Source organism: Seriola aureovittata, chromosome 9 (genome assembly GCF_021018895.1).
Source record: "Seriola aureovittata isolate HTS-2021-v1 ecotype China chromosome 9, ASM2101889v1, whole genome shotgun sequence".
Lineage (NCBI taxonomy): Eukaryota > Metazoa > Chordata > Actinopteri > Carangiformes > Carangidae > Seriola > Seriola aureovittata.
Window position 1 is genome coordinate 2634357 of NC_079372.1, and position 288358 is coordinate 2922714.

At 40.4% G+C, this 288358-nt stretch overlaps 10 protein-coding genes and 1 long non-coding RNA gene across 17 annotated transcripts; 5 read left to right on the top strand and 6 right to left on the bottom strand.

The window, feature by feature from the left end:
* The first annotated feature begins 567 nt into the window (after window positions 1–567).
* wfdc2 (WAP four-disulfide core domain 2) lies at window positions 568–2392 on the top strand. Of its 2 annotated transcripts, XM_056385119.1 has the most exons (4): window positions 568–750; window positions 945–1088; window positions 1295–1432; window positions 1563–2392. In XM_056385119.1, the coding sequence occupies exons 1-4, from the start codon at window positions 648–650 to the stop codon at window positions 1694–1696; spliced, it is 519 nt and encodes a 172-aa protein (XP_056241094.1). In that variant the 5' UTR covers window positions 568–647; the 3' UTR covers window positions 1697–2392. The 2 variants fall into 2 exon arrangements, with proteins under 2 accessions (XP_056241094.1, XP_056241095.1); XM_056385120.1 differs by lacking the exon at window positions 945–1088 and having other exon boundaries at window positions 592–750.
* Window positions 2393–3130: 738 nt separating this feature from the next.
* On the bottom strand, window positions 3131–11547 carry pigt (phosphatidylinositol glycan anchor biosynthesis, class T). The gene is made up of 11 exons (XM_056386057.1): window positions 11142–11547; window positions 10064–10241; window positions 8946–9073; window positions 8664–8764; window positions 8303–8477; window positions 8058–8155; window positions 7654–7810; window positions 6848–7048; window positions 5847–6012; window positions 4653–4736; window positions 3131–4533 (listed from the first exon to the last, which is right to left on the bottom strand). The coding sequence occupies exons 1-11, from the start codon at window positions 11545–11547 to the stop codon at window positions 4284–4286; spliced, it is 1944 nt and encodes a 647-aa protein (XP_056242032.1). The 3' UTR covers window positions 3131–4283.
* An 834-nt stretch (window positions 11548–12381) lies between these two features.
* Window positions 12382–42945, top strand: phactr3a (phosphatase and actin regulator 3a). 3 transcript variants are annotated; one of them, XM_056386008.1, is made up of 12 exons: window positions 12382–12697; window positions 30002–30163; window positions 31096–31263; window positions 31924–32139; window positions 33228–33456; window positions 33757–34007; window positions 35712–35865; window positions 40603–40658; window positions 41127–41188; window positions 41333–41473; window positions 41785–41861; window positions 42326–42945. In XM_056386008.1, exons 1-12 carry the CDS (start codon window positions 12595–12597, stop codon window positions 42339–42341), a joined length of 1635 nt encoding a protein of 544 aa, XP_056241983.1. In that variant the 5' UTR covers window positions 12382–12594; the 3' UTR covers window positions 42342–42945. The 3 variants fall into 3 exon arrangements, with proteins under 3 accessions (XP_056241983.1, XP_056241982.1, XP_056241981.1); XM_056386007.1 differs by having other exon boundaries at window positions 12383–12697; window positions 29999–30163; window positions 31927–32139; window positions 42326–42944; XM_056386006.1 differs by having other exon boundaries at window positions 12384–12697; window positions 29999–30163; window positions 42326–42944.
* Window positions 42946–42995: 50 nt separating this feature from the next.
* On the bottom strand, window positions 42996–61103 carry sycp2 (synaptonemal complex protein 2). Its single transcript, XM_056386005.1, has 42 exons — window positions 60999–61103; window positions 60878–60902; window positions 60313–60398; window positions 60124–60218; window positions 59992–60026; window positions 59757–59899; window positions 59590–59642; window positions 59203–59248; window positions 58817–58921; window positions 58640–58700; window positions 58400–58548; window positions 58054–58128; window positions 57582–57668; window positions 57089–57197; window positions 56613–56770; window positions 56353–56421; window positions 55926–55989; window positions 55790–55835; window positions 55568–55647; window positions 54976–55415; window positions 54785–54882; window positions 54637–54673; window positions 54473–54546; window positions 54336–54381; window positions 54190–54233; window positions 53998–54058; window positions 53503–53668; window positions 53303–53367; window positions 53026–53211; window positions 52570–52734; window positions 51346–51496; window positions 50266–50567; window positions 49129–49416; window positions 48951–49002; window positions 48551–48679; window positions 47549–47742; window positions 47141–47235; window positions 45902–46001; window positions 45668–45726; window positions 44154–44232; window positions 43764–43820; window positions 42996–43536 (listed from the first exon to the last, which is right to left on the bottom strand). The coding sequence occupies exons 1-42, from the start codon at window positions 61101–61103 to the stop codon at window positions 43480–43482; spliced, it is 4536 nt and encodes a 1511-aa protein (XP_056241980.1). The 3' UTR covers window positions 42996–43479.
* A 95-nt stretch (window positions 61104–61198) lies between these two features.
* On the bottom strand, window positions 61199–62126 carry LOC130175489 (uncharacterized). Its single transcript, XR_008828744.1, has 4 exons — window positions 62045–62126; window positions 61690–61760; window positions 61417–61557; window positions 61199–61326 (listed from the first exon to the last, which is right to left on the bottom strand). It is a non-coding gene; the product is annotated as an uncharacterized LOC130175489 (long non-coding RNA).
* A 1429-nt stretch (window positions 62127–63555) lies between these two features.
* Window positions 63556–65665, bottom strand: ppp1r3da (protein phosphatase 1, regulatory subunit 3Da). 2 transcript variants are annotated; one of them, XM_056385195.1, is made up of 2 exons: window positions 65460–65665; window positions 63556–65107 (listed from the first exon to the last, which is right to left on the bottom strand). In XM_056385195.1, exon 2 carries the CDS (start codon window positions 65077–65079, stop codon window positions 64156–64158), a length of 924 nt encoding a protein of 307 aa, XP_056241170.1. In that variant the 5' UTR covers window positions 65080–65107; window positions 65460–65665; the 3' UTR covers window positions 63556–64155. The 2 variants fall into 2 exon arrangements, with proteins under 2 accessions (XP_056241170.1, XP_056241171.1); XM_056385196.1 differs by lacking the exon at window positions 65460–65665 and adding an exon at window positions 65224–65451.
* A 329-nt stretch (window positions 65666–65994) lies between these two features.
* Window positions 65995–69707, top strand: fam217ba (family with sequence similarity 217 member Ba). The gene is made up of 4 exons (XM_056385193.1): window positions 65995–66472; window positions 66584–66683; window positions 66760–66824; window positions 66938–69707. The coding sequence occupies exons 1-4, from the start codon at window positions 66366–66368 to the stop codon at window positions 68364–68366; spliced, it is 1701 nt and encodes a 566-aa protein (XP_056241168.1). The 5' UTR covers window positions 65995–66365; the 3' UTR covers window positions 68367–69707.
* A 140-nt stretch (window positions 69708–69847) lies between these two features.
* On the bottom strand, window positions 69848–73981 carry ttll9 (tubulin tyrosine ligase-like family, member 9). Its single transcript, XM_056385194.1, has 14 exons — window positions 73882–73981; window positions 73460–73506; window positions 73288–73380; window positions 73090–73201; window positions 72788–72973; window positions 72545–72613; window positions 72346–72436; window positions 72216–72256; window positions 72029–72116; window positions 71694–71752; window positions 71405–71601; window positions 70846–70959; window positions 70424–70548; window positions 69848–70220 (listed from the first exon to the last, which is right to left on the bottom strand). The coding sequence occupies exons 1-14, from the start codon at window positions 73894–73896 to the stop codon at window positions 70150–70152; spliced, it is 1308 nt and encodes a 435-aa protein (XP_056241169.1). The 5' UTR covers window positions 73897–73981; the 3' UTR covers window positions 69848–70149.
* Window positions 73982–83308: 9327 nt separating this feature from the next.
* edn3b (endothelin 3b) lies at window positions 83309–95894 on the top strand. Of its 2 annotated transcripts, XR_008828585.1 has the most exons (5): window positions 83309–83721; window positions 83823–84039; window positions 86173–86331; window positions 87427–87587; window positions 94855–95894. XR_008828585.1 is itself a non-coding variant. In XM_056384077.1 (4 exons), exons 1-4 carry the CDS (start codon window positions 83652–83654, stop codon window positions 87479–87481), a joined length of 501 nt encoding a protein of 166 aa, XP_056240052.1. In that variant the 5' UTR covers window positions 83309–83651; the 3' UTR covers window positions 87482–93267. The 2 variants fall into 2 exon arrangements, 1 of the variants encoding a protein (XP_056240052.1); XM_056384077.1 differs by lacking the exon at window positions 94855–95894 and having other exon boundaries at window positions 87427–93267.
* A 20540-nt stretch (window positions 95895–116434) lies between these two features.
* si:dkey-178k16.1 (band 4.1-like protein 1) lies at window positions 116435–164204 on the top strand. The gene is made up of 23 exons (XM_056384076.1): window positions 116435–116709; window positions 136145–136233; window positions 136567–136716; window positions 145106–145210; window positions 145879–145921; window positions 146078–146153; window positions 147724–147942; window positions 148069–148156; window positions 148242–148394; window positions 149557–149654; window positions 150767–150942; window positions 151267–151511; window positions 152174–152212; window positions 153368–153397; window positions 154130–154285; window positions 156709–156759; window positions 157074–157475; window positions 158769–158990; window positions 159144–159203; window positions 159434–159523; window positions 160026–160106; window positions 160881–160997; window positions 161110–164204. The coding sequence occupies exons 2-23, from the start codon at window positions 136162–136164 to the stop codon at window positions 161113–161115; spliced, it is 2679 nt and encodes an 892-aa protein (XP_056240051.1). The 5' UTR covers window positions 116435–116709; window positions 136145–136161; the 3' UTR covers window positions 161116–164204.
* Window positions 164205–165589: 1385 nt separating this feature from the next.
* cntn3a.1 (contactin 3a, tandem duplicate 1) lies at window positions 165590–237321 on the bottom strand. Of its 2 annotated transcripts, none has more exons than XM_056384075.1 (23): window positions 236723–237321; window positions 228957–229100; window positions 221070–221202; window positions 217916–218091; window positions 209411–209506; window positions 200166–200369; window positions 199181–199283; window positions 198636–198820; window positions 195787–195926; window positions 190617–190746; window positions 187158–187308; window positions 180962–181089; window positions 178642–178817; window positions 175885–176002; window positions 173767–173925; window positions 173406–173555; window positions 172921–172991; window positions 172200–172434; window positions 170792–170907; window positions 170365–170551; window positions 169215–169327; window positions 167948–168116; window positions 165590–167088 (listed from the first exon to the last, which is right to left on the bottom strand). In XM_056384075.1, exons 2-23 carry the CDS (start codon window positions 229009–229011, stop codon window positions 166997–166999), a joined length of 3087 nt encoding a protein of 1028 aa, XP_056240050.1. In that variant the 5' UTR covers window positions 229012–229100; window positions 236723–237321; the 3' UTR covers window positions 165590–166996. The 2 variants fall into 2 exon arrangements, with proteins under 2 accessions (XP_056240050.1, XP_056240048.1); XM_056384073.1 differs by having other exon boundaries at window positions 190617–190749.
* Window positions 237322–288358: the final 51037 nt, after the last annotated feature.

Below are 288358 nucleotides of genomic sequence, written 5' to 3' on the forward strand. Positions count from 1 at the left end.
AAGACTGTAATAATTCCAGTGATCATTGAAAATGTATTTCTGATCAGTCTTGCGCTAGCGGAAACAGTTATGAATTATGTTCATTATTTAATCAGTCTGTTCATTTATTTAATTAGCGCTCCTTAAATTGGCCGCTGCAGCCAACATGTTTGTTCAAAACGCGCAACCTTTACTTTGAAGGCGAGCTGTTTCTGTTTCCGGCTCTTGACTTCCCTGTTCAATTTTCATTGTACAAGTTGGTTAATGGAACAAACTGACGCTTCGGTGCGCTGAATTGAATTGCATGTTTTCATTCAGTGGGAAAATAACAACCTCAAAGCGTTAACAGCGTTTAAGCCGCATCGGCTAATGAAGCACGAGCTCAAAAAACGCCGTCATACATTTGCACTAGCACAAATAGGACAACGGCAATATCCCCTAAGATGGCATTTTTCATTATACAATAGACCACAACAGACCATAAATTCCATTAGTGGCATCTGCTGGGAAAAGTGTGGCAGCTCTCAAGTCTCATCAAAGATCTCTGAAGATCTGTAACTCTACAGGCACAAGGACCCAGCATCTCCTGACTGGGCTGCTCAGGCTGCAGGTTGTGCACTGGGATATTTGTCCAAACAAGAGTACATTCTTGTGTGCAAGAAGTTAACATGGAGAAACACTGGTCTGCAGTTTGTGCATTGCTTTTAGCACTCAGTGCATATATGCACTTTAACACAGTTCTTGCTGCAGAAGCTGATCGCAATTTAACAGGTAAGTTTTGTTTTGACTCAGGCTCTGTTTTTTAATGTAGGATCTGCCAATTTACTGTTTCCCTCTGAAAAGTTCATTTTGGTCTGTTTCATTACACAACCAAGTCGTTTGGCAACCAGACACCTTCATTAATGTCATCCCAGTTTCCACAGCTGATCTTTTTTCTTTTCTGCTTCGCTGCCTCTTTCTCTCAGTGATTCTTCCAAAACCAGGACACTGCCCACGTCGCCTTAATGTTGTCCCATCACATAAGGGGTGTGTGTGTGATGAAGACTGTCCTGCAGACCACAAATGCTGTGTCTTTGACTGTGGAGCTGTCTGTGTCCCTCCGGCTTTCAGTACGAGCCACAATGTTTAACTTTTTTTTCTCAAATGGGCAGCTATTAATTCTTTGGTTAACTCTTCTCAGTGACTGAACTGAACGTGGAAATCAAGCATGGACTGTCCATAGGGCAACACAAAGACCCTTCCAATCAAAAGCCATATTTTCCAGACTTATTGTTTTAGTTCTCTTTGTATATATTGATTTCTCTTTCCCCTTCAGCAAAGCCAGGAGTGTGTCCTCGCAGGCGCTGGGGATCAGGGTTGTGTGCTGAATTTTGCTTTAATGACAGTGACTGCCCAAGTAATGAGAAATGCTGCTACAATGGATGCGGACACGAGTGCATTGCACCATACACAGGTTAGATCCCAGAATCCCAGAAAATGCTCCTCCTGTGTTTGTGTAATAACATTAATGTGTTGACATTTGCTCATGAATGCTTGAATACTGTAACTGAGTATGTGTTTTTTTATTATCTCTGGCGTGCCAGTGAAGCCAGGTCGCTGCGCTCTGCCCCAGGGAACCCCCATGTGCGCCGAGTACTGCTACCATGATGGTCAGTGTCCAGGAGAGCAGAAGTGCTGCAGGACGACCTGCGGCCACGCCTGCAGTGAGCCCTGCTGATCGGACTAACGTGTGTCTGCATGTGTGCGTTTGTTTGGTTTCTTTCATGCAACAACACAGAAAAAATAGAATTATGTTTCTACCTTTTCATAGTAGCACACTTTGGTACTATATCTGAGCACCGGTTTGCACAAAGTTTGATTGTTTGGATTGAGAAGGTGAAGTGCTTTGCTTAAAGTTATTCTCTGTACCTGTACTTTAAGTACATACAAAAATCAGATTTTGTGAATACTTTTATGGTTAAATAATCTACACTTGTAAAGAATTATAATAATAATCTGTTGTACTGTTGTTGTGACACAGTCAGAGGGATTGTCCACTAGTAATCTTTTTCCCCTCTGAGCCAGTCTGACAAAACTTTCCTGTAAAGAAAAAGTGGTCACTTTGGAGAACATCCTTGGACTGGAGAGGGGTCAGCTGGCAGGGTGCCACTCATAGTTTCCAGAGGACCTGCAGTATGTTTGTATATTAACTTGATTAGTTTACAACTTAAGTAATTGTACTTTGATGTCACTAACATTTTAGTTAAGTAGTATATCTGTATGAGTAGCAGTACTGCATATTCTAAATGTTGTAAATGGATGAAAAATGTACTATACAGTACTTTTATATCTGCTCCTCGTGCAGTTTGAAGGTATGGGGCATTTTCTATTTCTTTGTATCTCAATAAATAAACATGTTTCCAGAACCTAGAAATGTGTTACGCATTTATCACCTTGCTGGTTACAGGTCTCCAGTTTCATTGGTGTCTTTTATGGGCTTTTTAGACGAGAGTTTGGCTGCAAAAGAAATGATGAAATATGCCAAGAATCTAAAGTGCTTACTGGCAGAAAATAAGACTATACAAAGAGGTGGCCAAGAATTTCTGCTGCCCAAACATTTCAACATTGTTGCACCCCAACCTCACATATCTCAAAATGCAGCTCAAATTGTTTTTTGTACAAACATCCAAATTTCACTTTATAATTTACATAAAGTGTCTAGGAAATCACAAACATATGTGCTGCATAAAGTGAAGGCTATGTCATTGAAAACTGTGACAAGCCACTTATCACTGAGGGTATGCGTCCTTGAGAAACAGACAGTGAAGGCTGAGCCAGCAGCTGTGTTCCCTGGCCGTGTATTATACCCACTTGCTTGGAGAGAAAACATAGTTTTGCAGCTGACCAGATATGACCATCACTTATGTGGAATGCTGCTTTTCCCTTTGTTTTTGTTCCACGCTGTTGCCAAACGTGCAGCGGTGAGAAACGCTGACCGGCCAAATACAGAGACGACTGTGTTTGCTTTCTCTAGGTCTGCCAGAAGTGGGGCCGAGTTTGTTTACACAAAAATGTGGGCACTCGGTGGGAAGTAATACAGCCTCAGCTCTGGTGCAGTTTTGAACGGTGTACCTTCTTCCACAGCTAGTAATTTAAATAAAATATCAAAAAAGATGTTTGTCAGTTTATTGAAAAGGCAATAAAGAATGTTTAGGTTTTGCCACACACCAACACACACACACAAACACAAACACCACTCCCGCCTCAAACATTCACAGTCTGCACACTTCTTCAGCACCAGTGAAACAGAATAGACTTTCAGGCAGACAAGCATAACTTATACTAGCTATAAGACGCAATGAAACTGCATTTAACTGATGAGGGAAGGAGTTACAAACTAAAGGCAATTATTTTTCAGGACCTGCAGACAATCGTCTCTAACATACATTCAAGCATGCATCCAATAATGAGTGCAAAATAAATGTTGGTAAGAGGGCTGTTTCTTTTTTATAGAATAAGTACTTCCAGACAAGTACTGTGGTTGCTCAGGGACATGTCTAGCTTAGAAAAAAAATGTTCTACCAAACACATGTCAGATAATACAAACACATCAGGAACTTTAAATGAACAGGAAATACTTCTGCATGTTCCCTAGTTCCACCTTAATGTTGTGTTTAGTGTGCGTGGTAGTGGGGAACACAGTATTTCAGAGTCATTTGATGTCCTGTCATACCTGAGACTTGATAAAGTGTGACATTCTGACTCAGTCACTCTGACTTAAAGGGTCATTTCATTTCATCTTGCCTTGCAGGGAGATGGGAATAAACAGGTCAGGAACGTCTTTTTTCTATCTGAACTCAGAGGCTTCATAGTGCATTTGTAGAAACATAATTTTACCGAAGTTTCCTTACAGTAACAAAATCCCTCAGTGACAGTGTGGCTAAATTATGATGGAGTGGAGTTATGGTTTCAAACACCCACAAAACAAAAACAATCAAACCAAAAAAAAAAAAAAAACACTCTGATGCAGTTACCACCGCTGCATACTCCACAGCTTTGGTTCCTTCTCTCGTCAAACAATAACAAAGCTCCAAATAGACAAATGTCCACATTTTTTTGTCCTCAGCCAGCAGGAAATGATCCTGAATATATTAAAGTTCAAAAGAGTTATTCATCCTCTTCCGTTTGAAAACAAAACCTTCAAGTTGACTGTTCGTAAAGTCAACATTCATACCAGTGTTGGACTCCGTGAATATCACATGTTTACCAGCCAAAAGGAAAATTTCCTTTCTAAAAGCAGAGCCAGTTGGCATCAGTGTCCAGCCTCAGAGTGGCGGCACGCCCCTCATTTTGCGGATGATGTTGGCTATCCGCTTGGCCAGTCCTGGGCTGGGCTCCTCTATCTGAAAGCTCCGGGTCAGTAGGTTGTAGAGGGAGCCGTAGCCCACAGCCACCACAGTGCAGGTCAGACAGATGACATTATACGGCATGCTGAAGTCTGGAGTTGGCAGGTTGACCAGCAGAGGTTCTGTGTAGACACGCACAAAGTAGCTGGACTCCTCTTTACAGGGAAAACTGGTGGGAGATGGGAAATGTAATCAATTGACTTTCAAGACAAACAAGCTTCTCGACAGGATCCCAAATCAGTCGTGACAAATGGCTTTTCCTCAGAAAACAAACAACTCTATACTTACAAGCTGCTGAAAAGCGGGCGTTCCCTAGTGTTGTTTGTATCCATGGCGACCATACTTGGTACAAGAGAGCTGATAACCGAAGACCTAAATGTTGAAGAAACAGATTTTAGTCATTTTGAAAGTAAGAAAAAAAAAAAAAAGAAAAATCCTAACAATGAATACAAAACCATGTGACCTTCCGCTCTTACACCCCTCAAATCAATCACACAAGTACAACTTCACGAGGGCTGCGGTCAAAAAGTCAAAATAATCTCCTTTCCTAACCACTTCCCAACCTCAATGGAAAACGTTGCGGTGCGAGGAGCACTTACACTAAGCTCTTTTTTATAACTAACTTTATTTATAACACATGGACATTAAATAGTCCTTTCCCAACCACAGAAACAAAACAAACAGGATTGAGATGTTGAAATAATATCACATGAAAGAAATATACAAACAGAGAATGTTGAACTATTAAAATAATAATTAAATAGAAATAAGGAACTGAGCAGGAGATTGTAATAAAATACATTGAGAATGAAGTATATAGTTTCCTTTCGTAGGCACTTGTGACATTTCTATACAATTGTTGAGAAGAGAAAATTCACTTTTAGTTCATGCCGCAATGGGAGGGGATTTGTTGAAACAAAATTCATGTATCGGCTATAGTATTTTGTTATGATGATGATATTGTTAACTATAAATTCAACATGCTTGTTCTTCATGATGACTATAACTGGACAGATCTGATAGAGAAGAAATCTATTTTTATGGATTTGGGCTTCAGTTGATCAGACAAGGAGTTCCATCAGTTCTGAATCATGTCACAAACATAAAACAGCTGCTCTGCTGTTTCTACATTTTTGTGGGTCTGCTGTGGTGAAACTACAATAGTGCATCACTTTAAATGCTGCTGCGGCAAGGGAATGTGGGATGGCATTTTCTCCTTTCCTTTTGTAAAGGAAGCTCCAGTGTTTCCTTTGCTAAAGGAGATAAGATAGGAATCACTGAAGCTCGTTTCCTTAACATTTAGAGAAATTCGACCGGCTCTTATCATGGCTGCCACTTACTGTAGATACTTCCAGGTCATTTCACTAAGTTAGGAACCTTCCTAAACCAAAAAACACTTTTCAACTGCAGTCAAGGTCTAAAGTGACATGACTGGCAACATGTGCATCTTCTTTCAGAAACTTCTGCATACTACATGCATACCCGACGTAGAAGCCGTGGTTGGGATCAGGGGTGTATTCAGTCCATTTAAGCAGAGCCCTCTCAAACTGCACAGTAACCTCGGTGACGGAATTGGGAGGAAGCTGGACCAGCATCTCCAGCAGGTGGGGCCTCACGCGGTCCTTAGACGGCTGGTAGTGGATGTAGCCTGGCAGGGGAAGAGAAACATGAGTAACCACTGAACTGATACAACTGATAAGAAGTTCTACATAAATATGGATATAATGTGACAATAAATCCAAACTAATATCACTTGTCAGAATGTTTGAACAAAAGCCAATCACCAAGATAGGCAGGTGGGGGTAAACCAAAGAATGTCTTCCCAGTAAAAAAAACAAAAAACACAAGCCCCACAGCTTTCATAACAGACCATGTAACTCATGTTCTCCTCCTTGTGGTGAAAAGAAGCACTTACATTGAATAACATGACACAATGATTCCTGTAGAGGAACTGCGCTCATGTAGGAGGTGCAATAATTTTACCCATTTATTTTTTCACAATGAATACACAGCCATCAGTAAGTTAGTAAAATATCATCTGTGTAAGTAGAAATACATTCACAGTAGATTTTTATTCATTCCTCAAAATCACAAGTCATTCTAACAGGGACACGGAACAGCCGCTCCACTTGCTTGTGAAGCAGATTCTTCTTTCTGTCTTTAAAGCTGCATTTGCCTCCAGTTAAAATAACTGGAAGAACGTCACAGCAATGCTAATTAACTTGACGTGTGTGGGAGACGTTTGAAAAGACATTTCTCTCGATGATAGTTTGAGGGGAAAGTTAATCTTCTTCTTCTGTGCACATAATTCTGCTGTGCGTTTTCAATGCATGTAACGTCTTATATCACATAAACACCTGCTGGTTAACTAAAGTACAAACAATAAAATGAACTTACCTTTTCGCTACATTTACGCACAGATGTTACACTACGTCATTTCATTAACCTTTTTTGATTTCTATAAACTTGGTAGAGTGACTCACTGGGCTTGTTGTCCTTTCCCTTGCTGGTGACTGTGAGGGTGTGGATGTAGAGACGAAGATACCAGGGTACTGAATCCAGCAGCAGCACAGGGAAAGACCTGTACGGGTGGTTGTTGTACATCAGAGTGTGAATCTCTCCCGTCTGTAGCCCGTAACCGGCTACGTAGCGCTCAGCGTGGAGCAGGGGCCGCAGCATGTCACCTGCATGGGCGGAGTATGTGATAGGGAGTTTTAAACGGTCAAGCATGTGGAAAACATTGCAGCAGAAACAAGAAATATGACACTAAAACACTGCTACTGAATTTAGCGGTGTTAGAGAATTTGATACATAACTGTGCCTTATTTGCTTTACAGGACTCCAGTCTGTTTCTCTTCTTAACTTTGTTAAAATCATCTGTTAATAAACAAGTATGACCCTGATGTTTGAGGAATGAGCAGGTACATTATATAATCTATGTGCCTGATTGATCTCTAGGAACAAATAGTAATGACGTTGCTTTGGTATTAAAGCCAAATTATGTTTTCTCTTTTGATTTTTTGGATGGAAAAAAAAAAAAAAAAACGTATCTGAAATTGAGCTACATATTAACAGGTAAAAAAAGAACGGAAAGTCATAGAATAATGTCAAGAGGAATTTAAATTCAGGATTACAAGCCAAACACAGGCAACATTAAGAATAAAAGAAAAGTATTTGAGACATTTTTGTTAACTCATTTAACGCGTCTTTCTTGAAGCATCAGACACAATTAAGACATGTCCGGCATGTTACACAAAGCTGTGTCATGTGCTGCCTTTCTCTCTCTCACCCTCACTGAATTTCCAGCGGATCAGCAGGTTGAGGGAGCGCACGGTGCCAAAGGTGATTTGTTGTGTCAGATCGTAGACGGAGAAGGTCCGCCTGTCCCCCAGCACCACTGCCTGGCTCAGCAGGGGAGTGGCCGGGCTCAGCTCAATCTGATCCCCCTGCAAAATGACATCATGTTTATCTCAATCAAAACAGATTTCTATTCATACTGTTAAAAGATTATCATTTATATAAAAGACTCAAATTATAATCTGCTACATCTGTTTTAAATCATCCTGAATATCTACACCTTGATGTTGCTGTGACAGGTAAAAACGAATCCTCTTTTGCTTTCTGTAAAGTTTGCATTGAGGAAAATGACTAATCATTTAGAGTAGATGACAGCACATTATGAGGAAATCAAACCTGAGGGTTGTCCGTGATGTCAATATAGATTTTACTGGAGGAGGCCAGCGGACAAGATTCTGTCAGGGTCCGAGAGAACATCTTGAACAGGGACCACTCTGAAGGAACAAACAGCTCGAATTAACTAAAGCCAGGAGGATGTCACTGGGCTTTTCTTCTCCTACTATTGTACCAAATACAACTTAGCTCCAAAACTCTAAACTTCAATGCGGGATGAATGGAGGAAGAACATGCTTTTTGCTCACCTCTTTTGCCCTGTCCGGAGGTGTGCAGGTCAAACACCACATTCAGCGTCTGTCGCAGCTCCCAGGATGTGGTTTTGCACTGCTCATCCTCACACACGGGTCTGATGTGCACTGCCTGGGAATGAAAACTACTGTGGAAGAGCTTCTCCGACTTCAACAGGACAGCGAGACCGGCCTGCATGTGCAACATGGCCAGATAAAGAAAGAGAAGAAGAAACTCAGTTAAGCTGCAGTGACCTGCCTCATATCAGGTGTTTTAGACAGGAGATCATGGATCACGGTGCATCATACAAAGGGGCACACATGATATTTGAGTTCTGCTGTTTTTAAAAAACACACACACACACACACAGACACGCACCTTGGATCCACATGGTAAGAGTTTCTTCCAGGGTGTCAGATTCTCTGTGCAAACAATCTCTCGTGGGAGGGTGGCATAGCGAAGGAAGCGGTGGTCCGTCACTTCAAGTTCAACACAAAAAAACAAAAATCAGTCTATTTGACGCAATGCATCCTGGACAGTAACTACAGTAGCAACTGCATGCTGCAAGAGTTAGAGGTGGCTGATCACATCATTAGCTTTTACATCAGCATTAGAGAGAATTAAAAAATGCAAGGGGAAACTGAAGAAGCCACACTGTACCATTGCCTACACCCAGTGGTTTGAAGGAGGCACTGGGCTGAACAGTGTTGGTGGAGTCAATGAAGTTGAGTGAAGCGCAGAAAATCCCCGACAACACATTCGTCAGCTCCTTCCAGGTGCCATCCACACTAATAAGGGCAGAAAAATGGTATGAAGATGTTTGAAAAGACTGACGAAACACACACTACACAACTGCAGAAAAATACTAAGACACTGTATTTAAAATTTGTGTCTGGAGGTTTTTGTTCTAGAATTTTATATGAATATTTTGTAAGACCTAAACTGAAAATAGAAATAAAGCTTTGAAAGCTTTTTTATCTGCTTGTAATCAAAACAGTGTGGGTGTTGAATATTTTCAAGCAGCCTTACTGTAGAGGAAATTCAAATTGTCATTTTATGTTTCTTTTATTCCTGTTAAATATTCATCATAAATCTAAATCTTCCCTACATGCTTTGAGTTTCTACAGATTATATTTGGAATGCTAGTTTGGTTTATATGATATTTTAATATATTTATAATCTTTCCACTAACTGCTGCAAAACACATACACACAGAATAGTAAACTAATATTACCCTCTGCCAAACGTTTACATTGAACATTTTCTGTGTTTCTCGAGCCAGTAATTATTTGCACAATAACAATGACTCTCTGCATAAGTGCAAGTTGATAAGAGAGTTTGATTTGCCAGCCATAGACATAACTTTGTGTCTGTCTGTGTTCAAGAAATTCCCCCTTGGATTCTCACTGTTCTGTACTTTTTGATGCGCCCAGTTACACACTGAATGAATTAGTTATTTCCCACATTTCCCAGTTCTCTTGACTGGGTTCAACAACCCAAGAGAGTTCGAGGAAACCATGTGGGCATTAAAAAATTACAAGTGAGCCATGATTCATGAACACTGCAGCATGTCTATTATCCTACTTTGTGTGGGACTGCACCAAACCCTAGTTACCATCTATAGATTAAAACTCTCTTCTTTAGTATAAGTCTAACAACTTCACCAGGGTGATGTCACAATATCAACGCAGGTCAGTAATTAGCATCTGTTTCAATATAAACTTTTACCCCAACATTTCCCCAGCTCTGTTCTGCTGCGACCAGAGGGCTGTACTCACTCTGTCACAGAGTCCTGGAACCACACCCAGAGTTCAGCCCCAGGAGGGGACGGCAGAAAGGGCTGCCCCCACTGCATGGTCCTCCAGTAGCCCTGCGTGAAGGAGATGTGCAGCTCTCGCACTGAGAACTTGGAGATGACCTGGCCCAGGGACTTAGGGAACAACCGGTAGTGGGACACTGAAAAATATAACATTACACAGTTAAGGGTTAGCAAAATCACTGTTCTATGACATGTATATAAATTAACAACAGAAAATACAAGGTGTTTTTGGAATTTATGGACTGTAGATCAGTTCTAGTTTATAATCTTCCATACTTTACCTGTGTTAGACTGGAGTGAGGCTACAGTAGTAGTAATGAATGAACACTCACGTTTACTTTACTACAATATCGATACATAGAATAGAACTATGTTCCCCACTGTAAATAACAAGAAAGATTAAAAACGTTTAAGAGCTTTTCATTTCAGTAAGGAGAGAGAAAAAAAAGCTTTTGTCATTTTGTATCAGAGTATTTTTTTCTGATGCATTAAGAAACCACTAAGAAAAATGGATATTGAATATAAAACACAATTCTACACCATAACTGTACATTAACTATATATATATATATATATATATATCATAAATGTAGACACTTTATGACTTTCACCACTTCCATATACACTGAAACATTCATTCTCACGGTAGGAATTTCCAAATACACGCTGTTAGCATACACAAAATTAACATGTCTGCTATATTTCTTTATTTATAAACTGTGATGAATGGCTATATTAATGGTTAATAATAAATCATTTACTAATCCTTTGCTTGTCTTTTTACGGAGCTCTTTAAGCTGTTAGCTGTTTTTATAACATTTTTATGTTAAATTTCTGTTTAAATCAAGTGTTTTGGTAATAACATTGCAGTGTGTTTCTATTCAGTAACAATGCAGTTAGATACCCTGGTAAACCATAAATAGATCATTAATAGAATGCAAATAATAATAAACATCTAAATTAATATAAATCATTTATTCAAATTTATGAATGTGATGTGTGGTGTGTGTTAACCTCACTGCTAGCACTTAACCTACCTTTGTTTTCTCTCGTGAAGTCAGTTTCCCACAGGGTGCGGAACTGGAAGCTGGCGTAAACATCTCCTGAGTGCAGCGGTCTGATGACCAATTCCTCCTGAAAATCGTCTTTAGGTCGTGGCACCGATGAGAGGGGCACAGTTTCAGGGGCAGAAGTGTCTTGTTTGTCGGCTGCTGCTTCATTCGGAGTCACATCCTCAACCACGGTCGCTTCCCACCGCCTCTCCTCCACCGCGGGCTGCTCGGCCGTTTGTTCCGCTGCTTCAGTGTCTGTTTGTCCATTGTCCACCACAGCGGCACGGTGACCACCCGTTGGTGTCGTTTCTTGACCCTCTGTGGCGATAAACACTGACAAACCACAAAGAATAAACAGCACAGCCAAGTAACTGCACCTGTAAGCTGCCATTTTTTCTAATGGTGGTGGAGCACTTCCGCGTTACTGCGTCACATTGTTGAACCAGCCAATGGGCTGCTTCCATATGGAGTCTCGTGGCACTGACATGAACCTGCTTTGTTTTCAGCAAAATATTCTAATTTTGTATCATATTTTACGAGAAAATGTTGATATTGAGGCATTAGCTGCTTTATTTAAAGCAAGTAGTGTAAAATAATAGTATTTTAATGCCAATACAATACATAATAATTATAAATGAATATAAATTTTAGAAGTCATTTTAACGTGGAGGCGGTAGCATAAGTCTCAATGATGCTTTGGGGGGTTTTGTGTACATTGTGCTTTTAACAAGGGGCGGCGTTTTGCGGGGAAATATATATATATATATATATATAGTATATAGTATGTATATATATATATATATATATATATATATATATATATATATGCTACAGTACAACTAATACACATCATCAGTTGATCAGTTGACCCATGCAGTCAATTGCACTCATCTAATTAACCGATTAGTCATATAAATTCTCGATAAATTCATTACTGCTGGCTCGACTTAATCTCGCATTTTATGACGTTGCCTTGGCTGCTTAAACCCACAATAAAGGTTTATAGACCCTAAACAAACGATGTCCGACGCTCGAACCTAAAACCTTCATATATTCATAAATATTCAAAGCAACATTAATGCATCAGTGTCTACAGCATGTTAGCTGGTGTGTTGAATATTTGGCCGTGTTGCTGGACAGAGACGGGCATCATAGGGGGCATATCACCCCTCCCACATCCACACATCATCGCGCACACAACCCAGACACACACACACATACAGATACACACACACACACATACACACACACACACACACACACACACACACACACACACACACGGAATTTCTGCTCAGCCATGGCTCCCTGGTAGATGCTCAAAGCGGCTGTTGTCAGAGCAAATTAAATCTGCACTCGCTCGCTGCTTTCCTCCTGACCTTGCCTGCCTCTGGTTGGGTTTTCAATATTTTATTCGGGATTCCTGTGCTGTCTCCCCATGGCTACATCGGATGGACTAGACGGCTGTCTGCAACGAGGCAGATCTCAAAGTGACCCGAACATACTCACCGAACCGGGCATCGATTTGGCTCACGGCACAGGTAAGACACACGCGTCATTGTCTGGATATTTATTTGTTCTAAAGACAAGTGTTTTTATGATGCCGCTTATTTGGCGATGCAGCGGTTTCCATTAGGCATCCTTGCTTGCCCAGTGGGATATCAGAACACCGAAGGATAATTAGCGCATATGCTTCCAACCTTGGACGTAAAATACAGACTGTAATACTGAATCCTGGAGCTGCAAATTTAAAATTAATGTGCCATATCAGCGTCTGTGAAGAGCCGCATGCCCCTCTAGATTTGCGCGTTATAAAGACGCCTGTAGCCCGTTGGGTTGTTATGGCTGCAAGTAGTATTTAGTAATCAGCGTGCAGGCCGTTTTATATGATATCAACGCGTGCAACATTTACAGTATCTTTTGCCTTCAGCGTGATGCCAGCCTCCCTATTCAGCACCAAGAAATCTGCTTGCAAGCGTGCTCCATGTTGCCAGTTTAAAACGTTATTTGTTGTCTTATCTGAGCCACTGTAGTCTCGTTATTCAGGAGACACATGGGTCTTGACTTTCGGTTTTGGTGTGTTGCATTTTAAAAAGGCACATGCACATCTCATGGTGTAACCCTATAGCTCTGTCTCTGCGTATTGACAGCTCTGACATCTCCACTCCCTGTTCCCTCTTCCCCCCACACTGAGCTGATCACTGTTGTGATCAATGACCGTCCACGTGATGTAGGCTATAGGTGGAAATAACCCACCACCACCACCACCACCACCCCCCACCCACCAACCCATCCAAATTCAGGACAGCTATGCATGCAAGAAATCGATTTACCGATTCATGGATCCTGCAGGTGCTCTCTAACATGGAGCTTCTATTTATCTCTCTGTGGTCTGTTAGTCGTCCCCCTGCATATGGAATAATGAATTGATCTTTCATTAATAAGAGGAGAACACCAGGGAGCAGTCATGTTCTGCACTTCTCCAATCAACTCCTGCAAATAGACTTCATGTGCTCCTTGTTGTTTGCTGTAAATCCCTCTCACTTTTGAATTATTACTATTTAACTGTATCATCGGTGAAAGTGTGGCTTGGATTTTTACGTAAGTCAGGCTATTTATGGTCATAGTGTGTGGGCTTGGAAAGAGTCATTGCTCACTCCCACACATGGTGAGTTTTACGCACATGAAGAATGCTTGACTGAATGATTCAGAAAAAAAGTGCCATTCACCTTTCAACTGTTCCCTAATGAAGCCTGCGTTTGTTTGTTTGTTTTTTTTCTTCAAATCTCACCTGTCTTCGCTCATCAACAGCCATCAGCACGTTTTTGATGGACCCTTGCTGAAATCAAACCTCCTATGGACGATTTAATTCACACATGGGTGGATGTGATAATGTCACACTGGGTCTTTGACACACCTGAATAAACAACACAGCAGCTTGGCACATCAGTGATGCTAGTGACGAGAGCTAAAGCTATCAGCCTTTAACACTGGAGTATATGCACAACAGTCTTACTGTCCTGGATGTGAATATACTGTGCAAATAAAAGACACAGTAAATACAGTTGTTGCTGCAAGGACAATGTCAGTGTCTGGTGACCCAAAGTACACAACATTCCCACCCACCACCAACCCCCCACCCCTTGTGTGGATCATCACTGCGCTAGCGTCTGGGACACCAGCCTTTGCCAAAGGATTACTTTGGCAAAGGCTGCCTTTTTCCCCCAACACAGTGGCCCTTGCAGCTGCAGAGGCTGACACTGTATTCATCCACTTACTCAACACTGGGCAGGAGACTCAATATAGACAGCAGTTACAGCTGACCATCACAGAGAATCAGAGCAATGTTTTCTCTTGAATGAAGGTGCAGCAATAATACAGCAGGAGCCCCGGAGAAGGAAGAGTCAGTATAGGTCTCAACCCGACTGTCCAGCGATCCAATGCTACTTTTTTATTAACTGCAATGAATAACATTTCAAAGTGTTCACGTTGGCTCAGACTGTATTTTCTCTTAGCGTCGCTGTAACTTTTCCTCCTGAGAGTTTGTCTTGTGGAAGCTGAATGGAAACAGCCTCCTCAAGCTGCTGATTTTACAAGCTTGTATTAAAGTTGTTTACGAACATACGTCAGCTAACAGGCGCTGCGGTGTAAAAACTTGTTTAGTTGGTTTGTTCTGACGATGACCCTTTAGATTTTCCTGCTAATAAAATGTCACTTTCACTCAAATGTCCACTTAGTCATTGCAGATTGTCGACCAAGGTAATGGTGTGGAGAGGACACCTTGAAGCTTCGCGGACAGGGAGAATGTCCAAGCAGGGCTGTCCCTGTGGCTTCACTCCATAAAGTAATTCTCCTGTCCTATAGAAAGATGCACACAGCTGGAGAAGCAGAAGTTTTAGGCAGGATGTCTGGAAAGAGTTTCATCAAACCCCCGGTAGGACATGTAGAATGGGAATGAATACACCAATGTGCTGAATATTATTTCCATCATTAATTAAGATTAAATTATTAACATTTTTAAAATGTCAGAATAGTAAAAAGTGCACATCATAGTTTCCCAGAGTTATAATGCTTGTTGTGTCTGACCTCCGCCAAGAGAAGTGGTTTGGCATTATGGCTGTTGGCAAATCACAAACCGAAGAAACAGATGATCTAAGTCGTTGTAAACAGACTTGTTTATCAACTACTGGATGAATCGATTCATCGCCCTGACATTACTGTAGGTGCAAATGACCAACTCCTCCTCCTCCTCCTGTAATAATTCACGGAGAAAATCATTTTTCACTCTCCCTCCCACTCGCTGTGCCTCCTGGGAAGTCAGAGAGCAGGGTAAATGAAAGAACAGCGTCCCTAGAGCTCACAGGAATCAGTCGTCTTGCCCACGGCGACTTCAGCATGGTGGTTCTTTGCTCACACGGCGGCTTAAACCCGAGAACAGTCGGACCTAATTTGTCCAGTTACAGAACAGTGTCTAGCCACCAGCACCCACTGATCAGTGTTTTTTAGGGCTCATCCTCCTCTGCTGGTTTTACTGATACCTGGATAATCCTCCCCGATCTGACATCAGAAGAATCTCTGAGGACTGCAGGTATAAGTTCAGTGAACAAGGAGTTATATCAAACCCTGCGAAAGCTGATAGTGAACCGTGACGATGACTCACCGCAAACCAGAGCAATGTCTTGTACATGATACCTCCCTCATGCTCAGGCCTTGATGAGTAGAAATATTAGAAATTCAGAGTCAGCAGGTCTAATTTGATGTGCCCTTCATTTAACAAGGCTTTGTTTAAAATGAAGAGGTAACAATATACACAAAATGCTTTTAGTGCCACAGGAATTCTTACAGAAGAGCAAAACAGCAAGCCAGGTGAGTCTTATCTCCAGCCTGGTGCTGACAAGACAAGAAAAACTAGAAGAATCTTTTTTGGCCACCAAGTAATGAGGCTTTCAAGTGCCCTCAACGGTGCGGAAGAGGGAGTATTTGTTGTGGCTTTTCACTGCTGCTGCTGTGGTGGATACAGCGGATGGATCATGGTGTTTATCCTTGAACCAAACTGAACTCTGCTGGATTGCAGGCTGGTTACAGCACAAAGCAGAGGCAGAGTGAAAACGTTGTGGCATTAGATCTATCTATCTATCTATCTATCTATCTATCTATCTATCTATCTATCTATCTATCTATCTATCTATCTATCTATCTATCTATCTGTCTATCTATCTATTTATCTATCAGTTTTTCTGAAGATTTCAGAGACAGGCTGGGAACTTGTTACTGTGGCTCGTACGTGTTAAGTGGATAAAACAGCGGGGAGAGCAACAGTGGCTGAGAAGTGAGAAGTTTTAAAAGTGGGAAAATAGATTCCTCTCCTACAGTCTAAGTCTGTAAATATCTCAGGATGACATCACGCTGTCTATGTTTGGCCAGGTCATCAATTTTACTAATCAGAAATACAAAAACGCAACTCTTTCAAATAAAGTAAATCGACAGGGGGAGATTTTGAATTTAAATGATCTCTCAAATGCGGTAAAATAAAGTGACAATAATGCTTGCTTCAGTTTGGACGATTCTCTTCCTGTGCTGCATTAACAGATAGAATGTAAATGAAATGTATTCTCATTAGAGCCATAAAACAATTAGCCGATCAACCGATCAATCAAAAATGAACCAGTTTGATAACTGATACATTGTTTGACTTTTCAAGCATTTTCTGGAGTGTAGGGGGAACAAAACAAGACGTGTGCAATGGGCATTTATTTTCATAGACAAAACAATCTATTTATCTGAAGAAAATTAATTCTCACTTTGAATTCTGGAGCTTCCTATTCATGCTCACTGGCCTGGTATCCATATGATGCAAGCTGGATTAACAAGTCAATTTCCATCTCCTGCATTTGGGTTTTTTTTGTTTCTGAACAGTTTTTTTTTCAGTTGTCATCGTTGCCTCACAAACACAAGAACACACGAAGCTCCATGCACACAAACAAGATTACGGTATGATGATAGACAGTGCTGATGTACTGTAGCTTGATTCGCTCTTCAGAGGAGCCACCTGCACCTACATCAAACTCAGCCTAATTAAGTCCTTATTTCCCATTTTCAGTAGCGGAGCTGTAATCCACGCCAGAGTCACGACTCATTCGTCATGGTCAGCCTTAAGGGACTGTGAGTCAGTCAAGGCCACCTGTTAGTAGCAGCCACTGGAGAGCTATTCATTTCTCTCCTCCGTGATGCACAGAGGTCCCCACAGAGGCCAAGAAGAAACTCTCAGCCATCTAGAGTCTTAGAGAAGCTTCCTGGTTGAGTAACAAAATATCTGCTCTTACCGTCATGAACATTTTTACTATTTTTTATCATCTTTTATCAGTAATTGATTTAGTTGAGACTGTGGGAAGCAAATCTCCCAAAAGCAATGACTATATGTTTTAAAGCTGAGAGTGATACATATCCGTCTATTGCTTCAAGCGCTGACTCATTCATTCAATTTATACTGTAGTTTACTGTTCTTGGTAAGGGTGGGTGATACGAATAAAAATGTTCCATTACAGTATATGTTATTGCACATCATAATAGTCATTTATAGCAGTAGGTGATTAGGATACATCTGAATCAGCGGGATGAAAAACATAATGGGCACGAGGGCGCACCGCCTGGATTGAATAGTGTGAATATGATGTGGCCTTCACGGTCATGAGATCTCTCAACCAAACAGCCGCTGTATACGGCAGATTTTGAGCTGACGTGTTAGCGTTCTCCACAAATGAGGGATCATCTGTTGGAATAATGGTGTTCATCCATCACATAGAGTTCAATAGACTTGAAGAAATCGAAATAATTCATCAAATGTCTGTTTTTTGGTTAATCCGATGAAAATCAAGGCACTTCGTAACATTGAGGCAAAATAAATAAATTCAATATCGCCGTAAAGTAGACCTGCTCACTGATTTGCACCACTGCAAATCATCCAGTGATATTAACAGAATAGTTTCCTGTGTAGAAATGTTAAATCAATACCGCTACTAGATGAGAAATCTCTTCTTCATTGGCTCATAACTCACTATTCATTCATCTATTGATTATTTTTCAATTAATTTATTGATTAATTTGTTTTAGTCTATAAAATGTCAAAAAAAAAAACCATAGAGAGAGTTTGACAAATTTGTTCTGACAAATCAACAGTCAAACATATTCCACTGTCAATGATATAAAACAAAAAAAACAGTAAATCCTCCCATTTGATGAGCTGAAACCAGTGAATATTTGGCATTTACTCAAATGACCAGTGATTGTTCCAGATATTTTTACTGTCAGTGGACTCATTTTGCCAGCTCTACTCATATATAATCGTGTCGTGTGTCCATATAAAGAAATCATGGTGGTAGGGTTGGCTAATGAACACCAAGTCATCAGCTGTGACTTGTTTCTACTCTAAATCAAATGAGTTAAGCTATGTTAGTCTAAAAATAGTTCCTCTGTCGGAAACATATTTGGATGTTGTACTAACTGTACTGTCATATTATGGATCCGCGGCCGATGGGTAGTGAATGGGGATAAGCCGCATCTAGATGCCTTGCTGAGCTCTGCTCTCTGTGGACGCCTTCACTGTCTTTCAGCCGCCCATGAAAATGGAGCACAAAAGTGACGGCAACAACAAAAGCCCTACATCATGCCTGTTCCCTGTGGATGGGGGAGCAGATTAGGAATTTGACAGTGTTTGAGCCATTTGTTGCTACGGCTGTTGTTTGCATGCGTGTTTTTTTGGGGGGGGGGTTTTTTGGCGTGTACATCCATGTCTGCATTTATTTGCAGGAGAGCTGGCAGGTCTGTGCAGACTCATGCAATGAAAAAAAAAAAAATCACAAAATCATGGTCAGAATATGCAAAACCAGACAGTCAGGCAGCTGAACAGAGAACGAAGACTAGGGCAGTCCTCAACACCTGTCAGAGACCGCAGCGTAAAGGCAGCATGTAATGGAGCTATTTAGCCTCTAAAGGCTGAGGTTAAATGGAGTTCAGAAAGTTGCATGCACAATGGTGTGAAGGGTAAAGAGCTAGGAGAGGAACCTCCTCTGGGTATCGAGTCTGTGAAACAGTGGAAACACATTTAAGAGGAAAGGGGAAGAAAATAAGCTGGAGACTGAATCAGTGAGGCAGGGAGGAGATGGAGGAGAGAGGAAGGAGAGCATGAGATGAGGGGGCAGTGGCCTTTGTTGAAAGAAAGCCAGGAAGTTGTCCTAGTTGGTAAATGGCTACAGTGAGATGATGGATTGTCTATAGGAGACCATTAACAAAGAGGCAGTGACTGTGTGGGTCTGATTTGGAAAGCCTCTGCATGAGCTCCAGTACCTGGCCAGTTTTCCAGAGATCCTGTGCAGACCTCAAAGTAATAGTTAAATCACCATATACCTCTATTTACCTTGTTCTCTTTGTTGTTTTCGTTAGTTAGGTTTTGTATGTTTCACACAGCCAGTCACACCAAAAAAACCTATGAGAAGCTGCAGAGGCTTTAAACCTGCTTGAGATGGGTGATGAGTTATCATGGGGAATATTTGGTTAAATGTATTAAGTTCAGTGAGATGTGAGCAGGTACTCTGCTGGAAACTCTTACTTGTTGGTGCATTCAATGAAATGAAAATTTGAGATTTACGTAAGATTCATGTGCTGAAAAACATTACATCCTTAAGGCATTTAGTCAGACCCGATTAAAGACAAAAGGTAAGCAATAGACTACCTTTCTGTTAATTGACTTTTCAAAAGAAATAGAAAACAGTACGATCGTGTCTCATAAAACCTTAACAATCAGCTGAAAGATGCCATAAAGCTCTGTCGAGCTGAGGGGAAACTACAGAGTCAGGTGATGATTCTGGGTAGGTTTGTTACTGCAGTTCTTTTCACACTCAAGTACATATGTGATTCATCATCGATATGAAAACAACGATTACAGCCGCTTTAAGTGAGGCTGTTAAACACAAAACAAATCATATCACACGTAAAGAAAGTGCTATTTATCTTTTTGCTCCCGCCTCTCCGGGGTCAATAAGTTTGTAACATCCACAGCAGCAACTCCCGGTGTCTGTTGCATCCTCACACCTGTTTGTGGCTGCAGTGTCCCTCTCCCCCAACAAACCTGTCAGATTCAGTCAGAGATAAATGAAGAGGGCAGAGGGGAGTCCCGGGCCCCATCACAGATAAATGCCCCTGTCTGGGACAGAGAAACATGGAGGGGACAGGCAGGAGAGAGTCACGGATTAAAGATGGAGTGAGAGAGAAAGAAAAGGGAACCTAAGGCAGGTGAAGGTTGACAGACTTTGAAAACACCACAGAGATGAGGGAAAGTGGTGTGAGGCCTTCCACTGAGTGACTGTTTGATAGGCTCTTACACTACAGTGTTATTGAATATCTCCGCCGGAGCCTCTCAGGAGATGGTAAATGAAATGCATAGCAAGATCAGATGACTGAAAGAAAACAGTCGTAAAAGGGAAATTAATCGAAGCTTTTCATTGTGTTGCTGGACTGTGACTGTGTGTGAGGTAAAAGAGTAAAAGTCCAATACAGCAAGATTTAAAGCCTGAGCTGGATTTTGACACCAGGGCATTAGTACAAATACATACAGCTTAACACAAAATGCAAAATTAGAAACACAATAAAAATGCCATTAAAAAAAAACTAATGAAAGGGATCTGATCATGACTTAAAAACTCTTTCAGCTTGCACCAATATCCCATCTGCTGTCCGTTTTGAGTCCCACATATTGATCCTCCAAGCTATCTGTCCAAAGGAGTAATAAATTCCAGTGTCAGACACCTATGAATCATCAGTTTGCACCATCACTGACTGTTGTGCCGCCACATAACCGCAATCTTTACATTTATCAAAAGTGAAGCACAACACCACACAGAGTTCTGTCTAGAGGACTATATAGTGTGTCAGATACCACAGTACTTTGATCAGCCTCTTTTCATGTGGCAGCTGTCTGAATGTACCTTTTTATTCCCGCCTGTCTGAAAACTGCATGATGGTTAGTGATTATTAAATGTATACTACCTATATGTTGCTATGTGGGATGATTTAACTTCGCTATAGAGTAAAATATTCCTGTACGACCAACAGTCCAAAACACCCAAATATTCACTTTGCTGTCACACAAAGACAAAATCCACAGCAGTAGAAATAGTACAATTTAGAAGTCTTCTTATAATTTTGATTTTGAGCGCACTATACTGGATAATTTTACAATAATAACTCAAACACTGGAATAAAATAGTGAAATGCAGTATAATGCACTAGAGTGCAAATAGGGAGTGACTTTGGACTTGAGACTTTGTTGTATTATAGCAGAGTGAATCTCAGCACCATGGACAGCACCGGCCTTTGCATTGCAGCAGGCTGCTGAACCGAGCAGAGCCGTGTTCTGTGTGCTGATAAGCCTGTCCTGGATCCCTGAGGCCTCGACTCAAGCGGGCTCTTGATCTGCTGGGAAAGAGGCCCAGCAATTTTTTTTTTTTTTTTTGTACTGATGACACATTAATGAGGAAAGCACACTGTGCAGATTCAGGCACAAATTCCATTTAATTTAATTTAATCATCCCATACATCCATGTAAGCCAAAAGTTCCAATCCAATCCCATTAAAACTGCTATTAGAACTGTGGCCAAGCTTGTCGTACAGAGCCTGTGGTCGTTATTGATGAGCAAGTGGCTTCTAGCAACTTCTTCATCAACACTGATTCATCATATGGTCCAAACCTGACTACGAGATCATGTCTTTTTCACCATTGCAGCATCCCTCTGACACAGCACAACTGCAGCTTGTGTGGTCTCACAAAGTGAATGTGTTTAAGTAACTGGGCAAAATCTTTTGTAGACACTTTTCCTGTCTGCCATCAGACCCACACAGCTCTCATGACGGATTTCACTGTAGGAGTGACTCATCTCTGCCCCAATCAGACCAAAGCAATTTTCAAAACAGCTGTTTACATCATTTCAGGCAAGATGTACAGAAACTAACTCATCATATTCTGGAGCTACTTGGTGTTTTAATTCAGTTATCTTGTAAATCTTGTCATAGGTGTAGCTGTTGTCATGACTGTAGTAATATCATTAATACACTCCATCTTTCTATTGAACCAACAGGCAGTGTATTTGTTTGACCCCATGTTCTTAGTATATCTTCCATGATACACATGACATGGCTATTGACATGGTTATTATATGGTATAATGACAAATACGACCATGCATGTAACGTCTGGCCTGTTTAAGTATATCCATAAATCCGTGACAAATGAGGTTTCTGGACAGTTAGTGCACTGACTCGTGTCTGCACAGTCTGGCGTCACAAAATGAGCTGTTGGCCACTGTTCATCCTGGCCCTGCATGATCCATTTGAGGTCCAGCACATGGGATAAATAAAGCTTTTCGGACAATAACATGGTGAAAAATGTCATGCTGCTTTTAACTGAGTTTGTGTGTTTCTCTTGCGGAGTAGCAGCTTTTCACACACTACTGTACAGTACGGCTCCCTGCTCTAGTTCCAGCTACTGCTCAGGCTGTTACATCAAGTTGTTTTTAATAGGCCCAAACGGTCCTACGCTTGCATTGCTGCACACTTGAGGGAATCCAAAAGTGAGCGGCATCCTTGCTGTGGGAACTTGTTTGGAGATTACAGTGCTAACAGTGGTGATTTGTACTCTTCCTCTGTGCACATCCCACTGTCTTTCCTGCCTGGAGACCACGATGTGCTCTCCTCCCTGCAGAGGGAATGGGAGCTAGGTGGAACTGAGCTATCAGCTTCTGTATCAAGTGTAGACACTAAAACATGTACACAAGCACTCATGCACTGACACACATTGTTGGTGCAGTGAGTATTTGTCTCACACTCTCTCCCTCCCTCTCTCATGCACACACTCAGTATGCTTTATATAAATTTTTCACGCTTTGACCTAAATCAGTGGAAATAACAGGAATAAATTACACACCATTGCTCACCCACCTGACTCCACTACTGGAGTCTCTGACTGGCCTCGTTGACTTACAACGCCCACGCCCAATTGCAGACCCATGGCTAACTCACCTGTGCATAAACCATGAGAGTGACTGCTCACATTTAAATTTGCTAATGTCTTGAGCAATTAAAAATGATTGAGTGAATAGGAGTTCATAATGTTCAAAGACGGATTTAAAACTGTTGATAGACACACAGGCTGCAGCAGGATTAAAGCTATGACCTTTCTGTTCCTGGGAAAGTCTTTCTAAACACAAGGCTGTCTGCCACTTTTTAGTCAGCAGCATCTCACAGTGTAATTTTATAATTAAGCTATCTCTGTCAAGCGCTGAATCTTTTGCAAGCAGCACTTTTGAATATATGAAAGGAGCTGAATTAGTCAATATGAATCTTGCAGTTTGCTAGATTAATGTGATAGACAGCAGGAACAGCCCAAGATATGAAGGGTGAACCAAGACTTCCATTACTTGATTGGAGGGAGCTTTTTAATGGAATAAGAGATTCTTATAATGGGAACGTAGCCCAAAACCTAACTGTATGAACTGGAGGTCTTCCTGGACACGGTCTTCCTCTGGTTGCTGTTGGGAGAGCAGGTTGGAATGACATTTGCGAAGGCTCACCCCATTGTGTAGGTGACAGGAAAAGCACTTTTAGCAGGGACATTTTTGGCTCCCTGGGTGGATGTGCTGGCTGCAGGGAGGGTTTCACAGTTGGTCGAAGATAGCCCATCTTTTTTCGGTTGAGATGCAGAGGCGTGTCTGTGTCTAAATGTGTCATGTATGTATGTGCTTGTGCATGTGTGTGTCTCCGAATTATTATAATCCATATTTTGAGTAGTTCTGGATAAGCGGTTGTAGCTATTTTTAATAATAGTGGTCAATAACAACCATATGAAAACATTTAAAGAGCACAAACCTCAGTTTTTAAACCTTCTGCTCGTCAGTCCTACTACACTTATAAGACATTTTATATTGAAGGCCTTGTTTCTTCACCCAGCAAACAAAAACTACTTACAAAAAAAAGCAGATACTTTACATACTTGAGTGTCCTGAACATTTCTATCAACATCTGACATACTTCTCAGATCTTTTTTCTTTTTTTTTCTTTTTTTTAAAGAATGGTCTATGGATCCGAGGATGAGATATCCTGACGATCAGTCCCTATGATTCAAGCTGCAAGAAAAATTCACCATGTAGTTTGTATGGCTGTCTGTTAAAGGTTTTTCCTAAGTGAAACCATATAACCCCGATGATGTCACAAGGGAAACATTTTTACAGACTTGACAAAGTTCTGACAAAAAGTTTAGTTCTGACAAAACAGTCATGAAGACCTAGCAATCACCACTTAAGCTTAATCAGTTTGTAGTCGCCGCTACATCTACCTGTCCGCCAAGTTTCATGAAAATTTCTAAACTCTCAAGTGAAAACAGAGAAACTGGGAATGAACCAGATCCATACAGTCCTCCTTGTTGATTCTGCAGCAAAGGCTTCCACGTGAAGCCACCCACTAGTCCTCATTCTCAACACCAACATATGGTAACAAACAAGGGCCCCAGGCACTTCCTATTGGCTGCTGGCCTCACTGACATCATTTCACTCTCTTGATGCCAGTAGCCCACACGCTGGAGTTTCACACTTGGGCTGTAATCACTTTGATGATCTGGAGGCTTGACCTTTGCAGACTCATGTAGCCTTACACCCTGATATCCTGTCTTCTGAGAAATGGGTTTCTTTCCCAAACAAATTACAGAACACAACATCCATGTGAGGATGAGTCATTTTAACACATTTACCAAAGGAACACAGATATTTTTTGTATGTTTAGGCCAGAACCTATTTATTAGAGCTAATATGGAGCACTCAGTGGGTATACAATGTGTTTTTTCTCCTTCAGTATTAATAATTTAATTCAGCATAGATTGTAAATGAGAATGTTGTACTCCAGATTGGGCTTTCATTCATATGAAAAAGAAAATCACAAACCTCAGTGCCTACAGTGATGCTTTGGTCATCTACCCAATGAATTTACAGTTTCATAATTGTCCAAAATACATTTTTAAAGAAACTCTCCTGAATAGAAAAAACTATTATTTTCTCATCAGTAATTTTATTATTGTATGTACAGTATATATATTGTCATTTTGATCATATATTATTGTTGAAAGTGTCATTAATCTGTAGCTGTCCGCTACCATTCTTGATCTCAGCATTTCCTTCGCTTTCATACTCTTTTCTTTTTACATTGCTTTAGCTCTTCTGCTGCTCACTCTCTCCATGCGAGTTGCTATAGCTGGGTGCCCTAACTGTGGCCGGGCCCCTGAGGCAATGGGGCTACAGACAGATGGCAGCACAGTTGTAAAGCCAGGGGGGCAAAGAGAGGAGGATAGCTGGCGTGGCAGCCGGTAAGGAGGTGGTCCATTCAAGGGCACATTGTCAGTTGCCTGGGTGGAAGGAGCAGGGGGCTGGAGCGAGGAACCAAGGCTCTCTGGGGCCTGCAGAGTTGATGGAAGTTAAGGGTCGGTTTGATGTTATTTATATCTATGATGAGGGCACTGAAGCACGCATACAGTATTTAGAAGGAAGGCTGCACAATGATGTATATTTTTCTTATTAGCCATAGGTTTGTTGTAGAGGTGCTTGCAACAGATACAGTAGTAGGAGTGTAACATTTAGTTTAGCGTATTAGCATGCTAAGATGCTAACATTTGCTAATCAGCCCTATGTACAAAGTACAGGTGAGGCTGGTGGAAATTACTCAAAGTACCAGATAAATGGTGCTAGAGGGACCGTTCATTTCTCCACCAAATGCCATGGCAAACCATAGTTGTCAAGATATTTCACTCAAAAACTAAAATGTCAGCCTTACGGTGGCACTAGTGGAAAAATCCACAGATTACCAGAGTTAGTAGGATTCATCATCTGAGTACTGTGATTTTTTTCTACAAAAGTTCTTGGCAAGACATGTAATATTTGAGAAATTCCAGTCTAAAGTGGTTGATTGAATGACCAACAGACAGCCTGACATTGCTTTCCTCAAAGCCACACAAGCGTGGCTGAAAAATGAAACTGTACTATAAATGATTAGGACAGCATCTTTCAAATGTCTGACTCAGCTAATGGGTGGACAAAAATAGCACTTCATTATCCAAGAAAGTGAACCTGACTGTATCATTTTAAGCTGTAAACGTTGCACTGTGACTTGAAGGATGAATAGTATTTTCAGACTTACTGGACAACCCTCCAAGGCCTTCAGCAGTGATGTTCCAGAGAGCTGAGTGCTGATTGTGTTTGAGAGGTTTAAACACCTGCTTGTGAAATGAGATGTTACACGATAAATACTTGATGTTCAATGTACTTGTAATGCAGCCAAATGATGCAAACAGTTGACATCATTTTTGTCCCAGTGAGCGACTAGATTATCAGGGGAGTGGTGTTTTATTCTGATTTATCTTTTAATACTATAGAGGGAGCTTTAAAAACACAAGCCCATTCACTAGATCGCTCTGTCAGGTGATTCAGCAAACCGAGGCTTTGCCCCTCACAACCTCGCTGCTGATATTATCCTGCCTCTCAGTGTGAATCCTGTTCATTGCAAAAGCTGCAAAAAGGTCACAAATGGATTCGGAGTTGTTGTCGTTCAGTCTCATTCTTTGCCTTTGTGGTTGCCACTATCAGAGCAGAACAGCCTACCTTTCATTTTTAAACTTCCTACAATTTAAGAGAAAAAAAAAACACTCCTGTTGGGTAGTTCTCACCTTGGCCACTTTGGAGGGGGGATGTGCTCGGTGTGCACATGTGGGGAGAGCTCTTATGCTCCTGAATGTGCTGACAAGCTGGTTAAGCGGGGTGTGGTCCCTGGTGGAACACTAACGCGCTGTGTTTTAGTTTTCTTGCCAAGTCACATTATCATATTGTCTACTTTATTCCAGTCTTAAATCATTTCAGGGGTTCACGCTGCACTAATGCAGTCTAGAGTTTAGCAGCTGTAGCTTATGCTTCCCTGCATTCCTGATGTCGTTTATGAATTATATTGGGAATTTAATCTTTTATCTTGTGTAAAGCCGTGACATCACCACCTGATTGGACTTACAGTGTGTGCAGACTTGTGTCGGAGACGACTATGGGGATACAGGAAACACACTATTGGTCCACTGCATCAGCCTGACACGTGGATTTAACAAATCCTATTTGCATTAGCATATTAATTAGAAATGCACATCATCACCACATGGCGCATGTAGGCTGTACATGCTTATCTGACACACATTTCGAAACACCCTCATCCAGTGGATAAAAGAAATTTCCATGTGCGAGCATGTGTTTTCACCTAATTCCTCTGCTCTACCCGGACTCCTGTCATTTTCTCTGAACAACCACCCCTTCTATGAAAAATGAAGTTATTTGATATGCATTATAAATAGCTGCTCCGTGATTGGACGAGACCAGATTCTCCTGCAAGCTCTTCCGTATAGCAACAGCCCCCTCCCATCTCTCCTTCTCGCCTCTTTTCCCTGGAATCCCCCTTCTTCCCCACCCCCCCTCCCTCTTCCGATCTCCTTCCCTCTTTCAAAATGCAGACAGATCTTGTCCTCCATGTGGCTTCACCCCTACCCACAATGCACTTGGTGCTGCCACTGGCTTCAGATGTGACAGGCAGTGTCTGTGTAGGGGGCTCCTCTCCTCTCCTCTCTCCTCCTCTCCTCTAAGCTACAGACTGACTCGCTCCTCCCGCTGGCTCCTACTGCTGCGGCAGCATCTGGATATGGTCACCATGGCAACAGCAGCAGGCCCTTTCTCCACACACACACATTCTCTCTCTCTCTTTCCCTCTCACACAGACACCTCTACCCCTCCTTCTCCCCCTCTCCTTCTCTTAAGCTTTTTTTTCTCTGCGCGACTGGGTGCGCTTCCTTCAAGCTTGACCTGGATTCTGCGTGCAGCGCCACGTCTGCCCCACTGAATGTGTGACAGTAGTGATGATGACACAGTGAGACGGGTGTGCACGGTCAACTGACCTGTTTCCAGGAACTTTTAGGATCAAATTCCAAACTGGAAAATTACCCCTTTTCATCTAATCTCTTCTCTTATATTCTGTTTTGCCATACTTTTCCTTCCCTTTTTTTTCTTTTTCCGTTTCCTCTGGACTGCTTGTGAACCCCACTTTTTCTTAACGCCACCTTTTCTTTTCTTTCCTCTCCCCTCCTTTCCTTTCCTTGTCTCTCTTTTCCTTTTCCCAACACCCTCCCTCTCCTTCCTTGTTTCTCCTATCCTTTCTACTCTTGTCTCCTCTCCTCCCCCCATCGCTAACCACCGTCCTCTTTCTACTCCCCACCCATGTGCTTCAAGGAAGAAGCGAGGGGCTGCAAAAAAAAAAAGCTTGAAAAGGAGTCAGCTGTATCCTCCCTCCTCCATCACTGTACTCCATATCACACCCTGAGCCGCTCTACAAATCTCCCCCCGCCCCCTTCCTCTCCCCGACCTCCCCCATCACAAATCCTTGCCTCCCCTCAGCTGAATATTTGAACAAAGATATCAGCCTCCTGAAGGCAGATATCGCTCCGTTTTTGTCACATTGACGTATGTAGCTCTTAAATACATGGCGCTTATTGTGCATTTCCTCTTTTTGGCTCTCTTTGTGCCTGGATCCAGCGGCAGTGTGCGCACATGGATCTGTAGACCCCCACTCAGCTTGATATGAGTCACAGTTACCATTCATTGAAATACAAGATTCCTTTAAAGAGAGACAAGGCCCTCTGTGCCGGGATGGTGGCGGAGTAGATGTAATAGCTCATTTATTACAACAGATTAATGCATTAATATCATGGACTGCACTCTATAGATTACTGCATACTATTTCACTCCTTTGCATATGAAACACAATTTGCATATGACTCTCACCTAAATGCAGTTTTTTTCCCCAGTGATCGTTGAGACTGTTTTATGCACATTTTGTTTTGGGTCTTTAGTTACAAGTTGTTTCGTGTTTTATTTGCATCATTGTCGTTACTGCTTGCTTTTCTTTTGGTGTGCATATATGTTGTGTACAACCATTGCCGTGTATGTTTTTCTTTTGTTTTCATTTTAATTTGGACCCCTGGAAGATTAGCTAGGACTTTGTAGGGCATTATGGAACATACTGCAGAGGTATTTGCACCTCCTGAAAAAAACTGATCACTGAGGAGACATATGTTGTGTGAGAGCTGGGACAGATCATATAAAGTCATGTAGAAGTGGAGCAGCGTATTAGCATAAGGAAGGTTGATACATTAAAACGATCAGCCTTGTTTTACCGGGGAGCTGAGTGTAATGCCGCTTCTGGGAAAGCAGTGAGGCTGGCACACCTGTTGGTCTCCAGGGAGGGACATCTTTTTGTAGTCTTATGAGCCTCTCATGCTCCCTCCAGATTTGGACTGCGAGAGAGATATTTATTTTGATACGTGACGTATGGCTCGGACAGAGGGGATTCACAGGAAAATAACAGCCGTGAGGGAGTGTGCCTTGATCAAATTAGTCTTTCTAATTCAATCTGTTCACAGCACTTGAAGTCCATCATGGTTTATTCAGTGAGGTGAGTGTACTAATTGTGCTCTGCCTTCTCTCCCCCTCTTTCTCTTGCCCTTCACCTACTTTTGCACGTTTGGTGATTTTTCTTCATCCCTGTATCCCCACCTTCATCCTGCAACACACTCCCTCTCCCTGTTGCCCTCTCTTTGCCTTCCTTCCCTGCTTTTGATCCTCCTCCTGCCAACACCCCCACCCACTCTTTCCTCACCCCATATCGTCCTGCTGTACCAACTCTTGGCCCCTCTTTGGGCTTCTCCTCCCATGTCCTCTGTGTCTGTAGTAGAGGTGGTGGACCAGCAGAGGGTGCTGAGGACAGGTTGCCTGGTGAGCGGGGTCCACACTCCACCCATCCGACGTAATAGCAAGCTGGCCACCCTGGGGCGCATCTTCAAGCCCTGGAAGTGGAGGAAAAAGAAAAATGAGAAGCTCAAGCAGAGTTCCACAGGTACAGTGCAGGGAGGTCGCATTTACAGGTTCCACAAACAGAAGGACTCACTCACGTTTCTCCTCATCCCATCTAATGAATTAGATATGGGAGAGATAATGAGAGGGTGTGGGTGAAAAGATGTTGAATGTATAGTTCTAACCGTCTGAATACGTCTGTGCTCATCACTTCATAATGACTCCAGGGAAGTGTTCTCTACATTTTACGTCATTGTATCCACAAAAACACGCAACACAATATTGTAGGCATTTTAAAATCTTGACATAGCACTGACACGTAGCTTGTGAATTTTGATGTTGCTGAAATGATTTTTAAGAGGATATGGTCGACATCAGTATATCACAAAATCAATAAAAATATTTTGCCATTATCAAAATGTACCACAAAATGGCAAATGAGATATCACAAAACACCAATTAGACTTAAATGTAATGAACCATGATCAGATGCTTCCTGTGTTATCATTACAGTCGCGTCACAGAGCTAAGTATCTGAACCTCGGAAAAATTATTTCTCTGCATTCTTTAAAAAAAAAAACAACTTTTACCTCTAAGTAATTTGCTTGTGTTTTGTGAAATTATAAAAGAATATGATCATATCTTATCATGAAAGTAGATAAACAGTCACATTGTGTTCCTGCTTTAGGTATAGCAGGTATCTACAGTTTATATTTGCTGTGCACAAGGTGAAATGTGATGCTCTTGCTGTAATGGAGAGTGCTGTTGAATCAAGGTGGCTTAAAGAGTGAATGTCATTTTGGATCATCACAGTTCAGGTCACATCACGGTCACAATTACAATATTTTCCAAAGATAATTTAGGTTCATTCACATTATATCTATTCATAAAGAAGCATATCAATCTTGTTTTATGCACAACACAGAAATCACGATGGCTACACATACATACGCCTCTCCTCTTATCCCCTCACAGATGTAGCATTATCCAGCGGTCTTCTATGCCACGACCCCAGTTCCCCCACTCAGGGCTGCTGCTCAGATGGTGCAGTCCTGCTTGGAGGATTCGGGGGACCTTTGAACCCAAACCTCACAGTCAGCAGTGTGGAATACCTTGGTCCTGAGGAGGAGCACCCCCCTTCAGGTAGGACAGTCCCTCACTGTGATCAAGAGACACTACAGAGCTGCAAAAGCAACAGATTTGTAAAGTGGAGGTGTAACTTTGTCTCAGCTTTATAGTAGAGTATGAGAGTCGGTATGAGTTGGTATGAGAGTGTAACAGAGTTCAATGTGATAAAATGCTTTGAAATAAAGTGAAGGAGGATAGATTTTATACTCTTCTTACAAAAAAAAATTCAAACAATGCCAATGTTATAAAATAATTCCATCTGTTGAATTTTTTTTTTTTTTTTACATTTTCACATAATGGAGACATTTGTGTTTGAATCAGTGTTTTACATACAGTGTGCACCATTAGAGGGCAGCAGAGACAATTCAATGACGTTCTTTGCCTCCGCTCTCACCTGCTAGAAATGTAATCCTCTGTCACTTAGACACATAATAGTTTTGTATGCAATGCTGTAACAAGTGCATCACGGATATGGTTTATATGTATTTGTATTATCCAAACCTTTTTTCATTTGTATTTCAGTTTAATCGTGTCAATAATAACCTCTCTGCTCTTTGAAATACTCCTTTACATTCTGTTGCCACCAGTTGCCATCCATTTAATAGAACATGTTTTTGTTCTTCACAACAGCACTCATTTATAAATGTTTTGTTCCCCTTCATTAATGTCCTCCAGTAGCTGCCCCTCTCCAGGACTGTGAACGAGTAGAGGAGAACGTACCGCTTCCGGAGGAGGAAAGAGACGAGGAGGTGCACCCTGCCGGGGATTTACCTGAGGGGCTGCAGGACATGACGGACCAGATGGATGAAAGACCAGAGGAGGAGATTCCTCCCGGAACGTCCCCACCACAAGTACCTCCAAAGCTTTTGCCCCAGCTGAGTGCTGGAGATGGTGAGTGCCCAGAGGTTAAGGAAATGTCTTTTTTCCCCCGAATGTACATAAAAAAAAACATATATAAAACCATGTCTCTGCTCAGTTTGAGCAACAGGTGGGTGAAACCTTAAAAAATGAACACAGATGTTTCCATACAGGGCACAAGTATAAAAATAGTTCAATAAATCTATGGAATATGTGTCAGATACAGCGCCCGCACCACCATCATCAAAACTCAGTGCTGGAAGAAGTATACAGATCCTTTGTAAAGTAAGAGTACCAATACCACGTGTAAAAATACTATGTCACAAATAAAAATTTTGCACTCAAAATCATAATCTGGAGTTATTGTCATGCTGCTTTTAATGACTTCATATGCACTTTGTAGTTTAGACCAGGCAGGATAAATGTTGTGGAGTAAAAAGCACAATATTCCCCTGTGAAATGTGGATTAGAAATACAAAGTATCATAAAATGGAATTACTGGAGTAAAGTACAAGAATCTCACAAGTGTACTTGAATACAGTACTTAGTTACTTGCTCTAAATGAGTAGATATCTTTTATAAGAGTTGTGCTCGTCCGCATAAGTAGTTCCAGGCTTGCTGAGTCAAAGATGGACTGAAGCTGCTTTGCCGGGTCACAGTGACACAACACATTACAAAGACATTTTTTCCTTTAGTTTGCAACCAGTCTGTAGTTGGACAAATCTTGAAGTTGGTACGAGTACCTTATTACAGAGTCAAGGTGAAAGTAAGTCAGACTCAAGCCTGTAGACTGCTGTGCTCAGTCTAAGATGAGCCACATTTTTCAGCAATTCACTGTGGTACAGAACATGCAGTACATTCTTCAGATGTATTGCAGATGTCAGATCGGCATGGATTTTGCACAAAAAAAAAAATCATTCTTCAACTTTGTTCTCATATTAAACAGATGTGAAGGCCGGGTAGATTGGAGAGTCTGAATTCCCATGAGCTAAAGTGTAAATGTGCTGCTCAAACTTAAGCTTAGTATCTGAAGATAAACTGTGACCTGCAAACTAATGCAGGAAAGAAAAATGGTTTGTTTATTAACCTCCAGTGTTTCTCTCCTCGTCCCTCTCTTTCAGATTCAGGCCCTGTGTCGCTCCCCACTCACCTGCCTAACTCCTACCTCCCCAAGGAGCCTCCACCCAGGGCCACAGAAAGCCTGGCTTCAATGACCCTGCCGTTGCGAGGGCCCCTGGCCAACCCCTCAGGGTCCCCACATCTAGGAAATATGATGCATCCTCCCATGCCCCCTAGCTGCATTATGGAGGAACTGCAGAGAGCCTTCGCTTCCAAGAACAGGCAGGAGAGGTGAGTCCTCTGCTTGACCCCATATATCTGTATTAAAGACACTCTGTTCAGGCTCACTGATGTTAAAGCTAATGCTGGTTCTGATGAGAGGCTTATATCCCATTTGGTAGGATATGATATATATATATTATATATTGGGTGACTATAATTTTCTCACAAATCTCTCATTTCTAACAATATAATTTCAAATAGATAATTAATCAATTGCTTTAAATATCAATCATAAAATCTATATTTAAAATCCAGATGTTTTCCTTAACTCATCGCCATCGACATTAATTCCACATTTCTTCCCCTCAGTGTCCATGAAGGGTGTGAGCAGGGCTCACCCCCGCGGCTGTGGTGTTCTGACGGGCGGCTCTCTCGCTCCTGCAGCTCCGAGAACCAACACACGTTATCTTTGGTGGGTGGCTGTGTGGGAGGTGGAGGGTCTGACTGGCCCAAGAAGGAGGCAGAGGAGAACAAGGAGAACGTGCGGCTGGACCAGTGCTTCTCCAACACCTCAGGCCTCCCCACCGACCTGGACGGCTGGAATGAGTCCGTCATCTCTGGTGGGTCGAAGAGCTTAACGGTGTGATTTAAAGTGTGGTCTGTAAGCATTTGGACATTTGCACAATTCGTTTTGTTTTTGTTTCGACTCTGTAGTGGACCATACTGGTCTGGACCATACTGGACCATACTGGACCATATTGGCTTTAAAATGAAACAGTCGCTCTGAGGTTAAAGTACTTGGGCATTTTCTTTAATTTGAATGTGGTTACATCTGTACTGGGATAAGTACAGTCCTGTCATTGTGTCACTGCAGTGACTGAAATGCAGTCACTGCTGAAACTGTCTGCTGAAATATGGCGCCCCTACGGCAGCATGTGTACCGTACCTCGGGGGAATCGAACACCACTCTCCTGTATCATTTACTGTGTTTTCGAGGACCCATCCATCCACCACAACCTCCTCCTGATGTGGACTTTGTCTCTCTTTATGCTACGTCTCCTTTTGCTCCTGTCACAATTACTATGGCTGCTAGATGTCACCTAGCAACAAAACTTAACTATGGGTCATAATAACCTGCTGCACAGACGACCTGTGGGCTTGTTTTTTACAGGACGACAGTTACTGTGATAACAGTGTAGCAAATACAGTCCTGTCACTGTCTTACAGCACTGACTGAACATTGGGGGCTGCATCTTGATTATAGTTTGCCTTTTTCTGCTGTGTCAATCACCTTGCGTATTTTAATTAAACTTACTTTTATTTAGGAATTTGCAAAACTTAAAGCTGCACTAATCAATGTTTCCATATTATCAATGGGTCAAATGAATATGTGTATGTGTAATGTGAAAGTGGCAGCTTGTAGTGATGTATCCACACAGAATTACCACCCAGCTCAGCAGTTCTTCGGAGCTCTACAAAGTATTGTATGTCTTTCAGCTCATCGTTTTGGTTTTAAGGTGCACAACTTTAATAATTTGGTTTACTCTCACTGCTCCCATCAGTGCCATTTCCAGCTAAAGAGACAGATATTTCCCACAGGAGTGGCTAGCAAGTAGAGCATGATACAACATTCATGCTCCGCTCGCTAGCATTTGTCAGGTGACCAGAAACACAAAACCAAATAAATGCTTATGTTGCTATGTGGCTGCTAGGTGCTAAAATAGACAAATGATGCTGACAAGTTCACCATAACATTTATGTAAAGTCATCAAAACAAATACGTTCACATGGTCAAATGGAAGCATTATAGGTCAAAAACAAATCTGCTGACAGAGCTGACAGGGGGGGAACCAGGGGCTTATGGGGCCCCTGGAGATCTGGGACCCTGGGGACATAGCCTGGTTTGTGCAGTTGAAAATCCAGCTTTAGCAGTTGCTTTATAAAAAGGCCTACATGCCACAACATAGTAATATGGATGTGCACATCCTCAAACGCTGCTAAAGGTCTGAGTCAGCATTTTACCCTTATTATTCCTGTTTCACTTCTTCTCAGATGTGCTGCAGAACAGAGCAAGAACGGAAATAGTGGCTGTGCCCAAATACTTCCAAACAGAACTATGAGTAATGTTGAGTTAGTGAGGATATTTGTTGACATTAAGCGGCTAGTGGCATTTTGGGATCAGGGATTGGAAGACTTTATTTATTTACAGTGCACCTTTGCATATTGTTAGGATAAGAAAAGGAAGAAGACTCTTCTAAAGGTATACAAGGCTGATAATATGTCAAGAGTTTCCTGTGTGTTAATGCGTGTATGCATGGTTGCAGGCACACTTCCTCGCAGGCTAAGGAAGGAGTTGCTGGCTGTCAAGCTACGAAACAGGCCCAGCAAGCAGGAGCTAGAGGACAGAAATATCTTCCCAGCAAGGAGCGACCAAGAGCGCCAGGAAATTCGCCAGCAGATCGAAATGAAACTTGCCAAGTAAGCGATGAAATCTTCTCCACACTACTATCTGTGCCTGTGTAGTATTCGCAATCCATTTGTTGAAGTAATGGCAATAAACGTTTCATTGATCGCTGTTGAGCATCAGGTTGGATGATGTGTTTGGCTTGTGATTTAAGTATGACATGTTTTAATGATATCAGTGACAGGATTTGTCATTGTCCTGGCTTAAATATCTCTGTGGGTAGGATCCATTAATATCACGCAGCTCAGTAGTTAATTAATGACTTCCATGCTATTCATGGTGCGACAGCGCAAAACCCACGACAGACCTAGGTGATTGTTTTTGCAGGGAAAACGTACATGCTTAATTGCCTCAGTTACATAACACCCAGCAGTAGGTGGAGGTGAGATAAAAATCGGATCCAAACGGATTATCATATTGTTTTGCACATGCTTGATTTATGTTGTGTAATCTCTTACTGCTCAGAGGAATCACTTTGGGTGTAATGCTTTTTACTCAAGGCCAACCCCCACACTGGGAAGCCTCTCTATCATATTCCACCCCTGCATGTAACTGTTCTAACTAAACCTGAGAAGCTTCCAAATGTGGGGGAAAATGAGCTATCCGCTCAAACCAGTGAACGGACAAATGGAATAAAATCCGGGAAATCTTTTGGGAATGAAATGTGCACATGCGCAGTAAATTCCTGGATGTTTTTCTCGCAGTTCCTGGAGTGCAACAAGTACAGACAGACGCTGCTTCCAGGAATTCTCTTAGGGACAAGACGCAGCGCTGATGTTTGTACGTGCGCTTCCCTGCCAGGACATTAATAGAACTGGCTTTTCTAATACAACTGAGAAACTAAATGTCCAAAGACTGACAGCAGCACTCTTGTGTGCGAATGTGTCACAAGACCCAGGTTCTTTAACACCAGCGCATCAAACAGGGGCACACCACAGCGTTACATAACCTGCTGTGCAATAACTCGCAGCCGAGCGGAGAGCCACCCACACTTTGGAGAACAAGATCTATCGACCGTCTGTGAGACAACTAAGAATACTGCCTCCCTTATCTATTCTTAGATTGACTGGAAGAAAATGTTTTATTGTTATTTGGTGTACAGGTGTTCACGCAGTGCACACAGCTTATGTAAAGGTGAGGATGGAGCATGAGTGTAGCTTGCGTAAGAGCTAGCAGGGTCCAAGCTTTAAAGACAGAGAGGCTCCACTTGTAGCACAGCGGTGAGAGAATCTGCTTGTTAAACAAAGAACTCGTTCTACACAGCACATGGCTCAAAAGATTTAGAGTCGTTTAAATGTCTTAACAAATACAGGATAGATGAATCACCTCAGGAGGATCAATAAGGATCCTTAAAGCAGCTTTATTTGTGTGCTTCATGCTGACATTGCTGAAAAAAAACCTAAAACCTTTGCACAGCTCCAGGATTTGGAGCATCTGTGTAGATTTTATGCACTTGTAAAATCCTTCACACAAAAAACCAAAACAAACATCTGCTCTGTTACGCTGCTTTGGTGATCACCGCCATCTTTAAATCTGGAAGATCTAAACAACTTATTCGGATTCACCTACAGTGTCAAGCGTATGCAAGAAGAATGCATTTTCATCCTACAGTACAATATATATGAATGTATTGAAGGCATACTGCACCATTTCGGGGGGGAAATCCTGGCTAAATATAGCTCAGAGTGGTGAAGAGGAGGGCAGACTTATCGGAGGAAAAAACAGCTCATTTCCCCAGGGGGATGCATACTGAATCACCAAACAATCCATCACACTCTTCTCTGGATTTGGAGGTGGTAACTCCCATTTTAGATTCAATCTTCAGTCCTCTTTTTTCCCATCCTATCTACAGCTCACAATATAAATCTACTGTTACATTTGCTGCCAATCAAGCAGAAAAATGCCACCAGGACTTATGGCGGATAATGGCACCTTGTCCATCCATTGTGCCAGTGAAAGATGACCTTTCTATCTTTAGACTCCCCACCTGGCACTTGTGCTGCAGCCGCACTCTGCTGTTTCTAATCTTAGCTCCTGACACTGTTCAATAATGCATCTCCCCATGCACTCCCTTCTCTCCACAAATGTGTTGTCGGGGAGTTATATCAGCAGAAATAATAGGGGGGGGGGGGGGGGGGGGGGGGGGGGGGGGGGCAGGTGGGTGCCTGCTACTGTACTTGAAAAAGGATGAAAGCTGGGAAAGGCCAATTCTGTCTCCTTGCACAGTTGGCAACGGAAATAAAAGACTGAAAGCTTCTGCCACCCACTCACTGCTTTTTCATTCTTTTGTTTGGATTTTTCATTCCTCCCTTGGCTGGCTTAGTAAGCTTTTCTATTCCAGCTCATATTATTATTTAGGACATCCTGAGTAGCAAATGGAAACCCTCATGCCAACAGGCATTTATGCGTCATCATGGTATTCTGGGGTTACCTCTCAAAATCTCATTTCTGCTTTTGTATGCTGTAGAAAGCCGTAGTTGAGAAACTGGTACAGTGAGTCAATGTGTGTTGTCTCATGCAGTGATATTCTCAGTTATCACAAATAAACTGTCCTCTGTCACCTGAGAGCAGCACACGGTAATAAGATTTTGTGATTCATTTGGCTCACAAAGAAAATCTGACTTTGCTACCAAAATAGTGTTTAATATTGACAGTGATCTCTGATTTATTCAGCTCACCAACAAAGATGAAAGAAGGTAAGCAGCCTGTTTCTAAAAATAGCCACCGATTCCCTGTAAGGCACATACAGCTCTGTGTGTAACAGTGAAATCCCCATTAGTGTGTTGCTAGGGAGAAGTGAGAATTTCTGCGGGAAGACTCTATTGTCTCAAAGATACCAAGTGTTGTTGCTAAGCAACTCGTCGACCAGGTCAATAATACAGTGGATGGTTGTATTCGCTGGGGCTTTGGAAGTGATTTTCTGTTTCATCTATTTAAAATGTAACACTGCCAGAGCTGTGGGAACACTTTGCCTCTCAGTGTGTTTATCGAAGAGTCGTGATGGGCTGTTCCTCTCCTGATGAGATTTTGAGATAGTGGCATAAAACATCCCTGATTTGATGATCAAAAACTATTCTGATCAAAAGTGCAACTTCACACAGGAGGCAACAGAAAAAGAAAAATAACAGAAGCACATTTCCTTTTTTTATAAGGATTTCTGTTTTCATTCAAATGCAAATAGGAAGAAATTAATCAATTTCCTACTTAATGATTATGTGTAAAATTCTGAAATTGTTCTAGACGCCTTTTTTTGGTGTTGATGTTCCATTTTGAATCTTATTTCTCAGAAGAGAATTTGCTAGGGAAGTCAAACTACTGAATTATTCCTTATGCTATTTCTGGATTGTTTCGTCACACATGTTAATTACAAAGACTTGCCTGTACCCATTCTCACACTACACAGTAATGCGTAGGAACAGTGTTAGGGAGGGCTGTACTGAAAATAACATACTTAATAGTTGACTGTGAACTCTGCTGTTATCTTAACCCAAGATAAATGCTTCTCACATAATGCGGCTGAGCACTGATGTCTTTTCTGTGTAGATGGTAGCATCTGTTGCTACACAAATGTGTTTTTAAGTTGGTTCAGGTCCCACTTCAATCGTATTAATGGGGTTTAGAAGACTAAAATATTTTTATTAGCTATTCAGTGCCCGTCAGCGCAGATGTACACCAGGCCAGCTTTGTGTCCGGGTTTCAGTGTGTGACCTAACTTAGATCTTTTACAGGACAGAACTATAAAGTGTCCAGCGTTAGCTTGAATGAGGGGATAAAGGGAGTCGTGCTGCGAGGCGGCATTCTGCCCTCTCTGCCCTTTCCACCTCTGGGGGTGTGCCACATGCTGTCTGTCTGGGGCTGAGCCCTGTTGTGCAGCTCACATGTATTATTTATACAAAGTATGAATAGTTCACAAACACAGAGGACTCCGGGAAAACATTGGATTTTGGAGACCTTTTGAAAGCTTTGATGGTGAAGGGAGTGTTGTTGTTGCTTGAAATAAATGGACTAAGTGTGATCTGAATGTGTAAACTTGTTCATTACAGCAAAGAAGAGATTGGAAATGTGTTAGCTCAGAAACTGGTTACAGTATTTTGAATACCAATAATTTTATTCCCTGTTTGAAATAGATTCTTTTCCTTCCTTAAAAAAAGGTCCCTTTTATGTGACTAGAAATAAAAGGAACGGGTGCAATAACATGGGTAATGTGACTGTGCCAGTAGCCCAGAGTAGATCAGGAGGAGGTTGGGGATGCCGTGAGTGGGAGCCAGTTAAGCCCCGCCTCCTGCAAATTATGCATGTAGTAACCAGGGAGACTGGGAGAGTCGCGCCCCAGCAGCCCATCACGACCCAGTTCAAAAGCGCTAGTAGTCAGCGGCGGTCGGCGGATTGTAGAAAAGAGGAGTGCCTGTGCTGCTGCTGCTGCTGCTGCTGCTGCTGCTGCTGCTGCTGCTGCGGTGTACAGTAAACGCAATACGGCATCTGCGCCTGAGATGCAGAGACTTGAAATCGAAAAATAATTTGGTGGAGAATTCTCAACCAGGAGAATCGCGCTTCTTTGACTATTCCAGATGTGGGGAGCGCCTCTGCCCAAGCATCACAGCCGCGGTTTGGATGCTAGATGGAGACATAGGGGATTCCTTTCGAGAACGCGCACAGTGAAGAAACTACAGCCGGTTTAAAGAGGACAGGACAGGGACAGGGACAGCTTCAGTCAACATGGTTCAAAACGTGGTTTTGGTGTTTCTCCGCAGGAGGCTGAGCCAGAGACCAAATGTGGAGGAGCTGGAGAGTCGAAACATCCTGAAACGTAAGTCCAAACACTCATGTTCCCGAACTACCGCCTCTTCACCTGAATACTAATATTTACAAATTAAAAAAAAAAAAAAAAAAAAACATGCAAAAGCACAGCTCAAACACACTTATAACACGGCAAACTGATGCATTAGTGATGGCACAGATTGCCCAGTGTAGTACATTATTCAGAAGCAAAAGAACGCATGACTGCACACTCCCACTCTCCGCTGTGAAACCTGTTAAAGGAGATTCTCGGCATGATAAACTTGCAGTGGCCTACATTTATTCATTTATTTATTTATTTTTTTTATTATTATTATTATTTTTTTTACAGATTTTACATCAGTGTAATTGCACAATCACTGGTGGGTTTATGCCCATTAAGTGAAATAACACCCTGTAATGTCTAATGTTTTTTTGAACAATGGTCACCTGCTGATATAGCATGGATTTCTAATATGGTTGTTTTCTTTTTTTCCAGAGAGAAATGACCAGACAGAGCAAGAGGAGAGGAGAGAGATCAAACAGCGGCTTAACAGAAAGGTACAAAACTGTGATTGAATTTTTTTTCCTTGTTTGTCAACCTCATGAACATGGCAGGCATCAAACACATGGAGACCACTCTGCTTAACCCAAAGTTAACAGCAGCCAGCTATAAATGTTTGTCCCATTTCTTGTGTGTTCAAGCTCAACCAGCGACCCACAGTAGACGAACTTCGAGACAGAAAGATTCTGATCCGCTTCAGTGACTATGTGGAGGTGGCCAAAGCTCAGGACTATGACAGGAGAGCAGACAAGCCCTGGACTCGGCTCTCAGCAGCAGACAAGGTGGGTGTTTGTGTGGAACACAGAAAAAATAACATTTTATTTATTTTTAATAAAAGAAATGTATTAGAACTTTTCCGACCTGCCGCATATCTCTTGGTTTTATTACCAAAACATTCACTATTTAGGCCAGATCTATGACCTACTGCTCATCAAGACTATCAGCATCACATGTTGCTGTTATCAGCTTATCCAAATCTCCTGTTTGATATTTTCTCCTCCTGCTGTCACTTTGCTGTTCAAAGGTTACAGCACACCAGTGGCTCAGGATGCACTTAGGGATGCACTAATGCTGTTTTTCCTCTTCCCCGCAGGCTGCAATCCGGAAAGAGCTGAACGAGTTCAAAAGCACCGAGATGGAAGTGCACGCCTCAAGCAAACACCTAACGAGGTTGGTATTCTGAGGTGTATATCTGTGTGTAGTATGTGTTTGGGCGTGCATGTGTTCTATTCTGGGCTGCAGCAGTCTAAATTTAGCTCTCATTGCTCATCCACGGAGCACCAAGGAGCTAAAGATAGATGGGAGAGCTTCTGAATGTGGGGGTAGGGGAGGTTGTCCTCTGGAACTCGAGTTGCCAGGCACACAGAAATGATGAAATGCCACCGTGTCCTTGGCTAAGCTTGTTTGGAAAGCAGGTGTCCCTGTTGTGAGTTGTAACAGTGACCCAGTGGGAGGATGGAGATGGAGTACATGTCCAGCCCATCGGCAGATTTAATGACTCCGCTAAAAATAGCCCCACAGAACTGATTAATAGCTTTAATCATAGCTTGGTATGACGACAAAGGCACTTTCTGCTCGCACAATTTGTACTGCTCCCCTTAACACGTGGTTTCTCCGCATGTTTGTCTCTCCAGGTTCCACCGGCCATGAAAGTGGGGAGTTTCTTCTGTGAAGAAATGCTGAGCTTAGAAATTTTCTGAAGCTGCTACAAGCTGCTCAGCGGTTACAGTTCAAAGAACCTGAAGCCTTTTCGTCTTCAGCGTGTCTTAAACATTCTTCCAGCACCCTTGACTATCATATCATCAGTATGAGGGCATGGGTGTGGGAGAGAAGATGACGGTAATGTTTGCGGCAGTGTGTCCTGGAGACTACTGGACGTCGCCACATTGAAGCTGGCTGGTGGGAGAGGACTTTGGTGGAGCCTCTGACTCACAGGACAAGAGCAGAGGAAAAAACAATCTTGTCATTCAGTCAGTGTTGTTTTTTTTTGTACTATTTCATGGACTCCTTTGACAAGGCGGTGTGAATCCGTGTAGTGGGAAGAAGTTGTGCATGTGACCAGCTTCACCTTTTCTTAACTGATGAGTAATGTGTCACTTGGACTGGGTCAAGACTGTGCAGTCTGGGGGAGGTGGTATTGGGGATGAATTTGATATTAACTGTACATACAGTATGTCAATCTGAATGGGACCGTCAATGTCTTCACTGAAAAGAGAAATACCTTTGTAAGCACTACTTGTCTTCAAAATACAAGGTCTTTTTTTAAGAATGGCTTGTCTCATTTTTTTAAACAATTTTATTTTCAATGAAGAATCAGGTTGAAGAGGTATTTAAAAACAACTGATGGATTTAACATTTTGAATGTTTAGTTGGATTCTTTTTTCAATATTTAACTAAACTACACAAATGAATCTGGAATTTGTATTAAAAATATCACAGTCAAGACAATGAAATACATTGAAAAGGATTATTACCTGTGCTTACTTTCTACAGAACACTTAAAAATGATTGATCTGTAATTTGGAAATCAAATATCAAATTATAAATATCAGATTTACATAAAATTTCTTATAAAAACAATCATATAGCAACAACACTTCTATGTCAGAATTAACAAAAACACCCACAATACACCAACATTAAAAGCAGAACCTGGAAACATTAACACCTCAGCCAAAAACGTTCACATGAAATCAGCATAGCTCAACTACAGAGCACAGTGTGGATCATGTGGTGTAATATGCAACCTTGTTTACAGTGTAGAGGCCTGACTTAAAACCCGGCTCCATCATGGAAAAAACAAAGCATGCAGCCCTCTCTTCACGCTCTGTATCTCTCCGTCTTGCTACAAAAGGTACACAAACACAAAGAACCATTCAGGAAAGACAATTCAGTTCAAACCTTACACAACACCATCTGAGTCATAAAGTCTCTCAAGACTGTACGTTATGTACTGGCTTTCAATGGAGCATTGTTCTGCTGACAGAGTGAAGATCACAAAATGAAAGACAGATAAAAAGCCAGTCTAATGGTTCAGGTCAAATCCATCCAACCTGTGTCGTGTGGACTCACCATCTCACTGAGGAGTCTGTCCTGGACTGACTTCATATCTTTTCTTATCAGGCACATCTGAAAACAGCAGGCAGAGAAGCAGGGTTTTAGGGGTGGGAACATAGAATATGACAGTCAGGACAAGCAGGGGACGAGCTGACACATGAGAGAATGACTTAAGCAAAATGTTGTAAAGGCCACTCAGTGAAAAATTATTGGACAGAAGGGTCGATATGTTGATATGCAGAGGTGAGATGTACTATTTAAAAAAACATAGATGAACTGTGAATGAATATTTCTTCTATTGTCTTAAAAGCAACATGAGCTCTGGATTTATGAAGTTGATTAAAGACTTTAGCAACACAGTGAAGTGCATGTTAGACGTCAGCTGTTAAAGCTTGAGCATCAGACCTTGGATGTGAATATTCTCTGCTCATACTCCAAGCTGTGACACACGTTACTATGGAGGGCTTTCTTCAGGGTCTCATTTCTGGAGGGAAGGAGACAGACAATCACACAGCCAAATGAGGCAGAGCTTCACAAGGCGAGAGAACACACAATGTAAACATAAAGGAAATATACAGTGCGTTAAAGGAGACCACAGGAAACACTGAAAAACACTTATGCAGTATTTCTTAAAAAGTGAATTTATGTTATAACCGACAGGATTACAGTACATAGTCAGTAAAATGGTTTAACCGAAGTGGCTTAATTTGAAGTTGAATTTCATTTGCTTTTAGTGGTATGTCTCAACGATATAAAAGGAGTCAACCACTGAACCCCTTCACTGAATCTTACTTATTTGGAATCAAACATATTTCTAACATTGTCTTGTGAAGCAGAAAGCCTATGATGAAGTCTTCAGCTCTGGGAAAGCATGGATCTGATCAGGACTGAAAAATAAATTCTCCTGTTATGGGCATTGATGTGACCATAGAATCAGTCAAGATTCAACTACCCAGAAACATGACACAGAACTGAAGACCACTGACAAAATATGGTCAAATTCACTTACTGTAATTATGTCACATACAATCTCTGCTGTATGGCAGTGTGGACAAAAAAAAGCCACAGCAAAGAAGAAGAAAAAAGATCTAGTGCCAAAATTGTGAGTTTGACACAAGCAGCCTGACTGAGGAAAAAGGGGGCTCTGACTGAATAAAGTGCTGTCAGTGAGAAGGGGAAGCACACCCATCTAAAACCATCACTTCTCTGAATCATGCAGGCAGAATCATCATTTACATGGTGCTTTTTTTAAGGACAGAGGTAACAATTAATGGGGTCAATACAAAAACTGTATTTTTTTTAAGCAAAGGAGGGATCACTGGGTTCTCTTGATCTTGTCAAGTGAAGAGATAATGTTGAAATTCTAATCTTATGACCAGCCACTTATGAAAAGACACGTTAATTAAAGCACGAAGAGAGTTGAGGCATGTTGATACATTTAGGTGCTTTGTATTAACACAAAAATTGAGTACCACATTCATTTTTAAAAACCAACATGACTTTATAATTTTGTGACTGTATAATTTTTTCATACTCATTAACTTGGACTGGGCATTCTAGCCAGAACAGCTCTTTACAATCAGCCCAGAGGTGGATAATTATGGGGGAATGCTTGCTAAATAAACATCAGTGAACTCAGCTTAGTCATATGAAGAAGAACTAGCCAAAAACTAGCTTGTGCTGTAGGGTGCATATCTAGCTTATGATGATTAGCCTGAGGAAAAATGTCTTTTCCTGTCAAGCATTTTAATCCATTTTTCACAGAATAAACAAGTGTATTATTCAACCTTTTACAGGGTATTTGGGTTTAAGCCTGTGGCAACTGCATTGATCCAACTGTGGCAGGAAAATAGCATCAAACTAACAACATGGCTCTTTCAGTGCTCACACAAACACAAACACAAAGTCCTAAATTTCACCTCTTGGTTCCTTGCTCCTGGTAAGACCGGAAAGCCACAGTCTGTTTTTTCCAGTGAATCTGTGAAAGAACAGAGACCAAACACTGATCAGACACTGGTCAAATCAACATCAACAACACGTTGTATTTCGTGACTTCATATTTTGCTTTAACAATATTAACTTCCACATTCTCTCCAAACTGGTACACAGGTAGTCTGTGTGTGCGTGAGAGACGGAAAGAAAGAGTGACCTACAGTCAGGTCTTTCTCCATTCTTTTCAGAACAGTGTCATCCTGCTCCAGTTTGTCGATTTCTTGCAAGAGGGCCTTCTGAACCTGTGCAAGCCTCTGAGTCCTGTACAGAGCAGAGAGAATTAACCAGTGAAATGTAAATCTAAAAGTAAAAGCAAAAACAAGACTAGGTCAAAATATAGCATGTGGTTGAACCGCCTATGGTCAAATACGTATTTAATACCTGTGACATCATCTGACAAAATCACCAAAATCATTAATTAAAGACAAAGACTTATAAAATGATCACTCAGAGAGAAAGTTAGAAGAGAAAGACTCTTTTTCTCTTTTTTTCCTTTCAGTCACAGTGAGAGAGAGATGGAAAAAATTGGAGAGAGAGAGAGAAAAGGGGATGACCTTCAGCAAAGGGCCACAGCCTGGACTTGAACCTGGGCCGGCAGGGCAATGACTAGCTCAAATGACATGAACTCTACCAGATGAACCACCGGGGCCTGAGACAGATTATTTTTCTTATTTTGTCCCTCACACAGCTTACAGCCTCCATCTGGGATCCACAATCATTTGATCTGTAGAGTTGGTCATAGCGGTTAGAACGGAGTCTCGGTAGCAATGACTTCTCTCTCTGTCTCTCTGTCTGCCTCTCTCCTGCTCTTTCTGTTCAGTGTGTCTTATTTTATCTTATTCCTCTGCCTCCTTTAGTAATAATGACACATGTTATGAAAGTAGTTTATTTGCTGTAATGGAGGCGAGGCTTGGTGTATTGGAAGTGCTCTTCCACTTCCCTGCATTTCCCGAGCAGCTGGGAAACCAGAGTGGCTCGATAGACTACGACTCCGCTAACAAGTGTTAATACCACCACTCAGTCAGTCGTTCAGTTAGTCAGTCAGTCAATCAGTCAGTAAGCGATTACAGGATTGGCCCTGCTGTTGCAGTTCAGCCAAAAAAATAAAGTAATAGTGCGTGTTTTCAGATTTGCAGGAAGGCAGAATGTGAACATACAAGTACTTATTTACTAACAGAGTAAACTTCGAACTACTTTAAGAAAATTAACACTGATTGTTGATTGTACAGTTGTCTTCTCTAAGAAACAAATTGGCGGGCAACCAGCCAACAAATCAAGCTGTACTGTATCTTGATGGTATAAAGTATCAAATTTTCACATTCGCAATTAGCAAATGAGACCTGTGGATGGAAAAAATGGCTTTATGTTTTGTTTGTAACACTAATTACATACTAACTGACCTGTATTTGGTCACTTGCATGTTGAGAGAGGAGACATGTTGCTGGACGGTCTTCAAGGACTGTTTGTTGTAAAACTCCATCGTCTTGTAACGATTCTGAACACAAACAAAGATAATGGTTCAACAAGGTCATCATTTAACAACATTTCAGTGACTCGGGATTATGAAAAATAGAGGTGTGCTTTATTCAACACAAGTTGTGAGAATATATTCAGTAAAAAGAAAATATTCACTGCTTTCTCAAACACACATGGCCAACGTGCCAAATACATAACACATTATTTTCAGTGGTGTTAAGAACCATTTTGGGGAAAAGGGGGGAGTACATAAAATGTGTGTGTGTGTGACAGTAATGTAGGTTGTGCTGCATATTCTCTTGCTCTTTTGACTATATAAATGTGTGTCCAACCTGGAACTTCTTCTTTAGGTCAGAGCTGAATTGCTGGCACAGGTCACTCGGGTTTAAGTCAGATCCTGGCAACTCCAAATCCTCATCCATGTCCATGTCTCCACCCCTCACTTCAGCCTCCCAGTGACTGGAGCTCACCGTGTGGGAAGAAGACATGACCTGGCTCACCTCACCTACAGCAGACACTTCAGCAACTGAGGACAGCAGACACATCCACTAATATGTTAGGAAAGACTACCTCAGAGTTCTGGGTAAACACCAAAATACCTTAAATTATACAGGTTGGAAATTTTGCTCTTCCAAAACAAAAAAACAAACATTTTCACTGCATTGGTAATAAGACCAATCAAAAATGTTTTGGCTAAACTACAAGAAACAGTTTGTTGTTGGTATGCTCTTTGTACATCATAATACCATAACATAATATATAAACTAGAATTAACACCTCGTGGTTATATGCCTGCACCAAACAGTCAAGTTGCCGTTTACATCCATGTTTGCCCAGTCATATATGATATATGATAGTGAAGACTTTGAAGGAATTGAATAAAAAAAACACTATGATGTCACAGTCAAGTTGACATTTGACCTTTTGCATTGCCATGTGCCAAATTTAAAGAAATTTCCTTATGGTGCTCCTGAGTTGTCACGTTCACGAAAATGGGACGGACGGACGGACGGACAGACGGACAAATGGACAACCCGAAAACATAATGCCACTGGCCAGGCTGTCGCTGGTGCGGAGTCATAAGCTGCTAGCCCCTGTGTTAACTGGTAAAACGGTCCGTCAGGTCTAGTCTCTGGGTTTGTGCTCCTGTCAAGGCGTTGAAGCCTCCATGTGTTTTAAAAACTTATTTTGAAGCTCCACTCCCTCTTCCATGCCCATGTGCAGCATAGCTGCGGTGTTGCTGGTTTAACAGCATCGTTCTGGATGTTAATAAACCTGGCTGACCTTATAGCTGACTCAATTCACCACTAATTACTACAAGCAACATGTCTTACAGGACTTGAACAACTTCCTTGGCTTCATCCGAGGAGAACGCTGTCCTCTCATCTTGCTTTCCTTCCCATCTTCCTTCTCATCTTCCTCGGACTCACTGGTTGAGGTGATGTGGCGCTTGCGACTGGGTCCTGTAGCAAGAACCACAAGTTACAATACATTAGTCCATTATATGACTGTTTCATAACAAAGGGACTCCCTCTAAAACATATCAGTGATTTGACCATGGAGCCTTATTTGGGAGTTTGTGCTCATAATCACTTTTTATTTAGATATATTTTTGTACTTCATTGTAAACTTGTTTGGATGTTAATGGAATCTAGCTCTGGGGTTAGGCTGTACAAACTGGGAAACCCGGTTTATACCTGGTAAGAACCAAGCTGAGCAATAAAGGTTTTTTACCTGACATATGAAGCTGCACAGGCTTTACGTCTCTGTCTGAAGATGGTGTTTTCTGTCAGGATGGACAGTAATTCATTAGTCATTTGTAACTCAGTAACTCATCCATCCATCCATCCATCCACCCATCCATCCATTATCATACAATCATAAAAAATTAAGTGTAGTAAAGCCCCCCTACCTCTGTTTTATGAGACACAGTCAGAGCAGTACTGGGGCAGTCCTTAAGTCTGCAGCTGAGCACGGATGACATAGTGGATGATTGGCTCAGTGAAACCTGGGATACTGAAGACACTTTACTAAAGCCATAAAGGTGGTCATTGTTGATAGTGTCTTCAGGGAATGGAGATTGAGGAGGAGAAGGCATGGACTGCTTGTCGAGATCAAGGAGTGTGGATGTCAACAGGGGCAGGGACAGAGACAAAGGAGATCGAGGTGCTGGAGATAGATGCTGCTGAACTGGACTTATCTGGAAAGTGATGAGAAAGCGATGGACAAGAAGAAGTATGGCAACTCATTTAGTAGTTATCTAATCACCATTTATGTCATGGATTAGTGACAGTAAAATGATAAAGACATTTTCCACAATGCATTAGGGGGCACAGATGAAGTGTTGCAGCGCTATTATCTGTTCTGCATGGAGTGAAAAAGGTAATTTCAATAATGCTACTTAATCTTTCAGAACATCATATGTAATTCCAACATTTTCTGCATAAATACAAGATGTTTTTATTACGGAAAGTGGAATTTCTCAAATGGACACTTCAGACTTAAGGGTTCCCTATATTCACCCGAATTCATTTTAACCCTGACAACTGTTATGGGTGGAGATTAAAAACTACTTTAAAAGAGAACTTCAAACCTCAAAAATGGTTGCAGAGGGAGGGAAGTGATACTTCTTTACTTTCTCTGCCCGCATTTCCTCAGCTGGTCTGGGAATTTCAAATAGCAATGCTCAGGTCACAGACCTACTTCCTGAAGTCCTAGGTTGCCATTTATGAAGGCCTTAAGTCATTTAGTAATCCTCACATGACTCACGAGTGGCGTCAATGACCTCCATGTAGTGTAAAGGTGAGTGTTTCACTCAAACATGTTAAATACCAGGGGACTCCTCACAACTTATTAGATTTAAGTTCAGCTGCAATTGACAACCATAACATATTCTAGACTATACTGCCCATATATACAGTACATCATCGGATCATTGGGGTAAAAAGGAGCAGGTGGTACGTGCTACATTTAAACTCTGAATGTGACCCTAACCCTTGACTCAGAATCCACAAGAACTACTTAAGACGTCAGTAAGGTGCTGTTTTACCTCTGCTGCACTCAGTCCAATGGGAGGATGGGGTGCAGGGGTTTGACCTCTCAGTGAAGAGAGAGACAGGGCAGACTGGATGGACTGAGTCTTGGATGTGCTGAACTTCTTTTCTGCACTGTAGGAAGAGGAGGGCTTGAAGTTTCCTTTACTGCTGACTGTAGAGTGAGGTTTGGGTAGCAGCAGGATTGGTGAGGGGGTGTCCTGGCAGGCAGAGTCAGGGGAGGCAGGGAGTGGGGATCCCCGCGGGGTGAGGAGAGGGGAGCAGGTCAAATCCAAGGTTGGGGCTGACCTCTCGGCAGCTGTGAGGGTCCAAAATAAGCACAGATGTTCAAACAGCTGGCCTCAGAAGTTGGACAGAGAGTAAAAGGTCAATATACATACATGGTTTTCAACATATCAATTTACAGTTAAGAGGTTAGAGAGCAATAGGGTCATTTATATAAGTGTTTTAAAACTGCATAAATGTGATCTGAGTGAAAATGCATCTGGTGCAATTGCAGAATAATACACCAAATGTTTTACTCTTTACAGGAGTTAATGCAAATGTAATACAGACACTGAACTGGCCGAGTAAAAATGGGTGCAACAATTCGGGTTTTGGGTGAATATTTTTTTGTACACATATTCATTTCAGGTAGGACAAATTTTAATCCTCTTTCAGGTCTTCTAAATAAAAGTGATTAGTGATTTTTTTTTACAACAGGCCCCCATTTTTCCAGCCACAAGCAGACTTTAATAAGTTGAATTTGGTCCTCCATGTGACTAAATAATCTCCAAAAGTAGGTGCTCTCATTCACTCTTGAGTCAGTTGATTAAACAGGAAATGTTGCTAAAAAGCAAACACTAACTCACTATATAATCTACTATACTTTAGTGGAATCAAAGCAAAAGCAATATTTGTCAATTACTGTAAACTATGTATGCCAGCAAAGTGTCAAGAAGGCTAAGTAATACATATTGGAATTAATAAACCATTGGACACACCATGAAACATGCAATCGCCATTAGCTTATGTCAAAGGAGTCAAATGACTGTTATCTAACTCTGATGCTGGTGAGAAGCTTTCCACAGTCTTACATCTCATCTTCTCAACGAAAGGAGGCGACGGACAGAACGAGGTCTGGCGGGCTGCCCAAGAATCCTTCAATGCATTCATCTCTTCTAGGACAGGGATGACCTTTTTCTTACGTAACTTCGAAGTTTCTTGAAGAACATTCTCAGGCCTCTGCTGCTGAAAAACATAAAAGAATTTCTGTTAAATATATGATGATCATCAAGCACAATACCCATTCAGGTAAAAAGGCATGTGCACATTCAGACCATGTCTTATTTCTAGCTTAATAAAGCTACAACATAACATTTTGTTGTAGGACTGGTGTAGGTGTAATCTATGTCCCTTTGCAGAATTTAAATAAAATTTTCAAAATTGGATCATTTATAGACAATCATCACAATAAACCTATTATCATCAAATTTGGTTTGGAACCTCTGAACAAGTTTCTCACTCTTCCCCCCTGCTGGTCTACAAAATATTTCTGTTGGCAGACAAACCAAAATGTAATGGGATGTTGCTGCAACATTCTAATGTTACGATAACTATGATGTTGAAATGAATCTCAGTGACCACATTCCAAAATTATATTACTATCCATTCACACTGCAAATAACAAAATCAGCAACTAACCAGAAATGTTCTTCAGACCTCAGAATGCTAAACTGACACATTGTGTGGACTGTCAACAAGCTTTACAGCTGAGAAAAATTGCCTGTGGCCTAACTTCTCTTTGCTGTTGCCCACCAAAAGCCAATTTAATTTCCAACCCATGTTGTTTTCCTGCCAATTTGAGTTTGTTTCAAAAACATTAGCTCCAACAGCAGTATATGATGCTTGGAAAACAACTGAAACCATGTGTGGAGTTTACTGCAGCTCTGATGTAGTTGTTTTCACATAATTTCACGTAATTTTTTGAGGGATGCTTCCTAATACATGCTTCATACCTATATTTCTTGCCTCATTTACAATTATACAATATTACAAATGTCAATACCAAAATCAGATAAAAACAAATGATCTGCCAGTTTGGAATATTGTAGTTGTATAGCCCCACCACAAAAAAAGCAATCAGAGCTTCTGATCTGTCAGAATAGAGGAACTTGCTAACTCAGTTGATCACAGTATGAGCATGCGGTGACGTGGATGGATGTTTTCTAGCAAATTCAGACATACAGATGCTTCATGGCATGCAGAATGGATGATTGTTTAATCAGGATAACATGAAATATAAGCTCTATGACCTCTACCTTAGAAGTGGATGGCTGTTCTGACACCGACACTGACTGTGACTCTCTGCTATGATGGTTGCTCTCTGGTTTCCTATATCTTTTGGTTGGCTGCTTGCTCACAGGCTGTTTCTTCATTGTGTGAGCAGCATCATGAGTTTTCTTAGTATTCTTCAGATGATCCGGCTATTAAAGGATAAAGAAAGTATGATTCATTCTATTTGAAAAATCATTTTAAGTAACGTCTTTGTTACTAATATTCCATAAAAATATAATTTGCTGGACTTCTGCACCAAGCAACTCATATTATGTGTAATTCAACAAAACTCAAAAATGGTAAATGGTATGGGGAGATCCACATTACTAAATAATTCAGAGAGATAACGAAGATAAAACCTAGTCTCATTGTCATGTGCATACACAATAAGAACAATAAATATGTTATTTGTTCAGCAGACATAAAGGGAGGTCGTTTGCCTTGGGAACAGCAGGCGTAGCTGATTCTGACTGGCTGTCATCTGTATCTGGCTCCCTGTAGCTCTTGGTAGAGGTGTGTACAGCTCTCTTGGGCCTCCCGCCTGCTGCATGTGGTCTGCTGGGTGCTGCTGCTGGCTTCACTGTCTTCTTTGGTTGCACCACTCTCTCCTTCACATTGTGCTTCTTCTGCTTAAACAACAATGACACACTGTGGCTGACTGTGATAGTGCATTACAGCCTTAAAGCACATTATTTACATAAAAGAATCTTGCCTTACTTTATTGGGTTTGGTATTGTCCTTTACATGTTTTGGGGAGGGTGGTGGTAAATCTGGGATTTCATCTGTAATGACACAAATACATTCTGTTTATGGAAACATTTTAGTCTTTACATAATTGTATCAACATCCAGTCTTAATGTGATGAGTCTTAGATTGAAAGCATGAATGTGTGGCAAAGTGTGGCTTTAAGGGCTTACATGAAGTATGAGGTGACTCAGCTTTAGGCTTGATGGGTGCCTGCCTTGAGTATTTGGCAACTTTGGGTTTGGGTTTCCTGCTCGACTCCCTCAGCCAGCTGACCTCTGTCATGGCATAGTCTGTATCTGTGTCACTGAACAAATGCTTTTTCATATACCGCTTCTCCTGTAACACAAAAGGTAGTGGGAGATAGGGACGTAGACAGATTGAAAGAGAGAGACAGAGAAGAGTGAGGGAGATGCTTTCCTGGCCAGAACATGGTGCATTTCAAGTGACTGCCGCATAATTCTTGCTCATATAATAAGTGTAAGCCATAACTTTTGAGTGATAAATTTCCTGATTTTGGAAGATTTGTGCTTTCCTCTTTCCTTCTTGTTTCTGACAAGAGTAAAAGTTCAAATGCAACAAGAATACACACATCTACACAGACTGAGTCTCTACTAGCTTCAACTTTTAATATCTATAAGAAAACACTAAGTATAATGAAAGTTTACTTTTGTCACAGGTTGTCCTTTCTCGGTTGTGTTGTGGAGTCCTGAGGACTCATGGATGCCGCTGTCAAATAATATGTGGAATATGAAATTAGAGAGATTTTAATAAAAAAATCTTGACAGAATGTTACAGTTTTTAAGATCTGCATTTTTTGACAAATTACCCAACAGGACATTCTCAACTGTAAGACCTACCTGCTCGATATGGAAGAAGTGTTAGGGAAGGTTTTATCCTTTCCCTAAAGAGCAATAAATAAGACTTTAAAAAACACAGTGGCATACCAAGTACTCCTGTATATTACATTCAAATATATGGAATAACTAACACTAGTAATATTTACCCCAATACTCAATGATGCTTCAGTGTTGAATGCAAAAATATCCTTTCTGCTCAACAGGAAAAAAAAGTCTTTACATACATTCTAAAAGCCACTGAAATATTCAAATGTACCTCAATCTTTTAATTGAACTGGATTACCTCCAGCCTGAAGAGTTTGATGCTGTTTTACTGTGGGATTTCATTAGGCTTACAGATGTATGAGGTACGTCCCTCTATAGTAGATAAAGATACTCTTTAGTAACTCAAGCTAGAGAAAAGTAACTTTAAGTTTCTCCAAACCATAAATCATAATGATCACTTACTTTGGCAGTTGATAACCAGCTCATATTGAAGAGTGACCTATCATAAAAACACAAATGGTAACTATGTGGCACAATTATGCAAGCAATGACATTTGTTCATTTTCTGCAGTACAACATAATGTAGCCCTACAACCATCACTGTGCATACTTGTTGATATGAAGAGGAGTCCAGCTCTGATTGATGTTGTTAATCTCATAATGGCTAGAGATGAGCTTCACCATGCTTTCTGCAACCTTTGCATCGCTCTGAGTAGGGACAATAGAAGGTATTAGAATCACAATATACATTACGAACCTTTGCATGGAAGGTCAGCTGCTTAAATTTTATAGATGTCATACCTTCTCTTTGCTTGAAAGGGCCCTGTTAGTTTGAGCCTTAACGTTGGGTTGTATTTTCTCCTGCAGAGCGACGGTTGTGGGAGCCTTGACTGGCGCTTTGTTTAGAGCAACATCTGCTTTCAGTGACATCCGGCCTTTGCTATTCCCTTTGGCCAAGCCATTTCTCTGGGCCTGCTGCTTGTTGGAAGTACCCAAAGTAGAAGCACACTGGTCTGCGGAGCCTCTGCGTTTCGAGTCCCCTCTGGTACCAGACATTTTTCTCTGGGTTGCAGCTGGCTCTTGAGGTGCATGATCTTGGTTCTTCTCACTGAGGACCCGCTGCAGGCGCTGGGTGAGTTCAGTATGGAGCTGCTTATGGTTGATAGGGCCTGAGCCTGGAACTGACAATCTCAGTGCTAAGGTTGGGTGCTCCTGCTGTTGTGCCGAATTAGAATGAGGCTCTAAAAGAGAAAAAATATGAATTTGGAAAAAAAAAAAGTTTAACAACATTGAATTTTTACCTGGATAGGTAAAAGATACTAGATATTGATGTGCATAATATTAAGTGATGTCTGGTGAATTGGTGAAGATATTTTAAGACTTCTTTGCTTACCAGGTCTTGACACAGTATTTATTTTCTGTGTGGGCATTGTTACCATTTCAGACACTGACAGTTTGTTCCAGTTAAAAGACCTGCAATTTGAACAAATAAACATGTTTAAATATACAATCTATATACATCTACCGTATAAACACAAATGCGTACAACATTACCAATCAGAGCATTGATGGTAATAGATCTGCAAAGAGTGTGGTGGTTCTCCACAGTGCTTACATGTTTTTCACAGGTCTGGGTTGGGTGTCAGGCACAAAATTATCCTCTGAAAGTAAAAAGATCAAGGTTTTGTACAAGACTCTCTGAAAAAAATTGGTGTGGTTGTATTTCTGGGTTAAGCTAAACAATACAATACCCAGAGGCTGCTCTTCTCCCTGTCCAGCTAGAACCATATCTACTGCTTTTGCCAGCGGTATATTCTTTAGAACAAGCAGAGGCAACAAACGTAAGTGGATGATAGAGTTTGTGTAAATACAACTTTCCTTCCAATTAAATAATATGTAAAATACTGTCAGGCCAAATAATACCAGATTTGCCTGACAGCTGCAAGAGAAATCCTGTCTGAGGCGCTGGTTGTGACCAGTAGCATCAAAAATTTGGGCTAGAGTTATTATCTTAATAGTTACATGTAACTACTAAGAAGAGTAAAAACCAATATTACTTTGCATAAGTCAATTGTATTACACCCTCATATCCTGAAAACAGTTTAGAAAGATTGTGCAGAAGTAGACAACATATACTACCTTAACTTTATTTAAATACATAATAATTGGTGATTATACCTTTTTGTATTTATCAAGCTTGTTCTTATTGGCCTGTTTGGAAGCCAAGCCCTGTAGAGACATATCACTCTGAGGAAGAGGCCATGAAATTGAGGTTTCATTCCAAAAGCAAAAACAATATCAAATTTTACATACTGTGACATCTCATTTTTAGCATGCTGTTGAGAGACCACGCAGAGCATGAAACAGTGTTCAGTATTTGGAACACTTACACAGCCTGTGTAACATGTTGAGTTCAGTGTATTCAGCGTGTGTCATACCTTCTCTATCATGCCACCGGCTATTGTGCTTCTGGGTGCTGTGCCATTACTGCAGGTCTTAGCAGTCATCCTTTGTTCTCCCGCGCAAAATTCACCTTTCCTATCACATAAACGAACCATCTCCAGACATGGCTTCCCTTTACTGCTGGCTGGAGTGTCTAAAAGGGTGAAAGTACAATGTTATAGTTGAGAGTTGGATCTACATGCCTTGCTTTAATTCCTCTTCATGAGGAATAAAAAAGTGATAAGGAGCTTCCAGTCAAGCAAGACAAACTGCCTAGAATGGTTTGGGCTAGAATACTGTGGATGTGAATATGGATATGACAAGAATCTTGATACATATGGCATTGTCAGGCTGTTAAGAATGAACTTTTGAGTTTTTAGAACCTCTAAGGTCTGATGATACCATGAAGATAATGCAGGAATACTGGACCTGGTGTGACAGAAATTCTTTACAATTTCTAATTTCCACCTACTTGATGGCTTTACAGCAGAGAGGGAACTGGCACTATGTACACTTCCTCCTGCACTATTGCTGATGAAGGTGGTGGACTCTGAAATCCTCATCCTGGCTGGAGTCACCATCTGGACGGAAAATCAGAATGACTGTGTCTGTGAATCTTTACTTCTTAAATGGTCAATTTAAATGTGACATTCAAATGATCACATATAAATATTTTATGTGTAATCCCTTTCATGTGAAGGCAATGGCACCGGATCACCTACAGAATGGATATTCAGAAATTCTGTTCCCTTGCTCTCTACGCCCCCTACAGGCTCCCCTGCATTTCAGCTGGTGATCTGAGTGCCAGGTGCACAATTTCACAGCAGAACTACAACCACCAATTGAACTTTTTGAGTGACATACTGTATTCATAGTTTTTCATGAAGACATAACACATAGTGGTGTGTTGTTACAAATTATATTCATGAATTGACCACTGTTTATACAATACAAAACTCTTTTACCTGTATATGTGCAGACGATGCAGGTAAAAGGTAGGGGACTGTATTCTTCTCACTTTCACCAAGGGAGACCTGGCTCTCTGGAACAACCTCCATAGAGAAAAGCATGCAGTACAAGCACAGAAACATCTCACAGCTGCAATGCAACGGTAATTTGCACTTACAAAGCTTTCAAAATGTTTAAAGCACTTCTGACACAATAATATCACATTAATGTAAAACTGTTTACTAACACCTAGCAACCACTAGCCTATATAATGTTTTCTTTGTAGCCATGTCGCAGTTACTGAACATAATTTACACCATATATTCAGACAATTTAATCTGAGCCTATCTCAAACCTGACTTGAGCCAATCACATAAATGGTTCACCCACCCAAACCATCACCAGTTCAATATAATTTGTATCTGTAATGACCACATTAATCATTATAGCTGTATACTGAAAGCATTATGTTAGCAGACCATTTCTTACCTGGGAGTTGTTCTCTTCCATTATGATTTTAACTGTAGTCTTCACCACAGATGTGCCCATCTTTCCTACAAAGCCCTGACAGGAAGAGCATGTAAATCTTCAAACTGATAAAAACTGAAACAAACCAGGTAGTGTTAAATCACTATGAACTGTTAAAACTGAAAAAAAAACGAATTAAACCAAGTGTCAAAACCTTTTTTTCACAGAATGCCAAGCTCTTTTCAATGCCATTATTGTACCTCTCACTTTTACTTCTTATGTATCTCTGCGTAACAAAAAAAAAAACATATAAATATTCCTACAGACATTGTGACCAAACGGTTGGAATGAATAAGCCATGGCCTACTTTGTTTTTGCTGTGTCCGTAGACACTACGAGCAGCCTGCAGGATGTCCAGGGAGGAGCTGAAATGGATGGTAAGATTCGATCCTTCGACTCCACCAACGACCACCACCTCGGACAGTTTTAATTGCAATACCTTTCTCTTGCCCTCCTCTATAGATAAAAAACCAATTGTATTATACAGTAGTCACAAACACACACACACACAAGCAAATACTTAAAGGATACACCTGGCTTTGATTACCTGTCACAGTGTAACTTTGGACTTCATTCTCACTGATACATATTGTTTCCCACTGTCCCTCCTACATGAAGGAGAAACCACTCTACGTTAGACTGTAACAGATGTCTCCTGTTGATCATGTAAATATAATTAAAAGTTATGCAGCACTTTTCAAATAGACTATTAATCTTGAGGTACCTGCATCTCTCCATCAGCCAAAGAGAAGTAAAAGGAGATGCTGTGGCTGCCAAGGTTGAAGTCGATCCAGAATTCGTCCAGCTTCTCATCAGCTGGCATCAGCAGCTGACAACATAACCACAAGCCTTTCAACACACCTACTAATAAATTCAGGAGTGCGTGATGGATTGTGATGTTCCACCTTACATGCAGTTAATTGTACGAAGAAGGCAAAAGCATCTTTATAAATTATTGTCTTATTGTACTGAATGTGCAGTCAGGCCCAGACAGAGAGAATCTGTACTTGTTTCTATGTAACATTGGACATTCACTAACGTTTTAGTTTCGAATTCTGTTTTTTTTCTCTCTCACATTTTTAGACCCATAGAAATCCTGTTGATACTGACCTCATACTTGTCCAGATAAACCTCCAAACAAGGGTAGGAATAGACTCTACAGTACAGAGAGAACATCGATATTCAGTCATGTGCATCTGTCTTCAGCAATGTATGTTCCCCGTCTTTGTCAAGAACCCACAAATACTGTATATATTTAGAGGATTTAATAAAACAGAATTAAACAACATTTCAGTCTAGGAATTCTTGTTATCACTAGGCGAAGAGGTAGAACTATAAACAAAACAGTCATTCTTATTCATTCTATCACTGTGTTAGAGTCATGGGTGTGAAATAGCAGTTGAATCAAAATATCCCTCTTTTGAACGCCAACCCTAATGACCCCTCATGTTCCCCAGATCATGTCTTAGGAAACACTGAGGTACGATATGTATGCACCTCCTCCTGTCTCCCTGCATCCCATTCACCAAGTTCAGAAACTTGCGACAATCCTGAAATCACACATATTTGCTGTGTTACACATTTATATGTAATATTACTACAATTATTTGCCACAGTAGTGCACCAAAATGTAAATGCTAATGAAATTAATTGCCTGATTTTACCGTCTCAAACTCTGCATCACGGATCTTGGCAAAGGCACTGGCCACATGCTCCATGCTGAACCACCGATCTGCCATCTCTTTCCTTTGGTCAGGAGTGGCCATTCTGCACAGTGCTTCCATCAAGGCTGTCTGCAAGTCATAATCTGACACAAACAGACTGTGTTGTAAATTGTTTGTGTCTACGTATGGTTCTGGGTGAAGAAAAGAGAGATTGTATTACTCATAAAACACTTACCACCACCCTCCAATATCTGACCAGCCAGTTTGAGCCTGTAGAAATATGAAAAATCAAAAGTTCAACAGTGTGTGGATATTGTGAAAAATGAGTAATAATGTTCCTTGCTATGAGGAAACTACCAAGACATACATGATGTCTGAGGCCTCCTGTGATGTTAGGATCTTCCTCTCTTTCTTAAGCTCCGTTGGGATTTTGTCCAGAATTAAGTTGAATTTACGAATTGCCTGTTAGAACATTATCAGCAGGTTAATCTAAGAAACACCTGACTCACAGTTATAATGGTACTCAAACAATGTAGTTAATAAAATCATTTCCAACCTCTTTCCGGATCAGGATGTAGATTCTGGAGTCCACTCCCAATTGACCAAGAGCATACAGGAAGGATTCTGTGATTTTGTATGTTCCTGTAAACAACATACATGGGTAATTCTCTGAATAGACATTTTCTCTTAGATACTAAGATTCATCATGAAAGTATGGAAATTTAAGCTTTGATATGTTTTTTTTTTTCTTCTATGCTAAATGCTAATTATCTGTCACCTAAATATGTTTCTCCAATCTTTCTGTCCATGAGGAACACAATTACCTCAAAACAATGTTAATAGCAAACGATTTGACAGTGCTCTCAGGCAACTGGGATAGTTGGAGCAGAATCACACATTTAGACTCTAGTGTGAGGACAATCTAACACTCTCCCTAACTGCGGAAGAAACCAAGGACTCCCAAATAATACTGTAACTTTAAGATTGCAATTTGTTGGATAAATAATGAAGTTTACGCATGTTAGTTACAATTTCCACCTAGATCCCAAAAAAGACAAACTGAAGATGAAACACACATACTGAGGATTGAATACAAATAAAGAAAGAATGTACAAGCGTACCCTCTTTGCATGCTTCATGAACAACCTGTAACAGAGAGGGAAGAAAACAGTGTTACATTTTAGACACAAGCATGAATTTTTTATCATACAAAATGTGTTTTACTGTTAGACATTAGCTCACCGTTAGGGCATCAAAGAAGTCCTCAGAAAGGTTGAACAAAGGCTCATTCCACTGCGGGCCACACTGGATCCACAGTTTCCTACATTTCTCGAACCACTGCACCATGTGAATAAACCAGGTTCAATAAACAACGATGTACTTTTGCTTATACAGCACTCACACACTGTGTCCCCATAAATATTAGATGTATACTTATCATCTGGATCAGGCCTTGACATATTACTCCTGACATTCCTTGACCGACACCAGGTAGTTTCAGTTTTTCCCCACATTTGTAGACCACAGTAAGACCCAAACTGGCTGATATGGAATCTTTCTGATCCAAGCACTACATAAACAGTGACATGGTTTCATTAAACCTACAAACATTAGGGAATCATACCATGTTAGTTAGTGAGTGTGCTGGGCCGCATCTTACCCTGCAGACAAGTCTATCCAATTTGGAGAGAAACTGTTTGGAACATTTCATGGGGGTCCCTTCATATATGTCCCTTTGCAAGAATACAGCCAGTGCATGGACATCCCCACTCTTTAACACCTCATCGATGACTTTCTCCAGCTGCGCATGAAAATGGTTAATCATACTTTACTTTTTTACCGTTACAGTACTTCACCAACAAAAAATTAATAATGATTACTTGAAATGACAGTAATGTTGGTAAACTAAATTGTTTAAGGATTGTATTCTCACCTGTGTGTCCTGACCCGGTGCCATTCTTCCTTACGAGGAACAGCTTTACTGCCACTTCGTCTTCAGAATGACTGTAAAGTAAAATTACAATCAACCTGTCAATCTTAACGCCATTTGAACAGGAATTAGCTTTATATAGCTAATTCCTGCTATAGGTGAAGGCTAACATAGCTGACGACCTCATCTCTCCATAATTTAAAGCTACTCCGGGACGGTTAGCTTGACATAACGCTAGCTAAAGTCAGCTCTCCTAGCTAACACTAATTTCCGACCATAACCGTCAGTGGCCACTGAATAACTAAAATCGTTTGACTGGAATTATTTTAAACAGTTTTCAGATTTTAACGTTACTTACTGTACTGTTCTTCTAAATGTATTTACTGTATTGTCAAAATTAGCACAAAACATGACAGAGCATGATACCGAATACGTTTTTGACAGTTTTTCATTGGCCCGGCTCGAAACGCGCGAAGTCTTTACGTTCATCACGCAAGCGCATGGCGGGACACATAACGTACCACAGTCTCCTCTAGTGTCCTTCAAACATGAATGAGCCCCTTAACTTTACAAAACTCACCGGAACCTCTCAATCATCACTTGTTCTGGGAAAGGTGAAACATGTTCTGGTATATTTTACTGTCCAATTCTAGGTCGAATCTTCTATTTTTAAGGCAAGGCGTTTTGTACAACCTTTGAAGTTATTGTTTGATCAGTTATTCGTAATGAAACGACAATATTACCACTTTTATTTCAATGAAATAATCACTTTTTACAGTTTACTATCCACTTCCATCTAACTACCATGCTGAGTTTTAATCTATTGTATTCAGTAGCAGTGTACTTCACAGCTGAATATGAAGTGAATGAATATATTGATGAAATTTGGATTAGATATCTGAATGTAGTTTTTTGCATTGTTTGCTCACATGCGTTATAAGTTTTAATGCTTAAGTAAATTTCCAATTTAGCAAAAAGTGTCCCACTCATAAGGTTGCACTATTGCAGAAGAGATTGGCAGATGAAGTGTGTGATGGGGTGATTTCACTGCAGGTATGTTGACTAGGACCTGTTCAAATGAAAAGAAAACCACTTTAAAATATGACAAAATATAGTACAAAAAAAGGAACATGCCAGCAAAAATGCCATTTAGTTTAAGTTTAATGCTAATTCAAGGGGAAGGAGCTGAAATGTCAGCTTTGTTTTTTTTATACAATAACTCTCAGGCTGAGATTTAGGAGGTTTATCCATGATGATGTAGCTGTGTGAGCACTGAGCAAATCTTTCTCTTGGCTTTTACACAGGCACAAAGGTCAAGTGTGCGGTGGTGACTGTCTAACAGTGGTCAGGATGAAAGAAAAAGGGGGAAGGTCTAATCAAATGAGACCCAATTACATTAGAGAAGCAATGTTAAAATAAAAAAAAAACAAACAAAAAAAACTATTCCTTTACTTTTGTGGCCCAAAACTGTTTGTAGTTTCAGCAGTTAACTATACAAAAATGGCAAAAAAAAGTAATTTATTTGGATCTCTGTGCACATATAAATGTAGTTAAACTACTAATGCAATTGCATGTAGTTCAACGCTCCTCAACACTGGACAAACCTCTATAGTCTAAAGAGAGCTTTACCAAAGAATTGTTCCAATTTACCTCAAATCAGCCAGTATTCCAATTGAGCTGAAAACATTAAAAAAAAAAACACATAATGTTTTAAATATTTTGTTACTAAGGATATGTTCTGAATAGTTTTTCAGACAGGCTGATAAAAGAATGCTACAAGTCACAGAAGGTAGTAAAGGGTAGCTAGAAGACGAGGCAGGGCTTCAGCTTAATACGAATATAAACAATACAAATACATAATAATACAAGTTGAACATTATGTGCAATTTTGCTTTATTGTTTAACAAAATAAGCATTAATTTCTCATTCATTATAAGACATTAAAATTGTATCTATTGCATGGTTTTGACATTTGACAACATTTGACTCAAAAATAAACTCTGAATACAAAGCAAAATGGTTCATCAGCAGACCAAATTCCTGCATTATATAAAACTATTTTCTGTCAAATATGCAGCTGGAAGAAAACAGCGAATTGCTGAATATTTATATCACTCAGTGGGTGTCATCACCATTGGTTGATTCTACATAAAAGTGCATTTTTTTTTATTTAAATAGCAAGGAAAAGTGAATATTACTTTGCTTTTTTTTTTTTAAAGAGAAATCACAAAAGTAAGACTGTGGCACTAAAGTGAGCATCAGGCATTAAGAGCACTAGTGTTTGTAATTTTCGCTCTGCCTAAGTTAACAGTTTACACTGAATCTGACCTGATTCAAAAATTCTTCTTTTAGCATTAGTCTAACATAATGAACATTATATGACAATGCAGTTATACATTTTGTAGCAGGTCTTTGCTGACAACAGTCATAAAGTGCTTCTAAGTGTTTCTTCTATCTTTAGTCAGCATCCTAGATGAAGTGCACCATGCTATCCTCACATTCTTTGGGCACAGTGAGCTTGTAGTTATGGCAAACTAACTTATAATTCTCTCCATCATTGTTGTCCCAGTATTCAGCCCCACAGACTTTGTATTGAATGGCAAACTCTAGCTCTGCTCCTGGCTGCAAGAAAGGAGGAACAGGCAGGTGGAAACGAAATGTATCATAACTGAGTTCGCCCCCTCCCCCTTCCCAGGTCTTGGTGATGGTAGACACCCATGACGCCTTCGTTTCTGTGCAGCTCTTCCACTCTGTAAATGAATAGCGAGCTGTGACGTCCTTCTCAAAGTCCAAATTGATGACCTGGGTGATTCCAATAACACCCAGTTCAAAACACAAGACTCTTTCCAGACACACTTTCTGCTCACGGAGACGATGCAGGAATCCTGGCTGGTCGCCAGGTTGTTGGGAAAAAAACGGCTTCATGTATGGCAAAGAAATCTCCAAATGCCTTCCATCTGCCAACTCAGCACCCATCAACAATCTAAAGGTTACATGATGTGGTACAAAGGGATCCTCTCCAGATTTGAAAAGCCTGATGTCTTCCAGGTCGAGGCCCAAAGAGTCAACAAACCGCACACCGACATTTCTACATTGTTTCTTCTTCTGTGTGGTGGAAGGCAGAGAGTGTGACCGTTGTCGGATGATTGGTTTAGGCGTGGGTTCACAGGAGAGACTGCGGTGGTATTCCTTGTTTCTTAGTGGAGAGACTCTAGAGCTTGGGGGGCGGATTGGAATTGGCTTCTTCACTACATTAGGTCTGTCAGCTTGAAGTATTTCAGTCAAGTTGATAGTCATGCAGGGCCTTGAGACGCTGTTGTAAGAGCTGGACATCTGCTGCTCAGATTGTGAAGAGGGAATCTTTTGGTGTCCAATAAACCACCCTTTATCCATGATCTGCAAGAACTGGTGACCTGCTTGCCTGTAAAGAAAGTTATGAAGCATAATTTATTAGTATTATGTCACATTCATCCCTAAAATGCACTTTAAGCAAATGCATAATGTCCCAGATATAACATTAGTGTACTCCTTTTTTACCTAAAACCGCATGGTGGTGTGCTGCAAATCTAAGAGAACAGCAATTTCGTTGTTGTAAATTTCTCAAGGCAGAAACAGTCACTGCAGGAAAGAGAGTGGGCGTGTACTCTGGGTGTACGTGCCTGGCCTGATTGCATACAGCTTATTTCTCTCTCTCTCTCTCCCTCCCTCTGTCTGAACTGTTGTAGGATTACTGAAATATGCTTCAATAAAATTAGACGCTGACATCATCTCACCATGTAAAGATATGAAGCGTTAGTTACGTCTAAAGCTGCATGGTGAAGCCTGCTTGATCCTCCATTTAAAGTAGTATTTATTAGAGCTGCGCGTTTCCGTGCGTCATAGAGTCTCCGCTATTGGCCGCAATCACATCATATGATCTGTAATCAGAAGCCACCTTCATGACTGTCCAGCACGTATATGTTTGTAGCGTGCTCTCGATGGAGATCTGCTAACATGCGCGTAGCAAGTAGGAAGCTGCTAACTGACCAGAACATGACTGACGTCGCGTGGGAGATAGAGTAACTCAAAATGAACAGTTACTGTTGTGCGCATTATTTTTAGCTTCTTTCTTCGAACACAGACGTGACTTTTCCCCTCACCGTACCAACTGTTTATAAGTAGTAAGTGAACTCATCAGAGAGCGTTTGCGTATTTCATTTGAAAGAGCGAATGGCATGTCTGCACTTCAAGTCCCATGATGCACCTCTGATGCTCACTTCGAGACTTCGACGCAAGCTGCGAGCCAGTCAGAGCAGCAGGTAAACAAACCAATCTGACTGGGACGGCGAGCCAAACAAAGCGTATGCGGTGTTTGTCCGTCTTGAATTTTTAATGGCGAGAAAGATGACAGTCGAAGAACAGATACGTCTGCTGTCAACAATACATTAAAGTACTCGCTCAATTGTTATTCAAACAACGAGGCGGGTCGACGACAAACACAAGGACGAGTTTAACCTGCAGTGAAGAACCGACTGTCGACATCTGCGCATGATGCATTGCAGCACTTTTGAGAAAATGGGTGTTTTTAGCCTCATTCTCAGAATAGAGTATCTGATCCGAGATGTCGGTTGGGTTCTTTAGCTACCGTATCATTTCATTGTGCAGAACTCAAAACAACATCCCCCCTGGCGACCTGCAACATGGGGCCCATAATGCAGGAGCGCACAGCATCCACGACACTGAAACGCGTCGTTTCCAAAGAGAAGATTCGGGTAAAAAATACTGAAAATAGCGGACCAGTACCCAGGTATGCCTGATTTTTACAGTGAATACGTTTAAGATGAAATTGAACTTGTCATGTTTTGTCTCAGACATTGGTTCGAGACGAGCCTGACAAACCGATATCATGTTTCCACAGTTCAAAGAAAGGTAACAAGATGAAGAAAGCAGTGGGGCAACTGAAAAATGGCCCAGCAGGACCAGGTCAGGATAAGGACACAGTGACAACAATGCAGAAGGTGAGTGAATGGCAAAGTAGTAAAGCTAAAGAGAGACATTCTTCATAAAACTAACGATTTCTGCATTGTTGTACAGGGTGCACAGTCAAAAGGTGGTAGGGTCAAATCTGGCACTACACGGAATACAAGCAAACTCTCCAGGTATGTGTGAAGAAGGGTGCACATTCTCACTGAATGCTTTTAATTCAAGTAGGCTACAGTAAATCCCCAAATCCCCCAACAGCTTTTCCTTACACGTGTCTTTCTCTTTACAGCCCTGAAGAAGAAGGGGATTTGAGACCTCAATTCCGCAAACCCTCATCTGTGCAGAGGAAAGAGGAAAAGCAAGAAAATCAGCGGATGTCACAATGCAGCAACGAGCTACTGCCGAATCGTGGGGGGATGGGAAAAAATCGGCGAGCCCTCTCCCTGCCTCTCTCCCCAATATCAGGGCTACGACACATGCCAGCACACCCCCTAACACACTCCCCAGCCCCCACCCCAGAGGCACTACAGCAGCACTACAACCAGAAGGATGATGACACTGACAGTGCCAGTGATCTGTCAGATTCTGAGAGGCTGCCTGTGCTGCCCTCTCCCTGTACCCCCTGCACCCCTCCTCACCTCAACCTCCGGGCCGAGGTCATCAACACTAATGACTTTCCCCCAGACTTCCCAGGACCCCATGGGAATCTGGGTGATGACGATGAGAGTGAAAAACCCATCTATAGTTACCAAGACTTTCTGCCTCCTCCCTTCAACAGCTGGAGTCTGAGACAGCTGGCAGTGTTCCTTCATACAGAAGGCCGTGGCGCCCCCCGGCCCAAGCCTGTAGGGCCCTTAGAGAAGTACCTGGAGAGGTTGCTGCAGCTGGAGTGGCTCCAGATCCAAACAGTGCAAGCGGAGAGCAGCCGTCCGCCTGGGAGTCGTCCAAGGCCACAGGGTTTCCCCTCTGCTACAACAGCTCACCCACCCAGACCTCACACAGCTCCACCATCCCGACTCAACTCCCCTAAAGGGCTGCGCCAAAGCCAGAGAGCCTTCCCATTTGCACCTGTCAATAACCCCCCATCACCTGCCTCAACTCAGCACCACCTCTCCAGATTTCCAGTTTGCCCTCACTGTCACATTCGCTACCCGATGTGCAATGGAAGCTGCTCTGCCTATGCCTACCAACGCCACTCACGGCTTAGCCCACTGCTGGAGCGCAGAGCCAGACCTGGGGCGCCAGCGAAGCGGAGCAGCAGTGAGACCCGAGCACCCTCCACAGAAGGTAGGAGCCCAGGTGGACAAGGCGGGGGTGGAGGAGGAGCCCAGACCCCGGTTAGTCCATCAGCTGGAAGGAGTCATATCAGGCACATGCAGGCTGCAGGCAATGCCCGAAAGCAACCCCCAGAATCTAACCCAAACTGTAGAGGTCAGGTGAGGAAAAGCCGTGTCAGAGCTAACTCTGAGACAGATGTTAAAAAGGAGTCTGGTGGCATTAAAACAGCCGGTGTAGAGAAACGTGTTTTTGCTGCAAGTAAGAGAGAGGTCATCACCTCCAAGAGAGTGGAGAAGGACTGGCAGAGGACAGAGGCAGGAGGGCAGGCCTCTAAAACTGCCATGAAAAGAGCTGCTAAAGAGCCGCAGTCGCTCTCCAAAGCAACGCTTAGTAGTAAGCAGAATGGCAAAACAAAAAATGTGCACTTTGTTGCAAAGTAACCCCTATAGACCTTCAGCTTAGTGCTTTACTGAGCGGTTACTTGGGAGCTTGAACCTATGCTTGCTTTCTGTGTAATCTGTGTAATACTAACATGTCCTAACTGTCGTACAGCAGTCTAAATCAGTCAGTGTACAGCCTTGAAAACTGTCAGAAATTGAGCAGGTAGACTAGAGATAAAATAACATATATCACACCTAAATAGGACAGAATTATACACTCTGCATTTCATTTAAAATGTACAGTAATTATATAGTCAGACTGTGTTTTGACAGAAGATTCGTCATGAACAGAAACACTACTAGGACTCTAACAACACAGCTTCTCTGTATTAAACTGAACTCTTGCACTGCAACACTGCATCTCTTAGTGTGCTACTAATGTTGAAGTAGGCAGAAAATAAGCATCCATTGTACTGTCGGACATCTTTCAGCATAAGTAATCCATGGTGAAGTTTAATACATCATTACATTTTAGTCATCAGATACAACTGTAGCCGTTACTAGTGGAGTTGATGTAGGAATGTATTTGTTTTCAAAGCTCTTACTTTACTTGATGTTGCTTTTTATCTTTTCTTTGGTGCCTCATGTTTTAAGACACGTGTTCAGTTAAAGCATTTTTGGCTGAAAAGAAGGAGGTGCAATAAGTGGTAGTGTACTCAGTAATGTCATTTATTCCAGATATATTTGTGCAATGGATTTACATTTTTGGTTACAAGGGCTTTTCATGTTTGAACAGCTTGAATTGTAGTATGATAATAAACTGTATTTTGCATAGAGCTGAGCTCTTTATATCATTGAAGATGGTGTAATGTTTGCTAAGAATGTAAATGCATATTTTTCCAAATTTTATATCATAGTTATATTTATGAAAATGTTGTGGCTGACATGTATTCATCATTGTCATTGTTATGTTTAAATTATCATGCACAAAAAGAAAACATTTAGTAAAAGAGCTGAATGTAACTTTATGTCTACTGATGCTGTACCATTGGTCATTCAGTGGAATTTCAACACATCATAGCTGTTGGGCTTTAACAACATTTAAAGTCTGCAGAACACTGTGTTTACATTAGTGTCTTATGTGTTTCTTGTGATGTACTATGTGCAAATGATTCATGAAAACACTTCATCAATGTAAATGATGTGATATGTATTCAGATTGCACCTCTTTACTTAATATTCATGTAAAGTATCAAAGCCATAGATAAGGGGCCAGGAGTGGCAATGTTATTATTTATGTGTACACTATGTTGACAGGCACGCAGAAAGATTGTGGTATGTATTTTCTCAATGTTGAATGCAAGTATTTGTAAGGCATAGAAATAAATGTTTTGCACACAAGGAACATTATCTGTTGGTCATTCTCAGGAGCACCTTAAGAGAATTTACAGAACTCACAACTGTCTTTATTACTGACGCACTGCTAAAATCCCAAGCATAACTAGCTAGACTCATGGTCATTAAATCATGCAAACTACTGCATTAACTAGCAAAACACTTTGATGCCAGCATATTTCTCTTTGAAGAAGCAATTAAATATGACAAGGTTTGCAGTAGTTTTAAGAAAATGTCTTTTTCATTACATTGCATATTGAGATTTTAACAAAGGTTGGATCATCACAGAAACTAATTAAGCAAGTATAGCTAATGTTTAAAAAAAAAAAAAAAAACTATGTTAACTGGAGCCTGTCTACTCCCAAAAACACACACCTACAAGCTGCCATTATGACAAAGTTTTGCACACCAACTACTAGGGTACAGGATGTAGTAATCAGGAGCGTGATTACATCTTCTTCTGGCCTGGAAATGGTTTTAGTAGTCGGCGAAGCTGCTTCTCTCTGTCGTTCACACACCCTGCAACAAAGAACAAGCATATATTTCTAGTAATTAGTAATACTAGTCATGATAAAGGCTTTTCCACATATCCACACGATCAAATACCATAGTCTTAACTGCATGTATACTTAAGGATATTTGTCAGAACTTTACATGCACTTTTTTTATCTTGAAAACAGGGGCTTTTGTTTCCTCAAAAAAAGTTTTCCCAGTTTGATTACCTAAATGTGTGTTGGCAGTGAAACATGAACTGCCAAATGTTTCTAGGTTGACATCCTCTCTATAGACTGGCCCATCGTTCCACATCAGATCATAGCCACCCACTCTTTTCTCCTTGCCCGTCAGCCTAATGAGGAAAAACAAAGTTAATTAGAACCCAGCAGCAGTGTGAAAGAGAGAGAAAAGAGGAACTCATCTTTTTGTTGATTACCATTCACCTTGTGATCTGAGGAGAATTGTTTATTGTTGCTATTGTTATAAAGTTTTTCTTAAAGGTCTTTCACTTTCAAATAAGCCATAAATGAGCTCCAAAGATTAGGCTTCCAAATTTTTACAAATGAGTGAATAACAATAAAGAATGTGATGTCTATAATGAATAGAGACACAGACAAAGTTAAACACTTGGTGAGAAAGAGGCCTTTACCTTCCCTCCATATCAACAACATTCAAAGTGTCTTCCAGCAGTCTGCACTTCATCTCGTAATCCTCTTGACTACTGGGCGTGTGTGACGGAGAGGCATTCACCTCAATTAACCAGCTGCAAAGAGATTGAAGGTGATAACATTCACCAAACATTTACAAACCCCTTTCAGCTGGCATTAGACCGATCAACGAGAAGTATGATAAAAGATTGTATGTTAGGTGTTAAGTGAATGAATGTTACAATGTATGCAATGGAGACAAACACTGTCATTAGTGTGTGTGTTATTTACAGCGGGATTATTGCACACCTGTCAGTTTTTCGGATATGCTGTGGAGAGTTATCTTTCATACATGGTTGTTTGTGGCAGATTTACAGCTTTGTTTTGAAGCATCCATGATGGCAAGTCACGTAATGTGTGATGTGTTTGCTTGTCTGTGCATGTGCTTCTCTCTGCTTATTTGTGAGCATGCATGCCCTAGTGGTGCATGTTTACAAGTGAAAATGTGTACTGAGTGATGCTCCTTATTGACTTGTGTACACGATATGCGTGAGCACTTACGGTTTGAGGTTCTGATCCAGTAGAATGTCATACCCGTAGAGCTCAAAGCAGTGTTTGTCATTTATAATGACCTTTTGTACACTCTGTAGACTGCGAACAAAGATGTTATCCATCTCTTTAAACAGGGTTTCTACCATCTCTCTACCATGTTTGGCAGTCAGGTATCTTCGAAGCTGCTGCATCTGCCACTTACACCCCTATAAAACAATGCAGCAAAAAAAGAAGAGCTAGAATTAGTTAAATATAACACAATCTATCACCTATTCTTTGAGGTTCTTGAATTACACACCTTTTCAGGATCATAGTCAGGTGCTGTCTTTTGAACAGCCACATTGGTGAGATGCATATCTGAGAAGAAGCACTAAGGAGAATTTGGGAACTTAAATGATGCAATCATGCCTTCCGCAGGGATGTGGATGAAAGCGACAAAATTAGGAATAACAGCCTCAGAAATTAGGTCAAACTGGGCTATTTAAAACTGACTTTGCTTGAATATTTCATTAGACAAAGGCTCAACTTGTTAAGGGAATTGTTGGTACTAAAAAATCTGAATCAAACTATCACATAGTGTTACAACACTCAAATAAATGGTGACAAAATGTTACAACACCAAAAAACAGATACACTTGTCATCAATACTGCTAAGAGAGAAGCGGGTGCTTGAGAAGCGGCCAAAGCCATCTCGATACAGCCAGGCCTTCAAGGGAACATACTGAAACACACATGCACACAAGCACACGTAGTCATATATGCAAGCAGAGAAAAATACAATCTGTATGAAATATTGTTATTTACAATGTTGGGTACGTACTGATGTAACCAGCACATAGACCCTCAGATCAAATTTCCTGCCTGTGAAGATAAAATAAAAATACTACAACATTTGACAAATGTCCAGAATGAGATTTACAATAACATGCATTTTCTATTCAGTTTATTACCATTAATTAGGTAGGGGTTCTCGATGTAGCGTTGTGCCACATAGCTTTCCACTTGAGCTGCATCCTTCTGTTCCTCTGAGCGGGTGCCATCCTGTGGGAGAACACTATCATCTATCTGAATATGTGTGTGTGTGAGTGTGTGTGTGTTATAATCACTTATTTTTGCACCCAATTCCTTGATGAAATCAGTACACATTACCTTCTTCCAATCCATGATGTCTTTCAGTTTCCTGAACAAGAAAATGCCTTTCCCTTGAGATTTTGCAACCTAAATAAAGATACCAGTTAATTCTCGTGACTTTAAGTTCAATTAGGTGCAAACTCAATTTTAGTTACTCAGATATCTGGGGTCAGGTAAATAAAGATCATTAAAGATAATAACAATTATTATTATTATTATTATTATTGCACATTATTACATCTGTAGTGTACTTTAGCTAACCGGCTTCATGATCCATGTGCTGCCAGGGCTCCTTTTGAACTCCTCTACGAACAGATGATACTCACTGGGCAGTGCAAAGGTGCAGGGGAAAAAATCACATTTGGAAGCCTCCATGAGGCCAATGTCCCTCTCAAGATTTTTCCTGTATCTTTTGAGGTTTTTCACCATGAGGTTTTTGCGAGTCAGCTGTAACATAAAACAAAGACAGAAAAATACTACATGACTGTTGATTTGAATGATCTATGTTTATTCCTGTTAAAATCACCAGTTTCTTGTTGCATGCTAGATTAATGCTACCTCACCTCATAATGGTTGCGAAAGTGGTTTATCCTTACATGTTCCTCCATGTAAGAATGATCAAAATTCTCCCTGAGCCAGCCCACATCACACCAATTGAAATCCCATTCTCCATCACTGTGAGAAAGACAATAGATAAAATATACAAGTCAGTAAATTAAATAAAGATGCTGGTGTGATGACAAACGGACAACACTACTCACTCTTTGACTTCAACCCAGCCTGGTCTTTGGCGCAGGACATCCTGTATGGTGTTGAGTAGGCCACATTTGTAACGCACACAACTTCTTCCCTCCCTGAGGAGTCATTGCAACAATATAATTGTTAGCAGTACTTTTTAATAACTGTTCACAGCCAACTTAAAACAACACTCACCGCTCCTCGTTTTTGCCACAGTCATATGAACCTTTGTATCCAGATGTCTGCAAAGGCGAAGAAAGCAAACCAAGGTTCAAACCCAATGATCTGAAGTACACAGTATATTTTTTTCTCAGTTAGCATCTCCTCTGGCTTCCTTATTACTAGCTAAGTTTACAAGCCAACACTAACCTAGCCCCAGTTTGTGCCTCTAATGTATGAAGTTACCTTTACATTCAACTAACCTACTTGGAACTAATTCTTTCAACCAGATAGAGTTTAGCACAACCACGAACAGAGGTCTTCTTATCATGAACTTAGATACAGAATTCGGCTAGCACGAGCTAAATGAACCTCTATCACTTCCACATATATTACCATGACACAGAAAGCCTTTCTGTGTCAATATATAAAATGTGCGCACAAAGCTTTCCCTTTACCTTATACTTTGACATTATGGTGGTTACTGCAGTTGAATTAAGATAAAAGATAAGTAAATGTGTTTAGCAACAGGCTGCTAAGTTAGAATGAGCAGTGGTGTTTGACAACAAACGTTGCCATGGTAACTATGGCGCTGCCGACGGGGGGAAATAGTTCTAGTGTTCTTTCCGTCGTATATAAAGGTTTTCAACACGCGTTTAGGTGTGTAAAAACCTAAATAAAACTAATGTAAATAAATATAACCTCTAATACAACACTCATGCAATGAGTAGCCTACTACATGCGTGAGGCTGTTTTTGTTTGTAGGTTTTTTTGAAACTGAGTGGTGGTGACAGTGTAGGCCTAAGGTCACAATATTAATGAGATGGAGAAGCTACAAAGGAAACACACACAAATATTAATGTAGCAGTTTGAGAAAGATTACCCAGTCTGCAAGTCCTTTTTTGAGGTCAGTTTTTCTTTGACTTTGCTGGTTTGTTCACACACATCATCAACTTTCAACTTTACAATCAAATATACCACTTGGTGGCGCTAAAACCTTGAGTAGGATGATGCCTCTACTTGCAGCAAATGTCTATTCATTCCCTTGATTGATATTAAATGTTTCTTTCAGCATTAATCTGCAATTAACATGTCAAATTATTTACATATGTGTATGATCTATCACAACATATTATCAGTACATATGTGACTGGAAGCTAAACTTGGTAGGCTTAAAGTAAAAACTGAGGTAAAACCTTAAAAAGTTTTCACTTTGGAAAAGCAAAGAAATCAGCAATTTAATCACTTCTGGGATTTTTATTCCACCATCTAATATAGAATGTGATATTCTGACATAACTAAATTATCTAATGGTAATGGTAAAATCATTAAAATTGTTGTATTGTTATTTAAAGACAAACGAGTCCCACCAATCATATAATAATACACACTATTAGCATTTTTCAACAACACCAATGTCAATGGATTCATGTTGTAAACATTGAACTTTCTGTATGACTTTACATGACAAAACATGCCCTAGGGACAAATGGCCCAGTGATTGCACATAGTGATTCACCATGACAACAAGATTATGGAAGAAAACTGTCTGGAGTGGAGAAAGCTGGATCATACTTCGAGACAAGTCAAGTCAAGTCAAGCAGAACTTTATTTGTCTCCAGAGGGGCAAGTGGTTCTGCAGCAGTAATAACACGACATACAGAACACACAAGACAATGAATTACTATATAATAAATGATAAAGTACTACTACGATTAATAGCTATGGTTGGGTGGTCAAACTGATATTATCTTTTTCTACTGGAGTTTAGCAGTGAAGTGGCTGAGGGTATGAGGAAGTGTTTTGTAGCTGTTGGTTTCAGTTGGGTGCAGCAGGTAGGTGCTGTCAGACAGAGTGGATTCAGCTTTCTTTAACAACAGTTTGTTATATAACTCAGACAGACTAGTTAACTACCTGTGATACTGTTCCAGACCTTCATCAGCTTTGTTAGCACATTTATTTCATTTCAGACTGATATATTGCGTATTTACAGATAAAAGTGGAAATCAACTCAATAAAATATTGTTGATTGGAGTCATCAGGGAAGTGTCAACATGGAGCCAGCTTTCAGACAAAGAAGGTGCTGTTGTTTTTTTTTTTTACACATCATATTGGTGTTATAATCAAAGTACTTGTATGACTCAAAGAATACTCGAAATTTTTTCTTAGTGTTGACAGGGCTGGAGTCATTATGTCTAAAATCAATACACATGTCTTTGGTCTTTGTCACATTTAATTCCAAAAAGTGTTCTTGACACCATCTTGAAAAAGGACTGCACAGGACCATGGGGCACTTCCATAGCATTATAACAGCTCAATCTATAACTAATTCATAAAAAACTTTGACATTTATTGTTTTAAACTCCTTGTTGTCAGACTGTAAGAGGAGCGTTCACCTGACTCGAGTCAAATGCAGTGAAAAGCTACAATAGCTACTTGTCTCTCAGCCACCCACCACTAATCAAACAATCAACTCTATGTTAAAATCTGACATAAATAGACAGATCAGGCTCAAATTTAAATTGAATATTGATGTATGACTTGGACAGCTACCAAAGTGTCCACAGTAGTGAAGAACATAGTCCAGGCCTCTCAGCAGTGTGTAATAGGAGTCTCAAAACCTCCTACCATGCAGATAAGCTGTAAAATCAAATGCCTTATTTGGCATTTAATGTAAATAACATATATTACAAAACATGACATGTGGTTAGAAGAACAGTTTTTCTTGGAAGTGCTTTCATAGGAGTTTCTGTATTATTTTAAATGATAGCAGAGATTAATAACAGACAAGAAAATCTAGTGAAATGTGGCAGTGTTCATATCATATTTCATATCCAAAACAGCTGGCTGTACGATGACATCAGTTTTCTTTCAAATGTCATCAACATCATCTACTTAGGTAAGAATACTGGTAGTCTGTATGTGTTAACTGATGATTATTCAAATAGATATATAGAAGTGAGATCGTATTTGGCTGAACCCACTTAGTAAGAAGGCAATGTAGATAGTGACAAAACGGATTAAATTTGTGCTTGAACATGCAAAGGAGCCTAAGGCCTGCGACCATCTGACCATCTACTAAGCTAAATGTTTTCATTTTTCAGCTGCGCAGGAAGAACTTTTCAGACAACCACAAATACCCTTATTTTCAAACACAATGTCAATGTCAATACTCAAATTATTGAACTAGCTCCACAAAAGTTGCCATGTCTTCAATCAAAGTTAGCCCTTTTACCAGGAGTTTCCATTTACATCACCACCGCAACATTACCTATGCTGTTTTTAAGTTAAGTGCTTCAAAATCCAGGATCTGCAAAACTTTATTTCTTAAGCCCTAATATTTGGTTAAACCATATACGTTTGTAAGTCTGAAGTAGTAGCTGTGGGTATTATGCTTATGATTTTGGCTAACCACTTGTTTTCGTCTTTTTGCAACATGAAAAACAGCTCAATGATGACCACGATCTTGGAATGGAAATTGTTTTTGAGGATCAACCCATGGGTTTGTCTCTTTTAAACATATAGCCCATGTTTTCTATGGATCTACAGTGGAATTCCAACTTCATTGTCCAATTTAGATTGTCATTTTAAATTTAGTTTTTTTTTCTTTGACAGGCTCTCTTTAACTGGCTTAGTTTTACAATGCAGATATTACCACAATGTGGGTTTTGCATAAATCTCAGTACCACCACTCACTGCGTAGTATCTTGCAGGTCATATAATTTCCAGTGGCTGGCAGTCATCAGTCCTGGTAAACCATATCCCTCTCAACAGCAACCACAAAGCGGTTGGATGTGGGATCCAGGCGCATCAGCTGTTACTCATAAGGTAAGCATCTTGCTGACTTTAGTGTGATAATCCTCATGCTGGAATGATGATCTTCTTGGTGGAAAAATTCAGCTCGGCCATATATCTTTCTGTAGCGTCTTGTTACCCTCTGCTTGCCCTTCTCCACGTGTAGCGGAAACATCTCTACTATGTCACTGATTCAGGTCAATGAAGCAAAGGGAAGAAAAGGGTAAAGCTTTGAAGCATGACAGGGTTAGAGCAGCAATGGGCCTCAGTCAATATGCGCCATCTGTGCACTGAAACCTGCCAGGAAGAGGCATAGTTTGAAGTCAAATTTGCTATTGTGATATGACCGACTGTCTCTGCTGTGCATGTCATCAATCTTTACACATAACGATAGAAGAACAATCAATCAATGCCGCCAGGATTTAAAAAAGTAAACGTGATCAGCCAGGAAGTGATTGTCTTCATGGCAGGTTTCTGTCAGTGTCTGTGTGCAGAGGTGTCCTCTTATTGCTTATTGTCTGATCAGATCTGTTCCACTGATACAGAGAGTAATGAAGAGCAGGTAGAGTGGCTTTTGTCTATATTGAAAAAAGTTTTTACGTTATCAGTGGTTCTACATTACGATTGAAATCCGCTTCCTTTCTGTGCTTGATTTTCTTACCCTTATCAGATGTGTAGAACCATTTTACATCATCGTTCCTCATATTCATCTCAACAGGCTCACATATCTGCAGCCTCTGAGATGTTAATGCCATCTGTTTATTGTTTCTCCGCTCCCTACCTCAGTAGCTCCACTGCACTCCAGAGGTAATGAGTTTGCAAATCTCTAGGCTTTGCACACCCAAAATATTTTCTCATAAAACATAAGAGGAGGCCAAGTAAAACAACAAAGTGGCAGCATACATTATGGTATGTCTGCCAGTTAAGCCGAGAATACATTATGAAGAGTTTCTCTCTGCTGACTAGATCAAGGCAGCTATAATACATTTTGGCAAGCAGAAGTTAAACATAAAGTACTTAATGTGAAACCATATGTCTGTCTTCTTGGAGTAAAGCAGGGAGAAAAGCAGAGGGAAGAAAAAAAAAAAGCTAAGATTCTGTAGAATTATAGCAATCTGGGAAACACCAGAAATTGGGAATATTTGGTAGGTCCTACTGAACACAAGGAAAACAATCTAAGTACTAAAATGTGTTTAATAACACAATGCAAATTAAGTGAGAAAGATTTAATTAAATGAGGCCTGCTATTGGGCTTCACACCCACAATTAGTCTTTATTACCTTGACGAGCTATGCCAAAATAAGGCATCCAAGGAAAGTTTATACTATGCAGTTATAGTTCTCACTGCACAATAAGTTTAAATTACCACCCACAATCATATGAACTCATGCTGCAACATCAAATTTACCAGACCAGGTTGTAAGAGGTCCTTCACAGAAAAACCCAAATGATACCTTGAAAGCATGCATGCATCATGTGACCACTTAACCACATGCAGTCAACTTTAGGAGAAAGAAAACAGAATATGGTCTTCATTTATCTGGAATTCTCTCTGTTTCCCAGCTTGGGGATCGTGCCAGAGAATTGGGGTATGGCACAAAACCCTAGCCTTGGGGAATTTGGGAAGGAGCCAGAGGGCAGTCATGAGTCAAACAGATTTAGGTTTACTGGATGCCTTTGTAGGAAAGTACAAATCTAGCACACTTACTGTATGTAACCCAGAGAGGGGAAGGGTAAACGGTACGGGAGACCTCGGATCATCAGGCCAAAGCATCTCAATAAAAGTCTCTATCAATGAAGGTATATATTTGTTTCATGTAGGTGCATTTGTTTTCATTTATTTTTCTGAATATGCCAGTTCCTCTGAGTATGTATGAGTGTGCATTCATCAGACCCAGAGGGAGACAATCATCCTTTATTCTAAATACTTACATTCATCAGTTTACCTTTGAAGAGTTATTTCCACAAATGATGGGCGAAACATGACAGGCTGATGTGAGTATTACAGAAAATGTAAACAGATTAACAGCTTTCCACTATGTTCCTCTATGTTTTCATATGATTGTCTGGTGGTTGATAGTAATGATTGCCCCAGGAGGCATCACAAAGAGAACAGAAGTTTGAGGCTGAGTGAGGTAGGTTTGTTTTTGTAGCAGTGATCTGAGCAGAGCTGTAGGTACACTTTCATGAAGTCTCCTGCTGCCCCCCTTTTTTTTTTTCTCAGTTTTCCTGTGTGCACTTCTCCTTCAAATTCCTACAGGTGTTCCTGTTTAGCTCCCACGAAATACCTCATGCAGCCTAACGCTCTGCAGAGGTTTGATTGACAAACAGAATGGATTAATTAAACCAAGATGAATTAAATTACAGAGATTTTTTTGAGTGAAATACTGTTAAATCTGTCCATTATTATTGTTGCATCTGATCCTCTTATCTCACCACAGTAAATACCCCTTTGAGAATTTGAGTTGTGATGGCTTCGGTGCCAGGAGCAGGGCAGGGCATAATCCTCACTGAAATCTGATTGGCATTGGCATATTATACTTGGTTGCAAATCCTTCACTGACTGCTTGACGTCTACGTCTCTCACATCACCAGACACTTCTCTTGGTGATGCACTGCCAGGCCACACCTGCAGCCATGACTTAATTTCCCTTGTTTTGGGACTTTCAATCTGACATTCTGTAGGAGAAACACATGGTGAATTTGATTGAAGCAAACACCTTGCTTGCTTTGGCTGCATATTCAAGGTCATTGTCCTGCGGTACCACCTGCACCTCGTCCATGTCCGACAGATGAGGTATGCCTTGGATTATGAGCCAGTCTTTTTTCCCCCCATTCTTCATTACTGGAACAGGTTGATCTTCGTCTCATCTCATCTTTGGCTCGTAGGATTCTTGTGATGTTTTTGGCACAGTCCGGACTGTAGTCTTGATCTGTGGGACAGGTGGTCCAAATATGTCATCCACTGTACTGGTCTTCTATAGTCTAGCGGGTCAATTGCAACTGCTGACTCATTGTTTCTTACTTCAACAGTGGACCTAAAATTATTTTAGTGAGTTAACATCTAGTACTTTGGCTGATTCTGATTTTTCAGCATCTTGTTGTCCAGCTTTACCAACATTGACATTTCTTTAGTCCTCATGTAGACAGACAACGACAGAACTCAACACTACCAGAATCAACTTCAGGAGCTACTTGGTTGCACCGGATGTATGTCAGTCAGCCTTGTTGTGACAACATGAGTGTTTACGAACTACAGATTTACACGTCACTAAATTAAATCAGGTTAAACCACACAAACTACCAGAGATTAGATGTTAAAGAAAATGTACACCTTGTAACTGCCAGGTGTCATTTATATGTAGCTAGAGTAACTGACAAAGCTAACATTAGTTTGCTAATAACATTTTGACCCACATGACTGAAGGGGAAATGAGGTAATATGGAATACGGTTCTTAATCAAAATGCTATTTCTATAATGTCAATAAACTGAGAAGATTTTATTTCACAAAAATAACAAAATATACCTCATAGAGAACTGCTACTAATGTTAGCTAGACTAAATAATGTCAGCTAGTGATATTTCCCACTCAATCTAAACTGTATTTAAATAATGTTAACTCTGAAACATATTTCTTTATGTATGCAAATATGAATAAAACATACACATGATTTCCAGTTAAGCTTAATATTATTTCCTGCCAAGAAACTGACATTTTGGAAGTTCTGTTATAGCTCATTGTACAATGACTTTCTGTTTGCATAATTACTTGAGTTTACATGATTGCTTGATCTTATAATGTTTCCTAGCAACTGATTTTACTTATTATTATTAGCTCACACACTGCAGAAGATTTTATTTCATTTATTTATTCTAGTTTGAATCTAGTCGTTTCTAAGAACTTAAGGACTTTACACATAAATTTAGTTATGGATTATGAGGGGCTGGTGCCACCCAGACCCTCTGCTAACTCCTCTCTGCGTAAGGTAATCAGAGAAGCAGACCTGCACAAGACGCACTTGAGCAATCAATCATACACTTACATTATGAGTACCTATGCAAAACAGAGAGTACATATACAAGAAAGAGAGAAGTATATACACACAACTGAGTTTATGTTCTCATCTGGACCCAATGAAAAATTACAGTCTCACTAAAAGTCAACATACTTTTACAAAACAGGCCCACAATTCAAGAAACAATTATAATAAATGCCACATCAACGAAGTGATATCCTCTGAAACCAAAATAATATGAGCAGAAATATCGCCTCAGTAATGCACTCAATGCACACAATTACTGAAACTACACATATTACCTAAAATCATTACCTGTAATTACTTACAATTTGTCAACCATGCACAAATTAAAACACTAACTAGAAACATATTCTTGTAAATTCTATGACTTGACATAGGCTTTCCATCTCCCTAAAACAGAGAAAGCTGTAGAGGGGAAACAAAATGCCTTGATGGCAGCAGCACTGCGTGTAGATAGCTTTGAGTTAGATTCCCCGAGATCCAGATTATAAACTTTAAAACAGTAACTCTGAACATTTTAACCAACAGATGTTGCTAGTGATCATTCCAACCTTGCTGCCCCTAATTCCCTGATGCGCAGGGTAGATGGGGGTTCATCTTAGGCCCAGGCAGCCGCCAGGCTTGCAATAGACTGAGCTGTAGACGCAGTACCTCATCTTTGACTTGCCTGTGATTAGGTATTTGCATATTATCATTTTGGAATGTCCAAACTGATTATAGGCTATTTATTAAGGCTGGTGGTACAACCCAAGCGCAGACACACCAGCAGGCAGGTACAGACAATAAGTTACTAGATGCAGGTAGAAGGTCCATAGGAAAACGCATGGGAATGTAAGCAGATGATCTGACCAGGAGCTGGTGGAAATACTTGGGAAGAGGGTCAGTGTTTGCCGTCTCAGGAACAGGCTCGACGTTGGCCAATTCAGGAACGCCTCGGGAACAGGTGGGATGTTGGCCAAGATGGAACACATGAGATGTCAGCGGGGAACCCCAATGCAGGAACAAGTGAGACAATGACAGGGACGCCAGGGACCCGACCGAGGAACAGGCAGGATGTTGGTGGGGCCAGGCTGACTCAGGAATAGACAGGGGATTGGCAGGGGGAAACTTGGAGTGTGGTGCTGGGCAGCTGAGTCTCCCAAATATGTCAGGAGGCCTTCCATGAAACCCAGTGAACCTGAGCCTAATCGACTGGAGCGTAGGCAGAGATGCAGGCTTAAAGCTAGCCAACTGGAGTGCAGGTCGGAGGCTAGCCGACTTGAAGACAAGCTGGGAATCCACTAAGGTAACAAAAACCTTAGAGGACGTTTCCCAGGCCATAAACCTTCTATGCAAAGGGCTGGCATGGCGGAGCAGTTGTCAAGGCTGTTGTGTTGCACATCGTTTCTGATTCTGTAAGGCCGGCATGTTATCTAAAGTCACACAGTGGGGCTGCGTTGTTTCATTCAGTGTAAACAAGCAAAGGTGGCATGATAAGGGCAATGTAGCTGACTGTCTGTATAAAAGAGACTATAGCTGCCTCTGTGTGCTCCCTCCCAGGAACCCTTTTCCAGTAACCCTGGATGTATAGGAAGGTACAAGACAGAGAGGGGGAGGAGAAGGAGGCCAAAATAAACATGGCTGAGACAGTAAGAGTAGGAATGGTAGGTCCAGAGGAGAGAACAAGAGAGAGCCCAGAGACGAACCGTGACAATATTGTGAGTTGTGTTTGTGTGAGGTTCTGTAAGTTAATTACAATAACAAAAAGGGAGATACCTCAATCATACAGTTGGAATGTTATGCAGTATTTGAGTCAATTAATAAATGGCCCAAGGGCCCACACTGTTCACTGTGGCTGAATGATCTTTTACTGTCTGCAGCGAAGACAAATATCATATTTTGTCATGCATCAACAGGAACACAAGAGGAGTATCAGTGACACACACACACACACACACACACACACACACACACACACACACACACACAGGAGCCTATGTTGCTTAATCTGACAGAGGGGGTGTTAGGGGAGGCGTGGGCGTGTACCCGAGCCTCTCCAAAGCAGTGTATCTTTGATTTGGGCTTTTAGAAGGCGAAGTGACTTGGAGGAGCTCAGTTCCTCTCTTTGCTCCAGTGATCACCTTTGCTGCGGCTCGGGGGGCAATTTGTATTAAGGAAACTGCAGTTTCCTCTCACTTCAGCGTGCAAGTTACAGGACGGATTTATGACGCCATAAATATGAGAGGATCCACGCGACAAACCTCCTCCGCTCCGTTATTTGACGTCTGGACCATATGAGATGAGCCGCACATGGATCTACACTGAAGTTATTGGATTTTCACTCGCGGGAGATTAATTTGACAAATGCGCTGCATCCTCATCAGGCTATGATTATTTTTGGGAATATCTGACATGGCAAGGATAATATCCATCCTCGCGAAAATCATGCTTTTCAAAATACTAGGATTAATTCTCCTACAAGGTACGTCTGCAAGCTGCAAATTTAGCCTATAAGCTTCATCAATATTTTTGCAACTGCTAATTTGTGCATTTATTTATTTCTACCTTTTGTGTTACAATAAGGTGTCTTGACATCCGATGCCACGGTCAAATCAGAGGTCACCCCTGGGATTCTCCCAGACTCCAGCAGGGTGTTTGGCTCCGGGGGATCCTCCAGCACGCAGCTGTCTGAGGCAGCGGAGACAAAGTCCAGACCTAAGCGCTGCACCTGCTATTCCTACAAGGATAAAGAGTGCGTCTACTACTGCCACCTGGATATCATCTGGATCAACACCCCCGAGTAAGACCTGTTTGTTTCAATATTATAAGGTATCTATAATTCCACCCGGACGTGCTGCTATTGTGCAAACTCCAGGCTTGCACAATACCTCGTCCTTTGTCAGGGGATAGAGAGCACCAATTAAGACTATTTAAAAACCAGATTGGCATGCGGTTGGTTTGTGCAACTCAATGGGAGCACTGAAGCCAAGAAACTGTAGCAAGTCACGCCCGATAACTTCTCCCCCGAGGCGCCAGACGCAATCATAGTTCAAGTGATGGCAAGCCCAGCAGAAAGCAACGCGCCTTGCAAGGTGAAAAGCTGACTGTAGAGATGTGGCGGTTTAATGCCACTTATTGTCTCTCTCTCTCTCTCTCTCTCTCTCTCTCTCTCTCTCTCTCTCTCTCTCTCTCTCTCTCTCCAGTTACTCCTTTATAACCCTCTCATCCTCACAGTGGCCCAACATATGAGCCATGATACAAGTCCTGTGTAACATACCTCCCTGGCAAAATTGATTCAGAGACTGGAAATGAAGTCTGAGTGACAGCCCTGCATTGATGTCTTTATCAAAATGCTTCCTGCACCATGCAAAAGATTAGGTTGCATATATTCATTTGCATGCCTGTCTCCTGTGCTAAACTAAAATCCATGACAGAGCACGTACTGAATCCATGCTCTAATAAAACAAACAAATCCTCTATCAAAGCACTTACCAAACAAGCACAAAAGTGGATATTCTTATTAATCGTGGGCTTGAGTGAACATGTGATAATAGAAGCAGCTAGTCTCTGACGTGCAAAGCTAAAAGTCAGCATTGGTTGATTCTTAAAATGCTTTATTCATTCATTTGAGTTGTTGAAAGGGAGTTTTGTAGTTATGAAAATAGTTTTTGCTGCTTTCAGAAAGAAGCAAATAAATGAATAGAAATGACTTTAAATTCCCGCAGATTATATTAATTAACTTTTCCTTTGGTATAACACCTTGTGCTGTATGGACATGCAGGAAGGTAACATAAAGAAAGTATCATTATTTATAATAGTGGAAGTAATTTGACAGATTGGTTCTGGGACCGGTCATGTTCTGATCACCAAAAGTCAGGGGCCGGTTCTGGACAGAGGTAAGTTCTGTTGGCTCTGCAGGGGATGAGGGACCGTGTAAAATGAACATTACCAACCCGGCACGATTAGAGCAAGTGGCTGTTTTTTCACAATTTGCGGTTCCACAATGTATGTTCAACATGGCCTAGCATACTGCAGATTAGAAACAATACCTTAAAATATAATTTACAACATCCTCGATGTGTTGTGATCTTGTGTTGAGGAATGGTGTTTTGTTCTACCACCTCCGAGCTGCATATTAAAACCATTGGCAGGACAGTAGAGAAGCATTCTTTCTTCCTCTTTTATCTTCTGCCAAGACTGCTGTTGGCATTTCAGGTAAAAATCTCACTTTATTACTGCTTTGCAAGTTGGGACAAATTGACATAGTTTAAAGACCGAGGAGGATGATGACACATACAATAATTTTTAATATTAAGGCATCAAGTGTGTTTTGAACTTTGTGCGCTCACACTGCGGCGAGCAATTGCTCTGGGATAGAAGATAAACTCCAAAAGAATGATATGTTTCCTTTGAGCAAAAGGTTTCACATACAGAAAACACCCACAGCCTGAATGCTCCAGAGGAGCCACCCATTGCTTCTTGCTTACAATAGGTAGCCTCGAAGTGTCAGTGTGTGTATTTATGATTCCTTCTTCTTCTGTGACCTTTCCCCTGCACTACAGTCATAATTAAAGTATTTAACTCAGTGTGCCGTATTGTTTAAAGGGCAGGATTCCTCAAAGCCTTTTCTTCTAACATCAGATAACAGCCCCCAGCTGACATCAGTTCCAGACCCTTTTGTGATATATCAAAACACAGCAGCCACTTAACTCTGCACAGGTAAAAGGGTAATATGCCCTCAAGGTTAATCAGGTTTACAAAAAGAAGTATACTGTATGTAACAGCTGCCTTGAGGGCTATTAGAAGACTCTCGCTAAATATAACAATATCTAATACTGATATATTATTTTTCTCTGTATCCTCAAGAATGTGATTTATCACACATTTCTACTGTTACTGAGGAAAATGGCGTCTGTTTGTTTTAACTTCTTAGGCGCACTGTGCCCTATGGAATGTCGAGCTACCGAGGCCCTCAGCGTATCAGACGTGCTGCTGTCGGACCACCAGCTGAACCTGAGGGGGCAAAGACTCAGCGCTGCATTTGTGTTGTACTTGATGGAGATCCTCAGTGCCAGGATTTTTGTCTGTCGAGGTCAGTCTGATTCTTTCTGTGAAAGTGACATGGGATCCTTTTCGGTCTCAGTCAACTTGTCAAGCCAATATAAGTGAAGGGTGAAATGAATAGCTTTGACCTAATCTGATGAAAAGGCTTCTGTAAAACCAAGCACAGGCAGTTTTGGATTGCTACCAAATTTTAATAGTGAGACTTTGAGTGCTCTCAGATATGAATATAGATGAATATATGTGATTCAATTCTGCACTAATTAGTTGAGATTCAAAGAAAGAAACTTAAATGGTTAAAACTAATTGTTGGTTGAATATTTGTATGTACATTGTTGAACATTAATTGAACATTAGAATGTTCAATAAAGATCAGCGAAATGTTACAAATACAAACCCTCTGTAGGTTGACTATCTAAAATAAGAGTAACTAACTAAGTTTTAGCCAGTGGGTCATGTGTGTTTAGTCTTATGAGACAGAAGAGGTTATAAAAACAATGAGGTGTGAGTGAATTGTCTCTATTGTCTTTCATTCAAAGAGCAGAATTTTATCAAAAATGTATCTGAACATTGTAGTTGTAGTTAAAAATGCACATGTGACATCATTTTGTCTGCATGGTATTACACTCCTGCACTGAATCACTGCTGTGCCCTACGCTTTATCCTGACATACACCTCCCTAGCAGCGACACAGGCCGCAACAAGTGTGATTGGTCTGCTTGGTAGCATGTCTCCTCCATGTCTCACTCAGTTTAATGGCTGTACACACAACGTCCTCCGACATCTTCTCTCTTTTTTGTGCTGAAGCAATTTCAGTGACAGTAAAAGTTCAGCATTTATTTGCTCCAAATCCAACATCCGCTCAGTTTCAGTCGCCATTGTTTGAAGTATACCACACAGTGGCGCAGAAACCCGACTGGTTGCATTATGGGAAATGTAGGATCCAGTGTTTTTGGAGTTTCATCCATACTAGAGACTAAGAAATCAGGATACATCAGCCTCCCCTGCTTTGATTTTGGCCTGTCTCTTGTAAATCCTCTAACACTAGGCCTAAGGAAGTGCAATGCTCAATCACTGGATTTACCCTTTAATATGACTTTTTTAATGTGAAATGTTCTCTTCAAAGCCCTCTGCAGACAGAGCCAGGCAGGAGTCTCCACAGGGTCCCTGGCCCTGGATGACAGTTTGACAGCTCTCCATCTTCTGCTCTTCTCTTCTTGGGGGACTGGACTCTTCACTCCTTTGCGGGGCCCCTTCACTCTCCGTTTGGCACTCTTGCCGCCACAGGTACACTCACAGTCAAGGAAAGAACTTTGAAGCAAGTTCCATCAGGCCGAGTGGTTTCAAGAACTCTTCAGCAAATTCAGTTCAGATCCCTGGAGGCTATCCCCTTTTTGTTCCCTCCTAAGAGCAGCATGAGGATTACTTGCACCATAATGCAAAAATAATACAATAGCCAATGACTTTGCTTCTGTCAAGCTTGTGCAGACAAACCATTTGTATTCACACCTGGTTGCAGATTGTTGTGGACTACACTTGACTCTATTGTGCAAAACAACGAGATAAACTTGTATCAATGTATAAGAGACAACTACTACTTGTGCAAAAATATTGGAAGGCAATAAGTGCCACCAGAAACCATGGAAATCAGAGGCAAGGCGGGGTTTGTGATAGCTTGCCTTTAAAAATATCAAAACATGCAAACGAAAAAGCTTTTGGCCACTTGTGTTCTTGGGCCAACTGCTCTTTGGTTTATGAGACTATTTACAGTCCGTCTGGAAAGCAGTCACACTCTGATAGTTTTTTTTTTAGCGTATCAGTTCTTTCAGCAATAATATAGCGTGCTCTGTACAGCTGAGCTATCGGTGGTATTTGTTGGGCTTTTCCCTTACCTCCACTGACTAACTGTTGTTTTTCAGTTGAAAACATTTATCCGCAGTGAAATTTGTATTGAACCATCCCTTGCTGAGTGTAGAGTCTACTAAACCAACCAAAAACACAGTGAGTCCCACATACAGTGTCCCAATGCTCATTAGTGCACCAAATGTATGTTAATCTGCAGATGAAAATAGTCCCTAACAAATGCACTTTACTCCTGTTTCAGTGACATTTACGAAAAACTACAGTGCCCAGCTGTTCCTGGAAAATATTTAGCTTTTGCTAAAAATGAAACTATATAGAGTTTTTGTGACTCAGTTTTACAGATTTACATCTTCATTAGAAATGATCAGGCTTGGGGCTGAGTGCCACAGACAGGGTAGGGGCGATGGAAAGTACTGAGGCAGACATATCGTCGCTTTAGGTCTTGTAATGGACTTTATTCGCAACAATAAAAATACGGAATAATGCCAGACTTATCTTTCAAGTGAGAGATTTTTTTTTTTAAGTGTGGGGGGTGGGGTTGGTACCGTATTGCCCAAGGTCTCAACAGACTGCGGTTGAAGTGTGTCGAAATCCATGAAGCTATGCTACTAGAGTTCAATATGATACAATAACATGCAGTGCTCCACCATAGTCGGGCGACTGTGTTCCTTGCTTCTGGGGCCACATGTGCCTTCCCCTCGCAGTAATTGAATCCTTCCAGTTTCTCTCTCTTTTACCTCCACTGCTCTGTCTCCATCCACTTTGTCAAATAATTCCTTTGGCTGATGCTGAGCAAACATTATTCACTTACTTATCCTATTAAAATATTTGTTTCTTTTATCATTTTCTATCAATAGCACAAATATTCCTCCTGTCACAAGGAAGCTAACATATAATACAGACAAGCGTTTGTACTTTCTCTCTTTTTTGTCGGGCAGCATTTGGTCCCACCAAATCAACCGTTACCAAATTACCAAACTATGTGGTCTACTCTAGAAGTAGAGGTAGACAAGTATTTGTTAGCGCCTGCTGGTTTGTGGTCCATGTGGTTACGGTGCCCTGAGAGCATTTCCATTAAAAAGGAGCTTAATATGAGGAGGCATTTCAAGACAACACGCTCTGAGTTTGGCACAACTTCTCCACTGAGGCCTGAAACTTATACTGGGATTACACTTTTTTTTTTCTCTATTTATAATAACTTGCCCAGTGTCTTGCCAAGAATACATCACCACTTGTTTAGTAAAAGCATTCGTTGTTGTTAAAGGGGGACCTATTATGCTCATTTGCAACTTTATTTTTTATTCTGGGACTCCACAAGAGTAGCTTTGCACGATTCAAAGTTCAACCAATGTCCTTATTTATATCAAACTGCCTGTTATGCAGCCCCTCAGTTGAGCGTCTGACTGACACAGACAATATTGGCTTGGGCCTCCTTCAGATCCCACTCTCTCCTGTTTAACATCTGGAAGCCTGCCGAGGGGCTTATTACCTGCTTATTTTGTGGCATAACAGTAGATTTAGTCTTTCAGTCATGATCCGTGTATTACATTTTCTACATAATGCCCCTGTTAATAGTTGTACTTGTGGGAAATTTGATAAAGTGCAGACTGATGTAGAAAACTTCTGCTGTCAGGAAATACAAAAGATGATGTTGTCACCAAACAACTGTATACTAAACGTGCACCGCTGGTTATTTGTACGCTGGATCACATTTAATAATACTCAACAAGCAGACAATTTTAGGAGATTAAGTCTCGTCACTTGAGAAGTAGAAAGAACCATTGGAAACCTAGCGTTCAGACCAGTCTGATGCCAAGCTTTTGTTTACAGGGTTTACTTTTTATGTTTATCTCATTATTTGAAACTTTGGCCACATATATTATTGACATCTGACATGTAACATGATATATATGACAGGAAATACAGAAAAGTGTAATAGGTCCTCAGTTCGACAAAAGTACCACAAAAAGGATTTGAGCTGGTTATTGTTGCCTTTTTGCACACAGCAGCTTGGATCAGAACGTTGACATGAAAAATGCTCCATCCTAAGGAAACTCAGCTGTTCTGGTCCAAACAAACAAAACATGTCTATGACAGTTTCCTCTGCTGGTCAGTAGATGGTCAATTAATCAGCATTAAAAATCAAATATAATTTTAGAGGGCCACATTGTACACATGTAATAGATTAATTGTTGTTGTTTACTGAAATTATTACTTTATATAACATGAAAAGAGACCATGAAATGCTACCAGCACAATATAGTGATTCTGTAGCTTGAGTCAATAAATATTAGTGAACAGAGGCCATACAGTCGCCATTACTGGCTTGTGTGTTTGCATATGTGTGTGTGTGTGTGTGTGTGTGTGTGTGTGTGTGTGTGTGTTTGTGTGTGTGAATGGGCAGTAAAGAACGTGTCACCTCGTACAACGTGATGAATGAAAGAATGCAACATTCAAATCGGTGCACAAGAATCTTGCATACTTTCTAAAATCAATTTTTCTGTGAGAAATATAAGCATGTTTCTGGATGAAAGAATAATCAGAGTATCTGTAGTTTTGTTACAGAGACCAAGTTGTTCGCCAAGAACTCAAAAAGGACAATGATCATAACCATGATCTGACACATGGAGAAAAAATGTATGGTTTCAAATGACTCTTCCAACAAATAGTTGTGTTCTCACTTTGTACAGTATGTATAGTATGTATCTATGTACATTTAGAAATCTCATATTACTATATCTTTATACATCAACATATATATTATGGGATAATATAAAGGGAATACATGTGGAACTGGAAAAGGAGGACACCATAATCTAACTGTATAACAAAACATGTTGTCTGAAACTACGCTGTAAAGCTTGAATTGCTCAGACTTAACCACTAGTATTTATAATTCACTTTCCTCCTGCCTGTTACAGGCTGGTAATGGTGGTTTTACTACAGCAGTGGATTCTAGCTTTAAGAGAAAGTAAAAGGCAGAGAACTACTACTAGAGCTTCTTTTGACATCATCAGGCACTCATTTTGTTTTTATGTTCTTTTCATGAAAAAAGTTGTGACTATATTGTTACTTTCTTAAAAGCATTCATCTGTCTTCATCAGCTATATGTAGATACATCTAGTTTCACTCTTATACATGAGCTGTATTCCAAGTCGTGGAAATAAATGCCACTGTACGCCAATCACTGAGGTTTAATTGAAAAAAAAAAGAAACTGATGTTTCAAGCACCACAAGTGGTTAGGTTTCTGTTTGTCATCCCCAGACATAAAGTCAAACTTATTGTTTAATGTTAATTATCACTTTGTGTATTTGTACTATGTTCTTTGCATAAATAACATGGACATATTTATTCTTTCCTCTTGTGTAGAACGTATTTGCAATTTACAGGCCTCAGGTGGGATCCCAGCCAGACTGCATACAGTGAAATTAAGTACGCAGACCCAGCAGAGAAGAAATCTTTTATGGGAATATTTGAGCTTCTCTGGTCTGGGAAAAAAAAAGTGGTCCAATGTGGGAAGGTACTGTGTACAGCACAGCTGGATTAGCCTGGGGGTTTATTGTCTGTTGGGTGTTTACATGGTCAACTGCAGTGCTTAAACCCTCCATTTTCCCTAAATTCTTTGCTAGTGGCCATCTGAGTAGTATTCATGGGCTGAGTTGAATTTATGGTCGCCAACCATGCGGACCTACCCCACATTCCTTCGATGAGCTATGAAATGCGACCATATCCAGTTATAAGCTTGCTTTCAATTCTCAAGGCTACCTCTGGTGTGATTTCATATTTTTATTTCTCAAAGTGGGCCAGTGCATTGTACAGTATCTAATATATTTTGAGTGTCATCCTGTAAATTGTACACCAAAATTAAACTGAGCAACAATACCTGCATATTCTACTGTGGCTAAATAATTACATAATTAAATAATGATGATGATGATTTTTTTTTACCTTGCTATATGAGAGGATTACACAAAGCGATTTCCAGAAACTGACATAACTGTACAAAAGTATACAGAAACTGGTTGTGATCGTTTTCCTGTTATCCTGAGATCATGTCAATTATCTTGTTATCTTGAGATAAAGTTGTTTTTTCTTGATAAGATCATTTTCTCGTCAAATGGAGAAAACTAAATATAAACGCCTGAGACAATGGGTTAATTTTCTTGTTGAACGGAGAAAAGGTGTTTACGTTTTCTAAAGATAAGGAGAACATTATCATGTTATAACACAAAAATGACTTATGCAGAGATCACAAGGTAATTTAACTTGAGATAACAAACCTTAAATAAAAACTTTATCATGGTTCTTTATAAATTATACATGAGTTTTTTTTTTAGGTAAATCACAAAATAATATATTTCATGCAGTTGAGCTGCATTTCTGCATTTTTGCCCTTGTAAGACAGAACATGAGACCATCTGGACCCCTTGAAGCCCTAATACCTCCTATCATCCTGGAATGTTGTATTAAGTCTACCCCAAATAAGCCTACCCTGGAGCCTCAGTATAAACTTTCTGCACTGAGCATCAACAATATCACCCAGTTAGCAAGGACCTTATTCCCACAGTATACCCTGGGAAATATTTCTGTGCAGACATCCTGACCATGCGACAGCAGGTTCAGGGCCCCTACCATAGCTTATGTTGTTTGTGCTCAGGTTCAATAAATGAATAGACCTTTTGTCCCTGGTTACCCGCATCTGAAAGACAATCATGATTGCTCCGACCACACAAGCATTTCCAGACACGATATCATGCTGAGTTTTGTGTAGTGTGTATTCTGCTTGTAATTTGGGTTATTAAACATATAATGTTCCCAATAATCCATTCTAAAGGCATGGTATTATACTTGGCTTATAGTACATGATATTCTTTATTTGGTGCATGAAAGAGATGCCAAAAAAAAAAAATCAAGTCTAAATATGAAATCATTTAAATTTTTCTCAAATGTCTGATAGCTGTTTCTGATTAGAATATTGCTTCAGATTCCATCATAATATTTGTAATAATTTTGTAATGTTTTTGTTTTTCAATGTATACAGAGATAAATGTAATTAGGATGTGAAGATGCATTAAAGTCTCTTATCTTTTGGTTATAACATAATCAGCATCTGAACTTTTTTATTTAAGCAACTTGCATATTAATGATATATGAAGTGTGCAGCCCTGCTTTTCCTTTAGTGTAATTTCACATTAATGCGATATCTTTCCTTTAATAGTTTTCTTTTTCTCATTTTGTAATGAATACTGTAGTTAGTACTCAACCTCCAACCTGACGTTGGTAAACAGAAAAGGCCTGCACCACATCTTTAAGCCGACCTCAGAGAGACTGCAGGTTTGCAGCCAAAGTGTAGCCCAGTGGAAACCGATCCTGTTATTTACGACAAGCTGCACTACTGAACCACGTGGCTGATACGGATGATTAAAAAGGCCTGCTGAGTTGTGTCTGAGTCAAGCATTTTAATGCCTCTGCGCAGGCGACAGCCATGGCCGGTTTTCAGGTTGTCCATCTGTCTGTCCGTCCGTCCATATATCTGTCCATTCCACTTTCGTGAACACACTGTCTCAATATTTCTTCTAATTTGGTACAAACATTCGCTTGGACTCAAGAATGACCTGATTAGGTTTTAATGGTCAGTGGTCAAAGGTCAAATGTCAATATTATGATGACTGGGAGAGAAATCTTCACCCAGGCTGGATAAGTTCAGATCCTCCCGTACATGATTTCCAGACTCAATTAAACACAAGCATTCTGAGCTCAATGTGATGTACGTTTTATTACAAAAAAACCAAAACACAGCAAGAAAATCAATTTGAATTTCAGGCCTGGGAGTAAACTGAATTGTCTCTTTTGTGCATCAACCTTTATAAGCTTGCTGACTCTACCTGCAGTGGGCACTATCTGGGCTCCCACTCATCACTATGCCAAACTGATGTACGTAGACACCACTGATTTTGAAGTTCACCCTCCACTCAAGGATGAACTCATTACAATTTGGTGGTCAAAGGTCAAGGTCACTGTGACCTCACAAAGTATGCTAATTATGACAGAATTCAAGGAGAGGATAAAATGATGAAGTGATGTATCCAAATCATTCAAGAACAATTTTAAGGCCAATTCTTTTTAATTAGTTTAAGTTTCCCCTCAGAGAAAACAGTCGCATGATTAAATTCCCTTGGACTTACCCCAAGCCAACAAACTTGTTTTAAATTCCTTTCATTGGTTGCCTGTCAATTTCCATATTGACTTTAAAATTCTTTTACTGGTTTTTGAAGCACTTCATCAACATAGGATTAAAACAGGATGGTAAAGACGGATTAAAACCTTTGGTGAGGCAGCTTTTAGCTTTTATACTCCAAGCCAGTAGAACAGCCTGAGGACCTGAGAGAAGCTGGAAGTGTTGAACTATTTACATGTAAACTTAAAGCCTACCTCTTCAGCCTGGCTTTTAATCAAGGGTTTATAGACATTACTCACTTTATTTTATTCACTTAAATGTGGAAATTGTATTCTGTTATTTTATCATAATTATTATTATGTATTTTTTCATGACTTTTATCATTTAAAAAAATATATATTCTTACCCAATTTCTAATCCAGTTTTTATTCTAACTCTATTTTATTATTATTATTATTATTATTATTATTATCATCATCATATCTTTTAAAACCTCCTTTATTGTATTTCAGCCATCTGTGAAGCTCTTTGAACTGCACTCACCTGTATGAAAAATTGGATTGATTGACACAGGCATGGGAGAAGAGCGACAGTGCTAACCACTGCTGCACCGTGCTGCCTGAAAGCTATGGTATCTACTATGACACACCTTGCATGTTAAACACTGAGTGAACATTATCTGCAGGCACCCAGCTGGCCATCAACGCCGCTCGATAGTGATATTTGGTTGAATGTAGTCCAGCGTCTTTCTGACATTGTCCAGTGCCTGCTGGGTTTCCTTTTGTCAGTAATTTCATCTATTCACATATGCTGTCGGAATGAAATGTTGCTTTAATTAACATGTATCAAATGCAAATTATTCAGCAATTATATAAAAGGGATTTTCCTGTAATGAGTTTTATAGATTGACAGTTATGAATTTTATATGTGGCAAAAAAGTAATTAGACTACTTCAGATTTCACATTCAATAACTGAGCAATAACTGTAATAATGCATGAAATGTTATAGGTGCAGTAGATGCTTAATATTTACTAAATAATATCACAGTATTCTTGGGGCCTCGTGGACCATCCATGACATTTCAAAACATGATGCTTTTAATTATTGCCACATGGTACACACTAACGTGGGACAGGGGACACAAACTCATTTACTCATAAGCTGTATATTAAAACAGTGTAATGTAAGTGGGAAATGTAAGTGTTGCATATGTGACCTCCTTTTAATCTTTAACTATTTGCTTGTTCTTGCTTTTATTTCTGTTTTTATTGCCTTTTAAATACAATTTGTAATTATAATTTGTTACAATGTTATCTTAATGTCTTCATGTTTTTAATTAATCTATGCCTCTATAAATTCCCTTGTTTTTATTGCCTTTTTATGCAATTTTGCCGTCTTGTTGATGTCTTTTTAATGTATTTCTATGTTTGTGTAAAGCACTTGGAATTACATTGTGTCTGAATGTTGCAATATAAATAAACATGCCTATCCTTTCCTTCAAATACTTCCTTTCACATTCACTTACAATTATCTTTGTTTATTTTACAGCAGCATTAATCAATTTTGGCCACTTGCAGGCAGAACAACTTCAAAACAAGCTAAGACACACATTCTCTACGTGTTATCACCTTATACTTTTTTTTTTTTATGGCTGAACATGTTTGAAAACAATTGCCTGTTTACACATAGGAGGCACAGAGCAATATAGCATTCATTTTTTGTTGCTTTTCTGGCGCAACACAACACATGAACTACACTAATTTCAACAAGGACTGGCTAATTTTCCCACAAAACGTATGCCATCAGAATACTTTAAGAGTTATACACACAGGGCCTTTAAAGCCGCTGTTTTTTTGTTTTTACTATTTTCGTTCACTCTCATTGCTTTCATAGTGTTGTAAAAGCGGTCCCAGTCTTTTGTTGCAAAATTAGCAACTACTTGGTGAACATAGAGGAACATTTAGCAGATAAAGAGCCAGATATTTCTGACCAAAAACAGAGCTTAAAGAAGAGTGAATATTGGACTTACATTTTGCTGGTGGCCAGAAACAAACCTCACCATATGAACTTAAATGATGAAAATATTTCATAATTGTATTCACAGCCTGTTTCTGCCCCCAAGATGCCAAAAAATATGTTATTGCAAAGTCCATAAAAAGTATTGTGTTTGATACTTTCCCTGAGTGATCAAAAGCATTGATGTGTCTTTTCCACCTGACTAATGGTGACCATGTAGGAAAAAACAGGTCTTCCCCTTTGTTCTAAAGGAATGCATTTATCAATGACCCCACTTACCCTAAGAGCTGCTCTGGAGTCTGAAACTCAGACATGACTTGACAACTTCAGTTCGGGCCTCGTTGGCGCCAGAGCAGCAACAGAGATCTTGTTCCTCCTCAAATCCGCAGTTCTTGCCAATAATGAGGTGACATTCATTATTACCAGCTGCTGAAGCTACGGTAGGCTACCTCACTTGGTATCAACTCATGAAGGGGAACAATATGGGTGGGTTCATCTCGAGGCGACAAGCTCCTTAAAGGCCTGTAATTAAACGTAAACGACAACACACTGCACCGGACATATGCAATACAGTATCAACTACTAGAGAACCCTCATTGAAACCTACAGGACACATACTCAAATGCAAACTTCCTGGCCTCTGAGGATGAGGAAGTTAGTTTGAAGGAGTTCAAAAAATATGTTTTGCCGCCTGGAGGCATGAATTTGTAGAATTCTTCACCACAAAGGTAAATCATACAGGGCAAAGTCTTTCACAACGTTTGACTTCTTAAGAAGCTGAGAGTTGACTCTCACGACAAGGAACGGAGTAACATGCAAACACTGGTTCATTCAAGTGTGGAATGTGAGAAATGTTCCTATTTGAACTGTTCACACTCAATAACCTTAACTTTCAACTGTTGGTTTATCGACATGATCGTAAACAAACAAATTAAGCGTTTTATGTTTCGGTATTTACCTCGTGAGCTAATTGCATCTTTTTATCTTTTAATTCTCGGTCATACTGGAAAGCCACCTGCAAAAAATTTAAAATAGGCTCTTGGAACTTGAAGAGCCGACAGTTTTGAAATAGTGATTTAAAGGCCCCCCAAAATTTTTGAACAGTTTTGTGTGTGTCACATTAAAGTTTTCTGTATTTTTCTTCTTCTCTTTGTGCTTGTGTCACTGGTTTGAAGTGGGCGGGGCTCAGTTAGGAAAGGGTCGTGTCAGATACTTGAGTGCACCAATCAGGATTTAGAAACACTGGGATCAGAGTCTGATGACAGTGGATTGATTGTTACTGTCACTGCCAAATCTGATCAACCCACAAACCCAGTCAGTCCACATGAAGCAGATTAGCTATATTGACAACCTGTCACCGCTGCTGTGATATGATAGACCATCACCCGCTTGCTTTTCAACATGAGCACCCTTATACTTTGTATGGATGAGTCAATGTACAAAATAGACTTCGGGTTCTTGCCTGTTATGTGATGGTTTGGGAGGGGCGAGTTAGGGAGGGTCCGGCTGAATCAAACCTTTAAGTGCAAACAGACCGAAAGCAGCTCAATTTGAGCAGAAAACCTGCTTGTACACACAATATGAATTGCGCTCGAAAAATCGCAGGTATGAACAAAATCCATCATATATCAACAAATGTCTATGTGATTATGTGGACAGAACAGGGCACAGTTATTCTTTAAGGTCAAGCTTCCACGTGCCTTACAAGAATGTTACAGTCAGGTGTGGGATGAGTTTGTTAATAAGTATAGGAGGAAGAGGAAAATCCATCCACGTGCTGCTGCTTATCCTTTGGGGGTTGCTGGAGGTGGGGGCTGGGGTCAAACAGGGAAAACCAAGGACTGGTTGCCAGGGCTGACATAGACAGACGAGCATCCATTCACACTCATTCACACCTACAGGGCATTTTAGAGTCTCCAACTGCGGGAGGACACCAGAGTACCAGGAATAAACCCACGCAGGGAGGGGGAGAGCCCAGAACCTTCTTGGTAACCACTGCACCACCGTGTTGCCCAGGAAGAGGAAAATATAGGAGGAGGATATCAATTACTGTTGCATAGAAGACTACGGCTTGAGATGGGGAATCACACTGTAGGCACTGTAGGCAGCAGGATAACTAATGTCTTTGTCTTTGTTTTTTTTAACCCTCTCCATCACGGCAATGAGAACGTTTTTTAGTTCACCTGGGGCTGTAAACAAGCTGGGGCAATTTAGAAAGCATCTTATTAAAGTACATACAAAAAAAACAAACTCACCCGTTAAAGACAAAAACATAGTGTACAAGAGGAAAGGAAAACATGAGCTGATGACATGGTTGTGTTCGAGGGAACAGTGCGTACATCAGTGACTGCTTTGATGGACCAGTCCCAAAAAATGGAAATATTCTTTCTTCATGTGCATGTTTTGTCTCTGTCACCTTTGTTTCTTCGTTTACAAATTAAGTCATCTGCTTGACAACCTTGACAACCTCCCTGTACCAAAATTATTTACAAAATAGTAGCTTACACAACAGAATAAAGTTGTAAATTGAGCATATAAAAAGTGAAAACATGTTTCTTAGCTGCAGTAAAAAAGGTTAAATGTTTGTACTTGTACCAATCAGGCTGTTTTGGATGATGATTACATTCTCATATATCTGAACAGGCCTGTCTGTTGAAGCCGAGCTCGATGATATGCCCACAGGGAACTGCTGTAGTGTACCAGTGCATGTTGTAGCACCACACCTGCTGCGAGTACATGTAATTATGTGTGAGGATTCCGCAAAGAATTTAATAGCATTAATTAACGATTTGTTGGCCTTTGGGGCTTGATTAATGTTTCCCTATAACAGCTCTATTTCTGCAACATGACATCTGGTGTACCAGATGTCATGTTGCACAGTACCAATCTACAGTACTAATCAAGTTTTGAGGAGAAAAAAAAAAAAGTGTCCTTTGTTCCACTTCACTTCAGCGGGAACTTTCACAATTCTGATGTAATTTCATACATGATCCCCATTTTCATTCCACTGTGGTGAAGACCATTTGACAATTTTGTGGAAGAAAGTTAACAGCTATAATGGGAGAGAAACACTTTATTTTTTCTCTTCGTTCCTGGAATTGAAGCCAGAAGTGGTGGGGTGGTTGCAGGCCAAGGAGACACTGATGGAACGTATGTGTAAAAACACCTTGGGAACAATATGTGCTATGTGGACTGTACTTTTCCCCACTGGGTTTATTTCTGCTTTCTGGAACATTGAGGGTTTGGGATGCGTCTTTTACTTTCATGCATCTGATTGATCTCATAGCTGCAGACTGATGTTATCAATCTTTTTTTCTGGCAGTTATTCATCAGTTGGAAACTGTTTAAGCTGTTGGCTGCATTATTGTCTCCAGTTTTAAATGTATATGTGTATGTTTGTATGCTGTGCATGTGTGCGTATATGTACTGTGTCTATCAATTTATTAGTGGTTGTCTTCTTTCTTCATTATTTTTCATTTTTACAACTTGCAACTTTTTTACAACTTTATCTTATTTTTTTTTAAATTTATTTTTACAACTTTTACAACTTTTACAACCAAAAGAAAATCAACCAGTCCAGGCAGATTTTGCGAAACACAATGGGAAACTCTTATTTATTACTTTTATCTATTTGTTAGTGCATGGAAATATTCTAAGGTGATGAGCTTATCTCCTTATTGTTTGGATTTCCTTTTTTGTCAGAATTTATATTGGCAACCTTGTACAAGCCTCAAGGACACATTTTACTGTCAGATTGATGAGGTGATTCAGTTTAACTGCTCAGTAAATTAGTTCACACCTGTCAAGATTATTGACAGATTTAAACATGTACCTTCCAAACTGGTATTCTGTGCGAGAAATAAAAACACACCAAAACCATAAAATATCCTATGTCACAGCTGTCACTATGTACAAATTAGACTAACACAATATACGTAGGTGCTTTCACACATGCACTGACACCCTGAACCTTTCCTGGAGACGCTGTATGTGTGAGCACAAATGTTCCAGTGAGTTGGGCCTGGTATTAAACAGACTTTACCTTTGCCAGCTCCCCAGTATAAAGTGTGCATGTTGTCTGATTGAGCCGGTGTGTGAATCAAGCCGGTCACTGTCCGGAGAATTCAGGCAAGTGGGCGTGCTGATAATGTTTCTATCATTTCTCGTGCACGCTCTACCTTGGGGCCACCCCCTCACCTAAACTAAACAGTGTTTCCGGTAGGTGAGATTGTAGTCTTGCATAGCCAGACCTATCTCCACAGCAGTGTGAGAGTGCTGGAGAATGGTCTAGCTGCCTGAAATAGGCGCTCAATGACAGGCTTGTACCCACAGCCTATATCCGGTGAGTCAGACGACATGGTGAAAGGGTAAATCCGGACAGGGTCCAGGGTTCATATGTGAAAATGGATCAAGTTAGTTGGAATTATTTTATTTCCATTTATGGTTTTTACAGCTACAAACTTCTCAAATGTACTGCATTTCTCTTACAGAGATGATAAATCACAGTGTCATTTTCTCTTTTACTTGCTACAACTTTTATTTCTACGGAAGAAAAGACTGAAGTCATTTTCTAATGTGCAAGGACAGTTTCCACGTGCATCTGCACATGTAAATGCGTGCAATATCATAACTGATCTCAGAATGGTGGAAGCTCATCTGTAGCTAGCTACAGCTTGTCACCCACCAAAGATCCCAGGATTATCCTCAATGCACATGCACAGAGGTCCAGAAAAGACGGCTCCCCTCTTTGTTTGACTTTACCCAGCCTTTGTCAACGGGACGTGGCCACACTTAAGAAAATAATTGATGCGACAACTGGTAGTCAAGCTAGCTTCCAGAGACAAGATGTCTGCTGGTCAAGCACTGCTCGCCTTGTCCTGACGGAATGCCACAGATACATCATGGTCCACAGTGAGGCCGTGGGTCCAAGGATGCTTTGAGCTAAAAGCTCACAATGACAATACTAACATACTGATTTTTGTCAGGTATAATGGTTACTATGGTATGACAACCCTCTCTAAGCAGGCCTCTCCCTGCAGAAGCCTGATGGGTGGAGTTCGGTCAGGCTTCCACCCTGTTGTCTTTAGATTCAACTGCCAGGATTCTCACCCGCACCAAGCCCTGGCAGCACATTACCCCCACCCTCATCCAACTTCACTGGCTTCCAGTCAAAGCCCACATCCAGAACAAAATCCTCTCCCTCAACTTGAAATCTCTCCATGATTTCACACCCCAGTACCTGTCTGACCTCCTCCACCCCTATACCCCGTCCTGGAACCTCTGGTCCTCTGACACTGGTCTACTCTCCACCCCCCCACACCAGCCTGCGATCTTTCAGTGACAGAACATTCAGTGTGGCAGCCCCCACCCTCTGGAACTCTCTCCCGGAAGAGATCCGCACAGCTGGACATTTTCAAAAAACTGCTGAAAACCCACCTGTTCACCAAGGCCTCTGGCCTCTAGCTGCCTCATCTCCTCCAATCTCCTCCAATCTCTGCCATCGCTCTTCTGTCTCGTCTTGTGTTCATTTATTTGTTCTTTATTTATTTTGTGTTTCTTTCCCTGCAGAAAGCAGCCTTGGGTACCTTGAAAGGCGCTATAAAAATCCAAGTTATTATTATTACTATTATCATTATTATTAATTTCCTTTTTAGTTCTGTAAAATAAAGTTATTTTTAGATATAACTCATGTGTGGCCCTCCCAGCCTTGAGCCAGGTTGTGACAGTGGTTTCCAGTTTACCATTTTCTAATTAGCACTAAACACAAGTACTGCTGACGCTGATCAGAAAGTCAGGAGTTTTGCAGCTAAAAATATAAAAAATAAAAATACTCCATTAAGAGTAAAAGTCCTGCATTCAAAATTTGAGCAGCAAAATTTATTTAAATATCAATACTCATACACAGTGATGTCTGCACAAGATCGTGACACCTACAGTTGATCACTGGTCATTTTGAAGTGTTGTCTATTGAACATATTACTGTGTGATTAAAACCTACGATGTAAAATTGATGTCGGTGTGATGTAATCCCAGCAATCCCACCACAGAGACAAGGAAACAAAGATGACAAAGATGACAAAGAAGACAAAGACGAAGGCGGCAGCATCTGGTACTCTGTCAGACCCCTCTTTATATATTCATTAACTCATAATGCAAAATGGCACCAATACATTTTAAGCAGCATTTTTGTATTCTAAAGGTGAATCAGTATAGTTTTATCTAACAATGCATCATATTATAAATGATGATCGTATGTTTTGTACATAAAATCTCAATCTAGAAATGATCTTCTATAGCAGTTAATGTAGTGGAGTAAAGAGTATAATGTTGTTCTCTTAATTGCAGTGGAGTGTAAGTATAAAGTTGCATGATATGGAATCACTCAAGTACAAGTGCAAGTAAATAACTGGCCTACTTTCTGGGGAAGAGCTGATTAGGAGAGTCAGCATTCATCCCATGACGAAAACCATGACAACCAAGAGTTAAGACCAGGAGGCAGAGTCACAATCCTACATGCTGCTTTGCGCTTCTATTAGAGCAGTCCCCCACCCAAAACAGTGGCTCTAATATGATCTGTTCTAATCTGATCTAATGTCAGATTATCATATTAATTTATATTGTTTTAATGAAACCTGGCTGTGTCATGAAGAATATGTTAGCCTCAGTGAATCCACCCTCCCCCCCACTAGTAATACGCACATTCTTCAAGGCACCCGCTGAGGAGGTGGAGCTGCAGCCATTTTTGATACAAGCATATCATTCAAGCCTAAACCTGAAATTAATTATACCTCCTTTGAAAGCTTAGCTCTTTCTCATCCAACATGGGAAATACTATAGTCAATTCCATTTGTTATTGTGGCTGTTCTCTGAATTTATTAATTATCTTAAGTCTCAGTTTTTACAATAACGATCATTCTTCATGGATTATACCATCAAAACTTAAAGCTTTGTTGATGATTATTTTTACATACTGTGCATCATGAGTCCTTCACAGAAACGACTGAGGTGAGACTGGTCCATCGAAACAGACGACGGAATCATCACCGTTGAGGTCAAGTCAGTCAACAATAAACTTCACTTTGAAACTACTTCTTGAGGCGATTCTTCAATACAGCCAATCACAGACTGAAACACTACAGATAGGAGCTAAAAGTTACAGTCAACACTCTCTCAGGTCAACACCAACACCTACTGAAAACCAAAACTTGAAAGAAACCTGGATGTCCTCCTGGATATGGCTGCAGCATGTGCAACAAATCTGTTCATGGGAATAACTGAACAAACAAACAAAGCAATGCAATAAAAGAATCCATGCACTCAGTCGTGAAACTAACACAAGACACCACAAAAAATAATGCTGGCAAAACAAGACCCATCATTGACTACATCTGTATGTATGCATGTGAAAGATCTCAAGTTTTCCTTTGGTTTTCTTTGTGCTTAATGTTCTCACATGAATTTAAAGACCTTTGTAATTACTTTATGTCCTTTTTTCCCCCTCACTTCACTTTCAATTCTCTTATGTATTTGTGCATTTCATGGATGTAATGAAGTATGCATGGAGAAGCTGCTTTAACAAGCACATTGTATAGCACAACCCTTTTCTCATTATCAACATCAGTAACACCACGGCACTGGCACTGAATATAACATCTTGGAATATAAGAGGAATTCCCTCCCCTGCAACAAGGACCAAAGTATTAAACCATCTACACAAAACTGAAATCAGACATCTCTCTGCTACAAGAAACCCATCTCACAGAGGCAAAGTCTCACAAACTCAAGGCCAAGATGGATCGGCCAGACCTACCGCTGTACTTAGGATTCCACAAAATGTGGTGCCTCCATTCTGATTAGCAAAAATACACCATATTCTCATAAATCAACTGCAACTGACACATACCTGGAGACTACACAACCCAGACAATAGAGAATATTCTTACTACTCTCCATACCATAAAACATACTCCCACATTGACTATTTTTTTGATTAGCAACTCACTCATGCATAGAGCAACAGAACCCACCATCCACAGTATCATTATTCAGACCATGCTTCTCTCACCCTCAAATTACTAACAGGAATTCACCCACATCCCCCACCTAGGTGGCACTTCCCTATCTGACTCCTGAAGGACCAGATTTTATCAAGTATTTTGTAGTAGGCATTCTTCCAAGAAAGCAACAGCACCCCTAATATAACCACAAGCACTCGCTGGGAAACAGGAAAAGCAGTTAGAGGTAATTGCAATTCCACAAAAAAAAAAGAAAAAGAAAAAAAAGAAAAGACAAACTGCAGGGGAACATTTTCTAGAGCAGGAGGTGAAGAGACCAGACACCCTGGCCTTTCAACTGCCTAAAGACATTGTCAGCAAAACCAAACACTAAGCTTGTGTTTGGTTTTGCTGACAATAGTCTTCCTAAAAAAAAAAAAGAAAGAAAGAAAAAGAAAACAAGCTTCTTATAGTCCGTCAACAACATTTTTTTTTGGGGGGGGGGCTTTTTATGCCTTTATGATAGCACAGTAGAGAGAGACAGGAAATGGGGAGGCAGAGAGAGGGGGAATGACATGCAGTAAAGGGCCGTCTGATGCGGGACGAACCGGGGCCGACTGCAGCGAGGACTGTAGCCTCTAAATATGGGACGCCTGCTCAACCCACTGCACCACTCAACGCCCGAGTCTGTCAATAACATTGTAAACTTTTGGCTGATCAATTGAAACAACAAACTGAAAAATCCAATGCCATAGCAATACAGAGATAAAATGATGAATTCTCAGAGCTCGTTTCATAATATATCATAATAAACCTGCTCTCTCTCGAGACCGGATTACACTGCATGTTCCTCGGGTCGACTCTGAACTTGCAAAGACTGCTTTTTGATTTCATGCTCCAGACTTGTTGAATACACAACAACGCGCTTTAAAATATCGACTTCCTGAAAACATTGGGACAATTTAGAAATATAGTTTAAAATCATTTAAATCATAATGCTCCTGCATGTATTTGCTTTTATTAGGAACTTTCATGAGGAACTGATTTTTGTATTCTGATTGTTTACTTGTTTACTTTCTGCTTTTGCAATCTCAGCATCATTGAAAATGAGGGTCCTCAATGTGTCTCCATGGCCCTCACGGGGTAGGGGGTGATACGACGTGGCAGCAGTCATCTTCTGTGCCAGTACTCTCGGCTGCTTCTCTACACTGAGATGGCGCAGATTGAAAACCACTGCAGGTAATACATTGACTATCTAGACCTACCTCACACACTCCCATGTCAAAATATCTGAGCTATCACTTTAAAACGAGAAAAAAAAAACAATTAAAGGAGTTTTAAAACATTTTTAATGTTTTTTTTTTTTAAGATCATTTCATTTTAAAACTGTTTTATTATTTCACCCAAACCTTTTTGTTTTCCAAATGATTTGTTGGCCCACTTGCATTACCTTCACAGCTCACCGTTCGGGAACCACTGCTGTAGGTGAAGTGAGGGAAGCAGTACTGCTCATGCCCTGCAGGTCCCCAGGTTTAGATGGATACCCAGTAGAATTTTCTGCTCATTCTGGTCTCTTCTTAGACCCTTGTTTTTCAAAATGATCTCTGAAGTCTTCCATAGTTTTAAAATTCCCCACCATATGAATACTTAACACTTATCCCTAAATCAAACAAAGGCCCTGCACACTGTTCCAACTACTGCCCAGTATTGTTAATAGACACTGATGTTAAAATATGAGCAAAAATAAGGCATTGAGACTGGAATCTGTAATTTCAGCACCTGTACACCCGGATCAGGCTGGTTTCATCAAAGGGAGACATGCCTCGGAAAACATGTGAAGATTATTCAAAAACCAAATTGGATACAAGGAGTTATTTTAACTCTACATGGTGAGAAGACATGTGACAAAGTAGGCAGGTCTTTTCTCATCACATTCTCAATCTGTTTCAGCTTTGGCTGAAACTGGACTGGACTAAGATGCTATATAACTCACCCTCAGCATCTGTAATCACTATTGGACAAATATCTAGAACATTCAACTTATAGAGAGGTAGTAGGCAAGAATGACCATCAACACAATTACTATTTGCACTTTTGATGGAACCTCTATCCCATTACTACATCACAGCACCAAAGAGGACATGCATAGATGGAATTCACACCCACTCCCTTTAACTGGCCACATTTCCACCATCAAGATCAAATCTATTTGCCATGACCCCTGTCACTCCACCTCTGGGCTGGTTTCCCCCCATGAATTCAACAGTTAATACATTATGCTGCAAAGGCAAAAGGCCCAGGATCATAATAACTACACTACAAAATTCCAAACAATATGGCGGGCTTGACGCCGTTTTTACCAGTACTTCTTCTTCCACCAGCTTCGGTATATCCAACACTGGACAAACAACTCAATTTCTGCCTGGCTTGATATCAGACAGCTCATTTATGAAGATCTCCCCATTCAGCATATTGCACTCATAAGTCCCACAGCTTCTTCAAATTTGACACCATAACTACCACTCTCACTGCCTGGTGGAAAGCAAATGATATACTCAACCTCAAACTATCTCCTCTACTCTTAGTACCATCTGGCATAAACCTATATTTTAAATCAGTGAGGAACTCATCAACTTTCCGGAGAGGAAATGGAGAGGAGAAACCAGCCTGAAGCACCTTTCGAGTGGCAGCTCTGTCATGACAATTGACCTTCAAACCCTCATACAACTTACCCCGCCCTGCACTGTCACTACCAGCACATACAACTGAAAGAGACCATAAAAACGAAAATTCATAGCCATAACTTTCATGACACTCCTCCCTACTACTAAAAGAACATGTTCATTTTGACCCCAAAAATTACTATGAAAGATTTACACAATATTTTTTTCTTTTTTCTTTAGCTGATGTGAAATACTGCAGCACAAGTACTGACAGGAACCAGGTAAAGAGATCATATCTCTCACGTATTAACGTCACTGCATTGGCTCCCTGTAAAATCCAGAATAGAATTTCAAATCCTCCTCCTCACCTATGAAGCATATCTTAAAGAGCTTATATGACCCTATTAACCCCCTAAAACACCGTGCTCCCAGAGTGCAGGCTTACTTGTTGTTCCCATGGTCTCCACAAATAGAATGGGAGACACATGCCCTACATTCAAGAGTAGCCTTAAAACTTTCCTTTTTGATATAGCTTAAAGTAAGGGCCGGCTCAGGCTTGCCTGAACCGGCCCTTAGTTATGCTGCTATAGGCCTAGACTGCTGGGGGACTTCCCATGATGCACTGAGCTCCTTTCTCCTCCTCTCCCTCTCCATCTGTACGCATTCATATCACATTAACAATTATTACTAACTTGGCTTAACTTGTGCTTTCTCTTCTTTCGTTCTCTACTGCTACAATTAGTTTTACAAGTATCATTATTGGTCTCCTTATCATTATTATTATTATCATTATCATCATTATCATCATTATGATTATTATTATTATGATAATTATCATTTCTACCTATCCTATTAAAAGGCAGTTTTTCTTTGTCACTGCCACCAAGTGCTTCCTGGGACTTCTCAAACTTCTATTAAGATTCAAAGCTATATAAATAAAACTGAATTGAATTGAATTGACAAATGGGCACCAGATTTCTACGAAGTTAATCACACTAAATAATTACATAATAATTATTATAGCTTCATTTTAATTGCACCAAGATTCTTTGATTCCTGGCAGTGTTGATGCTTTACACTCTTCATCCATCACTGCAGCTCAGAATGAGAGACTATGAGACTATGTGACAATAAATGGAAATAAAAACTACACCTCTGATGTCTTTAATGGAAATATTATCCACACACTCTTAAATATTTCTCAGGATTATAAATGAACATTTCTGTCAGATAGGCCTCAGCAGACATGAGCTACTTCTCTCTTCAACAGTCTGACATGACTTTAACTTTTTTTTATCTGCATCATATTTCTCAGTAAGACACTTAATAATAATTTGTGCACTTGTTTAGAGTATAGCCTTAGCCTGACTTTATTAATCTGAAAATATTTATTTTCAATTCCAGTTATGTGATCATATTTAGTTTACGTTCCACCTTGTTGAATATGACTTTTGTGCGTGACTAGAACCAAATTTACCAGCAGGTATCACATTTCTTCTCATATCATATTAGGTGCTTTATTCATGGTTCTGACGATTCTGCTTGTAATTAATAACTCCACCTCTTCATATAGTACAGGTTATCCAGGACAGCCAACCTTAGGTTCAGTGAAGCCGGATAATGAAAAGTTATCCTGGGAATGTTGAACCTGTTTCACAGTGCAGGCCTTTCCCACAAATGAAATTAACTTTTCAAAGAATTATAACTATGTATGTTTTTTGTACAGTGTGCAGATTTAGGCTCAAGCTATAACTCTGAGTGGTTATTCAGTCTGTGAACATATGATCAATCATGTCATCACTAAGTAGCTCTTAAAAGTTGTTTTTACACTTTGCTGTAAGCAGAATAAACGTCTCTTCTTGCTCACACTCAACTTTTTACTCTTAAGCTTCACAGCATTCTCGGGCGTCATTCTCAGAAGATTGATGAACGCCGGCCCTGTTTAAAGAACAAGCCTGTAAAGTCATATTTGTGTTTGTTTGAGGCTGCCACCTGTAGAGTTGTCTGGCTTGACTTCACACAAGGAACACATTTAGAGGCCAAGCTGGGGCGTGAGGTTGCCTCGCACAGGACGGAGAAAGGTGCAGTGACTTGGATGTACACAGCTCAACAGCTTATTAGATCCAGGTGCCAAACCTTGGCTGCCTGTCATTACCTCAGTCTTATCTTTTCTGTCTCTTATAATTTTTGGTCTCACCAAACAGGAACACCATGCCAGAGTCTCACTTTAAAAAACTCTTTCTGGGGGTGTTTGTTTTTTTACGTTGCATGTATCATCTGTAACAGCTGTCAGGGGGCCCATAGCAAATGCTTATGTACCTTTTTAGTTCCTTAGGTTCGCTATAATGCTGTGATTTACTTTAGCGTTAGTGAATGCTTTAGACCTCCGCTCCTGGTAAGTTATGGTTACCTTATTTTCTTATGGCTTTAATACATATGATTCTGATAGATGTAAAACAAAATGTCTTAAATTTGACCAGTTTAAAAACAATATCTTCAATGAAAGGTAACGAAAACTAAAAAATTGACTTGCAAGTGTATTTTACATGTCTTAATGGTTATAGTAGACTATACCATCAGATTTTGGAATCATTTATTAGTGGGCTTTTAAATAAACTCAAAAGGACTTTTTAACCAACGTATTATCAAAACCAGATACACACACCCGTTAAAAATGTCAGTGACCATTGTTTGTCTTATATGACCTTTTACAGTCCCAACAAATCCGTTGCAGTACCTGCTTAACACATTCCCTCCCACTTTTAACTGAGTTATTAAAGTATTTGCGCCCCGACAGTAAATTGACAGATCCAAATTTTCATCATTTCCATTGATCCCCTAGAAAATTTAACACCAGTATAATAATAACTTGGTGACAGCTAATGGTTTCCAATTGTACCAGCAAGAACAGAATTAGATGTGCATTGCTTAGATATAACAAGATGATGATAAATTTCTTGGTAATAACATTATAATTTATTGCAACTTCCAAACAGAATTGAAGCTCTTTGGAAAGTCTCTGTTGGAAAAAGAAAACCCTGGACAATTTGTGTGCTTGAACTAGACATGTGTTCGACTCACCACTTTTACTTTCATTTTGATGGCTTATTTTTGTTGTGACTTTGTTTATCCTCTCCTCAAGCTCCTCAGGTGGCTCCTCATCCCTCACTCCTCGTCTCCTCTGTGGAACAAATGGAGAATGGACCTCAGCTCACAGACAGGAGGAAGACGTGCTCATGGATGTATAACTGTATAACTGGAAACTGAGCAGATGGGAACAGGATCAAACACACTTCATGTGAAGAAGAAGAAGAGTGATGAAGCTATGCTATGCTCAGCACTGCATGGATAGACCATGTGTTCTGATTCACCAACCGCACTGATCACAAATAATTCACCTTTCACTGTTTCCAAACCATAAACGCCACACCTTTTCTCCTCTCACGCATTCTTTCATTGTGTCACTGCACATTTATGTAAATCTCTGAGTTTGAGGACTGTCCCTCTGTGACATGAAGCAGCTGGAATTCCTTATTTTCCACTTTTTGTGTCGAGTATCTATCAAATCTGAACTTGGGTTAGACTTGGCACTGAGCACGAGTTCAGCTCTATCTATGTCCAGGCTGTGCTCAGTGAAATGATTTAGGAAGAGCAGATGTTCTGTGCACACTTTGATCATTCTGAGCCTCCGGAGAACCCTCTGTTCCTCTGTACCAGATCTTTATAATTCAAGCGGCTTCATTGAATAATGTAGAAAAACATTTTCCTTTTAAATTACTAATTCTGTTCATTGTATTGTAGCGTGACCTCCTTGTCTGAGGTATGCTCACATAATTCAACCACCGTAGTGACACAGTAGGGCATCTATGTCTGTTAAGATCAGTGGGAAATCAATACAAATACTTTCTGTTTTCATCTTTGAAGCTCAGGTTCTGGTGGAGAGCAGACACCTTCCAGCTTTACAAGCCACAGGTTCTAGACGGCCACACACACACCACAGTGTGATGTCAAGAAAAACACTTAGTTACACATAAGGAGCCGTGTCACTGAGATCCAGATGTGGTAAAATCATTTACATTAATGGCCATGAGAAGTAGGGCTACTTCTGAGAAGTAGCCCTACTTCTCATGGACATAAATGTGAAGGACAGCTCCGTGATGCTGTCTGCTGAGCTGAGGCTTCAGCAGACAGTCAGCAGGTTGGTGGTCTTGAACTGTACACATACCACAGTGTGACCTGATATACAGCCTGTCAGACGTGGTCATGACGAGCAGCACGTTTACAAGAGAAAAAACAAGCATGTGCAGTGTGTGTGTGTGTGTGTGTGTGTGTATGCGCGTGTTTGTTTAAACAGGTGTAAGGTCAGGAAAAGTAAAGATTTTTCACAGACAGGGTGTGATGACACTGGGTGAATATTGTGCACACATCTGATTATGCCTCCATGAACAAAATCACACCACATCATCATATAAAGAATTCTCTATTTCTGTCCATCTCAGACACATGGATTCAATTTCCTCACTACTGGTTAAAAAAAATAATCCATAGTGATTGTAGGAGCCCAAATGTGCATTTAGCCTCCGTTGCTTATTTGTTTAGGTCGCAAACCACAATTATATCATCCCCTCCGGCAGAGGACACAGGGGTGTGGTCCCCGTCTACCTTCTCCTGCTGGTCTTTGACTCCAACTTTGTCAGCACCTGTCACATTTGTATGGGTTCCCTAACCCTTCAGTCTGGTTGAGTGTCCACAACCTGTAAATCATAAAGAAACATTTCTGAGGCCCTGTGACTTCACTGTGCAGCAGTCTGCTCCTCCGCTTTACTCTGACAGAGCTGATGAAAATCAAAGCTTCATGGTTATATAACATTCAGGAAAGTTGCATTTGAGTTGCTTTTAATGATAAGAGTATAATTAGCAGAGTAGCATGGAAGTAGAAAACACAACAGTTTTCCAAACCAACAGCAGCACACCAATACGTTTTTTTTTTTTCCCACCATTACACATTTACAACCTTTGAACGCTTTTACTGTTCATAATACTTGAGAGATGATTCGATTCACCGTTTAAAACTGGACATCTGAAGCATAGTTGGAGGGACTGGAGCTGTCGTTTTTATTGTGATTAGTATATTAAGGACTCACAGACTTACAGACCTAGAACATTTGGTTTTTGACTTTTTCTACTGAAGACTTGACATGTAAAAAACTTTTTAATTTTTAAAGGAAGTGTAAAAAAACATTATTAATTTATTTTCGTTTATTTTAATTCCTTATACTTTATATACAAAAGGAAATTAAGGTAATTTTTCTCACATTTTAAGAAGGTTCAAGTTGAAAATAACTAAAGTTCCCCAGCCGCCTTAAAATGAATCTGACGTTCCAGATGGTCTGTTGCACAGAACCATCTGGGAAGGCTTAGCTGGCAACTGTTTGGAAAAGGGCAGGCGCTTTCAAAAGAAAAGAAATTGGAAAACGATTGGATAAATCTGTCTATCAATGTTTATCATGAGGTAACTTCGACCAATCGGATTCTTCATCCTTCCCATTTTCTTCTCTATCGGCGGAGCCAGTTGGTAAATCAAACTTTTTCCGAAGACCGTCGGGAGAAAAGAGAAAACATCTTTTCCTGCCCAACATATTCTCCAGCTCCCAGTACAGTATAACAGTATCAATGCTAACCTCTTTAGAAGCCTCCATGCTTCTTGCTGTCATCACTCCTAGGACACGCCCCCCATGCCAGTACCCCCCCCCCATAGGACACTGATTGGTCCGAACCACTGTAGTTAGGCCACAATCAAATAGCTTCAAGCTTCAAGAAATCCAGCTTCCTCGCAAGGTTTCTTAAAAATGTGTGTCAATTGAACTTAAATAATTAGTTCAACGTTGACTCATGAGTTGTGAAAATGTAAAGCCAGCTTAGTTAGAAGTCCTTCAAATGATTAGATTACAACATATGTTGTTTGTCCTTCAGAATGACAAGCAGAGGTGTTTTCTGATGTGATGTCTCTATTGGCAGGAAAATTAAACAGTTTTATGATGTGACAAAGAAGCGCTTAAGGTGTTTTAGATCTTCATTGCCATGGTTACAATAATAAACACTTGGTTAAAGTTGGATAATGATTGTGGCGGTGCTTAAAAAACACAAAAAAACTAACTAAAAAAACTAAACTGACTGTTGTGGGAACAGGAAACAAACAATTGTCTCCCATGTCAAAGTCTGACGTGTTGTTGCTCTATAACAATAAGTGTGTTTCCATCCAAACAAATGTAGTGGACATTCTGACTGAATTTTGAGAGAATCTGCAAAAGAAAATGCAAATGAATAAGTGTGTTTCCATCCACTTCCGTGGTGCAAATATCAGGAGTTGGTTTGTCAAGAGAAATAGCTGCTGGTGCTAATTCTCCAGCTGGAGAAAAGTTTATTCACTACGTCGTTTTAATGAGACTTCGTATCATTTTGCTTTTATGGATAAACCAACTTTTTGTTGTTCACTGAAGCTGAGAAAACAATTCAGTACACAATACAGTTGAGATATCAGGCTCAGTCAACAGCTGTTTCGTCTCTCTGGCAGATTTGCTCATGTTTTCTCAGTTTGAAGTCAGTTCTTCATACGACAGAAAGACCTGACAACACTGTACCAGAATTAGTACAAATACAACATGTGTGGTTATTTCCACTGACCTTGTTAAATGAATTGGTATTATTGGAGCACTGGAGACTGAATTAACCGTGGTTCACATTGTTTTCATTAACATCAGGAGAAACAACCGTGCCTTATAGTCCCACAGCAAGTTTCCATCATGTCTGTGGTCTTTGAACTACAGAATCTGTTGACAGTTTTAACTCTATGTATTGAACTTTTCAACTTTTCCCAATGGGAAAGTGCAGAGAAGTTCAGTTAAAGATAAAGGGTAAAGTGCAGTTACATATAGATAACCTATAACACATAAATATGTAAAATATGTGAAAACAGATGCTAACCCACTTGAGAAGTTTAAAGTCTCCACACAGAGGACAAGGAGGGCTCTCTAACATGACTGAATGAAACAGCTCTCTCTCTCTCTCTCTCTCTGATGATGTAAGGCAGATCAGCCAGTCAGACGCCAGTGATCGTCCTGGCCACTGGAACTATAATGTGCAGCCTGTTGCCAAACCAAGTAATAATAGCAAAGTTGACAACTGACTCTAGCATGGAAGAAGAGTTTTCCACACACTGCAAACCGACGCATCCTCTGAAGAAAGTAGAGTTGTTGCTGGGCTTTTTCTTTTTTTTTTTTTTTTTTTTTTTTTAACAGATCGCAGTGGTGTCGTCAGTGAATGTCAGCTGATGATCAACCGAAGCACCCGGATATTAGCAGCAGTGAACCTGTTCAATGAGCTGTCCCTTGGTGACAGTCTCAAAAAGAGTGTTAGGCTTCCTTCTCAAATCAACACACATATTTCATTTTGGGAGGTAATATGCAAACGATGTTTCTGTAGACATTTGATCTAAATGAATGCACTACTAAGTGATCATTCAGCCCATTAAATCATCATTTCGAGTCACTGACTGAACTCGTGTTTATCAGTGGTGACGGCCTGAAAATGAAAAGCAGAAAATTTAAGTTGAATTACCCTCGGATTAATAAAACATTTACAATGACTTAATGATAAAACATTAGTCGATTCCACTGAGTTGGCGTACGAGGTTTCACACTGCTGCAGCTGAGATTACTCAATTTGTCAGCAAAGCAGAGGTTTAGAATGATCTTTTCATATTATAGAAATGTATGGCTTTGCTCAGTCTCAGTGTGAGGAGGTAATAACTAGAAAAAATGATAAGGCCTTATATATGAAACAGAGGGAGCTTGAAGCAACATAATTCAGGTATGTAAGTCCGGTGGTGGTTCTTTCTTATGACACTACAGGCAGATATGTGTAATTACGTGTTGGAACGAGGGTGCAAAGGCACTGAAAAGCTCTCGGTGGCCAACTGAAAACTGAAATGTGCTTGATGTATGGGTGAAGGCCACACAATACACTGTATACTGTACTTATGGATGCGGTGTGTGTGATGACGGCCACATGGTGGCAATAATATACCATCATATACCATGATCATCTGCAGCAGCAATCATATACCATATCTCTTCACGACCACTTGGAGTTTGAGCTTATATGTTCACACAATGTGAAATTGATATCCTAAATGATTTTAATATGGGTAGGCCTAGTGGCCATGTAGTCAATATAATATCTTACTTCATTCAGTACTGGGATAACAAAGTCAGACATATCCTATAGCATCATCTGACACTCCAAAAATCTTCCCCATATGGCTATGAAGTCAGTGCGCTGCTCATTTCTGCATATCCTGTAAGCAGCTGAAGGAGACCCGCTGAAGCGTGACGGGAACTGATTTTCCTGTATGCATATTTGCATTTGAACAGAACACTTGTGCGTGAAAGCCAAAGAGGGCGTTAAGTACAGAAGGTTCCTGTGAGTCACCAGTGCAATACATCACCCACTTAGCCATCATTCATTCAACACGCTTCTTGCTATGCAGGGAACAATAAGACCATTTTTCTTAATGCGATGAGTGAGAGACGCACTTCTACATGTGTCTGAATGTAACACATGTCAGGAGTTAAAGCTAGTTGAGTGTGTGATCAAACAGATGTTATGTTGGCTTAGGGAGCTCTATTCTATCACAATCAAACAGGAAATGGACATTCATCAGAAAATTGCCACAACTGACCTCACGTAAAATAATATGCGTCCCTTTAACAATATGCCTTTTTCTCTATTTGTATCCTGTCCTACTCTGAGAGCACTGACCTCCATTAGTGCAGGGCTAAAGCCAGGAGACCCCTTTCACATGCATTCTCTGTTGTGTTTAAGCCTGCTTTACATCACATCTTTAGGCCCCAATCTACCATTATGTCAGCAACTATAAATAAAACTTTCTGTTAGTGCAAAGTCAAGAGCATTCATTTGCAATTAATAATGTCAAATGCACTTTGAATTTGGACTTTTAGTAACTGACAGGTGCGTAAATGACATTTGAGGGCGCTCAGACACAGACAGGCTGCAGGATCGTTCCTTGCTAAAAAACTCTGGAGCAGCAGCTCAGCAGCTCTGAGGATGTGGACACTTGAATTGTAACGAAGCTCTATGATTACACATGAAACTGATCAGATAAGAACTTGACAATCATGAAATGAAGTAGCAATTCAGGAGACGATATCTATTCAATCAAATTCTGTATCGAATAAATTACAATGAGCCTAATTAAAAGTGGGTTTAAATCTGTTCAGCTGAAACCAGGCTGCAGGTCTCTTTCTTTTTGTCAGTCGCGATGCCATAAGTGCTCAACACTGTGCTCTAAAGATGACCCGAAAAATCAGTAAAGCCAGTGAGGGAAGACGCTGCGTGTCATAAGCGGAGCGGTCCTCACACATCACGCACGACGTTAGGAGTTCCCCCGCTTTCACCGTGAAAACGCCCCTCTACTCTCCTCCTAGCCCTTCCCGACCGTAAGCCATCCCTGCCGGCTTGTGCCTGTCTGTTGTCCCAGCCTGCAGGGCTACATCTCCCGTGGCAGAGTGAGGGGCTTGCTCTGGGGCGGTGGCGGCGTCCGTCTTCCAGGTTCCTGCAACCTCAATGATCAGAATCCGGACTGAAGCCTGACACCCGGACCTGACAGGACAGGTATGCGTTTTATTTTGTTTGTCTCATTGGGCGCGGATGAGAGCGGAACAGGTGCATGCTGCATTTGCCGGTTGCTACGAAATGACATTGTAGGTGAGGGGATGGGAAGCATCTTCGTGCCGGTGACAGGCTTTGCACAAAACCGCGCTGTGCATGCTCCGCAAAGACACCGCTTTGTGCCTCAAGTGTCATGGACGGATGGAGAGGGTGTTGCCACGGAGCTTTAATCCGACCAATATGGTCGGCAGGCTGCTTTAATAAGCTGCACACAATCAGGGCATCCTTTATTTCATGGTGATCAAGGCCCAGGCGGCAGAGTCAGCAGGTGCACCTTTCTCAGCATAGCGCCTCATCAGCTCGTTACTGTACACATCCAACCCACGTATAATTATTAGACCTATTCTTGGACATGCAAGTGTCTGCGGAAGATTGTGATTTCTCTATGTGGAGCTATAGGCTAACAGCTGATGCTCAAGATAATGAGCTAATTGAAGACGGCGTGTATTGTCGCGGGTGTGGCAGAGGGGGCAGGCGTGGGCGCCTCCACAACCACAAGGTCTCACAACTGTGTGAATTGCACTGTGAGAAAGTGAGCTATTAAACTGGAAATGCCCTGAAACTGGCATTAGATGAGTTTATTTTAAAAAAAAAAAAAAAAGAAAAAGAAAAAAGAAAGCTACATTCATCTCAATGGATAATGTAAAGGGGCAAATGGGAATTGATCCAATTTATTCACTTGCTTTTTACTTGGAATACAGGTTTTAAAGGGAATAAGTAGCCAATGGGTAAAGGAGATTTCCTATTCAGAAAACATTACTGTGATGGTTTTGATTTGATTTGATTTCCTCAGCAACTCAAAACTGTGACCACAATCACAATGAGTAAATTAAGGATGTATTTCTTTTATGAATTATATTTTCATGCATTATAATGACTTGATTAAATTCAGATTCAGATGTGTAAACTGTGAACAAAGAAACATTTAGAATGACATTTTGACATTTATAACAGATATGGTAATCTGCAAGAAACATACAAATATGAAGCTTACTAATACATTTTTGGGGACAGAAACAAATACCAGATATCCTACAACAATAAAAGTTCAGCGAAGAATGAAATGACAAAGAGAGTTTCTGAAAAAAATAATGTGGAATATATGAGAAATCTACATAGTTGCACCATTCTGCAAGTTTTACCTCCAGACAAGTCAGACAGCAGAAGTTACCGTTATCAGTAATGCATCCCACCGTTCACCCTCTTCCTACTCACACAGCCTGTCACTCCATGTATATTTGGCTCCTTTGCAACCTCGCCACAGGCTACAGTAACTCCCAGACTCTGAATTTGTGGAGGCAGAGTCAGGGAGGGGGTAAATTAGATCTAAAATCCATCCATCTGTTTATCCATGCCTCTGTCCCTCCATGCATCCCCCAGTCTCATTTTCCTTTCTTTCACCTGCTCCACTTTCAGCCTCCCTGGTGTGCATTACAATGGTGCAACTATGAGCAGTGTGCTGCTCCTCTGTTACACCCATTTGCTAGTTCACATTAAAGGGCAAAGCCTCTTTGTGTGGATGCATGTTGTGTTAAACACCTACAGGAAAAATTATTTAATACCTGTTTTCAAGGCTGTTGAATGTGGTTCAAAGAGTCTCACTGCAGGTGATACAATAATGGAATTACATGCTAAATTTGCCACTGAGCAGTTTCTTCTTATCTTGGACATGTAAGATGTAACAGACAGTCAAGCAAAGCCCTCAGTTAAAACAGGGAGGTACTAGCAAAAGTATATGGCAGATGTACACATAGTGTTCACAGGCGGTGATTCTGCAGTACGTCACCAGTGCACATGTCATAAGGGCAGGGGTTAGTCTTGTGCTGTACAGCCACAGGATGCACTTTTATGTGTGTGTTTTTGTGCATGTAGATTCAGCATGCAGGCTTGTTTAAGGCGGCACAGTTCGATACTATTTTCCCTTGAGTGCTATTTCAAGTCATCCCATTATTGATTTGTGATAGCTCATTGAAGCAGGGCCAGTGATCTGTTCACAGCCAAATTGGAATTCTCCACAAGATAAACTCGCGTCACTTAGAAGTGAAAGGAGCTTTCAAAGGCATATCAGAGATAACAGCCGGTATTAACCGACACTCTTTGCATTAGCATAACAGACAATATGTTGTAGGATACAATGCCTGACTCAGGAAGCTATGACTGGTAACCCAGGTGTTAATCTTTTGATACGCTAAACCACATAAGATGAGCGCATTTTCTCGAGACAGTGTGTGATTGCTTACAGCTAAAGGTCATTACTTGAGAACATATAAATGTGTGAATTTATTGAGTCTGCCTGAGATTGAAAACAAGTGTCAAGGCAGTTTAAGATGTACTGTAATTTGAAAGTTCAGCTGTGGTGACCTGTTTAGTTTGAATGAGTGAAATGAATGAAAGTATGGTTAAGTCCTCAAAGCTCAAAGATGAATAGGTCTGAAGAAATAACTGAATGTTATGTATCATAAGAGGAGTAAAAGAGGCCATCTATGTAAAAGTAGAGAAACCATCCCTCAACAGGGGAGGAGGTCTCAGACACCACCTATCTCCAATTTACAATGCTGCCCTTTCATCCCTTCCTAGGAGATTCAACAATCTAGCCTCAAAGAATAACAACTGTTCACAAGTGGCAAGTGACTCCAACGACTGTCGTTATAACACTATAGAGCACTAACGAAGTCGAAACCAACTTTCCACCAACGACATTCATGCAAACGACTGTCGTTGACACTTGGAGCACAAAAGGGAACCAGTGACATCATCAGCCTTGTGAACGCCCACAAGAGGTTAAATACCTGGGTCTCCACACCAGAAAGTAGGACCAGTCCCAGCCTGGTCAGATGCGTACATGAACTGATGAAGCCTCTTGGATGAGAGGTGAAACGTCTTCCCAGACAAATAATCAAGTCCAATTGTTTTTTCGATTTAAAACTCCTTCAGGATACTATGACCTGGACAAATGGGAATATGCACAGGCTGATCCTCCTGATTGATTTCCATAAGACCAGTAAAGGCAAACTCTTATTCTAAAATATGAGCGGATGAGAAAGCAGAGAAAGTGGTGAATTCTCCATTTACAAGTCCTACATTAGAAGACTTTTGGCTTAATCTCACATGACATTATCTGCAATCAGACTATATTGTAATCTTTTATAGTGCACTAAATAAGATTGATCTCTGTCATATATTGCAGCTAGCCTGTATTGCATATTTGATTTGAACAGTCTGGTCAGATTTTTGAGCAACAAATGATCCTCCCCAGGGTGTAAAACTAAATCTCACATAGTAAATACTCTATAATCTTTCATATTCTTGTCCCTCCACAGTGACGTACACACACGTACCGCAGATCTACATCTTGTTTCTCTGACCTTTTGTGTTCATGGCAAACCATTTTAATGGAGACTAGAAGATGGCATCCTACTTGAAACTGTTGGTCACCCTCTTCCTCCCACCACCACCGTCTCCACAGTGTCACGTCAGTGTGCTAACCTCTACATGAGCTGTCACATTCTTCAGTACAGTTCCATGTGATGCTTCACCTCTTCCTCCATCTCATGAATGTGTCAACTAGCAAAATAATGCCCACAGGCCCTCCTTTTTTTCTTTTTCTTTATCTTATTTTGATATGCTTGACAGACGATGTTAGGCAAGGGTTCCCATGGCAACTGCATTTTAAAGAGGCGCGCTTGTTGTTTCTGTGTTAACTATCGTTAGTGGCAACACTCTCCTCTGTGGTCAAATAACCAAAAATTTGAATTGTGCTGTAGGCACAGCATGGTGTCTGTCATTTTCTTGTGATTGGGGTGAGGAGTGAAGATATATGTTGTGTTTTCTATTTGTCTGCCAGTAAAAATCTGCCAAAATTCATCATCATTGTGTACAGTACACTAGAATGGGAACAAGGTTTTTGTCTTTTGTTTACACGGTGTGATCACTCTGATAAAGTCTAATATAATCTTGGAGATGAAGGATTGTATGATCATGGATCAATTACACTTGATAGGTTTTTTTCCTACCTAATTAATTATCACATAAAAAATGTGACCAAGGTGACAAAAATGCTTTAATGCATCGTATTGTGTTCTTTGTAACTTCCAATGAGAAACCTGGACAATGTTGTTTTACTGGAGGTCCTTTCCATACTTTCCTCTAACTCACTTTGCCCAGCTGAAGTCATGATGTTTACCAGGCTCTTTAAATACACAGGAGGTGCACACTGTAACAGCAGTAGCTATATGATGTTATGCAATCAGTGAAATAGCTTAGCAGGAAATATTCACTTTGAGAAACTCATTTCTATCGAGGCTGCGTCAAGGAGGAGGAGGAGGAGGAGGGTAGATTGTGATGTTGTGTTAAATTATAAGACACAACTACTAGAGAACGATATGTATGGCCTGCAGTCTGCACTTTGCCTCGCTCTGTCTCCCTGAAATCCTGCAGCATGTGTGTCTGCCTGGACTGTACTTGTCAGAATGTGTATCAACAGTATGTCAACATGTCTACATTTTTAGTCACCCACACTGTGGGTTTCTGTACAGTAATGCTTCTTAAAATATTCATATTTTTTGATAGAGAAATTTAAATAGGTTGGCAGTCTGCATATTCCAATCTTGTCCTAGGAATTCCAGTTGCTTTTGACCTTAAATGTAATAGTCCCATGCCTTGTTACATATCCCAACATGACCTCCTTCACTAAATGGAAGATTACTTTGTGGCGTAGAATGGATGAGGCTGACTCTTCCACTCGTGTAAACTGATTCATATTTAACATATTCATCTCATAAATCAAACGAAGCATTTTGACAGCTCATTTTGAGACATTTCACTGCCTGATTTGTTCTAATCAGTGAGGATTAACTTTACAATGACCCATCCCCCTGCTCTAATAATTTTGATACGCACATTTGCCACCTTCTTTGACTCTAAGCGACAATGAAGCCGACACATATAAATTTGCAATCACACAATCTGTCTTTTCATATCAGCTCAAAAGGTGGAATTTAGCACTTCAGATGTTTAAGTGTAGAAACTGTATGAACCCCTGTAATTCCCCATGCTGTTGTGCAGACCCTTCCCTCGAGTCAGAGCTTATACTATGTCGGACATATAGCACAAGTCCCTCTGGGCTTGCTTCCTCTTGGGGAGGATGAACTTGCAGCCTCATTGGTTCGAAAGCCGTATCATTTATCTCGGTTGTAGTGTGACGTGATTTGCAGCAGACTTAACAGTGGTGCTACACAATCTGCTTCCAAGACTGCTGCGTTCCAAAGGTTTGGAGAATGTGTGTATATGGCTTTCCCTGAACAAGGACATCTTGCCACTCCCTCTTCCCCAACCCCCATCGTCCTGTACCTGGTTTCTCAGAGCCAGCCTCTGCCCAGCAAGGATTGATGGACTAGCTGTGTATGCCATTAGAAGGGAAGCACTGATTACAAAGCCGAGATGTGGAGGGAGCTGCATGATGAAATGGCAAAGCTCAGAGAGGAATGTTCAGTGATTGGCTGATGCAGTGGGTGTCTTCTGAGTGTAGATACACTAAATTAGCATATACCATATAACACAATTGCCTTTTAGCAAAAGTAGCTGATTTATATATGTCTAGATACACATTAACAACATAAAAATCATAGCTGTTTATGCTAGTTGTCATGGTAACCATTAAGATGTGTGGGTGTTCGATTTAAAATGTTGCTTATTTTAACAGAAAAACTGTTCACAAAAAGTAAACAATATTACCATGTTTAACAGTGATGTGCTTGGTATTTTGGGCTACCATCAGCAAGCTAACATGGCTACAGTGACAATGCTAACATGCCGATGTTTTAGCAGGTTTAATGTTTACCTACTTTCATCTTAGTTTAGTGTGTTAGCATGCTGCAGGTGAGGCTGATGGCGATGTCAGTAGTGTTGCAGGAAGTATGTCATAAACCAAAGTGTTGGCCAAATGAAAAACCAGCACTGCTATCCACTAAGCTAGCATGGTTTTTAAAATTACAAACAATCGCCCTTACTGTAGATTCCTTTAGAATTAGTTTTCTTGCAACTTCCCATGAGATTTATGGATTTTATTTTCAACTGAAATGGTAAAAACAACTCAGTGGTGTGTGATTCCAGTGACAACAACATCTCAGTTATTTTAAAATTAGATGTAGGGATTTGAGCTGCCGTCTGAAGACCTCCTCTTTGTGCTTGTGAATGACGTTTTTCAGATAAATGTCTAGACTTTTGTTTTCTCATGGCCACACTACTAACGGGGACGTCATTTAAATAAGAGTACCTGAAAAACAGACAGGCAGATTTTATTTCAATATTACCTCGAAATAATCACGTGGGCTATGACAAATTTTTTTCCCAAGAATCTGTTACTAGATGCTGGAGTATTGCCATGGCAGACCATCAGTCCCTCTGCACTGGTGACATCAAATGATAAACACTGAGATTGCAGTTTGTGCTAGTCAAAGGCACCATGGAGAGGGATTAACCTCCAAAAAGTGCCAGAAATCCATTAGGGCAGCCAACCTGTCCAGTTTACTCCTTCCACACTTTGAGAGCCTTGGATCCATGTCTATTGTTAGAATTATCTCTTAAAATGTCCTAAAAAACAGACAGATGGTTTAGTTTGAGCAATGTGTCTTTGTGTCTGAATGAAAGTAACATCCCTTTAAGTCTCCAAAGTAATTATTGGCCTAATTAACAGGAGTACAGTTTGGGGCATGCTTTGTTCATTTTTGTAAATGATGTAGTCACAAAAGACATTCTGGCAAAGGAAGAACACTCACCTGGAGATCACAGTAAGGCACATTATCTTACACAGGGAGCCCCTCTCTACAGCACACTGCACGACTACTGCCACTACCGCTACTATTGCTACCTCTACTATTACCATTGCTTTGTGAATGTAACAAAAGATTATTTATTTAGAAATAAAAAATGTTTAGGTTTGTATGAGAAAAACTGAGTTTCATAAAACCCTGTCTATAAAAATAAGCATGAAACATATTCACCGTATTATATCCCAAATCTAAGCCTGTAAGTGAGGTTGTTGCACTCTTATGTCTAAAGACCTGATGGCCAGCTTCTTTAGCCAGAACAAGACGGTCAGGGAGCCATTGCTGGATGATAATAAGTTAAAATCCAACAAGCTGAACAAAACCATTGTCTTCATTCAAAGGTCAGTTGATTAATTCCAAAAACCCCATACAAACAAACAACCAATAAAACATTACACCTCTTACATTTCTTTGTCCCTCTTGGCATATAGCCATATTTTATTTTTTGATATCTGCCACTGTTTCAAGTGAGGTCTTTGAATGGTTGTGATTATTATAATAAAAGCACTTTAACAATGAGAGATTCTGCTGGAATCACTGGTTTGTGTGGAAGCACATATTGCATTTGCAAATAAAGCAAACAAGAGGAAACAAGTAATAATGAAATGCAGTATGGGGTCTAAAACTCTGGGGGGGATGTTGTGAGGAATGTTTGTGGGGATGATGCTTTTCTTCCAACAACAGCAGCGTACAATTTGTCAGAAATCAGCAGCACCAACATGCCTCTTTTACGCATTCAAGTTCAGGTCTGATCTACAGAGTTAAATACAATCAGAGGCATCCGCAGTGACAGCTCAGCTCTGCTGTACTGATGACGGCTCTGAAACCTAGAACAATAGATGTGAGACGTCTTTAAAATCTCAGGGGATTATTATTTTGTAGAAATAATGCAGGTTTTCAACCTAAATTTAGGTGGGGTTGGAATGAGGATTTCCTGCAAGTTATTGTTTTTGTTTTAAACAGCAAGAGCTCAGCACAGCATTCCAGTTCCTCCAACCTAAACAACCATACACTGTCTGTTGTCTGTCCCTATTCCCATTGGAGCATCAGGTTAAAATGGTGACACATGCGATTGCTTCTGGAATAGTTCACTTAAGTTTAGACACAAAAACAACTTGGTTCGGTGGAGGAAAAGATCATGGTTTTGGTTGAAATAAGCACTTCCTTAAAGCTAGAAAGCCATGGTTACTGTAATAAACATGCAGTTAAGATCAGCTCACCTGGTGCCAAGGCTGAGTGCTTGCCGCGGCAGCTTAGGTTCCCTCTCTCTCTCTCCCCTGATTTTTTTGTTTATCTCTACTGTTGCTATAGAAATAAAAAAAGAAAATCAAATCAGAATTTGGATCCTGACATTTGTCTTTTTGTGAAATAATTCCACAGCAGCACACAGCTTTCTTACAAAGCTTTGACATTGTGACCAGTGGAAGTGTTGATAACACTGTCACTCTTACTTTAGTCACTGTTCTGCTCTCACACTTTTTTATACGCGCCTTTTTTTCCCCCTCCAATATACTCTGGAGGGACGCTAACACTTTATGCTGTTAGCACATGTACAATTTCTTGACAGCATACTGTGTTTGAGGAGTTAGAGGAATCCACAAGCTGTTGTCCCCGTCTTCCTCCTGCTCTACTGTGACATATTTTGAGATGCTATATTTGACAGATTTCTCCTGCCCACCGCTGATGAAGGATGGGCCTGTGGGCAACTGACGCCTGCCTGAAGACACATCAATTTTTGTCAATTAAATTGACAGAGTATTTGTTTGACAGATGGCATGAAGACAAGGCGCAGGCAGGCCGTGGTGAATGGTGCACCACGGACATCATTCTGCCCTAGATGATCAGCCATTATGTCCATTACTATCTAGCAATTTATCTGAGCTGTCCTGCTGCAGACGATGAGTGTTTTGCTGTGTCACATTGTCTGCATTTTGCCTCCTTGTTGGAGAGGAGTTGAGGTTCTACAGTTTGAGATTGAGTGCAGTTTTTCAGTGGATCCAAGCTTACATCGGATCAGGGCCACCGCAATGCTCCGTAACGATTACTGTGTAACTGGACGGACTCTGAAATGTAGAGCACAGAGGAGGTCATCTCCAGAGATAGGCTGACATGACGAGGCTGAGTCCTGAATGACAGGATTCAGTGATAAGGAAGTCTGTGTGCTCATGACGACAGTGTGTCACTGAATTTTCCTTATCTGTGTTTTGTCTTAAAAGATTTTCAATAACTGTGACTGATCATCGAAACACAGCTTATCTTATTAATGCCTGCAGTGTTTTGTAACACACTTGAATAGGCAACGCTTCTCATGGCAACAAAGCACATTCATTTGAAGATACGATCTGTCAGAGATACCGCACATCACAGGCATTAGATTTATCATCTTTACTTTTCACCTAAACAGAGCAAATATTTGAGACAAAGAGCCATGTGATAAAAAAAATGTTTGAAATGTGGAGGCAAATACTTTGCTGCGGAAAAATAAAAGTTTACAGATGTCTCATATTCAAACACAGTCGTTGGACCATCTGTAGTCTTTTCTTGTGTTGTGACAGACAGCATACAAGCTGTAAATAAATCATGGCTCCCTCCAATCCTGAATGAATTACAGGATTTGCACTGGTATTTGCTGCTTTGTTGCGTGTTTTGTGTCACAACAGCTATGATGAGGTACAGTGCACTCAGAAAGTATTCATCAGTCTACACTCAGTACCCCATAATGACAAGCAAAAATCCAATTTTAGAAAGTTCTGCAAAATTATTACAAAGGAAAAACTGAAGTATCACATTGACATAAGTTTTCAGACCCTTTACTCAGGACATTGTTGACGCACCTTTGGCAGCAATTATAGCCTTTAGTTTTCTCGGGTGTGACGCAACAAGCAACAAGCTACGCACACCTGGATGTGCAGATTTTCTGCTATTGTTCTCTGCAGATCCTCTCAGGCTCTGTCAGGTCACATGGGGACTGTTGGTGAACAGCCATTTTCAGTCGACTCCAGAGATGATGCATTGGGTTCAAGTCAGGGCTCTGGTTGGGCCGCTCAGGGGGATTCACAGGGTTGTCCTGAAGCCACATCTGCGTTGTTTTGGCTGTGTGCTTAGGGTCATTTTCCTTTGGGAAGGTGATCCTTCCACCCCAGGTCCTGAGAACTCTGGGTCAGGTTTTCATTAAGGATCTCTCTGTACTTTGCTCCATTCAGCTTTCCCTCAACCCTGACCAATCTCCCAGTCCCTGCTGCTGAAAAACACCTCCACAGCCTGAAGCTGCCAACACCTTGTACCAGTAGGATGTTTTTATATCAACACACAGCTGGTGTGAACATCAGGTTCTTTGTCACCTCTCTTACCAAAGCCCTTCTCCTTCTTCTTCGCCTGCCAGTTAGAGTCCTGGTTGTTCCAAACTTCTTCAATTTAAGAATTATGGAGGCCACTGTGCTCTTGGGAACCTTCAGTGCAGCAGACATTTGTGTGCCTGAACACATTCCTGTCTCAGAGCTCTGCAGGCAGTTCCTTCCATTTCATGGCTTTGGTTTTTCAGAGAACATCTTCATCAATTTGACAACAGGTGCTGCAAATAATCACAACACAACAGAAGTGTTTCCAGCGGACACAAGCATGGGGGAGGCATAATCCTAACCACAGCATCCTGGGTTTGACCTCAACCCATGGCCCAACCTGAGGCATATCATCCCACATCTGTCTCTCTCTCTCCCTTACTTCCCTGTCTCTCTCTCACTCTTGCTATCGGAATTAAGGCAAACACCTTAAAAAGAAAAAAAGTGATGAACCTGGCTTGGATGCATTTGTTAAAAAAATTGAAGATATTTTCTGAAGTTTGTGTATTTGCATGTTTTCGTAAGTTGCATTGAGCTCTCAGGGCAACGGTAATTACCAGCTATGAGATCTTATATAGACAGGTCTGTCACTTTCCAAACAAACTTATGTGAAAGTTATATTTAAGTATTTCCTTTTTAATAATTTTTCAAAAAATTTCAAAAATTCTGTTTTGGAGGAAAAATTAATTCAAATGATTTTAGGCTGCAACATAACAAAAGTGAAGGGGGTGTGAATACTTTCCAGATGCACTGTAGGCCTATATAACCAGGTGAGGTCAAGTCTTCTGTATTTTGGGGGGAGTCTCAATGTTTTAACTGATTAGATTCTACAATTTAAAGTTAAACATGGAGAGATTTAAAGACTAATTCTTGTGCAATTACCTCCTACTCCAAATCCGTAAACCTGTAAGTGAGGTTTTTGTACTCTTGCGTCAGAAGTCCTGATGGCCAGCTTCTTCAGTCAGAACATCGAGATGGTCAGAGAGCCATTGCTGGATAATAATAACTTAAAATCTAACAAGATGAACAAAAGCAGTGTCTTCATTGAAAAGTTCATTTGGTTAATACAAAAAAACATTAAAAAATCCATGTCTTACATCTTCCTCACCACTCTTGGTATCTAGCTATGCAGATAATTAGAATTTAATTTTAATATCTGCCACTGTTTCAAGTGAGGCCTGGTCTTCAGCACCACACATGAAATTCTGTTCACATCGAGATTCTGTGTAGAATGCGTTAGAAGGTGTAAAGGGGAATTTTTTTCTTTTCTTTTTTATTTAGGTGAACTGACCCAAAGGGTCAGTGGAGGCCAGTACTTCCCTGCGGAAAAATACAAGTTTACAGATGTCTCATTTAAACAGTGTTGGACTGTCTGTCGTCTCTTATTGTGTTGTGACAGTTAGCCAAGGAGTTGTAAATAAGTCATGGCCCCATTCAATCCTGAATGAATTACAGGATTTGCACTGTTATTTGTTGTGTTGGTGCATGTTGTGTGTCACCAACAGCTAAAAAAGGAAAAGCTGTGAAAAAGAATATTAGCCCTCAAGTAGCAAACTAATATTTAGAGAAAAAGGAGGGGGGAAGACTTGGTATTTCTAAAATATGTAGCGTTAACGCCATAATTTAGATTTTGCTCTTGTTGAAATGGGGCACCAGTCCTCTGGGAGGACAACAATGAATTACTTCATTGATAAATTTATCAGTCTCATCTCTGAAGCCATGACTTCTCGATTCAATGGATCTCTAGTCTCTACGTCAAAAGAACTAAACAGGACAAGAACTGGGTGAAAATAAAGACGTTTTCCAGGAAACTTTCTGTCTTGGGCGCTCTTGATTTCTGGTCGGCTTCTCTGTAGGCAGTCGTGCAGATGTGTTATCTGCTGGCGTCTCTTGCGGACAAAACGATCAAGTGCAAAAATGGCTAAGAGCCATGAGTTTGTGGCTAGCAGCGTAGAGCTAAGCGTTTACATAGCTACAGAGCCTTTTGAGCCAGGACTTTTCAGCTTTGAGCAGAGTTTTTAGCAAAGTGTGAATTGTTCACGACTGTTTTATCCCCTGGGGGCTGGCGCACGTTTCAGGGGCGTCACCCGTCTTCTCCTGTGTTTCCACTTGGAGAAGAGAGTAATTTTCCACTGAACTTTTGAATTGTTTAATTCTACAGTTTACCTATAAACTCGCACATCCATCTTCCACCATGACCATAAAATATTAAATGAAATAACATATAAAACTACTTGCACTAATAATGACAGACAGTAATAGGAGTGTTGATTTCATATTACATCCTTCAAACCTGGAATTAATCATGATACAAGTGGTTAACTGATCAAACAACAATATAAACATTTCCTAAAGCTAATAGTTTATAAATGTGGATTACACAGCAGTTCTTTGACTGTAATAATAATAATATGGACATCCTGGATGTCATGTAGTGTGTGTTACGTCGTGTGAAGGATGCTGACAGTATGGTCACATGAAGGACATTGTCTTAAAATCTACATGTTACATTTCAAACATTCTATGGGATAGAAGTTTGGGATTAAAATATTGCATAGGAACATCTCATGAGTTACAGAACAGTTAGATATTTAATTTTACATTCTTCCTCAGATCTGTGTCTGTGAAGAGCGTTCTGCTGCTCACTACCCAGGATTGGAATGTGGGTTGTAGTTTATGACTCTTATCTAGAGAGGGGCAGAGGAAGGGAGGTTGGTGCGTGTGTGTGTGTGTGTTCATGCATGACATAGAGAGGCCAGGATTCACACCTTACTGATAATCAGTCCTTTTGGTGTTACTTGTCCTATATAAGAAACAGTCAAATATCATTAGATAGAGTTTTATTGTTACAAACTGGAGATTTTGCCTATGTTCTCCAGTTGCCTGGTGTCCATTGGGTTGATCCTCTGGAGCTGACCCTTTGACCCTTGGTCACATTCTGTGTCTCTCTGACATGGTAAAAGCATGGACAGTTTGTGAGAGAAGGGTGTTTTGTCTCTGTTTCCTATCAATTTGATAGTTTGATGGTGGGAAGAGTCACAAAGTGTCAATTTTGGGTCCTTAACTCTGCATGTCCTTACAATGAACTTCTTTATTGGCTTGTGACTGATGCCAGCCAGGTATGTAGGCTACATGTATATCACATCGACTTCTGTCTCTTGATACAGTTTTCTATCAGCTGTAGTTTTGTACTGCTACGACCTTTACTTAGCTGTAGATCGGTTTTCATCAAGACAGAAACACACCTACTTACGTACACATACACACATGCACCACAGTGCCTACACAGTTTGAGATTAATGGACTAGAGTGGAAGTAGAGTGGAAACTGTCTGGGATTATTTTGGTTGTCTATGACTCAAGCAAATGTCAAAACCTGTTGTGCACAATCACAGTGCTGTCTGAGAGTAATGGAATCTAGTTAGATAACCATGCTAATATAAGCACTTTCCTAAATCTAGACTGAGACTGTTTTAATTTGGTCCATAGACTTCTGAAGTATTTCTGTCCTATTCAAGTAAAGAAAAGTAACTATTTTTGGAAGTCTTCAGTCCCGCACATTGTTTTCTGAGCTTCACCTACATCGATGGAGTCATACTTCAGAGACTTTCCTTACCGCTGGTTCTTTGAAATTCAAGAACCAAAGCAAGACCTTTAATGGGAGTCTGTTTGAAGACAGTGAGTGTTATAGGAATTTTAGTCTAAGCAGCCGTAGCGCCTCATACATCTCAGTCTCCATCATCTCTCTCACACAGATGATTAGGTGTGCGGAGACCATGTGGAGCTGGAGTGATTGAATCACAAAGTGACCCAAATGAAAGAATTGATTGGCCTCACGATCATGATGTGTGTGAAATGAGTGGCCTATAGTCAGTGACACTGATCTATTAGGATTCTTCTCGAGTTTGCTTCTGATTCGCTGACACATTGTTCTGACAGCTGCTTCATGGGCTTGGCATTCACACTTTTATTACAGTGGACCGATCTGATTGTCTCATGTGAGTGTTCAGGAGAACTGATATTTACGAGAGGAATGAGATCAGATAAAAGATAGATGTAAGAGTAAAAGAATCGACTTAGACTTTGAGTCATCTTTTCTGTGCTCAGTATATACCAGTAATTGCACGAAATATGCTTTCATAAGAATTTTAAGGCAGAAGGGAATAATTGTGGCCAAGGGGTCTAAGAAGCACACCATATAACCACAATGACCCCTATTTGAGTCGTGCACCTTTGTTGGATGTCATCCCACTTTCCCTCCCCTTATGTGCCGTCTGCCTCTTAACTGTACGAAATCAGTTAAATGAAATAGAAATGTAACAGAATTTAGGGCTCAGTCATATGCTTGAAATCAATATCATATTGATTAAAAAAAAAAAATCTCCCTCTCTCCCCTGCATGGGGGTGGGGTGGGTCATCCTCAAGCTCGGCTCCATCAGAAGCCTTAGAGTATCTTAGCCAGTCCTAGGATTGTACTTTTCTGGACACTGACCTCAGATGTTGTACCTTGAATCTACTGGAGCCACTCTCCAAAGTTGGGGGTCACAGTCTCTAATGCTCCTATTACCACTGGGACATTGGTATATTGCTATCAGGCTGGTGAGAAAAAGGCAAGTAACAAAGGATGACAGAGTGGTTGGTCAGGGGTTCATCCTACAGCAAGATAATGACCTATACATTAGAAGAAAACTAGACAGAGGCTTCACATGATAGAAGAGCAGCACAGCCTTCAGACTCAAACCCCATGGAGCTGGTTTAGAATGAACTGGACAGAAGGCGACAGAAAAACAAAATACAAGTTTAACAGATTTGTTGGAATTTCTGCAAAAGGGGACAAACTTTATGAACAAAGTTTAATTTCCATTGTAGAAAGAGCGTCACAGGTGTGTTCGGCTGCTGTATGAGTCAAAAATGCAGTTTAAATTTAGTTCTACTACTAGATTCCATGATTTCTTTCTTTTAAGTATCTCCAATTGTTTCTTTTTTCTATGCTTTAATTTCAGAAACACTGAGACATTGGATTATGTGAATTTAAGAAACAGATGGAGCTGCTCTAAAGCTTTTGACCGGCAGCGTCTGCCCTGATTGATTGGTGAACTGTGTCACTCTTATGTTTTACATCAGACAAAACTCCCAACACATGTGAAACAAAAACCTTCATATCTGTGTCAAGTTCTAATCATGAATCATTCATTTTGGAGAAAAGAATTAAAATGTTCTCATTAATAACATTATATGATCATATCGTTAGTGGACAATTCCACCAAAAGTCAGTAAATATTAACACTGAATAATTTCCCAACCCAAACGAAATGTGCTTCGTAACTAAAGTTTGATTGTTGTTAGCATTGAACTTACACTATGACTTTGATGGCATTTTTCACTGCTTCACTAATCAGTAAGGTCCATGCAGTGTTAAAGTTTTATTTGACAGAGATTCTGCGTCTTCACACAGTACTGTGCACGTAGGCATTCATGCAAATTGGCTGCTTCACTTGTCTGACTTTGACATTGTCTCATTGCATAAACATGAATCAGGCAAATTTACACATGGAAATTTTTTGCGAAACATATAAATCTCAATAAGTTTTTACCAGTTTAACCTGGAACACCACAAAATGTAATTACTGCCTATAATATACAGTTATAATGAGAATATCTTTCATAATCAATTGTATTTTTATTCATTAATTAGATGAATGAAACACCTCACAGCCTCCTCAGAGTTGTAGAGGAACACTGCACGGTGTGTGACATCTGTAGCCTTCTCAGAGCCAGACTGCACTCCTCTTTGATCTGGCTTCATTATGCAGAGTGAGGCCGACCTATTATGAAAGCTGAGAGGTGCTGTGTTCCAGCATATCAAGCTGTAAACACAGAGAGGTCCTCAGACAACTGGTTGAGGAAAAAATTGTTAATTGTGGCCTCTTCTTTAAGAGAAAATACTAACATATCTTTTCCTGGTTTACAAACACTTCCATTGGTCGTTATTAGACCAAATTAGGCTAGTGTTTTGCTCGTCCCTAATGACAGTTTTCCCCGTAAGCTTTACACTTTTTATCGAAGCTTTCCATGTCCCCCCCTTACTAATCCCTTCTCTAATTAATCTGATGCCTTAGTTTATGCTCCTTCACATTTCTCACTTTCAAGCTTCAAGGTTTGCATTACAAATGTCCTCACAAACATGTGATGAAGTACATACTGAGGTGTTAATTATGCATTTTCAAACCTTCAAATCAACAACTTCAAAGTCTAGTATACTACTCAATGACACTTTGCTTTGAAGCAGAAATCACATTCTCTTTATGGCTGTAGTCATTAATGTAGTTGTCTAGTTCTTACACAATATTACACATGCTGTAGGCTAACACATTTCCTGGAGTTTCTTAAGAAATGATACATTCAAATGATGTGCTGGCAACAAGTGGCAGCAAATCCGCATAGCTCCTAGTTTTTTGCAATATATTTGTATATATTCGTAAAAATTTTATTTCGATTGATATTTTTTACTCTATGTCGTTGTTTCATCTGATGATGAAGAAAATAATGTACCCAAAAGAAGAACTCCTGGCCTTAAAGTTTACCAGATATGGAGTTAAACATCCCATACCGGCTGAGCAGAAGAAGCCATAGTGGATGCAGAGCCGGGGCTAAGCTAAAGGCTAGGAGATGGAGGTATAAGCCTTTTCTACCGTCGATCCTCATGGTTTTCATGGAGACCTGGTTAAAGATTTACCCGGCTTCACTGCAGTACGAGCGGACAGAGACGCCAGAGCAAGTGGGAAGAATAAAGGTGGAAGACTGGTTCTGCTTGTGAACAGTAGATGGTGCAACCCCGGTCACATCACAGTGAAGGAGAAGATCTGCTGTTGGGATACTGAACTGTCAGCAGTTGGTCTTAGACCGTACTATGTACCGAAGGAGTTCTCAAACATCATCACCATTGTTGTTTACATTCAATCATGAGCAGAGCCTGCAGTCACGTATGACGTCATTCAGGAGTCTGTTGCAAGTACAGACGCAGCACCCTGATGCATTCATTGCAATATTGGGGGATTTAAACCATGTCACTCTCACCTCTCACCTGACTGGCTTCACTTAGTATGTTGACTGTCCCACAGGGGAAAATAAGACACGGGATCTGTTGTATGCAAATGTCAAGGAGGCCTACACTGCTTCAGCTATACCACCACTTGGCAGATCAGATCATAATCGGGTTTTTCTTCAGCTTTCCTAAAAGGCCTGTGTACTGAGGCAGGATTCAACCACCTGCTCATTCAGGAACTGGACCCCGGGGGCCAGTGAACAGGAAAGGCAACAGGCCCGGACGGTGTGTGTCCAAGGACTGTGCAGCCCAGCTGCCTGAGCCTCTCCAGAGGATCTTTAACTTAAACCTACAAACAGGGAGGGTCCCGGTCCTATGGAAAACATCATGTCTTGTTCCGGTACCTAAAGTAGGACGACCGGCTGAGATAAATGACTACAAATGACTGGTGGCCCTCACGTCACACAACATGAAGACCCTGGAGCGGCTGCTTCTCAGGTCATTTGATGTCTGCGGTGAAATGCTGCACGTTTTATCAGTCAGCGGTGGCCAGTGTATTCTTTAATGCTGCAGTCTGCTGGGGCAGCAGCATGTCTGACATGAACACAAAAAGACTGTAAAAGCTGGTCAAAAAGGTTGGGTCTGAGCTTGGCAGGAGTCTGGACTCACCCAGGACTGTTGTGAAGAGACGCATGCAATGTAAGATGAAAGCCATCTTGGTCAATACCAACCATCCTCTCCACAACATTCTGGCAGGACAGAGAAGCAGCTACAGCTGCAGCAAACGTCTCATCTCACTGCGCTGCAGAACAGAGAGGTTCAGGAGATCCTTTGTTCCCACTGCCATCAGGCTATACAACACCTCAGCCAAAGGAAGTGGCATAATCTAATTATTATTGTTTATTTATTATTAACTGTTTTTATTATTATCATCATCAACAATGAGCTAATGGACACATGAATTTCCCCTAAGGGATACATAAAGTATCTATCTATCTATCTATCTATCTATCTATCTATCTATCTATCTATCAATCAATCAATCATACACTAGAGTATGCATTTCTTGCTCACCACCTTTCTCTTGAGACTGAAAAAAGGGAATATTTTAAGATAAACAATATACTCGAGGAAAGAAGGAACCTGAAAGTGTACCACTTTTTATTTTTACCACACTGGAAAAGGGAAGTATCTACTTAAAATTCTAATACTGCCCTGTCATAATGCAATATCTCTCAAAAATGGCTTCAGTAAAGAATTTCAGCAGTGGTTAAAAATTCCTCATTTTATCTTACAAAATTTCAGCTGACATATAAGGCCCCGTGCTGACTTTTCATAATAAAGCTAAAGATTGACTCTGGGCTTTATCTCGGACAGTTCGTTTCTCTTAGCTGTTACACCTCCTCTGAATATCAACTACTTTACTGTATGTCACTGTGCAACAGTCCAGCTTGGTAATAGCAGTGGTCACCTTCAGATGACAAGCCTCTTCTGTCTCCAGCTCACCTTAACGTTGTATCAGCATAGCTGTATATCTCTCTCTCCAGCCCCTCTCTTTTCCTCTCCGTGGTGTCTCTCTCCTCGTAACCTCTGCCTTTTACTCTGTGCTGCTCTTTCCTTCCTCCTGTCTCATCCTCAGATTGTTGTCACGTTCCCGGTGCCCTCTCCCTCCTTGTCGTCTCCCTCCCTCTCTCATCCTCTATCTCGGTGTGTCTGCTGTCCTGTGCTGTGCCGCAGGGCTCTCCGGCTGATGTAATTTATGCTATCTCCTTTGCTAGTGTGAGAAGAGAGCGTCCTGAAGCCAACACTCTTCATGCAGAGTGCTCCTGTGGGAGGCTGTGAGCCAGCACTGACTGAGCTACTCTCTTTCTCCCTTTCACCATCCTCCTATACACAATGATCAGTCTGCATAGTGGTAGAGGATGATTAAAAATACCATAGTAGCTGTCAGCTGCAAAGGAAATTGGATGCAATGTCACCACAGGTATCAGTTCTGCGGCAGGTCATTACACCACAATGTCAGTTTAAGTGATGATTTGGTATGCTGTGTACAGACAGGGAAGTGTTCCACAGGCGAATTGGACTTTTAGCTGCAGTAAACACTCCACACTGGTTTTTGGAACAGGAAAAGATTTGATGTTGACTGAATATGTTTATGTGTGGTTGCAGGACTGCAATCCATTTCTATGACAACAGAGACGGCTTTGGCTGGGGAGATGAAGAGCGCAATGGAGGGTGACGCCAGGAGGACCAATCAGGTGGGAGCTCTGTGGAACTCACAGCAGCTGTAGATCATTTTACTCAGGGCCCTCAATCACTCAGGCGCCTTCCGGTTTTCTGTTTGATATGCAAGGCAACTAGTCGCCTCTGCCTCTGCCAGCAACTTAACATCTTAACATCTTAGAGCGGCAGCTCACACTACATCATGCATTTGATGATTGCTTTATGTGATCAAAGATTTTGAATTTAAATCACTTAGCAAGACAAGTACATACGGCCTCTAGAGACTCAGAATTCCACTGTTTAAATGAAGGACAAAGTACAGTGATTTGAGGCTCAGTCACTTAGAAGAAGGATTTTCTCTCTTGCAGGTTCCTGAGGACCATGGGGATATGGATGATAGCTCAGAGAAGACCCCCAGCAAAGCCTCCAAATCCCCCCAGAAAAGCACCAAGCGGCCCAAGACTGTCCCTGTCAAAGTCACTCTACTCGACGGCTCAGACTATGAGACTGCAGTTGAGGTACACTACTCACTGTTTGTCAGCAAGCATGAAGAAAATGGCTTATTGAGCCATTCAGAAGAATTTGACTGTGAACTTGTTTTTAAAATTATTACAACATTTTATAGTTTTGGCCATCACTGATATCAGTAATAACAATATTTTGCTTGGCAATTTTTTTTCTGATACCTGAGACACTAAAAAGAAGCCCAACAGAGCAACATGGGAGCAGTGAGGAGTTTAGTCAAAGTTATTCAGTAGAGGAAACAGGCTAACAGACTAACTTGCTGTGGTTGTGCTGTTGTGGAATTACATGAATGTCAATATTAAATACATAAAACACTGTAGTAGAGTGTCAGTGGAGATTCACCTCAACAAAGAGCAAAGAAGTTCCCTACAAGAATTAGATTTCCACACCTATACAACCATAAGCTGTTCACACTCTAACATACAGTAAGAGGGCATCTCAGTGTGACAACATCTGGTTACACTTTAACATGACATCTTCACGTTCTTAAGTTACATAAATTCCAACAAGGCATAAAAATAAAGTGATGGAAGGTACATAGTAACATAACAGAGGGAACTAGAATGGCACACCTCTGCCAAAGGGCAAACAATCCTACACGTCTGTGAGGTCCAGATTATTATCTGGATCTGCACCAAATTGTACAAACTAGCAAACTTCTCAACACAATAAATGTCCAATTTTTTACATTGAGATCAAAACATTGTTTCCTGAAAAATTCCTGTTCCTGCCTCTTTAACTAGATCAGCAACAAATGTGTTTAATGCGTCTTCCTTGGCCCATGCCCCGTATCCTCCACCAAGTTTGGTGCAAATCATTTTAGTCATTTTTGTGTAATCCTGCTGACAAACAAACAAACAAACCAAACCTGTTTTTATTTGCAATTTCAATTTGTATAAAAGAAAACCTGAGTTGAGATGTTGGAAATTCGAAAAGAACTCACAAAAGAATTTTTATGTTTGGTCGTTGTATCGATTAAAACAAAATGCTTTAAGACTTAAAAATGGAAATTGAATAAATTGTGACATGCATGAAGCATGTGACCTACACATCAGTCAGGCTTTCGCTTTGCTGAAGAAATGAAAAAGATGAAAAATAAATAAATAAAATTAGTCAGACCATTACTGAGTGATGAGGAGACTGTGATGATGAAAATTTCACAAATAACAGTAGTGGATGGAAACATGTTTTTTTAACCTCCAAAAGAAATGATTTAGATATTTTGGCTAAAAGTTCTGCTTCCTCAGAACTCCTGAACGTTGAAGTGATAATTGGGTCATTTGACGTGGTGTTGTGTGAGGTAGTCATGCATAGTCGGTGTGTTACCTGCAGTAGGTTCAGATCAGCGCACTGCCAGTTGGGAGAGCCACAGGAGCACCCAGCACACCAGCAGAGCTATGTGTTGCTGTGCATGGGGCCAGCAGGAAAAACATGTTTTAGACAAATGCCCAACAAAACAATCCAATATTCGTTTAAATGTATGCTTCATGTAGAATATTTTCAGCGGTTTATCTTTTTCAACTGCTGAACTACCGTATTCCTATGCACAAGGGCACCTACAGAGCAGTGCACTCTGCTAGTGTGATGGTGTTGCCCGCTACCTCTCCAAACCGGCACCGACTATGCATGACTACCTCATACAACCCCACGTCAAATAACCCAAACTATCACTTTAAAGGACTTGCCTATTGCTCTGTCAGACTTTATTGCAGGGATACTGCCATGTTCCCAGATCTCAGTTTGGTGGTTGCTAAGTTATCATTACTGATAGAAATGATTGACATAACTGCTAAAGTCAGACCCTTTCCTTTAAAGCTGCTTCCAGCTAACAGCTTACAGCTAAGCACACAGCTTCCTTCCCAAAGAGTTATCCTTTGGTTATTGATTCACCATTTGCAATTCTGCAAACATACGGAACATAATCAGAAAAAAATTACATCAAAAGGTTGTTTTGCAGGGCTATTTATCCACGGTAACATGCCCACATACTGAAAATTCATATCTTTCCATGCAGGTGACAAAAAACACAGCATTTTAAGAAGGTGGTGTACGTCTCCCCTGTTTGAATGGAGTGCTTGACTCAGCACAGTCCACCACAGTACACCTCAGTGGGATTTAGTCTCCCTGGGTAATACATGAGTCAGGAGATGCAGCTGTGTTGCTATTCTCACTGAGAGGGGAAGTGACGGGTAGAGGGAGGTGAGACAAGCTCTGCATTGTGGGGGATGGAAGGCTCAGATGAGCAATCCCCAGCTTTCGTGAATCGTGACTCTATTGCCTTTCGTGTTTGTAAACAGACGGGTGTAGCTCCTGAATTCCTACTGCTCCTGGTTATTTGAATTTCATAGTAGCCTACGCGCTCATCATGATTGAATACTGCGGAAAATTCATTTGCTCTCGGTCATGAAATGACTTCTGAGTTAGAGTAAGGGGTGTCGAAGGGGATGTTCCACACCAGAGGGAGATCCTGTGCAGGACTTCCATGAGCTGCCATGAAGCATATTAAAGCCAGCAGTGGAGCCCCATTGGATGCTGCTGATGATGGATTGTGATGGGAACGATCTTGTTGGCTGCTTGGCCTCATTCATGTCAACTGAATTGTTTTATGACTTACTGCTTCCCACCTGACCTCACATATTTTACTTACACTGGAGGAATATCTCGGGAGTCCAGACTGAGGCGACACACATATTCACCTTCAACTCCACCCCCAATCTGTCCTTCTGTCTTGGAGGGCTACACACATGCACACATGCATACACATTTCTTCATGTCACCTGGGCAGTGACAGTAAAGATATTGGGCTTTGACAGGAAATCCATACAGCTGACAGATGAGTGCTCTCATGTTTGACCGGGTAGAAAATAGAATGGGAGAAGGAAAGGGGAGGAGGAGAGAGGAGGAGAAGATGAAAAGAGTAGGGGAGGAGGTGGAGAGTCAGATAGAGAGGATGTAGATACCAGGAGTTGTTTGTGCACTTTACAGGAGTGTGCATATCAGTGTGTCTGCAAATGGAAAAAGGCAAGTGGGGACACAATGATGAATGCAGTGAAATCATCACTTTAATTACAGTGATGATGTGCACTGAACAAGCAGACTGTGATGATAAAAACACAGGGAAGCAGCCTGAGCATCCTATTGATGTTTGGCTCATGACATTATAGATATTGATTAAATTGCCCAGTGGTTAACCTAAAGCCATACGATTAAACTGCGAATTCACCACCTGCTAACATTACTTTAAGCCTTCAAGCTGACACAGAAAACTGCTTATTACTGTTTTTAAGAGACATTTTGAATTAAACATCTGACTTTTTAAACAGAAATCCTGCAGAAACCATTCTACCCGTATTTTAACCACTTAAACTTTGGCTGAATGGAGGTCCAATTCATGAAATACTAATGGCCATTGTCACAGTTAACCGCAGGCCCATGCGATTATCGACTTCACTATAGAGACGGAGCTGCTTGGGGTTTTTTCTGAATTCAGTGCTTTCAGTGCTACTGATATGTCAGCGCTCAGCTGCTGGTCAGCCAAATTACTGAAGAGGCACCTTGAAAAGGTGACAGAATTGATTAAAAAAACAAAATAGCTTTCATATGTATCATATACTGGCCCTTTTGAAATGTGATACCTTTTCACATTACGAGCATGAATTGTAACACAAAACTTAAATATCGTAACTTGGAGGCCACAGTAGCAGCAAGCATAGAGTAAAAAGTGGGACAACAGATATATCTACAGTATGCATGCACAGGATTAAACATAGAGTCTGGAGTGCACAACATACTTAAATTTAAAGGGCCTCCTCAAAGAAAAACCACCAGCTCCATAAAGGTGAAGTTCATGTGATCATGTTAAAACCAAATGAAAGATACATGACACTTGAAAAAGCTGAAAGGATGATGAAATCAGTTAAGCTATATTCGCTATCATTCCCTCCTGTTCTAACAAGAGCAATCTAAAATGCATCCCCACACAAGCCCTCTCTGCCTCCTCTGCACAGTCAGCTGCAAAAGCTCTGAGGGTTCAGCATTTTGCTCAAGGGAACCTCAGAACATATACCTACCAATACTGTCTGTAGCGCAACCTGAAGGGCAGTTTTTCCATGTTCTACAGTGCTTGACATCTTAAGAAGCAGCTTGTCTACACTGTGCTTTGAGCCACTACAGGGAAAAATTCACAGATAAATAGGTACACGTTGGAAATCTGGGGTTTCTACACTCCAAATATCAAAATCATTTTGCCAGTGCTTGAAATGTTTAGGAAGTCGAACAAATCTAACATATTTTTAAAGCTTTTGGAGCAGCTGTGGCTCAGGAGGTAGAGTGGCTCATCCAGGGTGAATGAGAGGCAAATTGTTAAGCAATGTGGGTAAAACCGCTGTATTTGTTCAGCCATTTACTTTTTTTCCGCCACAAATGGTCATGAGTAAAACTTGGTAAAGCTTTTACTAAAATGACTCTGGAACTAGACGACGTTTGATATATACCTTCAAGTGTTACAGTTTTAGCATTCAACCATATGGAAGCCCTGGATGTGATGCTGCTATATTCAGTGTGAAGTACAACACTCTCATGTTTGTTTACTTCAGCTCAACTGTTCTTAAAAAAGCGCCATAATTGTGGAATCAAGAACATCTCTCGATTGATTCTTGATTTACATTACTCATCATGAGTCCGACTACTCAGCCTGGGAAAACAGTATAGTCATCTGTGGCTCCGTAGGGAGCTAAAAAAATAACCTGCTGATGTAATAGGCGTTTCTCAATGAAAGCTGTTTACAGCATTTTAGAGGATATAGGTTTTAAATTTTTTCAAGCTTCAACCATAATAGGGATTAAAAGTCAGGAAATTTTGCTCCCTACTTGACCATTTTTAAAAAATCTCTCCACCAGAGGTGAAAACCAGAGTTCACTAATGGGTGGACCATCGTCCAGATCTGGATCCAGACGCAGTCCTGTTTGACCCCCGAGATATAACTTATGAATTATTGAGAATTATTAAATTTTGACAGAGTGTTTTCTATTTTTAGCAGCACAGATTTTTTAGCCTTTTACATCACTGGTCACATGATGCTACTCAGCTAATCACTACACCTGGAGTAAGAGAGTAAGATACACACATTGGGAGAGACAAGATGATAGACAATGACAAATAATGGGGAAAGTGGGAGGGAGGGAAAGGGGGAGAAAATGGAGTATTAAAGCTGTTCAGTCATAAAGATGTGTTGAAATAGTTGCAATTTTTAGGCCTATTTCATTTTTGTGAAACGAAGCACTTTATTTTATCCCTAAACTTTATGGACACCCAATATCAAATCGCTATGTTAGTACTCTTTAACTGCTCCTGTGGTAGGATTGTTTGTCAAAATTTGTTAACATAGAACACAATTTTGACATTGATTTGTGCAGGTAAATGAGGTGGTACAATTAATTTATCTTTCACGCGGGTCCAGAATGCAGAGGCCACTGAGCACAAAATCGTGGAGGCTCCCACAGGCCCTCATTCTCCACACACACACAGCAATCCAAGTTTTCAATTATAGGTTCTCAGCAGAGGCCACTATCTGTTTGAAACACCTGTAGCTTATACAGGATTTACTCTGGCAGTCTACAGCCTATGATCACAACCTGAAGGACAATATCAACACCTGTACATATATTCTATCATACAGGATTTACACCACATGATTGCAACAATACTTTCCGGGGCCAGCAGCAACAATATCAACACATTAGCCTAGAGTGTGTAGCTGAATGCCTTACACAAGCACATACTGTCCCACCTCCACCAATACAGCTCTATGATTCTGATTCTTCCATCAATCTCTCTCTCGCTCTCTCTCTCTCTCTCACACACACAAAGTGATTTAATCATACTGCAATGTTACAATAGCAAAATAAATAATAATAGCGAAATACAAAAATGCTTTTCTGCCAGAGAAAAGCTATATGGACATTGTGTTGTTGATATTTAGCCATGCCATTAAATCAGTGAACTTCATTTTGTGAGGAAAAATGCCCCCTATCAATTTTACCACCTCCCTCAGTCACTTCATCCTGGGCCCTGGCCTGAATTGTTGAAATAGTTAGCTAAAAGTAAGTTGTGACTGAAATAGGTAAAAAGTAATAGACTGTGGGTCTGCAAAACTGTTAACATACCCATAAGCGGCCCTTTGCTGTCTGCATTGGTGTGGGGCTCCAGTGGAAATGAGGGTTGGGCAGTCGAACAGGTGAGTGTGGCAAGGCTGTGGCTCTCCGTTTCCTGCTGAGCGGAACTGACGTCAGTGGCTGCTGCGCGTGTCCTCCTCTTAGACGTTAGCATTTTCCTCTCCAGGCTCTTTGCTAATGCTAGCAAGTCCACTTTTCAAAAAAGTCGATAGAGGGTATGTCGTTTTCCTGAATGTCTGTTTATTTCCTCCTTCGCCTTTCTCTTTGCTACACCACTGTTCCTGCGTTAGTTTTGCATGTTTTAAAAAGCTCTTTCTCATCCAACGGCTTTGCTTTGCCGCTAAATTCGCACGGCCATCACCTGACCTGACACGTCATCATCACGTCACAGGTCAAAAACAAAGATTTGCCAAATTAACTCCTAAATTTTCCTCTTTATTCGATAACTATATTTTCTTATCAAATCAATCGGTTTAATAAACAACAATAAAGTAATAAATGTTTGACAATTATATAATCTTTTTCGGTGTTACCTCAGACTGACTAATTATTTATGTATCTATTCATGTACTCCTGTGTTATTTTTTATTCATTTAATTTTTTCTTTAAAAATGATTTATGATTTTTATGTGCTGTGGTATGTTGTAAAGTCAAGACTAGAAACTAAAAGAGCTACATTGCATTTTAGAAGCTACACCAATTTTGCCACATCTTTACAGTGTTTGTAAAGCTGTTTGATTGTAGTGATATCTTTCCACTTGAATTAGTTAAAGTGACTAAGTTCAATAGATTTACTTTCCCCTCGGCCTGCCATTAACCCATTCACTGGCACGCTGTCTCTCCTCATCTTGTTTGCATGGGTGACGCTATCAGCAAAATGGATTTCTAGGATTACACCAAATGGCTGCTAACACAATCAGACCACAGAACTAGTTACAGAAATGTGATTGGAGCCAGTTGGAGCGACAACAGAATCTCATCAGCAGCTCCTGAATTGGTTGCCATGCTTGGGGGACCACCTGCGATGTGTGTTGCAATTTCATTTTGTTGGAAAATCGAATAAATGCGCCGCTCCCAAAAAAATCTCTGACTGCAGGCTCTGCCTGTTAGTCAGCAATATTCTGTCATATACTTTGCCCATCACAGCCTCAGTACAGCAGGGTATAAATTATTATTTATTTGATTGAGAGACGGATGACTTTATAATGGTTAATTAATCAGCCCTTCTTAAATTTTTTAAAGATATGCTGACTGTACTGCCAGCTTTTATTACAAGGGCTGAACAAAGCTGTGTGATGGCCTTGTAGAAACCAGTGATAAAGAAGTGAGATGGCACACGCACACACAGAAGGGACCTATTACTTCTGTTTCCATGGTAACAGTTGCTTGGTTGCTTTGTCGCTATAGGGGCCAGGTTTCCCTTGGAGATGAAGCTGCCGTGTGTGTGCCTGTGTGTCTGAGCATGTTTGTGTGTGTGGAAACAGCATTTTGCCAAGGCCGTCTGTGCAACCCACAGAGGCCTGTTTTCAGCCCTGAAGGGCAGGGTAGAAAATAGGTGTGGTCTACTGAAAAACGCCACTGATGTGAAATGCAATTCCTCCCCTTATATAGGCATACAGAGTGTAGCTCCTCCTACTCAACAGGGGCGAGGGCAGGCTGGAAGCATCTCTCAGACCGCAGTTGGGCTGGATTTTTGTGTGTCACTGATATTTTTGTCTCCTTTGTGTTGAGAAATATGGATAAAGAAAAGATTTTATTGTCCAATGATAAAGCAATTATTTTTACTAGATAACCAACCACTTAATTATATAATAAATGCAATATCTTTTCAGTTTCACAAATCTTTTTTTTTTTTTTCAAGATTATTTTTTGCATTTTGTGTTCATGCCAGCTGATCGTATAGATGCAGACAGGAAGAAGTGTATGACATGCAACCAAGGTTCCTGGCTGGAATCAAACCAGGTGTGTTGCAGTTATATGGTATGGGTTTTAAGCATTAGGCTAGCAGATGCCCCACAGTCACACACATCTTTGTAAATGTGCATTATTGCACTCGCATCTGTCCTCTTCTTTCGTCTTTTACAATACCTATTACAACCTGAACCTGCACTATGTCACCTGCCCACTTGCTGAGTGTTCTTATGCTACATATTACATACTGTGTGTGTGTGTGTGTGTGTGTGTGTGTGTGTGTGCGTGTGAGAAACAGAAATTTGCCAAGGGCCAGACCCTGCTGGACATGGTGTGTGGCCATCTGAACCTGCTGGAAAGGGACTACTTTGGCTTGACTTTCCAGGACACGGACAACTCCAAGGTCAGAAACACAATCACACATATATTAAGATAGCTTACATTTACTTTTATTCATTTTGAAATCTGTGACTGACTAATATAACTCTGCAATTAAAGCTAACATAGGACACCCAGTCAGAAACTATCCTGGGTGTTAGTTACACTAGATTTTATGTTTTTCCCTTAACCTTTACCCTTATTACCCTCAAAACAACTTACAGTTTTTATTTATAGCTGCTAATTAATAGATTATTTTGGTATTGTTTTGGTTGGATTATGTCAGCGATTTCAGAGCAAATATCAGCCTGCAGTTTTTCCTGCTGTTATAACGCATTGAGTCCCTGGTTGCCCTTCAAACTGTGCTCAACCACTTAGAGCTTGAGACTGGCATACATGGCCTTTAACCTTCTAAAATGTGATTAGACAGTATGGCCTTTTAAAAATGGTACACAGGGTCTGCAGTGCACCATGAAAGCTTTAGTGACATTAGGTGGACGGAGTTGGATCCATCTGGCATTTATATGCCCAATATTGATGCTTTCAGTGTTTGAAGAAGCTTTTATCCATTTTCTTGTAGTATGAATATATTTGCAGCCAGCGAGGTACAGTACTTAAAAGGGGCTCTTAAAAATGGATGATTTTGCTGAGGTTGAATTTCTCCAAAGGGTTGTGTCTTTCTTTCTTTATCAGAATTGGTTGGATCCCTCCAAAGAGATTAAGAAGCAAATTCGGGGTAAGTGAAGCAGACACACACACAGGCACACACATTCACACACACACACACACACACACACACACACACACACACACACACACACACACATGCACATACACTCACGCAGTCCACAGTATTTTCCTCCACAAAACCTTGCTGGTGGTTTGTTCACAGTTGGTTCCTGGATTTTGGGATTTTCTGTCAAGTTCTACCCCCCAGACCCATCTGTGCTCATTGAAGACATCACCAGGTATGTGTGAACGCAACAACAGGGACTTTTGAACTCACAGTTAAAGAACGCTGATTTGTTTTAGTTGCCTAAAGCTAATATACTGAGTTCTTCAGAGGACATTTTTGTTTTGGCAGGATTTACAAAAGAACATAATTGCTAAGACCAGTACCCAGGCAAACTGAACACACTTCAAGTGAAGGTTGAAGACAAGGAGTTGACTTTAGTAGTCTTCGGGGAAACTATGAAACTGTGAAAACAGACAAGGACAACAAATTAAATGATAGTGATCACAAAGCACTCTAGCGTGAGTGTCTATGTATGTACTTTATGTTCTCCACACAGACATAGAAGGATATGGTATATTTTTAGGCTCTGCTCGAGATGCAGCATCATAATCAACACTACATCAGAGCAAACTACAAATGTACACTGCAAATGTCATATATCACATTTAAGTAACTGCTGCAGTTACTGAGGTGTTTTGTGGTATTAAGCTATAGAGATACTGCACTTGAACATGAATGTGCCAAGTGAGATACAAGTATTTCAGTGGAGTTTGGGGGTTGCGGTGCTTAAACTTTATGTAAAACGTTCCCAAACCGGTCTCTGAGTTACTCTTGATAATTCTCAGAGCTGTTATTAGAACTTTCTAAGTGTAGCCTAAATGAAAACTGTTGGCACTATTACCATTTTGAAGTTTTCCTTAGGACCCATTTTGATAACTTATGTTGTGAATTGGCGCTATACAAATAAAAACTGACTTGACTTGACTTGAATTTCCTGCTGGAGAGAGCTGAGAGCTAACTGTTGAGATTTGAGATTTGTGGATTATCATAAATAACTGGGAACTTAACTTAACTGTAGATAGGCAAAGATTTCATGTCGGGAGCTGTGTCCTCCATCCGTCATTGTTAGCTGATTAATGCATAGAAACCCTACTCAATTAGTGTATAGAAGCTTGAGGATAATTATTATAGCCAGCTGTATACTGTGACAATATTTTGTTTTGCTGGAGTGAAACTAAATGTAAGAAGAAATCTATCTTTTAAAAATGTTCATATGAAGAAGAGCACCGGTTTACAGCTATGCTAGTATCTCTGTGAGACTGCACTCAGACACAGCACAGATAAATGCCGATGTCAGTATGCTAACATCCTCATAATGACAATGCTTAACTTTAGCACGTTCAATGTTTACAAAATTCTCCATCTTAGCACTGGCTAATTAGCACTAACCACAAAGTACCATTGATGCTTTCTGGAATTTAATTGTACAACAAAGTGTTGGAAAAAAGTTAAATGTTGATATGATGATGATACATTAAAGTCAGGGGATCACCAAAGTGATTAAGATTCATCCTCTGAGCACCATGAATGTCTGTACAAAATTTCATAGCAATCTATCCTATAGTTGAGATACTTCAGGTTAGTGAAGCGGCTCACAGACACCTGGAAAGATCAACGCTGCTAGCATTGCTAAAAACCTGAAGGACTGAGAACATTTCCAGTGTTTCTTCCAGGTGTTTCCTGATAAAATAGACACATAACTCTTGAAGACAAATATTAGCAGCATTTCTGTGTTTCTTCAGGTACTACCTGTGCCTGCAGTTGAGGGACGACATCCTGTCCGGTCGTCTGCCCTGCTCGTTCGTCACCCACGCTCTTTTGGGCTCCTACACTGTCCAGGCTGAACTGGGAGACTATGAGCCGGAGGAACATGGCCCCGACTATGTTAACGACTTCCGCTTTGCCCCCAATCAGACACGTGAACTGGAGGAGAGAGTGATGGAGCTTCACCGTAACTACAGGTCAGAGGAAATATGGCTGTGTTAATTTAATTGAATAGCACAAGGATAATGGAAGATGCTGGGCTTCTTGATTTGTGGGATGAATATGAAAGAAGTGATGAATCGTGTGTGGCATTTGTGTCGTAGGGGAATGACTCCGGCGGATGCAGAGGTGAACTTTCTAGAAAATGCCAAGAAGCTGTCGATGTACGGGGTGGACCTGCATCACGCTAAGGTACAGAGATAGTACACCCAGACTTTTCAACTGTCTATGCACTTTCGTATGAGGTTTTTTGATGCTCTATGCCTGTGTTCACCAGGATTCAGAAGGAATTGACATAATGCTCGGAGTGAGCGCCAATGGCCTGCTCATCTACCGAGACCGCCTCAGGATAAACCGGTTTGCCTGGCCAAAAATCCTCAAGATCTCCTACAAAAGAAGCAACTTCTACATCAAGATCCGCCCCGGAGAGGTAAATACAAATTATAATGGTCTTGCCTTTTGCATCTTGCTTGACTTAGCAGGAGTTCACTGCACAATTACTGCTTGCACACCCCCACTAGAACAGCTCATGACAGTCACTCTGCCTCAAAGCCGAGGCAACTGGAATCATCATTTGGTAAAGAGCCAACCCCATATTTCTATTTCATGGTTTCACAGTTGTTAAAATTACATCATTGTCTCTCCTGACTTTTCCCAAGCAGCATAAATAGTCATTTCATGGTTTGATAAAAGAGTTATTTCTGAGATTTATCTGCTGCAAACCATGTGACAACTGATGAGGAGTATTTTTTCAGACAGTATTTATAGCCCTCAGAGATACTGTTCTTAAATATTAGGCTGATAGGTCATGTTTTTATTCTTTTCCTCCTTCTCCCAGTCTTTATAGTGACTTTAAAGCCTGATTAGCCAGTCGTGAGGATTTGCACTTTCATCAAGGATTTCACTTGCAAGTGTTTGAGCCACATTATGCTCGCTCTGGTTTTCAACTCCCTAAAATTATTATGATTTACTGTTTTTTTTCCCTTCATTCTTTGGCCTTCAGGGTATGTGGAGTGCGCTTTATATCCACTGTTAAACTGCCATTGACATCTTCATAGTGAAAACCAAGGCCATTCTGTGCATGGGCTTTGTTCTGCGGATCTATCCTCTTAAATCAGCTGTCACTTCAAATTTGCCTGGAGGGTAGTCGTTGGTGTTTAAAGCCCTTTTACTCTAAACAGAATCTTTGTGTGGAACAAAAGTTGGCTTCTTCCTGTAAAGACTCCTCCTAATGTTTAAAGACCTGTTATATTGCTAATAACCTATTGATCTGTAAGCGTATTCTTTCTGTTCACTCCACTGAACATCTGATGGAGCGAGTGCAAGAATGGCTAATTTGTAGGTTGGTTAGAGATGGAAAATTTACCTGACATGGCAGATGTGAGAATATATTTCTAGTACAAGTAAACAGAAAAACAACATTGATTTTTCCATTACTGCAGAGTAAACACAATTCACCCTGCCACCACCCTTCCGTCTTTCCCCACCACTCACTCCCTTCACTCTCCTCTTCTTCTTCACCTCCCTTCCTTCTCCTCCTCCTCCTCCTCCCCCATCCTCCACCACCTCCACTCCTTCCCCTCACCTCTCAGTATGAACAGTTTGAGAGCACCATAGGCTTCAAGCTGCCCAACCATCGGGCCTCAAAGCGATTGTGGAAGGTCTGCATTGAGCACCACACCTTCTTCAGGTAGGACTTGATATTCACAGATGCACAGAGAGACTCACCTTTTCAGCACTGTAGCTTTTGAACCCTGCATGAACTGTTAGCACAGGAGGGCTATCCTTCATGTGAAACTCATTATACAGATGTGTTGATTCTTTAGCTTTTCATGGTAACACTGTTTTTACAGGTCACATCGCTCTGTAGAATTTCCTTGATAGGAACTGATATGTAGCTCTACATTTACAGTAAGGTTGCTGAGGAGGACTAGGTCATTTGTTACTAATTACTGTATATGGAAAATGCAGACAGTGATCAGTTGGTACTAATTAATGAATTCAATAATTCCAATTCATTGGAGAGTCTTGTGAAATTTGTCTAAGGGCAAACATACAAATCAACATCTATGTAGACATAAGTCCAAAAATAAATGATTATTTCCTTGGGTTTGAATGGGCCTCTCTCAGTTTTGTCATTCAACTGAAATGGGAAGAACTTGGTCTGTCCGAAGGTAACAAAATCTGCATACAACCTCGTATCTCATCTGTCTGTACAAAAATCAAAGTGTAAAAATGACATGTTGTGGTTTTAGGGAAGCCAGACTATTTCTTGGCTTAGCACAGCAACTTCCTGTGGTCTCCGCTGACTACCTGGCACAGTCTCACGACTTGAGGAAGTTTTAGAGAAGCTGGCTGGGGGATGGGGGTTGTTAACTTGGGCAGAGCCAGGCTAGCTGTCTCCCCCCTGTTTCCACTCCTTGTGGTTAGAGTGCTTTTTTAATTAACTCTGCAAGAAAGCAAATAAGCGTATTGCCCTAAATATCCAACTGAAATAGTTTTAGCTGATCTTCCTTTGGAAATCAGCACCTGCTTTTAAAGTCAACACAGCTAACTAAACTGAAATAGCTCTATTAGACAATTGTCTTTATTTTCCCTATAGTTGGTGCTGAGTCACTTAATGTAGTTCTTTTCAGGAAACATCACAGGAAGTTATTAGGAAATGAGGGACCAGGAAAATAAACGATACCACCTTCTTTTTTCTTCTTGATCAAATTCTAAATTGTGTAATTAAGTAAAAGATAACAAGGCGCAGAGTCTGAGTATTTTATGGTGGACACACAAAACTGAACCTTCCTGCAGGTTGGTTTCTCCAGAGCCGCCTCCCAAGGGCTTCCTGGTGATTGGCTCCAAGTTCCGCTACAGCGGGCGAACCCAGGCCCAGACCAGACAGGCCAGCGCTCTGATTGACAGGCCTGCCCCACAGTTCGATCGCTCCGTTAGCAAGAGATACCTGCTGCCTCGAAGCATTGATGGAGGTGAGTACCCTGACTATGTCTACCCTGAAGTTCACTCGTGCTTCCTGTGAGGCAGTAACCCTCAGCTTTAGAAAATGGATCGATGGATGGATAGCAATACATACATGAAAAACACTTCCACTCTCACACAGTGTAAATATTTCATTAACAGGACTTATTGATTTATTTTACACGCATGTATTTGTATGATGGCCCTCAGCGTGAGGAGAGTGCCTGCCAAATCTCCAAAATGAAGGCAGTTTTTAACTTGCCTCATTATAAAACCATCATGTCATGTAAAAGTCCATGTGGTTGATTGTTACCCTCCTCTTATCACTTCACCAGCCTCAGCTCTGGGTGATAGCATGGACCAGCTGTCCCAGCGAAGCTCCAGTGAACGCACACAGTTCATGTCCAGAGAAGACCTGGACCAAGAGGGCAGCCTGGATCTGGAACATGATCATTACCACTATCACGACCAAGACCAGGACCAGTACACAGATCAGGAGCTGGAGCAGTATGAAGGCCAAGATCAGAGGCAGACGCGGGGCGACCACTTCTCCACACCCACCAAGAATTATGAGCTCAAGGTATGAGATGAGAAGAAAACAACGCTGTTCATAGACACAGAAACCTGATTTCAATCGCAGCTCTTGTTGCCTTGGTGTTGTAGCTGTTGTACATTTTATTGTAAACAATATGAACGAATGGCAATGCCGTCATTTAGAAGAGGAGAGGTTTTACGGAGCTACAGCTTTATCAGACAACAATGTAAATGAAATCAACGTATGGAGTATTGCAAGCATGAAAAACTAAATCAGAGTTTTGAGGACAGTACAGAGGAACATGCAAAAGCTTGACCTTCCTTTGGCTCATCTGAAAAAGCACATAGCGCTTGCTGTGTCCTGAGTCAGAAAATCGCTCATGAACTTTTGACTAACATCCCTCATCTTTCTCTTCCACATTCCCTTTCATTTAAAAATGTAATCAACATCCTGATTCTTCTCTCCTTGGCCTAATTTCCCGTTTTCTGCTCTCCAGACTTATAAGACTTCTCAGTATGAGTTCTCTCTGTTTCTTAAATCGACTCCCAAAATCTATTTTGACCTCTTTGCTGCAGACGTTACTTTTTTAAGCCAGCTTCCTGCCTCTAACAGGTCTTCTCTTCTTGCTGCTGTAATATTAACTCTCTTTGCTAACCTCTGCTCTCTTCCTCTGACCCTCCTGTCCTCCACTTCATCCTCTCCTGCAGAGTGAGGAGGCAGGCTCGCCTGTAGACTCAAAGCCAGAGGTATTTTGGCCTTGGTCCTTAGTTTTTTTTGTCTGTGTGGTTTTGGTTGTTGTAGGTCATGCACCCGTACTCTGTGTTTGTTAAGCACGACCTGTCCATTTCTTTTGATTGTTTGTCTCTGGAGGGAATGTTACTTCTCCTCATGTCATGATTTCCAGGATTCCACTGAGTATAATCCATGGAAACCGCATGAATTGATCTTCAGATGAATGGAGACAAAATGTTTAAATATACATTTATTCAGGCTCTTCCTTTTCTTTTTTCCTGTCTGCCCACTGGGAAATGGTTTCAGTGGAAATTCAGATTACATTTTCTTCATAGGCATTTAGCTCTTATTCAGAGTGACTTAAACAATTTAACTCTAGTGGAAAATGCCTCTTGTTTTTCAATTGTCAAAACATGTTCACGAGCGCACATCTTTAACAGTGTCCCTGTGTGTTATTAGCAGAATGAGCAGATGGCACTTAAGCACTGGGATGGATTCAGTGAATCAGTGTTGTTAAAAAATCTGTTTGTACTCCTGCTGAGATAATCATTATTTGATTTAATTAATAATTCTTCTTAAATGATTCTTTTGTTGTAAAGATACGCACATTTGCACTGTTTTTATTTATTTGCTAAAGATTATTCCGATGTATCTAGTCAGTATTATTTTGTTCCTGTGCAGATGTGTGTATTATTAAGTACTGTAGGAAATATTGGCGTTGCAGTAGTCACCAAAGGGCCTGTTCATTTGTGGTTTCGTAATGTCCTCTCACCAAATCTCTGGATGAAGAAGTATGGGAATAATCTCCCTGCCCAAGCACTTAAGTTCAATCGATACGTGACTGCATTAATTATCAGTTGGCCCACACTGAGATTGATTGTCTCTGTCTTCTTGGCAGAACATTAAATGGGTTAATAGTCTTATAGTCCAAAGCCCCAATGGTGTCAGCTGTTTCTGTTTCTCTGTCTGTCTGGCCGCCTGCCTTTTTGACTCACCTGCAGCACTTTACCTCTTTGTCTCTGCACGCATCTGTTCTCCAAACCCCCCCCTTCCCCCCCCCTCCCCTCCCCTCCCCTCCCCTTCCCAATCCTTCAACTTCCTGCTTTGCTCAAAAACCCTGCACTTCATCTCACTTGCCCCACCTTGGGCTCCCTCATCTGTTGGACAAGGATCTGGCCATCCCTCGGCCCAAACAGGAGGTACTGCTTGTCCTCTCTTTTTGGCTCTTGCTGTGTGTGACCTCCACCAGGTGTGCTGTGTTGTCTCATACCCATACCTGTACCTGTCAAATACTTTTAGAGCATAGTCAACAGCAAACAGCGACGTTCATGTTAAAACATTCAGATTATTTTTTTTCCACGGCACACATAATTGTTTGGTGCATCCCTGTCTGTGTAATCTGTAGAATCATATCTGTGCATGTCGCTCTTGTGTTTTCTGAGCATTATTATTGGTTAAAAACATTTGTTATCTGTCTTGATAAGTGAATGAACACGAACCTAAATCAGTTTGGGTTTTGTGTGGTGCTCACTAAGGCAGAGTGCAAATGGTCATTCATGATAATGTTTAAGGTGTATCTTTGGAAGCATTATGATATTTTTAAACTTCTCCTTTCGATTAAAATGCAAGATAAAAGAAAAATGTTGATGAGACTTGATCTGAGTGAGCTATAATGAGGTCTGTATCTGTTTCTATTCATCATTAACACCTCTATTGTCTGAGGCACAGCACAGTTACAAAACAGAAAACAGCCAATCCTGGACCACGTCCTAATCAGAGCAGATTTAGAGTATAGATTTTAAAATCTCTCTATTCATTTTTTTTTTTTTTCCTTCAGTTGCAGAAATGACTGTCAGCATCTAATAGACTTGGAGCTAGGATTTTTACCATGTTAATTCGTCTCCCTGATGTGCCCTTCACTTTGTGAGCAGCAGTTCTTGGACAAGCCAGAGGATGTTCTACAAAAGCACCAGGCCAGCATCAATGAGCTGAAGAGGGCTTTGAGGCAGCCGAACAGCAAGATGGCCCAGAGAGAGAAACGCCTCTCCTCAGCTACTCCCCCCGGAGGAACCCCTGAACGGAAATCAGTAAGAACAACTTCCTGTTCCCAAGTCATTGTACTTAATGTACTTAAATTTTGTATTGAGTTGTATTGATCAGCCTTTTCCCAACCTGTTTACCTTTTAACATTCTCTGATCCCACTGAGCCAAAACACAGAAACTTAGAAGAAAAGCACTCATTTACAGAAGTTATGTGGGGTCACTATGATTTCACAAATGGTAGAGCAGTGTATCTAGCTAGGCTAATGAAACTGTCTACTCTATGTCAACATAGGCGACCGGTGATGGCAAATTGATTGACAAGCAGGATGCGTATGAAGGAGCGCTGGATACTTACTCTAAAGTGGAAAAGAGTAAGACTTCCTCTATGGGTATAAACGCGTTTGCGGTGACATCGTGGACTGAAGCGAATATAAAAAATTGTCAAACACCCTGGGACCCTCTGAGAGCTAGACCCGGAACGTCTCTGAAACAGGAAACAGACTTTACAGCAACAGGGCTGACAGATGTGATCCCCGTGGATGATACCTTAGCATCTAACAGGCATCATGATTCTCTATTAGAAAGGAATGCCATTCAAGAAAATGGATATGGATCTCCACCGGACAAACAGAGGAGCGCAGTGAACAACTTTGATGTGAGGCATTGTCAGTATGAGCACAACATTCGCCGAGAGAGACCAAGGAACTTTGAGAGTCCGGTGGCCGTGGATTCTCTCCCAAAGGGCAACGGAGCCAGAGCTGAGAATGATGCTAGGCATTGTGAGACTTGGAAGATGAAAGACCCAAGCCCCATGGGAGCGAAAGACTGCAACAAAATTGGGAACTCAGAAGGCACCAAAATAGTCCCTCTCAAGCCGCAGCGATCAAAGAAGTCTTTGAATAAAGACAGCAAAGGTGACGTAAACCCTCAAACTCAAAGCCGGCCAAAAGACGGATCCTGTGAGGCAGGAAGGAGACCAGATGATAATACTGAACTGCAATCTGCCATGTATCAGCAACAAGCTCAACTACATCACCAGATAAAGAGTGAGTGGTCTGGACAACAGGAGCTCAGAGACTGCAGAGATGCAACAGGGCAAAGTCAGTGGACGAGAGGAGGAGGCGTGCTACATGAAGATCATTCTCAGTACAGCTCAGAGTTTAAAGAGAATGTCTTTTCTAGCTATCGATTTCAAACAGCCCCCCCCCGAAGTCTTCCTCTGAAAACGCAGTGGTCGCGAGACAGACAGAGCAACATGGACAACAGCCACATCCACTACAGGACGCCCAGTCAGGAAACAGCCAAGAGGAAGCAAGCGGTAAACCTCCTGCCCCCTAACCTGTTTGTCAAACATGGGGAAAGTAAAGCATTGCATGAGCTTCAAGCGATGTCGTGCAAATCTTGTTTTTTAACCATCTGAAAAACAAAAACCAAAACAAAAACCAAAAAAAAAAAAAAATCACCCACATACTTCAGAACTCATGTGGCTGTGTATGAGAAAGCAAAAGTCCACGTTCCTTCGCATCGCATCATTGACCGACTCAGTTCACGTCCATGGTCCAGGGAGCTCTTTGCTTTCCCTTGTTCCCCTCCGCAAAGCTTGACATCTGCTTGGCCATTTCAGAACCCTGCGGGCCTTTAAGCAAAAACTCCCATTGCTTAAGCTTCAGGTGTCCCCCCCCCCCCCTTTTATCCCACCTTAACTTGTCACGTTAACACCTGGTCTCTCCTTCCAACATCCTCACAGAACAAAGGTGGCTGCTGTTGCAAGGAGCGCAAGACCTTTCCACCATCTTTCTGTTTTAATTTAAATCCTTCTCTAGAAAATGGCAGAGAAGGGCATTTGAACCAAATGTTCTGCCTTGGCAACTCTGTAGCAATAGCAGAAAATGAAAAAGGCGATTAGATGTAATCACAGGCTGCAGAGCTGCCAAACCTCTTCAGGGCTCAGGCATTCATATGCCACATTTACGAATATGAATACCTTTTTCCTGAAAGGGATTTGGAAGAACCTAACCTTTCAGTGCATGGCATTACCATTGCACTTGCAGTCATTTTTTAATGACGTCAGCCTGTGAAATACACCCTATGTGCATGCTTCTGACAGTAGCCCTAAGCTTTAGAGTCTCTCTGGGAATTCTCATGTGTGTTTATTGTGCAAGTTTAACATAAGCCCTGAAGTTGACAGATGAATGAAGTGTTAATGTTTCACAAATAGAAAGGCGGTGAAAGCCAGTAGCTCGGAAAATGAGAAGAGTACATGGCAAGTGTGGTTTCTCTAAATATAACAATGCTATTACAATGCTAACCTCCTAACTCTCTGTTTCTGCTCCTTTTCTGATGCAGCTACACACCTTAGTTATAGTATAGATAGGTATTATGGTCTGTGGCTGTCATTTCTATGAACTGATACATGCTTTATTAGTTTTATATGAACCATTTCTTGTTGTTTGTTTCTCTTCTATAGGAGACACCTCCCACACCTGCTATTCATGAGGAGGCTCTCAGCGAAGCATCAGTGAGTCATCCCTCCGCTCCACCAGTCTCTTGTTTGTTTTTTCCCATTTTCTTTTTTGTTTTAGCCACTATTTTGAAAAAGGGGTAAATGAGCATTCTTCTTTATTTGCGTGTTTGTTTTTATATGCAAAATGTGTAGTTGGTCTCTGTTGTTTGGTTACCTTAAAAGTGTAGTGTGTAAATTCATCGCTAAACAAAACTAATAAAACTCCTTGGATTACATCCTTTGATTACATAAGTAAATGTCCCTGTAGTATGACATTCTGAGAGGTTGTTAAAGTTCTCCATATTAATGCATGTTGGTCTGTTCTGCAGAGGGAACCATGGGAAAGGCGTCTGGGCTCTGTATCAGAGGATGACCAGGACCACGAGATCCTGTACCTGAAGGAGACCCACCTTGGCATCGAGCGCAAATGCTCCAGCATCACTGTCAGCTCTACTTCCAGCCTGGAGGCCGAAGTAGACTTCACCGTCCTCACAGACCTGCAGACAGGCATGGAGGAGTTCTCCAGGGGCATGTCAGAGCTGGGGGAAAGGGATCTGTCACCTGATGTGGGTCTGTGCCTGGGTATTGACTTACTTCAGCAGCAGGGCCCTTCTGAACCATCTCCTCCGTTAGTATCAGCTCCTCTGTCCAGAGGAGCCAGCAGCAGCCCGCCGGCCAAACATATCCCGGCTGAAGAAGTCCGAGCAGAGGTCAAACGGCCCGACGTTCAGGTACTCCAAAAACTTTTTCATATCAGGTGTGTTTGCAGCTCTTAGAGGCGTCTGCTCCTTTCATTTGATTTGTTCAGGCAGGTGAGAGGAACAAAACTATTTTTAGCCACCAAAAAAAAAACCAAAGCAATATGGGTGTGAATATAATCTGAATGTAACACAAAATGGCTAGAAATCATAATTCACCTGCCTCTCTGCATTTCTTTAACTAGAAACGCAACACAAACAAATAAAGAAAAGAGTGCAGACAAAAACAATACAAAGCGGCACTGGATTTCCATCCTCGCCACCCCCCTCCCCTCCTGTGACACCCTCATATCACCATCTTAGTGCTTTCCAAGTTTCCTGCAAAGTGTGATGACAGGCTACCAAAGCGAGCTGTTGATGAGTTCATGCAAGTTTTATTTACAAGCCCCAGTTTGCCTGTGCTGCTGTTGGTCAATGTGAATGAAAAATAGAGAAATAGAGCCGTGCCACTGTGGCTGAAATGAAGAAAAACAAATCGAGGTGTAATCACACCTGGAGTGTTTTGTCACAGATTTCACAGAAATTAGATTTTTCTCAGCCTGTCAAGGTTCATGGTTCGAATCAACAAAAAGCTGCACAACACAAAGATCCAGAGCTAAAATATAAACATTGAACATGCAGAACACTGATGCTGCTGATGAAGTGAAATTAACAACGGAGCGGATAAAAGACAATGAAACATGCAGACAGGCGGCATGTTTTGAGTTTAATGATCTTGATGAAGCAGCTCTGAAGGGTAATGAAGAAAGAGCCCTCCATCTATTCCTTTTCATGTCTTCATTACCTCGGCCACAGAGGTTAAGTTTTCACCCGTGTCTGTTAATTTGTCATCAGGATTAGACAAAAAGTACTGAACCCATTTGCACCGAACACGGTGGAGGAACGGGGCCTGGACCAGGGAGGAAGCCATTCAATTTTGGGGCAGATCCGGATCATTTATTATGAATTGCTCTCTGAAGTCCGGTGTGTGCTGTTTCACATTGGCTTTGGAGGAGGTCTGCGCTCCCTTCTAGTTTCTTCTTTACCTTACTTCTAAGATGAAACATCTCTGAGCTTGAAACACAATGCAACACAATCTGCATGTTACATTACAGTCACTTATGTTTGTCTTGTGCTCTTTTGTTTATCAGAAACATCAGTGAATATTCTCCTTTTTGCAAGCAAAGCGCTTCCAGCTCTCCGCCTTTTTTGTTTTACCACTGAATATTAGTAAAAAATAAAACATGCTAAAACTGAAACTTGTTTTTTTTTGTTTCTGCTCTTAAGCCTGTAGTTCCCAAAAAACCAAAGAGGTCAGTGCCGGTGTCATCGTCAGTGGACAGAGAGCAGTCGTACAGAGAAGCGGGTCGCGGCCCTGCCGTCCCACCGCTGAGCAGGGAGGCCAGTGATGTCATGCCCACGCCGACAGTGAGGAAGACAGACGTCCGGACGGAGACTCAGCCCAACGGGTCGGAGGTCACCACAACCATCGTGGAGTTCACAGATCAGGTTAATAACACATTTAGTAAGAAGAACAATATTTGAAGAACACTGGAGCTGAAAACAGTGATCATGTCATTTTGTTATCCCACTAGCTGTTATGAAGCTGAATGCCAGATGTTCCGAATAAAACAAGTCGTATATTGAATTTGTCTGTTTCAGGATCACGGTGTCACTGGCCTCAGTGAAGTTTCTTACTCTACGAGACAGAGTGTTTCCCCTGTGAGTACAAACAGAAGGACCTCTCCAATTTTAACTCAACCTGCAGCGCGCTCAGTCCTGCTCTCCAGGGTTTAAACCTACTTGCAATGACCAGAATTCATGAGCACATGCCTGACTGGATGTTCTAAAATATCACAAAAGCACGACTGTTTGTCTTACCTGCAAGGATGAAGGCACATGTGTGTGTTGACGGTATTGGTACTTATTGCTGCTGACTGTTGCTTTCTCAGGTGCACATGGGCAGCCTTGGAAGAGAGACATCAGGGTCGCCCATCCTGGTCACTGAAAACGTTACCTCGGCAACCACTCATGTCACCAAGGTAGAGAAGCTTGAATCAAAGTTACAAAGCTTAAATTTGGGTGTGTAACTCCTGATAGAGCAGATTTTTCAGCATGATGAGGTGCAGGCCTTTTAAAAAACACTGTCCCACCTGTGAGACTCTTGGCCTCTGGGTCTGTACTGGACTCATTGTTTGTTTGATCCTCATCTCACTGCAACAGCTGTTGACGTAGAATTGGTTCAGACATGTTGCTATGGCTCAAAATGTTTTCGACCCAAATCATGTCAAACATATTACAACATCATGTATTTCTGCCACGTTTGTTCCTCTGCAACTTTGGTTCAGAATCTTTTATCCTCATTACGACTGTTTTTGTTGTAAAATTTGAAAGAATCACATTTCAAATGAGACCAGGGTTATAACCGTAGTGAAAAGGTTTGAAGAACTGTAACCTCTTTATTCTGGGTACACTGTTTTCCGGCCTGTGCACAGAAATGTGTGTGTGCGGTAACAGGGTATAAGAACACATTGTGTGTTGCAGACGGTGAAAGGAGGATATTCAGAGACCAGGATCGAGAAGAGGATCATAATCACAGGAGACGATGATGTAGACCAGGAACAGGTGAGCTGAAGTGGACAGATGAAATGCGGATGAAACAGTGAAGTCAAAAGAAGCATGTGCACTGTAGTGAGCAGCTGTCGGGTTTTAGATTAGTTGGATCTTTGTAGTTCTTATCTATAGTTATTATTTTGGTGCTGGAAGTAATTACTGTGTAATCTGTATTTTATGTAAAACCTTAATATCCTTAAATTGAGATATTGAATGACAAAAAGTCAAGGTTTAATTCGATTTTGATTTGATCTCTTGCATTCAGTATGTCATGCACATATATTTAAAAAACACAAGCCTACGTCAGATCAGTTCAACATTAGCCTTCTTCACTCATCTCAGACACTGAGCAATTACATTAATTCAATAAATGAAATATGCAAAAACAAACAAACAAACCAAAAAACAATTGTTCTTTTCCAGTAGTCCAGCTAATGATTATTTTCATTAATTTTTAATCTCGTTTTTACTTTCTTTAGATTAATTCTTAGAATATAAACAACAACATTGTTTGTTTTCCAGCAGTACAAAGCCCAATTATTTAAAATAATATAAGACAAAGAGAAGCTGCAAATTCTTGAAATGATATATCGATTATTGAAATGGGTTGATTCTTTTTCTGTTGATAGATTAATCACTTATTGTCTATGTATAAGCACAACAATCTTAGCTCAGATTTGTACTGGAATTCATTCTGGAGCTGGAAAACACAGAAATCAACAGAAGTATTTAGAAAAGTTGCATGAAGTCCTCGAGGTATAAACACAGTTCACTCCTTCCTTGCAGGCTCTGGCTATAGCAATACAGGAAGCCAAGCAGCAGCATCCAGACATGCAGGTGACCAAGGCAGTCGTTGTCAGGGAAACAGAATCGTCCACTGAGGACCGACACGGTGTATCAGAGGTATAGGTGCCATCTTGACTCCAGAGGATAATATCTGGCCAGGTTTTAGCCTCACAACCTCCTTTGAAGTGCAGGGATTTAAGGTCGACTGTCTCTTCTCTTTTATCTGCAGTCCTGATTTGCTGAGACGAGAGTGCCCCCCTTTGGACCAGATGTGTCAGTGCCCGACCTGAAATACCCACCCACCATCCCTACTGATAGACTACTGCCAGTGGTGCTCAAATGGAGGCTCTTGTACATGTTCACACACACACATACACACACACACACAGACACACACACACAAAGCTGAACCAGGACTCCTTTCCAATCCTTCTGTTTTGTTTTTATTCAAGCATTTCACTGTTGAAATCGTTCACTTTTAGTGGAGCAGTTTGGCGGTGATGTTGCAAAAAAAAAAAAAAGAAGAAAAGTAAACATTATTCATGGTCTTTGATCGCTTGACATTTATGCCACCAAAATAATTCCAAACGTCTGGAACAATTAAAGAGATAATCCAACTAAATTCCCTGCAAAGCTCTCAGGGCCTCTATATTCCAACCACTTGCTTCAGTACTCCTCAAAGGTCAAAGGGAATTAGCGTAGAAGGGGCTTGTTTAGATAATCTGTGCACTCATTCACACTGTGGAATAATCTAAGGTCACGTGTCATATCGGTCCCATCCCAAGCAGAAAGTATCATTTGGAAAATTAGGAATATGTGAAAAAAAAAATGGCCATGAAAAGTGTCTTTTACATGTCTGTCATGCTGTACTTAATAATAGGAAATCATCAGACTCCTACTGTGTGTGCTGAAAAAAAAAAACTACTGCGTGTGCTAACAGTTTCTTAATAAGTCAAAGAATCCATTACATGTAGCTCCAGTACTGTTGAAGCATCTAGTGAAGCAGGGTTTAGTGAGAGCAGAAGAAATTCAATGTTCATTTTTCCCTCCTGCGTCGCCTGTCAAATGAACAAATGAGCGCCGTCCCACGTCCATTACACTGACTGATGAGGATGCACTGATTAGCCAGGCTCATGCTGTGCCCATAGGGTCCTCTGTTGGTGTTTGTTCAAGTTTTTGTTAAGGAATAAAGTTGGAGCTAGTCTGATCCCCACACCCCCCTTTATCTGTCTCACTTGTAAGACTTTACTGTAAAATGTATTTCTCCACGAGGTGTGCAAGGGCTCAAGGTTCAAGCTGCTGCATCGTGCTGGACTTTGATTGGACGTTTTGAGAGTTTCTGCATATGTCTCTGGACAGTAGCAGCTGTTAATACACACAGTGTACCTGTTGTATTTATTCAAATGGTGGCAATGTAGTTTCTGAGCATGCTGATGTTCCAGGGTGAGCCCGGTTTCTCTCCTTCCCCAGCCTTTAGACGTGCTTTGAGAATTCAGCAGGATAGATACCACTATGGCCATTTTGTGTAGTAAGTACATAGAGTAGACTCACACCCTTCTTCAAGTCGCAGAACGGGCTGCTGCATCACTAAAACTAGTATTTGAGATAATATTTGCATGATCATTTCTTGCATTATTGGATTGTAATTGAGTAATATGGATATGGACTCATAAGAAGGACGGATCGCGATATCCAGGATCATGAAGGAAACACAGTGGTAAATCACAAAAGATGTAAAAGGCCGAAGTATTCTCAATCCGAAGTCAGATCTGAGCTCTGACATGTAAGAAAGGAAATGAAGCTTCCTGACAGGAAATGAAGAGTATTCATCATAGAAAGTGGGAAATATCAAGCACACAACGCGCTCGGTTGTTTGTTAATCGCCACATCCAGCGACGGCACAGTGGCGACAGTTCGTTCGATCAGTTACAACCTTTTTTAACTCGTTCCCAGCCACCGGTGCTGTTTCATATACTTTTACCAATCAGTTTGCTTTTAACTAAATTTCCCCATGAAGGAATGTAAAGTAGGCTATATATTTTCAGTTGTGGTGACGGATGTTTTTCATAGCTGGTTATTCTACAACAAATTTTCTTCATGGTTTAAGATTCTCTGCTGAAATGGTGTCATGCATCAGAGCCCTTCCAATACTCTTTCAAACTAAGTGCAGTGTTAGAAATAAATTAAAATAAACAGTAGGGGCATCATCTTTGAACTTTTAGTTGTGTGTGATTTGGTACATGAATGTTAGAGGGATGCCATAGACATGTAATGTGCCAAGTAAGGTAGCAGTCAAATTGTACAAACTCTGATTTTGTATGAAATAACTTTATATGAACAAGCTACTTTTAATTACACAAGTGCCAGAAAGTCAAACGCATAAACTTGACATGGCAAAGTTTTCCTTTAACTATGGAGTCTTTAATATTACCTCTGTGCAAAAGGCATTTTTTTATACAAAAGTCATGTACTTCAGTAAATCAGTACATGCAGCAGCAAAATCATTCAACTGAGAAAAGACGATGTTAAAAACTGTCATGTCAGGTTTATGAAAGTATTACTGAGGTGTAAATTTGGCTTTCAGACACTAAACTTTACAGTTAATATTTCACATGTGCAGTGTAACTCCTGTTGTGTTTCATATTTTGGTTCCAAATCCTTTAAAGTGATGGTGATCTCATGGATATGGGTGTCAAACTGGAAGGTGCAAAAAAAAAAAAAAAAAAAAGACAAAAAATAATAGAAAAAAAAAGAAATCAATGCAGCCATGCATAATACCTTGTACTGTATTTTTGGTGGCGTTTGGTGGATTGTGAAGATGTCAAGTAGTTAATGGCCATGGGTTCCATGTACACTAGGGGGCACCAGTTACCTAAAAGAAGAGAGCTTTGCAACAACATTAAGCATTACCCAGCTGAAATCCTTCTCACTATCGTTCACTAGAGGCAAAATTATCCAAATCATCCTTGGATCAACCTGGAAGGTCAAACTTACCTCCCTGCTCAAGGAAATCTGACAAGTAATAACCAGACTGTGATAAATGGCAGCCACTTGGCTGTAGCTGAGACACTTGGTGCCAAAGTCTGATTGGACGACCTCTGGCTGACCCTTAAACCTAGCTCACTCCTCTCTGTACAGAGCCCTCCTCCTGCTCCTCCTCCTCCTCCACAGCAGCTTCATCTCCTCTGCTCTGCTGCTCTCCATTGCTCGGTGCTGTGTCTTTGCTGTACATTGTATTTGCGTTCCTTCGAAAAGAATAAAGAGGAGAGAAAAAAAAAAAAAAGAAGCAAAAGATGAGAGGAGAATCTCTCTGTTTGATCTCTACCGAATATCTGTGTCTTATTATGGCTGGAATTTGCATATTGTCGTCTAGGCCCGATAATGGAGTACAGCTACGTTTTCTTTCAGTAATGGAAAACAATGCAATATAAAATTAAGTTTTACGTTTATATATCAATAGTTTATTTTAGTTTAGTTTATTTAAGATGAGTGCAATGAATACACACAGGGTTTCTTGTTCAGATGCTGCTAATGCATCCTACAGCTCAGATAAAGTGTTAGAATCTGACGTGTATAAACCCCATCTGCTTTAAAACTGACACACACAACATTCTCACTGGTGTTTGAATGTCTAGGAAAATGATTGCTATGATAGGGGGAGTTATATAATCTATTTAGTGGGGTGATATTCAGATGTAGGGCATTGATATCCTGCCCTTTCAAGCTTCTTCTCTTCACAACAGATGACTGCTGATTGTTATAGCTCACTGTCGTGCAGACACAGCATAGAGTACAGAACAAACTGATGAGGCCAGTGGGTGGAAAGATCACTGCGAGAGCACCAAACAAATCTCAAGAAGGTGACAAACTCAGTTTATAGGTATGGATCCGCAGATATTGATTGCACCTACGAGTATCTGTTTTCACAATATTGATCAGGAGCTTCCATGGAGGGATAACACCGCTCGTTCTCTAACGGGCTCGTGTGATTTGAAAACGGAGATTTGCCCCACAGTGTAACAATTACCCTATGCACAGAAATAAAGCTACAGCAGAGGGGCTTAAAGAGATTAACATTCACTAAATTGAATTGGCAATTCACACTCTGAAATTGCCAAGTCAAGCCCTGATCTTTTAATTGAATGGAATAGGCTTCATGCAAGAAACTCCAAACTTAACAAAGAATTTCAAGTGTTCTTGAACAGAGAAATGGACTGGAAGGCTTTTCACACACAGCTACACAAAATAACGTTTGGTTAAAGCGATTTGTGTTGCAGAGTTGACTACAGTTTAACTTCCACAAAGACATGAAGACATTATCTGCATATTCACACTCTACGTTATCTATTATCATGATGACTTAGATGAAATAAGGGCTATAATATAATCTGACAAACCTTGACTTACAACTGTGAGTCGGGTTAGGGTGATACATTAATATAAACTGACTCCGGCTGGTAATTTTTTCAGCGTGACCTTGATGTCAAGTTGATGAAAGATGTAAAGGTTTATTCATGATATTAGAAACGGTAGTTTGACAAAGATAAAAATCATCAAAGTCAAGGTCCACTTGTTGGCTTTTTCCAGAGCAAACTCCATCCGCTGAGGTGGACCATAAGTGCTTTTTACTTCCCACTGCCTGACGCCGAAGGAGCTCTAACATTTGAAACAAAGGACGTGTTGCTCTTCTATGACATCAAAGAAGGAAATGGAGGAAAATGGCATTATGTTTATTAAAAGCAGGTTGATCCATTCAGACATCCTAAGCAAACGTAGGTACGTACACTGACCAATCTCATGCCAAACAGCAGCTGACAGTAAAATACCATCCCTACTAAGTAATAAGCTGCCACTTGTACTGTATTACAGTGCTCATCATGAAAGACATAGGAGAAAGGCATGTTGTTTCTGAGCCCAAAACGCCCAAAAATATGATCTACAAAGTAACAAAAGTGAAAAAATCTGGAACATACTCAGGGTACAGTAAGGTCAGTTATTCATAAATTATAGCATGAGTGAGCCAAAACACAATGTGGATAAAAACAGAGGAGGAAAATAAATAAAAATTTCCTTGAATAATAAAAACATGGATAATAATCATAAGACTTAAGGCTCATTTGGGACCTGAGGATTTCATACATACAGTGTACAACAATGCGGCTCACACAATGCTCAGCGTGCCTTTGTTACACACTTATCATGGATGAGGGAGACATCGATTCAATCAACACAAGCCGATGGAAGCCATATTGGGGGGGGGGGGGTGTACGCGCTGCATTTTCTCACAATGATACAACAGGTGGAACTGAACCTTGTTGGCTCAATACCTTTGGTTCCAGTCAGTTTCATGGCAACTCTGAGGTTTCGATGAAACGTGGTATAACGTAAAAGCATGAATAAAATCCAGGCAAAGTTACAAAGGTCCCAAATTCTGGTTTGTCATAAAGCAATGAGGCTTAGCTCCCTGTTTTCTTTTTTTTTTTTTCTTGTAAGGATTAGTAACAGTTGGTTTTTCTTTTGAGAAAGTTCAGGAAGTTTCTCAAAAACAGTCCAGAGAGAGAGAGGAGGAAAATGACTTCAATCCATTTTTTGTCTTAAGTCAAGCTTAAATATAACTTCACTCGTTTGAGAATGAGTTGCTTTAGCTGTCCTCCATCCCCAGTTAAGATACAATCCCATCATCCGAGAAAAGTCCAGTGGTACATACATATCCATTTAACAAAACCTGCACAGTCCCACAGAGAAAGCATATACACATCCTACTGTGCATCACACAACATCGGGCCTCCATGGTGAAATCCATTTGAGAATCCCATTGGTTAGAACGGAGCATTGAAAAAGAAAAACATCTTCAAAGAAACTGCAGTCAAGTCACGGTGTCCTTTCAGTTCCATAAACACAACTTCTGAAAGAGCCACTTCCTTTCAGTAACTCCTTTAGAAAGGTAGAGGAAAAGAATCTTCCTCACAAAGAGATCTTTGTAGACGGAAGAGGAAAGACACAGTAGGGTAGGGTAGGGAGCAGGTGGAAATGCTGCTGTCAGTCTCTTCTTGTCTTTGACCTGCTGTTTCACCTCTTAATAAGCAGCTGTAGTGCCTGGGTCCTGCACACGTTTGTCATAGCACAGTCCTGGCTGTGAGGATTAGGGCTGCGAGGTTAACCAAGGGATATGCAGAGGCCTCTGGGGCTGCTCCTATGGGTGTGGAGCCTGAAATACATAAACAAATCTTATTCTTAATGTGTGGTGAGATCAAAAAATGTTTGAAAAAAAAAACCCCAGTTCTTTTAAACATGTCTTAAACATGAACTCCATGGTTTCACATAAATCGTCACAGTACAAAACATAAGCAACTATAGCTTTAGAAACACGTTCATGCAGAGAACTGTGTGATGTGAGTCCATCACTACATCAATAGATGGCACTGGTGCGCTACACTCAATTATAGGACAACCTGACTTTCAAAGAGCTCGACCAGTGAGGGGGGCACAGCAACAGCCATAGTTTGATTAAAAGGAAAAATCTTTTAACATCCAGCTTCTGGCAAAATTCTTTGCATGTCTGAGTCCATTTTGTTGTTTTATGATATATACTTCTCAGTCTGTGGATAAGAGACTGTGTTTTACTGCTAAAGATAAAAGAGAGAAATGGCTTATTTGAAGACTCACTATTTTGCGCCAACATTTAATGGTAAGAAAATACCTCATAAATATCAGCGATACCAACTTATCTACTGACAGCAGCCTCAAAAGACCATAATACTAGCAGCTGCAGAATGTGCTGTGTTTAGAGTACTGGAGTATATTTTTACACTTGCACACTGGTCTTTGATGAATACCAACAATGTCACAGTCTTTCTCTGGGATATCTTGGAAATCACCTCCAACAGAATAAATCAGATTACAGAGACTCCAAATAATTCCTTACATGCTGTACACAACAGTGTACTGGTATCTGCAGGTAAATATTTTTTTTTTTAACACAGCTGAATACATAGCGTCTTTGCAGTGACGTCTCACAAATGGAGACAGACATCATTTTCATGTTTCATGTGTCAGGATAGTCCCACCTGCTATCTTGGGGATGGTTATCTGGCGGCTGCTGCTGCCTTCCCCGCCCTCACTGAAGGGTTTAATCTGGATGACGTAGTCCTGGTTGACTGGCAGCGACAACTCCAAGGAGGTGGTGTTGGTCTCCACCACACTGGGCCGGCTGTGTTTGTCCTGGCTGTACATCACCTACAGGAAGCAGAGAGGGAAAGATGATGATAATGTGAGGCATGACACAAAGACATAACTCTCCTCTCCTAGCATGACGTATCGTGTGAGTGGTTTCAGAGTGCTCTTGTCGATGCGCTGACGAGTAAATCTAGCTTGTGTTTCTTTCAGAGACATCCATGAGATGTAATGTGCTGCCTCTGAAACCAACACGGATGAATCTAAGTAGGTATCTACACATGACTGTGTTGGATCACCAGAGGAGAGGGTGCAGGAGGGATACACTTAGAGCAGAGATGCATCAGTCCATATGTTTCAGCTGCAGCTTGACTCTGGGCTGTGGAAGCTAAAGGCCCACTTTAAGGTGACGCCTTTGGTGAGATGAAAACAATGTGCACAACTGCAGGTGAGTAAGACAGAGACCCACATTTTCACATTCTAAATGTAGGAGGCTGCAAATTAATATATGTACATATATTATTTGTTTGTCTTATCTTATTATGGATAAGACAAAAGTCACTGCAGAAGGATTCATAACAACCTGAAATTCACTCCCTGAAGTAATTATCAAAACATATATTGTGTAAATGAAGCTGCTTTGACAAGTCAAATGTCACAATGTGGGAAGATGACAATCAATCAACTGTTAACATGTATAAATATTTCCTGCTCAGACTCCCCCGTGAGCAACAATTTAAAAAAATTGTAGATATTGTGAATATATGTGTAAATATAAAAGGATGTAGGGATTGGGGTTATCAAAGATTTGTTATTTTAAGGAAAGGAGGCAATTTGTGTAGGACAGCAAAAATGTAATTAATATGCAGCGGCATATTATACCAAAACAAGTTCAGGATGAATTAGGGCTTCGTGTACTTCCAAATTAACTGCAATTAACAATAGTGTGAAGTTTAGACGCTTCCTTACTTCAGTGTATTCATAAATATGAGTGCAGTCAAAACCAGCAAAAAACAAAACACTGTGCTTATATGGAGTAAATGGACCAAGTGACAGTCTGTCAGTCTCTGTTATGTTGCAATCTACAAAACCACTCATTCATCAGAGCTGCAGTCGGTTCAGTTTCAGCCCTCTCTACTGGAGGAGTGTAAATCTTTTTACCTTATATCCTGTGACTTCTGACTCGTTCTCCAGAGCATGTACTTTGTCCCACCTCAGGATGACCTTGGAGTTGGAAGTGTTCCACATTATTTTGACCGGGGCTTGACTAGGCGCTGGAGAGAAACAACAGGGGGATGGTGAAGGAGAAGAAGAGGAAGAGGATGGGAAAAAAAACAACAAGCTTCCAAGTCAATAAACAGTAACACTCAGCATGAAGGAGATTTCTCATCATCACTTTATCATCTGAGAGCGGTGACTCCCAGAATACACTGTGTGTGATGACACACGCGAGGAGTGTGTAACATTAGAACTGTGTTGACAGTAAAAACGATTGTCCTACACAATCATAAGAAGCTACACATCTGCCTGAAAGTTCCAGGTTCCCTGTGAAGTTTTTTTTCCCACTAGCGGCTCCATGGAGGACCGTTGTGATTACGTGGCCCCTGTTTTGTTTGCATCTCGTTTTCTTCTTCGAGTGTGTGCATGAGAACGCCGATGGCATGATACACACACACACACACACACACACACAAGGGTGGTAAAGTTTTTAGCCATAAAAGAAGAAGGAGAAGAGCAACGGGTGAAAATGAGATGCAGAGGAGAGTTGGCTGTTGTTTTTAGGGAATCCTGCCTCAGCTGGAAAACGTCTCATCATTTGCCAGCTTGGCCTGTATGTCAAATCACCCATTGTGACCCTGTTCACACTGGTGCAGTGCCAAGAAACAAAGCAATGTGCTCGCAGAAGGAAAAGGAGGTAAAAGGAAGACTGCTAGCTGATGTAAACTAAAATAAAATATTAAACAAAATGTCTCTGTAAATGATTTATGAGAGAGTAAATACTTTTAACACATTTTTAAGGCCTCAGCGATACACAGTGTATTTTGGTGAGAAACACAGAATGTAAAAGCACAGACGAAAACTCCACATGGGACCTTTAAGGTTTCTCTTTTTATAGTGAATATTCAGTTCTTCCACTCTAATTGGGGAAACATTATTAGTGAAATATATATATACACCAAATGGACCATGAACCCATAATCAAAGGTACAAAAAGAAGAAGAAAAACAATGCACAAACACACACACACACACACACACACACACACACACACACACACAGTCAGTCCCCACAATATGTTGTGTGTCCTTACGTGGTTTCTTGGTTGTGACATTGACTATGACACTCTGTGGACCCACTCCAGCGCTGTTATAGGCCCGGAGGGACATGTAATAGGTACTGCTGCCCTCCAGATCCCTGATGAGTACTGAAGTTTTATTCCCCACTGTCCTGATCAGACTGGCTGTGTCCTGCTTTTCCCTCTCGCCCCAGTACTGCAACTAAAAACATAGAAAAAAATACCCAGGTTATTCTTGATCAGATTTCACCTCATTTGTAACTGAATATCTCCAATTGTAACTGTGCAGTTGTGGGCATGAACCCTGCATATATCTATACAGTATGTCACGCTCATATACTGCGGTTCACTTCATGAATGAATAGTCGTACAAGACACTAATACAAAAAGGTTGTTGGGACTATCCACTATGTTCTGTCCTGCTGTGTGGGCATGTGTTGACCTCATAGCCCAGGATGCGTCTGCGGTTGTTGCTCCAGGCCAGCGGCCTCCAGGTGACCTCTACCTCGGACGCTGATACACTCCTCGCCCTCAGCCTCCCTGGAGCTCTGCTGGGCTCTGAAAAACACACATAATAGTACGAAGACATGGATTCAGTACACCCACGTCCACAATATGACTTATTGAATGTACTGTAGCTCTATCAAATATATCCGCACTCATGCGTAGGGAGGAGTGAGCGCTCCAACACCAACAAAAAGTTGAATTTCAATAAAAGTGAGATATAACGTTACCTGGTTGTTTACGTGATAACAATCCCCTGTGCAATGTAGTAATGTAACTGTCGAGGGATTAGCATAAATTGAGAGGACTGGATGTTAATGATGGATATGATGGAAAGGATACCTGTGCATAGTCATCTTCTTTTTAGGTATCCTGTGAACATGTGTACATGGATCACATGTAGAGAAATATTGTTTCTGTTAAATAACTGAGGGGGTTTTAAACTTCTAAATGATCTCACAGCTCAAAAACTATTTTAATTACTTAGCCAGACAAAAAAGCGTTCATGTACATGTAATATCTTTCAGGTTCTGTGGCTATGTGTTTTACAATAAACAAACCTTGGGCAGAAAAAATAATTACCTTTCACTTTCCTGATTAACAGACTTTTTTCTGTTGTTTGTGTTAGCGACAAACCGAAACCTGCTAACGCCACCACTGCCTGTAAGTGGATGCAAGGCATTAGTCTATCCACTTAAGAAGCTCCTGAAAACTCGTGTTCATCTTAAGTAGTTGTCTGTAATATTGCAAACATTCATGAACTCAGCTGACCTGCTTAATCAGAACGGAGTGGATGTGGTTGATGTAATGAAATTGACAGTCGTTTCTCAACATAAGCAGACCACCCACCGGCTGTCACCACAGTTTGATTCAAATAATGCTAAACCCCAACTTGTTCACGGCAGTGTGTGACATCACCTTCTGAGATCAAACAAACAGCAAACTGCTGAGATGAGCAGACGAAAAAACACATATATAGAAATCTCCCCAGTGAAATAACCAAAACTGTTTTAACTTTGGCAGAAAGTTTTGTTTTCATGTGCGACTGCATCAATATTAGTAAGAAGCTGATCGAGGAAATATGTTTCCATGGCCTCCAAGTCTCTGGAATCCAGGATTTTAGATCCAGTTCATGCAACACAGAAGATCTTCATTGATGGGTACGTGGCAGCGGGTGTTTAAAATGACATTATGACAGTTATTAATACTGGATTAAAAATAAACATGATAGAAATCAGACCAAGACTAACCTGATGCTGCATTGTTGCGGACACAGTGTTAGAGTTGTTGTACATTCACAGAGTGAAATTAAGACATGCTTTGCTTTTAGTTGTAATAGTACCCACCTTCCTCCGCTGAGTGGATGGTGGTAACCGGACTAAAAGGGCCTTCCCCCTTGTTGTTGTAAACCCCGACTTTGACTTGGTAGGGGGAGAAGGGAGGGATGCTCTCATTCTTGAAGACATATCTAGAGGCATCTGGGGACGTGACAGCGGCCTGCATCCAGCCTTGTGCCCCAAGTGGGCGGAAAGCTACCACGTAGCCAAAGCCTGGACCGCTCTGCAGCTCCTCAGGAACAGGCTAAGGAGGTATGAGATGACTCAGAGGGATGACTCAAGATGACTGATATTAAAGATATTAATACCTAAAAGTACTGCAGCTATGCATGGATTAGGGCACTTAGGAGAATAGTGCTGAGAGTGGTACTGTACTTGCAAGCCTTGCATGAATTTATCACTGTCTGGTTAAGTGGTTTTATACTGAGGTGAAATATAACAGAGCTGTAAGAGAGTTAATCTTTGTATATTTCAGTTTCACATTGAAATGGCTGAATGACAAAAGTGATGCGAGAGCTCCAAGTCAATGTAAAACTAAAGTGGTACAAACATTTACCCAAGTCAATATGTCATTACTGGTGTGTTTGATTGACTTGATCAATATCAATATAAAAAGGTTGGTATTGTACATTTAATATATTGTACAAAAATAAAATACACACACACACACGCGCGCGCGCGCACACACACACACACACACACACAAACAATTTAATGTATGCGTGTTTACCTCCCATGTGATGACCAGCTCTGAACGCCCACCACCACCACCATTCACTCTGGCTGGGGTCACCCTGGGAACTAACAGATGAACACAGTGTTTGTATGTAGCAGTTTGTTTATTCATGTATCTGTCATTTGAAATGAAATATGAAAAGTTATTATGATTAGTGTGAGACCTTTCTTGAATTCATACTTTAATGTGCAGCATATTGGAATATATGCTATATATGGAATATAATATGAAAAGTCCACACCTTATGAAACCATTAAGTTCTGTATTTAGTTAGAGGGTGTTTTAATGGGGTGGCCATTGTGAGACAGTATACTTTTTTATGTTTTTGTGTTAATGCACAGAAATATTCATGTGTGTATGTGAAGGGAACTAATTGCCACCCTGAAGTAGAATCTCTCTACATAAAATGTGCATAATTTGCAAGCGATTTGTGTCACTGTTGTCAAAAGAGAAAATATAAGAAAATAAGAGATACATACGCATTTCTTTGGTGCGGGCCTTTTTGGAGGGTTTGCTGGGCTCTCCTGTTCCTATGTTGTTGGTTGCCAGGACTCTGAACTCATACTCCACCCAGGGACTCAAGTCAGTGACAGTGGTTGACAGCTGCTTCCCCCCGAGCAGCTCAGGAACTGAAAGACATCACAGAAATAACCTTTCATCAAAGCCCTGCAAGATCTGCCACTGAAACTAAGCCAAGCTGGTGATGTGTTATTTACTGTCATTTTACGTGTGGTGTTTGAAAAGGATACCAGTCACACCCCTCTCACTCTTTTTTTTATCTACTCAGTGAACTTCACACTCACATAACCTAAACCACACTGTCGGATGAAACCAGCCTACCAGTGGTGACGGCTTGCCACCCGAGAGAAAAGGGCGTTCTGGCCTGGATGGTGTAGCTGAGGATGGGGCTGTGGTTATCCATGCCCAGTCCCCAGGACAGCGAGGCAGTGGTCTCTGTCATCTCAGTCACCTGACAGTCTACAGGGGGGCCAGGGGGACCTGGAAGGAGAATTTGTCACAGTTCACTCACAAGGGATGATATATACTGTAGAGACTAATGAAGAGAAGAGGAACCAAGGCACAGATGGTGGACAACAGCTGCTAACACCTGCTGACGCTTGAGTGCAACACTGATCTACAACCAGTCCGAACGCAATGTTTGTTACATCGATGGTGATGCAGAGAAAAGTCGACGAATCGAGACAAATTCTGCAGCATGATTTGTTTTAACAAATGTAGTCTATCTTATCTCATTCTCTTTATTCCTAAAGAGCAGTATTTTCACTATTACAGATCATGACATGCTGTACAGAAATGGTTCCCAACGTGGGAGTCAGAGTCAAGTGTTTGCAAGGTAAATGACCGGGGTCGCGAGATGATTAACAGAATAGGAGAGAAGAAAAACATGAAGTTATTTTCTGAAATTATATTCATTTTTCTCTAATCTTTGCTTTTTTTGAGAATGACCAGATGGTTTGACCTCTTCTTCAGATGACTGAAATGAAACAATCTTTTTTATAAAGAAAAATCACTCTTCCCTACAACTCAATGAACAATGAACATACTGCACTGTATGCAACCTGTGATTAAGAGTCATGGTTTTTATTTCAATTTTAAGGGGTCAGGAGTCAGAAAGGTTGTGAACCACTGCCATACAGGGGTTTTATGTGGGAAGACAAAGGTGGAATGACACGTCTGCATCACGGTGCACAACATGTGCCTCCCACATAGAACTACATAGATACGGTGTACATTGTCAGGCCATAGCTTTTTAATTAGATACCTCACAGTAACTTCGTTCACATGCTTCCATTAATGTTGTGTTATAGCATATTAATGGGCAAATTATGGCTATACATTCAGCTATAGTGCTTTTATGGCATTGCATTAACATGCTTTCATCCAGTGGGGAAGAGAGTGAGATTCCTGGCTAGCAGACAGTTTGTTTCAGAAATGGCTGTGCTAAATGTGTTACTGCACAAGATGAAAGATAGTGGATAACTGAGCTTTTCTCTGGGATCTCCATAGCTGCCGTAGCCCTGACGTATACCGGTAGTTACATTTTTCAGGTGCATGTCATCTAGGCGTAGCAACAGTGGCGATGTGTATGCACTCCGTCGTTATAACCTTTTAACAAAGGCTGAGCTAGTATATATACTGCAAAAATATCTGTCTTCATATCTGTACTTGGGTCCTACTTCCATCCATACGCATCCTACATACTGTTAAGCAGCCAAAACAATAACATGATGCTTTAATCATGTTACTGAGCAAATCAAATAATAAAACATGAAGTCTAAACTGAGTCTAAAAAAGCTTTAACTATAACTGTTAATGGTCCAGGTGGGAATCAATAATGGAAATAGAGTGGGAGGGTTAGAGCAAAAATACAAGTCAGAACTGCAGTGCATATTGCATGATTTTCATTACAAGCTGGAGGTTTCATATATAAAGCCCAGGTGAAAAGAAAATTGGTTTTACATGTCTATGATAAAAAAAAATAAGAAAGCTATTGAAAAAAACTGGCCATAATAGCTCCTTGGGTTATACTGCACATTTCTTTCTTTTCTTTTTTTTTTTAAAAAGGACACATGGGAGGAGGTCCACAATAAATTTACTATCTATGAAAAAAAAGACAAGTCACATTGGGTGCCAGGCTCCAATATCAGATCATGAGGTAGAAATATTACTACAAAAAATTGGTCGTTGAAGTTTGATTTATTACCTCTGTGAAGGAGGTTATGCTTCCACCCATGTCTGTTTGTTGGTTGTTTGTTTTTGTTTGTTTGGATTACGCAAAAAAGTACTGAACCGATTTGCACCGAACCTGGTGGAGTGAGAGAAGAACCCATGAATGATCTGGGCAGATCATTTACTACTAATCAGATTTTTTTTCTCTTAAATCTGGTGTGTGCTGTTTGACGGAGGTTTTATACGTGGCGTGTTGGGCATCCTTACCTCTGACGACCACATCCGTGGCAATAGAGACACTGTCCACCTTGGTCTGAACGGCACACGTGTATTTCCCAGCATGCCTCAGTTGAATGTTTCGGATCATGATGTCACCAGCTGAGCGCTGTCAGTGCAGAAGTTAGGAAAGAAACAAGACGAGTAAGTTAAAACTAGTAAAAGAAAAAAAATCTTGAAATTTAGTTTTGATCAACTAAAAGGACTGTAGAAAAAAGTGCAATGTCAGAGTGATTTCTTTTGGCATTCAGTTTATTACATTATGGAAGAAAAAGGTACAAGACAAATCCAGGGCCACGCCAAATGACTGAGTGCAGGTTTTCATGATCATTTATGAAGACGGTTCTTTGTGGGGAATTAAAAAGCTTCTTTCAGCTCTATCCCTTTTATTCACTCTGATTCCATTTACTCTGCAGACATCCATTCAATGCCAAATGCATTATTAGCTTTTAACTTTAAAGTTAGTGCTAATGTTAAGTTGATGTCTTATCTTTGAAAATAAGGGACTGTGAAACAGGATGAGGCTCAGTAATTACTTTGATGTATAATCAGGGACATTTTATACGGATAAAAATTCAGTTGCTTCAAGTAATTCACTCTTTGAAACTCCCTGCCATCATTAAAATAATATAACTAGGGATGGAATGGGTCACAGATCTCTCACTTTTGCAAATTTTATATACAGCAGGAAAAAGGAACCTCCTAGCTTGCTTATTAAATTAAGTTAAAGTTTAAGAAGTCCTACAAAATACAGTAATCATATAGTAGATGACATTCTCTGTCCATTGCACATCACACCTGTATCTACAAGGCGATGTGATGTGATGATTGTGATGATTTATTGGGTGAAGAGTTACATGAAAAAAGCAAAATAGTAACTGCAATATCAGATAATTACAAAATGTACAAACATATTCTGGTATTTGATATTTACAATATTTGAGAAGCCAGTACTGAAAATGCTGACTGTGTTTCACTGGGGTTTGGCTTTGCATCCTTCAGTCAGCTTTTTCATCTCCCTTTCATATTACAAGTAATACAACTATTAAACCTAAGGTATTTAGTGTCTTACCTAAGATGGAAAGTTTATTTCTTTTCTCTAAACTTTTCTCTCCCACATAGACACCACAACTCCCATAATCTTATGACAGTGGTGTGACTACAGCTCTGGCAGCAACAATTAGCCCTATAAAATGTGAAGAACATGTTTCTATTTAAAGCTGTACAAGAGAAAGGGGTTGTAGCCAGCAGTGAGGTTGGTGTCAATACTGCTAGAGGCTCATAGTTTTCATATTGTTAAACATTTGCAGGAAACAGTATGTTCTTTACCAGCTGACTTAAAGGATGCAGCTGCAGGGTTTTATCTTTTTGATAGTAAAAGTGAAAATAACCACAGCTCTCAATTTACAATTGCACAAAATCAAGTCTGTTGATTCTTCCCATTTCTGAGCTGTAAAGCAGTTCTCAAGCAGCGTGTGGCTTTATGTTTAGTCCAGGTGTAACATTACAGCCTTAAGGTATAACAACCCTTATAGCGTATAGCTTTTACTACCCTAAAAGCTCTACGATACATTCAGGTTTTAATCTCCTTGAGTTCACAGCAGACTATCAGTATAGAAAAGCATGTCATAGCCTGCTCTTACAGAAGTTCTCCTTCCATATAGATATATATTTATATAGTGGCAGAAAAGATCTGATAGAGTTAACTGGAGACAGCTCTTAGTGAATAGCTCCTTTAAGTAATGTGATCATCCACCATTAATATGTGACTAGTGTCTTCACCACAACATGCGAGGGTGAGGTGCGATGGAGTCAAGTGTTAAAAGGAACCGCAGGGCTACATGCAATTATAAAGCTCTTGTTGTTGTTCATGATCATGTTGGATGAAAAAAAACAGGAGGTGATAAAGAAGCCAAGACCTCATAATTTCATTTCCTAATTAAAAGAAAAATATATTTGGTGTTAGATAATCAAATGTAACGCACGGCTGAGCATTGCATAATGAATTTCTTAGTTGCTGCTTTTGTCAGTGGAGGAGGTGTTATTAACAAGCAGAACAGGCAGCATAGAGCCCTGTTGTTCAGTCAAAAAAAAAAAAAAAATCTCATCTGTCTGATTCATCATGAGCAAGTATTCAATATATTGCTCCTTAAAAGATGTAACAGAAATTCAGCTTTAGAGAAATGAGACGTAAATGTGTTAATGATCATTTTAATGGACTTCAAATAACTCCTAACTTCCTTGAGTCACTGTAAACTACTGCATGTGTGTAAAATTTCATCTGTATCAAAAAGTGAGAATGTGGAACAAGAGATTCTGATTATAATAAAAAGTGAAACCATTCACACAGCTCATTCACACGGCTTTTATCTAAGCCGAGCTTCAGATGCTTTTTAAAGCGATAAAGTTGTAACTACACGGTCAACATGTTCAAACGCGAACATACAGGATGCCATGGAGATACTGACGCTCTTCTTTTTTTACCTCAGGAAAAGTTACTTGGCCAACACAAGTATCTGGTGCTTCAAATATAACATATATATAAATATATATGCCTGTAGCTCTGCCATAAAGAAGAGTCCAAAGTTCATTTAAAGAACTCGACACAGAAACTTGAACGATGGCGATCTGAAGAAGTTGTTGCAGATGTTCATGTGCAACTTCTAGGTGGCAACTTATCCTATTTCCTTCATGTTGTACCCTGGAGACATGGAAACACAGAGGATGGAAATATATGGATGCACTTACCCCACCAACTTTTTCAAAATAAGCCCCGTGGCTTCCAAAGTGGATGAGCTGCTCGTTGAAGAACCAGGTGAACTTGAGGTCCAGCGTGGGGTCATGAGATACCTGGCAGGGCAGCACAATGCTCTCACCTACGGTAACGTCCAGATGACCCGCTGGACTGGTGATCACAGTCGGCTCTAGAAACACAGAGCACCAAGTCAGAAATACCCTTTTCCAGACTGTCTGCAATATAGATGGATACACACATTCCGCTAGCTTGCTTTCATTTCCTTATGTTCTTTATGTTATCAGAAATAATTGCAAAAATATGCCACACTCTAAAACAAATCCCGTCCCAGATGTTAACCGAACAAAATAAATTACTTTTCAGTCCGCCAGTGAGCTTATATTGCATCTCTTTCTGTGAGTTTCATAAATCAGAGCATGGTCTTGCGCAGCACTAAACAACAACAAAGACAAAGTAAAAGGAAACAAACAAAAGGAAAAACTCAGCCATTACAGCAGGTCAGAAGTGAGGCGATAATTTGGCTTTGTTTGTGCAGAGACAAAAAGCCATCCTGTTCCATCCTCAGCATGGTGTGCCTCAACATAATCTGTGGTCCTTCTCAGCCGGGTGTCTCATTCAGCAGCAGTACAGTGCACAGGCTGAGAGGCTCGTACACCCGTCCACTGTGAATTATGCATGCATGTCATAAGCATCTAATGGACAGGCAAGTCGATGCAGCATGTCAGGGGGAGTAAAGGTCTATATTCAGCTCTGTCAAAACAGGCCAGCTTGTTTATCTCATTTATCTCTAAGGAGAACTGAGCGGTCAGAGCGGTGCATTCCAGGTGAGTCTCAGGAAAACTTTGGCACCGGATGCAAAACGAGAAGAGCAAGACTTTCTGCTCGCAAAGCTGTTCATGCCTGATGCTGATTTCTTGTTATGCACTAGAAGGCAACATCACAAATTGGCTCCCTCATTCCCCATAGTCTGCGCTGCGCATGGCGATTCTCATTCTCTCAACCGATGGCCTAATGACAGTATATTTCAAACAACCATAATGAGCAGATTTTATTGTACAGACCAGCGACAGAATAGACTGGATTTTAATGTTTCCATTTGAATTTGCATAGGAATTGCTGGAATGTGTTGCTATGTCTGAATATCCCCAGTGCGTCTGCGGTTCATTGTAAAAGTTGAAATAATGGGATGAAGTGGCAGCTGACATCAACTCCTGGTGAAATCTGAGGAACCATTTATAAACCCCTGCAGATTACAGCAACTGATGATAGAAACATTAATTTAGTTGTAGCCCTCATCAACAGCAAAAAATATTTATTGAATTTACCGTACGCTTGTAAAAATCTCCTTCTCCAAGTACTTGTGCTTCTGCAGTTGAATTTGTACTTGAGTAGGTACTTTAATAAATCCTTCCACCACACACCAACATTCGAAACACACACATAAATGTACAGTATATAGTGAATAACAGATGCGTTCGTACATGTAAAAAGGCTGAGGCAGATAAAAAAAAAAAGAAAGCAAATTGGGCTTCTATACAAGCCAATTTGCAATTCAAAAAACTTGTGAAGAGGAATCACCAAAAGGCATTTTAATAGAGCACTGTTGTTGACGCTGCTCTTTAGAAAGACCTAGAAAATTCATTGCACTGCAGAAGTGTGTGATTTAAATGGATTGAAATCTTAAACAAACCGAGCATGGCTATGAGCCACTGTGCAAAAAAAGTATGAATTAAACATCGAGGCGCATGAATGCAATAAGCCTCTTGTCTCACTTCCTCCAGCCACTGCCACTCAACCAATTGGACTGTATATGTGTCAGGTAAGAAATCTTAATAGCAACTCTGCCTCACTGTTTGTTCATCAAGTGTGCAGAGAAGTCAGTGTTAGTAAATTTAATTCCTTTGCTTTGTGTTCCTCCAATAATACTGTCAACCATAAGTGATGTGTTAGTTTATTACAAGAGCTGGATAAGAAAACCTGCAGGGGGCATGGTGTTCAAACGGATCACACAAAAGGGTTTGAACAATTAACCACTGTATCAAAGCCAGTCCTAAAATTAATGACAAAAAGCTAATGTTTTGTATATTATATTTTTGGTGTTAATGCATCTGTATTGCTTGGTATAATAGAGATAGCATCCTAATAAATGTAGATTATTGTTGTTCTGTATTATGTTCTGTATAGCAGAAGACCACTGGTTGCCAAGGTAACAGCTAATGGGGCTAAAATAAATAATACACAAGCAAACATCCAGCTGCCATTTACAGTACTTCAACAAGGGGCTGAAGCCAAATCAAGAAAATAACACCTTACCTTTAACCAAAAGGCTTCCGGCACTGCTCGCCACTCCAAACTGGTTTCTGGCCACACACGTGTAGAGTCCAGCGTCCATTTTACTAACATTGGAAATCCGAAGGCTGCCATTATCCAACACTGTAACTCTGTGGGGGGTTAAAAACAGTATTTAGGTATATATATACATGTGTGCCACCATATTCAGCGAGGTGACAGTGCATCAGTATTAGATTAATAAAGCACAGTGCAGCCCTGCTCTTGTGGAAGCCTGCATGGCGGTCATTTTATATTCAAAGGCGCATGAAAATCTATTCTAAATGAGCAAGTCCAGTGTCCCGCAGCATTTAACTTCAGCCTGGAGTTTATCTCAGTGAATTTTAATTGGCTTCTTGCGCTTCAGAGTGACAGAAGGAGAAGCTCAGTGTGAGGAGTTACAGTTTGATTTCTCAGCACTGACTTGATAAGAACAGTGTAAGATCACTGTATGAGAGGAAAGTCTCATTTTCACTTCATTGTGTCTTTTCACAGCAACAATTAAATTCATCCACGACGCACCTAGTTTTTCTTCATTTTGTTCACCTGCTCATATTTAATCCAGATAATCACAGTATTATGTTATTAGTGCTTTTTAACTATGAACCAGAACTGCAACAGTAAATACTGTATGTTTTGTAGGAAACGGAATGGAGACCGGATTATGATTTCTATTAATGTAATGAAGATATTTTGCTAATTTAAGTTCCAAATAGTTGATACTGAACATATCAGTAATGTTTAGATGCTCACAGCACTTGGTTAAAGTTTGGGGAGAGATCGTGGTCTGGTTTTATACAGAAAAAAATCCACAGTGACTTCCAACACAAAAAAACATAATCTTTTCTTAACCTTAACCAAAGCGCGTTTGTTCTCTCAACCTCACCACAGATGGGACTGCAAATCCCAGTCTCTAGTGTGATAGTTGTGTGGTTTGTACACCCACCATCCACCCAAACCACCTCCTGGTGACTCTGCTGTTCTTCAGAAATGCAAGCACTTCATTTTACCCAAAAAAAAAAAAAGAAAAAAGACATGAAAAACAAAAAATGTTGACTCTGAACATAATCCAGCCTTGGGTTCAGGTTTCCTAAAAGACATATTTGCTGGCACCAGTTTAGTCACATAAAAATTTAATTTCTAGAAGAGTTGTTTGTCTGTTATCTTGAGTGCTGGAAGAGTAACATGAGGGCACAAATTTCTAAGATGAAAAACTAAACTAAAGAAATGTTGATGTCCCCTCCAGGAGCACTGAAAAGATTTGTGGGGGATGAGTCCTTAAAAGCATGTCAGTGTCAACAAGGCCTTGAATACTGTGTGTACAGAAAAAAACGCACAAAGAACTTATGAGGAAATATACATAACTCCTTTCATTTTGCCCCATTTTGAGCAAAGTCAAGGATAGAGGATAAAGAAAGAAAAAACGCATTTGAGAGGGAAACTTGTTTGATGAATTGAAATGAAGGACAGGGTCACAGGTGATTGAGGCATACAACGAAAAAACATCTAAGGTTTGATTAATTCTATTTACCATGATGCTAAAAAAGCATTCCTTTACTTAAGTGACAAACTGGCTACACGCTGCACAGAGTACTCAAAGCTGAGAGGGATTTATTCATGTTTTCAGCATGCACACAAAACATTTATTTCATCAACACATTATCAGATATCACCAGTTACTAGCTTGGTATAATGTATCACTAAATAATTCATTTTTAATACCTACTGTTCATGTTTGATCCTTTTGTCTTTCCTGTTAACAAGGCATTCCAGCTGATTCAGACAAAATCTTTTTCTTGTTCTCTCTCCTTTGATCTCAGTAATTACTGGAGGTAATCTATCATAGCCCGTTGAAGACAGTGTGACTGAAGTTTTTGCTTACTTCCTGGATTCTCCTGCTGTTTCACATCACTGAAAAATGTTTCCCAGCACTTTCAGGGGATGCTATTTGCTGTCTTTGACTTAACTTGGTTCTCAAAGTAAATAGTCTGAAATAAATGCAGCTTCAATACAGTGTCAGCAATAAGTTGTAATTTTACATTGACTAACTTCATTTTCTGTGTTAATTCTATTAATTATAACTCAGGTAGTTGTTAATTTGGCTTTCAACCTAATTAGGTTTGTAATCTACATTGTCGTGTTATCTATTAGCTAAAACATATTTTATTTTGGAAATGAAATGGGAAAAATCAAACGAGAATAAATTAAACACCCCCTCCCATCTTTTGCCACTTTTTGGGGTGTCAATTGGACCTGTCGTCACAATTTAATTGTAATCGTTCTGTGATGAGACAAATGTGAAAAAACTTGCTGAAATCCAGGAGATTTAGAAAAGGGAAAGACGATCTTCTGAAGGTTTCCATTAGAGGCAGAACTTCTTAATCCTTGTTAATTAGTAAAGGGATGAACAATGTAATGTAATAACTTCAGAAATTATTCAGACACCTTCACTCTTTGCACACTTTATTAGTTGTAGATGTAATTTTAAATTGATAGAATTATCTAATTTTTTCCCCTTTAGTCTACTATCAATAACCCATGATGATAAAATGTCTGTCATATCTGTTGTGTAACTTTAGAGAAACAAAAGGACAGGCGTCCTGTCTCTATTGTTGGAAAACTGGAGTCAAGAATCTGCTGAGATGTCCCTCAGCAACTCTATCAGCGTCTCTATCAGCTCTGATCTCCCCACAGGGGGCACGCATGAAGATAAAATCCCTACAGGGATCAATAAAATATCACACTGTTAAAAATAAGTTCCCTTGAGTTAACAAGACAGCCACTGCTGGTTGAACTAATAATTAATTTGGCCTGGTTATTACAAAGTTATTACAGACCATTAAGCCTCATGAGCACAGATTAATATTTCATGACGTGAAACAGTTGTTAGACTTAGATTCTGATGCCACGGCTTAACCGACTAAAGGAGGATATTTATGATAATTCCCCTGTGCTGGGATTTCTTCTTTGAAGAGTAATTTGTCAAAGAAAGAAACTAAACACTGGGTAAACATTGAATGCTTGTGGGAGAAATATGTTATTGACATTTCTGATGGATGCAAAGCAGAAAATGCTACAGCTTCACCTCTTTTCCAAATTCAAGCTCCTGTGGAAAATCTATCAACAATTCATTCCCTCAGTCAGAAAGGTCATGCCAATTTGATCAAATTATATCCCACAAATTTTTGATACTGCCTTTCAACCATGGTTGTAGAACAATTTCCTAACCACATTTGAAATGAATTACCCCACTTATAAATGCCATGCCTTGCAAATCCTCACTGGAAGCTCCCATCTTATCTTCTAAACTGCACATGACGGTGTAATGGGGTTGAGCCAGTGTCTCAAAGAAGGACTTGAACACTCCTTTCTAAAAGATCCCTTGAAGGCAGCCAGGACCTCCCAAAATGATCAAAAATGACCTGTATCGCCTTAAAGACTTCAAGAATTCAAATACATTAGCCTTCTTGACAGAGTCCATTCCCCATGGTTATAGGGGTATATTCTCCTAACTGAACTGAGGCCTTCCTTTGTAATGGACTATAACAAAGAGTTATGAATATGAGATGTCACAGGGATAAGACTTGCCATTAAACTGTGCAGTAGCCTATGTCAGGCTTCCTCCTCGCCAACGCTACAAAGCAACAGTTCAGGATAAAGATGTAAGGAGCATTATCTGTCTGAAACACTTTCCCTTCTTTCCTTCTTTCCCTTCTTTCCCTCTCCTCTCAAATGTTGCCCTGGAGCAATTAAGGTATAGGGGAAATTTGTGGGGCACATAAAATCTTGAGCAGTGTGATATAGTAAACAGGCACTTTACCTCAACCTTATTGGTTGGTGTTAAAGTGAGCTACTGGCTGTAATCTAAAAGCCTGCTGTGTCTCTCTCTGGTGTAACAAAAACTAAGAGACTGTAAATGAAAAACATTATTTTAACCACTTAAGTAGGATTGCATAATTAAGTCAGTACATTACTTGGAACTTGCAGTCTTCTCAAGTCGTGCTTAATTAATTCACTAGCGATGCACATTATGTTTTGGCAACACATCCGGGAAGATCTTTCTGTTTTAGAAGCAGGATTATAAATGAATTCACATTACTTGATAAAGCAATATATGTCATTTAGCATAACAGTCTCAAACACAGTGGTTCAATCTAAAGGTAATATTCCTAAGAGCTGTTTCCTATATCCGTTTCACAGTTGCTGGCAGTGGTCAGCTGTGAAATTAAATTAGGGTAAGCCCTTTATCGTGAACCTCATAGCTTCCTTTGTAAGTGCACTGCAACCCTGTTATAAGGCTATCTTGTTATGCAAGCCTGGGATATGAGCTGATGTAGGTATCACCATTTCATGATTTCATTAACTAATCAGATCCTGCCTGTGTTCTTAGTTGATTTGTTCTCCCCTGCTCCAGATCCTTGAAAACATTATCCCTGGAAGATTAGAAGGAATTATGGGTATTTTAGTTGAGCCAGTGGGATGGATTAGTGATATGCCACTGCTGTAATAGCATTGGTAGCCGCCCCATTTCGATATGGAGGAAAGTAAATGCTAACGAGCCAGGACCCGGGGAATAGGTTTGCGAGAGATGCTGCAATAATGTCAAAGCCTAACATCTTGTATGCAGCTCACCCACTTCAGGGCGAGGCTGTAACGTTAAATCTCAAATGGGAAATCTTGCCTTTATGGGCGCGACTGATATTGCACATTGCACTATGGATGCATTTTCCTTTCAGTACTTAAGAGGATGATAAATCTGCAAGCTGAGTCCAACATTTAGCAGGCCTTTGCAACCAATAATCTTGGTGCTGGTTCTGCTGCTCCCCCTCAAATAAAACATCTCTCTCCTGTAACCGTGATGTCTCAGCCTGGTATTATCATCTGTATTAACAAACACCTTAGTTTCCCCAGCATACTGTCTGATAGGGGGAAGGTGAGACATGACTAAATGTGCTGCACTCCCACTGTGGTGAGGATGAATATCCTAGAGGTTGGGTGTGGAAAAAGCTGCTGAGCCAGTTGAACAATTAATCCCATATCAAATGAGAAATCTGAACCCCCACTATGTCACTGCATGTGCCAGCAGGTGTGCTCTTTTTCCTGCTGGCACATCCCTGCAAAAAAAAAAATCAAGATCTTATCAAACGGTGGAAATGCACTATTGAGTCATTTGTGTAGCTCACATATAATGACAGATTTTCCCCTCAGAGCGAAAATTAAAAGTGCAGCAGCACATCAGGGTGTCTTGGTTCTTCCTTATGTAATCTCCATCAACGTTTCAAGGTTGTGAGACCTGCAATAGTGCAATTATCACCAAAACGTATATGTTTCCTGTGACTGCCTGCTTGTGCAGATGAAACAGATAAAGTGTGTGTTCACTTCACTACCAACGGGCTTGTAGTTTAAAGCTGCTTTCTACCATATCTGCATATCTCCCTGTTTGCTATCGCGTGAGAAGAAGCGGTACAAATCCTGACCGGCCAATGATTATGCTGTACATCCTACTGCTAGCTTGACCAGCGTTATTTCTTCAGGGGAGAGGCGTTTCTTTTTCTGGTCTGATTAACATTTATTTTCTTTCTTCTTCTCCTCTGCAGCACACACACGTATTGCATTGATCTGCACTTAACCCGATTTCTAATAAAACAAGGTGTCCAGCTGGTTCCCCTGGTGTCACCACTTCTATCACACAAGAATGTATGTTGTTCAGCAGCTAGTCACTGATCAGTCCTTCTGGGTATTTCATCTGCTTCCGGTGCGTCTCAGTGGTACTCTGGATCATCCTCTGCCTTGCGCTTTAATGACCCTCCAGGCCTTACATGCTGCTAATGAGCTGATGGATCAGCACATCGATCCAAGTGCCGCAGTCTAGGAACGACCAATTACCTTAAGTAAACAGTGCAGAGACCAGCTCTGAGCACAGCCGGGAGAGCAAAGTAAAATGGAGTTCAGTGAAGAAATGTAGATAGCAGGGGGAAAGTGGCGGAGTGCAGAACGTGTTATGCAGTTCAGATTGTATTGTGTCACACTGAGTGTTCTTTGCAGTTTGTCACCATGAATATCAAGTAGGGAAAAATAAAATAAGTCAATGAAAGACTATTCTGCAGGTAAAGCAGACAAACTGAACAACTGTGGTCCCATACACAATGCACTTACTGCTCTACACAAAGAAACCCGGTACCTGTGGCTCTCTCTCAGGGCTTCCTTCCCTTTCCTCCAGGAAATCACGCCACGGGGAGACATCCTGGGCTTGCATTCGATCAGAATGTCGCCACCCTGTCGGGCCAGAGTTTGGGCCTTCAGCAAATTCTGGGAGAAGTCCGGAGCGATGGCTGATGGGGAGAGTGGAGAGAGAGGAATGTAAGTATTCCTGTGAGTGAGACAGCAGCAGAAAAAAAAAAAAGACGGGGAAGTTTAATTTATTGTCAGAGAGACGGAGAGAGAGAGAGAGAGAGAGAGAGAGAGGGGAGCAAAAGGGGTAGAAGCTATTGAGGAAACGACAGTGGAGAAACATCCTAAAGCTTGCAGGTCACTCCATCCATTAGGTAGGTCAGCTCTCTCATCCTTTTCTTTCCTCACCCGTATACACGTGTTTGCACACACACAGGCAGACCCGCATGCTCACATGAATGCAGGGGAACAGACATGGTACATCCTTTTAAAGAAGACGTTTTATTTGAAAGAAAGTGGGTTTTCCAATTCCATGAATTTTCCTTAGAAGGATATTATGCATTAAGAATTAAGCCGTGGGGCTCTGAAGCAAAAACGAGAGAATGTAAAACGAGAGGGAGGCTTTGTTGCTGCTCCTTTAGGCCTTAATTACTAAGGCGCCGTCGTCTGGAGCTGTTTTGTATGCGCACCGACTCAGCAGAAAGCTCTTCAAAGTGAACACACAGCCTGGCGCCAGTGACATGGCTGAGCACCTGCCAACGCATGCCGGTGTGCGTGCATACCCAGCAATACACACAATGAAATGCATGTATTTATACACACAGAGCACCTCACAATTGTTTCTTGACACTAAGTGCGAAATGCCGGCGTCTCCTTCAACAGCAGAATAGATATTTGTCGTACTTGTCTTCTCATAACACATGGGTGGAATTTATATGAACTCTTGGAGGAACTAAAGGAGTTACAGTTTCATTCAAATCTGTTTATCCTCATGTTTTAAATAAATGTAACAAGTACAACAAATACAGCAGGTATGACAAAATATAAACAGATCTTCTTGGCTGTAGGGGGACCGTGTTAAGTAAGGAAGTATTTTTGGCCAGCCATATGATTGCAAATGTCCGTGACTGACTGACTGAATGACTGACTGATGGAGTTACGCCATTGGTCGATTGATGAGTTTGTCCATTGCTCTTTCGAACTGAATTGGTACAAACAGTTTGTATTAGGTGGGCGTTTTACAGCCCGCTGTGATGCCAACGCTGCATCTGTCGCAACATTAAGATACTTTTTTTCAAAAGTACCTAGCGACAAATATAGCAACATTTTGGACAAACCTTGGCTACTCTCCATAGAAGAGAGTCACCAGTGGGGGTAAAGTCAGCCAGAACTGCATTGGATTCGATTAATTAATGAGCCAATCTGAATGTCTAAACCGAGAGTGAGACAGACGAGCCCCTCCTGGCAGATCATCACACGAGCCGATGGGCCTTTTAACTTCATTGTTGCAGAAGAAGCAACATCCCACTTATTCACGAACAGATAAAAAGCTCTATGTTATAAATTCATGGCGTTATTGTAAAGATCAGCTCTACGTGTGATCGAAAACGAGCAGACGAAGAGAATAGCTTGTTCAGTCGGACTGGTCACCAGCTTTATTGGGAATTTGGCTGTATTAAAACACAGTACTTAATATTGTATATAATATTATATAATACATGATATTGTGAGCAAAGAGAACAGGAGAGAACCAAACACATAAAGCTGACACAAGGCAGAACGTAAATACGACGCAATGATGTCAGCTGTTTACAGTGTTTCCACAACAGGTTTCAGATACTGTATGTCCCCGATTCTGCACACTGACCATATGTGGCCCAGAAATGTACTAGGTTTGTGTGTTAGTTTGACAAACAGACATTATCATACATGAAAATTACAATAGCTTAACAAATATTACACTGCCAATAAGAAACTATACATCTATCAAAGGTGTGAACTATTAAATTATTAATCAAAACAAATTGTCAGATTAATCAATAATGAAAGTAATTGTTGTTGTTGCCCGGACTGTAGTGTGTATAGATTTATCAGGTATGGCTGTTTTTCTTTCTCTGGAGTAACTGCAAAAAAAGAAAGAAAAGTGGATTTTTTAGACAAATATTGTTGCAAAATTATCCTTTAATAAAGAGGCGCAGAATACAAAGTGTAGATTCTTTTGTTCCCACTAAAGGGCAGGGAGACTCTCAGATAAGTCCCCTGACTTCTATTAAAGAACAGGACATCATGTTTAGGAGGTGCACATCAGTAAACCCTAAGAAATAGTATCGTAGTGGCCAATATGGTCTCGTGACATGTTGTGGATGAGAAGGATGAGAATTGTTTGTTATGTACAGGCTTTTCATTACCACACTTACTGATCTGTTTCGACATATGTGTTTATATTAGAGTCATCTGTGGCTTTGACGGACTTAATTACTTTATTTTACTAATGCAGCCAAGTGCTGTGAGCGCTTACACAAGGATAGAAAACGTGTGCGGCGAAATTAAGTTTGCATTTGATTTCTACAATAAACCAGACACATAGAAGCTTTACTCTAAGTACATATAAACTCAATTCACAACTCTTCTCTCCCAGATAATTATATTTTCTCAGTCTTTAATGATACCTGCATTTGTCTGACTACTGTTGCCAACTACCTGTCTGCCTTTTAAGCCTGAAGGACCTTGAACATACTAAACTTTTACTTTTAGCCAGCGCGTGTTCTCGTGTCAGTTATATAAACGGTGACATGAAGTTCACCTTCCGTGATTAGATGGCCTCTACAGTTAGAAACTAACTAAAACAACAAACAGACTAAATAAAACTCATTTAATTGTCTTCACATGAGACATAGGAGCTTCACTGCAGCTGAAGATTTTCTGCTGCCAACTATTACAACCAAGCAAAGTGTTGCTCTCCTCTCGCTGCTATTCTCAGTGCACACAGCTGATCTTCCCCAGTCACTTCAACTTTCCCACCTGAGGGCGGACCAGCATCCCGTGTGGTTATTTGATTATAAGAGACAGACTATTGTGCACTTTTAGCAAGAACAGAAAAAAATGTTTTTATGTGCTCAGCTTTAATTTAAATGGATGAATTTACCCTTAAGATCCTGTACAAGTAACAGAGCACTGATTAAAAAAACTGAGCGATAGGGGAAAAAATTGTACAATTATTTCGTTGATCCAATTGGCAAAAGACATTTACTACACATCTCCAGACATATGTAGTGAATGTTCTGCCAATACGACTGTGAGCGTAGGAGATATGGCCTCAAATGTACACCTTTAATTATAGTGCTCGTAGTTATTTTGGCACATTAATCATCTCTCCAAAAAAAAGTGTCTACCATCTAAAAGTGATTAGGAAGATGACATGAGCGCAACTCCACTAAATGAATTCGGAGTCTTGTGTGTTTGGTCTTACCTATGACTCGTAGCTCAGCGTTGGTGAAAATTCGGCCATGCTTGTTCTCCGCCACACACTGGTACATGGCGATGTCAGCCAGACTCAGGCTGCTGATCGTCAGCACTCCATTATTCGTCTGAACTCTGTCCTGCTAAAGACACACACACACACACACACACACACACGCATGCATGCATTTAACACAATGTGACTTGAAATGGAGGCCGCTGTGCTAACCTGACAGAAAACACTAAACAGGTTTAGACAGGGTGAACAGTCAGCAGAAGGTTTTGAGTGGTTGCCCCTGGCATAAAAATAAGACCCAACATCCAATTATGACCTGGGACTGTTGTATGCTCCTTCAAATACTTATGCCCTTGGTTAATGAATATGTGATGAAAGCACTGTTATCAAAATCATACCGTGTCTCTGCTTTTTCCTATTGTTCGTGTTTCTGGACGCCAACGTCCAATATTCACCCTCTTTTTGGCTCTTTGGTCTCCACCAGCTCCTGGAAAAATATCTTTGGCTCCAGCTTGTCACTAACTGTGTGTGTCTGTTGTTGCTGGGAAGGTACAGTGTGTGACAATTCATTGTGGTTGTGTCACCACAGTAACCCCTTTCGCATTACACATGCAGTCGTTTGATCCATTGCTAATTTAGAAAAATATTGATTAGTAGAGCCCAGAGAAAAGTCTGTTGAGCGAGGAAGATAAAATCCTCACAGTGTGCTAAGACATTACAGTAACTGACCGCAGGTTCACATGAACCATTCTGGTCCTAAAAACGCTGTCTAAGACACCTCCCTGGATGATCCTCCAACAAATCTGACATTAATCCCTCAGATGTACTGACACCTGTTTATATAAAACCACTGTTATATAAAAAGAACAAAGAGTACAAGCGTACCAGACTCAGGGTTTGCTGACATATGAGCAAGTTCAAGTTTATTTGTAAAGCACAATATGCAAAAGAAATTCCAAGTGCTCTACAGAGAGATACAATAATAGAGAATAGGTTATAACATTCACAAACAGCCTTCAAACCTCAATTCAGCAGGTAAGATGTTCTACACTTTAGGTGCATAAACACTGGGAGCTCTTTTGGCAGCTTTTGTATAAACTCTTGGAATTGTGAGGAAATGTCTGTCCTGTGACCTGAGAGATCTGGTGGGTAGATAAAATGATAGCATGTCAGATATGTAATCCAGAGCCAGACTATTCACTGCTTTGTAGACCGGGAGAAAAACTTTAAAGTCAATCCCTGTAATGAACAGATAGAAAGCGGGGTTGTTTGAGAATTGGGGTGACGGTGGTCACACTTTTTTGGTCCTACTCAGAATACTGGCAGCTGTGTTTTTGAATGAGCGGAAGCTGTTGGATGGCTTTTATACAGGACGACCAATGAAATGGGTTTTACGATAATCTATTCTGCAGGTGAAAAAAAGCAAGGACAAATCCACAAGCCAGTCATGTGTATAGTTCCTACAAAAACATATCTATCTAAAGACTGGGCATTTTACACTCATGCCAATACAGTGATCAAACCATACACTTTTAGGATGATGATGGTTACAAGAAATTAAATAGTAATTACAGCAGTTTCACACACTTAGCAAACCAGCAATATTAAGACCATTACTATTTTTTATTTTAGCACACTATGTTTCTTTACTTGGCACAGTAGAACGTCTTTACACTGTGTTTGTGTGGTTGACTGTGTTTTAATAGCTACTACAATTATTGTTCTGTTGTTTCCTGTGGGTCAATAAATAAGTAATAAAAGGTCACTGTAAATTCTATTACTTTCCACGTGTTATGGGAGCTGTGTTCTCCCAGTAGTACTTTTAAAGAAGTATTTATCTTAATTTAGACTAACCTACCATCCATGGCTAATGTAATAATCTAAAGTCAACAACCGCTTAACAGAGAAACAACATCATTTTTTGTTGACCGCAAAATCTATACTGTCACACTGTTTCCAGACTGACCTTTCACTTCGTATAAGAAATGTGTGAAGTGTAAGGAAAATTCTAAACAGTCTAATTGGTGCCATAACAGTATGACATACTAGGTGTTCATATGAGAATCCTGATCTAAAACTGCTTTGAGGTGGGTAATTAGGGCTATATATGGACATTTTAAGTACTACGATCCCAACTGTGTTCATTCTGAAGAATGTCCTGATCTAATTCAAGCTTTAGCCACACTTTTTCTCTCCTTGGGGGGCTGATAATTGAAACGCTGCTAATTTTCTGTGGTCTTAATAGGCCCGCAGTGACTACATAACCCCTCGCTGCTTAACATAGCACTGAGACACCATCAAACGGCGGCTGAAATCAAACCTCTGAGGAATTAATCAGGATGCAGGCTGTTTTGTACTCAACCAGGCATCATACATTGTTAGGTGTCAGAGAAAAAAAAAATGCACAGCAGGTGATGCTGTTTGTAAATTTTCTACACAGAGTATAGACAGTAATAACAACACCTGAATAAAGCTCTTCCCACTGCTCCTTTTGACCTTTACAAGGCTTGGCACTGCTTTCTGCTCCCTTTTTATAGTTGTGTCAATTTAAGTATTGCGGCACTCATTGTTCTTGCCCTTGATCTTTCCCATTGAGTGTAGCCGGACCTTTTAATGTCACTGATAAAGTAGTCCAGAGGGTCCTGCCGCCAGTCTGTCTGTCGTCTAGAATCATTACAGCACTGCCACTTGAAAAGACAAGGACTCTCCCTTAACATTAGTCGGTGACACTGCTGACGATCTTCAAATAGGGCTCTTTCCAAGGCCCCGCCACACAATGGACACACGGCTGACCTGGCGCTAAAGCCACCGACAGATCCTGGGGGTCCTGGGTGAGTGTGGATGCCACGGAGTCCAAGTGGAACACAAGTCCCTGGGTTTTTTGGCTGGGACTGGATGCTTATATGTGTGTTCAAGGGATAAAGGATGAGAGAGAGGGAGAGAAAGAGAAAGAGAGAGAGGGAGAGAGAGAGAGAGAGAGAGAGAAAGCCATAGCGACTTTGAATAGATAATAGATGGTCCTTTTTAGGTTACACAGTGCAAGGGCCCAGGGGTATGAAAGAGATGAAAGAGATCTGTGTAAGTGCATGGGTTGGTGCCACGCTACGCTGTACCCGCTGCCCTGTTAGAAAACCCTCAGAGACTCAGCGGTGTCTCTATCACAATCTCTTTAGCACTGGAGACAAATGGTGGCATTGGCCTGCTTTATGGCCATCATTAATTATGCTTGACTCTTCTCTGATACCAGCACTGTTTCAAGTTGAGCTGTAAAAAGTCAAATCATGGACACAGTAACTCCTCAGAAGGCAGGTCCCGGACTTTAGAGGTCAAAGGTAGAAATGTCTCAAAAACACACACACATACACACACACACACACACACACACAGACACACACACACACACACGTATCTGACTATAGGGGGAGCTGGTGTTGGTGTGGAAAAATACAAGCGTGAGTAGGTCCTTGTTTCACCAGGGTGACATTTTGAAGTGACAGCCCTCCTCTGCGCCATTTAATTCCCTTGGAGGGGGCCCAAAATGAGATGGAGAGAGAGACAGGAAAAAGTGGGAGGGAAAAAAAGCTTAAAAGAGAGCGTAAGAAAGGGAGAGCGAGCACCAGAGATGCTGAGATAAAGAGAGGGGGAGAGGAGGACTGATCCATTCTAATGAGGAATAACAAATGGCCCCTTTGGCCTTCCTCTCCTTCTACCTCTCTCTCTACATCGCTGACCTTTGGGTTTGGAAATTGATTTACTGTTGCCGCTGTTGACGATGGCATTTTGAAAATGGTAACACCCCACCTCATTAATATAGCCACATGTACAGAGAATAAGTTACCTTGGCCCCACGCCAAAGGATTTTTTTTAATGTTATTTACAAAGCAATAGTAGAGATGCACAGGTGGAGTGAGAAGTGTTTCCTGTGGTTAAGGACGTGTGGCAAAATAAGGGAAGCGACCCTTAGTCAGTCAAAATTAACAAAATAACAGAGAGCCACTGATGACAGATGATGCCTATTTATACAGATTTAATTTTTATTTACTCGACATACAGAATTTGCAGATAACTACTTCTGTGTCATAATGACAACCCGTTTTGGTGCAACACTGTAATCTTCTTCGGTGTGTGTGCTTCGACATTCGGCTCTCTAATCTAAGTGCCCAGCTCTCAATCCGAGTTACAGAAAACCAAACCCACCTGCCCCCTTAAAAGACGTGTCCGACAAAAAGACAACAGGCCGTTCTTGGGCTCATTACCCAATCCAAACACTGACTATCAGTGACCGTGATTTGCTAGAGCTGTTCTTTTTCGGCAGGAAACACACTCACTCCGGCAGCACAATAACACAAAATAAGGCAAATTGCCTAAATGTGAAATGTATTTTGGATGATGAGGCATTTTCCACCCTCCCCAGAGAGAAGAGACTTAATGACAAAATTGAGAGTAGCAGATAGGAGAGATTGAGCGATAAATTGTCGAGTCCCTGGTTGATGACAGGCAGAAAATGGCCTCACTTTGGCTTCTTTGCAAAACACATACAAACGCCCTCCCCCAACACATACGCACACACTTTTGATGCCAAATTTAGTCAAAAGCAAATACAGCCATATCAAAGTGACGTGTTCTTGCCAAGTACAAGCCTATGAGTTGGAAACCATTATGTGCTTCTGAGCAAAATGAATCCGGCAAACAGCGCGGTAACACATAGTGCATCCTTTAAGTAAAATGGTTCTGAATACCATAATCCTATCGGCTTTCATCTTACACATTACTTTATGCTCGTCGCCACTCCCTGAACTCCTTAACGTCTGTTGTAATAACAAAAAATACTGACATAATACCATGTAAATACCAGCCTGTTAAATTGAGCCTTGCAGCTTTCATAGCATGTCTGTTGACAAAAGTGTGTTACACACCTTGATAAGACGGAGTGTTGATTAAAGCTGGAGAGCACAAATTAGCACTGTTCATCTGATGTGCTCTGTTCCAAACTGAATATGTGGCACCACTTTGCATTTTTTCATATTATTTGTTTTCCTTTGTTGTTTTTTCTTATTTAAGTTTATCCAGCCCTCTATATTGCAGGGAAGTTAGGAATCGACCTGGTGTTCATGTGTTTACCATTAAAAGCAATAAAAGAATGTGCAGAAGAGAAATCCCTGACCTCCATGGGGTCCAGAGGTTCTCCGTTCTTCAGCCAGCGGTACGAAGGTTTGGGCTTGGCGCTGGCTTTGCATTCCCACACCAGAGTGTCATCGATGGTCTTCTGAACGTCCTGCGGCTTCTCGGTCAAGTGAGGTGGAGCTGAAAGGTCACAAACCACATACTGTAAATTAACACCTTAATGCCACACAGATGCTTGAACATTACCAGAATGCAGCACTTTTACAATAAATCAATGGACCAACCAAGCGCGCAATTAGTTCATTAAAGAAGCATCCATGTGCACAAAATCATAAATCCACTTCCAGTTAACCCAAAGCTGACCTCCACTTGAAAAATTATATAAATAAAAACAACTGTACAAGCTTAAATTGTGGAAGATCGAACGGTTGAGAATATTCGCTTTAAAGTTAAAAGGTAAAAGATAAACTATTAGGTTTGCTACATTCAGCTTGAATTAGCAATATTAATGCAAATCATTTACAAGAATCATGTTTACTGAATATGTAATTTTTTTTTAGCAATGCACTTAATAACACAGACTACGTTGCCTTCTGGTCTTTTGCAACTTCAGAAATTCAGAGAGAAAATGCCTCTATATTTACGATAGTGCTCCTACTGTCATATAAATGACTAGCACCTTATCTCTGGCAACAGTGTAAGGAGATTTATGGCCCTTGTGAAGCACCCACATAAATACAGGACGCCCCGCCAGGGTCAAGGGGAACGAGGTAGTTAGTCTGCTTGCCTTGCTGTGTGACTTTGATAATGTAATAATCTTAATAATGATAATGCCATTATTTTTTCTCGATTAAAAAAAGCCCTTATCTTATTTCTTTCCGGGAACATGAGAGTACAGTCTGAGCTAGAACTGTATCTGCGGAGCAATCCATGACATGGACTTTTTAGAAGGGCAAATACTCGCCCACACACAGGGACTGAAACCAACGCTTCTCAATACCGAATACACTCTCTCCTACCATTCGGTCATAATGTGGTTATGAGTGTTATGTATTTAAATTGGTCACAATGTGCTCTGTGGATCCCACAAGGCTTGTTGTGGTCAGAAGTTGACTGTCACATCCTGTCCAGAACAGTTGGTGTTTTGAAACTGTGTGCCTAACAACTTAAAAGGCAAAATCATGGCACCCGCAGATGACAGAAAAACGCCTGGTAACGTAAAGACGACAACAGTATGTTTCAAAATTAATGAAGGAGTTTCTTGCTTATTATTTCCCTTTGTATTTCCTATCTGTGGTAACAGTGCTGCATGCATTGCCTGAAGAGCATTTCACTTGGTAAGAACAAATTCTCATTTAAGTAATATTTAAAAAGCTTAGAGAGAAAAAGAGAGCAGCTCCATATGCTAATTGAGATAATATTTTGTTATCAAAAATATGCTCTCTCTATGTTCTTTTCACAAAAATAAATTACATAATAAATACATTTGGAGAAGAGCAAGCAGTACTGAATTGAAAATGCATCACTGTACAGCAACAAATAGTTCGTGACAACCTGTTAACAATATTACAAATGAGACCGTCAGATATATGATAACGGAAGCGAAGGCATGACGCAACCAGTCTCTATACAAAATCAATCTGATCGTGTGTGAGCCCATTTAAATGCAGTCAACTGCTAAACCATGATCTAATTTCATAAATCCCCAGGAACTACAGAAGGACAATTAAGTGGGAAATCGAAAGAGAAGTCATCCCTTATTGTTCCTGTGCCCGCATTGGTTGGGTGTCGCAAACACGACATCCCAATATTGATTCTTCTATTCTTCTATAGAGTTGATGGATGTCCCACAAGCGCCTGTCTATGGGAGCTTAAAATGAGATTACAGATTTTTATCACCTGGCGGCCGGCCAGTCTGCGAGGCTTTGAGATAAGACAAGACCTAAATCTTACGAGTGGAAACACGATTTCCACACAGCTACAGTAGAGGAAAGGTTTAGAGGCCATGCAACAATGCACCAAGACAGTGATAGTTACAAGTTGTCGAAACATCACGACTTTGTTTACAAAATGACCGTAACACAATCGTACCATTGTCCCCAGTATTTGGACCTCTAACTCGTCAAGATCCAGTGTCTATGAACTGGAGCTTCTCTTTAAAGTAAAGCATTTTTAATCCCCAGCCTACCTACAGGTACTGTGAGCATTTCATCTTACCCACAGGTGCTGAAAAAACCCTGTATTATCATATCAAAGGCATCCTCCTTCACAGGAAAGAAAAATCTGGATTTGATGATTTCAGTCAAGCACATCCCTACAGGGCCTTGTGGGCAGACATCATCAATGCATAAACTGCAAAATAATGGAGAGAGAAACTATAAAAATCCTTCATCAAGGGCCATTAAAAGCTTTCTCAGAATATGGGCCATAAGTCCAGTGTTGGTGAGGGAAAAATCACCTCTCTCTGAGAGGTGGTATAAATCTGTGTGCACTACTGCCCATGTTAGCCGCTGGCACAATAAAGATCTTGTCAGAAATGAACTACTGGTAATAGGTTAATTTACTACCACATTCCACTATATGATGCCGTTATATATGAGTTCTAATAAAAGCTACAGATTGCATGACAACAAATAAAACTTTTTTGTTAGACTCACACCAAAGCTCCCCTTTGATTCTGCAACATTTTCGATCAGGCCCAGTATTAGTGAACCTTTGAGGCCATGAATCACTGGGTAGAAGATTTGGTAAAAGCCCATAAATGCACATGATATGTTAGGGAGACAACTGACAGGTTGAAAGCATAAGATATTTTCTTGTTCCCTAGACAAGAAGTGTGAAGTAAGTTAAGTTTTAGATCAAAGTCAGCGAAACCATCCTCCTACTCACCATAGAAAGACAGCTTTCCTTTCACCGAGTTTCTTCCTCTGCTGTTTTCAGCTACACACTCATATATCCCTGCATCCTCCTGCTGGAAGTATGGGATCTCTAAAACTCCGCTGGCTTTATTTATGTCCACCTTCCTGCCAAAAGAGGCTCCATCCACTCTTCTCCAACTGATGGTTGGCACTGGGCTAAAGGTATGAAAATATAACACACACATCAAGTGCTGTGAAAATGAAAAGTACTCCTCAAGATTGTTTTATCTAGGGATTTAGCTTAGCTGAAGACACATACAGCATATGATAACAATGAAATATTGGAAAACACTGACAAACTATGTCAATGTTAAATTAATCTGAAACCACGGAGCGTTTCTGCTCTGCATATTCTGGGTACACAGAACAAGAAAAAGTCATTAACATGTGAAATCTGCTGTTCTCTAAATCACTTCACAAGGGTTTCCATGCATTACCACGCAGCTTAAGATTGCTACAGTAAACAACAAATGGCACAGATATGACTCTGGCATAATATCACACAGTGGGACGTACTTTCCGAGTGCAAAACATTCCAGTTTGACAGTTGAGCTCTTAGCGACAGGAACAATTTCGGGGAACTGGACTTCGATTTTTGGCTCGTATTCACCCATCACACCTGGAGTTACAAAGAGAAACATAGAGTTGATGCCACACCAGTCTGAGGGGATTGTTTTCAGTTTAAGGCCTGAAAAGGTCACAAAGAAACAAAATCAAAACAAAGCTTAGGACATGACTGTGTTAGCAAAAAGAAATTATGACTCAGTTTCTTTCAACACTTTGTACTGTGTGGCTTAGGGGGGGGAATGTCTGCTTGTGACATTTCTGTCCACTGTTGGGCTTGTGATTTCAAATACCAAATATAAATCATACTCTGAGCCTATATTGGTGGTCTACATAGCATCAAACATCTGCCAAGCATAATTACAAACCTATCTTGTTTCAACATGAAAAGAAAAAAGATGAAATGGTGCAGTAGCTTGTTGCCTCATGAGGTTGACACCAGTCCACTCAGGGTTCTCGTTTTTTACAAACCGGTCGGATTCAAAGAAAAAAAAACTTTGATGATCTGATCGGCCGGAGTGTTTTACCAAGAGACTCACCGCTCTTTTGGGCATACTGGGCGGCAAAAGCATGCAGTCTGCTTACTTTTCAACTCGGAATAGTGTGTAATTTCGCAAACTATCTATCTTGAACATGCTAAGCAGGCAGTAAACAGTTTCGTTCTGTAAGCCAAGTCACGGACATAAATGAGCAACAGATGATTCCGTTTTGCTGGCAACAGTTAACCAGCAGCTGGCAAAATCTATGTTTGCCAGCTAAAACTTTCACCTTTTAAAACTTGTTATCTTGCCAGGCTATAGCTAATTAAAGTCACTACATTTGCAATTTGAAAGTTGCACAGGCTCAAAATTTTTTCGTGTAAAAACAAAAAGTAAATCATCATTCTGCCTCTCCTTTGTGCTCTCTGTAGAGTTCAGTGAGGGTGGCACCGTCGTACCGTCAACCCGCAGCACCAGGGGAGTCGGTGGTCCTTGCACACTGCTTTTGGTGACTGTGTTGGTGACTACACAAGTGTAGTTGCCCACATCAGAGGGCTCCACTTTGGCGATGTAGAGGTTGCCCGTCTTCTGGGACACGAATCGCCGAGTGTCCTGGATGACAAACGACGGGTACTCATTGAAGATCCACGTGAAGGTGAGCTCTGTGAACAAAGTCAGGGATAATGGATGTGAGACATGCGGGATGCAAGTCGAAAACACACTCTGCATTCATACATCATCTGTGCACATGTGCAGATAATGTGCGCTTCGTCAGGAAGTCTCATCACTCCAGTTTGGGTGCATGCCTTTAGGTAGAAAACAATTAGTGAATCACACTGGTTGCCTTCCATGATTAAAAACACAATTCATAATTTAATAACAAGAACTCTTACTCACTGTGGAGTGGATACCGTTAATATGGTAAATGTGGTAATATGGTTTCACAGGTCGACTTTGTTGTATGATCACGCTGAGAGTTTGAATGACTGGCTTTACAGGGGCATTCAAGTAGATATTTACATGCTCGACTTAAAGGCTGGATGGAAAAATGAGTGGAGTGGGTTGGTGGTTAAATGACTAAGCAGGCGCTCAGACCAATAATGGACCCTGTGTTGAGACAGCGGAGAAGCCTGTGCTGGTGGGGGCATGCTGCCTGAGGTACCGCTGAGACAAGAAATACAATACAAGGATCCCAGTTTGAAATATAGATCTGTGACTCTGAAGGTTTATCAAAAACACACCAAAACACTGCACAGCTGTTTATAGTAATATGAGACATGACTTTAAAAGAGGAACGACTCGCAATGATCATCAGACCTTATTTACCAGCAATGTGTGCTCGCATGTATCTAACTCCACGCCACAGCACCTTGCCAAATTAGGTCGCGTTGCATTTTGGCAAGATTTGCTGAAAAAACACCATTTTCCTTTCTTGCCAGAGTCCTCTGCATTAAGATCAAATAAGTGAGTAATTGTATTATCATTGTATTTCATCTCATGTTCGTTATCTTATCCATTCTCATACCTCTTCTTGGGATTTATTTCTTAATAAGACTGTATTTAAGAATAGAGAGACAGAGATTGTACATAAAAAATAACAAGAAGCATCTCCCTTTGTGGCTGTCATGCAGCAGCAGAGGACCTTAAATCAACCCTGAAGCTGCATCTCCTGCATAAAAAAACTGTATAATGCCCAATAAAACCAATGTATCACAGCTCATGTTATTCAGTATGATAACACCAAGTCTACTATTCATCATCCATGCTAACAAGTTTTTGTGAAAGACTCCCAGTACTATCAACCAAATGGAGCGCAGTCAGAGAAGCTTTGCACTAACAATCAGCAGCATTATAAAAACGAATGATGGTGTTTTGACATATTGACACAAGGATAGATTGCTCTGGACCATATTGCATCCCTGTCCCAAAAGCAATCTCGGCCGTTGGTAAAAACTTGTCTAAGCGATGACTCGGCACTACAGTACGGGGAATAATTGAGACGTGAGTTGGACACTCATCTACTGACTCAGTATTCTTCACTTCTGCTCTTCAGGGGGCTCGAGGACGTGTGGGCTCTGACATATTACTGCAAACCTTGCAAATCATGATGTGACACAGAATCTTGAGGATCTTGTGTGAGGATGCTCCTTTTTTTTTTTTTTTTTTTACCAGGTACAGCATGGGTGTTTTTATGTTGGTTGGACCTGTAGAGGACAAACTAACCTTGTGATCATCCCAAGAGCACAACACGAGATCGCAACTTGGACCACACAGTGTAATCACACCTGTCCCCTTTTTTGTGCCAACGGTGCCCGTGTTTCCTCCTTTCCAGTGTGTCACATTTTTAATTTGATAATGTTTAGAAACTTTAAAGTAAATGAAATCCTCTAAACACGCTCTTCATATGTCTGCTAACAATCAGATGTGCTTCAAAGGGAATGCTTTGACATTTCGAAAAAATACACTTAGGCCTATTCACTTTCTTTCCAAGAGTTAGATGATGAGATCAATACCTCTTTTATGTCTGTACAGTAAATACCAACGACTTAGCTTAGCACAAAGCCTGGAAACAGGGGTACATATCTTGTAGTTTGACTTCTTCCAAAGCTAAAGAATCTGCCTCTAAACCTCTAAAGCTCACTAATTAACACGCAATATCTTGTTTGTTTAATAAGTAGTGTTTAATACATTTAATCCATATGAAAAAAATCACAATTCTGTTTTACAGGAGGTTGTGTGCCACAGTATTTCATAAATGGGAGCAGTCATATCCCTGAGTCTTGTAAGCAGCTTGAGTTATAATTTTTTTTCACTTCAGTCTTTTTAGAGATTAGACAAATGAGACAAAACACATTAATTAGTGAGTTTTAGAGGTGCTGGCATGTGAATTGTTTTGGTCAGAGTTTCCGGTCTATATGCTGAGACAAATTCACCATGTCCTGGCTGTAGCTTTGTATTTAAAGAACAGATATGAGATCGGCATCAATCTTCTCATCTATTTCCCGACAAGGAAGAGAGTGTGAAAAAAGGTGTATTTCCCAAATTGTGGGCTAATCATTTAATGACTTTCATAGACTGGTTTGAGTCACATAATAAGAGGAGTCGCGTTATCCCCCTGCAGTTTCTCCTGCCGTGAACTTGATCCCAGCCTCTGTGACTTGTATCAACCGTGACTTCTTGGCTTGATCCATCCAAACAGCTGTAATATCCTCCTCTCCCCTAAATAATATATCCCAGCTCTCATCCTCACAAGGTTATTCATATTTAATGTCTGTTTATGAAACAATACCTTCTAAAGCTGCAGGGCACGACAAACTGGAACAACAGCAAATAAGAGGTTACTAATTGGTTAGTTAAAGATTCATGGTGAGAAACAGGAAGCAGGAAATAGGAAGTGGAAAGCATCATTGGCTGTACTTGATGATTTGACTTGAGAGCCTTCTGCGGATGGACGGTAATGGAATAATGCAATCATGAGTGACAGTGAGTGGCAGATTTTCATTGTGGTTCCATTTAGCCCTTGTATAATGAACAGGCAGCATCAATTCCCTCTTAATGATCTGAGAGGAGGGAAGAGAAATGGAACATGACAGGCCAAGGACATATTGAATCCAGAGTGGGTTTTTTGCACAAGTGTGTATTGTATCAAAGAAAAGTATATGCACAACTTGTGTCAAAGTTTGTACTCCCAAGTCTGTTCCCTAGACAGTAACAGCCATTAACCAGGGGTACCTATCTGTATTCATCACACACAACAAGTTCACTCTATGAAATGGCTTAGGTCACGCACATGGGAAAAATGCCTGCGAGCTATATGTGTTGTTACTAGCCAGCGAGCAGCCCCTGTTTTGGGGTAGATGCACTGGATGGAGAGAACAAGAGATTTCAGCCTTGAGTAAATCTAAAAGGCCTGTTTCCATTAGTGAAAGGAGGTCAGATGCATTAGGTCCTGGGCGAACCACAGTCATTCAGACCCTCTCAGAGCAAAAGACAACACATACCGACATCTGATGCAAATACAGTACGGCGCAGTGAAGGAATGCTGCTGGAACTCCTCTTGGATACTTGACAATATTTTGGTCATTCTTTAAGTGCAACTTCAACCTGCCTTACAGTTTTAGAGCATCCTGGGGCCGCACCAAACTACTTCCTGCTGCCTGTCTTGAGGGTTTTCAGGCATCGTTAAAATGAAATAATGGCTTCCTGAATCATGCATGGGATATTGAAATCCTTTAAAGGGGAGATGAGGCAGATCCTTGTCTAAGGCTGCATTGTGCTGATCATGAATTGTGTCCTGTCACCCTTTATGGGAGCATGTTTCTCACTTTTCCAACACTGTCTATTTAAAATGCCAGTCAGGATTTTCTTTTTTTTCAAACGTGCAACAATACAGTCATAGTGCTGTAAATAGAATACAGAACCCCATTATTTATCTTTGCACATTAATGTATTTGTCACACCTTCCTAATGTATCCATATAATTCCCATTTGACAAGATCTTTCGAGTCTTTTTATACTTGTTTTTCAGTCTTTTTAATCTCTTTGTCTACAAGTGAAAATATTCTGCAATATTTCTCTGCTAAACCTAATCCAACTTAAAGTCAAATGACATTTATCATAATACATCCACAGCTAGATTTCAAAATCTTCTCTTTTAAATGAAATTTCGTTATTACTCCAAAAATATCTGGAGACCAGTTCAGCTGCCTATCGACACTTGAACTTCAAAGTATTCCACTGGTTCAAACATTGTTTTCTCCTTTTTCTTTCTGCTAGTACATATATCAAATGATTTACTTTTCATCACAGTTTTCTCTTCAATACATAAAGCAGTATATCCATTCATATTTGTAGTCAAAATGCGGGGCTGAATGAGGACAAGAGAATGTGACTGTATAGTGTGTGGGTGTTTGTCTATGTATAAATGTGTGAGCGTGTAACCAAATCTAGATGGATGCCTCCCAACCATAGCAGATATGGTCAGGCTGGCCTTTCAGCAAAGATGTTAGAAAATTGCACATGAGTCATCGTAAAGCACATCTCAACGTCCTCAGCATCCTCGACATCCTCAACATCTCCATTGATAGGCATAATCTGCTGTGGCAGTTGCGGAAAAAATATTGTCAGAAAATGGATCATTCCAAACAGTGTGCTAGGTCTCAAGAGAACAGATATGATCCATCACAACAAGAAGGAATGAAGGGGCTGCTGGTGTAAACAAAAGCAGTCGGTACGTTACTGGTCGGCCGGACAAAAGCAGACTCCGGCTGTGCATATTCGATATGAGGAAAACAGCAGGGAGGCGAACTGACCCAGTTTGAATGAATTTGAACAAGATTTGCAATTACTCACCCCTCACCCAAATACAATTATTGTTGACAGTTAGAGAGCACTGATAAAGCATGTTGGATTTATGAACGTCCTCGTATTTCATGTTATCATATCACATGTCTTGCATTACATTTGACTGTGTAATGTGTCTGAACAAAATCTGTATCTGCCTCTTTATTGTACCTCTGACACACTTCTTGGTGTCACCAAGTCTATCGCATTGTTTTTAATCATTTCAACAGTATGTTGAACACTATGTTAAAATAACTACACGAAGAAAATGTTGAAAAAAATAATTGCGGCTGTCAGTTGACGGTGCACTGTCACAGATTGTCTCTGGAAAAAAACAGATGCATACTTTTGACATGCTCATAAAACTGACTTTTAAAACTTATTTTGGCAAAAAAACTTTGGCTTCTTGGTTATTGTTCAGTCAGGAGAGGAATGTCTGTGAGCAAATGTAATGATGATTTCAGTTTTCCTCAATTATCCAAGTTTGTTATTTAGTTAGTTTGCTGTTGTTTTTTTTATTGTGAATTTACACTTGTACTTTGACACACTGTGTAAATAAAACTTAATAAAAAAGATAATGTAAGAAGAATAAAATAAGCCTGCCTCCTACTACCTTCCCAGTCCCCCTGGAGAGGCTTCCTCACAGTGTCCTTAAATGAATGGCCCAACATTTATATACTTTACTTTCTAAGACTGAGAAGTCGGAGGAGAACTGTAGCTAATCAAATGATGGAACAAGCAGGAAACGCAAATGTTACCCATTGTGCATAAACATAAATCTGCACAACAGTTATCAAATCCAAAATCATAATACAATATTTCCATCTAATGAGAGGAGGCATTCACTCTAATGGCAATGTGAGACAATGTGGCATTAAAAGTATTATGTTTGTGTTCTCACTGCATCTTAGATAATGAAATAATGATGGGCCTACAGATTTTATGTTGGTGTGGATGTAGTTCTCATTCCTCTGTAAGAGCAGGTAGAGGGTTTGTATCAGACTGGATGTGACAGATATGGGCCAGGTGCAATGTAACAGTGTAGGTTACTGACAGCAACCCCTCCAGGACTCTAGTCCAAAATCATCAGTGTCATGTCAGAGGGTACTCCAAAGAGAGTTTGGAGCCTCAATAAAAAGAACCAAGTTTTTGTAACAAATGACAGACAAGATGAACATGAATTATTGAATAGAATTATTGAATAAATCTATTAACATTTCCCTGAAGACCAGAACATCAAGACCCAGATATCATATCTCCAATGACTTAGTCAAATTTTTACCCAAACACAGTGTGCCACATCTTGGTAAACATTTGTGATTTTGTCAAATATGCACAATCACAGTTACAACAAAGCAGCTGAAGTTCTTGAACACAGTCCAGCATCAGAAGCATGGGGAATATCCTGAATCTTATGAATATTAGTTTATATAGAAAGAGATTACATTTTTGTCCTAATTTAAACAAAATGGTGTCCTCAAATCCCCTTACTGCATGAGAGTACAAAGAGTATAGACACCCGGGTGGTTTAACCATCTGTTAGTTAAAAGGTAAAACAACACATTTCATCAGTGATGAAAGAACAAGAATAACAGAGAGGATTCACATGATTAGGAAGTGGGTTACAAAGGTTTTTAAATGACACACACACTGTCAGGTTTCTCACAGGGGTGAAACTCCCACCTGCTGTTCATGTAAATAAATTGTTATGACACTATGAGCCTTATGAACTCTGGACAAGGTCATTTCCTTTCCAGAGCCAAGCGGCAACACTCCTGAATAATACTTGAGGAATTTTTTTGAAATTGTGAGATTAAGTAGGTGCCTTAAGTCAAAACCTCCCTCGTCCTTGTTCTTCTATGTAATACAAAATCTGTCAATCTGTCTCTTTTGGATTTTCTCTCGTATCTGTCAGGTAACACCCTGCTGTACTGGAGCTATGCTGTATATGTTTGTCTGGCACAACATGATAATATTAGTACTTAAATCAGATTAAATCCCATTTTAATTTATATGCCTCACTTTGCCAAAAATATTTGGATTGTTCTCAGGAAAAAAAACAAAATTAACAAATGAATCATTTGCTCTCAATAAAAATGGTTACCACCTGTAAATATTGATGATTTGTGCACCAGTACCTCCACTATGCATGGCTGATTAACTAACTAACTAAATAATGCTGAAACAACAATATATACAGCATTTAAATTGCTTATAACATACAGTGCGTAACCACAGTATACATAAATGCAATGACTTACAACGACTTCAGTATTCATTAAACATGTAAACAATCCATATTGTTTTCTTCACTCAAAGGTGATTTAAAGGTGACTCATTAAACTACATCAATACATTTCCAAGTGAATAAATAATGGCTGTTTACTCTATCGCACCTCCTCCTCCTCTTCTCTGACGAGCTTACAAACAAATCACCCACAAGAATTTGGCAAATGTAATCTATCCAAGGAGAGGTCAGTCAATGTCACCTCAATTCTGTGCCCATCGCTAAAAAGATGGCCAACCCAAAAGGTTATCCAGGGAGTGCTACATGCTTTGTCAATGCTCTTACATAAAGGAAGCAATCTTCCTCTTCCAAATTGTAAACATTAGCCTGGTGCATGCAGGATTGCCTTCACAGCAGAGAATACATTATGATTCTAGAAAGAAACTCGACAGAAATTTTGCAGACGGGACATCATCCTGACTAAACTGGTGTTTTTTTTTCTTGGGAATAATGAATAAACTATTGAATTTAAATAGCTGTGCCCAGATTTTTCAAAATATTTTTGGACACTGTCATGACACTGCTACTACAGCCAAACACTCCTGACAATGCTGCTGTTTTGTTTTTTAGCTGGCTAGAATGTGTTTTGGCATTTGGACACCTTTCACCAGGGGATGTGTCTTAAAAAAAAAAAAGGCTGCCTACGAGGCTGCCAAACGTAAGCATATGGCTCATTGTTCCAGCTTTTCTTGTCAACACAAGGTGAGATGTCAAATTAGAACGCATACAGAACAAAGCACTACAAATTTAGGCCTACTATTAGGTTCGCAAGTGACTGTGTGATAAAAACGCCTCATACTATTCTCATTGCAGCAGCTAAAAATAACATGGTTTCACATAAAGCAAATGAATTAGTTGACTGAGTTCACTCAAAATGACACGTAACACTGGTTTGTGCTCAGTATGTGAATACATATACATATAACATCCAGCAGCCAAAGCTTTAGCTAAGTACACATTTTTCAGTTTGTTAGCTGATTCTCAGTGACATTCTGTAAAACTATTTAACAATATAGTTGCTTCACTTGTTTCCATATGACATAAATATAATTGGATTAGAATGATTAGTTTCAGGTGTGCCATTATTGAGACTGAGAAAAAAGGCCAAAATCACATCACACATGAACATTTTACTATCATGTTAAATGTGTAAATTCTTACACATTACATGAGGTAAAACCAATACCTAACTATTTTAGTATCTACTCAGCTAGTTTTTAAATTCAAATTGTTTGCAATCATTAATATGGGACATAGAACTCTAAATTATAACACAATATGATCAAATCATAATGAAATTATTCCACCATAAGTTGATAATAATAACAAGAACAAGAACAAGAATAAGAATAAGAATAAGAATAAGAATAAGAATAAGAATAAGAATAAGAATAACCATTATCATCATCACAGCTTTTGTAATCCTCAGACCTTATATTATTCCCTGGTTCTACATTCAATACAAGTGAATAGTTACAGTAAAAACACTTTCACTAAACTCTTTAAAAGGGATCTTTAAAAATAATGACAGTATTTTACGACGGAGGATTACTTTCTGTCTTGCTGGCTGACAGAGCAAAAGCCAATCTTCAGACCCCTGTGTAGAGGTTAATAGCACTGGATGCTAACTCCCATTGATAATGTCGTGGAAGCAAAGGGCTGATGTGAAGCAAACAAAGCACCTTCAGAGAGAAGCTCCATTACTCAGCCTGGCAGGGCCCCAGCCACAGACAGCCTCTCCAGTCTGCATGCCAAAGTTTTTCCTCGCCCCCATTGAAAATCAGGCTCACAGGCCAGAATGTCCCAAAGTAAAAATGACTCACTCCACTGATCTCAACAACACAAACAAACAGCCAGGAGATCTGAGGGGGAGAGCACAAACATGACTTCCACTTTGTCCAGATAAACACGGAGCAGATGAGGAATGAGAGAAGTCATACCACACTATGTCCACATTTCTGTATAAAACCGATAGTGACTCTTCACTGATACTGAGTGTTTGTTGAGCTGCAGCACAAACGACTGACTGGTACAGAATAAAATCTATGCCTTCACATAAGAAAAAAAACCTACCTCCAGAGTGGGGCGGCGGGCCACACAGTAAGACCACTCCTTGACCTTCTCGAACCCTCACTGGACTTCTTCTCTGCGTCTTGAAGTTCTCCAGGTCTGTTTACCACAACACAAAAGCAATAAAGCAAAAACAATCAATTCATTCTGAAGCCATAAGCACACAGGAAGCAAACAGGACCGGCCACGCTGTTTACGCTGAGATAAAAATGCACTACAAGTCATATCTGTGGTTACTCAATAATTTCATATCTAGTTAGAGCACAGCTACTGACCAGCGTTAAACAGCGAGACATGATGCAGAACTTTTGCATATTTTATTGAAACATTCATGCTATGTTTGCATAAATGCAGACATGGTGCTGTAAAGTCCTGAACACTTCTGACTGGAGCAGAAAGCAATTCCTCAAGTATAAGTCACACATGAGTGAATTTAATTGGAACGGCGTATTGTTATCACTTTCCATGTTTCATCCACTGCACATAGACCAGCAACAATTAAATGACTAAGACTGAAACATCATTTGTATGGAGACTGATTACTTGTTGACAACCTGCTGAGAGAAGGCACATAGAGACGGCAATCCTCGAACACTCTGGCTTTTCACGCCTGCTGTGGCTCTCTGAGCATATTTGGCTGCAGGCAGTGAAGCCAAATATGTGGCTGCCATATAATGACATAATCAAGACTGAATTCAAAAACAGAGAGAAAGAATGCAAAACTGACACACCAACTGCTGTACAAGCACAGCAGGATGACCCTCTGCATAATAAATAAAGTACATGATCTTTGCAGACCTTGTGAGTAATGGAAAATTACATCCAGCAGAACAGTGTTACATTATCACGATTGAAAGCAGCATTTTTTTTCTTTGGTTATGATTAAGTGTAAAGCCCTTGTATGATTTCACAAATTAATTAGTTCTTTTTCATATTTGGTGCAGACAGATTGAGTGGACGCTTCAGTGGCCAATTCTAAATCTGTGGCTAATTCATGGGTGAAGCAAAATAACATACAGCCTGTCTGTGCATGATCAGAATCTATAGATCCCTCGAGAGCTAATGAAGCTCCTCAGTAAACGTGAGAAATCTATTAATTTACTGTTATCTCTTTTTATGTTGTGTATTCCTGAAAGGAGGCTACAGTTAGTCACCATCGGATGTAAGTGATGAGATGGGCCAGAGCTAGCTGGTTAGCATGCTAACCTCAGTGAAAGAAAAGACGTGAGAGACAAGAGTTAATATTTAGCATCGTAATGAATGAAGTTTGATCCTGAACTCACAACATTTCCATGCTATGCAGCAATAGCGAAATATATAGCTCCAAAAGATTAAAAACAAGAGAAATGTCCCTGTGAGCCATGGCAGTGTGACAGTGAGCCGGCAGGAACAACACCAGGACCCTGACTGAGGCAGCTGAAAAGAATTTAGCCATCATTATTTTGATTATTTACACCTCTTGTGTTTCCTTTTGTTACGTGTCAAAAGGGCTTATAGCTGTTCTTCATTCAGAACTACAAGTGTCTGGGGACCATAAATGTCTGCAGCAAATTTCACAGCAATCCGTCCAATAGTTCTTTAAATATTTACAAAGTGATGAACTGACAGACCGAGCAACATTGCCATCCCATGAGCTGTGCCGCTAGTACAGCTAAAAACTAGTCTCTTTTGAAGTTGCTTCATTTTTCCACCTGCCTCAACATACAGTACTGGCTTAGTGAGCAGAATAACCAGGTATCTGATAACGTATTAAACTATAGCTGCTCTGGCAGGGCCACTACCTGCTGAGTCAGATGGTACATCCCAGTTACTGCAGTGGCAAGGATTTTGAATGGTTTGATGCTGTGAATTGTTTGGTTTCACTTAATATTCTGCACACATTTGTCATCCAAAGGGGCCATCCATAGTTTCAGGCTCACTGCAGAAAATATTTGGGCCTACTGTTGAACAACGAACCATTTTGTGTGTATAGTACGAATGAATGACAGAAAATAGGTCTGCACATGTCTGAATACTTCCCTGTCTCTTTAACATCTTCAGAGTCAGTCCTTGGCATGGCTCTAGTAGTCTGCTCCCAGGTTCATGGCTTTCCAACAACTGGATAACTCTGATGAAAAGGATTGGCCTTTTCAATACAGCTTTTTTTCCTCCTTAAAAAAAACTGTATACAGGGCAGCATTTTTCCAGATAGTGACGGTTTTGGAAGGCTTGTGGTCTACTTCATCATATTAAGATAGCCAGGTAGGACCTTTTCTGCAGATATCACGTTTGAGAAAAAAATACCTGAAATTTATATTGGACTTAAAAATGGGCAGAATATGGAGGATAGCTGAAAAAGTTTTTTCAGATATTTTTTTAAACTACTATCTTATCTATCTCTCTCTCTCTCTCTCTCTCTCTCTCTCTATATATATATATATATATATATATATATATATGTATGGATGGTATATATTTTGAACTGCAAAACTATTTCCTATTACATGCACAGTGTATCACATTTGTTTTAAAATCAGATAAACTGAGTATATCATTTAATCAACTGTTTACCAACTGCATGGGTGAACGAGGGTCTCAGCTCTGAATCACTACTGTGAAGCAGCTTATGTGAGACATCTGCCTAAGTGTCTGTGTGTGGGGTTGCCTAAGAGTGCACAAGCAGTGTCTGAAAAACAGTATATCAAATCAAAATTTTAATGAAGGGCCAGACATCCCTTCCTAATTGGGTGTTTTTGTCCCCATACCCTTTCTCTCAGCAGGTACTATACACAACATACAGGATCAAATTTGACTCTTTTCTACCAAACCGGGCTCACACATTAGAAAATATCAGAGTTGCTCAACTCACACCGAAAGAGAAGCCGTCCTGATCAATATTCCTTTGGAGTATGGTGGGGCGTAAATGAGCTAGACACACTAAAAGCCAACAATGCCTGACAACCCAAGCTGTTCTGCACCCTGTGGATCATCTTATCAAGCCTATCATGGCTCTGCACTTCCATGTGCTTCTCCATGGCTGGGTTCAGGCTATTTTGAGTGTTTTCAGATCCATGAAATTGGATGTGAATTTGCATTTTTGGGCTTGCTTCTCCAATGTGACCCATTGTAATGAATGAGTGGCGATTGCTGAAAAGGAAGAATTGAAGCCATACTGTTGAAGTGTGAGCTCGAGGACAATTTGTGATGTCATTACTTTTGTCACCTAGCCATTGTACAAAAGGAATAAAGACTTTTAAAAACTTTCTTTATTTGAAGTTCTCTGGCTATGGTTCATTTGCCTCAATTAAGCTTCTGTCTTTTAATGAAACAAGACTAGGTCAAAACCTAGTACACGGCTCGACCACGTCGTAGGCTATTTGCTTTCTGCCTAGTGTCAGCCGGTTTCAGCCCTTTATCTATTTGCTTCTCTCCCGAACTGCTGCTCAGCACTGTTAAAACCCTGATTTCATAAGTGCGACATTGTCTGACAAAATCACCGTACATTTAAGTTAAAGATAACGGCTGTTCTGTGATTTACTCGTACAATGATCTCTCAGAGAGAAAGGTAGAAGCTCATTCACGTCAGCTGCCGTGCAGTCAGTAAGTCACGATCATAGGCCTGGCCCTGCTGTTGCGTCCAGCCAAAAGGCTCATTCTGGTTCTGATGTCAGCTGACCAGTTGCAGGTTTGAATAGAATATATTTGTATAAACTTCTAACATTTAGGCTTTTATGCCCAAAAATAAAAAAAATAATGATAATAATAAATAAATAATATTAGATCTGACAGAAAATAGAACAGTGGTATAAATTGCAATTAACATCTGGTGTCTCCATCACTACCTTCAATACCACGCAAGCTAAACTTTGTTACTTTATAGTTGAGTCTGGCAGGTGTTTGGTCATTAGTTTTTAATGTAATTTGTGATTAACTTCAGTGTTGAAGAAGTATAACTTTTAACCAGCTGGTAGCTCCAGATTAAATGCCTGGGTGTCATCAAATCGTATCAATCCAAAGTCATTAGGATTCATTCTCTTGGGATCATGAATGTCTGCAGCAAATGTTATGCGAATTCATCCAAGAGTTATAGACAAAAGTGTTGGTCGGCAGGCCGACTAACAATGCCATCCCGTGAGGAATGAATAAAAAGAAACTATACAGACTGAAAGGTCATAAAGGCTTTAGTGGAGGTTTCAAAAGATCCTTTCTCTTTTCTCACCATACCAAAGCCATGTCTTTTTTAGAGCTTCACAGTTGAAACAGCCATGGCTGTTGATTAGTTGCTGAGTTAGTCACCTCCCACCCAGCCGTAGTCAAAACAGCAGTGGGAAGAGCCTTGTAATCAGTTTTGAAAGGATGACATTCACAGAGTTTTTTTCTTCACCCCCCCATGCTATCATTCTTAAGCTTTTTCACCTATTTACTTTTTCTGAATTACTTAAAAAGACGTGTTTAAAAGTGCATTTTAATCCATCCAAAACTAAAGGTTGTTGTGTTTAAGGAGATTCTGAATGTCTTAACACTACTGACTTAACTTATACTTGCACTCATGACAACTTCAATTCTTAGAATAACTTGCCTTCTTGTCTGACCACTAGACTTCCATATTTCCATATTTCCATAAAACAGCTTTCTTGCGTCACCACCAGATTTATGTTTCTACTCTTCTTGATTGTTTATTTTGTTTGTTTGCCTTTTAATCATATATACCTTATATCCTTTAATGCAGCTGTTTTTATGTGTGATTGTCTTTTCATGCTGTCCCCATGTACCTGAAAGCCGTTTTTGCTCCTCTGTAATTATGATTATTATTATGAGTAATACCTTTTGTGTGGGAGGAACAGTGAAGTGCCTAGAGGAAATCTACACAAACCCTCAAAAATGTCAAGAAAAATGATTATGATGTGTGGCTATTTCGGAAAGCATTAATCTACTTTTTACAGTCGTAGTTTACAGCCAGCCATTTTTATCATGCAATACCTGTCAATACTCTTACCATGTAGTATCTAGTCTTTTGTTGGATACTTGCTTGGAGCGAATGTGATTGTACAGGAGGGTTTTTTCAACACTATTTAAAATATTGTAAACATAATTACTAACTAAATACTGAGTATTCAAAAAGGTATCAGTGCAAGTTACCAAAAATCTGTAATAAACATGTTACGATGAAGGTAAAAAACATAAATGAATAACTGCACTGAACATTACTGATAGATGAAGAAAAACCTTCATCTGCTCTCATCTTTGTCTGCCTCTCTTCTTCCCTCCCCTCCCCTCTCCTCTCCTCTGTTCTCGGAGAAGCATCATGCAGTGAACCCTTAACAGTGAGTGACACATGACATTTGAGGAGTGATAAACATCAAAGGGGCCTAATTCTTACAGAGCGCTACTGCTGGAGTCTCCTGTCAATTACAACACTGTTGCAAAGTGTAGCATTCAAAAAAATGCCCACTACTCTCCACCCTAAAAGATGATTTGAAACCGAGAGGGAGCACTTAGCAACACAGTGTTGATGAGAAATATTATTGTCCCTTCCTCAGATGCTCTCCAGCTCAAAACAGACTTAATTTTCACCTGAGGCAACAGCAATGAATAAAGAGTACAGGGCTAATGGAAATGAGAGAAGAAGAAAAAAACAAGATATAGAAATCTTGCAAAGTAATTATACAGATAAGGCAGTTAGGTTAGACTGGAGCCAGTAAGGGAAAAAAATGCAAATGAAGTGCAATTACAGGATTGAATTTGATAGGAGAAATCATGAGCGCCAAGATGCAAGGGAGTCGCATCCTGCATTTCTTTTATAAATACAACGATTTCACCCTTCATTAAACACTGTGTTACCATTGTGGCTCTATAAGCAGCACAGTGTCTAGGCTGTAGCATGTTCTCCAGGACAGGCATCCAATACACTTTGCTTATATTGCACGCCTTGCAATCTGTTGTATAATGTTGCATCTTGCATCAGTGAAAATCCTTTCACTTACACCAAAAATATCCCTTGGAGATTAGGAAACTCAATCTGGTTTGATAACCAAATAGATTATTCCTTCCAACACTCCCAGCAGGCGAGCAGAACCTTTTAAACATTTAAGTCTGTATTGTCAACAGGATCAAGAACCTTTATACTTTTAGAGGTTTAAGCTCCTAACAGATGGTAGAAACTGTTATATCATCCATCTTTCAGAGGATTAAAAATGTAGGCTATCTTGACTCTTATGTGTGCACTACACATTCATGCAATTCATGCATGCACAAAGTTAATGTTATGGGACAGCATCGATTAGCACAAATCTAAGACATTGATCTTCAGTCTTTCATCAATAAATCGCCAAACATAGCTTACATTGTTAAAGAGGGTACAACAGTGTTTTTAATAATAGAATGCCATAATAGCTGTTCTAAAAGTGTTGCTTTTAGGCTTCCAGACCTGATAAGATTACAAGCTGGACATTATTGTAGATCCTATTCTCTTTATTAATGTCCTTTACCTGCGTTTTTGTCTCAACGAGTTATTACAAGCCAGAGACAGGCACAATCCCCTTGGTGTTTGAAAGAGCATATTGAGCTACTCTCAGTCAGACGCTGTTACAAATGACATGATACTGACTCATAACAGGCTGCTCCTCCAATGAATTATTCCCTTGACCTGAGACCTACTCAATCACACAGCAGACTTAATTAAGTTAAACCAAGAGCAATAAATAAGATGTATGGCACATCAGCACTGATGCTTGTCCTCGTCCGTTGACAAAAGCAGCAGGTTCCAGGTCAGGCCCAGGCGATGGATGAGACCAATAACAGTGACATACAGTACCAGTCAGGACTCAAAAACTGGTAGGAAATGTGGATATGATCAACAGCCTGCTAGAAACTCAGGACGCAGATTTGCCCTATATGTTGAAGATTCAATGCTGCTTTATGACAAAGAAGCACCAAACAATAGTGAGATGGATACCTCTAGTGCTCTCTCTGCCAAGGATCATCTCTGCGTCTGCTATGGCAGAGAAACAGACATCAGAATTTAATCAAGCTGCACCGTCTGTTCACAGATATAAGGGCTGTCACTTGATATGGGCTGCCCATCAAGAGTGGAGGCCTCAAGTTCACCTTGCCATCAGAGATGCCTTAGACTCTGGTCTTATAAAATGTGATGGATGAAGGCTGTAAAGCATCAACTATATGGGGGTCTGTCAAGGCCCACCACACAATCACACACTCTTTATCACAGGGATGTGAGAAATTTAGAACCACCAGGTAGAGTAAACACCAGCAGTGGAGCTTTAACCAGGGTTAAAGGATAAAAAGGTACCAAGATATTAATATGACTGGTTAATCTGTGTTTTTTTCTTTAATAACCTTAAAGAGACTATGTATAGGAATCAGCAAACAGTCATAATTCATACTCCAAACAAAAAGGGGGTATGAATCAAGGAAATTCACTCTTTTTCTCCTCCCACCTCCCCTTCCTCAGTGCCATAGTCGGACTGGCTCATAGTCGGACTGGCATACGTCACAAGTCCCGATGAGTTGCCACATTGATGGACCGGTACACATTCAAAGAATTAATAAAATTTTCACCGTCCCTCTATGTGTCTGTCATTCAGGGTGCACATGAGAGCATGCTGCACGCATGTACTGGGACTGGGCTCACTAGCCAAACACAACGAATTTTCAACCCTCACACATCGGGCAGTTGTTTACATGTTGACATCCTGCATGGATTGGGGAATAATGTTTTCCACACAGGTTTACCTTAAAATCTCATTATATAACTGGTGGGTTGTTCTCATTGGTTATTGTCTGACCACAACAATGTCACACCCAGTTTGTCCCCCCCCCCCCCCCCCCCCCGACCCTCCTGTCTCTCTCTCACTGTGGCTGTCAATAAAGGCAAAAAATGCCCCAAAAAAGAACTCAAAAGAATAAAAAAATTAACTACTTATAAATATTTCCCCTTTAAGCGAATCAGCCTACTGTAAGAGTCTTCTGTCCCTGGTTGTTTTTTGTTGACAACAATTTCCAGACAATCCTCAAAATTATACTTTCAGTGCAACCACAATGTCTGATGCTCAATGAAACATTTACTTTCTAATGCAAACATAGACTGAACTGAATTCAAAAGAAGTGAACTTCCACTGAGGTTAACTAAACTTAACTGCGGTGATATAATATAACTGAAGATGAATGCCGAATTTAAGAGTTTTATTTTTTCATTAAATTGAATTAAAACAGGGTTATAACTAATAAACATAGAATTATTCTGAAATAAAAAACAGTATACTGCAGTTTGCACTCCTATAACATTTCGTACTCACAATGAACAATTAAAAAAATCATCATAATCGATACAGCAAAACCAGAGATTTCTTCATCAGTCAGCTTACCAGACCTCTAGTCACCTCACTTCTTTGTAACGCCTCACTCTCAGATCTTTTTCATTTTCAAACTTGTAGCTTTCAGTCCCTGCTTACGCTGACTCAAGTGACATCACTTGAGGTGATTTTTACCATAAACATAGCATGAACTTACATGCAATGTGCAGACTGGCCTCTCTGCTGACGATGGTGCCAAAAGAGTTTGATGCCAGGCACTGATAGATGCCAACATCTTCCTCTTTATTCAGACGGCTGATGTGTAAGTTTCCTCCCATGAGAGAGTAACGTGACCCTGGTCTGGGCAGGATGAAAGACTCATTTAGCTTCCACCTGTGAATGCAAGCACATGACACACAACAAAAAACCTTAATAGAAAGTTTAGGTGCGCTGTTTTTTGTCATGGGTATGACAAAATACAGGCGCAGATGGATGTTGATACAAAAACACTCAAATTCATCACATGGAGTCCACATAATGTGAGATAGAGACTGCCCAGTAGCCTGAACTATAGCTTACCAGACCTTATTCTGGCTAAAGCAGGCATTAACAGAGATGACACAGTCTGATGTGTGCTGCAGCAAAAACTAAAATGAATACAACTGAAATGAGAGGCAATCAGCAACAGACATTTCACAACACTGTTTTATTTCTATTCAGGCTTTTATTCAATTCAAACACATCAAGTTTTACACACAAATCCAATTCTTTAGATTTCTCTGACATTTCCTTTTTTCTTTTCAGTCTGTTTGTCCGTCAACCACAACCCCATGAGGGCGGCCCTTTCACCAAGAATCAAAATCCTCCCCTCCAATCATAGTGTTTATCACATGGGAGGACCAACAACCAGCACTGCTCAAACAAAATGGCTACATGCAACACACAGAATACTGCTGCCTGATTAAACCCCTTGTTTAGAGTAACACAGCAGTCCAACAAGTGTGTATGTGAAAGAGAGAGAGAGACTAGCAAGATGCAATTGCCAGCAATCAACTTTTAACTGTACAAGATATTTGTGTGGCTGGGATCTGGGAGGCGTATTGTTGTTCTCTTTGCATAATTAAAGCTCATGCTTCAAGAACACCTGCTGAGTTGATGATGTCAGTTCAACCAATTTCAGCATGTGACTGTAACCGCCTAAATAGTTACTTAAGACTACAAGGTTCCGTTTCTATTAACTGTGGGTTTACAATACAACATAAAAAAAGGATTAAACTCCTCCATTTTGTTTAGCAGAAAACTTTCTAAATGTATTCAGATACATTTAATCAATTTAGCAGGTTCTTGAAATTGTCGGTATTACACTCAGGCAAAGTTAGTGTGCAAATAACACTTTCATTTACAAACCAAATCACAGTCACAGGGATAGAAAATAAGAAAAAAAGGGCATAAACACAGACTGACAGGAAAAGTGACACTTGCAAAAGGAGACTCTCAAGAAATAGCTTTTCATCAAGGAAATGAGCCACAATTAGGTGATTGTTAGCTCCTTGCTCTTAATTAGATTTTCACAGCTCTCCGAGAAAAAGGAAGCTTGAGGTTTCTATTGCACCTCTCTTCCTCTTTCTTATATGGGAAATATTCAGAGAAAGGGAGCAGGAGGCAGGGTTGAAGAAGGAAGGGGATGGGGGGGGGACATATGCAGTGGAGTGGTGCTCAACAGCAGATTGGCTGATTAGATTGATTTAGTGATTCGGTGTTGCAGCTGGAACTGGTCCAACAGCTCCAGATGAGACAAATCAAGGGGCCATGGTGACAACTTGGAGTGGGAGCTCTATGTGGCAGTGATCGTTGGGTAGTCTTGGACAAATTAATTTGTCCTTGGCGCCCCTGAAATAGACCTGCCAACATTCACAGCAGTGAAGAGCCACTCAGCATATGGTGTCCTGCTGCTGAACCTCACAAGGACCCAGAACCCTTTCAAAACTCCTTTCCAACACTGGCACAAGTGACCTCTGCGACAAAAGGAAATTGTCAAGTCGATGACAGCACTATGATGTGAGCTGACTGAACCAACATCACAGCAATATGTCCATCTGAATATCAGTCCCATCATTAGAAGTGATAAAAGAATGATATCATAACAGCTTGTGATCAATCTGAAAATCACTTCTTAATGTGGTATATAAACTGCCGCAGTTGGTGGCACTTGCTGTAATTAAAGAGCTAATTAGAGCAAAATTTGATTTGATATGGAGCTGTGCACACTCTCAGAACTTGAACTCAAAAGGGCAAAAAAACTTGCAGATTTGAACTCATGAATTGGTTTTCATTTGAAAAAGTAGGTCTATCCAGACAGTGAAATAGTGACTGATTGCTTAATAAGTATCCCTGCCGATCCAAGTGATAAGATCTTGTACATTCATTTCAATTTGTGCCCATTAGGCATAACACCAAGGATCTTCAAGCTACATTAACGGCTGCATATGCTGATGTTATGAGAGATCGTTTCAACCTATTACACATTAAATGCTTGGCTTTGCAATTTGCATTTAATTACACTGACAGAAGTACAACAGCTATGTGGCCCCATTTGATGGATTACGAATAAACAGCGTATGTGCTTGATGCACTTTAAAGCAAATCATTGTTTGTCATTTTTTTTAATTTGTCATCATTTTAGCAGCAGAAGAACTAGGCATCAATTTGTTTCTAACACAGTCCCTGGAGGGCCGCTCAACCACTGAACGAGAACAGCCGCTGTTTTTCTGTACCTGGGTCAATCAAGTGATTTTTATCGTGTAATGATAACCTCCAAATCAGATGGGTTTGTGCAGTCTTTGGCAGTGATTCTGTATATTAAACATTAACTGTAGCGGGCCTGAAGCAGAGATATAGAACGAGATCTTCTCCCATCACAGCGTTTCTGGTATGTGAAATAGACTCCACTAGAGCCTTTTTTTCTTCACTCAATCTCTGTCATGATAGCAGCCAAGTCTGGGTGTGTGATTCTCTTGGGTTACTTGATCTTTTCTATGGTCCCTGACACCGATGACAGGAAGCTCTCAAAGTGAATTCTACCGCAGATCCATGTTCATCTGACAACGTGAATATACGATAAGACCAGCAACTATGGCCAATTAATTCATCATTCTCAAATTAACCATGACTGACAGTAAAGCTAAACACTGTAGGCAGCGAGCAGCAATGAGCCATAAGGTCGACAAATCCCCAGTTTTCCCAAGGCAATAAATCCAGTCTCACTTGGTTTTTAGTGCAAATGTTGCACTTGAAAGCTCTGGGGTGTTACCTGAAGGTTCTGCGTAACAAAAACTGAACAGTGTGCATAAAGGTATGCCTCCAAGTGTTACCTGTAGAAGGGCGGTGGGTGTCCCTGTGCCTCACAGCTAAACACCACCTCTCTGCGATTCTCACCAGGCTGAAGGGGAAACACCACACTGCCAGGTTGTTTGGTGAACACGGGTCTCAGCAGGACTCCACTTCCTGTCGGGAACAAAAAAAAAAAAAACGACATCATCTTTGATGTCCTGGTGAACCTGAAAACCATGTTTAACATTTAAAGGGAGCAAGTGGGAAACAGGGCTGCACAAGTGAGGGTTGACTCACTGTATGTATCTCTGTTTGGCACAGATCCGCATTTTTCATTTTAGTCGTAAAAAAAAATTCGCTAAATCCCTGAGGTACTGCATAATCAGCTGGTAACCTTCATAAAACTTTAATGCAAACATCTGAATGTACAGACTTGTCAGAGGCCACCGCACTTCAGCACAATTTCATATAAACCCTTCAAACTTATCACCGACTTCCCAAGGGATGTCATCCCGCAAGAAACCTGAAACAACAAATTTTGAGAGTAATACGGTCTCATTTTAAATCAGCCCTCATTTGAACCATCAAAATGGTGCCCTTGAGAAATAGACAAAGAAAAAAGCCTATCATTTTCAGAGCAATTTTCCAAATATTGAGAAAGGGGTTGTTTTGTGTTTTTGTGTCTTGTGCTCTTTCAACACAGTTTGGTTTTTGTTCCGCGGAAGTGGAACAAAAAATAGCTTTTATTTCAAATATCATCCAAACTACCCATTATTACTTATAATGCAATCTTGCCATGATACAACAAATCACAGGTGCTGCCTGAAGATTGCTTTGAATTGCACTTTTCCAGTGTAATTCATTGTGCACATATGCGTAGTAGACACTGACTATTGTTATCATTATTATCACTATCATTATCATAATTATTCATCATGTGGTGTTCTGCAAGGACGAAAAACTTGTAAATATACAATACATACAGCACAGCACATATATTTGTACAATAGCTCTAAATTCCCTGAGTGATATTACAGCATTGTTGATTCATTGTTTTTGTAAGAACAAAGACACAGACAACAGCATGTTGTGCAGGCAAAACCCACAGTGACCCATGGGGTAGTCAACACTCCACTGGAATAAACATTTCTTTCTGTGATGGAAAGGGAATTCATTTGGATTTGTCAGAATATATTTGCATTTCTGTAATGGTACAGAAGTGGGAAGATTCTATAGGCATACAAACTAATTTGTATGAGAGACAGGTAGCGTTTTCAAGTCCCTGAAGCCCAGGGAGTACAGGTTTATCCTCAAGACTCAAAATAACTCTCTGAGAGGGTGGGAATGTTTGACAAGGGACCTTGTACACTGATTGTTCCTCTCCACAAGGATAAACCTCTCAGAAAGTTACACAGAATAAAAGGGCTCCTAATTATAATCTTTGTTAGATGAAGCGTGTCCTTCGCTGCAGCGTTGAGAGATGATTGATTACCAGAAGACACTTCTTGTACAGCACATATTCAAACACAAATCCTCACACTTGTTGTACACAAACTTGCTGGGATGATAAAGCGTGCAGTAAACATGATTTGAATTGCTTTGCCGTATTAAATTGATGAATGATTTCTGTTATCAAGTAACAAACATTTATATTCAGCATATTTTTTGAATAATGCTTAAATTGGGGTTATTCAGCTGGCAGCCCTGAAACCCTATCCAGCCTTTTAGTTATTAATTAGCACTTTGACTCACAGCAATTCAGAAATCAGAAAGAAACGACAAAGCATTGGATTAAAATTAATTAAGTAATGTATACATACTTTATATATACATACAGTATGTATATACATTCATCCAGTATTAACTTGTGTAATTCTGCATAAACACAGCATAAAACCTGTAAAAACCTTTTGCTTGAACGCACTGCAAGTCAGTGTTTCTATACTGTTAAATAGTATTATTATTAATTACGTGGCCTGTGATGTAAATGACAATGTAGTTAAGGCTTTAACATTCATTCACATGTTTGAAGGAGTTGTATTGTTTATTTTACTGATGTTACCCTGCTACAGAACAACTTGCATTACCCCGCCTGCAAACACCCTGAACGCACTGAGCCATGCCTGTCAGTACGGTTTTACATAGCCTCGGTGTGTATTGCACTCTTACTCAATCCCTAAGTGGACTGCAGTACACAAACATAACTCAATATTCAATTAATGGGAAATTAATCAACATAGATATTTGGTTGCAGCCTGTACTCTCGATTATGGCAGTGCTGAAGTGACCTGATCTTTGGCAGCACCATGGCAACTGTTATTATAATGGTGAGTGAGTGTCAGGATAATGAGAAGGGATTGAGCTCCGCGGGCTGTGCCTGGGGGCTCAGTTCAAACTGATGCAAACTCTCTGAAACTCTTTCGTTGCCCTAACGGGAATGAATGTAAGATGTGGTAGGGAAAGCGGAATAATTTTTCTGCTTTGCTTTCTGGTAATCAAACATTGAGGTGCTACACAGAAACAGGCCCGCTCCAGAGTGAGCTCCACAGACATTGAGGGATTTATTATTTTTTCCCAGGAAGATCTAATTTTGGTGGAATACTTATTGGCTTGACCAGGCCATTGGTGCATACAGGAAACATGTCTGAGTTATGTAAGTAATGAAAGTTTCAAATTTTAAAATCAACACTGACAGTTACAGTTGACAGACTGTTACCTATTTTAAGATCATGTCAAAACCAGAATGTCAAAATCTGACTGCAGGTCCACCCCAGAGCACCCCCGAGCACACCCAGTAGAATGATGAAAAAGTGCTCTATCAGAGAGGTGCACTGATCCAGAATCCCAACAGGAAGTTGACTGCACAATGCCGCATGACAGAGATGGAGGTCATTATGAAAGGATCTTTTAAAAAAAAATGCACCGCCTCCCCTCATATCTGTCACCTGCTGCCAGATGGTGATATGTGCAGCCATTTTCGAAGGCTCCTCAGACAACACAAGACTCAGCATCGAGGCAGAAGTGGAAGGCAGAGGGAGCTGTTTTGGAGGCTGAAATAAAAACTAATCTCAAATTCAATACTAGCTGACAGCAAATGAATTCCTCCAGCTTACCTCAGCATGAATAAACAGGCACATGGGGAGTCGGCTGTGGGGGAGGTATCGGTCGTTTGTGAGGTCCCAAATCCATTCGTTTCAGCTCAGGGTTTTATGCATCAAATAAAAAAAAGCCAATCTTGCTTTTTAAAGCATCTTTCCCCTCTGTTCAGGCCGATAAGGTACACCTTTAAGGTCTCTCATTCAGGGGCAGCAAATGTTACTCCAGACCAGGAGGAAGGTTTTGGGGTGCTTCAACCAACATGTAGATTCCAATCACATATTGTCCAAATGTTTGAAATATCTGTCGTACTTGTTTCTCAAGGTTCTTGAAAAAATACAATAATTTAACATTTCACCAGTAAAATAGTGGAGACGGAAAAATTGTGAGTGGACATAGCCACATGATTCCAGTACTATAGATGTAGAGAGAAATCATTAGAAACCAATGCAAAGAAACAGAGTCAAATTTATACAATATTTTACCGCTGTGACTATACGCTAGGGTGTACTGTACTGTACAGCAGACTCTCGCTAATTAAACTAATTACAAAGTCAGTGGCACAGTCTGTAAAGAGAGGAATGCCGCCAACACATTCCCAACCAATATCCAACTATGTCACACCATTCTCTACTTAATCAAAGCTAGCGCAACTGAAATTCAATAACACCCCTTGTATCAGGAGTATCCAATGCCATGTTCACTGGGGAAACATAGAAATTGATTAGGTCCAACTCCATATGTGGGAAAGGCAAATTAAAGCTATTTTTTTGTTGTTGCTCTCTCTATTGAATGTCTACATAAACCCAGGAACATACTGCTTCTGAGAATGCCATTTGTCATCTAATTGTAGTAATATCCCTTCCTATTCCTCTCCAAGATTGGTTAGAAGGTTATTTGTCACTTACAAGCTGCTGTGCTACACACTAATGGAAACATTCATCATGGTATAAAACTGTACCATAATGTTCCTAACCATAGTAAACTTATATAATTGTGAATTTTGAACATTAGTGGTTTTCATTTTCTAACAAAGCAGCATATGGAGTGAATATTTGTACATTATCAATATTTCTTACATAATGTCACATGAACCTCATGAATACTGCTAATAAAATTAAAGAGGTTAGAGATGAGTGCTGAAAATAAATCTTTGATTCTTTCTTATAAATATAAAATCTGACGGCAACTAATTACTGTCATGTCTTTGCTGTTATTTAAAATGTTCAGATCAACATAGAGTAATATTAACAGACTCATAGCTTAAGCATCAGGGGACAGTGACACATACATATAATAGATGTATAAAACAGCCCAATGGATCCATCCTGCCAAAATATATGTTGCTGTTTGATTGACAGTGATGCGTTTAAAAGAAATAATACACAGTACAGGCTAATTATTGTGGATCTATAATTAACTCTACACTGCAAACACATTCAAACGGGATGATTTTTCATTCCTTGATGAAGAAAATACAGCTGGCTATGGGAGGAAGAATCACTGGGGAATATTCCACATCTTCCACATATGCAGAACTTCAAAGATGCAATAAAATCCTTGCTTAAGGATTCCTAAAAGGCTTTGCCATGTTCTGATAATCAATGAAGTACGTCAATATTTGAAACTCCAGTCATCCCTGGAATGCACACATAGGGATACAGAGCAAAGTAAAAGTAGTTCTAGAAGATTATACTGCTGGCCAGAAGCAGCCCTTCATTTTCACTCACTATCATCACTAGGAACCTGCTTTAAATGCACAGGAGTGGGCATAAAATTGTAAGATTTGTCTGGTACTGTAAGTACAAGTAAGTGAACTTAATTGGGGCGACCTCCTAATGCAATTTCAGTGTAATAGATTTTCCAAAGTTGGTCTTTTTAGTACAAATTTTCAATTTTTGTTTGTCTGTCTGTCCAAAGTAACAAAGATTTTTCACTAAAGTTAGGGCTGAATTATGTTAAAAAAAAAAAATCGTATTGAAATTATTTTGGTATATATTGTGATTGCGATATATATATATATATATTTATATAGACATTTTACCTTGATGGAAGGCACCCACTTGATTGGACCAGCTCAGACTGCTGAAGCCTCATACTACCTTCAAAATCCATGTATTTACTAAGAATGAGGATTTTTTTTCCCTTTATCAATTGCACTGAGATAACAGGAGGAACAATTTCAGTGACTAATTACGCTTGTTTTCTTTATATGAGCATGTCAAAAGATAGAGACAAAAATCTGAACTTCTCCTTTAATGGTTTACAGGTTTGTAGTAGCACAACCACAGCCTCCTGTAATTTAACATAACTGTCACGGCTGCTGTGTCGAAGCACTTCAGCAGCTAAATGAAGACTCATTGTTGAATGCTTAGTTCTGATTGGCCTATAAAAACAGTCTGAGATGAGTGATTTCTGAACACTAGACATTTAATCATATCACTTCACTTTCAACAAGTCCTGGAGATTTTGTTGATTTTTCATCAAATTAAACATCAACACCATTTGCCAAAAATGCATCACTCCTCTAAAATTGTACATACCCACTCACCTAACCATGGGTTTCTCTGATGTTAATTCTGAATTATTCTCTGAGCACAAAACATTTGATTACTGGTTAGAGCCTCAACAGCAGTTTTACTGGATATGTTCATATTTCTGTATCTAGTGCTTCTAAATTGTAGCCTTGAAATGCCAACTACAGATGTTTCTGTGAATGCACTGCTGCCAATTATGTTTCAGCTTGTGGTGAAATGTTTGGAAATTAATATTGTGTATCAAATGATGTATGTTTTTGGCAAGTGGCTATGAAGTAGGGGAGAATACATACAGCGAGCGTCACAGCTGGGTCTTTATTTCCCTCCCTGGTGCTTATTTTTCCCTAATAACCAGACATTGTACATTATCTCTTTGATATATTTGAGTGTTTCTGAATATTATATTGTGTCAACTCAATAGAAATTCCATCTCCTCTGTTCAGACCTTACAGAATCATCATCAGTGACTTTATAAGAAGAGTCCCGGTAAAAAAAATCTTTGTGAACACACTCTGCCAATGATGAAACCCCTTCTGTCTGATGAAGACTGCTGATCCCTGGCTGGAAGTGGCTTGCAGTGGTGAAGGTTAGCTGTACCCATGTGGGGCAAACCACATCCAGCTCTACCTATACGTCTCTTTTTATGCTCCCATGCTCTTTCTCACTCATTCACACAAACACGCATACGGTACAGCACACGCCCCTGCCTCAGGCCATTCAGACCCCCGGGGGGGAGGGATGGAGGGGAGGCTGGTTAACTCCATATGAACTCACTATGGGAATGACTTCCCCTTGGCCCCCACTGCTCTCCCACACAGCCGATGCCTACTGTTTTAAGAAAAACACTTCCAAGTCATAAATAACCTACCTAGCAGCACCTATCTAACAACCTCACACTGGGCTGTTTCTACCCAGTATTGTGTGTCTGCATACTAAAATGCTTATTATGTCTTTCTCAGAACACAGAGGCTTTGGAGGTCTATCGTTATATTGTGCCATAGTTGTCTTGCAAGCAGAGCATATGTAATGTAAGACCATACTGAATATTAATGCTCAGTTACTCTGTGTTACCAACTGTGAGCGCGAGCCTCAAGAGTGAGGCAAGGGCTGTGCAACACAATGCTTTTCAGAAACGATTTGCCTTCTGCTTCCTTGTTAAGCACTAATTTGCCTTGAATAGATAACTCTGAATGCATTTTCTGCACCTCATCATTGCAACAGTAAAGTTTGTGGCTGGGATCTAGTGTGCGGCACAAGGAGTCAAGTCTGCGGACTTGAACTGTTTCCTTGAAGCTGTTTATCTGAGATCAAGAGGTTTATGGCAGGATTCCCACCAATGCCAAAGACATTCACTCCTCTGTATATTTAACAGAATGCCTAAGTAGGACATAATATGTGATCCAGACTTGTGGTGTAGATCCTAATCCCACAGTGACTCACAGTTCCCTGAGGAAAGCCTCATTAGACATCAACTGATGTGTATTGGATTTAGTGATAAGTGGTGCTAATTGCCATGTAGGCAAATTTAGGTGCCGACATGCTGTTGTGCCTTTGAAAAGAGACGCTCATGCACAAACAAATACACACAGCGACATTCACAAGCAAACACACACACACACACACACACACACACACGCACGCACACTAATTATTTTAGGTCCCAGCTGCGAGGAGGGGCTGCTGATTTGGAGCAAGGCAACATGAAAGATTACTCATTCCTCAAGATACCGTGCTCATGCAACAAAGCCCTTATTCATCTTGTTCTCAGCCCCGGACTCTGACATTCTGAAGAGAACTAACATTTGACCCTGAACATTTTAAAAGAGAGGACAATTAGGTCTCTCATTAAAGGCAAGATCAATGACAAGATTTCTGTACTACTACTAGTGCAATCTCAATTAGAGTAACAATTGAGGTGCTCTTTAAAATGAATGACTGCACATTCAATAGCTAGATAGGGCCTGTCTTTCAGAGATAGAAACCTGGCTTTTTCTTTTCCGAAAGAATTCACTGCCTGGAAAAAACAGAGATAGCTGCTATGTGCATCTGAAAGAATGTTAATTTGCTGCCTTGAGCTGCCTATGAAAACACAACAACATGAATCTGTCCTACCATTTATAAATTTGGTAGAAAGCTTCGGGTGCGCTATGCCATAAAACCTGTTTGTTTTCCATTTGACTTTTAAGTGCCATCTGTTCTGTATGTTAAGGCCATAAGAAAATAAAATCTGGAAATAACAATTCAAAGCCCCAATGCTAAAAACTTTTTAAAAAAGTGTATGTTTGGGAGGCTTACCTGTCAGACAGTCCACCAATGACAGCAGCAGTATAAGTTTCCATAGCAACTCCATTTCAATGGTCTCAGGTCAACACAAGCTCACATCCAATCACAAGTGTGTAGAATCCTGGCTTTGTCTTATCCAGCACTTTCACCGTTCGTCTGTCGAATGAAAAGGAAAAGGAGGGGAAATCCATTAGACGTTCACATACAGTAATTGTCCACGTTTGCTGGGCAGTGACTTTTATGATATAAAACACAAGAGCATGGTAAAACCAATTATCAATCATATCGTGACCCGAAAAAATCATCAACCTAAAAAAAAAAAATCTAAGCTAATTACATTTAATTTCTGCAAACACTTTTCAGGTCTAGGTGAAATTTAGTAGCAGCTCTATTTTGAATTGCAGATACTGTGACAGCCTTGGTATAATGTATCTGTGAGAATAATCAAGAAGCTGCGCTGCCTTGTGCAAACTCAGAAAATGATTTGTCCAACCAAAGCACTTACAAAGCACTTGTGCACACTTGTGCTGTGCAGTTTGCTTCAGTGTTCTTAACATTGCATAATAGGGATTGTGTCTGCAAGAGAAACATAAAGGGATTGCTTGCTTGTACTCAAACCTGCTGAGACAAAACAAAAAGCAAGCTGGTTGTCAGACACATCCCTGGCAAGTAATAAAGCACTGTCCTGGCTCCTCGAATTCGTCTGAGCTGGGGGGATTATGTATTTCTGACATAAAGAGCTGACTGTACGCAGCGCAAAACCATTTTCCGTCCCCACGGGAGACTCACACAATTGATTTTCTCAAGGACTAAACCGTAATTTATCCCTGCTTAGACTCAAATGAAGTCTCAAAAAAAAAAAGTCGTGACATCATAATGAGACGTATTCCTCCTGTCACTGATAAACGGTGATGTATTTATTCGTCTAAATACACCCCCAACATGTTGATAGCTGTGACACTCACTGGTACAGCAGCAGACAAATGGGATGCATGTTATAGGCTGGTTATGGAGTGAAGAAGGATGAAGAGAGGAAATTAGCCATTGTCTTTGCTCGAACTGACTCTCCCTGGTACATTTAACTGACTGATGGCACAGTTTCTTCTGACTACACACCACCAGCATGCTGAAATAAACGAGAGGAAAAATTAATAAGAACATACAGTATAGTCTATCAAGAGGGAAGTGCCAAAAAAGCAGAGACAACTGAATGATTACAGTTTCATAGTTTCTCACTTATCTGTATGCCTCTTATCTTTATACCACTGGAAGGCATGACAGAGCATACTGATGCTTATATGAATATATCAACTGCGTCCCTGACACATTCGCCTACACTACTCTTCCTTCTGCGTGTACTAAACCATTAAAGGCAATGCTTTTCCCCTATAAATCTCATTATGGAGATTGGGTTTAGAGTGTCATCTTAGTTCCAACTTATCTTGCAGTTATTAGGATGCAAATGTCATGAGTAAATGTTGGCTTTTAATAATAAAACAGAGAGACTTCAAATTCCCTTCTTGTGCTCCTGGATATTTTTGGAGTGCTCCTCCTTTGAGGGAATAATTGTGAGAGATGCGCTGAATAAATTACCTCCACACAATGTCTTTAAAAGACTCAAGAGGAGCCCTCCAACAAAACTTTATATTCTAACTTCACACCTATGCCATGTTATTTAAATGTTTGGACAACATCTGACACGTATATGTAGAATAAATTAGACAAATTATCAAGTTTTATTTTTAACAATTTAACACTCATGTACTTGTGACAAATGCTTGACATCTTCAAAAAAATGTTCAAGTAATTGTTTTGTCAGCCATGTAAGTGTTTGAGACTGTGGTCATCTAAAATTAATTTATCCTGTCGTTCCAGCACCACAAGCCAACATGACCAGAATGTGTGAACTACGGCGACACCCCATTCATAAAAGCAGGTATCTGTCGGCCTCTAACTGCCATCTCTTGATCTCTATTACTCACAGGCCCTGAGACAGGAGACATCAGACAGCAGGGTTAGTGGAGGGGATAAAAGACAGCCTTTTGATCCAAAGAAGCGCAGCACTAAGATGATGGCTAGGGGAGTTAGGAGTGTCCATGGCAGTATTTGACTTCCTCTTCAGTACAAATTAATTACCCTTGTGACCTTAAGAGGTAGTGACAAGGCCATTGACTTACTTTCATCCCAAACCGAATCTCTCATTTGTTTGCTGTATGAGATGAAAGTTAATGATAGGAAAGGCTTTCAAACTTTTCCTTTCAAGTTCCGCTCTCTTTCATGTCTTCGGGAAAAGGCAGTGGTTGAAAAATGGAAAATGACCAAGGTTGGAGTGACAGTCATGGCCTAAACATTTCAACAATTTGTATAAATGTCACTGCATTTAAATGTAACACGACAGTGATGACTCCAGCCCCTCATTCTACTAATGCAGATAGCATAAATGGAGGATAACATATGGACACGGATTTACATACTTTCTTTCGGTCTGACTAATAATTTAACTAGTGCTGACCTTGACATGGGGAAGCTGCATATAGCATAATCCATCAAGAGCCTCATGTTCATCACTCTGAAACTGACATTTCAACTCAAGTACTTACAAAACATACTTGTACAACTTGTAAATATCGAGAGGAAATAAGTGGTATCTGCCGAATTCAAATGATTTGACATTAGTTTAATAAAAAATTTAAAAATACTCTGTGCCAAAACACAGGTGATTGATGCTGTGAGATCAAAACATTTTAATTAGAAGCAAGTCATGATGAGAAGATCTGAAAGAGTTGTCATCTCTGACTTCATGATCTGGAGGTAAAATTTCCATAAATATTTCCTGATTGAAGGAATAATGTGTAAATTGCCCAAATGTCACATTATCATAATAAGCAACATCTCAGATGATGTCTAGTCTTAAGTAAAGACATGAATATTACATCCCCTTTTTTTTTTCCTTTGAAGATCCATCAACACATATACACAGCAGCCAAGACGCTGAGCGTTCGCTTATTCAGGCTTTGCCACTTTTCTCTGTTTTACTCAACTACAAATCAAACGGCTTTAGGTTTTGGACGCAAGAGGAGAACAGGCGCACTCCACACAGAAAGGCGCCAACTGCAAAGTTCAAACCCTGAAACTTCTTGCTGTGAGGTGACAGTGCTAACCACTGCAGCGCCATGCCACCCATGGCTTCAACAATTAATCACAATAGTTGCTGATTAATTTCCTGTCAATCGAAAAATCGAATAATGGACGAATAATTGCAGCTCTAGTCCGTTCCCTGGTGCAGCAATACTAGAATGTCATCTAATCACATGGAATCAACGCTATGTACTGCAACAGCAGAAAGCTTGGGTGTGAAACTGAGCGCTTCATTTTATTTGACGTTTGAGGAAATGCAGCTGCTTTGAAGCAGGTTTCAGATTTGTGGAGACAAAGTGCTCCTCCAAATTTCAGTGTTGTCAAAGTGACACCTCTGTTCCTCATCTCCTCTGACAGCACCAGCTGGAGTTGATAAACCACAGATTTTAGTTCAGTCAGCCGCAGAAGATGACAGTGATGTCAGCTGATTCGACCCTCTCCGCTACATCCGATTTTCCCGCTGCCATCAATTTTTCAGGGCTCAAAAATGTATTAATAGAAGGGTACTCCAGGTCCCTTTGGTTGAAGAGTCCAGATGAAGATAAAAATTCACACTAAAATGCACGAGCAGCCCACACACACACACTCACTCACACCCCTCCACCCCCCCAACCTCCCCCACCCGAGCTCTGAATCATGAATGAGACCAGACTCCCACACTCTGCAGGAACGAGACAAGACCAGGAAAAATGGCATACAATGCTGCATCTTTAATCACCTGAGCTGTGACTTCACTTGATCTGCAGACACCAGCTGGATCAGTGTTTTCCTGCATGTGAGGCTCATCTCACGGCTCTGAGTGCCTCCAGTCATCTAAAATTCATTTTCTGGTGGTGCTGGCGTTGAGACTAGTAGTAGTAGGGAACGTGAAATTTCTCCCTAATCCTGCATACTTTGATTCACCACACACATGAATCAAAGATTTACCAAGCAGCTCTGTGGAAGAGTGGCAGTGATAATGATATCAAGTCCTTAGCAGATGATATTATCTTGCAGTTCCAGTACGGGTTCTTTTACACTAAATATTCCATGACTAAAAATATACTGTACACTGTACACAGTTTAAAGACAGCAATTACGATTTTCTCAGTTTGCTTTTTGACAGTGGTGCCTGTTATACACTTGACCAAGACTATACTTTTGTTCTTTAAAGGTTTACAGATTTTGCGGATATTTTTCTTTCATCGTAGAACTGACACGGCCGTTGCTATGTGTTAAGTAGGTGTCATATCTGTTGGATCCATAAAACATGTTTTTAGCCTCCTGTACAATTTTAACATGAAAAGATTGAGTGTACTTTCAAGTACTTTCAAGTACTTTCAAAGGTGTTTTGAAGGTGCTTTTGCTTGTACTGACTCCCACAGAGTTCCACAAGTTCCACAGAGATAAAAAAAAAAGTCAGAAAAAAAACTTAACTTCCCCCTGCCAATCTTGCTTTTTACGAACCTATGCAGCTATAACCAATAAGCTCAAAACTTCTGAGTTGATGCTTTTATATGTGCCAACCCCATTTTTATTTTTCCTTCCTCACAAATGGCAAACCACGGGAGTCACGGAAGTGCCAACATATTCCCCAGCCAAGATTCTACCTCAAATAGTGGCACAAGACAAAGAGACTAATGGTGTTTTGATCTAAGCACACAAGCCGGAGGCATGACATAACACATGCCAGCTTCTTCATTTCTCCAGACCGCACCAGGGGCACTCCACGAAAACGCTCCTCCCATTCTCCCCTGTGACAAGACCAACTGAGTGTGTTGAAAAGGTTCTTCCTGCTCACACACATGCTCCAAGCTCCAAGTATTAATATAATGATACACACATACTATAATTTACACATCATTTTAGATGTATATATCAAAAAGTTTCTGAACATCCTTTACTATTTTATTCTTATTATTATTAATTAATGATTGAATGGTTAAACCTCAAGCAATTACTTCATTGTATGCGCACTAAAATAACAAACAGATACTAGTGAAGTGACAAATGGATGTTACTTACTTGTTTATTAGTGAAAACCTACATGTGACTGGGATGGCCCAGATTTTAATCACTCTAATTGGGCACTTGCAGCAAACATACTGTCTATTTGTCTTAGAGCTGATGCGAGCTCGGACTAATTCTGTTTTTATTTAGGCACAAGTGGTTGACAATGCCAGTGCACCTGCCTTTCTAAGGTAGTAATTAAGGATCCCATTAGGATTTAAGAGCCTGCCAGTTAATAGCTCCTTGAATACACAGATTTGGGTCTTTGGTGAAAAACTGGTAGCAGTTATCATGGGAGGCAATTTGATGTCCATGACAGAGAAATGCATGCTGTTATTACCGTTACAGATAAAACATCCTCTTACAGACAAAAGACCTGAAGTGACTGTGAGCACGGTGGCTTCAGGCATCTATCCCAACTGGTAGCACTATGACTGCCACACACCTGAAAGACTGTACTGTATTGTAAAAAGATATACACTGTGGCCCAATTTAACAGTACATAAAGAATAAGGTGTAATGTTACACTACATTGTTTTGGCGGTTACTACAAAACACGTGAACATGTATTTCTTTTTTTCATAGAAGACGTGTAGTGATTATCAACCAAACTACAACTTTGGAACAGCAAGTAGATATGTCTTTCCTATATCTATTGTCTATTTTGTCTGCGTGGTTGCATTTTTTATGTATAACATACGTTGTTTTTTTCCCAGTGTAAACACGCTACATACTCAATACACACTGAGGAATAGTACATAATGTGCAGCTGAAAACAGAGCTGTAGACAGTCATTGTTCCATGGTATTTCATCGTAAAATCTGAGCATTAGACAATAATTTGCACAGTAGCATATCACATATATACATTTCAGACATTTCGTGAGCAGAGAAAATCATTTTTACTGATATTTCACTGCCAGCAGAAAATTATGTTTATGGATGGACACGTCTCTGAGGATGCCACTGACTCAAAAAGGAGGAGGAGGTTGAAACATGAACTTTAGAGTTCCCCCACTGAGCGGTGCCTGGTGTGCATGACAAAATGCAAAAACAACGTGTGTAAATACTTAAGTATTTGGATGCAGGGGAAATTATCTGCATTCTGATTCATACAAATCCGGGCAGTTGATTTTAAACCCTTTAAGGCAATAGGTAAGCATATGGCCACAGTTTTGTATTGCTGCTGTTCAGCTAACAGACTGTATATTACTGCAAAGAGTCACAGAAGATATACTGTAGAATTTACTAGGTTCCCTTGAACCGTAACTGCTACTGTTCCAGTTGTACTTAAATTGAATAAAAGATTATAGCCTACAGTTTAACTCTGCAGTTCAAATGTTGGTGGTCCGCTACACTCCTTTGTTTTGACATGAAGGAACTGAAATCCTGTGGATCACCCTTCTACCAATGCTTACCAGTTGTGATAAAATCCTAGAACACGACAATCCCTGCCTGAACACATCATAATGCACATGATTTTGTCTGCATCAGCCTTCCTCGGTGCATGTGCATTTCTCCAGTTCTCATGCAGAGCAGGCTCCACTTAGTGGGGTGCTATGAACTTCATGTTCCACCCTCCTCCTCTTCCTGACCCAGTGACATCATCAGAAAGGTGTCCTGCCATAAACACACTTCCCCAAGGAGATGTGTAGTAGCTCTACTATTCCAGACACTTGAATAGAAAAGGTAAGAGGAGTAACTGCACTCAGGAGCAGCGTTTACTGGAAGCAACTAAACCTTACCTTTGGGTAGAAACAGTTATGCCCAAAGAACATCCAGCTGGCACACTTTCAACATGAAACTAAAGACAGTGAGATTTCCCTGCAAACAGGGGGTGAAATGAGGCAAAACACATTTTGCCACAGGTAAGACTTAACTATAGAAAGAACCATGTCTAATTCCTAAGCCACAAATAATTTACTTAATAGCAGAATCATAATGTGCAAAGCAGCTCCCTCTCTGACATATGGACACATGAGAATAACTATTTCCAACTGAGTCATGCGCTAAAGGACTTCAGACAATCTGAACTGCAATCAAGCTTGGTGCTCGGTGCAATCAAAGACAGTCCGGGATGATGTGACTGGACTGAGTCCAATCCCCTGTTGATCACTGAAGTCAAATGAGGTCTGCCAGAGGTTTTAAATGAGCAAGAATTGTTAGGTGGATTTGTTTCCCGTTACAGAAGAGATACATGGATTAAGTGATGACCATGGCAATTAGAGGACATAGAAAATGTTATTATGTTTAATATAGAAATTGTACAACTCAAGTGAGAAATGGACAACTGGGTTTTTTTTTTCTAATTGACGCGTGGTCATAAAGGCATGAGCACAAATATGACATGTGCAATTACACGCCGAACATGATTTAACAACGGTGTGCTGCCTACTATTGTCTGTGAGAGAGAGAAAAAACATAATCATAGTCCAATAACCCAAACATGACAGTCGGCATGCTGATAGTTTTATTGAATGTCTAAAATATGAGGTTTTGCACTGTAATTATCTTCGATGGCATAAGTGGAAGTTTGTGTTGACTGACAGCCTGATGATTGCACTGACCGAAAACAAGCAATAACGGTTCGGGGGGAATGGAAATAAGATTTTACACAGAATACAGAGAAAGCAAACAGTTGTAATTGTTTACCTGAGAAAGTCCCCTGCGGTGTTTGCTGATGTTTATCCCTTCTCGGATATCCATGTTACACCGCGCATCTCCTCACTCCTGCCTCAGCCCAGTAGCTCCCAGCATCGAGTACGACGGCGACAGTTAAGTTCGGTTCCCCAACTCGTTCCCGTAGAAATGGAGCCAAACTCCTCTCGTGTCTTTACCCTGCTGTTAGGACGAGCTACCCAACACGTTAGCGTTCACTCTTTCCACCTTCAGTCCCTTCGGTGTTTTTAGAGTCGGGGTTAGTTGCTAGCAGCCTGCTCCTCCGCTCCCCACACTCTCCGTTCTCCGGTACGTTCATTGAGGGAACCGTGGCTCTCCTGCCCGCACCGCTGATACTAACCAAACCCGGCAGCGGTGGCTTCTTCTAACGGAATTGTGCGGTGTGAAGGTTTTTAAAATTTCACAGAACAATGGTTTTTTTTTTTTGGTTTTTTGGGGTTTTTTTGGGAGGGGGCCGGGCAGAAAAAAAGTGTTCACGGTCTGGTTGCGTCGGTGTTCAGTCTCAGCGTCCGGCTCGTCCACAGGAGGAGGACTGTGGCTGCCTGCGCGCGCGGCGGCAGTGGCACATGGGACATCAGAGGTGGATATGAAGCCTAGTTGTAATTTATTTATTTATTTATTTATTTATTTATTTATTTATTTATTTATTTATTTCCACGCTGCAGGTTTGCACCACCTTCTCCTCATCGCCCTGTCCTCACGAGGACTCACGAGCCTGTAAATGATCTTTCTTATCTGAAGATGCTGTTTATTTATTTATTTATTTATTTATCCATGTGTTTGTTTCTGGGTAGTAACAACAGCAGAAATTAAACATGTTTCTTTTATTATAGCAATTATAGGTGTTTGGAAGCTCTACTTAGCCTACGCAAAAGAAAGAAAAAAACACTTTAAGTATAGGCTATTATCAAAATGATGTGGCTCTTGTGTATTTCACTATACTATAGGCCTACTATTACTAAATATATATACAATTGTATATACTATACTACTGATGCATTAAAGTGCAGCATCTTATAGTATCTACCTTTTGTAATCTTTGATCGTTTTGTTAATTATGACTGCATCATATTTTATGAATGGTCATATATTTTGTATGTATATTCGTAAAGCCCCCTCCACACCCACACACAGGTGTTTTCACTTACCTTTCCTAATGAGAGCTCCTCTCTGTGTAGACCTGTCCAGACTCTGCTTGATTGACATGTCCCTCACACTTCTGTTGATTTAGTTGTTCCTGTGAGGGTTTTGGTAACATCACTTATTTAGCCGCATAGCACCACCCAACACACTGCAAAGGATTTGAAAAATATACCTTGCAGATAAATGTAACCTATAGTGGAGTAAGCAGTACAATTATTCCTTCTGAAGTGAAGTAGCGCTATAAAGTAGCAAAACTTGGAAGTACTTAAGTAAAGTACAAGTACTTCAAAAGTGTACAGTAAAAAACATGAATAAGAGTCCAATGTTTGTGAAGGGAAACTTGAGATTGTTTTATTGTCTTGGGCTGCTGTCAACAACGATAACACACACAGGCCTGGCAAAACAACGCAGAATCAGCACTTATTGAAAAAGAGCTAAAACTCTAGAGTAACTCATTACACAGGTAACAGTCGCCTGTACACAGCCCACAGTAATGTCAGCCCTGTGTACTGTAAGTTCATCACAGTGATGGAAAGTAACATTTACTCAAGTATTTTTGAAGTTTTCTATACTGAGGTGCTTGTACTTTAGAATTTCAACTTTATATGTTACTTACATGTTCATGTAATAACCCAAAAATAAAATATAACGTAATATAAATCTCAGAACTGAAACTGACAATTCTGCATAATGGCTTAGTGACACGATGAAAAAATTGCTTTTGATACTTGCTTCTAATGCTTCTGTACTTTTATTTAAGAAAAATCCTAAACATGACTTTAACTAATGTGTATTTTGAATTATGGTACCACTGTCTCCTAAGAAAAGGATGGGAGTAGCATGCTTCTTCCACAACTGGTTCAACTTGTGGTCAAGTTACAGTTGGTTATACTGCTTTTGTGTAAATTAAAGACAACTTGGTAATAGATGATGTTGCTTGTTGCTTGTCTCCTGGTGCTTTAAAGGCATATAAAAAAAGTCATTACAGTGTCAATAAAAAAGCATAAATGCCAAAAAAAAGGCATTCCACCTTCAATAGCAGCAGTAGCAACTGTGATAAAATGAATCATGGTTGCATCGATTTTTAATGAGGTGTTAACATTATTTTTTCACCCCTTGTATATGGTATAACTAATTAACATAAAATTAAAAACAAAAAAACACAAAAAACAAAAGAGCTGTGCCCGTAGTGACACATCTTTGTCAGTTAATATGAGATATGATCATGCACTTGTTTCTCATCATTACTGCTACAGAAAACAGGAAAGACTGCCAGCTCATAAAGTTTAAACAGTCAGAACTTGTATGCCTCTGGCTCATAATGCACTCATAATGTTGAGTGGGATTTAAGAGAATCTACTTCTGTTTGAGCCAATGGGAGAGTGATAATTACAGAAGAAATTAATGAATGCCCTGCTGAGTCTTGGAAAGGCAAAAAGAAAAAGAAATATTTGAATTAACCTACTGAATCCTTAGCCACTCGTGCACATAGCTAATAATGGCACATCAAAGCTCTAAGGAAAACTTAATAGTATAGCCACCCTAAACACAAATATCTGCAAACAGGATTGAATATCTCTTAACGTAATAATTCTTACGGCCGGAGGGAAATTTTCTTATCGTTTCACTCCGATGATTTCTTCCGAAGAAAAAACGAACTGAATTTTATGTCATGCAGTTTTTACTAATTTCTCTCTCCTCTCAATGGGGACGAATGCTGCATGTGACCAGGCTTGTGTGACAATGAGCTTTTCATTGTTATTGGGAAGATGTCAATTAAATACACGAATTATGTTTGTCCTGTGGCAGTAAATGAGTTGCTGTAATGAGCAACTTAGAGCTGCCAGGGGTCAGAGGGACGAGCAGTTTCAGGGCTGTCTCTGTGAGAGCAAGAAAAAGGAAAAATTATTCTGCCACACACTCTTTTAGACACATGATGTTAATATTGTCTATAATTAAAACATTTCCACTGATTTGTACTTGTCTTACTGTGAGGTATCAAGCTCCTTTTATCTGCCACTGAGTCTCCACTCTGCTTTCATGGAGATCTATAATAGCTCATATGTTATCTTCTGAATCTCTTCCTCGATGTTTAACTTGATGAAATGAACTGCCTGTGACTCTAGGAGAGTAAATCACATATTAAATCTTGTTGAAAAGTAAAGTCAAACAACAGAATGGCTCCAAAAAATTAGGTCTTATGTTGTATCGCCACACTATGAAAGTAGCAAATTACCTGTGTTTTCGTTGCCCTTAATAGGTAGTTTCTTTGTGGAGGCTATTTTGGAGACAGAAACTAATCATTAGCCAAAAAGCCATCTACAAAAAGCCAGCTACAGCCAGTATCTAGTTTGTAAATCAGACTGTATATGAAAAGATTGCAGCTAAATCAATTCAACATTGGACACACTCCGTGTTCTTGTCACACAGATCATCACAACCTTGTTTTTACTTTAGAATTTTTCTCCTCAACCTGCATTTTAGGTGAAACTGGTTTCATTGGTGCTCTGGAGAAGTAACTAAGTTGAAGAGGGATTTTATACTGACCCTCTAACATCTGTTAAAGCACAGTTTCTGGCGCAGTTTCTGGTGGACTGAGTTGTGCATTGACTGAGTTGGGGCAAATCCTCCCTGCACTTGTCTCTGCATGATGCCAGTCCATTTTAATCAAATCAAGCACAGTCAGCAGCTCAGTCACCTGCTCAGTGTTGCAGATAACACACTGGAGTTTATCCTTAGGACAGAAGGATCTGGAGCTAAATGCAGGACTGATGCCTGATGTGAGATTCTCTCTGTTACTGACCTGCAGCACTGGGCCAGGAAAGATTGTGTGATTGTGTTTTTCATATTTCTTTGTTCATTTAATGCTCCTGATGATATCGGGCTTCACAAGATTTCTTTGCACACATTTTCATATATAAAATACTAATTATATCATGGCTTGGCTCAATACATGATGGCTATTATTTACTGAGATGTACATCCATATTAATCCAGCATGCCCAGCATATCAAAATTTTAAATTCAATATTCAATCAATAGCCAATGTCAATCCATCTTGCTAAATGTCCAGAGCTGTAATACCTTGGCTGAGAGACTACATACTAACTGTCTTGTTGTAAATCATGTGTGCCATATAGGCTTCTGCTTTGACTGGTCCCCACAGAGGTGGCTGCTGGAAAAAGCGAGTTTCAGATGTGCAAGAATAGCGTAGGATCATGGGAGTTGTTTCTGCAAGTTTGGATTCCATCAGTGTCAGTGGTTCAGGAAATCAAACACACCTGGTGATTATAACCTTTAAAAGCACTGAATAAAGCAGTTTCACAGTTCAGTGTATGACCAACGCTGTGCAGAGGACCCAAGATGGCAGGGAAGAGTTGGGAGCTGAGATTGCTGCTAACCTTTGTTTAGATTGTTTTCTTTGATAACTTATGAACCAGAGGTGTAGGAGGTTATTACCAGCAGCTGGATTATCCACAGAGGTGTCCTCCTCTCCACAACAAATGGACCAGGGCATTAAAACTGGTAGAGACACCCATAAAGCAAGTTCCAGCGGTTCAACTGGTAGAGCACGTACCACAAAGGCTTAGTCCGAGCCGCAGCGACCGAGGTTCGAGTCCGACCCGTGGCCCGTATGTCATCCTTCTCTCTCTACAAGACTTTCCTGTCTCTCTCACTGTAGCGATCTAAATAAAGGCAAAAATAACCTTAAAAAATCAGTAATTCGCCAACACATGACGTGTCAGAGCAGCTGGAAACTGAGACGGTTTACCTTTGTTTTTTTAATAATTCTGACCCAGACGTTCAGCAGGTTTTTATCGACAGATAAATTATCCACAGAGGTGTCCTCCTCTCCATAACAAACTGACCAAGGGATTAAGACTGGTAAAGAAATAAAGCAATTTCACTTTAAAAATCAGCGATTCGACGACGCTCTTCAGTGACACAGGACAGGACGTCTGCAGCAGCTGTGAGCTGAGCTGTCTAACATTTCCTCAGCTTGTTTCTCTGGTAACTTCAGATCCAGACGTCCGACGACTAAAATCCTTCATCTGGTTCAAATATATAATTGAAGACCTCCAAGGTGTAAAAAGTGTATGTGGCTTAAAACTAGATAAAAGTCCATTTTGAGCTTCTGGCAGGAAACCACAACGTTGATGTATGTGTATAGAGGATATGATGTCATTGACAGGTGACAAAATGACACGTACCATTACTATGATTAAAATTACGCATTTCTCTTGGTCTGCTGGAAACATTTGGGATAGCGTAAGTACACAACTCAAAAAATATATATAACAAAGGTGTACTCATTTTTAGACATTTTAATGTAGAAAACTTACATATTATAACTTTAAGCTGTATATGTAAACATTTAAATACTGTCTACCAAAGAGAATAATACAAGAGAAAAAAAAAATCCCCAAATTTAATGTAAACTAACAATGTAACATTTAATTGCATCCATGTTATGGAGTAAGAAGGGTTAGGAGCCATACTATGTATTTATAGTACAACGTTTAATATCAAAGTAAGGCAGGGATTTCTACAAGGTTTATCCATTAACCTAATCCACGAGACAAAAGAGAAAAACTTTGAAGTTCATATGGCAAACTTGTTCACATCCAACAGATAAAGAACAACATTAACATTAGTTCAGAATCCTGTTTGTGTCCATCTGATGAATGTAAGTCCAATATTAACTCTTAACTCTGGCCAACCCCTGAGGGAAATACCAGGCCCTTTAACTGCTAAATGCTCCACTGTGTTCACCAGCTAGTCACTGACTTTTGGGCGCCTGTGCAGGTTGTGTGTACCTTGGGTTTATCTGAGCTTTTTTGCTGAAAAAAAAAGATGAAATGAGAGTGGAGAAAGTGAAACAGAACCGTCAAGCTGCAGGCCATGTCACCAAAACACTTAGCTGAAAGTCACCGCTCACTGGAGCTGAGAGACACTGCAGACTCAGGTGATAATTATCACTAAGCTTCTTGTACTGTTAGTCACAACACACAAGCAATATGAACATATGTCATGATGAAAATTCAGCATTCAGTTCAGTGAATTCTGATCTCCACAGTTTCATCTCCCCGTTATTGATCGAACAGTATGATGCAAGAATGTTCCCCCCTCTTTCCAGCTCAAAGGGCTGAAGCTCACAAGACAAGCGTTGCTCATAAACTGAAAAAAAAGCTTGATGGACAAATTAAGACATACTGTCACAGATGTACAGTGAGAGTAGGAGAGGAAAAAAAAAAACACACATCCCAGTGGTACATCCGTGCTTGCAGCCTGGTGTTTGACAGGTAGCTGCCTTCAATTTGTCAGGAAGTCTGATATCTGCTCACTCATTGAGGGATTAATGTGTATAGCTGCAGGATAATAATGTTGAAAGCACAGGTTAAGTTCACAGATGGGATCCAGGAGGAGAAATATACAGGGCTTGTGTTGACTTCATATTTCATATAATGTAGGCATAGGGGGAATTCCAAAGAACAGATTTGTATCAGGCTTCATTCTGATTAAAGTGAAAATAATATAAAGCAGCAATTAGAAATAGAAATATTATATGCCACCACCGAATATATTTTGAAGGAAGCACAATAGCTGTGTGATTTACATTCACTGGCTGTATTTTTTTCCAATCCAGATGTCAAAAAGTAGGACAATGGGGTCACAAGACATTGGCCCCAATTTTCCAATGACACACTTTGAGTTTTGAGTTTGCTTTGAGAAGCCTAAATATATGAGGAGTGGATAGAAAACTATTTAAATATGTTGGCAGTTTTTTAGATGCATTTAGTATGAACATTTCCTTGTAATGTCTATTCATGTTTATATAGTTTTTTATGTATCTGAATATAATTTTCAGAGTTGGAAATGTGGTCAGCCTACATTCTCAGATTACTTGTTCTGGAAAGATTTTTGCCTTACCCAAGCGGAGGTGACATTATTAAACAGCTGATGAAAAGAGAGTGGGATGTGAACCTTTAATGCTATAGAGCCTAATGGTCTAGTACTGGAAGAGTCTATTTTTAAGATAAAAAAAAACATCTTGTTTTTATACCTACAGGTAATTCTCCTTTATAAAATAAGAGCTGAGACACAGCAGATCCCCCCTCGTCCAACCACACAATGTTCTGTCAGTATTTGATTTTGTATAGGCTGTATACTGCCATATCATCTGCCCATGTTTGTTTATGATTTATGCTCTCATATTGTTTTGAACTTGTGATCCTCCTAACGTGTTGTACCTGAAGTTGCTATTTGTATATACTGTACATCCATATTTGTACATATACAGTTTCTACTTTATACTGTATATCAAACTTTTGTAACTATATCACTGTGTTCATCTGTTGCTGATCATATGAGCAAACCCTAAGAAACCACAAAGTCTGCAAGTTTTTAAAAACTGAATAAATGCAGTTTTTTCAATTTCTGTGGCAGTCTTCATGAGTGCAGCTGAACTGACAAACAGTATTTTGACAGAGATACTCATTATCTAATGATGTATGTCTAATACCAAGCAAGCGCTCAGAATTACTTCCACGAGAAGAGTTGACTATTTCTTGCTAATTAGTCATGTTAGTTTGAAATAGTGTAACTCAAGGGCTTTGATATTGATTTGTGACTCCTGGCTCCATGGGCCAAATTGTCTGGGTGGGAGATATCTCGCAGAAAATCAAGAGGTTGAGGTTTTCAGCCTTCACTTGCTGCACACTAATGACTGTCTTGCCAAAGCATTTAACCTTGAGCCAATCTGTCTTCTCACTTAGAAAAGCAGAGTTCTTGAACCATGAAATAGAGGTAGTTGTCCCTCTGAAAGGAGGTTACAACCCACACTACTTCAAGATTAATCAATTACTGGCATTTCAAATGTCATGAAGTCATTGGCTGGAATCATTATCAGAACCTCCTTATTTGAGTCTGTTTTTTTTTTATGTTTACTTTCGCAATCATTTCCTTACGAATAAGAAACTCAAGTGCCTATGTACCCAGCTGTCTCTATGCAGCCAGGGAGATATGTGAAAGGGGATGAAAGAAGGTGGCAAATCACCCACTGAATGTAACAAAGTATCAAAGCAAAACCTTTATGCAGAAAATTCCCTCTGCAATTTCATTTATGTGTGTGTGTGTGTGTGTGTGTGTGTGTGTGTGTGTGTGTGTGTATGGGCGGGGTGGGGTGGGAAGGAACACTGAGAACGAGACACGTGTACATACACTCATTATTATTTAGTAAAAGACTCACGTCTGTATGTATTTGCATCTGTGTGTGATTAGTGCAACTCAGCAGCCATGCACTCGCATGTGCATGTGTGACTCCTAACACACACATGCATGTGTATGCTTGTCTGTACTCACTTGTGACTCTTAATGGTCAGGATTAGGAAAATAATGTTTAATGTGTCTAAAGCAGGAAAGTCAGTAAATCAGTCTGCATTGACCTATCAATGAATGCGGTTCTTACGGTATCTGCTGTCCACAGCTACTTTATACCGTATGAAAAGTTTCTCCTTCAGGTCATTAAAACTGTACAGCATGTGAATAAGTGCAGAGTGCAGTGCCATTACGCACAGCCATTCACTGTGTTTGCTCATATTAAATTGCCTTAAAACCACACTAGGCCTGAGGCATAAGCATACAGACCTCTACACACATAAGATCAGTCTGTTATAACTAGATGTTCTGCTTTTTTATGAGCCTATCGTGAGCTCTGGAAACATCTCCCTTTTAAAAACACACCAGACTCCACTGTTAAAAACAATAATTTTATCTTGCAGTACGGTCTTATTGTGTGACTTTCAGTGGTGGCAGAAGTATTCAGATCCTTTACTTGAGTAAAAATATCTTGCAAATAAAGAAAAAATAAACTACAATTAATTGAGGCAGAGACCCAACAGCAAATTCGTGTTCTGTGATATAAAATCACTATGTTTGTCAATGGACGCTGGTGGCTTTGAACATGGTGATAAAACAGCTGTTTCTAGTTAAATAAAAAGGATCTTACTCTTTAACAAAAAGGTCTGTTGCTGTAGGATTCTTATCTGTAATGTGGTCACGTATTACACCAATATGGACCTGTCAGTGGCACAAAACGAGCAATGTAGTGGACATACTTTGGCGAGAGTCATGCGTGCACATATGCATGCGTATGCAAGTGCAGTCGCAGGATGCACACACAAACACACCAAAACATGCATGCCTGTGTGTTAGGTGTCACATGTGCGCGCGTATGTGTAATCGCACACAGACACACATACATACATACACACACATACGGGACTTTTAGTAAATAATCACACGTATGTATGTGCGTTTCGTCCTCTATGTCCCTTATCACCCCCATAGTGTGTATGTGTGTGTGTGTGTGTTTGTGTGTGTGTTTGTGTGTGTGCACACCTGTGGAAATTACATTTTTTATCACATTTCTGAAAGAGAGTCTGAAATGCACCAAAGAGGATTTATATGATACCCATCCCCTCGAGCTTCTAGTGTCTGTGGTGGCTAGGGAAATATGCCAGATTTGAAGTGACAGCTACCTCTTCGAAGTACAAACTGACAGTGACAAAAAGACAGTTTCAAACATTGTTAAGCATAAAAACTGGAAAAAGGTAAAAGGTATTCTCTAGCTGTGTGTGTGTGTGTGTGTGTGTGTGTGTGTGTCTGTGTGTGTGTGTGTGTGTGTGTGCGCACGCACATGCACGTATGGGCTTGTTTTGCTATACTGAAAATGCCCCATGATGATGTATTAAACTGTGCCCCACTGTTGAGTTTGTGTGTGTGTGTGTACTGCTTTGGCAATACAGGTTTCTGATCTGTCATGCCAATAAAGCTTATTTGAATATTTGAATATGAATTTGTGTTTGTGTACGTTGCAGGGTGGCCGTGCAAATATGTGTGAAATGCATGCCCTTGAGGTGTTTTCACTAATTTGTATGTGAGAGGTACAGTGCTAGTCAAAAGTTTTAGAACACCCCATATTCCTCCAGTTTTTATTGAAATTGAAGCAGTTCAACTCCAGTGAGAAGGTAAGTGGTAAACTGCCCAAGGTAAATAAAAAAGAAAAAAAACATTTAAACCTCCAAAAACTGAAATCATGTATAAAACACATCCCTTTTTCAGGGTTTAATAATTGGTTAACTTACAGCTTTCCTGCAGGTGCCCCAAATATAGTTGATGACCTATAAACCCTCTGTCTGTATAAAAGCAGTGCTGAAATAAACTGTAGTACTATATCCTCTGATGCATTATTAGGACAATACTGTACTGCAGGAAGTAGTACTGTATACTTCGATGGTAAAAATGGTGAGGAACAGACAAATAACTAAGGAAGACAGACTGGTTGGTCAGGGGTTCATCCCACAGCAAGATAATGGCCCAATATATTAGAGGAAAAGAAGCAGATGGTGGCCTCTCATGATCGAAGAGCAGCACAGCCTTCAGATTTAAACCCCATGGATCTGGTTTAGGATGAACTGGACAGAAGGTGAAAGTAAAGCAAACTACAAGTGCAACACATTTGCGGGAGCTTCTGTAGCAGTTGGGACAAACTTTCGAGAACAATCTTTCAAAGAACGTCTCGAGTGTGTTCAGCTGCTGGATGAGTCACAGATTTAGATTAAATTTAAGATTCCATGATGCCTTTCTTTATTTTCTATCTTTATTTATTTGCTTTGTGCTTTAATTTCTAAAACACATACATTGAATTATCTAAATTTAAACAATAGCAGGAAAAATGGAGGAGGTGTTTTGACCAATAGTGGATATGGGAGATTTATGTGTTTATGTTTATTTTATGTATTCTATATTTTTTCCTACATATTTACGTGCAAGCCACTCTCTTGGAGCATACAAAGACCACGCACTCTGATCAGTATCAGTGTCAGTGATTATAATTACACAATACACATTAGCTTTTATCCTTACTAAGTTAAGCCAGAAAACCCTGCAGGCCCACAGAAAAGGCCTTACCCTTGTTCCTACCTCAAATAGGTTTACAACATCATCAGAAGCTGTGTTGTAGCTGCCCGTTCGGAGAGGGAGCGAGAGAAAGCTACACACCAGGAACTGCGGTTCTTCTGCTCTGAGATTTAGGGAGCGATGTGGTGTAGCTTTCATATTCTTCGTCTCCACTACACCTCTGCAGTGGCAGCAATTGTGACTGTGTGTCTCTCCTGTCTAATGAATAATGCACACTAAGACACCCTGAGTTATCCAAAACCAAGCCCCTCTTATCCCTGTTTGAGTGCATTGATTTCCTTGCTCTCACTAGCATCTGCAGAGGCTCTAAGGCTGCTCCTGTGTGCGGGATAGAGGGATAAAAGAACAACAACAAGGCAAGCATTAGGCTTGTAGTGCAGTCGTGGATGCTCTGGAGTTCACTACCTGGTGCTCAGATGAGAGCAGAGGCCACGTCGTCACAGTCCTTGCGATATCTGCAATTAGAAAAATCAGTTGAACGGATCTGTGGTGACTATGTGTCAGCTTTGCTGTGATTATCTTCAAAACAGGTAACTGACATTTAGCCCTGATGAGGCTTGCTGTATTTCAAGGTGAGGCCCTGCAGTAAATCATTTGTAATTATCTACTGGCACATAGAGACAGCTTTTAATGAGCTGTGGACAAGCATGTTGAAACAGCCTCTGTTTTACAGCTGAAACAGATTCTCATTTTTCACTATCAGTAACATCACTCACACAAGAGAAATGATTATATGCACCGTCTATTGTGATTATGGCAACATATAGTGAGGACGAGAGCCGCAATGCTTTATTCATTTGTAATATATTAGAGCTAGGAAAACAATGTGCATTTACCCTGACTGTCATTTAAGATAATTCAGTCATCCAGCTTTTTACTGTAGCGCTACCGAGTGCTAGCCTTTTAGTTTGTAATGAATTGATCTGGGTACATTTCTAAAGTATTTTTGCAGGAGTAGCAAATGGATCCTAAATATTGTCAGAAACTTGAATGTTGGATGAGATGTTATTGTTATCGATGAAGAGGCCACAGAAATGCACAACTATGGTTATTTCTCACAAAAATGTTGCTTAGTCACCTGAAGAACACTTTAATAATCTACAGATGGCTTGTCTTTATGCAGAAAAGAAGAAAGACCAAGAGAAAACAATGTATTATAGACGACCGTTTCAGAATTCAAGGTCTTGCTACTGTCACCATCTGTCCCATATTTAACAATTTCAGATTAAATCAGTATTAATCTTGTCGAATGACCAAAAGGGACTTCGCTCCCATTCAAATAAACCAATCCAATTTGATAAGGAGCCAGACTATTTGGATAAGTGTGGCGAGCAAATCAGCATGAGATACTCTCTTGGAGATTGTCTATTTTCTCCTCATCCCTGATTGCTTTAAGGACTTAGTGCACTGGAAAGTAAGTTTAGTGGAGTTTGATCACTGCTAGGGACAAGTCGTTTGAGAAAGGCTTGCTGAATACTCAAACAACTCAAATATTGAAAGGCCACAAGAGTAAAGTAAATGGTGTAATCTCACCTCTAGAGTCAAATTGTAGGAATCAGAAAAATGATGAGTGGCCTCCAGTAACGCCCCATATAATCCAACTCAAGGGAACATTTTTCATTGCATTCCAAAATGTATAGAAATCAATATTTAATCTGCACCAAATATTGGACAATGCACAAAAGAGCCCGAGATACTAAATGCTAGACAGATACAGTGGTTTGCTGTCAATGGAGTGACTAAGCTTTTGGAAAGGGTTAGAAGTAAACTTGGAAAAGCATCATTGTTGCTTTAAGTGTATTTTAATACCACACCTAGTGGTTGCAGCAGCTCAGATCCCAACAAACTCTGCAGGAGACAGAACAATAAGTTTACCCTTGACAGTCACTGGATTCCTCGCTGTCAATTGATGATTACGCATTAGCAGGGGATAAGAAATACATTTTGTGCCGAGAACAAAGCATCACTGCTGCAGACAGTATAATGCCACACCTAGACTTGCTGTCTTGTTGAAGGTGACCTCAGCATTAGACAGAACAATAAGTCTGCATGACATCGCGGCTGCTGTGGGTGTGATCAAGATGGTAATTCATGCCTGCATTGTACAAAGTCCTATCTACCTGAAATGGGCATGTGTGTGTATGTGTGTGCGTATGTGTGTGTGTGTGCTATACTTGTGGGGTCTGATAGCTTTGTAGGGACCAAAATGCTGGACCAAGTTTAAATAGCTTGTTTGAGCGGTAAGACTTGGTTATAGGGTTAGGCATTCAGTTGAGATGGTTAAGGTTAGTGCAAGGGGCTCAGGAATGCATTATGTCAAAGTCCCCATAAAGAAGGTGTGCAAGGGCGTGTGTGTGTGAGTGTGTGTCTTCACAGTTCACAGTCTGAGGGATATGTCTTATGCTTGTTCTAATAGGCTTTGCTCCAGTGACTGCAGGGCTTACAGGTGTACTACCTCCTATACACACAGAGACACACACAGACACACACAGACTTGTACGTTTATCCTTGTGAGGACCCTTGTTGACATAATGCATTTCTTGCCCCCTTACCCTAACCTCAACCATCACAATTAAATGCCTAACCCCAACCCTAATATGAAATCTAATCCTAAAACCAAGTCTAAAATCTCAAACAGCAATTACAAGTTGTGAGGCCAAAATGTCTAAAACTCAAACTGGTCCTCACAGAGACAGAAGTGCAAGTACACACACACACACACACTCACACACAGGAGTCACATTAGATTTCAGGAGTCATCTCACCTTTCTACTTTGCATGCCGCTTAGTTTGTCCCTGCCTCTCAAGAGAAGCTTACTAATCAGACTATACTGTACTGTGAAATGCAGATGCTTTTCAGGAACCACAAAAACATGTGTCATATTGTTTTCAATTTCGCTGAAGTGATGCCACTGATCACATTTCATGTAATTTAATGATTTTGGAGGAAAATCAGTGAGCCAAATTTAAGAAAACCAAAAATGAACACACACATTGTTCTCAAAACAGACAAGTTCATATGCGTAGCAGGTACATTTGATACACATGGAGCCGTATTGGTTCAGATCTCAGTAGATAGTATTCTGGGAGGGCTCTCTTGAAAAACGCTGTATGTGACATCTCGGCCTGAGCACATGAAAGCCTGGCCACCAGCTGGGACACCTGGCAATCCACCTGTCACAAATGTGTCACACACCTCTTGGACTCGGTAACAGGCCGGACACATGATCCCAGAGCACAGAGCTAGCAGCGCCCTATGGGGGCTGCCATCTCTGACAACAGGTACATCTGCTCCTCATGATTTGTTCCATGAAGAAGCGGCACAAGCACATTCACTGGCACAGGCAAATGTGTAGGGTACTTACAGGAAGCAATGTCAGCACAAACAAGATTATGTTTCCATTTGTAATTTTCTTGTGATTAACAACACAACTGGTTTAATTTAAAGATGTTATCATAATAGCTTAATGACGGCATTTCCCATTACTTTTAGATATACTTTAATGGAGAAATGAATGTGTTGGCAACATTTCCAGGTCTGTCACTTAAAGAAAAGGGCCCAGTGAGAGACGGACAGCCGGCCTCACAGTTGGTCACCGCATCATCTTGCCAAGGTTAGGAAAGGTCAAAGTCACCACATGCCTCCTACCCAAAGCCATATTACTGATGTACCTCCAAAAACCCACATAATGTATAACCAAAAATAAGCAGGATCTTATGTGCTGTCTGTTGTTTACACCCAATATGAATCTTACAACCTGGATTTTAGCAATGTTAATGTAGTTATATGTAGTTAATATGTTATAAATATTCATAAAATAATAGTTTTAGGATATAAAAAAACGTGCCCAGGGACGTGCTTGACTCTGTCTCGGTATTACGGCAAAATCACACAGGACCCAAAGCGTTAATGCTTGAAACAGTCTGCAGCAGACTGTCTCCAAGCACAGCTCTGTCACAATGAACACTTAAGCCCCCAACAGTCTCTGTGACAGTGTGTCTCTAATAGTCCACGGATTAATATTTCAGGCATATTAGGGCCCTTCAATTATGAAGTAACTGTAATTTACATGAAGTAGAAGACCAAAAGACAGGAAAACATTCCACATTCCAAAGTTGGTTCTTGCCTCTGCATAAAATAACATTACAATGTTTCACATTTTTTATTTTATTTGAATAATGGAGAGGCAGTTGTTCATCCACCAGTTAATCATATCCCAAAAAGACTAGAATAGTATGAGAGTTTGCAGCAGCTCCACTGGTGTAAATCATCAATACTCCAGCATATTACCAAAACATGCCAGTTAATGTAGCAAACACTATAACCTGTGAATATACATCATATTATTCCAAATATATAGTACAAGTTTTTACCTTAGATTGCTGCAGGAGAGTATCACTCCTCCCATTCAGCTTGATTTATCTGGCATCCGTGCATAGCTGAAAATAATTTTGTTGGTTAGTAAAGGATTAACTATTTCTCACTTGGAAATTTTTGTTAGTATTGTAAATGGGATGTTTTTACTTTTTAGAAAGTGCCTTTCCAAAAGTGTAAAATGAAAGAATCAGTATTCTGGTGCCTAACCTTTTCATTGTTTGTATTTTATTCATTTTTTTAATTAATTACTTTTTATTTTTATGTGTTTTTACAAATGTTCATTTAGTCAGTCATGTAGATAGAGTCACATCTTCACTGTCTCCTAATGAAAAGGCTACATGATGTCAGTCCTCTTCACTCAAAGTCTTTCAAGTAATGCATAATATCCTGGAAGCAAAAATGACAGGGAAGTGACTTGGGTCTGTGATTCACTTGAGTGGACAGTCTAACTGCGAGCATGCAAACACGGGTCAGCACATAGATCCCGCTCAGGAGAAGAGCCCCCGCAGGCTACAACATGCAGCTAAAGGTGGAGTGCTCATCGAGAAACATTATAATGATGTTTGTCACTGCCAATGATTCTGCTTGAGCAGAGAACAAGAGGGGCGCGAGTGGCTTTGTGCTCAATGGAGCAGACGAATGGCTAAGAGTAGATGGTAGTGGTGGTGAGGGGGGTGAGGGGGGTGAGAGGGGTGAGGGAGGTGGGGGTTGATTACATAGATTGGTGTGCTGAGCCGGCCAGCGCTGGCTGCGGAGTCAGTGTGTGGTGGGAAATGGTGTGTATTGGCCGGTAACATCCCTGCTGATCACCTCATTATATGAGCATCAGCTAATGATTTAATGGCATGTAATTAAACAGATGTAGTTTGTGACTTATAGTGCATTCACTAGCACAGAGATGGAGCAGTGGTAAAGGTGTGGCACACTGGTGGTTACAGGCATAGATGTGTGTTATCCCTGTCTAGTCATTGGAAATGTCAGATGCATTTTTCCATGTTTCCTTTCAGTTTCAGTCACAAAGTAGCCATAGGCCTCGCTACGGCAGACACTAGACTTGAATTTAATTTGGTGTTTACTCCTGTAACCTCACTGTTTGACCCCATTCAGTCCTATCAACTGTTAGTTAACCCAGACTTCAGGATCACTAGCCCCAAGGCACTGTTGTGGGATCAGTCAACAAAGTGAACAATACTTTTTCTGAACCACCATAAATCCTCTGACCACCACATGCTAGACCTAAAACTTTAACCTGAAAAACTGATTTGTTTTTTTTTTTTGGCCAGTTGGGGGATATCAAAACAAGATGCGACATAACATCACTGTAAATGCTGCTGCGTAAATGCTCAGTTTTATGCAATAAATAAATAAATAATTCATTTAATCTAAAGTTAAAATTCAAAGCTGATGTACCGCATAAGAATGTGCTGCTGCATTTAGCAGAACTTCTTTTTCTCCCTCATGGACTGCAGGTGATTGGATGGCTCTCATGAGGCTCGGCTGTATTGTATTCAAAGTCATAATTATTGACATCTGAAGCCAAAGCAGACAGTCAAAGAGATTCTCATCAGACTCTCAAGGACTCAAGAACCTCTTTTCATGACAAGCAGCCAACAAGGTATTTTGTTCTACTTCTACAATGCTTTTGTTTCATGTTCATGCTAAGTGCCGTTTTGTATTTTCCTTTGTTTTCATACTATGTACTGTATACGTTGTTGCTGTATTTTTGTACTATGTTCACAGACAAATATAGTTCTCACAGCGTGACTAAAGGCATTTTCACACTTAAATTCCCCTTGGCTCAGTTTGCTTTCACACAGAGAAAAATTGGAGTGAACCAAAAATGTATCATTACTGCATTCTGAACCTGGGCATGATCACTGTTTTCACACCTGCCCAAACGAATCGTACCAAGGGGGAGTTCAGTTTAACCAGACTAAAAAGCGCAGGTGTGAAAGAACCACAAGACGCGGAAACATCAGTGAAACAAGACATGCCCAGGCAATAAGCTTATATGTTACAAAGAGTTGAACTGTGTGTGTTGTCATTAAGTTGCAATCACCTTATTGATATGGTGACCTTTGCATAACAGTTGCTTATTGACACAACAGCTTTGAAGAGGCTGATGACAGCCCTACATCTGGCCAATAGGAAGTCATTATGTGTTCCGGGAACTCGAGCTGTCTGCCCGTTTCAAATTGCAGCTCCCAGTCCAACGCAGAGGTGAGCAGACTGGCAGCTGATCTGTGCTGTGACTGAGACTGCTCACCAGCACTGATAAAGTCAAGGTTCCTCTGGCCATGCTTGTTGTTGGCCATGGCTTTGGAAGCGGTCTGTGCAATTGTCTTCAGCACCTAGATGGCATCTGTCCCAACCATATGCCTTATCATAGCAAGGTTGTGAAATGGCTCCAAGCCCTGCCCATCCAGTTGCTACCACACCAAACAAAGCCATGTGTCTGAGCCAAGTCCCTGAGTCCCGATAGAACAGTGCTGCTCTCGTCCAAGAAACCCAGAACTCCTGGCACGGCATCCAAAAAGAAACAGAACTTGTCCACCACTTTTCCCCTCTTCAACACCATGCCTATGGATTTCGCAGGTTTGAAACTCATTCTTGCCCTGGAGACAAGCTTTTCCAGGCCCTGGAAGATCAACCTACCATCAGGAACCAATGATGTGAACAGTGAAATTGTCCATAAAGAGTCTGATGGGGGGGCTACTGAACACCAGACTTAGAGAGGGCCTCTGCACTGAGTTTCACCTGCCTTGTCTACCATATTCATGTAGAGGGTGAAGAGGATAATGCTGATGATGGTGCTCCCAGTTATTATTCCCTTTGCAAGCTCGTACCAGTCTGATGGGTTCCCAGAAGTAACTAAGCCTGAAATAAGTATACTAACTGCGTAAACGCTGTTTGTACAGTGGATTTACTGAGATCTTCTCTCATCTGACATGTCAAGCAATATGTCAAGCAATATGTCAAAATATGTTTGAAGAAAGAAGCAAAAGGAACAGGTTTCAACATTTTAAAGAAGATAAATTGGATACCTGATGTTATGTTTTCAGTCCTGGAGTATAAAAGGCAAAATCATTTGTGGCAAACAATTGTGGTGCTGGTGAGCACAGTGACTGGAGGGCTGTTGTGCTAGGTACTCTGAAGAGGCTGCACCTGACCACTTGAATTGGCCAGGCTGGAAGCTAGACACACAGAGAAGGAAAGCAGGATCAAATACTGAATGATAAAGGTTGCAGAGGTGCTCCCTTGAGAGGATAGGGGGCTGCGCGCATGTGTGCGAGCATCTGTGAAAGTGTGTGTGAATCTATATGCGCTTGTACGTGTGCACTTGAATGTGTTGTCGTGCGGTTCTTGTTTTATATAACCCGCAGTGCAGAAGTTAATCATCATCACACCTCACCAGCTGTTTTGGTGTCATTTAGGTTTACTTGTTTCAAACATCTCAACGCAGCAGCTCCATTAGTTTCCAAATGGAAAGCTGTTGGACACATGTTGTTTTGCTGTTCAGCAGAGATTGACCAGAATTTCTCTGGAAAATTACTTTGCAGCAGTTGCAGCAGTGCAATTCAATGTGGCCTCCCGTTTCCGTCTGTTCCTCTGAGTAGTTAAAATCAGTGAAGCATGGCTAATACAGAATTTGATTGTAATTTACATTTGTTATCCTGCCAGCGGTAATTGTGGGTGTTAACACTGACTAAATGAGGTGAAGCTCACTTGTTAAGGTGAAATGAGTTATTCCAAGGATTTAGCTTTGTCTGTCTCCACCATCAGCTTAATCAAGAATAATTTAGCAGAACAATCCTCTATGGTAAAACTGATGGCTACAGTGAATACATTTTACTGTATTCAATTGTAGATAAAGGAAATTGCTTCTTTTCAACAACAGACTGAGAGCGGGTGGTTACAAAAGGAAATTTATTTGACTCATCTTGACCAGAGTGCTCCTCACTGTGGAACGCAATGTAGGACTGGAGGCGGCAACAAATGTATTAGACTTTCATGTTGTGCTGTTGTGTTTTCTTTGTGATATTTCAGAGAAATACATCACTTTGATTTGTCCAATTCTATAACACAGCTATATTAAAGCCATATTATGAAAACATATATTTATTCTGGGCTTAGGAATGAAAAACATCATAGAATCTACTGAACTACTCCTGACTCTGCCAGCCTCTTATTCCAAACTGTAATGAACAGAAGGTCACAGTTAGTTTCCTCTCTGAATAATACAGTCCAGTCAGAAAAGTTTACAATAAGCCCATCTCAGACACTGAGACACTACAGTTCCCACAATTGGACAGTTCGGTGCAGTTTAACAGCAATTCAGCAATTATTCATATATATTTCTGTAAAATTCTACCATAAACGCTAAAGCTCTCCATGGAAAATAATATAAATTCACAAGAAAGTGTGACAGTTTCTAAAGATGCCCAGTCACAAACTTGTGTGTGGTGAACAGCCCAGTGGAGCAGGCTGTGCAGCCCATTGCGGTTGTGTGGCTGTCATCTCCCTCACATCTGCCTCCCCAGCAAACTACATTTGGTTTGGTTCCGCAGCTCTGTCCAACCGCTTATCGTTTATGTGTTTGTATCTTTATCATGGTTGAAAGAGTGAGGCAGCAGTGGACTGTTGCCGAATAACAAAGTTAAATAAAACATAAAACTGTGGCTGAACAGCTCAGAGAAAAGAAGTTCAAATACAGAAAAGTCAAAATGCTTCAACTAGCAACAGTAACTTTACAGACAACAGTTCAAGTTCAACGATTCAGTAGTGGGTTGAAGACCACAGCTCCCACTAAGTCCAATATTAACACCAGTCAAGTTTTACAGCATAGGTGGGAGGCAGAGGACAGCAGAAACCTTGAGTCTATTTACCATCATTCATTTATCCTCTGTTTACTATGATTCTTGTGTGACACAGGCCGTATGTGATGGTGTGTCTCCGGATGGGTTTTGGTGGGCCAGTCATTGCTAAGCAATAAAAATATCACTGATTGCTTTTATGATATTAGACACACAAGTGGGCTGTCATTGTTGAAGGCAAATGCTTATAGGCTATTCCTTCACACCCTTACTTTTATGGCACTGTGAATGCCACAACACTTCCTACATTGGCATCGACAGCCGCCACTGAATGCAGAATAGTTGTATCTTTGAAGTGTAGTGGAGTATCCATACTCTTATATGTTGCTCTATTTGTTTCTGACTTTACCTTGACCTTTGATCTTTGGGGAGGACCCTTATAAGCAACTATAAGATCCATTCTTGAAATCTGATTATTGCCTGTAATCCATGTATCTATCACTTTCGGTTTGTTATATTATTCCAAGGAAATAATCAAGGTTTATTGCTGATGTCAATTTAAAATCTTTTTGAAAGGAGCAGGGCATGTTGTATATGGATGGTTTAATGGCGGAAGAAAATAACTCCCCATATTCCTTAAAAAAGCTGCTATGGAGATGTTGAAGCAGCTTATTTTGCCTCCTAGATTACTGGGACAGATGGCAGGACAAAAATGATACGGAAACATCGGTTTGCAGGTCTCAAAAAAGGAAGTAATGACAGAAAGAAAAACAGGCATGCACCCATAGACAATACTGCAGAGACTCAGCATTGACTGTTCCAACAGAGCTTGAAATTGCAAAAATGTTCCAAACACAGCGGAGATACCACTTTGCCACAAGTTCTAAAAATCATCTTGCCCAGTCAGAGTTACTGTCTTAGTCAAAACCACTCAGGAGCCACCTGGTTCTGCAGCGCTCCCTTTAACTGGGTGCTGATACTTCAAATAGCAGTAGAAATCCATTTACAGAGCCAGAATTGTTCTAACCCTACCCCTGATAGTTTTGGCTCGAAAAAGCACCATTCAGAACAACAAAAAGTATCATGATGAAACCATACAAATGGCCTTGTAATTTGGCCAGTACTGTCACATCATAAGCCAAGCTTCCACCCAAATGTAAAATAATTTTCCAGAAAATAAATAAATATGCATTTTCATCCATCTGATATACGGAAATTAGGAATCTGGCGCTTTGATATCAACATCTGGAGCTAATTCTCCAGTCAGGTGCTATTTCTATTACTATAACCATTACCATGGTACATTGAAGGTAGTTATAAATGATAGATCAGTGCCTTAGAAAAAAAAAATCTGATCGTATTTCTATCAGCACTTCAGTCCCTCCTCATTGCAAAGGTTCTGCCTTTTTGACTTCAGCGTCCTTACAGACCAGTTTTCTAGTTAGTAAAGATGTTCTCGCATGTGTTCATTTAACAACTTACATTCCACACAAGCAGACTGTAGCATAGATGTCAGAGCATTTCGTGGGTGTTTGTGGTTGGCTGGTGATATTTTTTTTTATTCTTTTTTTTTTTTTTAATGCCTTTATTATAGTAGAAGTGACAGAGCGACAGTAAAGTTGCGGAGAGAGAGGGGATGACATGCAGCAAAGGGCCACGGCCACTGCAGTAAGGATTGATCATCAATGATATGCGCTCTACCAGGTGAGCCACGGAGGAGCCCCATCACACGATGACTTGACTCCAGGTAGAAGGTAAAAACTGTGTGATCATAGCAAACCAATTTTGTATTCAATTCAAGTTGTCCTTTTTTCTAGCATGTTGCTGTCTTTTTCTTTTCTGTGATACAAACTTAAACTGCAAACACTAACATTATTTACACACTAGTCATTTTGAGATTAAGGATAATGTCCTCCATTAACATTGGCTCAAAACCTCCCTTAGGCCATGTATTTATCTAAAACAACTACATCAGCTACCGTTGGCTTACAGATAGCTTTTAGCTTGTTTTTCCAGAGTTGAGCTAATGTTACTAAGTTTGACCAACAGTATTTTCTTCCTGAAATTAATTAATTTACTTTCCAGCTTTCATTTTTCAAGTTTTTGTTGTTAGACATATATATTTTTTTTCCTTTTTCACCCATCTGACATTTTTGTGTTCCAATGCTAATGAAGTGTAGACCTTTGCTTTTGTGAAGCTGACAGGTTGTAGGAGTATTATCAAATGTGTAGAAAAATGGAAGGCAATGGCAATCCTTCTTTTGAAAAATAGCCTGTAATCAATTATATTAGATCTCATATAGAACAGTAGCTAGTAGTTTTGATCAAGGCGAAGTTGGTTTAAATCTTTCATGCAATACACCATACGTATGTGTTTAAAATAAAAGTTGTAGCCCCAATATTTGGTACAATTTCTGAAATGTTTGGTATGACAGCTTGATACTATACTGCTTCTGTATTTTTCTTTTTACTAAAAAAAGACAATAGACACTTTACAGTAGTTTGTACGCTCACATCTACATGCTCACATGTACCATATAGCTGTATGTTACAGAGGGTTCTTATCCCTCTGATCATTCACAAGAGCCTGCTTCACACAGACTTCAGTGCACTCCCAGCACAGCCTTGGCAGTGCCGGAGAAAGGCTTGTGATGTGTGTCAGGTTTCTGACGTGTTGCTTTGATACTGATAGGCCCTCATGGGTGGCACCGAAGGAGTCCTCCTACAACCCAGAATAAACAAACCCGCAAAAGCATCGCAAATGTCAGAAGTGACATAATGAGGGCAATGAGAGTACTTCTCTTACAACTGAACTACTGAATGCTGTCTGCGGCCACGAGACATGGGTGGAGTGTTGAAATTTCATCCCCTGACCTTTGCTACTTTGGTGAAAAGGAACTAAAACAAAGTAGTGAAACAATCCTGCCTCAGAACTGTCTATAATATCAAATAAATTGACCATGAGGAATAATTGGAGGCTAATCCTTTGAGTTGTCGCCTGGACATGCTTCAGTGGCAGCTGAACGTGTAAACGATGTCTTTGTTAAGATGCTGTCTGAGTCTTATTGCGCGAAACATTCCACAAGTCTTCAAAGTCAGTCATTGCTTGTCTGGGGAGCAGCTCCAGTTTGTATCACCAAACATCTGTCCTGTTTGATTTGAGCATCTGAGAAACGTCGTCATGCTCGCAAGTTTAAACTGAACAGTCCAAGGTAATTGGAAAAACATTTCTCAGGTGAAATTTCTTTAGATGTAGATTCTCGTGTGAAATCTCCCCGTACTTTGTGTCTCCCGTGAAAGATACAATAACGATAAACAAATGCACCTGCCAGCAGCTCTTACTTAAGTATCATTGCCTCATGCTCTAAAATTTAAGTTTTTTAATTTTTCACCGTAAGTGTATACAAAGTTTAGTAATAATGCAACATACTGTTTTAGAGCAGCTTCAGCCTTTTTTAAATGATATTAAAGCCCATGCCAGCAAGTGGATTTTAGTTCCATTTCTTATTCGAATGTGGGGTTGTGGCAGTTTCTGCCCAGCTTTCAGATGTACTTCCTCCACAGATTCACAGATGAATCGAGCAACTGCGTCTTTATTGAGATTTGCTGTAACAATGAAACATCAGTAACAATGAGTAGGGATGTGGTCATAACAGAAGCAATTGTTCAGCGGAAAGAGAGACTTCTCCCATGCAGGCACCAGAGTACCATCATGATTCAATCACCAACTCACACCCATGCTTATCTCCAGCCAGACTGCCTCGATCATATTAGATTGTGCCGGGAAGCAGTAAAGACCTAATAGCAGTTAATAACAAATGGGATTTATTTTTGAAGCTTTGGCCATCATTTCAGTCGCTTATGGTAACATTGTACTCATCAAAATATCAAAAAACAAAGTATTACTAAGGGGATATCACTAAAATGAAGGCTGATAAGACGCTTAAGAACAAGAAGTCAGACAAACAAACAAACCATCCGTTTCCAAAATCACTTTATTTAAGAGTAAACAGGTAAATGGTATGTACATAACTACTGCAAGTGTTGTCAAGGCTGAACCACAAGCTTGGTCTGTAAATTGATTTGGATGTGTACAACAGACAGAATGAGTAACAGGTCTGTTTGCCTTCATCTTTGATTGCCCAAGTCTGGTTGAACTGAGGCTTTTTTAAAAGTCTGACCGTCTGACTTTTCATGTTACCTGCGACTTTTTTAACAATGTTGCAACCCAGTCTCACAGCAGTTTGTGAAATGGGCACCACATTTCATCTATTGATTCGTGACAGTCATCACGACCTTTAAACTCATGTATTTCAATTGGAAATGTATTTTATGAATGAATGAAGGAAGCACTACGTTAATTAGTCGCATGGTGGTTGGACTGGATGGTTGTTGTACAAACTATTCAACCGTCACACCGGAGAACAGGGTTCGCATCCAAATTTCTTTTCATGGACACGAGTTAGTAGGCTACATTAAATACATCACATTTTGTGACTATTTCATGAACCGCCATGAGACTGGGTTGAATGTTACCACATTTTGATTGGGTCCTTCTCCGGCCAGTGCAATGGTGCCATGACTGTTAGAAACAATCGACAAACCTATGAAAATAAGTTCCAAGCTGTAACAAATGAAAGTTCTCCTTTATGAAAATCTTGTTTTTGTTCACCTCCAGTGGCTCAACCTCTCACCTTGCTGTTATGATGTAGAGGTGTGCTCTTGGGTGTGGTTACAGGGTAACATAGCACATTTCAAACTTTAAAAAGACTTTTTTACCAGAGCAGAAAAAAGTAAACACAACAGCACCAAATGAAGTTCAAGGCCATGTGGCCTGATTACATGAAGGATGAAAAATGAACAGTACAGTATGTGATTCCAGTTAAAGAGATGAAGATAAGATTACTGTGAAACACATCAAACTCCTCTCATCTTCAGATTCTTATTTGGAAATGTCATTATCGTATGTGTGTGTGTATATATATATAAGTTATCTTTTATCTTGCTTTTTAAATTTAATGTAAGTATGCATATAAATGATAAAAAATTATGCATTTCCAAAAAATTCCAATTCCAATTTATTTGTGCTGCCTCACATCAAAAAGCAGCATGAAACTTTCTCCAAAAGTTTTTTTCCTGGTGAGCCTCTGAATGCCAGTAATGTCCTAAAATAAGTCAGAACAATTGCGAAAAATATGAGGCTGGATCTGGCAGTGGTGTGCATAAACAGAAAAATAAAAAACTCATCCAACCATGAGTAGTTCCTTCCAAACTTAAAGCCTTCTCTCAGCGTTGAATGTTCATGAGCTTTTGAATTGAGTGGATTTCACAAGGCAGAGTGGCAGATGAAAATGCAACTGTGTTTTGGTGTTTAGGCTCGATAAGGCAGCATTTCATGATGGGTTACAGGAGGGAGGTGGGAGAGCAGGAACGTGAAAGTTATGTTGTCAGGGAGGAGAACAATTGGAAAGGACAAGGGAGGCGCAGAAGATAACAAGTACAACAAAAAGCATCATCTGTTTGTCAGGATGCTTTGCTGTAACGCTCCAATAAAGTGCATTGGTTTTTCCCATGTTTCATTTCTGCGAGCGGAAGTAAGGCAGGAGAGAGTGAGGGAAAAATAGAGCAAGTGAACACCCTTCTATGGCGTTGACATCTACAAAGAACTTTTTTTTGTCCGTCTTGATGTCTGTGTGTTATTCATCAAACACTCCCAGGAGCGCAAAAAATTAAATAACGCCATAAAATAAGATAATAAATAACATAATGCTGCTAATTATGAATTCTCACTGTATTAAAAATGTATCTGCAAATGTGCATATATCTGATTTAGTACCCAACTAAACCTATCCTTTACCCACAACCACCATCATTAAAACCTCCAACCAAGCCCACACGAGACCACTTGATTGGATTGAAGTGGTGATGTCAGTTTTGGTTTCAAGGGAGGATGTCTTGACTTTGTGTAGGGCAAATTGATGTCAGGAATGGTGGGGGGGTTGGGGGGTTGGGGGGGGTTGGGGGGTTGGCGGTGAGGTCTCCTGGTGCATGCTAAAGTGCCAGTGAGTGGACTGGCATCTATTATTTATCTCCCCTACCCACCATTAAGCCTGTAATGAGCTGGTTTAATTCACTGGGCAAACAGGCTTACAGCAGTCATGTATCAATAAATGTTAATTATCCTGGCTCCTGGTCGTGTCTCCGAGTGCCCCTGTGCTGCAGTCCTGGCCTGATTGCTCCAGCATGGAATCCAATATGGTATATGTCAATGCCGCATCAAATGAGGAATGTGGTGTGTGTTGTTTAGACAATTAGGGCTGCCCTCTCTAGTCTTGGGTTTAACATAATGGAGCAAGCCCTCTAGCTAGAGCAACGCTGGCTCATCTGGATTCTCCGTCAACAAGACTATTGATCCACCGATGGATCAGTGTGAAATCATTGTCTTACTGCTCTGAATTATGGGCTTGGTATTTTGCATTCCATATTATCAATCCAGGAAAATCACTGAGAAAATTATAGAAAATTGACTAAATATATGTTGGATGTGAGTTCCAAAAATCAGAAAATCACTTATTGGTATTGAAACATGAGCTGCTCATCAAGATGCCAAGAGATCTTTTTCTTCTACAGTATACTGCTTTTGATAAACACTTCTCATTTTCATAAGCGCTTCTCAGTGTGAATGAATCTTTAAACTGAACTGACTGTACCGAAAAGACCAATGTCACTGACCAAATCAGTAGCTTTTTAGCAGTGGAGCCTGAGACCACCTGCTATCTGAGCCTCGATTCACAGTACATAACTTCCTCACTACAAAACTGCAACAGCCATCAAAAATAATCATGATAACTGTCATCCCTGAGCTCTTAAACTTATGTGCAGTGCTTGCATAGGGCTTGTTTTTTACTGAACTCAAAATAACAGCTTGATAAAGCAACAGACTGAAACTGAAAACATACGGAACCAGCACTGAACATCACAGCTGTACAAACAGTGATGCATTTAACATACATGTAGTGCATTTCAATGGTGGTGCAAACTTAGCTTAGAAAAAGGTCAATGAACTACATAGCCACGGACATAAATGAACAGAACAAAACAATTTGAAACAGCAAAGTAATCAACAATTTACAACTCTAATTCTCCCTGCGATGCTAAGCTAGGTGAGAGAATTATTAATTAAAGGAATAGTTGGTTGGCTGATTCACTTTCTTGCCAAGAGCTGGGTGAGAAGATTGATACCACCTCCATGCCTGTCTGCTAAATATATGGCTACAGCAGCTCGTTAACTTTGTTTGGCATAAAGACTGTTAACAGGGGAAACAGCTAGCCTGTCCAAAGGGTAACATAATCCACCAATCTATAAAACCACAAATTTACTTTCTTTTTTTTTTGTACAGATGAAACAAACAAGATTTAACATGTTAATTACTGAGATTTTAAGGTGCTGGTAATCTGTTAAACTGTAATTCCAAACGGCACTTTTGCTTTTTCATTTTCAACTAAAACAGGTTGCGAAAGCCCTTCAGCAGCAGCACTTGCCATGTTAATGCAAATGAGTATCTATACCAATACTAATTTTTAGTATTGATTTTTTTGAAAACCCCACTTACCAGTCTAGAAATATAAGTTGAGGGTTCAACATTAAATGTCACTCCTTTTCTCGCCAAGATCTGTCTCCAGTGGTGGAAAACAACTTTCTTGTTTTGCTTCTATTTCTATCACTTCTTTTCTTCTACTGAAGTTAGCATTGTAACCAGCTAGCCCCGGTCTGGGAAGAACGTCTCATCACTTCCTGATACTAGTAACTGCAGCCACAGACATATATCAACACGTCCTCCAACCTAAACAACCATATAGGTCGTTTTTTTAACCCTCTGATGTGACCCATAGGAGTGTCTCCTGAAAAAGAGCCCCTCCTGCGACATGCATGCATACCGGACCTCGGTTGTCATGGTTACCATAATAGACACGCAACTGTACAGAGAGCGGCGTAACCAACATTGCTGTGGTTACTATAACAACGGTCATGGCTTGGTTTAGTTTAGGCACAAAAACTACTTGGTTAGGTTTAGGAAAAGATCATGATTTAGGTCAAAATAAGTACTTCATCAACATCAGACGATCTTTGTTGTCACGGTTACCATAATAACAACGAACAGTCATGGTTAATAGAAACAGTAGGCCTATAAACTACTGGTTTAGGGCATCGAACACAATCTCCTGTGGCATATTCCTGTGTTTTGTTGACCCATCTATCCACCCCAACCTCCTCCTAACGCGGACTTTGTCTCTCTTTATACTGTGTTACCACACTGTTCCCTTTGCTCTTGTCAGAATTACTACGACAACTAGATGTCGTGTAACAACAAAACGTAACTATGGGTCGAATAAGCTGCTGCACGAACGACCTGCGGGCTCGTTTTCCACAGGACGGTCTCACATAAATACGTAGTCGCCACATGGGCCACTTTAGCCCGTTGCTGCGATATCTCAACTTATTTCAATGTGTCTTTTTTATATTCAAGGTTTTATGATCTATGTGGAGTAAAAATGAAAGTTTTGTCTTGCCCGGTCCAATATGGCGGCAACATCGACATACAATCCAGCAATGTTGTGTCTATTATGTCTGTATTGTATAATGTAACAAAAGCTGAAGCTCTTTGATAAACTGGCAAGTACACACTTGTTAATGCTAATGTTGGTATGTAGCAATAAAAAAAAAGTAGGGATTCCCTCATTTGCTTCAATCCATAAAGCAACGGCACAGAGTGAAACTATAACCCAATGTGTTGAAACCAATAAACTCACCTCAGCAGACCAATGAGAGGATTCAGCTCTAGAGTTATTTAAGATTTACAGTTGTGACACCCACAGATCAAATGCCTCCAATTCATTCAGCTGCATGTAATTCAGTTTAAAAAGAACAATGTCTTTTGCAATTTTCTCACTTTTTGTGAGAAGACTAGCAAACTGTCTCTGGAACAGAATGTGATATATCTGCGCCAACCCTGCCTCTGTCAAGTTGACTCAGTGAGGGTGGCTGTGTAGAAAAAAAAAAAACAATGTTTGGGATTGAGAATACAGTTCAGAAGGAATGACATTACTCAAAGACAAGCATCCTTTTGGACAGTATTGCTAGTGAGCAGGCAGCACAGCACAGAGCGGCACTTTACTCTGATCGCTCTCTCTCTTTCTCCCTCTGTCTCTTTCACACACACACACACACACACACACACACACACACACACACGTGATTTTCTTAAGACATGATTTGGTTCAGCTGCTGTAGCTGCTCTGGTGCATTTTTTCCAGTTCAAGTGCAGTTCAGTCCTCTGATCCCCTCAGAACCCCCTGGGGTTCATCCAGTGAAAGACGCATGACGTGATTAATGGGCAACAGAGGTGGCTGATGGGAAAAAAGGAGGGGCGAAAAAAAATCCACAAACATCACATTAGGAGAAATTATAAATGAGAATGTGAAGCAAATGAACAGGTAGGAAGTCAGGACAGGGGAAAAAACGTCCTTCAGTACAATCACCTCGATGAAACCTGATTTAAAATGTATTTAAACATTTATTCATTTACTCAAAGAGGTATCTCACTTTTTCTGACAGGTGATGGAGAGAGGTGATACAGCAAACCTGCACATTAACTGTGTTTAGAGCAACCACACCACCTGACAAGAACATCAATAATGGACAATTTTGAATAACCCTGAGATGTATGCAATGCTGTTTTTTTTACATCCAATACCAAAGCTTTTTTTAAATTTTCGCTGTCTGTAATATATGCGCATGTCAACTATGTTATGGTTAAGGTTGGTGAAATATCATAGTTACGTCAAATAAAATATGGTTAAAGGTGGTTTTACACATCAAAGTCAGGTCTTGGGGAGTGCTACTGCTACTGTGAAATAAGTTATATAAAGGAATTTATGGCCCCAGAGGGTGCTGCACAAAATCTGATATGAGAGGTGAACTCATGAGAAGTCACTACTTCCAGCGCTGACACTGAATGTTGACATTGGATGTAAATCGTGTGGAAATATGAACTTAATTCCGGGGGATGCAGGGCTGCATTGGTTTGGAGCTTTGTCGGATTACGATTATCTGTTTGAGAATGCCACTGGCGTCTAACTCCATTACTCCAGGAAACAACAAATCTGACTTAATGTTAGCTGATCAGTAGATGACATTTTCAAACCAAAAATGAGGTGAAACAACTTCACAAAAATGATATTAAGTGTTCCATTACCCCTGATGGAATTTCAACCAGCAGAGAGTCACTATGTTAAAAGGGCCCATTTGTCAGCACAGATATATGTGCTTTTTAATGGAGGATATTTCCTCTGAAAGAACATGAAATAAAATGCTTTACCAGTTTTTTCAGCAAACAAGCTGAAACACACAACAACAAGCAGGTATAATTGTGGAATAGGAGTTGTAATTTCAGTGCCTACATGTGGATGCTGCACACTGTTCACACTGACTTGTTGTCAGTGTGTTCTTGTGTGTGTTTGTGTGTGTTATATGACAGAGAGAAAGAGACAGGGGGAGACAAAATGTGCCCCTCTAGCCTTTGTAATTATCTGCCAATTTTCTCTCCGTCGGTTGCCTTTATCATCCCTTTCAGATCTCACCTAGAGGTCGGAGACTGTCACTGTGTGGCACCTCCATCTCTCAATGTGTGCCGGATGAAATGTAGAAGTCCTCTCATTGACCTCTGTCTGCCAGCTCCTGCTTCCCTCTCCTCTTATTTGTTTCCTCGTAACAGGAGACATTTGGAGATAAGGATAATTATCAATCAGCGATCTCAGCAGCTATTTATGCAGCCACTGAAGAGGAGACAGTGGATGGGTGTTGCTTTCTGACACCGACTCAAGGTGGGATGATAGATTGTCTCTTTTTTCTGTCTCTTCCACATAGAAAATGTTTTACCAAGAGATTTTGACATTAGGAATAAGAAGACTAAAAAGACTAATGCATATAATGGAAATTTGGAAAAAAAAAAGACTACTGTGATATATGCACGTCTATGGCTAATGTAATTTTATCACAGTTTTAAAGGTTTATTCTTGAAATCGCCAAGAAACTTGACATTTTGCAGACAGACCCTTGGGTTAAACTGATGTCAGTGGCCTTACACTCATGTGAGATGCTGCTTTCACCCCAGCACTCGCTGACAAAGAAATAATCCCCCATCTGATGTGACATTTGAGCAAGAAAAATAAAAAAAGTAAAAAGAAAAAGCGCATGAGGCAAGAATTAAGAGCATTATTATCGCGTTGAACACAGCCTTCCATCCCATCATGCACGTTACATGAGGAGGTAATCCCACTATAAACTTTAATTGTCTGGCGTCGCCTCATTTCATAATGTCACAACTTTATTTCTCACAAAACATTTCCGTCAGCCAAAGGGGACGAGGCATAATTACAAAATATGTTGAAGCTCAGGAAAACATGATGACGCTAAGATGTCTCTCAAGGTTTTTCAGCATCCCCTGTTTTCCAATACACATCCATGCAACACTGTGTTTTAAACAGCAGCTTATTTCAGGGAGGAGGAGGGGGCGCTGGTTTTATTTGCCTTTTTTTTATGTTTGTTTGTTTGTTTCTCATTTTATATTCTAGAGGATTTGTTTGAGCAGAGAGTGAGACAAATAGTGGTTTTCTTGGTAACAGATATTGACATGCCAATTAGGTCGGCCTCACTGCATGGTCAACCAAATAGAGCCCAACTCCCCCTATAAAAACAGATTGATTCCTGCTTTGGCTGAGTAGAAAGACCAGTTGAGTTTAACAGTTTGTTGTTGTTGCTGTTGTTGTTGTTGTTGTTGTTGTTGTTGTTGCTGTTGTTGTTGTTGCTGTTGTTGTTGCTGTTGTTTTTGTTGTTGTTGTTGCTTTTGTTGTTGTTGCTTTGTTGTTGTTGTTGTTGTTGTTGCTGTTGTTGTTGCTGTTGTTGCTGATGTTTTTGTTGTTGTTGCTTTTGTTGTTGTTGTTGCTTTTTTGTTGTCGTTGTTGTTGTTGTTGTTGTTGTTGTTGCTGTTGTTGTTGTTGCTGTTGTTGTTGCTGTTGTTTTTGTTGTTGTTGTTGCTTTTGTTGTTGTTGCTTTGTTGCTGTTGTTGTTGTTGTTGCTGTTGTTTTTGTTGTTGCTGTTGTTGTTGTTGTTGTTGTTGTTGCTTTTGTTGTTGTTGCTTTGTTGTTGTTGTTGTTGTTGCTGTTGTTGTTGTTGTTGTTGTTAGACTCCAAAGGCAGTGATCCATTGCCTTATTTCTTCTACATTCTATATGCGATATAGGGTAAAATAATCAAGTTGTTTTTAAATAGCTTAATGCAGATGTCAAGTAAATGCTAATATGTTTGGAGAGCGAGTCCTTTTTTCTGTGAATCTGACATTAATGTGAAGAGCAGTTTGTAGATATTCATCATGTTCAAATATTTAGCAGTTTGTCTGGTGTCTGCCTGGCAGTTAATGCCGTATCAACACCGCAATATTCAAATGAAGTATCACAGTGCTGGCAATTGTGTTTTGTCATCATCTAATCTTGGCGAATCTCCTCGATCTTCTAACTTCCCCACATAAGTGCAGTGCTAAAGTAGCCAGGTTTCACCTGAAGGGGTTATTAAAAGGGTCGCTGCCTTTCAGGTAGAAATACCTGCCTCGACACTGAGACAAAGCAGCGGGGGTTTGACAGTTTGGATTGCAGCGGGTAGGTGTAGTCCATGCAGAGAGGTGTGATTACAACCAAAGTTAGAGCCATATCCACCTACTGCATGTCAAGTCATGGTGACAATAGTCTCACTCTGGATGGCAGAGTTGTTTTTTTTTTTATTATTTAGTCTATCTGTATAGTTTGTTGTTGGAAAGGTGCTACACAACTTTCAGCATCTGTAACGTTACATCAGTTTTTACAGAGGTAAGCACGAGCTTCCTAATCAAAAGTTAGCTTGGGAGTTGAAAATGTCTTTATTAAAGAGTCAGTAACGAGCCTTTTGTACCATAAACACAACAGAAGTCTGTGACATATTCACATTCTGTCTATATTCCATATTTACATTTTCACCCATAAATGCGAAAGTGAGCTGCTTCTGCTGTAACGTAGCAAGTAAAGCTGCTTATAAAATACTGCACCATAAACCCAAAATTTGTGGGTCTTTCCAACATGACATTGCAACCTGTGGTACACCTCCAGCAAGATCTCTATTGTCTCCACATTGTGTCACACCATCTGCTTTTACATCTGGAACCCCAGTTCCCCGTTGAAAAGCTGTTGAGCGTGATCTCATCTATATTTAGTGAGGCCAGTATCAACTGGTGTTGACATTCCCTTCTCTCTCATTACACTGTTATCACAACCTTGCAACCTTTGAGTTAATTAGCTGCTGCAAGTCAATTAGCCTCCTCAGCAAACAGACCCTTCCTGTCAAAACACTCTTCAAACCACAAAACTCCAAAGGGTTTAAAATAATTACTTCTGGGTTGATCTTGAAAACTTAAATTTGTTTTTGAATTGTTAGCTTCTCTCACCATATGCAGAGCTCACAACAAATAAGGAGTGTAGCCGTGTAGCCTTTGAAAGCATCGACACAAAATCAAATACTGTTTAATGACATTGGATAGAATTTAGAAAAGGTTGGAAAACATTCTGCTCACGGTCGATTTTGCAGGCACAAAGCCCCTAAAATCTGAATTCTTCGCTCCCTGCAGTATGTCAACATAGCAAACAGAGCATGAGAACAAATGCTTTCTTACTCACAGTTGTGGTGGTGGTCTGCATGCTGATGTATATAAGATATAGCCTCCTGTTTTGATATGCATACGTGGGCTTGGAGAAAGCTCCCGCTGTGAGCTGCATCTCATCGTGCAGCTTCTCCTGCGGAGAACTTTCAGTCAGGGGACTACATCTCGGGTGTCTAGCTGTGTCCTTACATACTCATATTAAAGAATGTGCACAGCAATTACCCAATTTCTCTGCTGCTAATGAAAAATTTAAGTGAGAGTCTGCTTTTGCAGAGGTTTTTGTTTTTTTTCTCTTTATACTGCATGCGTACAGTTGCTTCCAAAATGCTCTTTGACAAAGCTCCCACTGAGAGATGGCATCATTTATAACTATAACTGTGTCAAGGACATGTTTCCTTTGTGGTTGACTCTTGTTTTTACTCTTGTTTTTCATCCCAGTATGTTATTCCTGTAATAACACACTCCAACTGGGTCATTTGCGAAAGTCAGAATCATGAGGTGACTTCTGTGCAGTGCACTCGTACCCACTGGACTCTGAGGACTTGTATGTAATTAGTGATCTGTTTAAAAAAAAAAAAAAAACACACATCTTTGGAGTTTTTAAAAGTACAAACAGCCGAGAATCCTGAAAAAAAAAAAGAAAAATGCAGCGGGGGGAAAAAAAAAGCTGTGAAAAATAAACTCACACCGTGAGGCGAAACTCAAATAATAAAGTCCAACAAACATGTAACGTTCCTCCCAGATCTGTTAGAGGAACCAAATGGCTGCTTTGGGTTTCAGGTCATGCTTGCAATGGATTTTTCTGGCTGTTACAGTCACTGAGAACATGTCTCAACTGCCAAGAGGTGGATGAGAAATGGAGCTGTTAGTCCTACAACAGCATAAAAGAACTATTTATATCACCACTGGTTTCACGACTGGATTTATGATTCTTTTAACCTGTCTCTCCAACAGGCAGTGCTGTCTGAAGCCGAGGCATTGTAAAGACACATTACACTCTGACGGATTCTCTGCAGTCATGGCATGGACACAGATAAAAAAAAAAAAAAAGTATATATACTGAGACAATTCTTTATCAGTCTGCCATTGTGCTGTGTGTGGCTGTATAATCTAACTTGAATGTGTTCATTATTATCAGATTTATATTCACCAAAAATATACTCACCACTATATTTTAATGTCAGTAATATTTCCTCAACTGTGTGGCTACATCATGACTCTCCCTCACAACCTAATCTCTGATGCTTTGTCTCTTTCAGTGGCAGAATGAAACTAAGCACATGTGCTGCAGTTCGGTAAGTACAACTTTGAGATACTTGCACTTGAGTAGCTTCTTTTCGTGCCACTTCTTCTTCTACATCAGAGGGAAATATTGTCATTTTATCCCACTACAATTATTTGACATCTGAAGCTACTAGTTTGACGCTTTGCAAACCGCTCAGCAGAATACAGAGTTGGCAGCTGCTCTGATAATCTAATTAATCAATAGCTTATTGGAGAAAACAATCTGCGGGTTATTGAAATGTGTTGAAAATAATTATTAGTTACCTCAATAAACTACAACAGCACAATGTTATTTACACCTTAATGCATGAGTAATAATAATGTCATGATATAATTTAATATGTAACAGTAACAGCTGCACTTTTTTCAGCATTTTACTATTGATACTGTGATTTCAGTTCTCTCCTTTAGGGCTTCACACATCATGATATTAAAAATATGATGCAAGCTTTATATATTATATTTACCATGCCTTATGATTATAATCCTGATCCTACAGAGTAGAAATAGAAAGCTATAACTCAACATACAACATAATTAAATCATTTCTCGACTGCACTTCTGTTTGCATAACAGAATTCGGGGGAAGCTTTATTTACTGCACTGCAACTGCATTATTACTTCATGTCTCATTTATGACTTTTTGGTGTCCAAATTTATTATCATTATGATTGTTTAATCTTATTTTTTTTTTGTATTTTGGAACATGTTTTCACCTCATGTGAAGCTCTTTAAATTGCCTTTGTGTTTGAAAGGTGCTGTGCAAATAAACTTGCCCGGCCATACGGATAGTTTATCACGTAAAGGAAAAATATAGTGTGGAAAAGAGTGGTGGGAGTGAAAGACAGTAATAGGTATTGATACACCTGCAGGGAAAACTACAATAAATCTTGACCTGCTTTGTACCTGTCAAAATAAACACTGCTCGTCTCTCTACTGACATGTGCTTTTACCCAGAATCGCAGCTTTAAAGACATGAAATCCAGTTTAAACACAACTGCGGGCTTTTTGTTTGAGCAAATTCCATGTTTGTGTGGAGCCACAGTTCCCGGTTGCCAGCAGTCAGTCCGCTGCTGCAACCAGGGCAGACTTGCCTGTGTTCATAGGTGCATTTTCGTGCACAGCCATTTCTTGTGTTCACGCCTCACGCTGCTTTTAATTGAATACATTGTCATGTGAGATTCATATCCATTCCCTTCCCACACTACCGGGTGCCATCTAAATGGCCCCTTTGTATAAACAGCAAATCTTAATTCTGGAATATAGATCAAAACAGGGAGAATGAAAAAGCGCATTGATGAAAAAAATGGCACTGGGAAAGAGATGGATTTAGTCATGAATTTGAATAAGTGTGGAGGGAAATGGCACAGGTTAATAACAGGGATAAATCATATCGTTCTCACAGCTTGAGGCTGCGGCTTGTCGATCCTTCTGTGTCGTTAGTCATCCACTCTCAAAGACCTGACAAAAATACAAACGCATAAATAGAGTAGACAGAAATCTCTGGCAGCAATTCTGACCTTGCTTCTAAGAAAATCAAACGAACAAAGTGACTTAGATTCAAAAGCAGAAAGAGCAAAGGAATTTTGCTCACATCCTCGTACCAGTTTTGTCTGTTTTTCCGAACTCAAGAAAATGTTTTGCTAAGTTACTTGAAAACTGCAGAGCAAAATGAGGTACTCCTAATGAAGGCAATGAATTGTGTCTTCAAGAAAAAAATAATCTTGTGGTATTCATGACAGCATTCTATTTTTGTGAGAGAAAAACAACAAAGAAGCCCATTTTTTCCTTCTCCAAATTCAGAACAAAATTGATAATGAGACGATCATAAAAAGAAAAAAAAAAAGTGAAGAAAAACACTCATTCGCAGGGTAGGCGTAGCTATTTAATTACACTCACATAAATACATCTTCACATACTGTATGACTTCTTCACGTTCCAAAGTCAGCTGCTACCTAGGTCAATACTTGACTCCTTTATGAATTTTTTATGACCAAGGATTCACAGGTAGCAAATTTCACAGCTCGTCGTTGCAAATATTGTGTTTCAGGCAGGAGTTCGCTGGAAACACAATAGCTCCGGGGAGACGTGATCCCCTCTGCTCCTCCGGGGTAAACCGAGGTTAATAACGATGATATGCAGTGGCTTCCTTGGGTCTCGGGGTCAGACTTTGTGTTCTGACATCGGTAAAGGGTTCGGCTAAACAGATTCATTTAGCCAGATGAGAATTGAATGATTTATGCAGGCACATAGCCAATAATCCTCTTGTGACTGTGGATCATATGCTGATTCAGAAGAAGCTTTATGTGCTGATACGTTATAACATCCTGGCAGCACATGGGCAATATGTAAGACCTCTGTGCCATTTTCCTTTTCTTCCACTCTGAGCCCCATGGTGCAGCCGGCTTGATTCACAGTCAAGACCAATCTTAGAGCCCAGACAGTCAGGGTTTCCTCGGTGAGGTTCGCCGTGAAGAGACAGCTTCCCAGCATTGTATAAGTCATTCAAATAAGATATCACTAACATGATATGTGTGACGAGCTAGTAACACCAGAGCTCATTAACTTGAGGTCATCCTACGACATGCTGTGAAATATCAACATTAAAATGCCATTAATAGTTACAACTTGATGAGAGCATGTGCAGCAACTTCACTTGAGGCAGTTAAGTATCCGACTTGTAGCTAGTCTGCATTACAAACTCTGCAGCGTACATTGTGTGTGTTTTCTCCACGTCAAAGGCTAAACAGGTCCAAAACCATATGTGTCGTACCATTAATTCCACCTCTGATAACAAAGCAACAACGACTTGTCTTGTATGAGCGTGACCTGGAAAAGATGTCGTTTGACGCAGTTTTTCACAGCATTTTAAAAAGTGTATGGATCTGTGGCAGTTCCACCCAGGCTAAAAAGAAATGTCAAGCACACTGACTGGATGTGAGAGTAGAATGGAACTGAGGCACAAAAAAAAGTAGCACAAACTTTTAACAAGCGAGGAGTGTGATAAAATGTGGCTCCAGAATGATGTTTGAGCCATCGTGCCTGCAAGACAGACTTTCAGTCACACACACACTGATATTCACAGTTTCCATAGCAACACATCTTATATTTTTGTGGTGAAAACGTACTTCTTTTTTTCTTTTTTTTTTTTTGTCGGATAAAATAAAAACGCCATTAACACTTCAGGCAATAGGAAGGGTTAGGTGATTTGGAAATGTCGAATGTGTCAATGTTTAAAATAACAGGAGAAAAACATGACAGGAAGCCCTCTCTTCTTTCACAGGTATGCCACAAAGCGACAAACTTCTAAAGGCTTTACTAGACGTGTCACTTTGTGCTTGTGTGTGTGTTTTTGTTTTTTTCATTTGGTTGTTTTGAGCACACACTGCACAGTAGGACTCAACTGACATGACATCACACCATAGACTGAATATGAAAGAAATACAATAATGCAGCTTGTCAGGTCTCCAAAGGTTGCTAGTTAACAGCTGTTGCAAGCTTAAAATTAATGTGTGCGCCATTAGGGAGATTATGATGAATTATGATGGGAGGCATACAACTCACAATGATAACACCAGAGAAAGTGGACCCCTTTTAATAAACCTCACCCCAACAGTGAGACTTCTTTCATTCATGCTTTGGCCCAAAGCTGTGATCTCTAAGCTTTGTGCTTTGTCATGCACAAATATACCAACCAACACAGAGCAGCTCTTGCCAGATGTTCCCCCTGAGCTTGGGCTTATTTACTTGCAAAACACAAATATATATATATATATATATATATTGTGTGAAGGTTGCCAGAAAGTGTCAACATCAGGATGTGACTGTGACTGGACGCTGTTTAAGAATAACAAATGGATCCACCGCAACACATTCAAGCAGTTTAACCTGCGCCTTAAAAGTGATAGTTGGGGTTATTTGACGTGGGGTTGTGTGAGGTAGTTATCCACAGTCAGTGTATTACCTGCAGTAGATTCAGATCTGCACGCTCTCAGTTTGGAGAAGCAGCCGGGAGGACCAGCGCAGAAGCTAAGCGACATGCTGCTGTGGGCGGGGCCATGAGCCATAGAAGTAATCCAGAATCAGTTCAAGTGTACGCCTTTTTTAAAAAAACATTTTCACAGCTTTATCTTCCCGTCAAACAACCTTACACACAAGCGTACCTTGGCTTCACTCTGTCTGACTCAAACAGCTGACCTGCTATTTCTGCACAAGGACAGAGTTTGTTATTCAAATACACAGCATTTAAAACAAGACTAACTTTAACTTTGAGTAACTTTTGAAGGAGGAAATAACAACCTTTTTACAACAAATGAAAAGATGAATTCATAATCTTGAATTTCCCCAAATATCTATCTATCTATCTATCTATCTATCTGTCTGTCTGTCTGTCTGTCTGTTGGTCTGTCTGTCTGTTGGTCTGATATATGACCAATATCTAATATTATCAAACTTAGTCTAGATCATGGTGTGTAATTAAAATAACTCAATCACTTTGCTGATTGTAAAATGCATCCTTTACTTGTGCTACACTACATTTTAGCATTTCCAACATTTTGACAGTATGTCAGAACATATCGTATTTTTAACCAGGAATCCTGTTTGTTTTATCCTGTCTTCTTCCGCTATACAGTGAACAGCTTGTTTTAAAATTTTGTACATTAATTACCTTCTGCAGAGATACCGTTTACTGAAGTCAGTGTTCTTTTTTTTTGGATTTGTTTGGCTGTATTTTTGATGCATGACTGGCAGTGGTATCTTGTTATGTATGTGCTAAATGTTTGTCATGACAAGGATATAAAAATGAACTCACTAACTAATATTTACTGTAACTCTGACTCATTTATAAGTGTAATTTATGTACCTGTGCTCAGAATAACTCACAAGCTTTATTTTGACTTGGGCGTGCTCATGCATTATTGCGCGGCGGTTAACGGTAGTGCTAGCCTTGTTATCATACCAAACAGCTGATCAAAGGATCTGCTTTTGTTGTGTCACATAAGAAGTTTGTAAGCAGGTGAAACAAGATACGTCGTTTTGGCCCGTGCCACAAACAGTCAACTTGATCAGCCACATAAGTAAAGTACGCAGGAATGAGGTGATGGACCTCAAGCTTGACTCTCATGCCTGGGCCACACTGTGTACCTGATGGACAGCCGGCCAGCTCCACCTCACCTGTGTGTGTAGACGTCACGCACCGGTGAGCTCGCCGTTTCACCCTGTTTCCAGTCTTTAGGCTGAGCCGAGCGAACCAGCTGCAGGCTGGAGCCTCATATTTACTGCACAGACATGACAGCCGAATCAATCTTTTCATCTAACTCTTGGTAGGAAAGAAAATAAGTATATTTCCCAAAATAACAAACTATTTCTTTTTGTCCTCATGTGTTCATATTTAAAAGAGCATGTGGAAAAAGTCAACAGGTACAGTTTACATTGCCCAGTGTGAATAAGCTGATGAGTCAGGAACGAGTGACATAATGTGATCAGTTTTATGCAATGATGTTTGATTAAACAAATGAGACGAATTAGACTGCAAACAGAGCACCTGTTCTTTTCCAAGCTGCTATTTCACCTCATGAATGTCAATGAGGAGGTGGTAGGGGGTTATTTATAGTCAAAGATTGAATGCAGGGTCTCTCCCTCTGCCTGATAATGCCCCCCTGTTTGTCTTCATGTGGAGATGGAAAGATGTTTACGCTCACAGCTACAGAGCTGGAGAATCACACCCAACGCCCCGACACAAACAGAGGCAGAACGGATAAAGGAGGCAAGAGGAAGGCTTAGAAACAGAAGGACAGAGGGCTTGAGTTATATTTGTAGGGAATGCCCGTAGCAGGGCCACGTAGCTACAAATAAACACACGCGCAGACAACGCAGAGCACGGTAATGCATGCAGGCCGCAGCGCGTGGGCCATGGCCTCCGTGTGACGCCAGCTCCGCGGACACACAGCGTGCAGGAGTCATCGCTGCCTGCCACGGATAATTACCATAATGAATGTAAAGGCCCAGACACACAGACGCTACTGCAAAAAATCGTCCACAAGCACACACAGAATACTGACTGCCGTCTTCTTCAAATAAACATTTGACAAGTCTGGTTTTTATACGGCTTTTGATTCCTTCTCGATAATCCCGCCATCAACATTTTGTATATCATGCACGGTCAGTGGTTAGAACTAATGATGATGGAAAACCTCTATAATATATTTTGTGTGTCCACAAATTTACAAAACTTCTATCTCCTCTCAAATGCTGAGATATTACCTCTGGGCTCTACAGGACATGCCTGCAATTGCCCTGCCAGTGCTTTTCAAACTGTAAATAATCTTGAAGCTTCACAGATCTCACAGCACCGTTGAATAATGCATGCTTGAAATTACAGTTGCTGTGATAGCCGCCTCTGTTGTATCAGGGCATCCTCTCTCTCTCTCTCCAATTGATCACAGCCCATAATTCCCTCTGTCTAAAAAGTGGGGTGTCACGGAGAACACTCCGATAAGAGATTCTGCTTTGTCACCCTGTGAAAAAGGTCCCTCTATCTGTGGTCGCACAGCAAGCAGAAATTGCACACTTCGCTAATCCAAGAGTGTGAGGTTTAGAAATAATGCCTTTGGAAAAGCCTGAAATAACCACTCAGAATACATACATAGTGTTTCTGCAGGGCATTTCCTTTTGATTTAACCAAGCTTGTTTGCGTTGTTTACTACACATTGATCAACCGCAGACTTTTTTTTCCAGGTAATTCCACATCTTCCTGCAGGATATAGGCCATAAACAAACCTATAACTTTCAACTGAGAGCAGCTCATGGCCATTTTAAATAAGTGGGAGGTTGGCAGCCAACTGTAGTTGTTTATTGTGAGCCGAATAACTGAGAAAAGAAATGCACTTATTAGACACATCGATTATTCCGACTCAACTATCAAATGTTTAAAGTAACATTTTATCTTCACTTTCATCTTTCACTTACACCTCAGAAGTGAAGAGGAGTATAATTAGTTCGGCTTAATAATAATAGTTTACTATCATTTCTTGTAATATTAGTATATTTAGAATTAATTGCTTTCCAAGCAGTCATGCTTGGAAAGTCCTTCCCTTTGATTATTAATAAACGAGACAAAAATGTTTCTATCTGATTCCATTTGTTGTCTATCACCTACACTTTAGAAAGCAGGTTTATGTTTTTAGTACAGACATGACAGACATGGAAAAGCCTGTGTGTTTACACAGGACATATATAAAACTGTAAGTTAGCTACTGTAAACATAAAACTACACCTTTAAGTTTTAATCCTTTTCATTTTCATGAACTCAGACCTGGATTTTGATACTATTTGAGGTGAAAATCTTTTCAGAAATAGCCATTCAGTGTGTTTACATCTTGTAATTAGGTCTCTGTATGAAGTTTTAACTTTCAGGAATCAGAATTCCTCACCACACAAGTCATTCTGGAAACAAAGCATGCATGTATTTCAGCATTACTCCGTATCAGAGCTGTAGTAAGTTACTGATAATGCAAACTGAACAATTCCTACTGCTGCTGCTTCACATTAAAATCGTTCAACCAGCGAAACACAGGGTGGCTTTTATTATGAAGGAGTCACAGGACAAGCAATGTGTCCTAGAAGTTGCCACCAAAGAAGATTCATCAAAAAAATACAAAGGTCATATTCAGCAGTTCTTTGACAGCAGATCAGTTTTAAACCCTGCAGAGAGCAAAGGATCAAGAGGGAGCAGCCACAGCGAGCTGTTAGATGAAGAGCAGCAGGCGACGGCCTGCAAACCTCCAACTCCTCAGTGAGGTAACCAACCCCACTGTGCCCTGCTGTTGTGCTGAAAACAACTCGCAGTATGTGCCTATTATTGACTGACTTCTTAACTAATACAACTGACTTTGCTTGTCTCTGCTTAAGCAGATGTTGCTCTTGTTTTGTGTCTCTGACAAAGCTGCTCAGTGAATGTTTGCTGTAGAATTAAACTGCACTTCAAATCAAGCACGACTGAAATCTTAAAGATTATAACTTTAACTATAAAAAAAATAGCATTAAAACAACAAGATTCTTCATTATTAGTTGCTACTATAATAACTATATGTAAAACTTTATTTTGTTGTGTTGTGCATTTCCAATTCAGCTGTTGACGCTGTGCAGGACTATATGACTCCCCTGTGACCAAAATAGTGATGAATATCTGTAATTGTGTTGAAGGCTCTAGAAAGTTTTACCTCTACCCTGCAGAACAGAGGAGAGCAGCATTACAGTACAGACAACAAATTTCTCCGTGAAAGTGATGTGGTTTTATGACCCGCCGTGTTGTTTTCTGACTATACTCCAGTCAGTAGCATGGACGCTTTCCAAAAACTGTATATACTGCTGAGCTACCTACTGTCTGGGGACAGGGAAACACATGGTCCTTCAATAAAAGATAATAGAAATGACAATAAGATTTACCATCTTCATTCATCTTCTTCATTACCATCTTCAATATACTGGGAATAAGCCAACCCACAAGCCTCACTAGCCCACCAGGTCTGCTGGAATACTGGTTATGTAAGGCAGCTGGTAATTCATTACATTTAATAGGATGCTATTCTGCAGTTGTGCTTCAGGGCTACTACTTATTCAGTCTTTGATAAGAGTTATAAAATCTACTCCTTATGAGTTCCTCTGTGGAAAAATCTTATACGGGAAAGTCTCTGAAGAACCCCATCTGAAAAGAGGCTCTTCTATAACAACTACACCTGCTGGAAGATAGATCCAATATACTGTGTGCTTACACAATAAAACAAAAATTCATGCAGGTACCTCCATATATTTTGCGAACTGAGCTTGTTCCGTCTATGTGGTGCCAGATAGCAATGCCACCACAATAACCCTTATTCTTTCCTACAGCACTCAGCAGCAGACAGGAGAAAATTGGTCTCTGAGGACAAAAGCAGCATTAATGTACTGTAACTAAAAAAAAAAAAAGGTGTTGAGTACAGTGAAGTCATTTCCAAAGACATGACCCCAGTGAGGTGCTAGTAGCAACTGCCACATAAGTGGCAGTTGCCTTCTCCTGGAGTTTTGAATGATGTCTGACCATGCTCCCTCCTTCCAGGAATCATCACAAATTAATGACTACACCAGCGAAGTGTGAGAGTAGAGCTCTTTACTGCAGCAAAAAAAGAGCTCAGGGGGCAAGAGGTCACTGACACTAAAACTTTTCCCTTATGATCTCTCCTTCATTTTGATGCTATAGTGTCTCAGCGAGGTCTGTTGGCTTAGTATGGGGGCTGTTGCAGCCAATTTAGAGCCACCACAACATCACATTCATTAAATGTTTATGCACATTCTATGTCAAGGTCCTTTTTTTTTTTATGTGTCAATGAATAAAGAGGGGGAAAAATGACTGAATGACTGAAAAATGCTGTCTTGGGTGTGCAAAGGTATCCATCCACATACAGCAGATGACATATGGAAAAGACTGAATTTCACACTCTGCCTTCTATAGAGCAGAATTAGGCTCCATCACAGCTGAATAAGTATGATGGGAAAGGACAGTGAGAGGCTTTCTCGTAATCGTGCATGTCAGGGAAGATTTCTCTCAGGCAGAAATTGCAGAGTTAAAAAGAAGGGTGAAGTGTGAATATGCGAGCGAGGCAGGACTTGATGGATTCCAGAGGAGGATGACTGACCGCTAATTGAGGAAGAAGCATCCCTGTTGTGTCTCTCTGCGTGTCGCCAAGACAGTGGAGGGCAAATTAGGTTTTTTTGAAGTCATATGGGAGATATAAGGTGTGATGGAGTATAATAGAGGCAAATGAAATGAGGTGATTTGGACTGAAAGATGCAGAGGACACAGCTCCTTAGGGGAGCCTGCAACCACTGGAGTGTTAAAAGTTAGAAGAACTTAGGTATGTTGAGCCCAGACAAGTCAAACTCTGTGTCGCTAACTTCTTATCATGGACAGCAACACATAATGTGAACAATGCAGGGTGAGCCATGAATATTGAGTGTGTGTGTGTGTGTGTGTGTGTGTGTGTGTGTGTGTGTGTGTGTGTGTGTGTAGACCCTGACCCACAGAGTGAGAACTGCACAAAAACATACAGAGAGAAAAAAGGGAAAACTTGGTACATGAGGGGGAAAAAAGAAGAAACCTTGGGAAAAGAAGTTCAAAGTCAGACCTCCAGACTTCTTCTTGCAGTACCTAGTATTCACTAGAATGAAAGCGCATCTTACACATCCGTGAGATGCAGATTCTTACCTGCATCTCATGTTTTACATCAAGATCAGTACAATGAAAATGTCGAAAAATGCTTCTCGCAACAAAAGTGATTTCCTGGATCCACTTCTTTAACCCGATTGTCATCAAAATTGAATGGGTTCTTCTCTGGCCCATGAACCACTCCTCCATCACGTTTGGTGCAAATCAATTCAATAATGTATTCGTAATCCTGCTGGCTGACAAACAAACCAACAAACTGACATGAGCAGAGCTAATAACAGTTTTAGAATTACTTCAACGAGTCCTGTATCACTTCTTCAGCCTCTTTATGGTCAAAGGTGGAAGTGCGGTTGAGGGGTTGGGGAGCATCCGTGAATGGGGGAGGTTGCTAGGAGGGCGTGGTGTTGTGGATGCAACAAGGCCTCCAAATGAAGTGCATCATTTGAAGCTGCCTTTCACAACGCAGATTTGAAGTGTTTCCTTACTTCATATGAAGAAGTGGGATGGGATATCTGACACAGCACTTCAGCTGTTTTCCTTCTAATGAACAAATTGGAACTTCTTTGTATTTATCGCAGACCGAATGTCTGATTCTGCTCCTTTAACTTGTGGAGTTCCTCAGGGAATATTCTGGGACCTGTTTCATTTTCTCTGTACATGCCTACTTCAGGGCATTTTATTGGTCCATTTAATAAGACTGCCTTAATGAGATTAGTGCCTGTCTCATAATTTCCTAAAGTTAAATCAAAACAAAACTGAAGTCAAAACTTATTATTACAGCTGCTTCCTTGCCTTGATTTATTCCTATTTCTTAGCAAAATTTTTTGCTTGTTGTTTGTTGTATTTTATTAATGAAAAGCTTTATCACCTGTTGTGCCCGTGAAGCACTTTGGTGCGACAAGATGATGTCATTAAAAGAGCAACATACAAACATCAAATAAACAAACAAACATGATATGAAAAACAAAATGGAAACATGGCATTTTTGTTTCACTGACATATTCATTTGAGGAACGTCACAGTGTCCACACAGATCTCATGCTTTTGTCTCTCCAGGGAAGCTGGACGTTCAACAGGTCACAGGCTTCATGTGCATCACAACTGATTTGCTATTTCCATTGCACTTTGTCACATTTTGCTTTTCCACCTCAGGCAAGGGTAAAAACTTTTTTAAGTAAAAAAAGTAAAGTTTATTTATACAGCACTTTTCATACACAAAAATCACAAAGAGCTTTACAGAGCCAAAAACTGTTAAGATCTGTATAAAAACATAAAAAAACACAGAGACGATACCGTACCTCTGGTCTAAGGAGCAATTTTTTTTTTTTACTGCTGTGAAGGGTTATTTAATATACACTGTAATATGAAAAACATATGCAAACTAGTTTTTGCTAATTACTGGCAGCTACAATTCAACATTCCAATTTGATTGTCTGTAATTGTAAGAAAACATTTTGATGCCAGGCTTGTATCCCCCAGATCACAAAGTGATGTGCTGAACAATACAATCTCTGAATCACTAGAGACCTCAGATGGTGTCTGCGCTCTAACTCTCAGTCAACTGTTGCCAGTTGCTTCCATTTAGCTTGAGAGTTTAGTTAGTTTATCATCCCCAAACAAAATTATTATCCACAAGGAGCAGCAGCGCAGCAATTTCCAGAGAAATCAACCAAAGAAACCCGTTAGTCTAAGAAATAATAATCCACGCTGCTGTATCACAGCAAAACAATGTTTGCTGCTGCCACTGTCACTGTCACTGCCACAGCCTGCACTTTTAACAGATTTAAGTATTTGAACTGTGCCTTGAGGGGGCATCGCATGATTATAATAAAAAGATTGCAATAAAGAAAGACAGTGAGAGATAGAAATCCTCACTAAACACATAATACCCATCTGTGCTCATTGCTCCAGTGTGTGTGTGTGTGTGTGTGTATGTGTGTGTGTGTGTGTGTGTGTGTGTGTGTGTGTGTGTGTGTTTGAATGCTCAGCAGTGATGGTTCACAGCATGGAAAAGGATCAAGCGTTTTCATGGTGTATCACAGGACAAAAGCCATTACAGTAATCAGTCTGTGTTGAGTGGAATTGAAAGAAGCAAATATGCAGGCTTTTGCGTTAGTGTTCCACCAGGATTTAAGAGTCGATTGTGCGATTATCTCTGGCCAAATGATGCCTTTTGCACCAGTTTTACTTGCCATTTCCATCTATTATGCTCTCACGCCTTTTTGCAACAAGTTCAGATATAAAAAGGGACAACAAAATTGGGGGGGGGGGGTCCAAAACCTCACATCAGCAAACTGGGTGTTATCTGGGTCTGTTAACATTTCTCCATTGCACAAAAAGCCAAAGATGGACAGCTCCGGGGGGAAGCACAAGGACACAAGTCCAGCAACAGGTGATAGATTAAAAAAAACAAAACATTAGTACAAAATCACACTGCAGGTTAAAGAAGCTCAAATCAGATGTTTTCCTCTATAATTTAGATCTCAAAGTGTGACTGATTTTCATGTCTGGTGCTACAAGGCAGAATTTGTGGCATTGATGTCCGTGTTTGTGCGAATTTCTGTCACTCCAGTGTAAGATATGTAAATTGATGAATATTTTTATATGATGAATATTTTGTTTAACATGGTTTTCCCACATAAAAAAATATAACCAAAAACTGGGGCTGGAAGCACTTCTACCTGAAAAATTCTGGATCAGGCTTTGTGCCCCGCCCACCACCTCTGCTTGCACTAGGCTGACAGGTAAAACAGCATCAACATGGTGAGCGGAGGAAACATCTCAGCCACGAGGTTGAGCCTCAGTCAGACCGAGACTCAGGAGTTTGTTGTCACCAAAGACTAGAAGACGTATCAGAACAGTTTGCATCTTTAGTAACCCTTTGATTTACAAACTCTTCATTATGTAGTAATTACGTGGTAATTCTGTAGTAATGTGAAGAAATTACCAAAAAATAACCGTTAAGTCAGAAAATGCCAAGTGGCTGTTGGCAGGTGATACCAAGTCTCATATTTTATTATTATTGTATATTGCTGTCGCCCAACATAAACACAGCAGCAGTTTCCTCCACATAGCCAAGTACTTTCAGTGAAATAAAGTATCTGTAATTCCCACAGTCTCACCTTTCAGTGAGCCAGGAGGCTTACCCTGTATGTGGGCTTTACTACTTACTATAACAATTCCCATATAATTACAGACCAACTCTCAATTTCTGCTTCAATTTTACTTCATATTTACCCAATATTTTACAGTAACATTATTAACACGTAATTACTACATTATCAACAGCCTGTAAATCAAATGGTTACCACATCTTTTATTGGTTTATGTGATGTCATTTTTCCCGCCCCTCGTCCAAGCAAGTTCACCAGATTGATTGATTGACATATGAATCTCTGGCTGTCTGCATCTGTTCTTATGAGACTGTCATCAGTTCACTGCAGTTGGAAATGCACTGTCATGGCGTTGACTGCTTATTTCGCTCATGATATGTCTTTTATTATATAAAAAAAAATGGATGTTATGGATGTTAACAAGGTTAGAAACCTGATTTTGCCTGTGTCCTGATTCTTGAGGAAACATGAAGAACGACTGTTATGGAGGGGTTCAGCACAGTCACAGTGAAGTGTTGGGCTGAAAATTATTTACAATAGACTGTCCTAGTGCTGACCGTGCCAATTTGTCACATAGGATTTCAAGAAATTTAAAGGAACTGCAGACTTGAATAAATGAATCAGCTGCGGCTGTGGCATGCACAGTTTTACACTGATGCCGAATGCATTGTCACGGTCACAGGTTATCATCGGTCATTCTGATCGGCTGCCAATCTTCAGGAGAGCCAGTCCCGCATAATATGAGCGGGCTTGAGCACAGAAACCTGAGGAGAGAGAGAATATTATTATATTATGTAATGCACCCTGGTATGAGCTGAGCTCCATGCAGGCACCATTCATGATAACTTTAGTCAGTGTGCTCTCAGTTTCATTTGTGAACCTCCACATCCCAGGAATTACCTCTTGGTCTTATTTTGCACATAGATTGGTGTCAAATATCGGTCTCACTGAAAAACATAAAGAGGTGTATTTATATGCATGTCACACAGAGGTGCAGTCAATTTACAAAGTAGCATTAATGAAAAACTAATGCCTGCACACTGACTCTGAGCTGTACGCCGTGCTCAAAAAGGCATTTTGATCCCAGTCGGATCTCCTGACCGGACGAAGATCCTGACAAAGAATCAGTCTTCTTTCATTCATTTCCGGGCCTAGAGTCGGCGTGAAGACGTTACGTTTCTCATTGAAAAACAACCGTTTGACAAGCACATCAGATCTGAGCGGTAAGTTGAGTATTAAGTATTGAGGCCGTGTGAACACAGAAACAGGGACGGTACAGTTTGACACTGGGGTATCAACTCGTGTCCGACCATTTGAAACACACGTTCATGAGATTTCAGTTTGGATTGTCTTTCTCTGTGAAACTGCTGTTAATGGAATAACCTGATCATTCACAATCCTGCACACTGCATAAGGAAAAGGATAATGACTCTGCCTCACAATCTTTGAGTGTGTCAGAGTGTGAGTGAGGGTCCCCAAGTTCATTTTGGGTCAGAGTCAGGGTAAGTCTCCAGGAAATGATTGAAAGTCCCTTAATTTCCCCAAAACTGAAAAAAAAAGTGTGTGTGTGTGTGTGTGTGTGTGTGTGTGTGTGTGTGTGTGTGCGTGTGTGTGTGTTTGCGTTTCTGTCATAGGCTACTTTTGTGGACAAATTTCAGACTAAAGACCAGTGAATAGGGGGAAGCTTTTCATGCTGGGGGCAAAAGTTGTGTCTTCAATTGGGAAAAAGCTGATTTTGGGGGTCAGTGGTTCAGGTGAGGGAAAGGACAGGGTTTGGGTAAGTCTCCGGAAATTAATATAAATGAATATAATGTCCCCAAAAGTGACAGAAGCTAACCCGTGTGTGTGTGTGTGTGTGTGTGTGTGTGTGTGTGTGTGTGTGTGTGTGTGTGTGTGTGTGTAGCAGGTGGTAACAGCAGCTAGCACTATTAATGAAGTTCAGCTGTAGCTGTGCTTTGGACGCAGAGGCCGGTGGTTACACCTGTCTCTCCAGTGCGGCTTTTATCATTCAATCTGTGTTCATTAGCCTGATTGCTGCAGCCGGGGAGCAACGACCGGGAAAGCTTTTAAAATATGATGGATGTGCAGATGAGCGTGTGTGGGATTAGGTCGGTGTAGGTTTGCAAACTTGATGTGATCGAAATGAAAATGTGACAAAATTTGCTCTATCATTCTAGACACATCTGGAAAATCACGTTTGACAAACAACTGTCACTGCCCCCATCAAAATAATTATTCTAATAAATCACGTTGGTGTAACTTCTCCAGAGAGAAGCACTAATGTCCTCCAGAATCACGACTCCTTTATCATACTTTATTTACTTCTTCAAGTGGGTTATTGCACCAAAGGGGTCCACTCTGACCTACTTACATCTCTGCATGGTAATTTTTCATTTCAAACTTTAAACCGACTGAGGTTTATTATCCGTTTATTTTGAGACATTTAAGCTCTTCCGTGTGTCTGGGCTTTTGGCGGTCCAACTCTGTGTTAAATTATTTGACATGTACACCAGGATCAAAAGCCCTAATGCATCTTTTACGGCCCCTGTGTGTTATGCAAATGGAGGTGTTTTAATGAAGGCGTCATGAATAATTCAGGAGTGGTGTTCCATGAGAAACGCATCACAGAAACAAAAATCACAGAAAAAGAATTGTTTGGAAAAATAAAAATTGACATTGACGCACTGCTCCCTTCTGTTTGATATCCAGGGCTGCTCATCACTTGCTTATTAACAAACATCAGCAAACTGAAATAACCCATTTAATTAGTTTGTAAAGCAGAGGAGATGCACTCGCTTTGTGTCCACTTAACTTTTCTCTCGCTGCCGCCAGCCTTTTGTACTTTAATAACACTAAAACCAAATACCAGTATAAGGTTTCAGACTCAATTTGTCTCATTGGGGGGTTGTTTGTAAAATACCAGAGTCTGATTACTGCCTACAAAGGAA

Excerpts from the sequence above, each read along its gene's own strand:
- wfdc2 (XM_056385119.1), top strand. The coding sequence starts at position 648 with ATGGAGAAACACTGGTCTGCAGTTTGTGCATTGCTTTTAGCACTCAGT. Across the intron at positions 751-944 it reads AGCTGATCGCAATTTAACAG|TGATTCTTCCAAAACCAGGA; the intron begins GTAAGTTTTGTT and ends TCTTTCTCTCAG. Across the intron at positions 1,433-1,562 it reads GTGCATTGCACCATACACAG|TGAAGCCAGGTCGCTGCGCT; the intron begins GTTAGATCCCAG and ends CTGGCGTGCCAG.
- pigt (XM_056386057.1), bottom strand. The coding sequence starts at position 11,547 with ATGGCAGCTTACAGGTGCAGTTACTTGGCTGTGCTGTTTATTCTTTGT. Across the intron at positions 10,242-11,141 it reads CTTCACGAGAGAAAACAAAG|TGTCCCACTACCGGTTGTTC; the intron begins GTAGGTTAAGTG and ends TATATTTTTCAG. Across the intron at positions 7,049-7,653 it reads CCGCTGGAAATTCAGTGAGG|GTGACATGCTGCGGCCCCTG; the intron begins GTGAGAGAGAGA and ends CCGCCCATGCAG.
- phactr3a (XM_056386006.1), top strand. The coding sequence starts at position 12,595 with ATGGCTACATCGGATGGACTAGACGGCTGTCTGCAACGAGGCAGATCT. Across the intron at positions 40,659-41,126 it reads GAGTCGAAACATCCTGAAAC|AGAGAAATGACCAGACAGAG; the intron begins GTAAGTCCAAAC and ends CTTTTTTTCCAG. Across the intron at positions 41,474-41,784 it reads GGCTCTCAGCAGCAGACAAG|GCTGCAATCCGGAAAGAGCT; the intron begins GTGGGTGTTTGT and ends TCTTCCCCGCAG.
- sycp2 (XM_056386005.1), bottom strand. The coding sequence starts at position 61,103 with ATGGTGCAGTGGTTCGAGAAATGTAGGAAACTGTGGATCCAGTGTGGC. Across the intron at positions 54,674-54,784 it reads ACTCCTCTTCATATCAACAA|GTCACTCTTCAATATGAGCT; the intron begins GTATGCACAGTG and ends TTTTTATGATAG. Across the intron at positions 54,547-54,636 it reads GCTGGTTATCAACTGCCAAA|AGGGACGTACCTCATACATC; the intron begins GTAAGTGATCAT and ends TATCTACTATAG.
- ppp1r3da (XM_056385195.1), bottom strand. The coding sequence starts at position 65,079 with ATGGATAAAGGGTGGTTTATTGGACACCAAAAGATTCCCTCTTCACAA.
- fam217ba (XM_056385193.1), top strand. The coding sequence starts at position 66,366 with ATGGGGCCCATAATGCAGGAGCGCACAGCATCCACGACACTGAAACGC. Across the intron at positions 66,473-66,583 it reads AATAGCGGACCAGTACCCAG|TTCAAAGAAAGGTAACAAGA; the intron begins GTATGCCTGATT and ends ATGTTTCCACAG. Across the intron at positions 66,684-66,759 it reads CAGTGACAACAATGCAGAAG|GGTGCACAGTCAAAAGGTGG; the intron begins GTGAGTGAATGG and ends ATTGTTGTACAG.
- ttll9 (XM_056385194.1), bottom strand. Across the intron at positions 73,381-73,459 it reads TGTGGCAAAAACGAGGAGCG|GGAGGGAAGAAGTTGTGTGC; the intron begins GTGAGTGTTGTT and ends ATGACTCCTCAG. Across the intron at positions 70,960-71,404 it reads CTGGATCAGAACCTCAAACC|CTGGTTAATTGAGGTGAATG; the intron begins GTAAGTGCTCAC and ends ATCTCTTTGCAG.
- edn3b (XM_056384077.1), top strand. The coding sequence starts at position 83,652 with ATGGCAAGGATAATATCCATCCTCGCGAAAATCATGCTTTTCAAAATA. Across the intron at positions 84,040-86,172 it reads ATCTGGATCAACACCCCCGA|GCGCACTGTGCCCTATGGAA; the intron begins GTAAGACCTGTT and ends TTAACTTCTTAG. Across the intron at positions 86,332-87,426 it reads CAGGATTTTTGTCTGTCGAG|CCCTCTGCAGACAGAGCCAG; the intron begins GTCAGTCTGATT and ends TTCTCTTCAAAG.
- si:dkey-178k16.1 (XM_056384076.1), top strand. The coding sequence starts at position 136,162 with ATGACAACAGAGACGGCTTTGGCTGGGGAGATGAAGAGCGCAATGGAG. Across the intron at positions 149,655-150,766 it reads GAGCACCACACCTTCTTCAG|GTTGGTTTCTCCAGAGCCGC; the intron begins GTAGGACTTGAT and ends ACCTTCCTGCAG. Across the intron at positions 151,512-152,173 it reads CCAAGAATTATGAGCTCAAG|AGTGAGGAGGCAGGCTCGCC; the intron begins GTATGAGATGAG and ends CCTCTCCTGCAG.
- cntn3a.1 (XM_056384073.1), bottom strand. The coding sequence starts at position 229,011 with ATGGAGTTGCTATGGAAACTTATACTGCTGCTGTCATTGGTGGACTGT. Across the intron at positions 221,203-228,956 it reads ATTGGTGGACTGTCTGACAG|GAAGTGGAGTCCTGCTGAGA; the intron begins GTAAGCCTCCCA and ends TGTTCCCGACAG. Across the intron at positions 170,908-172,199 it reads CATCCACTCAGCGGAGGAAG|AGCCCAGCAGAGCTCCAGGG; the intron begins GTGGGTACTATT and ends TGTGTTTTTCAG.